The following is a 288,358-nucleotide window of genomic DNA, read 5'->3' on the forward strand; positions in this document are numbered from 1 at the left end:
CCCCCATACCTATGTTACTCTTGTTCGCTCCCAGCACTTCTCCCTTTCCTAAAAATGATCAAATCTCCATAGAGTTCCTTGTGTTTAACTCTTCCACACGCTTGGTGTGAGTCTCCAGCTTTCTAAGCAACACCAGTAGCTTGCGTCTCTTGGGCTCCTGAGTGCTCAAGTGTATCTCGGTCTGGTGCGAAGGATTTGAGCTGCGCAATACTGCCCCAGTTGGGACTGCTTCCTTGGGCACTCTGAACGTGTTTTGCTTGGCCAGCACTGCATTTCACAAAATTGAGCCCGTTTTTAAATGTTTGGAGATTTTACACGTACACACACAATCTTAGGTCCTTAAGTGGGAATAGATAGCAGATGTTTTTCAGTTCTCTCTGACCCACATCATTCATAAAATGAAGGTGTGGACGCACTTATAAAGCTGCTTCACTTCTTGATGTAAACATTGGCGCTTTCTGCCCACCCCTGCCCCGCCCCAGACCAAGGCCCCCTGTAAGGGATATGCATGCAAGCATCATTCCCTGGCTGTGTAATATGACCGATTCCCTTCCTCTCCCCATCTGGTGTTAAGATTTGAAGTTGGCCTTTTTGGACTAAAGGGGACCTCCTCTGAGAGGTCCCAGCTAGCCCAGGTCTCTTTTGTCTCTATATTAAGAGCTTCCTTCCCCTCTGTATTATGGAAGGGAGTCCTTTCCTCCAAGAAGCTTTCTTCATGATCACCAGTTTCTCCATCACACCAGCCTTCCCAACCTTGCAGAATCTCCTAGTGAGGATTCGAGGGTGGGACACAGGAGTCCTGTTTGAAGTTAGGAAATCCGCATGGATGAGAACAAAGAATGAGCTTTAATACTCCATAGGAAACTTGTTCTTCCACAAGCAAGTGTCAATGCTGCAAATAATCTTTTTTTTTTTTTTAAGACGCTACTTATTTTCTGCCAAATATAGGAATATTAGAGACTTCGCAGTGAGTAAATCAGCTCTGTGGATTTTCAAAGAGCTCATCTCATTGGGGTTTTAGCAGACATACTGAAGTTTGGGGTTTGGGAGTAGGTGGAACTTCTAGGCACCCTGTCCTGTGGGGGTGGAGGGGGTATGAGGGACTGAAACTTAAGGACAGGTTGGCTACAATACATGGGAAGTGCCCAGAAATTCCGAGCACTTTAAAGGCTTGTTGACACCGCCCAATAGCTGTTGCTCATTGACCTCTAGTGGCGAATTTCTAGAATACTGGTCTATTAATGATTCCAAAGAGCTTTATCACTTCTGGGTCAGCATAAACTGGAATGTAGAATCAGATGATACTGTGGTTTGATTTGTTTATGTGTTGTTGTTTTTCTTATTCAAGAAGACGACCAAGGAATAATCTGTAGTTCCTAAAAATACTGATTTTTTTTTTACTACTCTACACAAAGGGAAAGTTTTATTCTTTTATGGAACACTTCAGCCATACTCATGTATTAAAATAGGAATGTGAATGCTATATACTCTTTTTATATCAAATGTCTCAAGCACTTATTTTCATACTGTGCATCGTTCGTCTTTTATATAAATAAAATGTTTATTAGATTGAATAAAGCAAAAGTACTCAGGTCAGCTTCTTGTCTCCTGTTCCTATTCATAGTAGCCAAGCGCTGTGGCCTCACTTGGTTATTTTGCAGTTTATGCAGAAAAATATCACAAGACATAATCCTCTCCAACTTTTCCATTTGCATCCTTCTTCAGCTGACAGCCTCAGGTCCCCTTAAAAAAAAGCATTCCTAGCAGCAGTTCAATAACATGAGATGCAGCCGACGCTGTGGGTGGCCTGCCTGATCCCAGGGCCCTGGCAGGCCCCTCTGCATCCCCTGGCTGCCTTCTTAGCCAGTTCCCCTCTGCCCACCATCCAGGGAACTGCCTCCATCCCCATGACTGCTTCTCCCAGGGTGTGGCTCAGCCAAGGTTGCTGCGTAAGAGCACATGCCTCTTTCTTCTATTTCCGCCTTTCTCTACACGAGCAGCCGGCTGATGACTATCCTCGACTTCTGCCAGATGTCATGCTTCGTCCCTCTTCCTTTCTACCCAGCACAGTGTCTCACCTGAGGCTTGTAACCAGCTTCTCTGCATCACCAGGCAAATGTACCCTGGGCAGTTGGCTCAAGGTCATCACTTTCCGGTGACAAAGCACGTGTGGTTTTTCTGCCCCAACTTGAAGCTCCCTCTTTTGGGATCAGAGATCCTGTGGCTTCTTCCACTTTATCAGCTGGGTGCTAAACAGTTAAGGATCTGCAGAGTTAAGAAGGTCGTGCCTACCTCAGGGTTTCTAAACCTCAGCACTACTGACATTCTGTGTTAGATGATTATTTGGGGAGAGGCCTGTCCCTTGCACTGTAGGTTGTATAATAGCATCCCTGACCTCTGCCCGCTAGATACCAGTAGCACCCACCCCACAGCTGTGGCAACCAAAAATGTCACCATTATTGCCAAAAATGTCTTCTGGGGGAGACAGAAACTGTTCTAGCAGAGAATCACTGAGCTAGATGATGATGTGGTCCTACACTACTGTGGGCACTAGTTAGAGACTTATCTGAGTGCAAGAAGCCAGTTCCAGCATGTCATAATTGCAAGAGTTTCATCAAAAGGTTGATGGAACTTGGGGACTCAACAAGGGCTGAGTCATATATGTAGTCACCTGTTGGAATGGCTAAAGGCATTTCCCCCAAACCTGAATAGGATGATTGTTTGCTACCAGATAGCTCAGGGCATCTTAATCTACATGTTATTGCCTCCTACTGGCCAAACACCTGAACAGCCGTAGGCTATTGCCCAATCTGACAATGCTTCTGTATGAAACCCTTGGAAGTGTATATCTCCACCTTGCCTTAGGACAGTTTGTGTTAATAAAAAGCAAGGAGTCCTGAGACAAGGGGAACTAAGAACTTGGCTTCTTCAGCCAGGCCCCTCTGACCCCCAATGCCTCTCAAAATTATCTTTCCTCTTTGGACTCCTACTTAATCTACACACAGCCTTTCTCCAGATTGCTGAACCCTGCTGGAACAAGAACCCCAGCATCTGAGCGAATAGTTGGCAATTTTAGTGGTTACTAATTTTAGTAACTACCTGCTCCTCCATTTGCCAGCTCTTTGACCTGGGCAAGTGACATAAGCTTTCCATGCCTGTTTCTAATGGGATCTTCTGCGCCTCCACCTCTGCAGGACACTGTTGTGACAGGAAGTACACGCAAGGCTCTGGGAGTGGTGTCTTGACCTTGGAAAGCCTCCCCACGGCCAGTATTAAGTCGGTTTAGTAGGTCAAGGGCTGCTTTCCCAAAGAGGCAGATTTTGAAGTACCTGAGAGCATTAACCACCCAGAGGAGAGCGAGGCACGTACCGAAGGCCTGCCGACGAGGAAGGCCCTGTCCTAAGAGGATCGATCCCCTGAGGCGAACTCTCCTTTGCCGGGACCTACTGTGGCAGCAGGTTCTCTCCTCCACCAGCTCTGCAAGCTGGAACGCGTGCCCATTTTACAGATGAGAAATCACGCCTGGAGGGCTCCAGGAACAGGCCTCCGATCTCCAGGAGGGAGAATCTGGGTGCACAGCCAAGTTGTCTTGAAATGGGAATTTGGAATAACAGTTTGGAATGATGCTTGGTCCTCTTTCCTTATGCGGTCTCCTGTGGGAATTGGCCTGCCCAATGGAATGAAGCGCCCAGCCCGCCCCCCCATCCCGTCCCGTCCCCCCCATCTCCAGGGCTCTCATTGTTCTCATCTCCCTGCTGCGTGTCTGTTTGCTCAGTGAGGGCAGGGAAGGTGCTTTTCCATTTCTATTGCCATTCTGGCTCTCCATTCGCCTGGTAAGTGTTGTCTCAATTCTTGCTGAGAGAGCCGCTGAGAGATGAAGGACTGTGTGTGGACAGCGTTGCCCAACCTGAGAAATGTGCCCTGGTATTTCAGATGACTTCAGATGGTGCCAACCTTAGAAAACATTAGTTCAGTGGGTCTGTTTTTATTTTAATGTATATTAGGAAAAATAAACACATTACACGTGAGCCTTCACAAATGTTATTACCTGAAATATAGCTGAGTTTAAAAACTGGAATTGATTTTTTTAAATGCACTAAGTACATGATGGTATTTATTCTTGGCAACTACAGGGGATATGAATATGAATGACTGATGTTAGCTCCACGCAAGGAAGCAAATCCATGTCAATTGCGAACATATATCGAGCACTCAGTAAGTGCCAAACACGCTTCTCTGTTTTATTTTCTTTGTCTGCTTCAATCTTCACCACACACTTAGGAGGTAGTATTTCCTCCATATTAGAGACGAGGAAACTGAGGCAGATAGGGACGTCATGCTCATAGTCCCCCAGGGAGCAATCGTTAGGCCGGGATTTGAACAGAAACAGACACAGCATCCACACTCCTGCTGGAACAGGAGATGCAGCTGTAGTTAGAGGACAAGGTGGAGGGTCTGATGGACTGACTCCTTAGCCTTCAAAACAGAGGAGGAAGATGCCGTTTGCCCTGGAGGGGAGCGGTGGACATCAGGGAGCCCAGGGAAAGTCATTCCTCAAAGGCACATCATGGACTCTGGGCTCCAGCCCAAGGACTTCAGCCAAAACAGGAGCCAAGGTCCTCTGACCCCCTGCGGGCTCCATTTTGCCAGGGTTATTTCAGTTCTCCCTACTGCAAGGTCAGGGGCATTCCCAGTTGGCAGTGAGTCTCCCAGTGCCCTCTACAGGGACGCCCTCCCTCCCACCAGTCAGCAGCTTTTGAATGCAGGCTCTTTGTGCCCAGGAGCTTCTAGCTGGTGGTGCTGGTTTTTGTTTGAACTTCTCTATGCAAATGACATGCTAATGGTGCAGCCCGGAGGGAAATGCCTTCCCTAGGTGACTGACAGAAAGCCTTTCATTTACACCAGTGTCCATCCTTTTTCACAAAAGTCACAGCAGTTGGCATCTGCTCATTTTGTTCATTTTCTTCCTAAAATAGGCTGTCTAATCGTTGCTTATCACATTTCCAATTAGGTTTTTTTTTTTTTTTTAACTTGAATAGTTATAGCTCCAGACTATGGGTTTGAGGACACAGCTTTCAGGCCTACTTTGCAAACTGAGCTGATAAAGACAAGGTTGTGAACTTTCCAACATTACATGGCCTGCCAGTCAGCCTCACAGGGTGTAATTTAATTCTAATACACCTCCTGCTCCTTGGTGCATTTAAATATAACTTGTTAACACTCTTCCTCTTCTAATTAAGCTAAAATTGCATACACTATGAAATGTTCTCTTCTTTTCCACATGCATGCGTACGTACACACACACACACACACACACACACACACACACACACACACACACACGATCATTAAAAGTCACTTCTGCCCGTAGCCTGTGCAGCACAGTGCATCTGAAATTGTCCCCAATGTCTCCTCTCCATCCATGCCCGAGATGGCAGACAACAGAATAACCACAGCCCCAGTGTCCTAGGACCATCCAAAAAGGTACATGCCTTTGAAATGAATTCTTGTCTGCCTGAACAGTCAGATCAACATTGCTAGAACGGGGCCTCTAGAAGCAGACTGCTTGGTTCAAAGCCCATCTCTGCTACTGACGAGCCCTGGACTTTGTGTTTTGGTTTCTCAGGACTGACCTGAGAGAGTGGTAAGAACAGGGTTATCAGAGAAAGACAAACACCACATGGTTTCATTTATATGTGGAATCTAAAAAAAACAAAACAAAAAAAAATAAACAAAACAGAAATAGACTCACAGATATGGAGAACAAAGGGAGGGGTGCCAGATTTGAGGGGCATTAGGGTTGGCTGGGTGAAAAAAGGAGAAGGGATTAAGAAACAAAAATTACCAGTTATAAAAACAGTCATGGGGATGTAAAGTACAGCATAGGGAATACAGTCAATAATAGTGTAATAAGGACTCCTGGTATTAGATGGATACTTAGACTTATTGTGGGGATCACTTTGTAAGTTACATAAATGTCTAATTGCTACGTTATACCCCTGAATATTATATGTCAATTATAGTGAGAAATTTAAATATAAAATATTGCTAAATAGAAGTGGAAGGGGATAGATGAACCAAAAATGGCCTGCTGTCCAACATCTGCTTGTGTGTGTGTGTGCATGTGTGTGTGTGTGTGTTGGTGTGTGTGAGTGTTCTGATCTCACCAGTTCACCATTTTGGAATCATTTTCTTAAAATGAATCAAGCCAGAAAGACATTCTGGAATCTTGTTTTTAAGAGGCATCAGTCGCCATTATAACTGACATTATAGAATGTAAAATTTAACATTCTAATTAAATTGTAGTGGTTAGTATCCTCAGATTACAAACTCAGGTGTGTAAGTGAAACATAGTAACCTCCATCTTGGGTAAAAACTGCTGTTTAAAATGTAACCCTGCTATTCTGGCTTCTGTAAACGTTTGCTTGCTTAAGTTAATAGGGAAAAATAAGACTACTCCCCATTCCAGAGAGGCCATAAACTATGCCCCAGACAGAGTTGTCAGTGCTGGCGCAGGCCAGGCCTTGAGATATGGTCTCACGGCCCTGTCCCAGCACACAGGACTTTTTCTCAGAAGGTCTGGGAGTCTCATTTCAAATTTGGAAAACAAAGAGCTGAAAAACATATAAATAGGAAAGACTTCCACCATATTGGGCCCCAGAATTTGAGAAGCAAGATTTCCTCTGGGCCCGCTAGTGCTAGCGAAATGAACAGGACTCCAAATAAATTTGGCTTATTGATTAAGGCGTCTTCTGATTGAGAATATAACGTAAGAAATGTCACGTGTCTTATTTTTCTATGAACCTACTTAATTTTTCATCTGAACCTCTATCCTGCTGGGCTTGTGAGAAATTCAGCTCTTATTTTTGGGACCCCCTTCCCCACTAGCTCCTAAGGTTTTACCATTGCTCCAGGCTTTATGCAGCGACAAGGGGCAAAGGTTTGGGGAGTGCTGGTTCTCGGTTGTCAGTGAAGCTGGTTCCCCGCGAGGCCCATATCCCACTTGCTGCCTTTGCTCAGGTCTGCCTCTCCTCTGCTTCCTTGCCTTTGGGGACTTGGAATTATTCTTGGGGGAACCTGAGGGCCACAGGTCTAAATTTGCTTCCTGGTGCACCATGGCTACTCTCTGAAAACCCACCAGGCCCTCAGCTCCTTGCCTTGGAGAAATAGGCAGGGGCCCGCTTCTCCAGAGATGCTCATGACTGTCACTCCTTTAAGTCCTAGGAATTCTCGACTTCCCACCTTTTTCTTTGCCCAAGCTCTGCTCCTGCTCTTTGCTCAACAGATTTTGGTACCCTATCAACTTGGAGCCTGAATTATTAGCAACTAAGTAATTAGTTTGCTTAATCTTCAAATCTTCCCCAGAGAAGGACACATTTGCATTCCATCTCTCTAATGCTTGAAAGAAAGGGAAGAAGAACCAATTGATTATTTTTCCATAATTAGAGGGAATGTTCACATCCTGCAACAAAAGAACATCAGGCTTATTTAGATGCATTGCACAGCCTGAAGTATAATAAAGGGAATCACACTTCCATCTGATGGTTTTCTTGAATCTGTGTTCAACCATTTCCTAAATCTCCTAGGTCTGATGGGAGAACAGCTTCTTTCACGGCTAACAGCACTGACAAAATACCAAAAAGAGAACAAAATGGCAGACACAGTGCTTATAGTTGGGATGAGATAATGCAGGTCCATATCCTTTATTTGCTATTTCACATCAAAGAGCTCTGAAAAAAATATACTAGTAGATAAATGTCCTTCTTCACGTAGTTTCTAAGCCTGATGGGAGGCTACTTATAGTTGTTCCTTATGCCACTTAGGGTGAACATTTATGTTATTTGGCAGAAATATTAATGTGTTTAATTATGGGGATGTCACCAACACCGCACTTTAGGGTCTCACATAATATCCATCTTACTAGCTTTCTAAAAATCCCCCAAATGTCCAGATTTCTAAATCTATCAGACTCTGTAGGTTTTGAATAGGGCTTGGGAGATAAACATATAAGTTTTCTGTTTATGATGTGCCTTCGCATGCCCATTCAGGCCAGATCATGGGGAATGACCTAGGGGGCTGGGGCAGGGGGAGGGAGGGCAGAGCAGGGCATGATGATTTCTAGGTAGGTTTGTTGAAGAAAAGGCCTTTTTGAATTTCAAAAGCTGGTGGACTTAAAGCAAGGAGGAAGACAGGTTGAATCAGAACAAGGCTGCTTATGTCCACACCATCAAGTTTAGCCAAGATTCCCCAGGTGAAGGGAGACAAGGGGACTGTGATGTGGAGCAACGCCCGTGAGGCTGGGGACCAGTATGCTGGAGAGCTGGAGGAACCATGCAGACTGAAGTTAAGTCATAATCCAGAGAATACCCACACCTCGTTAGAGTGGCGCCTGAAATGTCAGCCCATGGGAACAATGTGGAGACTAAGTCAGACACTCTAGAATCTCCAGGGTCTAGTTAAGGGAGCATCTCGTGTCTTCTGTGCCAAGGAATCACATCATTCATCCTTCACACTGAGCACCTGGTGAGAAGCTCCATCCATAGAGCCCACTGCCCACTGAATTTCAACAAGGAGTTGCCCCAGTGCCTCAAGAGACATTTCTCAGGCCTCATCTGTTGTGAATGAACCTAAGTCATATTTGCCCGTCATGATTATTGGACTCTTTTGGGAATCAGTAGCTTCCAGTGGTCAGAAGCAGATTATGGCTTTTAGTTCTCCCAACAACCTCCCCAGCAGAAATGACCAACACAAGGAAATTTCAAAGCCTTCAAATCATAGAATAAAAATTGTTTCAAACTCCCCATCCACATGACCCATAGTCTACATTGTTATCAGATAGAAGTCAGAACTGCCGAATATTTCACAAGTGAGTCTATTCCAGGTAATGCTGGTGAAATGCTAACCGACCCACAACTTGTGATAACTTGAGGTGGTTATGGCTCTAGTTTTACATTCTTGTGAGCAAATATTTAGATATCAAAATCATACTTATCCAAAGAAGAAAATCATTCTGTGCCAAGCCAAATCTAAGTTCTTTTTTAAGGAGGAACATTCCTCTTTTTCTTCAGGGGCACATTTACTAACCCAAACATTCAATATCACAGTTTGTATGCCAACCTTCCTTATTTTCACAGTTATTTATTGAGTGATGATTATGTGCTAAGTCTCCAATGAACAATACATCTTAATTTTTAAAATGCACAGAGATATATAATTGCAAAGAGTGATGCGTGTATTTTAAGAAAATTACAGAGAGCTTATATTGCTGCAGAGTCCTTTTTGGATTGGCGGAGGGCAGATAGAGAAGGCGTCTCCATGGAACTGCGAATCAAGCTGAAATATAAACTGCAGGTAGATATTTAGTGAGGTGACGGGGGAAATAGCATTGTAGGAAGAGGGAGTACTACACCCAAAGGTTTTGGTGTGCAGGGTAAAGAAGAAGGGGGTGGGGTGGGATCTGACAGAAGATTCATTTTTCTGGCTCTCAGCAGGAGGGAGGCCGCACAACTTAAAGTTAAAGTGGGGGTTGGAAGGATGTGGGGCCTTGGCAGCCACGTGCAGAATTTGATCTTTATCCTGAAAATTGAAGTCACTTGCCTCTGTAGAGCTTACCTATCAGGACTGAGATCACTTGTGTCAACGTGATTTAACCATTTGTTTCAGGAGATTCTTGCTCAGAAAGTTAAGACTGTAAATCTATGAACAACGTTCCTGTTTGCTTTAGCACATTCCTGCCAGCCAATTTATCCAGCCAAACTCTTGACTTGTCTCTCCCATCAGGACAAGAGACTGCCTCACCTGCAGAAACAGCTTGCTTGCCACACAGCAGCTTATTCATCGGGGCTTGGGTCAGGATTCTCACCTTGCTGTGCCCACCAGTTCTACCCTAGGACGTGATGACCTGTGTCCCAATCAGTGTGCCTTGAAAGACCCACTGGAGGCCCCTTGAGCACAGACCGGAAGCCTGTAAATATCCTCCTCCAACCTCTCCCTTTTAAGACACCAAGAAGATTCTTCCAAGGCAATGCTCTCCCGCACTCAATAGGGCTAATTAACTTGGCTTTGTCTGACCACCAGGCTTTCTGATGGTCTTCTGCGAAGTTGGCCGTTGTCACTCCTAAGAGCAAACTGAAAGTTTCCAAGAAAGTGAGAGAGGGGATCAGTTTTGTGTTTTTTAATCAGGTTGCAGTTTGATGAGGAGATTGGACAATGCCCCAAATCACTGTCTGGATGTAGTAAGGAGGCTGTTGCCCAGGCCAAAAGTATATGAAACTATTCTTAATTCTCTATTTCTCCTTGAATACTCCACTCCATTAGCCACCCCCATCAACTCTACCTTTAAATGCCTAAAACTGGGCCTCTTCCTTCACTACAACCCTGGTGTATAAACTTTCATTATTTTTTGTTCAAACAGCTGCAATTGCCTCCTATTTGGTCACCCTGAGTACACACTTGCCAACATACACTCTACTCTCCAAACAGTATTACCAGCGATCCTTCTAAAATATATGTTGGGAATGCAGACTGGTGCAGCCACTGTGGAAACAGTATGGCGTTTCCCCAAAACATTAAAAAGGGATCTGCCTTTTGACCCAGCGATCCCACTTCTGGGAATATGTCTGAAAAAACCCGAAACACTAATTTCAAAGAATATATGAACTCCTATGTTTATTGCAGCATTATTTACAATAGCCAAGATCTGGAAACAGCTCAAGTGCCCAACAGTAGGTGAGTAGATAAAAAAGCTGTGGTTCATTTTACACAATGGAATACTACTCGGCCATTTAAAAACAAAACAAACAAAATAGAAAAATCTTACCTTTTGTGATGGCATGGGTGGACCTGGAGATTATTATGCTAAGTGAAACAAGCCAGTCAGAGAAAGACAAATACCATATGACCTCACTTATATGTGGAATCTAATGAACAAAATAAACTGATGAACAAAATAGAAACATAGGCATAGATACATGGAACAGACTGACAGCTATCAGAGGGAAAGGGTGTTGGGGTCTTGATGAAAGGTGAATGGATTAAAAGAAACATATATACATAACCTATAGACACAAAGTGTGGTGATAGCCAGAGGCAAAGGGGGGTGGGGGAGAGGTGGAAGTGGGCAAAGGCGGGGGAGGGATTGGGGAAAGAAAGAGACTTTGAGCAATGGTGTATAGATGGTGCCCACGACACAGTGTACAGATGATACTTCGTTGAGTTGTACACTTGAAACCTGTATGGTTTTGTGAACCAATGCCACGCCAATAAATTCAATTAAAAATAAATCTATAATAATAAAAGCGTAGTATGCTAATTAGACCAGATGTCCTTCTGGACATCCTTCCATCCTTCCGGACGAAGCCAGGGCTGTGAGGGAAGCCCGTGTTCCAGGTGCCTGCCGGCGGCCAGAGGGAAGCCCAGGTCCTGGGTGGAGGAAGGCCTACTCTTGCACGAATTTTGTGCATTGGGCCTCTAGTCAAATATAAGCTGAATCATTCAATACCTTCTTCAGATTCTCTAATGCGTTTCTATCTAACTCTAAGTCCCCACTTACACGGCCCAGTGTACTGATTCCCAGATATTTCTTTGACTTCATCATTCACCCCATGATTCCCTCTGTGCGAGCCGTGCTTACCTCCATGCTGGTCTTCGGAAGTATCATGCATGCAGCTCCCAGCTCACCATGCCCTCCACCTGGAACACCCTTCCCCCACAGATGCCCACCTTTACTTTCTTAGTCTCCATTTAAATGGTGCTTTACCGAGAGACCCTGCCTAACCCACTATTCTCCAATAGCACACCCCGCGCTCACTTTCAAAATACTTACTACCACCTGACTGGTTACATATTTACTTGTTGACTGTATGCCCCAAGTAGATTAAAAGCTTCAGAAGAATAGGGACTTTTTTTCTATTTCATTCACTGCACACATACACATACCTATCCCAGCACCAAGCTAACTGCCTGGAACACGGTAGCCCCACTATCAATACGTTTAATGAGTGAATGAATATTAATTAACCTTTTATACAAAATCATTCTTGACCATTCAGTCAATACCGGATTGTGCTGTACATCTTGACATTTAAAGAACAAAATGGAAATTTCAAACTACCTGGTAGCAGCCGCTTTTTAATTGATCAAGGAACTTGCATCTCTCACACAACGCGCAGCTGAAGCTGAGCTGTGACTACTGAGTTTCCCCACCTTGCCCAGGAGAAGAAAAAGGTCTAAATAAGAGGCAAGTCCACACTTTGCTACAGCTGCTGTTGTCATTTAATTCAAGGTGTTAACAACTAAAAACAGCTTGCAACCTACTCAATTGTTTAGCTAAAATGCCAACTGAGCCCAAATCACTTCTAAACTGTGTTGGTTCAGTTTAGTAAAAAGGAAATAACGGGAAAAGAAAACAACACTAAGTGTATGCTAATGTAGCTTTTTATTTAATGAAATCCAGATTACTGCAAACATCAGCTTCAGGAACATTTTATAAAGATATTAAAACCAGAGGCAATGAGAAATGCAATGCGCGCACACACCAATACCTATCACCAGAAACTCAAGTAATTCTTTGCCCAGTGGAGTTATTAAGAAACCACACACCCCCAAATGGAATAAAAGCAGAGTACATATATATCTGATTTTTACTCTTCAAAATTTAAGCGACACAAGTTAATGATGGAGTACCAAAGGTTAATTAATGTGTTAAGTCTAACTTTTCAATCATTTGCTTTCCAAATCGGTGCTCTAGTTAGATTCATAATTTTACCTAGTTGAACTCTGCAACCATACCTCTGAATTTTGCTTATTTTTCAGTTAAATAAGATTCTCCTAGAAATCTAGGGGCAGGATAAGAGACAGAACTACCATCACCTACTCCCAGGGAAAATGGAGGAGGTATTTGCACTGAGAGGTTTCTAATTCCCAGGTTCTCTGCCCAATATGGACCATTTAAAAATAGACACTAACATTTCAAAGCCCGAGAAAGGGAATGTATCACTGTGAACTTCATTCTGGTTATTTCCTACAAGCAGAGAGCAAGCTAAGAAACGGGTCCCTCAAGCCAAAAGAGGTACATAGTTAGAGACACATATACCTAGCCAAACTGATGATACAATGATTTTCAGAAGTGAATTAGGATTATTGCTTTGATTTAAAGGGCCATGTTTGTCTTTTATTTTTCTCTCTAAATAATTTAGAATAGATAATGGTTAATTTCAACTTTTGAGAATAGACATTCAGCCTGCATAAAAGATATATCTTTATAAAGTAAACATCTTCAGTAGCTTCTCTTTCAAAAATAGCTCTGGTATACTTCTGACGCACCCAAACATTTGTGCTACCAATGCCGCAGCTATATTCTCAAAGGCTGGTCAGGGACCACTGAAATATTCGATATTCCTTTGCTGGCAAAACATCAGAGCAATTATTCAGTCATTACGAGGTTTCAGTAAACCACTGGTTCTCAGGCCTTACCTTGTCTCAGAATCACCGGAAAGACACCTTGCAATCCAGAAAGAAGACTGGGCGCCACTGGGCCCCAGCGTTTCTGATTCAGCAGGTAGGAGGCGGGGCTAAGGATCTGCATTTTAAACAAGTTCTCAGGTGATACTCATGCTGCTAGTCTCCGAATTGCACTTTGAGAACCTCAGCTTTAAACTATTGACTTAGACATTCTTTAAAGAGCTACAAAAGCTTCGATTCCCGGCACCACATGGGACTTACTAAACTCTCTACGATTCTCTGACAATCCTTGAGAAGATCCACTTTTCACTTCCTCTTTTACAGCAACAGTAGTGCCCAGGCTAGAGTCCTGAACACTATTCGCTTAGCATTTTGGCTTTGCTGGGCCTGGATGGGTATGTTTCCTATTTCTCATCAGAAGGGCTGCAATCGCCCAATGTGTCTGTCCCCAGACATCCTGGATCTGTAACCCTCCCCAGGACAGACCCATGCCTCTGGGGGACCAAAAGCCACAGCTACATGTCTCTGCCCAGCAGGTCTATCTCGTCCAGGAGGAAGTCCACGTCCTCCCGGCTCACTTGAGGGCTGATCACCACCTGGCGGAAGAAGTTGACCTTCCCCCGGTGGGGCTGATAGCCCAGCATCAGGCTTCCCTTCTTCATCATCCTCTCCTTAATGGCTGGGGCCACCTGCATGGACAGAGAGGATGGGCGGAAGTGAATGACCAGAACAGCAAGGCATCACAACTCCTTTTAACCAGTCATTTGATATTTACTGGGCACCCACTGGTGTGGATCCCATTCCCCAATACACAGCAAGGTCGGCATGAATAAAAATCTATTGAGAATTTATAACACATAAGGACTGATTCAGTGCTTTAAATATATGATTTCATTTAATCTTCCTAATAACCCCATGAGGGAGATACTGCTACTAATATCCACATTTATAGATGAGGAAATTGAGGTGCACCGATTACATAAATAGCCTGAGGTCCCGTGTTCAGTAAAAGGGAGAACCAAGATTTAAATCCAGGCAGTCTCACCCAAGCCCACTCTGAAACCTACAGCATATGCAATGCTGCCTCATTAAAACCAAATCAGGTGTCCTCAGGCGTCACGGTCTCAAAAGTGTCAAATGCTACATTCCCAAATTTGTCTGAACTAAAAAAAATTCTCCAGTTCAGGCGTCTTGAATAAAAAGAAGTATGGATTGGGGGAGAAAAATCCCACAAAATAACAGCCTTGCATTGATAATCTACCAAGAAAAACACTAATGCCGGTATTATGTGTAGGTCTATTTTGAAGACTAACAGTTTATTAGTTTATTAATAGGATATATGTGAATGTAAACACTCTGTCTGTTATTAAGAGGTGTAGAGTTACTAATAAATTAGGAAGTTCATATTTTAAAGATTTCCAGCTAACATGGGAACAGCCCCTGATAATCCAAATGCACACATTTCTCTAAAAGTTTAAGGTTTGAAGAAATTACTCCAACTTAAGGACACATGAGAAAATGAGTCCATTTTCACATCAGCAGTGTGACCACCCAAGAACTAACTTATAAACTTGAAATAGTGAAGTTATTAATTTTTGAAACACCAACTTAAAAACATTAAGATTATGTTCTTACTGGCTGGGAAATGCAAGCAAAGGTTTTCCATTTTCATCTTACTTTACTGCTGTAAGAGTTTCTTGGCATGTCCTATTGAATATGTGGAAAGGAAACATAACAAGTTTCAGTCTTAATTTTCTCAGTAAGATGAGATGTAGCTAATCCATAAGGGGGGAATGCATTTTTAAATAATACCAGGCACAATGTCCTTTAAAATTGCTTAGGTGACAGGCATACATGTCAGTTCCCACGAGCCTCTGTGTGATCATCCCACACCTCTCTAGTTTTAAATATACCTACATTTTGCCAGATACGCCCCCTGAAAACATGCCAAACTACTTCACTTGACACTCCACATAATCTTGATCTATTCCAAAGCTGATGGAAAAACGAAGGGCTTTAGACCTCTGGAGACACGATGGGTTGGGCTGAGTCACAGAGCCTTCTCAAGGGATGTTCAAGGATAATTTTAACTCAGTACACTATTCTTCATGTGCTAGCGTTAGAAAATAAATCTTGCAGAACATGGGCTACAATAGCAAAAAACAAACACCCATTAAGCACAATCACATTGCTATTCTAGCAAAAGATTGGGGCCCCCTTAGTCTAATGGGACAGGAAAATAAAATCTGTGAGCGTAAAAGAAAAAACAAGTAAAACAAGATAAAGTCAGAGGTTAAGGTAGGAAGAAAATGTGAACCATCATGTCCTATAAATACCTGGAAATGTGTCACAAACTATTCTGAGCTTTTTAGAGATTAGAAAACCAGGGTTAACTAAACCACCTCCAATCTCTTTGCAAAATTTAGTGACAAAAGTCCAGTAGATGCTGAAAGCTGAAGCTAGTAGGTAACTCTGGGATGCCTATGCATATGTGTTAGCAACACTTGATTCTGAACACTCCAAGCATCAGTTGGGTTTTCTTCCAAAGCTCTTAATGCAAGTCTCAGTTGTCATTAGAATTACAAAATCTAGTGAAATTATATGTAAGCAAATGAAAGGTTAATGCCATAAAAACTAAGTGGAATCCTTTGGAAAGACTAGATAAAGTCAGGTGTGGGAGGAGAACTATAAAAGCTTTAAAATAAAATCTTGAGAGTCCAGGCTGGTTCTGCACACAGATGGCTACACAGGTGCCCGTGCACTCACACCACTTAAAGAAACCTGCGCTGGACACGATAGATGATGTCTCCAGGGTATAGTTTATGAAAACAGTGGAGGCCCTCTAACCATCAGACCTCTACGCAGGAAGAGCCGCACTTGCTTTTGGAAAGCATTTGGAAATCTTCACTTGATGGGGAAGTGAGGGACGGGGCAGAGACAACCTTTCCATCAAAGGTGGGGAAATAAAGGCACATCGATAGATGTGTTTTAAGTTAAGATGTGTAAGTGATGTATGCATCGCATGTTTTTCTAGGGTAATTTGCTTTAACTGGCCAATCCCTATCACCTTAGGTAGGAGATTTCTGGTGCGGATGTGGATGTGATTGGTGCACATACTAGTATGTACATATGTACTAGTATGTATAGCATGTGCATGTGTGTGCACAACCCTATGTGATTTAAACATCTAACCCACCATTTGTCATTCATGGCTCTTAAAATCCTTATTTTTGGTCACAGAGCAATGCAGAACTGTGGTGTGATTGAGGCCAATGACAAAGGCACATTTATTTTTAATTTAAAGAACAAAAGGCCTCTTGATGTGAACTGAAGATAGGGGAGAAAAGCACAATAGTGCCAGTGCTGATCAATATTGGGAAGCCCTGGTTCACCAGGGATAAATGTCTAGCCAGGAAAATCAGAGACTATCAATCTTAGAGCACACAGATTGTGGTTCTGTAGATTTTTTTTTTGGGGGGGGGGAAGGACATAAAAATCCCCTTCATATTCATCTCCATCCTCCTCTAGCTACTCAGGGTATATCTGGCCCTGGCTTATAGCCAATTTTAAATTTAAAACAGGCATGTGCTCAAAGCTAATTTGCATTGTCTATTTCTGACTACCTTTCAATACCTCTATTCTTCCCCCCAGTGGTATTTCATGCCTTATCTTTGGAGAGCATTAGAATTTTGATTCCAGCTCGTTGGATGTGTCAGAGGCTCACATGAGGCAATCTTCAAAATAATTCTGTTCGGATTGCATTTCTTATAAGCAAAAATATTTTCTAATGTGAGCAAGGAAGGTTAAAAGAAAGATGGCCCTCAATATTTCAATATAAAGGTATTTTTTGTCTTTAAATTCTTGCTCTTGTATAGGCATAAAAATATTCTTCCATGGGCAAAACAATGGCATAAAAACCAAACTTCTCAGCCAAGTTTTGTCACTGACTTACAAAAATTATAAATAAATGACTCAATATCTATGTGACCCAGGGAACCAATTAAGTGAGGGTTTGACAACACCACACACATTTTATGTATGTATCAATGAGTATAAGATTAATTCCTAGAGGAAATTACTCCTCGGCAAGAGGGGAAGGCCTTCCTTGTCTATGAATACTTCATGGGGAAAGAAAAACACAAGCAACACTAAGGTCGATATTCATTAAATCTTTGTCACAAATTATAATTGTAGTAGCAGCAGTGGCTCTTGTTAACAAATATTGTACCAACTCCTTATAATCTGCAAGCTGCCTTCACATGTCTGATTCCTGCAAACCCAAATTAAAGCTTATTTGAAAGGAACCCATGCTTGTGCAATTTAGGGAACGAGAATATTCTCATTAACAGCCAGTTTAGGGCCTTCACCCTTAAAAATATATCAACAACCATCTCCCATTTATAAAGCTCCAGGCACAATCCGGGGCTGGGTAACTTGAATATTTTCTTTTGCTGATCACAGCAGAGAAACAGCCCTAATCCACCAGGACGGAATATTCATTCACAGGGGAGAGAAAATATGCACAAACTAAATGTGAGTATCCTAAGAGCGTCCCTAAATGGAGCATGCATGGAGGAAAGCAATTTGGCAGGAGTGAGATTGCTTTCCGGCTCTCAATTATTTTACTGCTGGTTTTCCTTCGAATTGTAAATCAAGTTCTTCTCTCATGCCTCAGTGCGCTGGTCCCCGAATCTTAAGTGGAGGAGGATCCTGACATTTCTATCTGGTTGCACAGGAACCTAATCAACACGTTTCTGTAGGATTGCTGTCCCCCTCCCCACTGCATCAGTAATGTTCCAGCAATGATTTAGTCACTTAAACAGAATTTTGTTGTCACACCCCTGCAGCATGAAATAGCATTTGATATTTAAAAGTTGTTTAAATCCACAGGGGAAAAAATAAAACAATGCTCTCATTCTGGCCAAGTATAGTCATTTAATAACAAGTAACTGACCAGGCACCATAATTGCCTCTTTATCAAAATAAAATTGCAATATCCATAAAAAGACATTTCTTTTGAAAAAATGTGCTACATATTTAATGTTAGCAGCAATGCATTTTTTAAAATACATAAAGTGTTTCTAAAACTATCCATGAGGAAGTAGTTGTTTTTCCCAATGCATTCCATACATACTTTTGTGAAATACCATAAAAGTAAATTACTAAATAAAATTGAATTACTAAAGAAAAATAAAGCCCAGTTTTGTTCTTTTATTTATTTTTTAAATGTTTTTTATTGATTTCAGAGAGAAAGGAAGGGAAAGGGAGAGAGAAACATAGACACATCAATGATGAGAGAGAATCATAGATTGGCTGCCTCCTACACACCACCTGATGGGGATCAAGCCCATAACCCAGGTATGTGTCCTGACTGGGAACTGAACTGCGACCTCCTGGTTCATGGGTTGACTCTCAACCACCGAGTCAAACAGGCTAGGATGCTCTTTTACTTTTAAATTCAACAGTGATTATGCAGTTGTTATAAAAGCTTCTAAATAGTAACTGGACTTCCATGCTTTTCTGATTGCACACTGGTATCACCGAGTTCGTGGATCTGCGCGAGGCTGGAGACCACACTTGGAGGACAGCTGCTCTCTTGTAACTCTTTGAACTCCTGGGGGTGTATATCATTTGAAGCATTTATCCTCTTGTTATGTTGCACACTCATTTCTGCCTACTAGCATGGTCTTTACTCCATTTTGAATGATGTTTTGTGTCCCACCATGCCACTGTGTTCTAGTTTGCCTAAACATTTCCCAATCATTAAAACTCAGAGCTGCTTCAGTTATGATGGCATTTCAGTAAAACCATGGGCACGGTCATGAAACCTCTACATCAGTTCTTCAAAGTCTAGTCCAGAGATTATAAGAGTAAATGGTTCAAAATGTCTCAGACTGGGATGTACAAGAGGCAGCCGATCGATGATTCTCTATTATCAATGACTAGAGGCCCGGTGCACAAAATTCATGCACGGGGGTGGAGGGGTCCCCAGCCCAGCCTGCACCCTCTCGCAATCCGGGACCCCTCGGGGGACATCCCCCTCGCAATCCGGGATCGCTGGCTCCTAAACACTCGCCTGCCTCCCTGCCTGATTGCCCCTAACCTCTCTGCCTGCCTGCCTGCCTGATCACCCCTAACTGCCTCTGCCTGCCTGCCTTCCTGCCTGATCGCCCCTAACTGCCATCCCCTGCCGGCCTGATCTCACCCCCAACTGCCCTCCCCCTCTGGCCTGGTTGCCCCCAACTGCCCTCCCCTGCTGGCCTGATCTCGCCCCCAACTGCCCTCTCCTGCTGGCCTGATCTCACCCCCAACTGCCCTCCCCTGCTGGCCTGATCTCGCCCCCAACTTCTCTCCCCTGCAGGCCTGATCTTGCCCCCAACTGCTCTCCCCTGCAGGCCTGATCTCGCCCCCAACTGCCCTCCTCTGCCTGCCAATTTGGTTCTGATTGGTCAGTTTCTATGCCAGTCAGCGTCAAAGCTCCGCCTCTGAGGCCGCCATTGGTTCCTCACAGTTCACCCAGATTTGGTTCTGATTGGTCGGTTTCTATGCCAGTCAGCGTCTCTGGGCCTATCTCTGGGCCTGATCAGAGAGGCGGGGCTTATCAGCAGCCCCTGCAGAGGCGCAGAGAGAAACAGAGGCGCAGCTGCTGGCGAAGCCCAGAGAGAAAGAGAAAGGTAATGGCTGATCAACAGCTGCCACGGAGGCTGTGGATCAGACCCTGCCTCTCTCTTCAGGCCTCTCTCTGGGCCTGATCCACAGCCCCCTCGGCAGTCAGTGTTGGGTTGCCACGGCTGACTTATGGTGTTCGGTCAAGCCTTCAGTCAGTTGTTATGAACCCTGGGTTTTTATATATTAGGATGACTTGTCATTCATTGTTTCTCCCCAAAGCATCTAAACTGTGTTTAAATAATTGCAACGTTGTGCATTAGCAGCTTTAAAAATCCAATCTTGCACCTCATGTGTACCACTTCCATATTAATCCTCAATTCCATTTCCAAGTTCTTTCCAACATTGAGATAGTACATTTTTTTCCCTTTAAAAATAAAGACAGTTGTCAATCATCTTGGTAGTTTGGTTGGGGGAAGGGGACTGGGGGGCGGGGCATGAGGAGAGAAGCCTTCTAATGAAAATAATATATTGTGTGCGGGGATATTTCCATTATGTTCTAGAAATTTCTATGTGTTGTGTAAAGTATTTTGTAAGTAAGTGCAAGTATTTTTCAGAATCCAGAAACATTTTATAAGTTAAAATTTACTTTGTTGGATACATGAAAAGGTCATATAGCGAAAAGGTCATTTGTCCCCATATTCATGAGCTTGTGTCCAAAATGGAACAGTCTCATTGTGCTGACCTGTCACTTACATTTTTATCAAAGGAACACTGAAGAGCAATATTGTTTCCCAAATGTGCCTGAAGGTATAAGTCACCTGGATTCAGGCCCCAATCCAGAGCTACTGGATTTGAATCTCAATGAAATAGGCTTGGTGGTCTGTCACCAAGGCACCTCGATGAGATAGGCTTGGTGGTCTATCACCAAGGCACCTCGATGAGATAGGCTTGGTGGTCTATCACCAAGGCACCTCGATGAGATAGGCTTGGTGGTCTATCACCAAGGCACCTCGATGAAATAGGCTTGGTGGTCTATCACCAAGGCACCTCGATGAGATAGGCTTGGTGGTCTATTACCAGGCACCTCGAGTTTTTGTTATCATGATGCAAGTTTGGGAACAGGGAGAATAATAGTCTCTTAACTAGGACTCTGGGAGAGGTGATGGAAGGGTGAGAGGTGTTTTAGACAGGAAAAACAATTTCGAGAGAGGATGGCGATGGAGATTGGGAATCTCTCCTCCTAAAATTGCTTATGTCAGTTCCATAGTAAAATAAACCAGTGACCTTCAAAGAATTTACTAGCCAACTTCCTGCTAATTATAAGACCCGATAAAGTGTTCAAAAACACCCATGGCTCAGGAAACAAGAAAACTCTTTGTTTTGATTGTTTAAAGAATCCATTTGCTTCTTTCAATATATTTCCTATTCCTTACCTGTCAGATTCTTTTCTTACTCCTCTGCACAGCCTTCAAGCATTTCCCCTGATATCTGCTCCCTATAATTTAGAAGGGAGCTGCATTGGTATAAGTCTCCCAAGCTTAAATTATATAAAATTGGTGTTCTATAGCCCATGAAATCATATGCAACTAAGAGTTCATTTCAGCTTGGCAAAACATGGAGAAATAGGCTGCACTTGGACTGGATGGACCTTTTCTCAAATATAGATTTTTAGCCTTATTGTCCTCTAAAAGATATTGCAAAATCAGACGTGCACAAAAAGAAAAGTGCTTCAGCCTGAGAACTGCCCTGTTTTTTACCCTTTCCAACACAGAGGGGCAAAGCCACAAAAACAAAGCTTCAAATCTCAGCAAGACCCAAGAACACAGCCTCACATTTGGTGTTTACCACACAGAAATGACGATGACAGCAATTCCAATCACCCTAATGTCAGCCATATATTCAAAGCAGCAGCAATGAACAGTCATAACAATAAACCAAACTGACTCGAAAGCTGTAGCTGAAGGAGGGACACAGTAAACGCTGTGCACCCTCTATAAAGCAAACATCCAGTACTCCACTGTGCCACAGCAGCCGTCTGAGCTAGTAGCTCCTCAGTAACTGTTGTGGGCCAACTCCCAGATTTTAGCCTGTGTTGGGAGATCCCTATACTGTTCCTTACAATGACAAGTTATTTGGGAATTTTCTGCCATGGATCGTACCAGATCTCTAGGAGGCACGTGGAAAGGAGTCTCCGCATTTTGCATTGTTGCAAGGACTTCAGGGTGCTCTTTGCATGTATGTCTGAAGGTCAGAGGTGCCAATGTTTCACAGTGCTCACACAAAGCCTGCCCAAGGAAGACTTCCATTGCCCCAAACGCCATCATGCTCCCGTGGGAAAACACTGATCGGGAGCCCCGTGTGCTCCAGGGGATTCTTCCTACACTGTGTCTGGGCGCTCCTGGATCCTTCCCGTTTCTCCCATGAGTTACCACTCTTGCTTTGGTTCGGAGCAGATAACTGACGGGTGAGCAAATGGATCTTCGGAGACAAAATACTGTCTTGTTTTCCTCGATTCTTTTTGTTCTTGTTTTATTTTTCTTTTTTTCCACCTTTCCTGAGGTATGACTGACCAATAAAAATTATATGCATTCACAGTGTACAATGTGATGTTCCAAAAGGCGCATACATTGTGAAATGATTCCTCCAAGATTCTTAACCTATTCAAAGAGTATCAGTCCGAGAGGAGGAAATGGGACAATCTCAGGTTTCTCTCGAGGGCCTCTGGGCAGCGGGCCAATGTTTCTAAATGCCGCATCTGGCCAGTTTAGCAGGAACACAGCTTGGAGGCCCTCCTGGTGGTCCCAGCACTACTGCTGACTCCAATCTGGATCAGATTCCTGAGTTTTCAGCCTCACAGATGCTACACCACACCTCATCCACACTCAGTGACGTGAACATTCTAAAGAGGATGAAAATTCTGATTCCTTTTCCCACAGTTTTCTCAGAGTAACTTTCCCAGAGAATCCTATTTCCTTTCGATTTTTGGCAATGGGCAATTAGCAGCTGTATTCTGTCTTTGGACTCATTCCACAGTAACAAGCCTCTAACAGCCATGGAGGCTGTCTGAGGCATACATGCAAAACCCCAATAGCTGCTCAGGCACAGGTGTGGGACGTGGTCCTGGGGTTGGCACAGCAATATTTTTCAAGGGCCAAACCTGCCTATTAGGCTTGGGAGACTTAGCTTCCTGAGTAGTGGAATATTGGTGTTTATAGTAGTTTCTGAGGCCTGACCAGGCAGGGAGTGAAAAGGGAAGTGATTCATGGTGTAGGCTCTGTTCTGACAGACAGCTTGCCCTGCACAGCCCGCATCTGAATTCTGCCTCAGGGAGGTGCCCACCAGTCTAAACCCACACTCCTGGCACCACCTACGTGCACCCGTCCATCTGTATCCTTGTCTCATTTATAGGTGTTTTTTTTTTTTTTGCACTGATTATATGCTTCTGGAGTAAACTGAAGTTCAAAGGATCTTTTTGACCTTTTGGGGGTTGAGTACAGATTCTCGTTGTCCACCCAACAGTTAGTTGCATACATAGGACCTACACCTACCTCTCCCCTTGGCTTTCCTTTAACTCCCTATTTATAGTAGTTTTCATATTATTTCACTGCACTTTCTTCAGCTTGAGTGCATCCTAAAATGCCTGGTGTTTCAACCTCAGAGGCAAAACCTGAGCTTTTGAAGTCATGTGTTTCATGTAGCTTGCTTTACTTTTTTTTTTTTTTAACTGAATCAATGAGAGTTACCATGAGGATATTTAAAAATAATTATCATTCCTGTATTAGCCACAAAAATATTGAGAAAATGTTAAGTGTCAGATGTTCCTCACTGAAATCGGTATAAATTCTTGTAAGAGTTTTTGTTGTTGTTGTTGTTTTTGTGTGTGTTTGTTTGTTTTTTACAATGAATGCTGTAAATATTAAGCAATAGCTTTTAGGTTTGCGCATGTCGAGCAAATTAACGAAGTGAATTATATAGTCTTCCTTTGGAACTCACTCCACCCTCTTTTTACTTTCTGCCTAAAATTGGAAGTTGCCTGTTACCTTAAAGCCATGGTGTTCCCATTGTGTTCCAGGGGCTATGGTCTACAGAGGCTGAGGAGGGTCAAGAAGGAGGCAAAGTGGACAGGGCCCTTCTTGGCCAAAACCCAGCTCCAATTTACCTGTCTTATATACTGGAGTTCTATGTAAGCGCTTATTTGACCAAAAGGGCTCTGCCCTTTTAAAAGACCACATGTGAATTAGATTGGCAATGTACTTATTATTATTATGGTTCAATAGCTATCATTTTGGCATACCTGAAGAATAGCCCTCAAGATGTTGGCTAAGGGAATACTTCCTAGATGGCCAATCTAAGGGGAGCGAAGGGCTCTCGGAGTCTGCCGTTCTTGACCAAGTTGGTGAAACAGAACAGTCACAGAGAAGCACGCTGCTCTGCTAAAACCAAGCTTCCTCTGCCTAAGCGTTCAGGATAAGCCATGCGTCGTCACGTTATGTTCAAGCAGAGTAATAAGAAGTAATAAGTAACCATTTTACATAACTGAGTCTCACGTCGGCCCCAAGTACAGCTACATAACAAAGCCCTATCACCGTCCAGTTCAACGGCTCTTTGGCTGCTCTTAGTTCATCATCATTCCATTCCTGTGAGCTTCCGCCAGTGCACCCACTGGCCATGTGAACGTCTTCCTTCTGTGAACTGCTTGTTTGTGTTCTTTGCGCATCTGGGGTGACCATCTTTTTAAAAAAATTGATTGAAAAGAACCCTTTATTATTAAGGACCTTAACTAATTGTTTTTACATGTTGCAAGTTACGTATCTGCTTTTAATTTTGTGTCTATAGCTATTTCATGTACAGTTTTAATATTTATATAATCAGACCTATCAATTATATACATGTTTTTTTTTCCAATATTGGTGTTATACTTAGAAAGCCTTATCTACACCACAATTAAATAAATATTTGTGTGTTTTTTTTCTGATTTGATTTGACACTTAAAACCTTTAATCCATTTGGACATTCCATTTGTATCTTGAATAAATTAGAGCTACCCTCCCTAAACTCCCACATTAAACCAGTAGTCTCAACACCTTTGATGGAATAAGCCTGTCTCCCCCCAGCATGTATTGGGAACAGATAGGATCCCTATGGCTACTTGGGCCTTGGCTTTCTATTCTGTAAGACTGATATGTCTACTCTGAGAGTAACCCAAGCTGCTGTGTTTATTGTAGTCTATAAAATACTAAAGTGCTTGAGAGGGGGATTCCCTTGTTAATAGCCACCCTTTTCAAAATGTTCTCACCTATTGGTCCCCACTTATTCTCCGGTATCTGGAAACACTTTGAAAAGTTAAAAAAAAAATTCTGTTGATATGATTAGAATTCTATTAAGCCTGTATTAATTAGGGGAAATGAATCTTCTCATCTCCAAGTTATCATGTTTTTCAATTTCTAAATCAGGTGGTTTTTAAAAAACACAGCTGCAGTTTCCTTGGCACTCCTCTCAGAGGGAGTTCCTGGGTTGGAGAGGATTTGTGGGAGGTCAGCTAGCATTTGGACGCAGGGGCCCCTGTATGGGCTCCAAGTGAGGTCAGGAGAAGTGGAGCAGGGGAGCAGTGTGCAGCTGGTTTTCAGGACTCGCTTTTGGAAGTCCACCAATTCTGAGCCCACCCTGCTATGATGAATCCCAGGCACCTGGAGAGGCCCCAGGTGGGTGTTCTCGTTGATTGTCCCCAACGAGGTCCCAGCCAAGGGCCAGCATCAGCCAGCAACCATCTGAGTGAAGATGCATCTGAAAGAATCCAACCCAGGCCGCTGAATCACCTTCAGCCAGTTTAGTCTTCCCAGAGGAGGTTCCAGCCATCCAGCCATGCTCTCCCCCGCTGCTGTCTGAATTCTAACCCACAGAATCTGAGAGCGAAATCAAATGGCTGTTCGAAGCTGCCACATTTGCACTAATTTGCAAAACAGAAATTGTTACGGCAACACTGGGGTTTTCTTGTGGCCATAAAATTTTATGGTTTTCTTCTGTTGGTACTATACTTCATTTAAGTGAATTCTTGGTTATTTAATGTATTTTTTGCTATTGTGGTGATGAAATTACTCTGACTAAAAAGCTGCCTTCTGATATAAATTACAACTTTCTAGTTCCTCATTTCTCACTCTTTTGTGCAAGAAAAAAAACCTTTTTAAGATATTCAACTTTGTACATCTACGATAGCAAATCATTAAAAGTTTTTTATTTGCTGTCCTTGGGTTTATGGATACACAACCACACACTCTAAAATGGACACATTTGGGCCTTCTCCTTTTAAATATTTAAAGCCAATGTTTCTTCCTGATGGTCGCATTGCCTGGCACTCCCAGAACAATAGTAACTTGGCAGATGTTCCTAATTTGTCACTGAGTTTTAGGAAAAGACTTTTCGTGTTTAATATATATATTCATCTTATACATCACATAAGCAAACAAAAGCATATAACCAGGAGATAACCTCTAAGTCTTATCATTAATTTGGAAGGTCCTTCAACATGGGTTTTTTCTTTTAAATTGTTTTTTTTTTCTCGCTTGCTCCATAATTCTGGATGACTTTCCTTACTTTCTTGTTCAGAGGTCGACAGGAAGTGATGAAATTGCTCTTTAAGACTTGCGTTTGCTTAGCCTTTGAAATACTGAAGTTGTGCTGAATGGAGCACTAAAATGGAATCCATGCAACACGCCGTGCGCTACGCTGGCTGACTAATCCATCTCCTCGGACGGTTTGTGCACGTCCAAAATTACTACTTAAATTAAGTTTTCCAACCTGTGCGAGTGGATTATTGTGTGGCTTTGGGAAATAATCCTCTCATCCTCTAACACAGTTGTGACCCAGTTTGGGGAAGTATCTTTAATATCTTGTTCAGCTTCACTGACCTCCAGGCAGAACAGTCAGAAATATCTGCATTTAACAGACAACTTTCATCTTCGGGCTCACAAAAGGGTTCGCTTTCTTTAAAAAGGAAATTGAAACCTGTATCATCACAAGGCAGCCTTTTAGGTGATTTTTACTTTCCATTTTAGAATCCCCACGGAGAGAGGGACAGCGATCTGGAATAAATGAAGAGCCTCAGAATAGTGGGTAAATCAAAGTTGTTGACACGACCTGCTCTTACCTCACCGTTGATTACTTGTCAGGTCACAGGCTCTCACCCTCCCAACAAAAGCAGAAACACGTGTGTGGAAGGTGCGGTGAGGCTAGGTTGCCAGAACCGCACACAGAACGATGACCCAGCAGGAAGAGGAGAGGGGTAGTGAAGAACCTACAGAAAGCAGTAACTCTGAGATTTTACTTTTTGTTTTTTAAATCCTCACCAAGGGTATTTTTCCATTGATTTTTAGAGAGAGTAGGAGGGAGCGGGGAGAGACAGAGATGTTGGTCATTATTTTGGCATAGCTCAAATGGCATAGAAATACTCTTCTGTAAAATCTGGGTATATGCTTAAGGAGACCTCTACCTTATCACAGAGTAGGAGAGAATGTTAAGGCAAGTGAGATTGCTCTGAGGGGACAGTATGGCTATGCGCTTGAATAAACATGTGGGGGAGGGAGGAGAGAACAGAGAAATGAGTTAATCCTCATGTTAACAGTTCTAATGGTGGGTGGAGACAGTAGCATTTTCACCAGGCCTTGAATCACACTGTGTAGTGTTTCTGGAATGTGGACAAAATGCTTTGGAATCATCTGGAGATGTTTGTTAAAATTACAGATTTTAGGACACCAGTCATTATTATACCTCCATTGCCTAAGGGCCTGGAAATAATGGTATTTACCAAAGTTTCCTCATGATTCTGATACAAGCCAAGTATGGGAGTCTCCTTATTAAAGAAACATGAAGATCCTGAGAGATCAGTCAGCACCGCTGGTATTTTCATGGAGGCACGCAAAATAGCACCAGGGCATATCTCATTGGGAATACGGTGACAGATGGGCTGACATTTCTTGAGAGAAGCTTTCTATTTGGTTCCTTTTTCTCAGCTGAGAACAGTACCTGACCCTGGGTCATCTGGCTTTTCATACTCAGGATACCAACAAATCAAAATGAGGTATAATTTTGGGATGCAAGAAAAACATTGTCATTAAAATACATAATTGTTAATAAAATTGCCATTGGAATGGTTGGGGGAAAAAAGTCAGATCTATCACATATACAAAAATCACTTTCTATAAATTCAGTGTTGTATTTTGGTGTTCCTGAGGGCCAGCAATGCAGCGGAGTGAACATGAAACAGTGTGAGTTTGAGCATTAAAGGGCAGGAGGTTACTTGGGTACTGAAAAGATCCCCCAGTGAAAGGATGTTACATAGGCCATTCTTCATCCTCACAGCCCCTTTGGGTATCTTGTGAAATTACAGCAGTTGTATGGGGATGGCTCCACAACATGGCACTTTTTAAAAAATATATATATATATTTCTTATTGATTTCAGAGAGGAAGGAAGAGGGAAAGAGAGATAGAAACATCCATGATGAGAGAGAATCATGGATCGGCTGCCTTCTGCAAGTCCCCCACTGGGGATTGAGCCAACAATCTGGGCATGTGCCCTTGACCGGAATCAAACCTGGGACCTTTCTATCCACTGAGCCAAATTGGCTAGGCCCGCCGTGGTCGGCAAACTGCGGCTCGCGAACCACATGCGGCTCTTTGGACCCTTGAGTGTGGCTCTTCCACAAAATACCACAGCCTGGGCGAGTCTATTTTGAAGAAGTGGTGTTAGAAGAAGTTTAAGTTTAAAAAATTTGGCTCTCAAAAGAAATTTCATTCGTTGTACTGTTGATATTTGGCTCTGTTGACTAATGAGTTTGCCGACCACCGGGCTAGGGCAATATGGCACTTTTCAGGTTCCTGCGTTTTCCTCTTTGCCCCTCACGTGATTTTTACCATCACGGCCGGATGACTGCCTTGCACATGAAGTAGTCATCAGTTGGAATCAGGCTTGGTGCTGTGGATGTTGACAGCCAACTGATCACGAGTGGAACCAGGCCAGTGTTCCCTCCCAGGGATTTTAGCACCCAACTCATCAGGTTGTCTGAAAGTTCTCTTCCCACCTGGCGCTGCCTCCAGACCTCAAACATGTTATGAAAAAATTCAGTCTCCTTGGCTACTGACAATAACGAATTAACTGTAGACAGAGCTGTCAAAATGAAGGTATGTTTAGCTATCTGGATAATCCATCAGGAAGGGGAGGAGGAAGTGAGAAAACTGAAATTAAGTAGAGTCTGAAACCAAACACACTTAATAATTCTGGTAAAGGATAAATTTATATCTATTCATACACCTCATTGGACAGTTTTACAGAATCCTCAAGTCTAGTTCCTTTTTAAAGAGAGTCTCCAATATATTTTCTGAATCAAGTGCACTTTTCAGTATTTTAAAACAACATTCATTTATCATTTCCTTTGTAATGAAGACTCTAGACATGGCCATATCTAAGGGAATGAGGAACTAAGATTTGCATATGGGGGCACAGGGATCATGCATTTCTGCTGGCCTATCATATTCCGGAATATTTTCTAGTCATTACTCATCTGTCCACTCCAGTGACTGAACCTGGATTTCAGTTTCTGTCAGAATTGTGGCCTATGGTTTGAACTGTCTGTCTTCACCAGGAAGTTAAAATGAATTTGTTCCTGATTCGCAGCACCAGCTAGTGCACTAATGATGGGTCTGGCAAAGCTTCCTGTCAATCACGCAGAAATGCTTCCTGTGAAAACCACCCCCAAAATATTGACAAGTGTGGCCTGCAAAAACAGGGTAACAATATGCTGACCTGGTCACTCATCGGATAGTGAAAGGTCCGGTCGTTTTTGAAGCCGAAGAAAGGGAGTTACGGCAGTCACAGAGGGATGTTTCCCCTCTTCTTCCTGGACCAAAGCAATGGCGCAGGGACTATGGATTGATTTGGAACACCATCTAGTGAAGGATTTGAGGAAGTGCACTAACAGAGAAAAATCCCAGGCCAAATTCTGATTCCATGGATTCAACACTTTCTTTCACACTATTTCAAATGGTTCTGAAATAAAGACAGTGTGATTTTTTTTTAAGTTAGTGCAAAAACAAAACAGAATGACCAGTGTTCAGCTGATTACCTCGCCTGCCTCTTTGGATAGAATGGCCAGTTTCCTCTCTTAGCACTTTCCCATTTACTACTGTACAGTCAGAATGTAAGAGAGACTCCATGGAGTCAGCCCAATCAATAGGCTACTTCTGCCAGAAAGTCAGCATCTGGGAATGACACCAACGGGTCTGGGAAGAACGATGCCAGGGCACCGGACTTGCAGACACGCACCTCCCAGCCATGGTGTTTTCAGTTAAACAGTGTACGTGTCAGAGGCATTAGCCGTCAACAGTTAAACATTTTTCTGGTACTCGATAGCTTTTAGCACCAGAAAAATCAGTACCAACACTACCTATTTCACAGTGTGCTGCACACAAAAAGCACTCAATAAATAGAACATTCAATAACTAGAGGTGGCAGCTAGAATCTTTAACCAGGGGAGAAAGTTGAATATAATTCAACTATTCAATTTTGAATTCTTCTATATAAAACTGTGTCATTTATTTCCTCCTTTCTCCCTTTTGAACTTCTCAACTCCACATTTCAGTGTCACCCCCTTCTTGGTACGTTGATCTACGTGCTCTCAGCATTGAATAAATGACATGTGCAGGGGTGGGGGTAGGGGGAGAGAGAAAGCAAAACAACAACAACCCCCCTCCACCCCCAGCTCAACATTATGCTCCATTTACTATAATTAACTATCAAGAGTTTCTAATGAATCTTCATTCATCATATTTTGACTTCCAGAAACCTCATTTCACCATTCTTGCTGGCTTTGTCCTTTCTAGCTGTAGCTCTGAAGTTACACGGCGAATGTGCCATTTGGGGCATCACGGTTTCTATGAGTAACTGATGGTAGCTGCTCTACATGAAAGCAAATGCTCTATTTGTGTTGCCCATGTTGCTGGGTTTTCCTTTTCAGGGGAAGAAAGTAAGCCTCCTGCAGGTCTCCAGGCCTCAGCTAGAGGCTACTGGAAAGAGAGCAACCTTCCATCACACCTTGGTCTCCTCTCTCTCATCAGGAGAAGAGAAGACTGGACAGAGCGCTAGGGGGCTCTCCCACTTTCTCCTTCCGACTTCCATTGTGTGACAAATGGCTAACTCACTATCATTATAAAAATCCAGCCATGCACCGACTAATCCACGTTTGTTTTTAGATACAGGTGACTCTGGGACATTTCTTCAAGAAGCCAACATTTTAAACCAATTGGACTTACTTTGAACTTAAGAGAATAGAGGGGTCTTCAAACATTTTAACTGTTGTTTCTTTATATTTGCTGGTGGTCCTTTAACTAAGAGGGAGGGAAGATGAATTCTCAATCTGAAAAGCGCCTGCAGACAGGCAAGATGGTGGTTTAGGACTCCACAGTCTATGGCACTTTTTCTAGCTTAACCGCCCTACACTAATGAGGGGTGAGAAAACAGGAGAACAGCCATCATGTGAAACACGATGGGATAGGTATCATAGCTGACGACAAAAAATGTGAGGCACGGGGTTTGAAGACACCCATCTATCAGCCACGGTGTTTTCAAGACATGGTGTTGTATAGCCAATGATCAGAGATGGTGGAAAGAAATGTTTTGGGCAGGAGATTTTGTACTTTAGGTAAGGGTCAGGAGATTTTATTGTGTGGTGTGTAGACAAGTTATTCATCAGATGAAAGTACAGATATTTGCAAGTAACTCTTCCTCCTTCAACCCCTCTTTCCTCTTCAAAAAAAGTTAAAGAGTATTTCAGATTATCCCCCATGTAACACCCCTCTTACTCCTGCGCTGGCATGCTTTCATGAACGAGAAAGAGTTAAAATTACAGTCAAAAGTGCATGTAACTAGGGGTGCTGGTTTGCTGAGAGGGGTCCTGGTTTATGAATAGTTTTCTGGTGTAATTATTAATAGTGTCAACTTCACTTTCAAAAGTGTCCTGAGTAAGGCAATGCGTTCTCTGGTCCCCAGACACACACGGAGAGTCTGTGTCATGATTGCTACGTAAGTGGCTAGAGTGGCACAAGTGGGTGGGATGCATTATCAGCATCCCTGGCACCACTAGCAATGTGATCTCTGCTTAGGTTTTCAAAATGCCAGGCCTAACCAAATGCCATAGCCAAACAACTTCCAAAGGTGAGGCTATATGCAGTGCCATAGTGGCCTTTGAGAGGGTACCGATTTCTGTTCTTAAATGATGGAAAAGCTTACTGGCTAAACCTTCCCATCTCTCCCATTCTTTTCCCCTGATGCCAATCTTTTGCCACAATTGCTACAACTAATTGCCAATATTTGCAATGTGTGTGTGTGCACGTACACACACACACTCACACACAATATGCACATGCAGACATGTGATTTGTTTTGTGATTTCACATAGCTTGATTTAAATGAGTGTCTTCTTCAAACTAATTTATCTTCAGCCTGACTCAAAAATAAGTGCTATTTCATTTGCCTGACTTGGAGAGCTCATTTTTAATGTACAATGACCATCAGGCTCTGATAGAACCTCTAACAAACAGAACATTATATATTTTACAGAACATTACATATTTTTGGAAGATACAAGGCATCATCTGCACCACAAGGCCAACTTTGGTAGCAAATGTAAGAGGATGTGTGTTTTGGTGGAGAAGGAAGTAAGGAGCTATTTTTTAATATCAAGCGAAACAGAAAAAAAAAAAATGTCCTCCAGATTTTGAATGGAGGTATCTGGAGAAAATAGGCTGATATGAAAACTTAAAGAGAAATTATTGGAGGGGTTATCTTCTCCCCTCCCCCAATCTATTTTTACTAGTTGATCCATGGACTGAGAAACTCAGATTTCTGTTGCACTGGCGCCCCCCAATGGTCTTACAATTCCACTGCTCACAGTTTTAGAGGAGAGCCCTTTGGAAACTTTATCACAGGGTTTTGACACAGCCAACCAAGGAATGAATGGCGAAGGGTCAAGCAACTCAACAACAACAACAGTAACAAGACGCTGATGGCTGTCTGAATCAGACAGGCTGAGGTCTGAAATGAAACCCAGCAGGCTGAACGCTTCCCAAGGCTGCCCAGCCAGGCCACTGAAATCTCCGTCATTCAAACAAGGTTGTGGTTTCTCACGTCACACACAAAAAGGCACCCAAGTCCTTCACTGAGAAACTTGAGCAAAAGATGCAGCGCTGATGTGGACCTGCTGATTGGGTTTTCTTGGATGATTTTAGGGATATTGCCAATGGGTTTTTCTCCTTTTAAGTTTAACGGAGGCCACAGTCACAAACGGAGTACTAGCCCAGGTTGGCATGAGACAAAGCTTAACTTTCTTCCACTTCAGACGTGCAGGCACTGCCTCTGCCTATCTGACAGTGGCAAGGGGAAATGTAAACACAAAATCCACTTACGTGGGGCGCTTTGCATGGCGGTGCAGAAACCTATGGTCCAAGGTGACAGGGGAAGAACAGTGGCATCTGTGCCACAGCCCACCTCAGCTTTTAGACAAGACCTGCGTCTCAGATGACCATAGTTACTGTGGATTTATGAGAGCCCCTGCGATGAGCTTGACACGGGACACTATTTGGTTCTTTAAGCCATCAAGGAATTGTCTCAAGGAATTGTAAGTGGCGCTTTCTCTCTTAACCTCTTCCTCTTAAACATCTGATAGTTGCAGGGAGATGAGTGTGCACACTCCATACAAGATGCCAGGAGTGTAAAAGCAGCAGGAGTGTCTAGAGGAAGTTTCCCTGGCTCTTAGATCAGGGGTGGGTTTCCAGGACGTGTTGGAGTCCAAAGATTTGTTTGTCAACGTTTAGAGATGTTAATGACAAGTTAAGACATGTGTTCTTTCCATTTAAGTTAATAGGATAATTCATTCTTTTTTTAAATTTTATTTTATTGTTTAAAGTATTACAAATAGTAGTACATATATCTCCCTTTTTCCCCCATGACCTCCCCCCAGCCTCCCCTACCCCTTGTCGCATGCCCTCATCCCACTCCCCCAGTGTCTTTATGCTAAGTGAAATAAGCCAGGCAATGAAAGAAAAATACCACATGATCTCACTCATTTATGGAAAATAAAGAACACTATAACCTGATGAACAAAAAGATAGATACAGAGGCAGTAAAGCACCGAACAGACTGTCAAATTAAGGCGGGAAGGCTGGGTAGTGTTGGGGAGGTGGGGGGCGGGAAAGAGATCAACTGAAGGACTTCTTAAAGTCTCAAAAAAGAAGTGCTAACAAAGGTAGATGGAAATCCAACTAGTGTAAGTGGACGACACACCCTGGTGGGCCCCTTGAGTGCAGTTGAGAGAGAACCTCCGTTCTCACCAGTGTAGAAACCCCCTCCACCATCAGTACATGCTTAAGTATTACCTTTTAAGTATATTCTGATTCCTTAAGGAGACTCGCAATAGGTGTCTTCTTAAACCGACTTCTCTTTAAAAACAACTGTCACTGGCAATAGATAAATGCAATGTTTTCTCTTATTGGTGAGACAGTGATTTATTGCCTCTGTGATATCCATCTGCTAAGTAACCTTGTGAAATATTAACCACACTCCAAAGACCCACCCATGATTGCATGCAAGTGGAGGGAAATTGCCTTCAGACTGTGTGAGTGGAGACAGTTCCAATTTATATTACGTGCTCCATACATAACAGCATTTTTTTTCTCTGACATTGAGCTTTTGATTCAGAAACGCTTCTTCAAAGGAAGCTTTCCTAGTTCCAAACACATCTTTGAAAACACCGGTAACAGGTTTGCATCTACCATGCATTTTGCTTATTTATCTTGGTTAACTGGAGGGTTTTCTTATTGTTTATTTTTAAATTTTCTTAATTTTTTAAAATGGAAAACAGAGTATAATTCTCTCTCAGGTAGTCATTTTTTTTTTCCAATCTAAAAAGAAACCAAATTACTTCTGCTAAGGAAGGATGGTTTCTCATAGGAGAATGATTAATGAGAAACCCTTTCCCCACCCACCACCATTGAGTTCATCCAACAAAACAAAGACTAACAGACCTTAAAGGATAGCTGGTTAGTTCTTCTCCTGAGCAGTACTTAAATTCATCCTCTTAACCCCATGTTTACCTGGGGGATGAGGCTTTCAGGAGGCCCCATCTGACACTTGGTAATAATTTGAAGGAAGCAATATGAATCTAGTAGCCCCAATATAAACTACCACCAGAAACAATGAAAACCTCATTTGCTTCTTAACTACTAAACCTGTAAGGACATGCGTTCCTATGTGAGCTTTTGCTAATTCATAAATTTCAGGAAAGCAGACTAGGTGCCCTCATTCATTTGAATCCACTTCTGAGGCTCCGCACTCAGCACCTTAATTTCAGTGGGCCTTGTGAAAAAGGCAGCTAGAGCCTTGACTAATCTGCGAAGAGGAAGCGCTTGTTTAAAATGACAGTACAATTCTGTTAGGAGTACAGGAAAAGTCACGACCACCCACAGAACTTCCCCAGGGGGCCTGAGGGCCACTTGCATCACCAATTTTATGCTATATCTTCACGAGATAAATTCAAGTAGTGACACGCAGGCTCCAGCGTAAAAGCACCTGATTGATATGTGGCCTCCAGATGAGTAAAGACCCTTTTAATAAAAAGAGAAAAGGGGGTATATTGGTTTGCATTTGAAGTATGACTCCATCCTTTTTCTCCTTCTCCCTGGGTGACAAGTCCAGTGTAGTGTAAGGGACGGGAAGTCCAACACTTATTTTGATCAGGACATGCAAGACTTTGGGGGAGCAAAGGATCCAAGATGGCGGCGTAGGTAAACACCTAAACTGCTGCCTCGCACAACAATTTCAAAACTACAACTAAAAGACAAAACGTCTATCGCCCAGAACCATGGGAAAGCTGGCTGAGTGGAAATTCTACAACTAGAAGGAAAGAGAAAAGAGCATTGAGACGTGCACAAGCGCTGAAAAGCTGAGGTATGGAGGCGTGCGAATTGGGCTGGTGGCAGGCGACTGGGAGCGCTACTTTTTTCAACCCGAAGGGAGACAAGCTCCCGATTACTCCCAACTCCAGTTTCTGGGGAGATGCGGGGGACCCAAACTCCTACGGGGAGAAGCTGGACTGTCTGCCATCGGGTTGGAAAGTGAGGGTGGCTGGCTTGCAGGGCCACGCAGGAATAATTGTTTACTGTGCTGGGGCGCAGGACGCAGGGACTAGGTCGGAGATGCAGAGCCGGCTTACTGTCAGTCATCGCTGTTTGCCACGCCCTAGCCTAGTGACGCCCTGAGACCCCGCCCCGTGCAACCTACAAACCCACCCAAGCTCCAAGCAGCGGCTTTAGCATATGAATGGCCTGCCCTATTGCAGCTTAACCTAGCAAACTTGCAGCCCGGGTCAGACAGCTCCAAAACCTCCAAACCCCAAGCAAAGAGGAGAAAACTGTAGTTCTTGCTGTAGCGCCTGCTGGGTGGCCTCAGACAGTAGCTGACCTGCACCCCATTGGAGATCCAGAAGCCAGTGTACCTAGTGGTCAGTGTGAGACACCAGATTTCAACTCCTTACATCCGTAAGTGACACATTCAAAAGGCAGACTCAGTGAGCACCAAAGCCCCACTGAAACAAGTTCTGCACCATAAGCATGTTTCCAGCGCAGCAGTTCTTACATTATAGACACATCGGGTCCTCACAGCCAATTGGCCCAGAGGTCAGCTCCTACCAGGGTACCAATAGCAATCAAGGCTTAACTACACCAAGACTTTGCACTCAGCCCACAAAGGGGTGTACCAAGAGCGTCCACCTCAGGTGATTGGGGAGGCTGAGCTACTGGCGCCTATAGATCACCTACCACACAAAGCCACTCCATCAACACAGGGAAGCAGCAAAATGCGGAGACAAAGAAACATGTCACGAATGAAAGAAATGGAAGGAAGCAAACTACTGGACATAGAGTTCAGAACCACATTTATAAGGTTACTCAAGAATCTTCTAAAAACCGCTGAGGAACTTAGTGAGACCTTTAAGGATCTTAATGAGAATGCCAAAAAAATGGAAAAGGACCAGTCAGAAATTAAGCACACACTGTCTAAAATAAAGAATATACAGAAACTCAACTGTAGATCAACGTACTCCAAGAATCAAACCAAAGATCTGAAATATGAGGAAACAAAAAACACCCAACCAGAAAAACAAAAAGAAAAAAGAATCCAAAAATATGAAGATAGTGTAAGGAGCCTCTGGGACAACTTTAAGGGTACCAACATCCGAATTTTTGGGGTGCCAGAAGAAGAGAGAGAGAAAAATATTGAAAACCTATTAGAAGAAATAATGACAGAAAACTTTCCCTACCTGGTGAAAGAAATAAGACTTACAAGTTCAGGAAGCACACAGAACCCCATACAAGAGGAATCCAAAGAGGACCACATCAAGACACATCATAATTAAAATGCCAAGGGCAAAAGACAAAGAGAGAATCTTGAAAGCAGCAAAATAAAAATGGTTAGTTACCTACAAGGGAGTACCCATACAACTGTCAGCTGATTTCTCGGCAGAAACTATGCAGGCCAGAAGGGAGTGGCAAGAAATATTCAAAGTGATGAACAGCAAGAACCTACAACCAAGATTACTCTACCCAGCAAAGCTATCATTCAGAGTTGAAGGTCAGATAAAGAGCTTCACAGACAAGAAAAAGCTAAAGGAGTTCATCACCACCAAACCAGGATTCCATGAAATGCTGAAGGGTATTCTTTAAGAAGAGGAAGAAGAAGAAAAAGGTAAAGATAAAAATTATGAACAACAAAATGACATCAAATACATACCTACCAACAAATGAATCTAAAAATCAAGGGAATAAAAAATCTGAAGAACAGAATGGACTGGTGACTATAATAGAATCAGGGACATAGAAAGGGAGTGGACTGACAATTCTCAGGGGGAAGGGGGTGTGAGGGGTGCGGGAAGAGATTGGACAAAAATCTTACACCTATGGATGAAGACAGAGGCGGGGGGTAAGGGCATGGGGTGGGGTGGGGAATCAGGTGGAGGGGAGCTATGGGGGAAAAAAAAAGAGGAATACCTGTAATAATCTGAACAATAAAGATTTATTAAAAAAAAAAAAAGAAAAAAAAAGATTTTGGGGGAGCAAACTGTACTTTTGTCCAACGGATGAAACAAAAGTCATCAAATATCATCATCTAAGAAACTCCTTCAGGAAAGAGAAGTGGAGTATGTTGGGACTGCGTTTTGAGAGTACACTTAGCCATGATGATAAGGACTGTGACAGTCCCCTAGGAGTGCCGAGTACAAACCGGATCTACAGGAGCCTGGGAGCATCATGAACACAGAGTCCAGCGTCTAAGCTGACAGATGGCAGAAAGTGCACTATCTCAACGGCTAAATATTTAAGCTTCATGGAGTGGAAGATATTTGACTGTAAATAAACCAAGAATATGAAAATTAAAAGGAAACCCCCCTGCCTGGGAAATTATACTACTGCAGACGTAAAATCTCAACTGCATGAGAGCTCCAGTTCCTTAAAAGCTGTGGTTGACAGAGCAAATGAAGCAGTGAGATGTTTACTGTGCTTAACAGAGATAAACCGGCAAATGCAGAAGATGTAATTATCCAGCTTGTCTTTCTAAAAACGGATCTTAACTCTGTGCTCTGAGGAGCTATGGTAGGGCACTGGTTTTTCTTTTTCTTTTTCCTTTCTGAAAAATAGTTTCTTATGTACTTGAGGAGAATTAATCCCCTCATCCCCCAAAAACTAATAAGATGGTCAAATATCAAAAAATGTTGAGATTTTTTCCTGACAAAATAGACAAAAAGGGAATCACTTCAGTGTCAGAGCAGCTCTCTGAAGAGGATTTGGGGATGAAGAATACTGTTTGAGCTAGCAAAATATCAAGAGGATTTGCACTTCCACCAAGGACTAAACTTCACCTTACTGTAAATCACATATGATATCTCCTAGGTAGATTTGTCTTATATATAAGACAGGAGATAATAATTATTTAAAGACCTGACAGCATATACAGAGATGTTTACACGACAACACCAGCCTAGTTTATTAAGGAATCTGGGTGTTGTTGTTTTTTCTCATTATTAGATAGAAAAAATAAAAAAGCTCAGTTCTAATTTAGCTCTTATAAGAAGATAACGACTATAAATAATTTAAAATTTCGACATAGTAAAACTTTTAATAACTCACAAATTTCTCCAAGCTGGCACTAGAGTAAATACAAAGATGGTTAGTCACACATTAAAAATATATTAAGCTAAAGCTGAGGTGAAGATTACTACTCTCCTTGGGGCAATTCCTAGGCCTGTCCCAGGGCCATCTCCTTTGCAATACTGTTAAGACAGGAAATTGTCAGGTGTTCCTGGTAGGTTGTGACAGTTGTAGGAAGTAAGTACTTGGGAAATTATGGGAATGTTATAGTTATTTATATGTTTATCTACATACGTATATGTATTTATATGTATACTAGAGGCTCGATGCATGAAATTCGTGCACTCAGGGGGTTCCCTCAGCCCGGCCTGCGCCCTCTCACAGTCCTGGAGCCCTCAGGGGATGTCCGACATCTGTTAGTCAGACATCCTTAGCACTGCCGTGGAGGTGGGAGAGGCTCCTGCCACCACCGCTGTGCTCGCCAGCTGTGAGCCTGGCTTCTGGCTGAGCAGCACTCCCCTGTGGGAGCACACTGACCACCAGGAGGCAGCTCCTGCATTGAACATCTGCCCCCTGGTGGTCAGTGCACATCATAGTGATCAGTCATTCCACTGTTTGGTCAATTTGCATATTAGCCTTTTATTATATTGGACTAGAGGCCCGATGCATGAAATTCATGTAAGAGTAGGCCTTCCTTCCCCCAGCTGCCGGCACTGGCTTCCCTCTGGCACCCGGGACCCGGTCTTCTCTCCAGCTGCTGGTAGACACCTGGGACCCAGGCTTCCCTCACATCCCTGGCTTCATCTTGAAGGTCCATCCAGAAGGACATCCAGTCTAATTAGCATATTATGCTTTTATTATTATTATAGATGTGCATGTATCCCCCATTAGACTAGAAGCTTATTGAAAACAGAGAGGCATCCTAGAACACTGCCTGACATATTAGAAATGCTCAATAGATATTTGTTAAATGAATGAGTGAATGAAATAAAAGCTGAGGTCAGCCAAGAATTGTGGTTAAAACCACCCTGGACATGCTGAAGAAGGCTGAAGGGAACATCTGAAACATATGGGTATCTTTGATTCACAAGAGCCAAAGTACTCTCTTTTCCTATTAAGAGAGAGTGGAAGGTAACTATCTGTATACCCAACACTCATAAATATAATATAATATAATATAATATAATATAATATAATATAATATAATATTATATATACACACACACACACATATACATACTAGAGTCCCAGTGCACGAATTCGTGCACAGGTGGGGTTCCTTAGCCTGGCTGGCGATTAGGGCCAATGGGGGAGGGACCGTGGGAGGTTGGCTGTGGGAGTGCACTTACCACCCGGCCGGCTGGGGTGAGGGACCATGGGAGGTTGGCCAGCTGTGGGAGGTTGGCTGTGGGAGCACACTGACCACCAGGGGGCAGCTCCTGCATTGAGCATCTGCCCCCTGGTGGTCAGTGCACATCATAGTGACCGGTTGTAATGGTCACTTAGGCTTTTACATATATAGATATACAGACCCAAGCCAGCCTTAAATGGTTGGTTCCTTTGTGTGAGCCACTGCGACCTCACCGGTAGACTTCCACAAGCCTTGTCCTATAGGAACATGAAGACCTCAGCTTCTAGATAATCCATGGAGTCACCTTACCTAGGCCTGGCAGCAGAGCCCTAGGACTGTAACAGGAGACACTTGCCCTCCACTCGCTGAGCAAGAGGGAGCTTCATGAAATGCCCTGACAGCACAGAACAAGCAGTAGCAGAGAGGAAACGACTCACCACTTTTTTGACACGCATGATCGAGCTCCATCAGGAAGCATTTCTTTTCACTTTGTCCTTCGATAGAATCAACTTTTCATGGACCATGAAAACAACACGGAGCTTGGTGACAAGAAGAACTAAATTTAAGTCCTGGTTCCACTAAAATTCTACCTAATTAACTACCTAATGAATTGATCTTGGCTTCAGTTTCCTCACATGTAAGATGAAAATGATAAGAATGAAATTGACCTTATAGGATTCTTAGGCAAGTCAGGTGAGACTGTGGATGTGGAAATACTTGTCAAGCCCTAAAACAGTTTGCAATATATAAAGTTGTGAAGAATGAGTACAGTTATAGTACTAATTTTCTCTCTTTGCTATTGTTTGCAATGACTTTGAAGTTCCTCCCATCAACGGGTGGAGTCTATTCCTCTACCACACGTCCTCTCCAATCTGGCTGGCTTTGCAATTTGCTCTGGCCTGTTAAAAAAAAAAAAAAAGGCAGAAGTGATGTGCTAGTGCTAAGCCAAGACCTCAAGAAGTCTTACAAACTTCCATCTGCTCTCTTGGAACCCTACCACTGCCAGGAGAAAGAGCCCTGAATAGTGTGAAGGAGGATCAGAGAGCATTTGGAGGAGAGCTCAGACTTCCCAGCTGAGACTATCCCTGTCCAGCATACAGCAGCAAAGAGCTGCAATCAGCAGAGCTGCCTCCATGGACCATAGCTGACTGTGGGTGTGAGGGGGAGCTCAGCCAAGATCAGCAGAACCACCCAGATGACCTCTAACTTCATGAGGAGTGAAAAAAGCTTATTGTTTCAAACCACTGGGTGTGGGGATGGTTTGTTACCTGGTCACAGCTAACTGATACAGCATTATACATCATGGGGTCAGTTCCAGACCACCACAATACTGCAATCAAGTGAGTCACATGAATGTTTTTGTCTCCCGGTGCATATAAAAGTTATGTTTATGGTGAGCATTATGCTAAGTGAAATAAGCCAGGCAGAGAAAGATAAATATCACATGATCTCATTCATTTATGGAATATAATGAACAACATAAACTGATGAACAAAAACAGATCCAGAGACAGAGAAACATCGATCAGAACGTCAAACCTCAGGGAAGGTAGGGGAGGGTGGAGGTAAGGGGGAGAGATTAACCAAAGGACTTATATGCATGCATATAAGCCTAATTAATAGACACAGACAACAGGGGGGTTAAGGGCATGTATGGGAGGTTGGGGGGATGGGGGAATAAGGACACATATATAATACCATAATCAATAAAGGAATTTTTAAAAAGTTATGTTTAAACTATACTGTAGCCTATTAAGTGTGTAATAGCATTAGATCTAAAACAATGTAAATACCTTAATTAAAAAATTATTGCTAAAAATTGCTAACCATTATCTGAAGAATGGTGCCAATGCATTTGCTCTACTCAGGGTTGTCACAAACCTTCAATTTGTAAAAAACACAGTATCTGTAAAGCACAACGAAGCGAGGCACAATAAAATGAGGTATGCCTGTAGCCTCCTGCCAGAGTCCTTGGGAACATGTCCAGAAAGAGGATTAACCTGGTCAGAACAGGTGTGGCTCTTGCGCATGGATGACAACCATATGTTTCAGTTGTTCCCTTCAGCTTCCTTCAGCAAGTCCAGGGTGGTTTTAACCACCGTTCCTGGATGACCTCAGCATGGATGACAACCATATGTTTCAGTTGTTCCCTTCAGCTTCCTTCAGCAAGTCCAGGGTGTTTTTAACCACCGTTCTTGGATGACCTCAGGACTAAGGCTGAGCGCTTCTGATCTCAGCAGAATGACTGTCCTTAGTTCGCAGGACACCATGGGAACAACTTCTGCTTCCAAGACATGATCTAAAAAGAAAAGAATGGCTTCCCAGATCCTAGCAAATCCCTGAGTATGCTGCCTCAATAAAGAGCCAAATAGGCAGGCAGGTCTCTTTTTAAATATAGTTTCTGAAATCAACCTCCCCAGGCTGACATTTAAAAACCAGCTGATACAGGGAAGCAGGAATGGATTAGTTAGCAAAAGTAGAAAAGGGAAGCGATCAGAGGCTGGAGCACGAGAAGCCTGTAAACACCATAAATGCTCAGGAGGATCTGCATGGAAAGGGGAAAGGTAATTCCAAAAGAAACGCTAGGGTAACTCATCTTCTTCATGATCAAGTATATCCTTGCTGACAGAGCTCTTGGCCACATAAAGCCAAGGCTAACGGAATGCAATAGTGAATATTCTGAGGAGAATTACTGGTCCATGGATCACTGTTTCCCTTTATTTCTTCCTTATTTGCATTTTGATTACTTCCCAGGGCTTAGCCTCTCCCTCAGAGTATGCATAAGCATGGGATAGGGGCCTGGAACCCCAGGCATTCAAATATTTCTCATAATTAATAGATCAGATTCACAAAGTAATGAGAACTTGAAGGAGTTCTACAAGTCCTACAAATATAGTCCCACCCTTGCTTAGAGAGTTTGCTGCTTTACAATTTATAAAGAACTTTTTATTTGTTTTGTTAATCCTCACCCAAGGATATGTTTCCATTGATTTTTAGAGACAGTAGAGGAAAGGGGGAGACACACACAGAGAGAAACATCAATGTGAGAGAGACACATCAATTGGTTGCCTCCAACACCTGCCAATTAGGGCCAGGATCAAGCCTGCAGCTGAGGTAGGTGCCGTTGACCAGAACTGAACCTGAGACCCTTCAGTCTGCAGGCTGACACTCTACCCACTGAGCCAAACTGGCTAAGGCTATAAAGTACATTTAAAAAATTTTATTTATGTATTTCAGAGACAGAAATGGAGAGGGAGATACAAACATCAATGATGAGAGATTCATCGATTGGATTCCTCCTACACAGCCCTCACAGGGATAGAGCCCACAACCCGGGCATATGTCCTGACCATAGTAGATGCTCAGTATATAGTTTTTAAGTGAATGGGACAGTTCAAATGAGAATTCTGACTCCCTGATTGTCTTTTTACACTTGAGAATTGTTGACTTATGACAGATACTAGAGGCCCAATGCACAAAATTCATGCAAGAGTAGGCTTTCTCTCACAGCCCCAGCTTCGTCTGGAAGGTTGTCCGGAAGGACGTCCAGTCTAATTAGCATATTACACTTTTATTATTATAGATGGTTAGGTCTCAATGCACTAGCTACAATATATTTTGAAAATATATTTTTATTGATTTCAGAGAGGAAGGGAGAGGGAAAGAGAAAGAGAAACATCAATGACGAGAGAGAATCATTGATCGGCTGCCTCCTGCATGCCCGCTACTGGGGATAAAGCCTGCAACCCGGATATGTGCGCTTTACTGGAATCAAACCCAGGACCCTTCAGTCCACAGGCTGACACTCTATCCACTGAGCCAAACCAGCTAGGGCCTAGCTACAATATTCTGGTCCACCTTAGTACCACCTGGACAACTGGCTCCACCAGGTTGTAGACTAAAAGATAGTCTCTATTGTGAATCAGGCAGGTGATACTACAATTAACATAAGTAAACTCTGCTTAAGTAAACTTGCAGCATTTGACTTATTCCCCCCAAAAAACAAACAAACAAACAAACAAACAAATAAACAAAAAAACAGTGGGTTGCTATCATTTCTAGAATATCCTAGATAGGGGGACACTTTCATAAGAAGCAGAGCATGATCAAAGATAGATGGGGGGAAAAGTCTGAACAAAAACCAAGACTGGTTTAGCCATCTGAAGTCAGACATAAATTTTGACATTTTACGTTTTTTCCTGGTCTCTGAACTGATGGATGATTTGGCCAACAGAACACAACTAGACAGCAACTTACAATACCAACTCTGCTAGCTCTTTAAAAAAACAGAATTAGAAGACCAATTAGAATGTGCATATCTCCCCCAAAACATCTTCCTTATCTAGCTGCTCTTGTCCTGAGAACCTGACACAGATCCCATTCATAAGATGTGATGGCCCTCCCTGCATATCAAAACAGGCGGCACATCAGAAAGGAGATAAAAAAGATAACCCCAGGAATTCACTCCAGACCAACCCGAGCACACGCTCAGGATGAGCAGTCGTTTAAAACTTCTGTGGATGAGTTAATGAGCAAAGAAGGCAAGAACAATTATGTCTCCAGGAAATTCCTACATGCATGTAAGTTACCCAGAAGGGCAGCACATTAACTCTTTCCTTTATTCATCGATTCGTTCATTCAGGAACCATTACTGATGCATCTACTGTGTGACAGTGGCAATGTGAGAAAATGCAAAGTAGGAAGAATATTAACAACCACCCTCATTATGAAACACTCAGTCCAGTGCCAGGTCTGGCTTCATGGGTGTGCAACCCGTGCAGGTGCACAGGGCCCTGTGCTTGGCAGAGTCCCAGGCTTAGTTTAATGCTCTGCTGTCACTACTGAAATTCTTGATGATTTTGAAACAAGGGGCTCTGCATTTTTATTTTGCACTGGGCTCTGCATTAGCCAGACTTGGAATATCAAAGCTCACATATGGTTAACCCCAGTGGGACACACTGCTCCCCTTTCTTTATCTCCCCTTCCACCAATAATATCATTAATACAAATGAGTGAATCTTTACTGATAACAGGGAGATTTTGATGTATCACCCGTGTGCTAGAATTCATCAGTTATTTCCTCTCATCGCCTGATCTTCTCTTCTTGCTGCCATTTTTTTCTCCCCCACACCCCAAATGTTGATATTTTATGATAATTGCCAAGACAGGGTAGCAAAGCTGACATAGGGGTATATGGAAAGGGTACTCATACTCAAGTGTCCGGAAATGCTTCCTGGACAAGCTGAGGGGTTAATAGCCTAATTTTAAGGTGGTCAGACACAAGAATTCCCTGTGTACTAGGCTAGAAGTTGTAAGTGGTGTAGGGAAGACTGGATCATAGCCATGGTCCTCCATGGGAGGACATTTCTCTGGGGCTCCAGGAGGAGAGAGCACGTGAGACAAGCCATAAAGAACGCAGGAATGGAGGGACATAGGCACGAGACGCCGGAGGCAAAGGGAGCAGTGTGAGAAGATGCAAGGAGGCAAGAATATGAGCATTCACCCCCGTTATTAAACACTGAGCAGCAAGGCTGGCTTCAAGGGTGTGCAACCTGCGCAGTCACACAGGTGCCCACACTTAGAAGGGCCCCAGGCTTGATTTAATGCTCTGTCGTCACACTGTCTTGAAATTCTTTATAATTTTTTGAAAAAGGGACCCCCACATGTAAGCAAAATGGCTTACGTGCACTATCTTATTTGCTCTGTGCAAATCCACAACATATTACAGGGATTTAATGAATGGGGTGGTAATGTACGACCCCAAACGATATACCCCAAAGAATTGATGAAGCCAGGATCTGAACCCGAGTTTTTCTTACTGCCAAAGGATGTGCTTAAACACAGTGGCAGGCTGGCTTTCCAAGTAAAGATGGGAGCAAAGAGCTCAGCTGGCTAGAGCGCAGGGGACATGAGGAGGATTAGCAGGAGACAGAGCGAGAAGGTTGAGGGAAACTGAATGGCTGCAGTCCCCAAATGGTTGTGGTCTCTCTCCTTTAGGACAAAGGGAAACGCGGAGGGACATGACCACGGCTGTATTTTAGAAAGTTTTTATTGTAATGATATATAAGGTAATTTGCAGGGGGACAAACAAAAAGGCAGGAAAGAGACATTTGAGGCTCACATAGTCCTTCGAACATCAGGTAACAGGATTAATGATAGTGAAAGCTCATGTTTAATGAGCACTTACTCTGTGTCAGACACTGTATTGGAATTATGCTAGTCAATCCCTATTAAAACCCTTCAGGGTAGGTCCTTTTTATTATCCCCATGTTATTGATAAAAAAAGAGGAGGCAAACGAAGTTTAAATAACATGTTCATGGTTACACAGCCAGAGAGCAGCAAAGGTGTGATTTATTTAACTTCAGATCCAGTGATTTAAACTCCAATAAGTCTCTTAGCAAGATGTTTTTTAAGTAAAAAAAGTTCTGAAATATATATGAACAAAATTTTAATATAATATTGAAGAATGATGTTTAAAAAAATAAAACCCCAGAAGGGTAGAGTTTTAGCAGCTTTGAGAATCAATTATAAAGCAATTCCATTTAAAACCTTTTTTTTTTTCCTGGCACAAAAACAGAAACACAGATCAATAAAAGAGACTGAAAATTCCAGAAATAGAATATAGTGTTTTTAAAAATGTAACATGATAGCACAAGCTTCTCATAATAAAAAGTGTTAGGAAGAATTATTTAATAAATCAAATTAAAATAACTGGATAATAATTTGGGGACATGATCATGTTAGATGTATATTTTTACACGGTACACAAAAATAGCTTCCACATGGATTAGGGAGTTAAATACAAAAAACTGAATTACAAAAAACCAGCAGGAGATGGAATAGAATATTTATCAGATTTGTGAGAGAACAGTCACTTCACTTTGAAGCAGTGGAATAAATCATGAAGGAAAAGACTGACAGATTTGAATACATAAAACATTTAAACTTCTGTCCAATAAAAAACACACAGCAAGACTAAAAAAGGACATTATACTTAGGGCAATATTTGCATTCCATCTGACAAAGAGGGCTTTAAAACTCAAACTTGATATGTCCTCATCCAAATTTATAAGGAAAACATCAGGCTCTAAAATATAAATATGTAAGACGGGCGAAAAAAATGAACACCCAGGGGAGCACAATCATTAAAGAAAAAAATAGAAAATTGTTCAGCTCACCAACAATTAATAAAAGTAAAGGACACTTAAGATACAATTTTTCACCTTTCTTTCCTTTTTTAAGAAGATTTCTTAATTGATTTTCAGAGAGAGAAAGGGAGAGAGGGAGTGAGTGAGAAACATACATCGATTGGCTGCCTGCAACCCAGGCATGTGCCCTGACCTGGAATTGATCCAGCAACCCTTTGATGCATGCGACAAGGCCCAACCAACTGAGCCACACTGACTAGGGGAAGATTTTTTTACCTTCCTAAATGACATTTCCCCCCAAACTGGCACCACGCGATGTTGCCACAGCTGTTTACCCATTCCTCACGGGTGGCACTGAAAATGGATACAACCTTCTTAAAATATCAATAGCATCACAATACATAGGCAGACTCGGGCTCAAAACCACATTGATTTTCATAACTATTAATTACATACTGAGCACTTTATCTTCTGGGAGTAACAAAAACAAAAGTGGATGTGAGCATGAAGATGTTCATCCATCACTGTTCACAGTGGGGAAATACTGGAAACCAGAGAAGCACCCTAATTAAGGGGATGGCTTTATAAACAATGACACAGACTATTAAACAGGGTCAGACAAGTTTAAGTTTTTCTTTTCAGAAGTCTAGTCCAAAGAGATGAAGACAGAAACAGAGGTAGCTTGAGGCGAAGCAATATTAAGAGAAAGTCATGCAATATTTCCTTCAAGGTTGTCAGATCCTGGGTGTGTATGTCAATCGAGGGGAGCAATATATGAGGTAAAACATGAAAATATGAGAAGGGGAGAGAGAGAGAGAAGGAAGGAGAAAAGCGAAGAGGGTGGGAGGGAAGGAGAGAAGAGAAGGGAGTGGCGAGTTTGAAGGGAGGGTGAGGTCCCAGGCAGGACACTCAAAGGTAACCCCAGAAGAGATTGTTGAGACAAGGATCAAATTCCGTCGCTAGCCCTGACGGAGCGATGCTGTAATTTTGTAACGTTTTATAACACATTTATTCAGTCAGCATTTAGTGTGTCCCTTCCCGGCTAGGAGAGGAACAATGAGCGAAAGTGCCACCAGGGGGCAGGCTTGGTACTGGCAAAGGGACTAGGAAGGTAAGCAAAACAAAAAAAAGTCCTTTCCTGCAGCACAGGGTGTATTCTTTGTTTTGCAACAATTGTCCAGAACAATGTCCTTAACAGCTGCATTACAGGTATGGATTGTGTTCCATAAACTCAGGTTGCAAGAACTTGTAAGTACCTTATATCCTTTAAATAAAATTAAATAAAATGTTTCTCTCATTCACACAACCTCAAGCCACTGGTCCTACGAGGCCAGGTTAAAAGTCAATGTCAGCCGCTGTTATGGCTCCCAGGGACCCAAAGGGCCCCACAGAGGTTCTGGGAGCCTTAGCCAGGGCTGACATTTAGGCCCAACATACAAAATGCTTATGATCTGAACCAACATGATCCCTTGATATGGCATCACTGTGCTATGTCCTTACCTGTTAAGAATGGGCAGATTCCAAAATCTGGAATACACTTGTTTGTACACACACATTCACATGTATGTATATACACACACCTCCTTAGGGCACTCAAAGAAGGGGAGCTTGGAGGCATCCCTAAATATGGAACTCTTGCCTCCTGCTTCCCTTTTCTTCTCCTCTGTCCCCTGTGCCTCCTTTCTGCCCCAAACTCGATGCCTTTCTTTCATCATTGGCCAGATGAAGCTTTCCGGAAGACAGATGTCTTCAAGAGACATGCTCAAGAGAGGCATGGAGCCCAGAGCCCCTGTCTGATTCCAGGGATGAGGAAAGGAGAAAACACAAGCACAGAACACACCCATATGTCCCAATTGTGTGGCTGCATTTGCCACAATATTGCAATTCTTAAAATCCCCTGTTTACTAGTCTGGCAGTTTACAAGTTTGCAATCCAAACATGAGTGATTGGATACGCCAGTGGCACAGATGGTGATGGGAAGAACATCAGAATCAGAATCCTCCAAAATATACAGGGGCTCTCAAAATGTGTATGAGTTCTTACGCACATTTGTGTGCGCGCGTGCGCACACATGCACACACCAGAAATCAATGGAGCATAGCAAGGGGCACTGAAGCCTCACCTACAGTCCCAGGAAGTGGCCTGTTTGGATGTCTTGTCTGTGAGGCACCTACAGAAAAACACCAACCTACTCAGTTTATGCAGCCTCGTCTTTCAAGAGCTGCTCATCAGAAACCTGCCAAGGAGAAGGCTAAATTCTCTCTAAAGATATCTGGAATACCATATCAAGGTATATGCCAAACAAGCAATAAAAGAACAAGCCCATCAAGCAGGTTCTAAAGATTTATTCCCCTTCTCCTGCTGAGGAGAAAGGAGCCTTTTATAAATGACTAACATTAGCCACAAATCTGCAGGTCAGCAAATAAAGTCGGAATGACCACGCGTGAGTGCAGAAAGAAAACATGTTCATTACTTTTAAGAACGTAAATTTTGTTGGCATAATTTATGAAATGTTGACAAAAGAGGAAATCTTCTGCTTTATAACACTGAGTCATGATGAGACAAAACCAGCTGATGGCATTTTCAATTACATTCTCTGGGTCTTTCACGTTCCAGTTTATCTTTACAGTCTATCTTCAACTCTCTCGCCCTCTGTATGTGAACACTAGCGGGGAGGCTTCTGAAGAAACAAACTCATAAGCTTATTTTAGGCAGTCACTTCAGACAGAGGTGACACTCTACCTCAATGCCGAAAGCTTTCAGAGAGCCCTGGGAAGCCTGTTGAACATCTCACTATACACCATCATGGGCAATGCCTCTGAACTTAAAATCAGTACAGACAGTGTGGGGATTTTAGTAAGGAAGGAGGAAGAGAGATATGGGAAGAAACAAGAGATTATACGTTACGTCTGGGAAAAAGTCATGAGAGAAAATAGTTTGCAAACTAATTGGTTAAACATTGTATAATCATGATCTCCAAAGAAAACTGTCCCCAGTGGTATAAGAGGAAAAGATAAGAGCATAGCTTAATAGTTGTTTAAAATTTTTAAATTCATCATTAAAAAAACTTACTTTGTGTATTTTTAAATATATATGCTGTATTTATAAAGTAATGCATGTAGATAATTTGAAAACAATAAACATATATTGAGGTGAATGCTCAATTACTTTCTTACTTTATTGATTTGAGAGACAGACAGACAGATTTATTGTTCCACTTATTTATGCATTCATTGGTTATTTTTTTAATTGTTGATTCTTTTTTAAAAAATACTAGAGGCCCAGTGCACGAAATTCGTGCACGGGAGGGTGGGTCCCTCAGCCCAGCCTGCACCCTCTCCAATCTGGGACCCCTCAAGGGATGTCCGACTGCCCGTTTAGGCCTGATCCCATCGGGATCAGGCCTAAACGGGCAGTCAGACATCCCTCTCACAATCCAGGACTGCTGGCTCCCAACTGCTTGCCTGCCTGCCTTACTGATTGCCCCTAACCACTTCTGCCTGCCAGCCTGATCACCCCCTAACCATTCCCCTGCCAGCCTGGTTGATGTCTAACTGCTACCCTGCCAGCCTGTTTGCCCCCAACTTCCCTCCTCTGCCAGCCTGGTAACCCCTAACTGCCCTCCCTTGCAGGCCTGGTCCTTCCCAACTGCCCTCCCCTGCTGGCCATCTTGTGGTGGCCATCTTGTGTCCACATGGGGGCAGGATCTTTGACCACATGGGGGCAGCCATCTTGAGTGTTGGAGTGATGGTCAATCTGCATATTACTCTTTTATTAGATAGGATAGAGGCCTGGTGCATGGATGGGGACCAGCTGGTTTGCCCTGAAGGGTGTCCCGGATCAGGGTGGGGGTTCCCTTGGGGCATGCGATGGCCTGGGCGAGGAGCCTGTGGTGGTTTGCAGGCCACCCATGCCCCCTGGCGACCCAAGCAGAGGCCCTGGTATCTGAAATTTATTTATCTTCTACAAATTGAAACTTTGTAGCCTGGAGTGGAGCCAAGCCTTCTGCTCCCTCAGTGGCAGCAGCCATTTCTGTTGGAATTTATTTAACTTCTATAATTGAAACTTTGTAGCCTTAAGTGGAGGCCTGGGCCAGCCAGGATGTGTGGAAAGCTTGGCTTCCTCCATTGCCGGGGAAACCCAAGCCTCCCTCCTGCTCTCTCTGTGGCTGCAGCCATCTTGGTTGGGGTTAATTTGCATACTCGCTCCTGATTGGCTAGTGGGCATGGTTAGTGGGTGTAGTGGAGTGATGGTTAATTTGCATATTACTCTTTTATTAGATAGGATATTTTTATTGATTTCAGAGAGGAAGGGAGAGGGAGAGATAGAAACATCAATGATGAGAGGAAATTTTTGATTGGCTGCCTCCTGCACACCCCCCACTGGGGATCGAGCCCAAAACCAGACATGTGCCCTTAACTGGAATCGAACTTAGGACCCTTCAGTCCACAGACCAACACTCTGTGTGCTAAGCCAAGCCAGCTAGGGCTATTGGTTGATTCTTTTTAAATAAATCTTTATTTAGATTATTACAATTGTTTCTCCTTTTTCCCCCCATAGCTCCCCTCCACCCGGTTCCCACCCCATCTTCTGCCCATACCTCCCCCCACACTGCCCTCATCCATGGGTGTATGATTTTTGTCCAGTCTCTTCCTGAACCCCCCCATACCCCTTTCCCCCTGAGAAGTATCAGTCCACTCCCTTTCTATGCCCCTGATTCTATTATATTCACCAGATTATTCTGTTCCTCAGGTTTTTAATTCACTTGATTTTTAGGTTCACTTGTTGATAGATATGTATTTGTTGTTCATAATTTTTCTCTTTACTTTTTTCTTCTTCCTCTTCTTTAAGAATACCTTTCAGCATTTCATATAATACTGGTTTGGTGGTGATGAACTCCTTTAGCTTTTCTTATCTGTGCAGCTCTTTATCTGCCCTTCAATTCTGAATGATAGCTTTGCTGGGTAGAGTAATCTTGGTTGTAGGTTCTTGCTATTCATCACTTTGAAAATTTCTTGCCACTCCCATCTGGCCTGCATAGTTTCTGTTGAGAAATCAGCTGACAATCGTATGGGTGCTCCCTTGTAGGTAATTAACTGTTTTTCTCTTGCTGCTTTTAATATTCTCTCTTTGTCTTTTGCTCTTGGCATTTTAATTATGATGTGTCTTGGTGTGGTCCTCTTTGGATTCCTTTTGTTTGGGGTTCTGTGTGCTTCTTGGACTTGTAAGTCTATTTCCTTCACCAGGTGGGGGAAGTTTTCGGTCATTATTTCTTCAAATAGGTTTTCAGTATCTTGCTCTCTCTCTTCTTCTGGCACCCCCATAATTCTGATGTTGGTACGCTTGAAGTTGTCCCAGAGTCTTCTTACACTATCTTCAACTTTTTGGATTTTTTTTTTCTTTTTGCTTTTTCGGTTGAGTGTTTTTTGCTTCTTTGTATTTCAATCCTTTGACTTGATTCTTGTGTTCCTCTAGTCTGTTGTTGGGTCTCTGTATAATATTTTTTATTTCAGTCAGTGTATGTTTAATTTCTAGTTGGTCCTTTTTCATATCTTTGAGGGTCTCGTTATATTTATTGGCCTTTTCTAGGATATTCTTGAAAAGCCTTATAACCGTGGTTTTGAATTCTATATCCAGTCGTTTGTTTTCCTCCATTTCTTTCGTTTGTGATCTGTTTCTTTGACGCCACATTTTCACTGCTTCCCTGAGTTGGTAGGGTAGATTTGTGTGCTACGTTTCCTATATGGCCCAGTGGGTTGGCCTCCCCAGTTAACCTGAGGTGGACACTCTTGGTGCACCCCTTTGTGGGCTGTGTGTACAGCCTTGTTGTAGTTAAGTCTTGATTGTTGTTGGTATCACTGGGAGGAATTGACCTCCAGGCCAGTTGGCTGTAAGGATCAGCTGTGTCTACGCTGGGAGAAGATCGGTGCTGGAGACAGCCTTATAGGATTAGACTTGCCAAATCGCAATAGCCTCTGTGCTCAGCTTGGATGGCGTGGAGTCTCAGGGCGGAGCAGACAGTCTTGGCTTCCAGTCAGCCTTGCCCTTGCGCGCGTGCGCACCTGCAGACCTCTGCCTTCCCCGGCTCCCGAGTCTCCACCCGAGAGTCCAGATTCCTCCCACAAGAGCGTGGGTCCCCAGGGGCTCGCCTGGAACTGGGGTTCAGTGCAGTCAGAACTGGGGCTCAGTGCAGTCAGGAGCTTCTGACTCCCTTCCACTAGGGAAAGCCTGTGGCAACCTCCGCAGCCTTTGTGCGCACTGGCATGTGCGCGCCTGCAGACCTATGCCTTCCCCGGCTCCCGAGTCTCTGCCCGAGAGTCCAGATTCCCCCCTGTAAGAGCGCGGGTTCAGTGCAGTCAGGAGCTTCGGACTCCCTTCTGCTAGGGAAAGCCTGTGGCAACCTCCGCAGCCTTTGTGCACACTGGCGCGCACACCTCCAGAACCCTGCCTGCTGGGGCTCCCCTGGGTCTCCCCCGGGTCTCCGAGTCTCCGGGTGCCTTTCTCTCTACCTGACAGTCCAGACTTCCCCTGTATGAGCCTGGGTCCACGGGGTTTCGCCCGGGACTGGGGATCAGTGCAGTCAGAACTGGGGTTCAGTGCAGTCAGGGGCTTCCTTCCCCCTTCCGCCAGAGAAAGTCAGCCAGGCTCTCAGCCACCCTTCCTCTCTGCGTGCACAAAGACCCTTTGCCGTACCTCCAATTCTCTGTGAGCTTTTCTCTTTCCTTCTAGTTGTAGAATTTTCACTCAGCCAGCTTTCCTGTGGTTCTGGATGGTGTCTGTTCTGTCTTTTAGTTGTAGTTTTGAAATTGTTGTGCGAGGCAGCAGTTTAGATGCTTACCTATGCCGCCATCTTGGTTTCTCCTCTTGGTTGATTCTTATATTTGCCCTGACCAGAGATCAAACCCGGAACCTTAGTGCATTGAGACAACGCTCTAACCAACTGAACAACCCGGCTAGGGCCTTAATTCTTTTAACTGTTAGGAATATGTGGTCAAACCCTGAAGAGCCTTTGTCTAGATAAGCACTCAAGGAAACCTCTGGCTTCTACATGTCAATTATGCTACACTTTGGTTTACCATTGTTGTTACAATTTTCACAAAAGCAATCTACACTAATTGTAGAAAATAAATTACACTACAAATGAAAGAAAAAAATCACATGTAACTCCATCTCTATCTCTAACATATTTTGGTGCCTATTGACTGCCTCTTTTCTAACCATATATACAATATTTTATATGTATATAAGTATCTACACATAAATATGTTTTTTCAAAATTGTTATCGAACGATATTGGCTGTTTGATAACTCATTTTTAATCAATAGTAAATTATGAATATGCTCTTTGGGACAGAATTTTAATTGTCTAAACACTAGAAATCTAAATAAAGTTATGTAGTAAAATTTAACCATTTCCCATGGTTATTTAGTGTTTTTCCATCTTAAATAATGGCTAGGCTCTTCTGAGTAGCTTTTCTGCCCCCACAATTCTGTAACTATTTTAAAGGACACATTTCTATAAACGGAATACTTGGAAGAAAATGTATGCCAAATTAAGATATTTGATATGTTATAAAGTTGGTCTTCAGAAAATTTGTACATATTTATGCTCATTAGCAGTTATAATGTGTCCCATGACATTTGCACCAACACTAGGCATTAACACTAAAACCACAGTAATTTTCTAATTTTATTAGTAAAAGCTATCCATTACCTAGTTCCTAACTAGTTTCCTAACTAGTAGGAAAACTGACAAACTCCTCTGGCTCAGTTTATTGGTTCAGGGTTCTCAATGATGGAAGCTACAATAGGTTGAGATGAAAATACCCGAGGATCAGACATGGTGGCCTTTGGATGCCAGGAAGATGGGACTAGATTTTATCCTGGGGATCAGTCATTCCATGGGACTGGTACTATACCCCTAGGGAGTATGTAGGAAATTTGGGCAGATGTTTTAGTTTTCACAGTGTTTGGGGGTTGCTACTGGTGTGTAGTGGATGGGGACCAGACATGCTAGCTGCCCTGCAAAGCACAGAACAGTCTTGAGCAATGAAGTACTGTCTCATGCTTGCACAACTTTCACTTATCTTACTGGAAATGCATGAGGGCAAAGCCTTACGACAATTATCCAAGCCTGGAACCTAACTCTGTTTTACATATGAATGCAAAATAATCTGTGCCCGTTGTTCCTAAATACTAAGTTTTCTGCTACCATGTAAACCAAGGGGAAAAGGTTTTCTTAAGAGCTTTACCAAGGGTTGTGCACCATCTTGAAAAGTTATATCACCAATACCACACTGTTTCGGCTCCTTACATTTACTGTGATTCTAAGAGCATGTGTGAGAACCTTATAACTTCCTCATGCCTTCTAATATTATCATGGCAAAGCATTTATGGAATGGAATACATGTCTTTATTTTAAACTTATTTCTCCTTATTACATGCAGGGCATTCTATTGCCTTTTACAAAATTACATGTAGGCAGGTCATAGTTTCTACTGGTTTCACTTTAGGAAATTGAAGGAAACATTGACAATACTTATTCTAAACAGTGGCCATTGGATCTCTACGGTGGACACCTGCTGCTGCAGAGACCAGGAAGCTAATCTGGGCTTCCAGCAGGACAGTGACATGATGAAGCTGAGCTGGAGGTGGGAAAGTGCAGAGAGTAGGAAAATAAATGGGAAAAGGAGATGGCAGGAGGCAGAGACCAGACAAGAGGCAAATACAACCTGGGCAGCGGACTAATGAAGACCTAGAAAACTGCAGTGCCTGAAAGAATCAGAAAGAACATTTTTATGGAGGACATCTTAAAAAGAGAAGTCGTTGGGACCCAGTGACTGAATATGGTGTCACAGAGTGACTGTCGTAGTGTTATTAGATTGCAGAATGATTGCGTTCTCAAAAAACAGTCTTATGCATGTGCACACACAGTTGAAAGCACATGCAGGCACATACAACACACACACACACACACACACACACACACACAAACACACTGAAATGCCAGATTCATTACCAAGTAATCCCTCTCTTCTCCTGCTGTCAAAGGGAAGACTTATTAAACCACTGATTCTGAAATCTGACAGCTAAACCTGACAGTAGGCTGAATCGAAGGGGCAAAGCCTTATTCAGATTATTTATTTGTTTGTGATTCTCCATCCAAGATAAACCCCAAGATAAATTTCAAGTGTGCTTTAAGTGCACTCCAGGTTATAAATCATGTATTGCATTCTCATAGTACAGTAAGCATAAAACCACATAGATCAACAATAGATATATATGCCTCCCTTCCTTGACAAATTCATGTGCACACACCCCACAAAGAGAGAATAAAAGGAAACTAAGAATCTGAGAACCAATGATAATTTGTCAGCAGGGTACATGTTTACTAATCAGAAGCAACCATAGCAATTAGCATAGTCTGATATTAGACTGGGCAAGAAAACCATGGTTCTAAATGACAGAAAAAGCATTTCAAAATGAAGGGACAGAAAATCCTAGATATTAACCATAAGAGAATCAATACTGAAAAATATTGGGGAATAGAAGAAAGTGGCCTGATTTATATTCAATTTTCAGTTAAGAATAACAGTGTATTATATGCTGAATTATCTGATGTTAGCTTCTATATTCATCCTCAATTTCAAATTTTCTGATAATAGATGATGTAAATATTTCTTTAAATCATAAAAAAGTGAGTCAAAAATATCTCCAGACATAATGAGATGCTATAGTTATCCTGATTCATGTCTGTGCAAAGGCACTGTCAGTAAAGCACAAATATCACATTCTTGGTTGCTTTTCTTAATAAATGAAACGTGAGAAAAATAGCAACCATTACCTTTTCACCTCTAAGCAATCATTCCCCCACTCCACCTAAAAAAATGTCAATGCATTCCATCAAAGTGGGAAGTGTCCCTAGAAACCTCACCATTAAATTCTCACATTGACTGTCCAGTCCTTATTTCTTTTTATGGGTTACTTACCATCTGAAATGTATTCTTTAGCACTCTCCTATTTGCAATGTATGGCAACAAGGCAAGACAAATCCCAATGACTACACCTAAAAATAGGTAATGAGGGCTTGTCTAGACTGAGGCACAGATAACACCATCTATCTCTCCCCATCTCTTCTGCCTGATCTCAGGTTTGACAAGAGGCAGAATATTTATATATTGGGGCTGTATTATGCTACAGTGCAGGAGATTTAATGAGACATAAATAAATAGAAAATGACCTGAGGCTAAAAGGACATGCTGCAGGTGAGGTTATAGGTGGCTATAGCTTAAACACCATGGTCTTCCCTCTTCCTCCTAATTAGGCACAAATTCCAAGCGCTTTGTCATGGAAGATGGGGACCCCATGACCCAACCTCTGCCTGCTACTCTGATCTCACCTCCTGCCACTGTACCTTTGCACCTCCGTGGTCTTTGAATCACACTCTACTTTCTTAAAACTCTGGGTCATCATGCTGTCATTCTTCCTGAAATATACTTCTTTACAAATGTCCCCTGGCTGGCATCTACTTATTGTTCAAGACTCAGCTCTAGTATCGCACACCAGGATAGATATCCTTCCTCTCTGCTTTCAGGTTTATCTCCCCTAGCACCTACTAGTTACCTTGTGATTGTCTGTGTACTCGTTTTGCTCCCTGAACATGAACTTCCTATGGGCAGGGACTGAGTCTTTTTTGATATCTGTATCTCTGGTACACAGCATAGTGAGCACTCGGTAAATGTTTGATGCTTGTCCGACTGGGAAGTTCTTCCTTTTCTTTTAGAGGGCAAGTAGAGAGCTATTGACTATACAAGCTGTTAAAACTTCCATTGATTTCCCCATTGAGGGTTAGGGAGGGGTTTGCAAGTCAGAGCTTGTACTAACCAGAGTCATGGAGCCAGCTGTGCTTGAGAGGGAAGACACAAAGGATAGAGGATTACCTAACTTCATGTTACCAAGTGTCATGAACTCTCTCTCTACATGTCATGGCCACAGAATCCTCAGGGGAACTCCCAGTGGGTCACTTCAGTGTGCACTATGTCCACCCAACACGGGAGTGGGATCAAGTAGAATTGACTAAAGAAACTTCATAGCCCTAGAAATTTGGGTTTAGAGGCAGGATAATTGGCAGGGCCACGCTAGGGGAGGTGCTGATGAGACGCAAGAAGTCCACAGAGCCTGGCGCTTCATCTCATTCTGGATTGTCAGCCTTCACCAGCTGTGTTCAATAATTAGTTGAAACCCCTTGTTGACACCCCTTTTCTTTTTTACACCATAAGCCCCACAGGCATAAGATGCAGGGCCTTTGTTGAAAGAACAGAAAGTCTCAATCTCACAAAGGGTCCCCGATATAGACTTCTAACATTACCTCCAAGTGAAAAGATGCAAGCAGTCACGTACTAGCAAAACTGAAAGAGGAAGCCGTTCCTCATGTAACTTTAATCTTGGGTCCTCTTACCAGATCCCAATTTCTGTACTGTAAATCAGAACTTCTAATAAATTCCATAACCATCTTGCACACAGCACAATTATTTTGAATGTGTTTGTCTGTCAAGTATGTTAATTTGGTAAATGTACACAATATTTACAACTGTTTGGAGTGCCATTAGTTTTTAATATATTAGGAGCCACCTCTCTAGTTCTTCAAGGAGTTCTAGCAAGTACAGAAGCATTTATAGGATCAATAGAGAATGGCACTGACTCTGTTTCATCAAGAGGAAAAATACAGTTTACTTATTACTTACCAAATTAAGTTTTTCCCAGAACTCAGGTCCTTCTTCCATTTCTCTGAGGCTCGGTGGAATGTACCAAAAGCAAATATTGGCATATTCAGGCTGAGGATTAAGGAAATTTGGAAGTTGTTAACCTAAGATTAATCTTAGAATGCAATTAGAGTCTTAGCTAGTTTCTTTAAGAGTTATTATGTGTGTATTATGTTGATAACAAATCAAGACTCCGCGAGAGTCTGACATCCGTTTTGCCTTACTTCTGATAACATTCTACTGGGAAATTTTCTTCTCAGTTGGGTGTACCTAGAGGGAGCTTCCCTCTAGGTAAGGATGCACACAACATCAATAATAAACAAAGTTGGAATCTGACTCAACCTAGTTATGACCATCATCACCCGATACACGTATGCCTAGCCTTGCCTGGGACAGGAATCACTCCTTTGTCGAGTGAATCAACACTATACACACATTATTGGCCCATTAGTCACTCAGTAGCCATCTCAGTTATCAGATCTACTGTCCTGATATCACCGTGATAGTGTTCAAGTAACCCTTATTTTACTTAAAAATAAGACTAGTGATGCTGGCAGTTCAGATATGCCAAAGAGAAGCGGTAATGTGCTCCACTGAAGTGAAAAGGTGAAAGTTCCCCAACTTAATAAAGAAAGAAAAAAATTGTATGTTAAGGTTGCTAAGATCTATGCTAAGAATGTATCTTCTCTGCATGAAATTGTGAAAGAAAAAGAAAAACTGTGTTAGTTTGTAGAGAGAGACCACATTCACATAACTTTTATTACAGAATATTGTTATAGTTATCCTATTTTATTATTAGTTATTGTTGTTAATCTCTTACTAATTCATTAACCCACTGGGGGTTTGGGGACATATGCCCCATTATTGTATATATAATTATAGACTTTGACTTTTCCTAAATGGAAAGAATTATAGTTCATAGACATATGCTCCAAATGGATCTTTGCATTTCTTCCCTTAAGTATGTATTAGGGCTATATTTAATCAATCCAGTGAATGCATTTGTTAACAGAAAGAGGCTAAGCAGCTTGACACTTATGTGAAACTCAAGGTCTAAATTTACTTCATTACTCTAAATGGGAATACACAGAAAAGAGGCAAATGCAGATCACACACAAAAATCCTTCTAAGTAGGAACTCTGGAGAACCATTGAGAAAGCCACCTCCACGGCTTTGGGGCCATCTGGCTCCCACAGATAAAATATCCAGGGCAGAAGGCTTCCTAATAATGAAAACCCACCTCAACTTTCATTACAAGGATGTGAATGTTTGCAGATCCCTCAAGATGATGATAGGAGGTCCCTCCTGCGATTTTTAAGCCTTTAGGACAAATATATAAATAACTTTTAAGTCAGTTCATCTTTTTTTTCTCATGACTTTTTTATTAGCTCTATCAAAAGACGGTGCAGTTCTGAGGTATAAAGCATTTTCCATAAGCTCTGCGGCTACCAAAGCCAGATAAATGAAGAAGGCAATTCAAACTTGAGGAAATAAAGATGTAACTAGACTTCAAGAAAATAAAGATGGCAGCTGAAACTCTAGGAAATAAAAAAGTGTCTCAAACCCACAGTCTAGCCAATTGTACAGCTGTTGTTTCACCCCTCCATGTGTAAGTACACATCTCTAAATATTACAGACATTTTCTTACAGCATCATAGTGCCATCATCATGCTTAATAAAATTACTGATAATTCCCTGGTATTATCCAATAATCAGTTCATGTCAGACATTCCCCCAACAGTTTCAAAATGTACTTTTACAATTGGCTTGTTCGAACTGGGATTCTAAAAGCTTCATAATTTGCATTTGGTTGCTATGCTGCTTCAGTCTCTTTGTACCTAAAGTGATTAACACCACTTTCTCCTTACGTTTCTTCATGCCACTCACCTGTTAAAGAACTCAGGTCAGTTGTCCTATAGAACGCCCTACATTTGAAATTTATCTTCTTGATTCTTTGAAATGTTACCAGAAAGTCATTTAAATATGGGTTCTTTTGCTATCTTTACAAGTCTCTATATCACTACTTTTCAGGAAATTTGAACTCCCTTGTGGATAGTGGTGGAAGCCACAGTCAGAATTCTCTGAAGCAGGGTTTCCAAAACTTGTCTGAAGACCTGGACTGCTACAACAAGTCTCCAATTTGTCTCATTTATTCTTTCCTCGTCCTGTCTTCACCCTACCCTCTCCCTATTCCTCTCTTCCCAAGACATCGTGCATGATCTTTTTAAATGGATGTCAGGCTCCTGTCTCCTGAAAATTTCTCCAACGATTACACTTGGAATAAAAGCCGAAGATCTTACCATGACCTACCGGATTCCAACTGATCTCTCCACCCACCTTTCCAACTTCATCAAACACTGCAACTTGCACCCCTTGCTTAATATACCTTCTCAAACACACAGAACTCTTTTCAGCTTTAAGCCTTTGCCATTTTTATTGACTCTACCTAGAATGCCTTTCCTTCAGACAAGGCATGCTGTATACTTTATTCAGGTCTCAGCTTAAAGATAACCTCAGAGGGCCATACCTGGACTACCCAAAGCTAAGAAGCCACCCACAATCACTTATTGTTTTAGCATTTCATCCTACTTATTTCCATTATAGTACTTATTGTTAGACAGACCTGAGCAGAGTAAGAACAATTGGCCTGGTACAGAAACTCATCAGGACAGAAAGCCCTGGATGCCTAGCAAGGGGCAAAACTGGGAACACAAGAACCTCGCCCCCAGGATAACCTATCCTCCCCTTGCATATCACTGGTCATGCGGTTTGGACCCCAGATCTTTCATATCGCTGGTCAGGTGGTTTAGATCTCCTGACCTTTTCCTCCCTAAAGATACCATCTAGGCTTTGTATTTCAGCTCCAGGCCCAGAACAGCAACAAAACCAGACAACTGACACAATAGCTGCCTCAGGACCAGCTGCATTGGATAATGATCCCCCTGCACTGGCACTGACCAATCAGTGGAGACCATGACCCTAAAAGAGCACACCTGGAAAGCTGATGAATATTCTATTAAGACCCTCCCCTGACACCTCCCCTAAAATTTCCACTTGCAAGAGAGAGATATGCTCAGGACAAAGGGCCCAGTGTGAACTCTCCCTCCAAGGATCATGCACATGCCATTCTCTTCCCCCTTACATTCCCCCACAGGCAAGTATCCCCCAACCTCTAAGGGACCCCATGAGACTTGCAACCAGGGGAACAATGGGCAGCAGCAGCTCATCCCAGGCTAACCCGCCCCCCCCAGAACCTATCTCCAAGGCACCCTTTTCTCTGACTTCTCAAGACAGTCCAAAGCAGCCCAGCCTAGGCTCTCCTGTTGCTTCTTCTATGACCTTCCTGGTTTCACTGTCTTAAGTACATTTTTGCTGCCATCATGGACCCCAATACCCTTTGGCTCAGTGCTGTGTAGCCCTTCTCTTTGGATATCCCCATCCCCCATTCCCTTTTCTTTAAATAAATTCAATTTTTCTTTAATCACCGTCTGAGATGCCTATTTAGCCTGCTGCACATCATCAACTTTAACTTTTCACTTATCACATTTGTAACTGTCTAATTATTTAGTTGTATACTAGATTGTCTCTTACTAGAGGCCCGGTGCACGGATTCATGCACTGGTGGCGTCCCTCGGCCTGGCCTGCTCCCTCTCGCAATCTGGGACCCCTCAGGAGATGTCAGAGAGCTGGTTTTGGCCCGATCCCCGCAGGCCCGGTTCAGACAGGAGGAAGCCCAATCCATTGACGCCTGTCCCCTGATGGTCAGTACACATCATAGTGACCAGTCAACTGGTCACTCAGTCACTCGGTGGCTTAGGCTTTTATATATATATATATATATATATATATATATATATATATATATATATATATATATGAATGAATTTGTTTTCCTAAGATTTCTCACTATCTGATACTTCCTATGTACTAATTGGCTTATTTATTGCCTATCACCTTTTATTTGACTGTAACAACCATGCGAGCAGAAAACTTCCCTGCCTTATATCTCCAGTGCCTAGAACTGGGCCTGGCACACAGAAACGGTTCAATAAATCTTGCTAAATAAATGAATATAAAAAATAGCTAGATTGCTTATATACAAAATAGGTTCCTACACTGCAATATCTAGATGATTTATTTTCCCATTGCTCCAAAGCTAATATGCTCTCATTATTTTATGAGAAGAGAAATTTTTATATTAGGTTAAAATTGCTATTGAGCCTGGCTGGTGTTACTCAGTGGTTGAGCGTTGACCTATGAACTAGGAGATCACAGTTCTATTCCTGGTCAGGGCACATGCCTGGTTTGTGGGCTTGATCCCCAGAGGGGGACATGCAGGAGGCAACTGATCAAAGGTTTTCTCTCATTAATGATGTTTCTATCTCTCTCTATCCTTCTCCCTTACTCTCTGAAATCAATAAAAATATATTTTAAAAATTACAATTGAGCATACTTATAAGAAGATCTAAGACAACCTCACACTTTATATTTCTTAAAAATCAGAATTAAATAATATTCCTCATATTTTTTAATCATAAATTTGTGGGGGAAAAATATACTTTATCTTTGTAACCACCTATTTCTTATGTCTAGCAAAGAATCCAACAACAAAATGACTTATTTTTCCATTGCTCCAAAGCTAATATGCTCTCATTATTTTATGAAAAGAGAAATCTATAAGCATTATTGTACATTCGCTTAATTGATTTTTCACATGCAGGCACCACTATAGTACAGTTGAATATTTGCAGTACAGTCATTATGCAATTTATATATCAGGACAGAGGAAATAACTTACTCAGTATTATCCTTGGTAATTATTATTGAGCACTTTAATTTTCAATATGTAAAGGCAAGTGTGTTCTCTGAATCCAACAAAGGAAAAACACTAATAGAGTAAATTAACATAATGGACTCTCTGAATTAAGCTAATGACTTGTTTCTAAGTCTGCAACACAAAAACGAATGAAATATAATAGATTGGAAAATTACCACCTTCATCACTGCTGAGTGACAAAATCATAGGCATAGTTCCGTACTTACTTCCATCAGCAACTTGAATCCTTCTCTTTTCTTGATTTCTTCTACCAGGTACCTAAAAAAAACCCACAATAATATTTATAATCTGAAATCTAAAAAGTCCATGAACATGACTGACATGACAAAACTGTTATTTCTGGATCAGAGACAAGGCTTAGAAATATGAGGCTTAGAAAAAAGTAACGGTAGCGGTTTAGGCAAAGGTATGGATTTGGCAGATACCTCTGAACCTACTGCAATCTCCTGGGGCCTGAGTAAAAAGACACATTTTTTTGATGAGATGATGTCTATCTCACACATTAGCATCAGACTTTCACCCCATTATGAAATCCACACAAAGTAGATAGGCTATATATCTCTGAACATGTGGGGTTCTCATTCACATTCTAGGTGGGTATTTAGCATAGGTACTTAAATTACCTAGTTGGCTTGGGGAGGAAGAGTTTTTGATGTGTAGTCCTGCTTGTAATTTCATTCAAGATCAAGGAAGCTGAGCGTCATCTTGTCCAAGGCCAGGACAGAGGGAAGAATAACTGGTTATTTGTATTATGTTCAAGTAAGCAGGTTATAGCCATTGGTGAACTGTCTCTGAAGTCATTTTGAATGAGGGAAAAGAGAATTTTCACACCACAAGCAAAGGACACAGATACATGAGCTATGGAATCTGATGGAGAAAAGACTGAAATGACATTGAGAATATAAAGTAAATTAACAATGACACCCCTTCCCTGGGATTGATTATCTATATTATAAAAGGCCTGTGGCCATAATGTCAGAACGCTAGAATGACCAAAGGACCAGTCACCAGGAGGTGCATGGAGCACCTCTCGGGCCCTCCCACCAACTCCCACCTCACCCCGGGGCGCCAGCAGCATCGGAGGAGTGTCGCGGGGCACCCGCAGCATCCCTGGAGTTTAGCGGGGCACCGGCATTGTCCGCGGAGCGTTGTGGGGTGCCAGCAGCATCCTCAGAGCATGCAAGGCGTCACGGGGCAGTGGACATGGCCCTGGTGGCAGGCTAGGCCTAGGGGACCCTACACGCGCATGATTTAATCGTGTGCTGGGCCTCTAGTTGTCTATATAAAAAGAGAAAGCTTCTGAAATGGTGGCCTTGAAAACTAGTGATTTGGTCATGAGCCTTTAAAAGTTTGTAACACTTGACTCAATATTTCAAATTTGGGGGTCAGATGTAAGGAGGTGATTAGGGGTGCTGACAAAAATGTACTTGCTAGGGTATTTATTGTGATTTTATAAAGAGAGAAAAAGAAAAGGGAAAGGAAGGAAAGAAGGAAGGAAGGAACATCACACCTAGGAATGAGGACTGGCTTTGAAAACTATGGTCCAGTCAGTCATAAGGAGTTATGGTACAACCATATGAAATGTGATCTTGTCACCGAATGACACATATTCAATTAATATTTAAGGACAACAAAAAATGCTCTTCTCAGGCCTCAATTCCCTTTCCTATAGAACTGAAATAACACAATCTACTTTTCTCATCTCAAAATGCTGTTGTAAAAACATATTTTTTAATCAGACATTAACAAATTATGAAGTATAGAAACTGTGAAAATGAGGGGGTTATTATCATTATGTTAATTTGCTATAAAGGCTATTGTAGAATGTGAATATGGACTCAGTTCTTTTTTCCCAAACTTGCTTATCTAGTTCTTCATATAAGGTTAAATATTGATGTTTAGAAAATAAGTTATATCATTTCTAAATGATACAAAATCTTATGAAATTCTAACATTATTAACTAGATAATATAGATCCTTTATTTTGAGCAATAATATTGTGAATGCACGCACACACACACGCACACGCACGTGCACTGACAAAGCATTTGATGTTTTATACACTTCTTTCCCTGAGTATTTTTTTCAGGAGATGTTATGTAGCTGTAATGTTTTGAACCTTTAGCACACTCCTAACTTCTGCAAAAAGCAACTCCAATGATTAATAAACATCAGAAAATATGCTCAAGATCACTGGTAATCAAAGAAGTGCAAATTAAAACAATACTGAACCATGTTGCTCATGTGATATAAAAATAAAATTTAAGAGAGACAAGACCTAAAACTAGTGAAAATGTGACAGAAAACTGCTAAAAACCTTTTAAAATTAATAATAATCATATCTTCTGATGCAGCCAACTATTTTAGTGATGCTGATCTACCAGGGAAAAAATAATCACTACTATATACACACATACACATATATATATTTATATATATACTAGAGGCCTGGTGCATAAAATTTGTGCAAGGGGGTGTGTGTCCCTCAGCCCAGCCTGAACCCTCTCCAATCTGGGATGCCTCAAGGGATGTCCAACTGCCCGTTTAGGCCCGATCCTGGTAGGATAGGGCCTAAACAGACAGTTGGACATCCCTCTCACAATCCAGGACTGCTGGCTCCCAACTGCTCGCCTGCCTGCCTTCCTGATTGCCCCTAACTGCTTCTGCCTGCCAGCCTGATCACCCCCTAACCACTCCCCTGCCAGCGATTGATGCCTAACTGCTCCCCTGCCAGCCTGTTTTCCCCTAACTGCTCTCCTCTGCAGGCCTGGGTTCCCCCCCAACTGCCCTCCCCTGCAGGCCTGGGTTCCCCCCCAACTGCCCTCCCCTGCAGGCTTGGTTGCCCTCAACTGCCCTCCCTTGCAGGCCTGATTCTTCCCAACTGCCCTCCCCTGCTGGCCTGATCACCCACAACTGCCCTCCCTTGCAGGCCTGGTCCTTCCCAACTGCCCTCCCCTGCTGGCCATCTTGTGGTGGCCATCTTGTGTCCACATGGGGGCAGCCATCTTGTGTGTTGGAGTGATGGTCAATCTACATATTACTCTTTTATTAGATAGGATAGAGGCCTGGTGCATGGGTGGGGGCCAGAAGGTTTGCCCTGAAGGGTGTCCCGGATCAGGGTGGGGGTTCCCTTGGGGCGTGGGGCAGCCTGGGTGAGGGGCCTGTGGTGGTTTGCAGGCTAGCCACGCCCCCCGGTGACCCAAGTGGAGGCTCTGATATCTGGGATTTATTTATCTTCTATAATTGAAAATTTGTAGCCTTGAGCGGAGGCCAAGGTTGGCCAGAGGGTGCGGGAATCTTGGCTTCCTCTATTGCCAGGGAAACCCAAGCCTCCTGCTCGCCCCGTGGCCGCAGCCATCTTGGTTGGGTTAATTTGCATACTCGCTCCTGATTGGCTGGTGGGTGTAGCGGAGGTATGGTCAATTTGCATGTTTCTCTTTTATTAGTGTAAATGTACATATATACATTATTGTATCTAAATCTATATGTGTGTGTATTCCATACAGAATAACTAGAAACAAGATTAATGTCCAGAAACTGGCAAATGGTAAAATAAAAGGTATATGGCAATACAATGTAATATGATGCAGCTATTAATAAAAATGAATTATGTCTACTTTGATTAAACCACACATATTCTTATGACATTTTAGTAAGAGGTAAAAGCAAAAAACTAAAAAGATGTGGATACTATGATTCTACTTTCTAGGAAATTATAAAAAAGGAAAGCAAAAGTAATCCCTACCCACAATTATGTATGATCGTGTAGTAAAGTATAAAAGGACTAGTAGCCCTGCGCACAAATCCGTGTGCGAGTAGCTCGCTGCCGCTTGCCTCGGGGCTGGCTGGCCCACCGCTGCGCGTAGCTCTCTGCCGCACATAGCTCGCTGCCCCGCCCTCCTGTAGCTCTCTGAGGCTCTTAGCTCGCTGCCCCGCCCTCCTGCTGTTTGGTCTTTACGCATCACGGTGTAACAACCATTTGCATATTACCTCTTTATTATATAGGATACTTAGTAAATTGTTAATGATTACCGAAGAAAAGGAAAAATGCAATGCAACAGGGGAGGTAGAAATTATTAACTCTCTTTTTATGCTTCTTTGCAAAGTTTCATAGATGTGGTTATTTGTGCAATTTTGAAAAGGTACTGAGTAAAATATAAAATGTAAAGCACAAAACAGAATAGACATATACAATCTAGACAAGGAAATCTTGTGAACCACACTTTTCCTCACCTGCTCAGGCAGAAACCTATAGACTAGCTGTTAACTCAGAAGCTGATGCCATCATGATCTCATCCCGAGGAAGCCTTCACTCATCCTGGGCACCTTGAGGCTACGAAAACCTTCGTATCTCCCGCGGTCCTCAGAATGACTGCAGAGGATTCTAGTTGTGTAGCTAATCAACTCTGGGATGGAGTAAATTTCTTAGCCTCCCTGAGCCTGCCTCAGTTTACTCACACATGTAATGGAGATGTGACGCTAGATTGGTAAAATCCTCCCCTAAGAGATTATGACTGTATGAAACTTACACACACTACCTATAGTCTCACTTTAAAATATTTCTGTCAAACTGGCTAGAGCTGCTCGTGGAAGAAAGGCATCCTAAAACAGAGCTGAATCATTTAAATTAAGACTCTGCTCTTTGCTAACCTTGTGGACCTGGTTTTTGCCTGAGGGTCCATGTCCCCACTGCAGTCACTCTCAGAGCCAACTGAGCTGAGAGTAGAGGTCACTTGGGTAAAGAGTTGCTATTGTAACAATTCCATGCTCTATGACACAGCATGTCAATAGCTTTCCCACATAAGGACTTTTATTGAGTTGGTTAGATGGTTCAATGCTATCATTAAGAAGTAGGCATTTTCTATCATTTCAGCCAGCCATATGCTCAGCATTAGTACATTTTTTCATATTCATCAAGCTATCTGCTACAGCTCCATACATCACATCCTTATAGAACAGTGTCCCAAGAAGAAAGAGAAAGAGCAAAAACCAGGAGCAAAAGTGGTTTGACTTAATTTTTCTCTATTTACGTAAGACTATTTCCTCCAGATGCCTGCACAGAATTCTTCCTGTATCTTATTGACTGAAGCTGAGTCATATACCCATCCCTGAACTAATTGTTGGCAATGGGAATTGGCTTGGACCCATGTTCCCAGCTGTAATATTCCTATCTACACAAAATCAAGGTTCTGCTGGCAAGAAAAAGGGGAGCATGGTTATTGGGTGAACAATTAACAGTGTCTGCATTCTGGTTAAAGCAAAGTTAAAAATGTTTCTATATTACAAGCCCTCCTCAGAGTCCTTAATGTGCTAATGAACACTGAATCTCCAAGAGAGAAATAATGTAGTAGTAAGCATTTCCCAAGCATATTTGACCATGAAAATATTTTTTTTTTGGAAGAACATTTATTACGATGTTCTGGAAGTCTATTATCCCACAGAGGATAATTTTAGAAATGCTAGTTTACAAGTGCCTCTTCTACAGGGTACCTTACCTTTTTTTTTTTAAGCTTAAATAAAATGAGTTTTGAGAGGGAATCAAAATAAGGTTTTGAGTCACTTCTTCCTGCATTCATAGGAATGATTTATTCCTCACAACTTTTCTTTTCAATATATGGAAACAGCCTAGAGATGAAATACATTTAAAAAAAAAAAAAACTATTCTTATCTGATGCCAGCCAGAAAAAAAAATGATGTACATTGATTTTTGGGACATAATGCAGGAACCATAAACCACTTCGACCAAAAATCATCCAGGTAAATAGGTTCAAGGAACAACAACAGCTTCATAAAAATCACCACTGTCCTCACTAAGCTTAGCAAAAAAAAGAGAGAAAAAAAAAATACATCAGCAAGAGTTTTCACCAAACCTACTGGGTAAAAAACTCATTATATGAAGATTCTGGCTTGATTTTGAAGCATACACTCATGACAATCTTGCTCTGAAACACGTTCCCTTCCTTTGCTTAAAAATGTGCTTCTGATGTCAGATATCCTCATGCCTATGATTTGTTAAATGAATTTAATATTTTTGCATTTCATTATCCTTTCTGGAAATAGCCTTTCTAGTCCCTTTCTCAATTCACCAGCCACTTAGTCTTCTTGGAGCACTCTGAACCAAGTTTCTCTCCCGGTCTCATCTCCTCACTTGACATTTTTTTCTGATACATGGAGCCTTGCAGAACTCCTGGGAGTTCTTTCCATCTGCTTTCTGTATGCTCTGCATACATTAAGACATAATGCATGGCTTGTGATTCATCACAAACACCTACCTACTACATTCTATTGCAATGGTGATTTTTAAAAAAATTACCAATATAAAAAATTAAAAACATTAGCCCTTCATAGTCTTCTGGACTCTCCTCCTCTTGTCACCTGGAGAAACACACTTGCACCAAAGTGCTATTGTGTAACTGCTCACCTTTTCCATACTGAAACAGTAAATCCCTCAGTATTCATGCAAGTCAGTGAAATAAATTCCACTGGAGGAATTACAGAGACGTGTGTCAAGGGGATAGATAAATGATACATTGGAGACCTAGCAACAGCAGAATGGGAGTTTGTGAGCTGTTTGTTGTTGTTGAAAAGACCTATGTACGTGACTCTTCTAGATTTGCTTTAAAAATTACCCCTTAGTGAATATCCATTTAACCTGAGTGCCATAACAAAAGGCTGGAAGGTGCCCTCAGCAACAGGTTGCCCTGGGCATTGTGAAACATTTTCCACTTTCTTAGGCAGAAATCCGAGATGCACCATCTCCTGCCTTGTGCTGGAAATGGCAATTTTAAACCTCAGCCCCCTGGGTTTCAATTGTGTGTTGCTTTAGGTTCCCAACACCACTGATTTGCAAACAACCCAAGGAGAAAGCAAGTTTTCAGTCGTTAATATTTCTTCTGAGAAATGTGTGGTCATCAACTGGGATGACAAGGGTCAAAAGAAAATTAGGAAAGCTTTCCCGATCTTCCAGGCAATACATGTTTCCTTCTTGCTGGATCTCTGACAACTGGTAAAATAGGAATCATAATGTCTGTTCCTGCTCTCCAGGGGCAGGGGGAGCAAGCTACCTGGTCAAGGTGATGGCAGTCCGTAGGTACATCAAAATCGGGCCCTTAAGTCTTAAAGTCAACATGGAAATTTCAACACTAAGCTCCATGTTGATTCAGGAACATGAATACATTGTTTCTATCGGGTCAGTGCAATCCTTACTGCAATGTGCCGGGGGTAAAGAGTCGCACAGCTTTCCCAGTATTTAAGACACCTGACACAGAGCCTAGGAAAATGGATATCTTAGCTACGTTAGACTGCTGATAATAGAGGTGCATTCCAAACAGTAACACAATTCTCATTTGCATCTTTACTTTGCTGGAGTTCTTATCTGCTGAAGGATATTATACTTCTAGGAAACAAAAGTGTTAGCCATAAATTAGAGAAGTTATATCAAGTAGAGCCTAACGCCATGAATGAGAATCATTTTTATTTCATAAAATCGAAAGCAGGTGGTCTAGGGTCAATGGGTGTGGTGGAAAATGGTATTTTAACTTTCACCAGTCAGTGGTCTGAACTGATTATGATGGCTCACAAAATCAATGGTGTTCTGGTGCTAGATTTTACTGGCTAGTGAGAGCTAATTGTTAAATATTCTGGAATTCTGCAAGCCACAACTGGAAATTGGCAGACATTACAAATTGAGGCTATTTTTCCCCTCCCAAGAGACATTTTATCCCTAGACCACTACACATGGACTCAAGGTCACAGATTAGCTCCCAGAATTGAGAAAATGTTCCATTTTTTCCCCTAGAGACCAGAACCACAAACCAATCAACCAATTTAAAAGGAAATAAAAATCATGAAAATAAAGACCTTATATTGGTATCTTAATATAATTCTTAATCCTAGAGTAATTTTCTCCAAGTTTATAATTTTATATCCATTCAAAGTGATATCTGTAAAAGGACTTAGCTTTTGCTTGGTATTAGGGGTGGGAAAACAGAATAACTTTTGCTCACTCCAGGAATAGAGTGTTAGATATCAAGAATGTGGAATATTAAGGGGAACAAAACTATTATGAGTAACAGCATGAAAGAGGAGGGATTATTTTTCAAATATTAAATATAGGTCACAGAGTCTGCAGCAATGCTCACTGAAATGTTAATTCCATTCAATTCAACTTGACAAACATTTATAAACAATAAGTGTTGCTGAATTGAACTGAAATGTTAACATTTATCCTCCTGTGATATTTCTATGCAAAAACTAGAAAAACTCCTTTGACTATAAATTAAATTCTACCCTGAGATGAATGTTAACTTTATAATAAATACATTCATCAAATATTTATATCTTGCCTGTTTCATGACACCTGTTATTGAATTACTCAGCGGCTTAGAAAAAATAATGCAGAGATTCTACCACACTTAAATGGTAGGAGAAAATACAAAAAAGTGAACAGAGATTTCTGAGCTTTTAGTGAGCAACTATGAATATTTATGGTAGACAGTTCCATTTTTTTTCACCTCCGGGTAGTTATCTCCCTACTTCTGATCAAAGCACTTTAGCTCACTTCTACTAAAAGCACACGGCTCACCTAGTTTCAGTATATGTTCTACAGGAGGAATTGACAGTCTCCCTAGTGCCAAGGGAGGGCCTGTGGCTCAGCGTGACCAATGAGAGTAGCACCTTTCCCTGAAAACAGTGACTGATTCTGAGGTGGATGCTTGCTCCACACAGAAATGATTATAAATTTCCCCGAGGTTATTGAGAGAGGAAACGTCTCTCCTTTTTACCTTGACCTTGAGTTTGGGAGGATGTAGATCTGACACTCCTGGCAGCTGCCTTCCTACATAGGAAGAAACCAAACATGAAGTAGAACAGACCTGATAGATGGAGATAAACTGAGGTCGGGTGATATTGTTTAAGCCCCTTGAATAAGCCATTCCAGAAGTCGTCACTATACTAGCTTATAAGTAATATGAGATAATAAATTATCTTTCTTTACTTATGATAACCTGGAGTTAAGGTTTCTGTCACTTACCACCAAAATAATCGTAACAGACACATATTTGCAGATTTTTCAAACTACTTCGGAAACCACCATCACCAGAAAGTGCCAAAGCCATCTCTTCACCTGTCCTTATATCCAAGTCCTTTGCCATGTACTTTTGCAGTTCTTCCTGCAAAATGACAGACTGTACTTCCTGTCTTTTGACATTGAGATTGGCCATGAAATTTGCTTTGGCCATTGGAATGCTAGTAGATATGATGCAACCAGGAGGTTAAAGTGGGCTTGCCTTATTGGGCTTCTGTCAGCCCCATTACAAGAACACGCTCCGGCTGGCCTGCTGACCCAAGGACAATGAAAGACATGTGGAGAGTAGACCCAATCTGCTTCCCTCCACCCCCCAGCCACCATAGTATGAGATAAGGCCACTCCAGCCAAGTTGCAGACCTACGAGTAAATCATTATTATTATTGTAAGACTAGGAGCCCTGAGCACAAATCCATGCACCAGTAGGTCGCTGCTATCCTCCTGTAGCTCTCCACCCGCTGCCCCGCCCTCCTGTAGCTCCCCACGCCCCCCTCATAGTTTGCTGCCCTGCCCTGTCCTGTAGCTCTCTACCGCCCTCTTGTAGTTCGCTGCCCCACCCTCCTGCAGATCCGTGATCTGGTTGTTACATGGTCAGTCGAGGCATAACAGATAATTAGCATATTTCTCTCCTATTGTATAGGATACTGAGTTTCCAGACAATCTGCAGTGATGCTCAGAGCATCGCTGTTGCACACCGTGTTGCAGAGAGCACCCATACCACTCCCAGTATAGAAAGAAGAAATTGTTTTAAGTCTCTAGGGAGACACTTCAGGTTTTGCAAGTGAAATGTAAACAGGAAGTGAAGAAGGAGAGATTATTCAAACCAGAGATCACAAACTCTGATGCCTGTAATGGCAAGCAGGTAAAAACAAAACACAAAAAAACTGAAACTAAAGCTCATATAGCAGGTAGCTTAAGCCAGCCAGGACTGTTCTGAGTGTTTACACATATTAATTCATTTAATCCTCAACACAATTATTTGAGTTAGACACAGTTGTTATCTCCATGTTACTGGGGTGAAATTGAGGTACAGAAAGTTTAAAAAACTTTCCCAAGTCACAAAGAGCTTGTACATGGTAGAGCTGGCACCTCTAAGCTACGGTAAAATGAGCTAGGTAAGAAACAGGAGGAGTGGAGGGAATGATGCTTCTCCGGAGAGTTCAGGAGCTTGTCACCATGTGGGATTGAGAGCATTCTGAATAGAAGCCAAAAATCTAGATTTTTAAGAAATCTCCCTATTTTTAAACACTATTTAAAATGTTCAAATGTTTTATTTTTTTAACATCATGAAGGTCAACCCTATGGAGTTCAGGCCCAACAAGTCACATTTAAAAGTAAATTTGGTCATGGCCTGCCCACTGGCACCCACTGATCCAAGCTTAGCAGCAGAGTTCTGTTCAGGAGATAGATGTGTCCAGTGCATATATCAAGAGCTCTTCAAATGTCTTTGTAAGTGGGTTCAAAAGCTTTGTCTCTAATGTTACAACAAGGCAAGCAACCCTGGGCTTCCACTTCCTTTACCTTTATGCCTTTACACCAGGCCCACAGGCTCAAGACCTGCTATTTGGGTCCTGGAAGTCACCATGATCTCTCTCACATCTGGAAATCTAGGCCTGCTATTCCCTCTGCCTGGATTATTCTTCTGTCCTTTCTTTATTGTGTCTTAGTTGAATGTTGCTTCCCACAGAATGCCTCTGCCAGTGATCCTCATGAATATACTGGGGAACCCTGCTGAGTGGTCTGGAGCACCATGTACCTTCCTTTAACAAAAAAGTAGGTTCACCTGTATTTTTATCTGCTTTGGCACCAGAATACATTTCTTACTAGGCTAGGATCCTGGAGGGCAGTAGGTAGGAGTGCTTTGTTCACAATTCCTAACACATAGTAGATACCGGAAAAAATGGTTATCAGATAAAAGAAGAAATGCACAAATGAAATAATATGTACAGACCTCGCAAATGTTACTGTCACTGAGTCTATTATAGACATACATGGGCGTGCGCGTGCGCGCGCGCACACACACACACACACACACACACACACACACACACACACAAGTACCTAGATAATGCAAGAGCACGATTAACTCTTTCTTCAAGGCCTAATGTGCCCAGGGCCTTCCAAGTCATCCAGAACTTGAATGCATCTGCTCTCCTGCTACATTGGATAGACTTGTCTCCTGTGTCATAGCTGACATCATAGAATTTATCCTGCTGGAAGAGGTACGATGCCTTGGCAGAGTAGCATTTCTTAAGAAGATCCTTTTTGGGGGGAAAAAAGAAGAAAGATTAAAAGATTGTCCATTTTTAAAATACACTTAATGTTGAAAACAAACGCCCACAAACATAACCTGTATGATATTCTACTACTTTGTGCCAAAGGTGTTTGGTCTCATTCTATGACTGCCCTAAATCAGAAGCAATAGGTATGTATTAACTCAGAGACAGATTATCCATTGTGTTTCTGGAAAACCTGAGTTGAGAATGCTAAATCCATCCTCAAGAATTTTCCTGAAGAGTACTGAGAAGCGTTGAGACAACCATGTCATCATCTGCATGCAATCAAGGTGGGCCCGTTTCTCAGTATGAAATAAAAATCTGTTTAGAACTCACTCAAGGTTCCTACCATATTGTACATACTTTATATAACTTCATATGCAAAAAAAACTAGGCTTTTAAAACCTCTTCTTTTCAACACATCCATATTAAAGAGGCCTGAAGTGACAATAACCCAGAGGAAAAAATCTGAAGAAGGTGCTATGGAGGAGTTAAACAAGTGTCAACAAGTTTTAACAACTACAGTATATCAGCTACAATTCCAAAGGATTTTCAAGTTGGTATCACATTGGTTTTATTTGCACCCAAACTCAATTTGCATTTACTGACTGGTAACTTCTTGCCAAGCAGTAGAAGACAATTCACTATGTTTATCACCATTTTAGAGTCTTCACTTTGACCTCAAATTAATATAGTTTAAGCCCTGTGACTCTCAATATCATTTGGTATCTACAAAATCCCAGATTTTCTAAACTGTCCTTCACAGCCCCCATAATCTCTGAGCATCTTCATTACCTGAGACTATCTAATAGAACTGTCTACTTCCCCAGCATAACCAAACTACTCAATGTCCCTTAACTACTAGATCATGCCCCATCTGCACCTTGGCTCACACCATTCGCTTTACCTTATTTCTATTTTAATATAACATGACATTCAAAAGAATATGTACAGTATACTTATAAGTTCTGAAGTTTGCTAACACCAAACATAGTCTTCCCTCTTAACAAGCGCATAGTCTGCCCTTCTCTTGGGTTCCATCTCAAGTTCTGCTTCCTCTTCAGCTTCTTTATCTGCCCATTCGATTGGACTCACTTCCTGCCTTTATATTTGGCTGCATTTGTTGGCTTTCCTCCTGCAATATCGCCACTCAATGAGAAGTCTGCATGTATTCTCTCCTCATGTGGCAAAACTGGTTCTTGAAAACAGGAATCATTTCTTATCCACATCTTATCCACATCCACAGAGCGTAACATTGTATTGGGCACAGAGGTCCCTCACTCAGCAATTAGGGCCATTATGCCACTCCCCATATTCCACTTCTCTCACATCCTCCTAACATGTATCTGATGAACAGAATAAACACAGATATATGAACTTCTCATATGGTGCATCTTATAAACCTTAACGATGCAAAAATATCAGTGCTATACTGGGAGCTACAGAGAAACTCTACAGAAGTCATAGAGGTCCTAGAAATGATCCCTTTTAAACAGAGAATGTAATAAATGTATTCATTGGACTGATCAACTTGTACTTCAAGGTATCACATTCCAAACAAAAGCATGCATTTTGTTATCTTTTTAAAAATATATATATATTATTGATATTTTACAGAGAGGAAGGGAGAGGGATAGAGAGTTAGAAACACTGATGAGAGAGAAACATCCATCAACTGCCTCCTGCATACCCCCTACTGGGAATGTGCCTGTAACCAAAGTACATGCCCTTGACCGGAATCGAACCTGGGACCCTTCAGTCTGCAGGCCGAAGCTCTATCCATTGAGCCAAACCAGTGAGGGCCATTTTATTATCTTAATAGCAATTTTGTCTTGTGTAGACATTAATCTGGATATAATGTGTTCCATTACCACAAAGCATGATTTTATACTATATAAAAATTATAGAGCAACAATAATCAAGAACTCCAAAATCCCACTCATCCATTATCCAAAATGAACTGAGTATAAAATAATAATTAAAGCAATATTAGTAAACCTTCAGCCTGGCCTTGATAGATATAATGGGAGACACTGTGGAAGAGCTGATTGCTCTGATCTGAATATTAAGGTAGAAAAAGATCCTTACTCTTTAAGCTACTTTAATTTTATCAGCAATCTTTCAACTTCGATCACAGCAGCCACCACTGCATCTCCCTACCCTCAAATGTCAGGAAATTTGGTTATTGTTTCCATAGCAACTACAGCCTGACCATGCATTACAACATTAAAAGGCCAATGCATATATTTCAAAGACAAAGCATACACACACACACACACACACACACACACACACACACACACACACTTACACACACACACTTGTACTTGCATCCTGATTATAAATGTATTTTCATCAACTATGCAAGATTCAAAAAATTCCCAAAGCAAATGAACTTTAGACGTGTCTTGGGCAAGTTTCAGTGACTTATGCTAGTGGCTGAAAGGAAGAGGAAGCCCATTCATTATCAGAAGACAAATGGATCATCTTAGTCAAATGGAGAAGAGGAGAGCCAAGAAAATATACAGCAGAATGAGTGATGGTCCTGCGGTAGTGACATTGTTAATTTTGTTGCACTGAAAAATCCTCCTACTTTGGGAAGCTTCCCATAAAAAACTAGAGGCTTGGGATTTACTTTATTGAAAATAAATGAAATCTATTTCCCCAAAGTTTTTTTTTGCTTTGCATTTTAGTTTACATTCTTGTATTAAAATTGATGAGATCTCTTTAGTTTAAGATACCCATTAACTAAGGAAAGATCTCCAGAGAAAACAACAATATTGGAATAAGTATAATAAAAGTTAAGATTTCTACTTTTTAAGTGTAAAACACTTAATCTGTCATTATTGTACTATCAAAGAGAAGGACCATGTTTATCTTGCTCATCTTTATACACTAATTCCTAGCAGGACAATAAAAACTAGTTATGTGGATTCTGGAAACAAATATTCAAGGAGAATTGCTTTATGTTGTAGTATCTCAAACAGTCTCATGAATTAGTAGACAATGTATGAAAATTTTCAGAGGCAAGTGAAGGAAATGCAATCAAAGTAGCTTAAGCAAAAAGGGAAAATTGTATAGGCTCATGTTTTTAAAAATCTAGATATATAAAATCTGCAGGCACAGTTGGATCCAGAACTAAATCAAGAATTTGCCTTTTTCCTCTTGTTCTAGTTTCTTCTATATCGGCCTCATTCCCACAGCAGAAAGCTGCTAAGAAGCCTGGGGACTAGGGTATTCCAGTGGGGCCTGTGAGCACAGAAGGAGGCTCTGTTGGAGAGAGATGGGCAAGAAAGAAGAGACAGCCTCTGCCATTGATGCTACTACCCAAGCAGCAAGTCACCATTGGCCTTCCAAACTCAATCTCTTCTCTGAACCTGCTGCTGACTAAACTTAGCAGGAGGCCAATTAGTAAGGGAGCCTGGGAAATGTGGTTTTCTGGAGTCAGGCCCTTTTCCCAGCAAAGCAGAGGAAGGCTGAAGAATGAATTATATCGTTAAGAGAAACAGGCAAATGTCAAGCACACAGTATGAGGACAGAAACCATAACTTTCCTTTTCAGTGTTTGTATTCACAACACCTAACCTAGCACATACTAATAATGGCCAGAGCCAACATTTATAAAGTCCTTACTATGTGTTAGGCACCGTATATGTATGAATTAATTTAAATCTGAAGTTGTACTATTTTTGTCAACACCCATGTACATGTAAAGAAACTGCAACATAGCAAAGTTTGGTGAATTACCTAAGATCATGTAGCTTCTAAGTGGTAGGGCTGGGCTTCAAACCAAGGCCTCTTGAATCCAAGGCCTAAGCTCTTTACACATCACTCTCTGCTCTCTCTACAGTGAGCACTTAAGTATGTGTGGAAGAGAGTGCTCCATAAATACTCATTAAGAGTTCTTAAAGAGGTCGGTGAAATGGAAAATGGCAGTAGAGTACACATCAAACTAAAAGTCAAAACAACTAACATCCCATTTCGGGCCCTTAACTTTGTCCCTATAAATATAACTTGGGCATTTACTAGTGGCAATATCTTGTCTATTAAGCATTTTGAGATTTTACTAAATACTTGTGACTCTGGTGATATTTAAGATCACTAAAAACGCATAATGAGTTGGCAAGTTGTGTATTTTCCTTGTCAAGATTAGTCCAGTCACGTTGGATTTCCACAGGCCAGATCAGATTCGGCAGCCTCTTTCCCAAGCGTCAGTGACTACATGAGGCTACTTTAAGTCCTCACTTCTTGCAATCGCATTTTTCAGCTTACCAAATAAAAGCTACCAAAAACTCCCATATGGCTCTTTCCATATTCTGTCCCGATTCACTGTTACTTACAGTCAAGACATTGTCTAAATTAAATGAGTTAGGAAGTTGGTATATTAATCATCTTTGTACTAATTAATTCATTCCTAAATTATGTATTGAGGACCTATTTTATAGTAAGTACTATGATGCCAGGAGTTTGGGCATACAACCCTAATGGAAGTACTAAGCATCTAGGCCAGGGGTACGGAATCATTTGGTCTGGCCCTGCCAAGGCATTCGGGGTGAGTTAATTAAATATTTGACCAAATATAACAGGCGAATTTTGAAGTTGATAATTTTGTATGGCCCACGAATGATGTTATAAATATTCAAATGGCCCTTGGCAGAAAAAAGGTTCCCTACCCCTGATCTAGGCTAACATTTGTTGACTAAATGGGCAAAATTAAATTTAGGCTGTGAATAGCAGAAAGACTTGTTGTAATGTAGAATATAAAAGTGAATTTTGAAAACAATTATACCTTCTAATATCGGCTTTACTTATTTATTGAGCAAACACTTTGAGAGCCTTTCTATATGCCAAAAGCTGTGCGAGGCACTGGTGCTGTGATGTCACTATCCTTAAGAAGTTCAAGATGGAGATAAGGACAGAAAAACAGGCAATTAGAGTACAATGCTAGAGCAGGGGAAAGAACAAGGTCTAAGGAGCATGAAGAAGGGTCATCTTTCACTAACTTAGAGATGTTAGATAGCGCTTTCAGAAGAAGAAATGTGTCGCTTGAGAGCTGAACGATAAGGAGTTGCTGAGTAGGAGAAGAGAAGATAAAATTAATTCAGGATGACTGGGGCTAATTAATGAGGTAGGGCATAGCTCGGAAGGCTGTAAAGGTAAAAAATAGCCAAGTCACCAAGGATCTTACCTGCCTCGGTAAGAATGATGGGTCATGGAATTTTCACAGGCTCAAGTAGATATTACAACTTAAACTTCATTATTGTTCTGGCAGAATAAAGTGAGAATCAGCAGATGTGGATTCTGCTTTTGATTTAGTCACTTGGAGTCAAAGCTCAAAGCAAGTCACTTAACATCTTGGGCTTCATTTTTCTCATCGACCTAATGGAGATAATGATACTTGCTCTACCTACCATGCAGGAATACTGTGCCAGCCTGGTGAAATAACGCTAACTGTGAATACCTCTCAGTCTGCTCAAAATCCTCCCCACCACTCCTCTCTTGCATATTCCTGTACCCCTGACCTCTCCCCCAACTGTCACCACCCATTTTTCCTTAGATTTCTCTCCAAGAAAACTGCAGAATAGGATGCCAACTCTAGACTTCATCACTGTTTATGACATAAGCATATTACACCTCTCACCGACCTCCCTTTTTTAATGGGATGGGTCCACAGAAACAGAACACATTGATAGAATATATTAAAGCTATCAAAAGGAATCTTAGAGCAATAGGAAGAATTATCCACGGTCTTTATCCTCCAAGTGGAGCTAATCCTGCCCTTGTTTACGTTATCATACTTGCTAACCTTCTTAGATGCTGTGGTCTTTATAAGTCTCAGCATGGTTTGTATGGAAGAAACAAAAAGCAGAATAAGAAATGAGATTGGGCAAGGCCAGGCATTAGGTGGACTGAAATCTAAGGAGCCATCAAATGACCGGGTGTCTTCAGTTTTGGAGTGTTCTCATTCAAGCCTAACATTGCTCAGTGTACTCTCTAGAAAGACACCTAGTTGTCTTCAGTTTCCTTATTCACACAAGAAAATGGATATGTTGAGTGACTGCTGAGTGGTGGGAATAAAGTAAGCAAATGACAATAATGCCAGTGTTATTTGTTATTTTCCCCCAAAGGAAACAAATTATACTGAACCACAGAAAAGGTCAATGTATTTGGCTGAGTCATGAATAGCCTTAAAAGAAAGATAGAAAAGAAGGAAGGAAGGAAGGAAGGAAGGAAGGAAGGAAGGAAGGAAGGGAGGAAGGGAAAGGAAGGGAGGAAGGGAAGGAGGGGAAATGTCCAAAGTTCATTAGCTTTGGTGATTTTTTTACCTTTCCTTTTCCTTTCTTTTTCCCTTTAATCAGCCAGGCCTCAACTTTCTGGACCTCTCTTCACAGTGTTTCCGCATTGCGCTCTTCTTAAATTCATCTGTAATCCAAAGCATGTGTCCTTTCATTTGTGGATTGTTTAGACACCTCTCATTTTTCCGATGGCATTTTTTGACCCGTCTTTTTAGTATTTATTGATTTCATTCATTTCCTTCTGTTTTAGTTTTTTCATTCTCTGTCAGAGTGGAAAATTGTTAAAACCATCAGGTGCTATATCCAGCTTGACAGAAAGATTGTTTTTGAGGAAGGGCCACCGTTTTTCTTTGAACTCTGCACCAAATCCAAGGCAAATGCCTTCTCCCCTGCCATGTGAAAGGCTAGTTTCAGACACATCGTGTCATAGTGCTTCAGTGTCTGCAGAAGGTTCACGTCCTGACTTGACAGGCTTCCATTACCAGTTCTGAATAATTTTTTTTTGATCAATTGATTCATCTTTCTTTCCTATTCCATTCAAGCATTTTCTAGTCATTGGTATCACCTACAGGTCAACTTCTGCCAGGTCTTCAATTTATTCTACAATTCTCACTCCCCTCCTTTCCCTCATCACTTGTATGTCCTGGAAGATGCCATGTATAGAAGTTTGCTGATATTAAAGATGCTTTAATTTCTGAAGAATTGCTGAACAGTCTGTCCTGCTCTCTCCTGCCATGTGGTGATACATTTGAGCTTGCTGTCCTGCCATTTCAATTAACTCCCTTTGTAAAGTTCACGTCAGCCTCCCTTGTCTCAAAATACTGCCCCGTTAGCCCTCTTTGCAAACTTGCTCAACGGACTACCTGATTCTGTTTCCAGGAAGTTTCTGGGTGCTGTGGGCTAGATTTCCAGCTAAAAAGAAAAAATACACAAGAAGTGATTTCCTCTCCTGCTTCATTCAGTTCTTAACACTTTTAATACACAGTATTCTGTGAAGTATGTTCCTTGAGGAAACATCATTTTACTCATGATGTTTTGAAAAGGAGGTTTTACATGATATATACTTGTATTTGTCTTCCCCTTTGGGCTGCAAGTTATTTATTTATTTTTTATTCCTAAGTTGCTTTTCACAGCTGAGTTCAGTCATTCCTTTCCTTAACGCATTTGAAGTATTTGTAAAATTATCATTTTTCCACTGTGTGTATTGTTCTAAGTTAGCAAAGAGATCCTACAAGTCTGTACCCCAGCTCAAGGTAGAAGTGGCACAAAGGGGCGCTGCATGAACTGTGGGCACAATATTCAGGTCTGTCCCAGGCGAAGCCCCAGCTGAGGGAACTCCAGGCCTCGCAAGGCCGCAGCCTCCCTGGCTCAACTCCCTTCTCCATTTGCCTCCCTGCCTGCTCCTCCTCCTAGTCACTCCACAGCCACTTCACAGCAAAATGACAGGAAGAAAGAGCAGCGCATGTGCATCAACACAGACGTGAAATTACAAGTGGAGGATTAGGAGGAGGGGAGGGTCTACTTCACGGGGGCAGAGCCAGTGAGACTGGGAACACTAGTTTTTTTTTTATTTTTTTAAATCTTTATTGTTGGAAGTATTACATATGTTGCCCTTTTCCCCCCATTGACCTCTTCTAGCCCACCCCCGCCCTCCGCCCCAGGCCTCCACCACCCTAATGTCTGTGTCCATGAGTTGTGCATATGTACATACAAGTTCTTTGGTTGATCTCTCTCCACCCACCCACCCTCCTCTGCCTTCCCTCTGAGATTGGACAGTCTGTTCCATGCTTCCATGACCCTGGATCTATTTTATTCATCAGTTTATTTTGTTCATTAGATTCCACATATGAGTGAGATCATGTGATACCTGTCTTTCTCTGACTGGCTTATTTCGCTTAGCATAATACTCTCCACACACTAGTTTTTCTTGGTAGTGGCTTCCATGCTATCATCAGATGAACTGCTAAGAAATCATAGGAGCTGAAGGTTTGGTATAATCTGTGAAAACCACTGACTATCCTGGAATAGTTGGGCACTGTACTAATACGAAGGCCCCACTTCTACTTCCAGAAAGCATCCTGGAAGATTTCAGAAAATTTAGTTGAGTTCTAGGCCTACGGACCTGATAGGGATTTTCAGAGAGCTAATAGAGTACTTTACTGCTAAACCTTAGATCCTATATTTTCTTCTGAGGTGTAAATCTTCCTTAAATACCCCTAACTAAGAGTTAGAGTGAACTGATTTGAAAACAAGAAAACTGAGCTACTAGATAGCATTTCTTAATTTTTTTAAAATATATTTTATTGATATTTTACAGAGAGGAAGGGAGAGTGATAGAGAGCTAGAAACATCGATGAGAGAGAAACATCGATCAGCTGCCTCCTGCACACCTCCCACTGGGGATGTGCCCACAACCAAGGTACATGCCCTTGACCGGAATCGAACCTGGGACCCTTCAGTCCGCAGGCCGACGCTCTATCCACTGAGCCAAACCGGTTTCGGCCAGATAGCATTTCTTAATGCAACTGAATAAGTCTAAGCAGTGATGGTGCTTACAGGAGAGAGGAGAGTTGGGCTCAGTGTATGAGAGAAGGTAGAAGTGCTTCTATAAATAGATATATAAATATATAAATAATAAGAAACATCTGATAGTGAGGAGATCACTGCATGCCCTGCAAGCATTTAAAAATAGTGCATAGTGCAACTGGACTTCTCTCTTAGAACAGATGGAGATTTTCTGATTTTCTCTAGGCAACTATCAACGTAACATCCCTTCTCTGTTAAAGACCATCTAAAACTGTGTTTTTGCAACCTTGACTATAACTCACAGTAAGCAATTATTTTTTAAACAGTGACAGTATCCCCCCTAATACACATGAAACAGAAACAAAAGCTTAATGGAATAGTACACATTCATATTTGAATTGCATACCCATATTTTCTATTCCATTCTATTCTGACTGTTCATTAAAAAAGAAAACGAAAAGTTGTTATGACTTACAACTGATTGTACAACTCAAGATCAATTAGCGTGGTGGTTCTTAACAATATTAGAATTGTCTGAAGAGTCTAGAAAAAAAAAAACCAACCAATTCAGGGCCCTTTCAAGACCAAAAAATCAGAATCCCTGGTATGAGGTAAGGGCAATCCTTGTAAAGCTTCTGAGGTGATTCTAACGTGCAGCGAGGATTGAAAACCACTGCTCTCATGGTTTCAACCTTACATTGAAAACTCCTGGTCAAGGAGTTTCAGTCAGGCATTGCCTTCATGTTGAGACTAGAGAACTCTGAAGTGCTGTGTTTTTACCTGAGCATATAAACCAAGGTGATTATCTGACTTCTTTTTGTGCTATTAGTGTCTGTTATCAAACTTCTGTTTGTGTGTGAATACAAGTAAATATGACTTTTTTATATGCACCTAAATAAAGAGAATATAGGTGGGATATGGATAATGCTAGCATTTTAACCATCTAGGAAACATGTCCAAAGATTGTGGCATCGATGTGATGGGCAAAATGACTCCCACAGCCCTAATCTATTCAACTGTTTAATTTCCTATGTTTTTGTGATACAGACTAAAGCATCATTTGGTTTTGGATATTTAGTCCTATCAACATGATATAAGTAAACTTTGCTCAACCAGCTCTGATTGGAGGAATTGTAGTCTTTGCTCTTCCTGCATTGCTTCCAACTCTGAGTTTCTGAGGTTCTATCATATATATATATACATGATATATATGTAAATATATATTGACAGCCTACTTTGTGCCCAGGGGATTTAAGGCAGCTTACAAATATAGAATATGGTAGGATTAGAACAGAAAAGGGGAAAGTGGGGGAAACAAAGAAGGTGGCAGGAGAGATGAGGAAGGTGGGGAAGATGAGGAAAAGAAAAGGAGGAGGAAGAGGAGGAAAAAGGACGAGATTCAGGCCAAGAGAAAATGTGACGGGGAATTACAACGAAGCCTGGGGTATATCTGTGCCCAAATAGCACACTGGAAGGAGGGTGGAAGAGGACGGATGACTTGCCAGTTTCTCAGCACACCTGGTAATGCATGCACAGCAAAGGCATCCAGTGGCTATTTGCTACTCTGAGCATTTACTGTGTAACTGTCAACTACATCACTTCACCTCATCATATCACTATTTCATTCACCTGTAAATTGAAGGCAATGACACTGCAGGCGGCCCACCTCCTGTGGATAAGTATTTGTGGCACAATGTTTAAGTGAATGTCTGGAAAAAATATTTATTAACACAGAACATATTTCTTCAGTCTGGATGGCTTAGTTGCATCTCTTCAAATACATGGACAGACATAAGGCAGTGGTGTCTTTCAAACTGGACAAAACAGACACAGAGCAAGTGTGCTGCATTGGACTGAGGCTAGAAGAGTGATTCTACACCAGGGGCACGATATTTAACAAAATCAATCTATGTCTCCAGCTTATTGTGATGCTGTTAACAAGGGCCTGGTTTCTTTTCAAATGGAATTTTACACATTCAGCAGCAAGGCCGCTGGCCTACATTTCTTGGAGTCAGAGCATCCTCTAGAGGTCTGGCCTCTGAGGCTTGGAGTATAGCTAAGAAATTGATTTTATACAGGGGGGGGAAATGCTATGCAGGAAGGCAATTTCTGAACACAAGTTCATTGCTCTTCTTTGTATAAATCCTTTTAAAGAGTTGCTGGAAATGGTTGCTATTACTGTAACCATGGGGTATCCTACTTAAAACTGGCTTTAAATAACAATTCAAAATGAATCAGGAAGCACTTGGTAAAAATCCTCTGAATAGAACACAAGGTGTAGTGGACAAAAACATTTTTTTCAATGACTCATAATTACATTCAGAAATGTACTAAAATGACAAGGAATTTTCCCACTGTGTAAGTGAACATTTGTCCAGACAGAGAGACCTGCACACTCGCAGGTGGCTCACTCAATTTGGACACAGAAAGGAAAAACTACATTCACACCGAGTGCCCACTCCATGGTTGGCACTGCCCTGCACATGTTTGAACATTGTATCATTTAATGTCATAGTCGTTCTTCAAAATAGAAAGTGTCTCCTTTTTGCAGATAAAATAATTGAAGTTCAGAAAAGTTAAGCAACTTGTCAAAGTCACACAGGGCAGTCAAAGCAGAAGCAGAATTTGAACACAAGTTCTGCTGGGCTTCTCAGTCCATAGGTGTATTTACCCACTGAGAAATCATATTAATCCCAGGATTTCCTAGTTTAAACTGTGGTCCCCATGACTGGGGAAGGCACAGTCCTCCCCTCTGGGTGTTTCTAAAATACAAATGAGCAAACGATTTCTATAGAGGGCCAGATAGTAAATATTTTCAGCTTTGTAATCCATACAATCTGTGACACAATTAGTCAACTCAGTGGTTGTAGCATGAAAGCAGCCATCTAGGATACTTAAGTGAATTGGCATGGCTGTGTTCCAATAAAACTTTATTTTCAAAAACAGGTGCAAAGCTGGATTTAGCCCAAGGGCCATACTTTGCAGACCTCTGTTCTGAGACATATCTATGAGACGACTATTTCCAAATCTGTAGAGACAGGAAAAGTTAAACATTTACCCAAAGGCTCCAACCCATTGGTTTCCATTTTTATTAGGGCAAGTGTTTAATTCTTTTAACTTCTAAAAGAGAACACCTAATTTAAAAAATAAAGTTGCCATGGTTTATTTTCCTTTTTAGTTTTGAGAAAAAAAAAATATTGGCTTCAGAGAGGAATGGAGAGGGAGAGAGATAGAAACATCAATAATGAGAGAGAATCATTGATTGGCTGCCTCCTGCATGCCCTCCCATTGGGGATCGAGCTCACAACCCAGGCATGTGCCCTGACCGGAATTGAACCTGGGACCCTTCAGTCCACAGGCCGATGCTCTATCCACTGAGCCAAACAAGCAGGGCAGTTTTAAGAAATTCTTTATGCAATTTCCATGGAGAATGGCATTTGATGATCAGACTCATCTGGTTTACAGTTTCTAACTTCCTTTCTTCCCCCAACACCGCAGGAAGAAGAAAAAAGTATTCTGTGATGAAACAAGTTAAATCTGAGTTCACTTTGTGTTTTATTTTAAGGTTGTATTTTGTCATTTGTCATGGATCTTTGCTAAAATAATGTGGCAGGAAAGGATGTGAATTTCAAACTGGAAACTCATTATATGAAAACAGCTAATAGAAACTACTCATGGTCAAAGAGCAAGAAAGGAGGGAGGGAGGGAAGACGGACAGAAAGGCTGCCTGGTGGGTTAGAAGCGGAGGGGTGAACTGACTTCTAGGATTCTCTGGCTCAGCTGGTTTCTAGATATGAGAACTATGTTTTCCAAACCAAACTCCTGTTTGTTGAACTGCAGAGTCTTGAAGGGGACATTGGGCCAGGTGTATTTAGAACAATCTTAACTGCAAATCCTGGGAGAGAGTGACTACAATTACAGAATCTCTGTACACCCCTGAGCAGTAAGAGAAGTCAATGAGAAAAACCTACTGGCAAGGTCTGTGGATCAAACTGAGTTACAAGGAGACTTACAGGTCAGCTCAAGCAGTCTGAGTGGTTCTGCAGAAAAGAGAATTAGCAAAATAATTAGCAATAGCATTTCACTTTGAACTGGTTCTATGAGGATCGATCCCTCAAATTTCATCTTTCTAAATCAACATTTTCCATACATCACTGTGACTGTGAAATGCAGAGTTTTATTTGGTTAGCATATGAGGCTGCTCCATTTCTTGTCATCTTGATTTAGGAAGATATGAGCTCTGTGATTAAAGGCCTGGATTGTGCCCGATTGGTTCTGAATCAAAGTTCTACCCTACTAGCTTTGTAGCCTTGGGCATGTTATTTATGACTTCTATACTCAGTTTCCTCATCCGTACAGTGGGCAGAGTAAAAGTCCCCACCTCATGTATCTGTCCAGCACACTTGCCAAGGCCTATACTGTACATGAGGAGCGTTAAGAAGCATTTAGTTCGATGGAGATGACAGGCTAATGGTGTGAATACAGAGGACTTGGTCGCATATGCTGAACAAGTGCTTGGATAGGAAAGAGACCTCTAAATAAAGCAGCCAGGAAAGCAAGAAGACATGCCCCCCACCCCCGCTCCAGAGAAAAGTTGATGCTTGAGCAGAGTTTTATGAGAGAAAAAGTAGGACTTGGGTAGGCAAAGAAGGGAGTGTCTAGCTTTCCACAGAGAGGGAACAATCTGTCCAGAGGAAAATGAATGTACTTTTAATGCGATGTCTGGAGCCCTCAATATGCAACCTGAGATTGTTTCCTAGCCCCATCTCCCGACACAGCCCCATCTCAATTTCTGTTTAGCACATACATCATGGGGTGAAGGCTTCACTCCTACGCTTATCATTACCCTACCACAAATATAGTCCTCAAGCCTAACATTGCTCAGTGTATTCTCTAGAAAGACACCTGTGGGCTGACAGGTATAGGGTCCCAGATCCACAGGGACCTAAAATGAACCATCAGTATCTTCTTTCTCCCCTACCTTACAAAATCCATGAAGTTGGTACAATAATGAGGGACAATATGTCTTCTCTGTGATCTCATCTAGCCTGGCAACAATGAATGATATTTTTTGTTCTAAATAATTATTATAAACTAGAGGCCTGGTGCATGAAATTTGTGCACCGGAGCGGGGGGGGGTGTCCATCAGTCCGGCCTGTGCCCTCTTGCAATCTGGGACCCCTCGGGTAGGGTCTCTAGGCCTGGCCGCAATTAGAGCCTATTGGGGCTTTCCTTCCCCCAGGTGCCAGCGGCTGGCCCCGCCCCCGCTACTGCTTGCCATCTATGTGGCCCTACCCCGCCACCCCCCGTCCCCCGCCACCTGTCGCCTCCCTCTGCAGGCAACAGGCATGGGGTGCGATTGCTTGGCTGGCCTGGGCCTCCCTCTGCAGGGCGATTGCTGGCCGGCCCCGCACACCTGCTGAAGCGCCACCTGCTGGGTAGCCTGGGCCTCCCTCTTTGGGGTGATCGATCGATCATGGAGCCCCCTCATCAATCGCCCTGCAGAGGGTGGCCTAGGCCTCCCTCTGTGGGGTGATGGCGGGGCCCCCTGACCAGTCTCATTGCACCCACCTTGGCTGGCCTGGTGCCAGTGCGTGTCATAGTGTGGTTGTCCAGAAGGTCATCTGGATGGTCGTTCTGCTGTTCAGACATTTGGCCAATTTGCATATTACGCTTTTATTATTGTAGATTATTGAATTTAAGTGCAAACCTTTCTCAAGAATGCCTAGAGCAGTGGTCGGCAAACTCATTAGTCAACAGGGCCAAATATCAACAGTACAACGATTGAAATTTCTTAAACTTAAACTTCTTCTAATGCCACTTCTTCAAAATAGACTCGCCCAGGCCGTGGTATTTTGTGCAAGAGCCACACTCAAGGGGCCAAAGAGCCACATGTGGCTCGTGAGCCGCAGTTTGCTGACCACTGGCCTAGAGCAATAAAGACACTGGGGGCGGGGGGAGATCCCCACAGAGGGAAAGTTAAACTCTATGGGCTCACATTAATTCATTGTTAAACTGTAAAGCCAAGATCAGACTGTAGAGTACACTTAAGATTCCTGGCTCCATGAATTCACCACCAATGATGGGTAATTTCCCCAATCACAATCTTTTTAAATTAAGGAGACATTTCAAGAATTCCATTCCCTTGGATATTTTCCTCCTGGAATTCTATTGAATCCTTTAAGTGAATGGGGTCCTATAACTTTTAAGAATTGGAATATAAACCCTATTAGAATAACTAACCCTGTAATGCTTGCTGTTGCTATCTCACAGGCACGAAACAATCTTTTCCTTGTTATGCATAAATCCCTGATCCTCACTAGATCTTAAGAAAAGCCATGTATTTCACTGCATTTCACTACAACTCTGGCAAGTTGGGTATTGAAATTGCACAAAGATTCTGACAGCACTCTAAATGAATGCATCGGTATTTCTGTAACTGGATGTCGAGGGTTTAATCTGCACTATGGCGCTGTCTAAAACTGGTAATAAAACAGAGGAATAATATGTCAAGATAAGGTCCAAAGGATGTATAATAGTGACACGTGCTGCCCATGACAAGGGCATAATGAAATGTACTGGGAAGAGAGTAGCCTTATAAAAAAAGAAGCTATGAGCTTCTTTCTGATTATTCCTGGAGCTAGAGATGTGGAAGATACGATCCATGTGCCCTGCTATTTTAGTTTCTGCACCAGCTTTAAATCTCAGCAATCTACTGGTAGTTGTCACAGCTGAAGATGGCAGATGTTTACTGCAGACACAAATTAGGCTCACAAGGACCTCTTCTCATTCACAGAGATGATCACATTACACCACTCTCCTACCCCATTCCCCTGGTCCCAGCTTATTGGACCAGAGGCGGAGAAGACTAGGAATTTGGAATTAAGGCTGAAGGATAATAATTTAGCTTGTGCTGGTCACTTGCACAAAGATGTAAACATCACACTGCAAAGTGCCATATTTTACCTGACACATACCTAAAAACTAATACAATTATATCATTTTGGATGTACCAAGATGACACCTCATTTTTCTGTAACAAAAATTTTCTGATTTGGAGCTACATTTATTTCCAATGCAAAAATCTAATCTGGTCACTTCTAGAAAAAAACTCAAATTGAGTGGTCTTTCAGATCATTCAGACATCAATAATATTTCCTGAGAGTTTTCTTCCTCTTGCTCTTCATTTAATATTATTGGGGCATTCACAAATGCCACTGAGGAGAACTGCCAGATAAAATACAAAACTTCCTATTACATTTGAATTACATAACCATTTATAAAACAAAATTTTAGTATGTCCTACCCAATATTTGGGATCAGAAATTCGAATTTAACTGAGCATCCTTTATTTTTATTTGTTAAATCTGCCATCCCTCTGCTGAAGTTTGGGCGTGAACACCTGCTTCTCCAGGGTGTTCACTGATATCCTTGTGCTGACCACCGGCTCCATCCCTAGCTCATCTCTGGATGGTCTTTCCATCTTCCTGCTCACACCTGAAGACTCTGGTTGGCATGTCATATGAGTCACGCTTCCTGTTGCCCCTATTTCCAGGCTGTCTTGTGTCTACTTTTTCAGTCACTTTTGGATGATCTACCTGCCAGCCACTCTGAAGCCTGCAGGAAAACTGGAGGCTATCTCAGAAACTCCTATGCCTACACATAACTCCCCTGCCATCTATTTAATTTTTTATTTACCATGATAACATGAGAGATAGGGGACGAGAAAGTCTTCCCAACTCTGAGTTTCACCAAAACTTGAACCAAAAGACAAGGAAAACCTATATGATCTACACTTAGAGGGAAGTTCTATTCTTTCTTGACTCCCCTGGGTGTGCATATTCATAATTTTAAAAAATATATTTTTATTGATTTCAGAGAAGAAGGGAGAGCGAGAGAAAAACATCAATGATGATAATCATTGATTGGCTGCCTCCTGCACGCCCCCTACTGGGGATTGAGCCCACAACCCGGGCATGTACCCTGACTGGGAATCAAACCATGACTTCCTGGTTCATAGGTCAATGCTCAACCACTAGCCACGGTGGCTGGGCCACATTCAGATTTAACACTTCATTCCTCCTCAAACACTTTCTCCGCTCCCCAATTCTACTGACTGTTTCCTTGGAAAAAAAGTGAAATAAAAATGGATTTTGGATGATAAGATATCTTTTCAAGAGTCACTTTTGTGTTTAAAAGGAAAAAATTTGTTACTCTTGATCTCTGGTTTCATTCTGAACATTATCTGACTATAGTTAAACAAACCAGAATGTCATAATATATCTTAAGTACTTGGCAGGTTAAAATAACTTAAATAAATCACTCTTGGCTCAAAACACTAAATCTAAACTATTATTATAGATTAATTGGAAAATAGCTTAAATGAGAACACTCCAAAACAAAATTTAAGGAGTTGAGGCAAAAATACCCTCAATGTAAAATAGCATTCTTTTTTATTTTACATTCATATAACTTTTATTATAGTATATTATTAAAATTATTCTATTTCATTATTAGATGTTGCTACTTTTTACTTTACCTAATTTAAAAATTAAATGCTATCATATGTATGTATGTGTAAAAAAAAACAACACATAATATTGTATATATATAGTTCAGTAGTATCTACAGTTTCAAACATCCACTGATGGTCTTGGAATGTATCCCCATGGAAAAGGGGTGACTACTGTATTTCCATTTTTTTCTTCTTTCGGATTCTGTGTTTTTATTGATTTTTTTAGTGAGAGGAAAGGAGAGGGATAGAGAGATAGAGAGAAACATCATCAATTGATTGGCTGCCTCCTGCATGCCCCCCACTGGGGATGGAGCCTGAGGGCATGTGCCCCAGGGTGAATTGAACCTTGACCTCCTGGTTCCTGGTTTGATGCTCACCCACTGAGCCACACCCAGCCAGGCTTCCTTTCAGTTTCTAAAAGAAGCTTTTAGTCACTGACAGCAATCAGCAAGAGTAATTTGCAAACCCTGCCCTTTATTAAAATTCACTGTTGCTTTCAGAGTTAGAGCATATTCTTACAGAACAAAATATAAAGAAAGCAGGAGACAAAGAATAGCATTTAAATAAATTTAATAAAGATATCAATTGAAAAGTAAATGCAAGAAGCGATTCCTAAGAAGATAAGATAAACATAATCAAGAAAAATAGAAAAATATTTTTAAATTAACATTTTAGATAAAGATATAAGATAAAAATGAGACAAAAACAATAAGGGGATGGTATATATTCTTCTAATATATTTAAAAATCTCAATAAAATATATTAAATATTTGAGAAATTAAGTGATCAAAACTGACTTAAGGAAATGCTTAGTAGTTTAAAAATGATAGAAAAAATGAACAGTTGATTATGGAATTATCTCCTCCAAAATTTCTGAGCAGGAGTTTTATGATTGATTTTTTTCTGGGCATTTCTAAAAACTGATGATCTTTATGCTATAGTAATTACTCCAAAGTGAAAAAGATCGTTTAAAACTGGTACTCAAAATACAATCCAATCACAATAAAACACACTATACACACACACACACACACACACACACACATGCACATGCACATGGATATGCACATACACAGAGTAGTTCAATCACATGCATACAGAGGCAAAAATCTAAATACACAAATCCATCAATACATTAAAGCAATTTGTTGCAATAAAATGAGGCTAATCAGTAATGTAGAAAATCTATTAACACATTTAACTTCATTCAAGAAGTAAAATGATTATATAATAAAACAAATATGTTAAAATTCAATACTCATTCCTAGATAATTTCTCAAGAGGATTTATAAAGAATGTGTATCATAAGGCAACTTTAATAAACTCACAAAGAAGACAGAAGTGCCTTTTATTTACTATAACCCCAGTACATGGATTCATGCTCCGGTGGGGTCCCTCAGCCTGGCCTGCAGGAATTGGGCCGAAACTGGCTCTCTGACATCCCCCAAGGGGTCCTGGATTATGAGAGGGCGGTTCTCGGGTGACGTACCCTGGAATCGGGCTCCCTCCTCTCTGCGTCACCCAAGAACTGCAGCTGCCAAGTCACTGCAGCTGGGCAGCTCCTGTGTTGAGCATCTGCCCCCTGGTGGTCAGTGCATGATATAGCTACTGGTTGGACAGTCGAATGGTCGGCAGGTCACTTGTGCTTTTATATATATATACTACAGGCCCGATGCACGAAATTCGTGCAAAGGGCTCAGCCTTCGTGGCCCCAGCGGCCCCACGGCCCCTGCCCACTGGTCATTCCAGAAGGTTGTTCTGGAAGGTTGTTCTGGAAGGTCATTCCACTGTCCAGTCTAATTAGCATTTTAGCTCTTTATTATATAGGATAGATTATTATGGAATATATTTTTGGAAATTCTATCAGGATATTATATTTGCAAATGATATGAAGCTGAGATATTAGCAAGAAAACAAAATTATAGTTATATACTGATATGATTATGTATTTAGAAAATGCAAGAGAATAACTTTAAATCTCTCAGAACTTATACAAAATCCAGTAAATAACTTTACTTCAGGTTTCAAAGTATTCCTAAAGGTAATTTTCAAATAAAATATTCAGTAAGCCATAAAAAATTGTAAGGCCACATAGGAATCACAAACACAAAAATAACAGGGATAGCACCAGAGGGAATCTAGATATTAGAGTAAGCAGAGGCAGATTATAAATCTATTTTAGAAAGTTCATGGAGATAAAAGCTGATCTTAAAAATGTCAACAGGAGCTTAAAACCTCGGGTATTATTAAAGTGGAAAGACATGATAAAGTAAGAACAGAAGAGAGGCTATTAACATCGGATTAGACACAGCTAAAGATAGAATTAGTGAATTTCAAAATTGGTCATGAAAAGTATCCACAATGAAGTAAGGAAAGACATACAAATAAAGTAAGAGACAGACAAAATAGTGAGTAGCTTTAATATATATTTAACTGGACTGCCATAAAAAAGAAAGAACGCTGAGTCAATAATTGAATGATAGTTTTTAAAACTTATGAAACATAACAATTCACAGATTCAAGAAACCCAATGAAGTCAACATAAGGTAAATTAAACAAAATCTATAAGGAAAGTCTGAAAATCTTAAAAGAAGTCACATAAATGTCATTTTACCATCAAAGGAACGAGTTAAATAGCTAACTTTCTAACGCAACACCAACAGCCTCACCCCCTAAAATTATAAATGTTCTGAAAGAAAATTACTCACAAAATTTTGTCCCCAGAAAACTATAAAATAAAAAGATTTTTAAAGAAGCAAAGTTTAACAGCATTTGCCTCCTTTTGATTCCCTATAAAACTCCTTAATATGGCCTTTAAGAAGAAGGAAAACTATACTGGATGAAACCTCAGGGATACAGCAAGCAACAAAGATATGTACACAAAAATATTCACAGAAAAATTTTGTGAAAGCCCAAAGTTGAAATAACCCATCAACATAAGTGGATACACAAATTGTGATGTACTCATAGAATAGCATGAAACAGTGGAATCGGATTGTGCCACAACATAAATGAATCTTATGGACATAAGGTAAGTTGGAGCAACAACAACAAAGCCAAATGGAAAAAATGCAGTGTATGATTCCATTTATACAAATTTCAAACAGGCGAAAGTAAATTATATGATTTGAGGCTATGTAACTGCAAAGCAAAACTAAGAAGAAAAGCAAGGAAATCAGTAACAGGAAAGAGCATAAAAGCAATTTCTGGTTTCCTGCTCATTGGTTTACTCTGTGTGGCAATTACCCGATTATTCTTATTACTAGAGGCCCAGTGCACAAAATTCATGCACAGGGGTGGGGGGCCTCAGCCCAGCCTGCACCCTCTCCAATCTGGGACCCCTCAAGGGATGTCCGAATGCCCGTTTAGGCCCGATCCTGGTAGGATTGGGCCTAAACGGGCATTCGGACATCCCTCTCACAATCCAGGACTGCTGGCTCCCACTGCTCGCCTGCCTGCCCTCCTGATTACCCCTAACCGCTTCTGCATGCCAGCCTGATCACCCCTAACCACTCCCCTGCCAGCCTGATTGATGCCTAACTGCTCCCCTGCCAGCCTGTTTGCCCCTAACTGCCCTCCCCTGCAGGCCTGGTCACCCCTAACTGCCCTTCCCTGCAGGCCTGGTCACCCCTAACTACCCTCCCCTGCAGGCCTGGTCCCCCCCCCAACTGCTCTCCCCTGCAGGCCTGGGTCCCTCCCAACTGCCTTTCCCTGCAGGCCTGGTCACCCCTAACTGCCCTCCCCTGCAGGCTTGATCGCCCCCAACTGCCCTCCCTTGCAGGCCTGGTCCCTCCCAACTACCCTCCCCTGCTGGCCTGATCATCCACAACTGCCCTCCCTTGCAGGCCTGGTCCCTCCCAACTGCCCTCCCTTGCTGGCCATCTTGTGGTGGCCATCTTGTGTCCACATGGGGCAGGATCTTTGACCACATGGGGGCAGCCATCTTGTGTGTTGGAGTGATGGTCAATCTGCATATTACTCTTTTATTAGATAGGATAGAGGCCTGGTGCACAGGTGGGGGCCAGCTGGTTTGCCCTGAAGGGTGTCCTGGATCAGTGTGGGGGTTCCCTTGGGGCATGGGTCGGCCTGGGTGAGGGGCCTGTGGTGGTTTTCAGGCCGGCCACGCCCCCTGGCGACCCAAGCGGAGGCCCTGGTATCTGGGGTTTATTTATCTGCTACAATTGAAACTTTGTAGCCTGGAGCGGAGCCAAGCCTTCTGCTTGCTCTAAGGCGGCAGCCATTTCTGTTGGGATTTATGTATCTTCTATAATTGAAACTTTGTAGCCTTAAGAGGCCTGGGCTGGCTAAGGCTGCAGAAGCTTGGCTTCCTCCATTGCCGCGGGCAACCCTAGCCTCCTGCTCTTTCCAGCTCCGTGGCTGCCGCCATTTCTGTTTGGACTTATGTATATTCTATCATTGAAACTTTGTAGCCTTGAGTGGAGGCCTAGGCTGGTAAGGGCAGGCGGAAAGCTTGGCTTCCTCCATTGCCGGGGAAACCCAAGCCTCCCTCCTGCTCTCTGTGGCTGTAGCCATCTTGGTTGGGTTTATTTGCATATTTGCTCCTGATTGGCTTGTGGGCGTGGCTTGTGGGTGTAGCAGAGGTACGGTCAATTTGCATATTACTCTTTTATTAGATAGGATGATAGTACATCAATATTTTCACTTACATTTTATGCATATTTTATGTTTTTCCTATGTTTCATAATAATCAATTGGGGGGAAACATGACCAGTATCTTCCAAACTCCCAAATAGCCTTAAGAATAAACTGCCTGAGAAGAGATGGAGCTCCTTGGGCAGTTAAATAAAACTCCTTAGATTATGATTTACTATCAGCATCATGAGGGCCTAAAGGCAGGTATGTTCGCTGTGAGAATATAAGTGCAGATGTGTTTGCTGCATAAGATATATGCACCTTCAATATGAAAAATATGGTAACTATTGTACAGTTTCATTTTTCTATTCAGTTCACAATTAACTTCTTTATTATATGCTAGTAACAATTTCTGTACAAATTAGGGTTTAAGTACAACTATTAAAAGTCTATAGAAAATAAATATATATTTACCACCTCTGAATTATCTACAAAATTAGAGTACTCTCATTCACATAGATTTGTATTGACATGTTGAGTTGCTGTGGAAGAAAAACCCAGAAAAAAATTGACTTCTTGAGACTTTTTGGCCTTGAATCAACAAAGCTAGAAAGTGTAATTAGGAGTGTTAGGTATGTTTTAAAATACCTTTCTTGGAAAACAACAAAAATGACCGCTAGAATTGTGCAAATGCAAACACATGGAATATTTATTCCAAGAAGTTAAAAGGGTGTCAAGTGTCATAACAGAAAGTAGAAATGGGAGCCGAAACCAGTTTAGCTCAGTGGATAGAGCGTCAGCCTGCGGACTGAAGGGTCCTAGGTTCGATTCCGGTCAAGGGCACGTACCTTGGTTGCGGGCACATCCCCGGTGGGAGGTGTGCAGGAGGCAGCGGATCGATGTTTCTCTCTCATCGATGTTTCTAGCTCTCTATCCCTCTCCCTTCCTCTCTGTAAAATATCAATAAAATATATATATATATAAAAAAAGAAAGTAGAAATGGGAAAGAAATCCTTGTTGCAGTGAGTTAATTCTATATACCTAGTAATAAAAGCCTAATATGCTAAGTGTCCGGTTACCTGGTTGTCTGTTCAACCTATCAAAGCATAATATGCTAATGATATGTTAAGACTGCTCAACAGCTCGCTAGCTATGACATGCACTGACGACTGAGGGCAGACAGTTGACTGGTTGACCAGTCACTATGATCTCCGACTGGTAGGTTAGCTTGCTGCTGTGGTCCAGCCAAATGGGACTGAGCGAGAAGGGCCAGACACACCCTGGAGCCCTCCTGCGGTCCCTCCCCAGCTGGCCAACATCCTGTGTCCCTCCCTGCCCCCGATCATGCACCAGTGGGGTCCCTTGGCCTGGCCTGTGCCCTCTCACAATCCGGGACCCCTCGGGGGATGTTGGAGAGCCGGTTTCAGCCTGATCCCGCAGGCCAGACTGAGGGACCCCACTGGTGCATGAATTCATGCACCGGACCTCTAGTAGTAAAATAAAAGGAAAAAAAAAAAAAAGGCAGATGCCTGGAATCCATTAAAAATGCTAAAATATTTTGGCCTACCCACTGAAGCAGGTGTAGCATGCTAATTATGGCATGAATTTTTCCATTAGCTTCATTCCAGGTTTCCTTTTATGCCCTTACCCTTATGTTTCTCATTTTTCTTAGATTTTTAACTTATATAATTTTCCCATTATTTTGAGGCCCTTTTGCAGTTTGGTTACAAGAGAGGAGAGAAAATATTCAATCTGTAAATAGAATCCTATTTTTCAACTGCTAGTTTTTATCAAATTGGGGATGACAAAAGCACACAAAGGTAGAGTCTTATACTTTTTTTTTTCCTTTTTTGGTCATTTCTTAGAAAATCTGAAGTCTTCTGTGATGATTGGTAGAGAAGCAAAGGTTGGGGTGAGTCCCATACTGAAATGGGATGGTTGCCATAAAGACTGAATTCTTTACCTGGAAAAATATTGGAGAGATTCACACACTCTCGGGGTTCTCCAGAAATAGATAGGAAGAAGATATTAAATCAAAACTGGGCAACATTCCAACTCATCTAAGTCAAACTGATGAAATAAATGTAACTTAATCAGTAGGACCAGGTGGCAGCCACACAGAGGTTTGAAGGAACTTAGGGATGAAATGAGGAAACCACTGGCCAAAATGCTGCATCCAATAATGTAAGCAGCCACAGTCAGTAAACATTCTGTGTGTTAGAAGAGGTCAAGAGAGGACTCAGGGAACCTTAGAAAAGCAAGTTCTCTTCCACTTGTCCAGTCTTCAATAAAGAACAGCATCATTAGACATTAAAACAAAAAATAACTCCCTAGAGGAAGGATAATATGGTTTCTGAAAAAGGAAAGCACGAGTCACTGATTTATTATTGGTCTCTGAGACACGAAGATAAAAGGCCAAATGTTGGCACAGTTTAAAGGATTTTTTAAAATGTGCCAACATGAAATGGGAGATGTGAGGAGGCGATGGGTATATCAAACCATATGGATGAGACAAACAATTTCCACACCCCGTCAAAAATTTTTGTTACCTATTAGCGGGAAAGGATATTCTTTGAGACTTGGAAGAGATCAGGTCTCGAATAAAAAGGAACTACTACTTCAGCTGCAGGTAAAGAATTTAAAACACATTATCATTTGATGGTATTGGAAAAAGATACAAAGATCATTTCAGGAGACATTTTTATTGAGCATTAGTTGAGTGTTGGGCTCTGTTCTAAGTAGGTGGGTCTATAGCAATAAGACCCCTTCTGCCCTCCAGTAGCTCACGGTCTAATATATAGATGATTACAAGAACCATGGACTAAGTTCTACATTGGGACTTGTGCCCATTTATGCCAAGATGGTAACTATTAATTGAAATCAAGTAGTATAATAACTATTATGCAAAATAGCACATCCCTTGGAGCAAGGATCTAAAACAAAGTGCAAATCCCCTGTTAAATTTAATGACAATGGCAATAACAACAAATAAACACTAAACCCCATTTTTATTATTTTGTTTGGTGGAAAAAGGCATAATGTATTTTGAACATGTGTAACTCCAACATTAATTATTGTATCTCTTTACCTCATGGAGAAGGAAAGCAGACCTAATAGAGGTGTTTGTTACGAGTGATAACACCACATGGGTTTTCAAAAATGTAATGCATGCATATAAACATGCATATGCACACATTTCCAAAAATCTCATGAAAATAAAATTAACTTTTGTTTATTATGATTTAAAAAAACAGGAATTAAGAAAGAAAAGGGCTATTTACTAACCATGAACTCGATCAGTTCTGCCAGGTTTATGCAATTCTCAACCTTGCTGAAAAGTCTAAAAAGAATTTTCTCAGCTCAAGCAAGAGCATTCAAGATACGGAGAAAAATTTTGGCAGCATCAAGCACCGAAGATTGATGTCCCTTCTACAAGTCAAATGCTTCTTCTTTCTAATCAGTTTTAAACGCATACCTTCCCCCTATTTTTTGCTACATTAGTTAGGAAGCTGTCATTCCAAAGACATTTATAATGTACGTGCATAGGGAGAGTATGAGTGTTCTCTGGCATGAAAGAAAAACAATGTTTTGATGATCAGATTGTTCTGTATTTTCAAACCATCTAATGGCGCTTCTATAGGAACTCGATGAGGAAAAACAAGAGCTAAAAGAGAAATCCGAACAAAAGCCGATACAGTTTGTTCTAGTTTCTCAGATACATCTCTTTCCTCTTCCTTCTTTTTTGCTTGCACAATTTTTTAAAATGGCATGTAATAATTGTCATTTGCAATATCAAGTATCATTCTAAATAGAAATTTAAGTGGGCTGAGAGATAGCAAGCACATTTTTCAGGGGTGGTATTCCAGGGGAATTTCTCTGCCTTCTCCTGGGGGACCACATTGGGAGGTGGTGTTCATCTCCCTTTTCTTCTTTCCTCTTTGCATTGCAGTGCCCACACCTAGTATTGAATGAATTTCCTACTCTTCTTCCTGCTGCTTCTTCTCCGAAAGAAAAACTGGGATTACATTCTGAGCCTTCTCTAGAATGGTACAAATGACTTGCCTATTAAATCAACAGAGCTAAATACCCCTGTGATGTCAAAGGGATCCCTGTAACTAACTCTCTCTCTCTCTCTCTCTCTCTCTCTCTCTCTCTCTCTCTCTCTCTCTCTCATACACTCTGCTAGTGAAAAGTTAAGCCATTCCTAGAAGGAAATTCAGGAAACAAGTATAAAACAGTATCATGAAAGATGATCAAAGCTTTCCTACTTCCAGGAGTTTATTCCAAGGAAAGAATAAAGGCTGTGCAAGTAGTTAGCCTCAAAGATGGCAGTCAAATCCATAACAGCCAAAAATTAAAATAGTCTAATTGGTCAATAATAAGGGGGTGGTCAAGTTAACTAGATCATATCAAAACAATAGAATACTATGCAGATATTAAAAATGTATACAATGCACATTGACATGGAACAATGCTCAATTTTGTTCAATAGAAAAAGCATGTTAAAAGCAAAATATGTTATAATATTTTTAGATTAGGTAGGTGTACATGTATATATGCATAAGAAAATACATAAAATGCCATCTTCAGTTATTTATATTCTATATCTCTTTTTCTTCATCTTTCTCCATATATAAATGTTCTGATTTGCCTAAAATATACATGCATTACTTCTGAAATAAACCTATAAAAATGGACATAATATTAAAATTCACAGTATCAACAGTCTTTCTTTTTAAAAAGTCCCTTAAATTGCCTGCAGCTGATAGGTTAAACAGGGAGTCCCTGTGAATTAATACTGGATGATAATGGTGGGTACAAATGGAGAGGTACCAATGGAGAGGAATAATCTGTATTCAACAAGTCACCTAATTAGCATATTTCATGTTCTCTGTGAGGTTTTGTAAAACTAAAAGTCCTTCTAATAAACACTAAAAATCAAGAAGCCAATATTGAGATTTTTCTGCATCCATGCAACTGATTTTAAGGATATTTTATTTTAGATGAAAATATCAAAATTGTCATTGATCCAAAATTGCCATATAAATCCAGCATCTACATCTGAAGTCAACCTGTTTAAAAATCACAGATTTTTTTTTTCCAAATCCCTGATTTTTTTCCCCACTATGATGCTGAGGTTTAGTGATAGTACTCTTCCAGAGCAACAGCTCAGCTTTGTTTCTAAAGCAGCCTTTTTCCTAATGCAGGAAATTAAAAACGCAAACATCCCAAGCTAGTCAATCAGGAAAGCAGCATTGTGAATGTTAGGGCTTTGAGGATACAAATTAGGGAATTAGCTTTTTCCTTAACAGAAGGATATTCACTAAGTAATTTGCTTTCTTTAACTGGAGTTATCCCCTTCCATTAACTGGAGAAATAAGTCCAAATTAAAATCACTGTTCATCAATTACTGCTGGAGGCATGCTCATGCCTGTGGAAGGGACCAAGCAATAAAGCTCATCCACTATAATTTTAATCACTGTTTAATCAGAGCTCTCAACAGGAATAATTTGGGGTGGAGGAGAAATTGGAAACTCTCAGTTATTGTTGGCATGAAGGCAGATATTGCTGAGGACTTTTGATTTATTTACTCATTAAAAATTTCAGCAAATTTTAATTATTTTCCTTGTTCAATGAAAACGCGCTATGCACTGGAAAGAGAGTGGTGAATATAATGACGTAGTTCCTATTAGGCGTAGGGAAAGTTAATACATGAGAAGTCATGATTACAAATCATGGTGAGTACTTCATAGGAAGGGAACAGGGTCAGAGAAAGAATAAAGGGGAGATGCCAGTTTACCTTGTGGAGTCCTGGGACCCTTAAGAAGGGACATTTAAGCTTTTGACTTATTAAAATAGTAATCAAGGAATTAAATGGGTATATTTTGTTCACTGTTTCCTCTATGGTGGTGGTCGGCAAACTCATTAGTCAACAGAGCCAAATATCAACAGTACAATGATTAAAATTTCTTTTGAGAGCCAAATTTTTTAAACTTAAAATTCTTCTAACGCCACTTCTTCAAAATAGACTCGCCCAGGCCGTGGTATTTTGTGGAAGAGCCACACTCAAGGGGCCAAAGAGCCGCATGTGGCTCACGAGCCGCAGTTTGCCGACCATGGCTCTATGGGATTATACGCTCTTTGACTATGGGAGATGTGTCTGTTTTATAAGCTCAGAATCAGCACAGAGCCTGGCCTACATAGGAAATCAGTTAGTGTTGGTAGAATGAGTAAGTGAATATGAAAGAGAACAACAGAGGCAGAAAATAGGTACAAAAGAGACAGAAAACTGCAGACACAAAATTTGCAAGCTGATTGTCATATCTCATATTTCATGGCTCAGCTCTCATTCCAGTTCATTTGAAAATGGTCTTTCATCCAAAAAAGGCAACTTTTGAAAGTGCTCAATTCTTTACACAATAAATGCAATTTTTCTAACCTCTTAAATCTTGCCAAGTGAGTAGACATGGATATTATTGCTTTTATTGAGATCCAGGAATGAATTCTTTAAACACACACACACACACACACACACACACACACACACACACACAGTACAATGTAACCTCTGTTATAGGGTTACATGACCCAGAAAATTTTAAATTGCTTCAAGTACATAAATGTAAATAAACTCTTATCTAAATCACTCAATTATCATTCAACAAGAAAAATGTATAAAAGCTAGAAAAGTATTTGAAAGAGTAGTCATAAAATCTTTGGTCTAAAACAAGCATGTCAAACTCAAAGGCTAACACGGGCCAAATAAATGAGGCATGCGGCCCGTGAGTTTGACATGCTTGGTCTAAAATTTCCACTCCTGAGAGCAGCACACCAACAGATAAGATACAGTTTTTGTTTTATATCTAGACCAAAGGAAAACCTGGGTTTACTCCTAAACTCTTAAATCATGTCTTACATATGTAACTATGGAAAAGTTGAGTATGTTTTTTTTTTAATGTTTTTATTGATTTTTAGAGAGAGAGGAAGGGAAGGAGATGGAGAGATAGAAACATCTATGAGAAACATCATTGATTGGCTGTCTCCTGCATACCCCCTACCCAGGATCAAGCCTGCAACCCAGGCATGTGCCCTGACTGGGAACCTCTTGGTTCATGGGTTGACGCTCAACCACTGAGCAACACCAGCCGGGCAAGTTGAGTATGTTTTGTTTTTTTTTTGTTCATACATAATACAATAATCTTAAACTACTTTTCAGTTATAACATGCAGTCATCACTCTACAATTTAAAAACTTAAATGAAAAATAGTTCAATGGAATTGAAGACAGTCCAGGGTAGCCAGTCTAATAAAACATTAAGGAACGGATTTATGTTCCCAAGAGTGTCTCTATCTACAGACACAGAAGCTGTTCTTAGTTTCCCATGGACATTCTGTTTGTGCATCTCAAATCACAAAGGGCGCTGACATACACACACCACAGTTTTTCCCTTTATGAGAGGTGTAACTATCCACACAGGCAAGACAAGGTTTCACATTTTAAATATGGTTTCCATTTGAAATCAAATTCCTTACAAAGAGAACATGACTTTAGCATTGGCAAAGGGAGTCCCCTAGGAAAAAATGTAAACAGATGGCTGAGAAAGATCACCCACATGCTGCACATAGATCTTGAGGAGGCATTTCTAAGAATGAAGTGGCACTTCCCAGCCTGGGCCACTTCCCACCAGGATCCTTATTTAACCCACAGAAAACAGCGTTTATACCTCCAGCCAAGAAGAACCTCAACAACTCTTTGCCCACTTCCCTCCCAGTAACCCAGACAATTTTCAACTCTCCCCAAGATTCCAAAAGAAGCTAAGTACCAACCGCTTGAGACAGATAATCCTCTAATAAATCAGTGTTCAGTGATCAGCCCTGAACTAACATCTTCCCATCGAAACGGGCTGTTAAGCCCCAGCTACGCATATTAAGCATTCAATTTAATGTATGACACACATCTGTTCCACTTTCTCAGCGAGCAGAAGTTTCAAGATAACTTAAATCCCAGACTTAATCAAGGAGAAAAAAATTCTTGGCAGTGTTTAAAACTGATTTTTAAAATATAATCCAAATGAGAGCGAGAGAGACCATTTTGCTGTAACTAATGAGATTACATAATACCTAAATCAAATCTGTAAAATTACCTGAGCAAAAGCACTGCCTCTTTCAACTGAGTCTATTTATCTTTCCTTTTGTTGCGCCAACCTTTACCAAAGACCTTTATCTAGAGCTGGCCCAAAGCGCCAAAATAAAAGCAAAAATAAATCTTCTGCAAACCCCGTAATTTAACCCCTCAGTGCCCAGAGGCCAGAAGAGAAAAACTCACAGATTTGTCCTTTACAAGGAGAGCACAGCACTGAATTCCCGCCATCAGCATCTTGTGGGGGTTCCAGGCCACAGAATCAGCTCTGTTATGTAAAACAAAGACAAGGACAAGGTGGGGGGCCCTCATTAGTTTCTACTGGAGGAAAGAATTCTACCATCAGCAGCACACACATTCACTACTCAGACCCAAGGTAGTGCTCAACAGGATTCCTTGTTTAAGTAGTCTAGGGAATTTGGAGTTTGGGTTTTTTCCCTTTGAATTAAGCAATTACTTTGTTTCTCTGTCTACTTTTAGAATGACACGTAAGTGAGCAAAATCCAAGGAGATTCCCATGCCTCGATCAAAGGCGCTGTGTGTGGGGAGCGACATTTACCTGTGGATGCCCTGCAGAAGCCAGCGGTGCTTCCTTGACATCAAAGCCGAGCCACCCCAAGAAGCCTGTTGAGAAAAGTGTGTAACCAAAAACAGTGTTATTTCGGTGTTATCTGTTTACCAGCCAACTGTCCCAGAAAACGCCAAGGGACAACCTCAACCTGCCTTGCTACTTGGTTTTAAGTCCATGTTAACCAATTTGTACTCCAAGAAAGATGGATTACTGCCCCTAACAAGGCAATCAGGGCCTCATCATGACCGAGGGCTCCCTATGGACCCTTAGGATGTACATTCACACATCTGATAAAGAAATTGTTATATTAACCTGTTGAGCTGTGTGGGATCCAAAAGGTTTAAAAGACACAGTCTATACCTTCTCGAATCTTAGAATCTAAAATAGACAATAACCTTACACCACCAAGATTCTGTCATACACAAGGTACCGATGCTGATAACGAGTCAGGGACTAAGGCCTGGCATTCTATTTAGTAAATGTGGCACGTGCTTAACAAGGTGGATAGAAGGGCATATAGGAATTCATAGCCAACTAACTTCAGCTAGGAGGAAATGGATCCTATTATTGAAAAATTAGATCTTTTCAGCCAAATAGCTTTCAGATATATTTGTAAGTCAAAAATGTGAGAGAAAGGAAAAACCTGGGATTTAAGGAAGTTATTCATTGAAAAGGAAAACATGAGCAAAGGAGCGGGGAACTAAGAATAAGGAGATGAAAGAAAATCCCATAGTCAGTAAGTCTAGAAAGGAGGGAGGAAGAATCAGTGTGAGGAATAAGAAAGTCAGTTTGGTTCCTGAAATTGAGCAAACTTCTAAGTTTCATTTGTAGGGCAGGGAAGGGCGACTGCAGTGAGGAAACGTGAGGGGACTGTCTTGGGCTATGTTGAATGCTCTCCAAGGCTATTTACACTGCACAACATTGCACTGAGAATGGAATTATTATCACTTCAAATTGTAATAGAAAAAACTAAGGCTCAGAGGTGGTAGGTAGACTGCCCAAGGTCTCACAGGTAATAAAAACCAGATCTGGGAGGCAGAGCTCGTTCTCTTTTCACAATAGCATCATAACTAGGGAAGGTGGCCAGTTTGTCACATGGTAGGGTGCAGCATGGATAACTGAGGGTGATGGAAGTATTATAGGCAGGAGGTGAGTTTAGGAACTGCCTAGGATGTAGACCATCCTATTTCAGGCTATAGGATTTAAAAAGATGATGAATACCCAGTATCATATGGAAAGAAGTGTGGAAAGGTTATGTGTATCATAGATGTGGAAGGTGACAGAAATGAGACGTCTCCATGATCCTCAGACTATCGCAAAAGCTGAGCCCATTGGTGAACAATAAGGCAAGGCTTTAAATCCCACTTATGAACAGCTCTCTCATTTAGGGCTAGAATGCAGTGACTGTGTCACCTAAGGTGCACAATTAAAGAAGGCACACACTCTCAGCTTTGGGTTCTTGCCTGGCCCTGAGAGTGAATCCCTTCTTAACTTGAGTCCTAGGAACCTTATTTGTGTCACCTTAATTCCAGCTCTGTTTGCATGGACTAGTGTCTCCAATAACCCCACAGGGTTCCCAAAGGTTTGTGAACTGAAGGTGGTATGCATGCAAATCCCAAAGATTCCCAGTTACAGTACCGATGACTTCGGGTTGTCTGTCAAGCCCCCTTCTTGATGCACTCTTCCCCATGGGCTTTCCTGATGGACCATGTCTGACTAAGGCTGAGATACAGGGGCAACTGCCTTCAGCATCTAAGAAAACTTTACCCTGTCCTACTAATTGAGGATCCCCAATTTAGATCTTGAGATCTTTACTTTCACAAACATTAAGATGACTTACCTATTATGTTGTCTCACTTCCATTACACACCCTAAACACTGAGTTGCCTACTTTTTTTCTCAATCCTTTTATCCCCAACTTCATTGAGAACCTACCAGGGACAATTATGAGAAGGATTAATAGTAAGACTCAGACACACCCATTTACCCTCTTAATCTTTCCACCTGCCTCCCCTATGACACTTGCTCTCCTTTGTGTCTCCTACACTACCTTCTGCCTCGTCTCCTTCCCCCAAAAGTAAACAATATTCTCCCAATCCTAGAGAGCTGGATTGAAGTTTTCAAGTCACATGCATTATTTCAAGGTGTGGTGCACTGGTTTACAGAGTGGTCAGGAGGGTAAGGAACAACTCATCCACAATTTATTCTTCAAAAAAAGCTGGAAGGAGAAAAACCACACCCCTAGTGTTATGCCCTACTTCTGTTTGCTTAATGTTGTAAATTCTAACTCCAAAACTTGCGAAAACAACAAACAAATCACCTACATGATGAAGGAGCTTGGTTTTCCATCTCAATAAGGACCATCATTTATTGAGCTATTACTATATGTTAGGCACCACAGTTAGCATTTTACTAGCATATTTTCTTTCATTGCTTAGGTAATAAGTGAACAGTAGGCCCAATCCTGAAAGGAAGGTGGGTGGAGGCAGGGGTAGAATTGAGACCCAGCAGCGTGTAACGCCCATGATGTTAAATGTAATGTTTACTACCCTGCTGGGACTTGGAATGAAGAGTGGGTGGGAGATTCAGGAAGCTTTGCTGGGGGTGTGAGGTTTTGCAGCAGCCACAGCCTCTGTTTCGGAGAAGAGTTGGGCCAGCCCTGACATCTGGCCTCCCACTCACAGGCAGAGGCTAGAATAATAATTTGCTCTCACGGAAGAATAGAACTGGAGGCAAAAAATGTCAACAAGAATAGGTTTTTATTATTCAGTTGTTAAAAAATGCATTGTAATTAACCAAATTTAAGACACTATCAAATGTGAGAGTTATCATTTTTTGTTACCACTGATAAAAAAAGAATGATATCAACGTATCAATTCCAGACGTGAAAAATGTAAAAAAAAAATATTTCTCAGAATTAATAAATTTTAGTATATATGTAGGGCAACTCTTTTTGTTTGTTTTGTTGTTGTTTTGAAAAACCCAGAAGAATATCAGAATTACATTTTTTTAAAAAAAGAAAGTAAATACCAGTTTTTAATAATTTAAAGTATCTTTAAAATACTCTTTAGAAAATTTCCAACAGGTCAAAGTAACTAAGGCAACTTTGTTAACCTTTTATCTTTAAAATGAATAAACTCTGCATGGTATAAAAAGGTAGAACAACTACATGCTTCTGTATGAAACTTTACCAACAGATTCAATGTCTGCAGTATTAAAGAACGCGTGAACACTGCCTCTATGTTTGAGCTAATTTCTATAATAGGTCAGACAAACTGTTGTCAAATTTAATCTAGTGCTACAGGCATTCATTACATGCAAAAGGAATAATTTGTGTGGCTTACATATTTCCTTTTAAGAAGTGTTTCCTTCCAAAATTCAACCTTTCATTTGTAGAAAACCTAGAGAGGTTTTTATTCATACTTACAAATCACAGTTCTCTCAAGCCCCATAAATCTCTTCATATCATTTCCAATTTAGAAACTGCTGTAGTTACTGTTTTATATAAACTATATAACCCATATTTGATGTTTTTTATGAGAGTAGAATTTTCAAGTATACATGCTAATGTATTTTTTCCCCTCCTTTCCACAGTTACAGAAGTACTTACTTCATATTATCTTTTAGGACATAATGTATTATTGTGCTTCTAAGTCTATAAAAATCAATAGGATGTAAGTTGAAATGTAAACAGATACAAGTATTACAATTCCACTTAAAGAAGTCACAAATAACCTACCTGAAATATTGCCATTGGCATGCTAATAGAGCCTATAACTCTAGTGGGATTATGTTACCGCTGCCTTTACCATACATTAGCATGCATCTAATGAAAGCCTTGAGTTGCTGAAAAATCTCTCCCCATCATATCATAGATGCTTTACTTTGAAAGCATAAAACCATCCAAACTATAAAATTCTGTGTAGGTATAGCCTCTCAATACTCAGCTACCTTCCTTTCAGCAAGTCAAAAATATTGTTCTTTCTTTTTTTCTGATAAGGAGGCTATGAGCCACTCATTTACCAGAGAAAAACTCCCTAAAGTTTCATCAGCATGTTCAAGTCCCTTCTATTGGGATGAATCAAAGTAAATAACGCCCGATTTCTCTCTCTCTCTCTCTCTCTCTCTCTCTCTCTCTCTCTCTCACACACACACACACACACACACACAAAAGAAAACACTCAACAAGCATTTATAGTTGCCTGAATTCAACCTTTTAACTTTAGATAAGTATAATTTTAAGAATGACCTTTAATTAAGGAAAAAATGATTATAACTCCAAGACTTACAAACTTAATTAGAAGAAAAGGCCAATCCTTTAAGTGAAAAAGTTATGAAAAATGTAAAGTTATCCCAGGCCCTCTCAAATAATTATCTATAACAGATCTAGATAAAACCTGCTTTAATTAGAGCATGAAATTACGTGGTGCAGCTTGTTACATTTTCTGGTTGATTGGTATCATATAATTTTAAAGCTAGAAGATTCTTTACAGACTACACCAGCCATTTCCCTCTTTACAAATGAAGACGCCAAAGCCCAGAGCGCTGAGTTCACAGTGACAACAGAGGCCAATTCAAATCCGAAGTCTCTTGACTGGATAGTGCTGAGTGTGTCCCTTCACCATGCTGCCTCAATGACAGTAGATTCAAAGGACCCAAGAAACGGGTTCATGGGAGAAGAGGAAATAAAGTGGGATCCAGACAACCGAAACAAATTTCACATCAAGTCTTAGCCTATCCTTCTTTATACCTTAGGAAAAAAGACCTATCTATTTCCTCCAATTAGAAATGTAAATAAAAGTAGTTGGGGACCTCACATCTAGTTTCTGAGAAAACGAAAGATTTCCCACCAAAGCTGCAAAAAGACTAGAAAGCTAAGCAGATGTGTACATACAGATGAACTTACATCCACGTGAAGCCAGAGGCCATGCCTCTCGCAGACATCAGCTATTCCATCCAGCGGATCAAAGGCGCCCAACACCGTTGTACCCGAGGTGGCGCAGACAAGAAACGGTGCTGCTCCCTGTGAAAAGGACCCACACATGAGAACTGTCACCATCACCTCTAAGTTTATCCTGCAATAGGTTGGTACATTACAAAGGTTCTAATATATCCAGAAACGTATTTGGTTCTTGGAGATGATCACCGATTCAGTGACTGTTTCTAAGCTTTTTCACTATATAGTTTTTATTATAAATAGATTAAAGAAACAGAAAATGCTACAATAGTAGTCCTTTGTCCTAACTCAGTATTTTTAGTTTCCTTTTCTTTTTATAGCCTTTTCTGTTCATCTCTTTCCTAGATAGAAAGTAAATAACCTCATCCCCATTGGCACACTGGCATTATATAAGATTCCTCACTCCTTGGGGAGATTCACTGGGCCTCCAGAATGCCAATGTTGTTACCCTTCTCCAAAATAAAAAGGACCGTTTGGAAGACGAACAGTCAGCTCCAGGGACAGAGCCCGCAGGCCCGTGGGCTTGTCTCCTTATGAAGTATGAGCAGTTACAAAACAGAGAGTGTGCTCAGGTACAAACTTGGCAAGGTAACCTCACTGGGATCCACTCTCCAAAACAGGTATGCCACAGAGAAGTCTGTTAGAATGTGCTAGAAGGAGAAGCCTACTATTCTAGCAACTGAGGAGTAAGTGACAAAAACATTTATTGCCCATTGAGTTCATTCTTACCTCCGTTTTGGATGGAATTATTTTTTTCCTTAGTTTTATTTTCAAGTGCAGGTAGTTCTTATAAAATAAGTTTACGACCCATTTTATTGTTGGGGGTTCTGAACCAGACTCACTCCAATCTAGCTGACCATTGACAGGAATATCATTTCTCAATGGAAAGGAGGGCAGAGCAAGGGCACTTAGTCCACATCTCAAAACTGAGATGCATAAGATCAAAGTGACGGTACACAATGAACCCATTTGCGGTTTAGGCAGAAGGTTGTGACACTTGTAACCTAGTCCATCACCCAAACTTCTCAGAGTGGGACCAGGAGGTGACAGAGTCCCTGGGGACCATGGGCTTTGAGAATTCCTCCCTGCACTCATCTACCAACAGATCATACCTTTATCATGGCAGAGACCTCAAGGAAATGGGACCAGGTTTATATCAATCATTAAAAGCAATAGAAAAAGTAATTTACTAAAACCATTTATGGTGTCTTTAATGGTTGAGCTTTGCCTCATAAACTATATGACATCCTGGCAGTGGTGAGAAAACACCTGTGCAAGCTATCATAGCGTTTTAATGACTTTTTCTCACCTTTTTAATAATCTAGCTATAAATATCAGTCCCTGAAATTAAACTTTTGCCATCTGGATTTAACCTTCCAGATTTTCCCTTTCACACATCTCATGCGATTAATAAGAAAATTCAGTGGAAACAGAATTGACGGTGTGCTGACCATATCCTGTTTTCTCTAGGAAATTTTGTCATTTCAAAAGTTATATGCAAAAATACTCCCAAATATTCAGTGGTTACACTATTTTATCTCTTCATAAGCACTTCAGAGCCTCGGATGCCTCTGTGGTTTTCAGCATCAAGTAAAGGTCACTGCTCAACAGATTTGTAATGGATTGTGGCTGGCCAGGGAATTGAAGCCCAGCAGAAAAGAAGTGGATGCACAATTTCCTACATCTCAAACAATCCGAGTTAAAAGCTTAAAACAGAACAACTAGGTCTGAAGCTATTGAGAAAAATAACCTAGTCATCGGGTATTATTATCTCAGAACGGATGGGAAGTTTGTCCTTGGTGGATCCAGGCCCCAGTTTTAGCTGACTTGAAGGAAAACAGAGGAGACATACTGACTCTCACCCCATTACTCTACTTTAAAATGTGCCGAAAGCAATTTTTACTTTTGAGAAACTTCTCTTTTCAGGTTCTCACCTTAAGATTAGGTCAGTTTCATGCACTTTAATTGTTAAAGCAAAGCAAAATTTACACAGTGAAAATAATAATGATTGTAGTGGGATAAAACCCACCGAATATACTAGAAAATGAGTTCTTAATGATACTTAATGATTTGACTATCTTAGGGGATGCTAGGCAACTAACTCACTATTCTGAAAATTAGCAAATAATGGGAAAGAAGAAAACGTGGATCCTGCCTTATCTGTGAAAACTGTTTCCTTAGGGAAACCAAATAGGGATGAAGGAACATTTTTCCTTATATTAGTGTGCCTGCCAATAAATGGAGGAGGAACAAGAGAATAAATTAGAACATCAGCTACTGAAACAATGGGTCTAGACAAGGATGATCAATGGCAGGAAATCCATGAGGTGAGAGGCAGATACAGAGCTCTCTAACAGGTGGGCTGACAATACCGGAACCCACCAATCAATGTTACTACAGAAAGAGACAAGAGATGCCTCCTCATGGAAGGACAAAATTTACCCATGAATAATTCCCAGCAACATTTCTAATCTGAATCTCACTGAGTCTCAAGATCTAACTGTCAAATTACAAGAAATATAGAGAACAGATGGGTGGTGCCGAGGAGGGGAGTACTTAGTCTCAAATGTGTGATGCAGTCTACAAAATTCATAATGTGGAAAACTACCACACCAAGAGATGTAGTTTTTTCAACAGATAAATTGTAAGAGTAAAAAAAAAAAAGGAGGACGGGGATCTAGAAGAGATTTATATGATGAATCAATCAAATGCAACACATAGGCCTTTTATGAATCCTTATTGAAACAAACCATCTATTTTTAAAAGGGAATGGGAGAAATTTTAAGATAGAGTGGATATTTGATGATATTAAGAAATTATTCCTTATAATGGTATTACTTTTTTATTTAAAAAATATATGTATATTATTGATTTCAGAGAGGAAGGAATAGGGAGCAAGAGATAGAAACATCAATGATGAGAGAGAATCATTGATTGGCTGCCTCCTGCACATCCCCCACTGGGGATCGAGCCCGCAACCTGGGCATGTGCCTTTGACCAGAATTGAACTCAGGACCCTTCAGTCCGCAGACCAATGCTCTCTACCCACTGAGCCAAACCAGCCAGGGCTGGTATTACTTTTTTTTTTTTTTTAAGAGAGGACATATCTCTTATAGATATACTGAAAGGTTTATAAAGTAAATGATATGATGTGTGGGATTTGCTTCAAACTAATTGCATGTGATGGGAGGGAACTGGGTATAGATAACACAAAATGGAGCATGAGCTAATGATTGTTGAAAATGAATGATAAGCATATGCATGCTCATTATATTAGTTTTGTATTTATGTATTTGAAATTTTTCATAATAAAAAGTTCAAAATTCAAAGAAGTAAAAGTTCAAATTTCAAGGAAGAAAGGAAAGGGAGGAGTGGAGGAGTCAGGGAAGGAGGGAGGGAGTCAGGGAAGGAGGGGGGGAGGGGAGGAAGAAGGAAAAAGAGAGAGGGGGGGGGAAGAATGAATGAATGAATCATATAAACCATACAAAATGCACAATCAATATTCCCCACCAATAAGCATTAATGACATTATGAAAGTTCACTTTGATAGCAACTTATGTAGAAAAAGATAAAACTAGGATTTGATGGCTATAGTTCACAGATGAACAAGGTGGTTGTAATCTAGAATTTTACCCAAGAGGCAAAGAAATCTAATCATCTCTACCACCAGACAACTTCAAGTCCACCTGCCATTGGAATGTTTAAAAAAATAAAGACAAATGTAGATCTAAGGACATACCCTAAGCCAGTGGTCGGCAAACTCATTAGTCAACAGAGCCAAATATCAACAGTACAATGATTGAAATTTCTTTTGAGAGCCAAATTTTTTAAACTTAAACTATATAGGTAGGTTCATTGTTATTAACTTAATTAGGGTACTCCTAAGCTGGCCTTTGCTAAAAACGTCCTCAATCTGATTGAGGTACACTCAAGGGGCCAAAAAGCCGCGTGTGGCTCGTGAGCCGCGGTTTGCCAACCACTGCCCTAAGCCAATACATATACAGAAAAGGCAAAAATTTTAAGTACAGAATTTTAAGCCAAATATAATAATCTAGCATGCTCTGGATAATGTGGGGTTTTTTAATAAAAAAAAATTAAAATATAAAGAGTAAAATAACTGAAATATAATATCAAAATTAAAAAAATTAAAAATAAGAAAACCCATTTTTTCTTAGAGTGTGAAATCCTATGAGGGAGAAATACATTCCAGATCAGAAGCTGGGCTTTTCATTATTCAGCAGTCACACCTACTTCGTTGCTACCTACTGGAAAGTTATAGAACAGTCTGAAGCTCCTTTCGCAATGAGGACTCTGCTGGGATTGGGAGGGAAGCAGTGAAAAAGCAGGTGCACCTAAGCCAACAGGTCCAAGAAGCAAGATGGCTGGCACCAAGACAGCGACATACCTCAAAAGCAGGTGTCAAGGCCAGCCCTAGCTAGAGTATCGCAGATGAGCATGGTCATGCCTTGCTTTCTCCAGTGATAGACATGTCAACTTTAATACATGCTGGCAGCTGAGAGAGAATATTCTTCCAGAGCTGCAATATCAGACCCAGACTCAATACAGGATGGTGGTTATGAATGGACTTGGGGTGGAAGCAATCTGGGAGGATAGGTTGATCAGGAAGTCAGGAATCATTCTGAATGCAACAGAGACCATTGGTTTGGGCTGCAGAATTCTCAGAGTCAGGAGTTTTATAGGAGAGTGGTTGTGGGGCCCTGCTGGAGAGTCTGGGTTCACTATTTTTTAATGGTAATCTTTACCCAGAGGATGTTTTTTCCATTGATTTTTAAAGGGAGTATAAGGGAAGGAGGGGAAAAAGAGGGAGGAAATGAGGAAGGGAGGAAGGGGGGGGGGGAGAGAGAGAAAAACACTGATGTGAGAGAGATATATCCATTGATTGCCCTCCCGCACCATCTGGGGCCAGAGGTTGAATCTGCAATCCAGGTACGTTCTCTTGACCAGGAATCGAACTTGTGACCCTTCAGTGTGCAGGCCAATGCTCTAACCCAGTGGTCGGCAAACCGCGGCTCGCGAGCCACATGCAGCTCTTTGGCCCCTTGAGTGTGGCTCTTCCACAAAATACCACGGCCTGGGCGAGTCTATTTTGAAGAAGTGGCGTTAGAAGAAGTTTAAGTTTAAAAAATTTGGCTCTCAAAAGAAATTTCAATCGTCGTACTGTTGCTATTTGGCTCTGTTGACTAATGAGTGTGCCGACCACTGCTCTAACCATATAGCTTCATCAGCCAGGGTGGGGTCCACCTTTTAAGGATAATTCTAGTCAAGAATCCTGAATACGATGATGTCAGTGTTTTAACAGGTGCTGGCCACCTGGGATGAGAACATCCAAGAAACTGCACAGAACACAAGCCAAGCACCTGGAAATGGAGCACCTGTAAGTAAGTTACTGCATTTTAATTCTCCCATGCTCCCGCCTCTGTCCCCCCGCCCCACACCCCCAGAAATGGGTCTGGCTGCTTATATTCCCTCCTTGCAATCTTGCCCTCACACCCAGATACATGCATACCTTTTCTTTCCCTCTTTCTTTGTCCCCTCTCACCTGTTTTCTGGCTTCCCAGATTTGCTTCTCCAGTTCCTCCGGTATCATTTTACCTCTAAGAGACACACATTTGAGACGTCCAGTTATGTTTAGCAGTGAACACACATCGGTATAGCTTTTTTAAAAGTAGGAATTTCCCCCTCCACCCACCAGGTTCCCGGATCCTGTCCCCATTACCTTCCATCTGTTTCCACGAAGCAGATGTTCTCTGTACCAATCCCAAGAAAGGAGGCTGCCTTCTTCATGGAATAATGACACTGGATTAAAGGGGTAAAGGGAAGAAAGAGACATGAGTTCGTAGCATGAAAAAACTACTGCTTATTATCTACATGGGTGTAAGTTATATGGCTGAGCACAATCTTTAAAACATTACTGCATAAAAGAAAAAGAAAGTAGTAATTTAATTGAGCCCCTAAGTGCAGTGATGGAGAACATGTTGAAGTCAGAGAAAACAGAATTTAATTACAAGTTTTCCCAGTTACAGCAGTGGAAACTTAAGCAAATAATATACACTCCCTAAGCCTCAATTTGCAAATCTGTAAAATGGGCATGTCAATGCCTACTCCATCTTTGTCATAGAATTCAATGGGTTAATACAGCGGTCGGCAAACTGCGGCTCGCGAGCCACATGCGGCTCGTTGGCCCCTTGAGTGTGGCTCTTCCACAAAATACCACAGCCTGGGCGAGTCTATTTTGAAGAAGTGGCGTTAGAAGAAGTTTAAGTTTAAAAACTTTGGCTCTCCAAAGAAATTTCAATCGTACTGTTGATATTTGGCTCTGTTGACGAATGAGTTTGCCGACCACTGGGTTAATATATACAAAGGGATTAGCACAGAGCCTGGCATATGGAACAAACTTGGTGGCTGGAGGCTTTTTTCCAGAACACTGAGAGAAGTTTCTCTTGATGCTCCTAAGACTCAATGGCAAGAGAATCTAGTCCACTGCTAACTCAAAACCCCCGAAGGAGTGAGCAAGACTCCGTCTCAGAAGTTATAATCCCACATCACAGAAGAGTTTCATGATTTTCAACAGCAAACAATGGGTCATACATACTGATTGGACACGTGACCAGTCTGGTTTAATATTCAATGGAAGGCTGAAGCTAGACATACCAGAATGTGGCTAAAATCATAACAAAATTAGTAATAGTTTATAGACAGATTACTTTATGCAGCCCTGGCATGAATGAGTCTAATGGCTGTGGAATTAGGTCTCATCTATTTCTTATTGGAAACAGTAGAATATGCTTTAGATTATTGCACCTTTTCCGCCCACTACATGAAGCCCATAGATAATTAGCATTCAAACATCGGAGATGTCAGTCTTCATACATTAGTGTGGACAGGTGGTCAATTAATTCTTTTTCATGCCAGAAAAATGAAGGTGCTAAGGGACATTACTGTACCCCCAAAACCTTAGTCATTTAATTTGTAGGTATGAATACAAATTAAGAGTAGTCATGCCTTCACACTTATCTCGATATATTCCCTCAAATGTGGTAATTTTTTTTTCTTCTTTTGTCAAGAGAGTTTTATTGGAAGCTCTTTAAAAAAAAAAAACTCTGTAAAAATAAATGCAGAGGCAACACCATGAGGAAAAATGAAACCACCCTAAATAATTAATTTCTAAATGTCAAACAGAACCTGTCCAAAATGCCTGTAGGTTGCATTCATTTCAGGTGGTTACAAGAACATATGCATATTGAGGAGCCATGACTTATGTGAAAAGGTAATTAATTCTCTACTTGTTATATCAGCCCGCCATTGCAAAGGTGACAAAGGGAAGGCCAATTATTTCTTACAAGAGATTCGGGCTCTGGCAACCAAACAGCTATTGATTTCATAGTGATATCTGCCAAATAAGGAAAACCACATTGTTTTGCCCTTAGAAATAGCAAGATATCCCCAACTAATAGATCTGCTAAATAAAACACTGGTTATCAGAATAAGAATAGCCTCAGCGAAGCTATCTTTGGGTACCTCAGGGCTAATTATAGTCTGATGTCAATCTCAAACGCAGAGGGGCAGATTAAACACCGTCTGCAAAACTGAAGTCTGAGCATCTGAAAACATCAGAGGGAGAAAAGAAAGAGGGCGATGCTTCAGACATGCTGAGCACTTTCAAGGAAAGGAAAACCTCGAAGGCTGAGCTCAGAAGTAAGAGCTGCATTTAGAAACAAGCGGTGGCCGCTCCCATCACTGGCAGGAGAGCAGTCGGCTGTTCTAAGACCCAATCCCCCTAGGTTTCATTCCTCTACAGGAGAAGCAAAAAGCTCAGCGGGTGTTCACTCCTGTAAAGTTAAAACAGCCAGTGCCTCCATGAAAGACAGATTGCACTGAAGTTTTCCTTTCTGGTTCCAGCAAGGACTTTTTTCTGTGACCTTGGATTTCTCAGTGAACCACTGCTTCCCCCTCCAGATGGTGTTCTGGATGCTTGGACGCCTTCTAGTGCTGCCTAGTTTGATGCTCAAACTGGCTCCCGGTGGCGGGGAGAGCAAGGTCCGTGAATGCTATAGGCTAGGGAAGAAAGAAAAGTAGGATGTCTCCGAGAGCACACACTGGTTCAGTGCCCAAAGCAGCAGAGCCGGAGGCCAGGTGGACTGATCTGCGCTCTGCACGGCACCCTCAGAGCACCTGCTTGCCTGTGGAGAACACTTGCAATCACATCCAACCCCAGGTGAAGACTAGGAGGCAGGGCCAGGGATAGGGAGAGTGAATGAGGCCCCCGGGTGCAACATCTAAGGCAGCATGACCTGAGACATGCACCCTAGCGTCTCCCTCGCCTCACCCCAGCCTCCTTCCTGCTAGAGAGGAACTAGCACAATTGACAGCTGACCTGGAAGCAATGAGTTTCTTTTCTCCCCTCAGTCTTTAGTGGCAAAGGAGCGCTACTTTATGCTGATTCCCCAAATGATTTGAATGACAAACCTAAGATTTCTATAAATTCAAGGAATACATAGTTAACTGCTAATCAAGCCACACATTTATTACTTTTGTTATTTTCCCCCTAAAGTCCCCTTCTCTCTGGTGCCTATTTAGCCTGGAGAGGCCACCTTGGATATGCTAACAGTCTACGGGTCTCTGTCATGACCTTCCAGTTTTCCACCAACAGCTGAATCACAGTCAGAACCAGAAGTTTGCAAAAAAGCCTCCAGTGGTGGGTACATATATTCTGCATATGATGGGCCAAGGCAAGAGATGCAGTAATTACCCTGGGTAATCTCAGGCATCATAAAAACTGGGAAAGTCAGGCCACCTAACAAGCAATACCGGAAAATAACCACGGGCATAAGCCAACACCCAAAAGAAAACAAAGGAGCCCTATCAGGTTTGGCTCAGTGGATAGAGCATTGGCCTGAGGACTGAAGGGTCCCAGGTTCGATTCTGGTCAAGGGCATATGCCCCAGTTGCAGGCTCGGAGGCAGCTGATCAATGATTCTCTCATCATTGAGGTTTCTCTCTCTCTCTGAAATCAATAAAAATATGTGTTTTTAAAAAAGACAAAAGAAAATAGGGGAAGATAGCAAAAAGATTAACGTTGGGTTTAAGATCAATTAGGAAACATGGCCTTCTTTAATTCTTTGTTTTTAACTAAATGATGAACTGATTTGTTGTAATAAATGGCGAAGGTGGTCATAAAATACGAATTAGGATAATGCAAACGCTATGAACTGAGTCTCTTTGGCAGAACAGGGAAAGGAACAAGCTACAGAGTGGAGTCTGGATGGATGGGGTGAGAATATATAGTCAGGGCTATACTGTGTTTGAAGTTATGGCATTTCTCTGTGGAATTCCCATTGTTAGATCAAAATCCACGTGTGTAATCCCCAGCCCCCAGTGTGATGGTATTGGTTAAGATCGGGTGAGATTAATGTCCGTATAAGAAGAGGAAGACAGAGAGATCTTACAATCTGTCCACACACCTGGGCAGAGGGAAGCCATGTGAGCCCACAGGGGTCTACAAGCCAGGAAGTGGGCCCTCACCACACACAGAATCTATCAGCACCTTGCTCTTGGACTTCCCGGCCTCTAGAACTGTGAGAGGTAAATGTCTGCTCTTTAAGTGACCCTGTCCCTGAGGTTTTGTTACAGCAGCCTGAGTAACTATACCTGTGTTGCTGATCTTTCCTAGGCATAATCTTTATTCTAGGCTTTTATAGAATTTCTTCCCCCTTTCTGGAGCAATTATTCCAGAAAAGAACTCTAACCAGTTTTAAACCACATGAAGAAGGAAAAAGGCAAAAGGCAAAGCACTGTGCTGGTGGCAGAGGCCCTATTTAATGAGTTTTCCCAGGCACGGAAATAGAGACTCCCGTGCAGGAGAGACTTTGATTCCTGATATACTAGGGTTCCTCAAACTGAGATACCAAGCGTTGGAACCCAGAGAGGAAAATTCTACTCCATAATAATCCCAAACAACCAAGTATTTTCCCCAGATGCCCACATCCCCAAATATCCTTCTCTTGCTATAGAAACAATGTCTCATGAAGAAGGGCCTTGGGGTGGCTGAGTAAAGAATCTCAGAGTAAGTGATTCCTCCCCGGTACCTCCCAACACCCATGTCCACTTCACACTTAGAGCTGAACTAACCAGAGCAAAGGGCAGACAGGACAGGAGGAAAATGTGGGGGGTGGCCAGGTTTCCTTCCACTGTGGACCTCTTTGTACAGTCTGTCCTTGGCGATAATAAAGTCGCTCTTGCTCTTGAAGGAAAAGAACAGATACAGGAAAGCCCAGCTGGAAATAACAGGGAATTTTCAGATTCTGCCAGCCTCGTGTGTTGCAAGGAGACCTAGGGTAATTGCAAAAGGTACAGAAGCTACACTCTCCTGCCAGGGACGTGAGGAAAAAGCAGCTGTGGGTGGGCAGAGGCACCAGTGGAATCACACAAAAACAGAAAAGAAAAATAATAGGGTCTTCCAGATAAGACGGCACGTAAGCTATGCCATCTATTCTAACCACATAATTAGAGTTGGATCGTTCTCTTCCCACTAATAATAAGAGCAAACATTTTTTTCCATCTTTTATGTGCCAAATGCTACTTTTCATGCATTAACTCATTCAATCTTTGCAACAACCCACTAACCGGTGACCATTAAGCTCATGTGGCTGTTGGGTTGCTTTAATGGCCCAAATTGTTTACTGCACCTGTGTCTATGCCCTTTCCCAGATGGTTTTGCAGCAAAAATCCTTAAGAGGTAGACTATCTCCTCACTTCTTGTATCTGGGTTCCTAGACATGACTTAGTTTGCCAAGAAAATGAGGGAGACATGGCAAGGTGTCAGTTCTGAGGCTAGAACTCAAGAATCCCGGAACGCTTCCATGCAGTTGTGTTCCTGGTACCACTGCCACAAGAACACACCTGGACCAGCCTGCTGGAGGGTGAGAGACAATGAAGCCAAGAGGACTCACTGGAGTTATCCCAGCCTAATTGCTCCTAGATCGGTCATTGGCCAGCCAACCCCCAGACAGGTAAGGGAGCCCAGCAAGGGTAGCTGAACTACCCAGCTATCCCAAGACTTGTAAATAATAACGTGTATACTTCTATGCCACTGGGTTTGGGGATCATTTGGTTAGATACAAGAGCTAACTGATATGCTCATTTTTGCAAATTTGGAAACTAAGGCACAGAGTAGTTAATCAACTTACCCACGGTCACTCAGATAGTAGTAGTAGAGACAAGATATGAACCCAGCAGCCTATGTAACTATACCTGTTCTGCCAGCCTCGTGTGTTGCAAGGAGACCTAGGGCAATTGCAAAAGGTACAGAAGCTACACTCTCCTGCCAGGGGCGTGAGGAAAAAGCTGTGGATGGGCAGAGGCACCAGTGGAATCACACAAAAACAGAAAAGAAAAATAATAGGGTTCATATCTTGTCTAGTTCAAAGCCAATGCACCTATCCACCATCAGAGCCCCTACTTAAGTGGAAAGTAAAATGAGATAGGGGATTGTGGCAACATGCAGGTGTGTGTGTGTGTGTGTGTGTGTGTGTGTGTGTGAGCAAAAGAGAGAGAGAGACAGAGCGAGGTTCATTTTTACTCAATATATCCCTTTCTTCTTGAAAAGTCCTTGTGTTAGTCATTCAAAGCAATCAATTTTAAAAAGAAATAGGAATAGATGACATAGCTGAGATCAGTATCAACCATCTAACTTCTAATAAATGAGCTACTCAAAGAAGAGATTCACAGAGATAGAATGTTCAAATGAAATGTTCTCTTTTTCTAAAGAAAATATTACAGACTATAAATTTTAAGTAAAGGTGATGTACAAAATTGGGTGGCCAATATCAAACCCATCAGAATTTCTTTTGGAATGAAATACGATGTTACACTTAGGCATATTAGTTACACAGAGAGGATAAAAGTGCATCAGGAATCCGTAGACAAACAAGTTCTCTTAAATAATGCATTCTCAGAAAATCTATATCTGATACCCAAAATAATTTTTTACCTCTGCAGATGTGAAAAGGATTAATCTTGGCAACCCAGACAGCCCCTTTTCCTTGATATCAGGACAATATTTGTATCGAGCTAAATTCATGGCATACATATTGGACACTGAGCCACCTGCAAAAACAAAATTGCAATGGCAGATTTATAGCATGAAGTTATAGCTCCCTAAGTGCTGACTTCAGTGGAAAGCAAAAATGGCTGTGGCTGCTCTGGTCTAATGACAAATCACTGGGAAAGTCATTTAAACACCACCCCACCCACTCCATTACTCTTACACACTTCCTAGTCTCTAATTCCTGCAGTTTCCGATCTCAGCAAAGTGAGAAGTTTTGGTCTATTCTCTCATTCCGGAATTTTTCCAAACTAAAGGTTTCAATCTATGAGTTCTGTATCTAACTCTCTGTAGTTAATAATATTCTTTCTGTCTGTCATCAGATCAATAAAATGACAATACATGCCCATCTCAGCTTCCAAACAAACAAAAAAAGGATTGTAGGATAAATAAAATGTGACTTAAGAACCTTCTCAGGTAAAATTGATTTAAAAACCTAATTATCTTATGATAGCCTTTCCAACATTTGTGTTAGATATAAATCCTAAATTGTAGATATCTAATTTGTTTAGCATTTATGTCATTTATTTTTATGTAAAACTAGAGGCCCGATGCATGAAATTCATACAAGAGTCCTTCCCCCAGCTGCCGGCACCAGCTTCTCTCTGGCACCCGGACCTGGACTTCCCTCGCAGTCCCAGCTTTGTCCGGAAGGTCATCCGGAAGGATGTCTGGTCTATTTAGCATGTTACACTTTTATTATTATGGTTATTATTGCTCTGGAGAAAGGCACAAGCTAGGGTCTCCCTAAGTGGCATTATTAATATCCCACTTTTTGTGATGTGTGAATCTGCAAGGAATTATTCTTCATATACTATATTAATCTATTTTTAGATGCTTCTAATGGAAGGGAGATGGCAATAACTAATTGTACTTACCTGGGTTAAATATTCCATCTCCTTCTTTCCAGCCAATAAATTCAATCATTTTCTTCAGAACCTCTTCTTCCACTAACAGAAACACTGGGGACACCTCATATGTATAACTAGATAGATATAAAAAATACTTCACTTCTATGACTAGAGTCAAACCATCCCTTTGATGTCCCAAGCAATGCACAGAGTTTTATTAAACCAAGTAGCTGTTGAAGTGTAGATAGATTCTTTGGAAATTTATTCATTGGATATAGAGAAGTATGCAGTCAGTGATAGTGCTAGTTAGCGGGTGGCCTTAGGGATATGCTAGCTACTGCAGCAATCTTAATTTACAGAAAAGCTTCAATTCCATTGGGAGAGATGAAGGCAGTGCATCTCGATTCTTTGCATTAGTCATGAGCAGTGGCCATTTTACTCTTTGGATGATGCTTTGGATGCTGGCTAACGGAAAAGCCATTGTCATGGTAACTAGGTTTTATTAGGTTATCACTGTGAGTACCCTAGCAGGCAGCTCTAGATATTCCACATGGAAATGACCCATCCTGAATGAGAGCTTCTTGTACCACACTCCTGTGTTTGTACAAATGAGAAGCGCTCTGTGGGACATCTCTCATTATGGGATTTTACAGCAAAGCACTACCCAGATGCCCTGCCATGAAGAATCTGTTGCTTCGGGCTAGAGGGCTGGAGTCAGAGAGCACTGCTAAGTTAGCCTCTTTAGGAATTTCCTCAGCATAAGTGAGCTACCTTCCCTAAAGTTAAACCCTTCCCTGTGGTGGTCTACACCTGATGACTGGTCCAGCTTGAGGCATAAAGGCCTGGCCACGTGGGCCCAACTCTAGACCAATTTAAGGAGCCATTGTAGCTCCAGAGATCTCCATGGGGTCAGCCTCTTGTCATTGCGCTTACATAGCAGCTTAACTCCTATCTCCTCCCACTCAGCTTCCTTCCCTCAGTGTCACCCATGTTGATCCCACGGGTATTCCTTAATAAACATCTTGTTCACTCAATCTCATTTAGAGCAGCTTCCCAGGGAACTGAACCCAAGACAGTAACCATTGTGCAATGTCTGAGTCTCTCCTTTCTCCAATTAATTTGAGAATGACTAAATATCTATAACCTCCTTCTCTAACAGTTAAGTGATTGCATTAAATTGTACCTGAGTATGTGTACTCTGAATATATAAGCTAGGCAGACACATTCAGATTTATAGTCACAGAATTTAATAAGATTATTTTAATATCTGGAAGGGAAAACTTTGGGAAGAAGAAGAAAAAAAGATGATCTACTATGTATCACCTCCCTATGTGCCAAGCACTATAAGTTCTATTTTTAAATCATGCTAGGATCCCAGTTTACACATATCAAAAATGTGGGGGGAAAGTATACATGTTTATGTGTACCTAAAATATAAGTGAAATAATTATCCACTTTTTTGTAAGAAAAAATTAATACTAAATTAAATAAAAATTAAAACTAATACTTTAAAAACCTCTAAAGATTTCAGTTAAAAGAACTTAGCAAACCCAATATACACAAGGAAAGGCTCACAGAATTGTGCGATTTTACTGTCTCTTCTGACTTACCTAACACTTTAACTCTTCTACCTATTGTAATCCATGGTCTTGCATTACTCTACCCAAAATTCTCTAACTGAAGTCACCAGTGGCATACATGTTGCTAATCTAAGGGACATGTTTTTGTCTTTGTCTTAAATACTCAGCAACATGTGACTCTAGACCAGCCGTGGGCAAACTACGGCCCGTGGGCCGGATCCGGCCCGTTCGGCTGTTCTATCCGGCCCGCGGAGCCGAAAGAGCGGAGGGTTCTCTTGCTCTCCCCTCCGCTCCTTTACTTTGAATTTATATTAGTTCACACAAACACTCCATCCATGCTTTTGTTCCGGCCCTCCGGTCCAGTTTAAGAACCCATTGTGGCCCTCGAGTCAAAAAGTTTGCCCACCCCTGCTCTAGACACTCTCCTCCAGGGCTTCCATGCTTCCTCACCTGATTTTCTCCTTTTCTCTCTCCATTGCAGGCTGATCCTCCTCCTCCTCACTGCTGAATAGTAGATGTCCTCAACGCCCAATCCCAAGCCCTCCTCTCTCCTCACTCTATACTCTGTCCCAAAGGCAGCACTTCTCCATCTCCTGGGTTGTTTAATTTCAGTGTCTCCATCCTTCTCATTAAAATCATTTATAAACACAACCACAGAAATTCATATTTAATTGATCTGGTTTGGAACGCAGGCCTCAATTTAAAAAAAAAAAAAAAAGTTCCCAGGTTGATTCTAATGAGCAGAAAGGATTGAGAATCACTGACTTAAGGAATCTCATCCTTACCCAGTGTTTCAACTACCATCATTCACCAATAACTCTTAAATTGATCCTTTTCATAGATATTAGAATTTTAGTTTCATGTACCTCTCAGGTTGGTGGTATGTACTCTTAGACATCTCAAAGTCATTGTAAGCTCAAATTCTCACAACTGAAAATGAAATTCTTGCTCTTGCCTTTTTCACCATATATTTGAAAATTGGTCCCCTCTTCTAATGCTTCTCATCTCAATGAATGACATGATCATCACCCAAGCTATGAAAGCCAGAAATCCAGGCATTATTCCACAAGCCTCCCTCACTGCCTCATTTCTATGATCCAATATACAGGGTGTCCAAAAAAGATGTATGCATACTTTAACAGCTGACAGCTCAATTTTGAAAATGAAATGTATTTTAATGAACACTGCCTTTATAATTATTCAAAGCATGTATATACTTTTTGGGAGGACACCCTATATGAACCAGTTCTTTCTGTTTTTTTCTTCTAAGCACATTTTTTTGGTCTCTGTTCCTACTACTATCCAAGTCCACGTTATTATCATCTCTCACCTGACTAAGGGTAATGCCCTCTTACTTGATCCTCTCCAATGCCCTCTCCATTATTTCCAGTGATATTTTCAATAAGCAAGTGGCACCTGATAATTTAGAAACCTTCAATGGCTTCCCATTGTACTTAGAATAACGCATAAACATGGCTCCCTGGGTCCTACAGGTCTGGCTCCCATCTATCTCTCCAGTCTTATCTTCATTACAATCTCCCTAGCTATCTCAGCTACACCCAAAGTGACTTCTCAGTTCGCAGCACCTGTCACGCCGTCTCCTACCACAGGGCCTTTGTATATGTTGTTCCTTCTGTTTAGAACTCTTCCCTCCCATTTTCACCTTAATTTTTACTTACCCTTTATTTCTTGACTATAACTTCCTCAGAGAAGACTTTCTAGAGCTCCCAACTAGAAAATATTGGCCCATTTATATTTATAGCATCATGCCCACTTTACATGACAATTGAAATTTTAGATTAATTTGTGGGCACATTTTGATTAATTTGCATGGGGCATCTCTATTTCACTAGATATTTTGTTTCATGAAGGCAAAGTCAAGGTTTGTTTTTACTCAAAGTATCTCTCCGGTACTTAGCACAGACATAGCTTTTCATGCAGAATAAATTAAAAAGTTGCTTGCTCATTTTCTCATTTAAGTGGAGATAATGCCTGCCTTACCCTCTCGCAGTATCACTATCAAATCAAACAGCTCTTCGAATACTACTGTTGTCAGGCTATTCCATTATGACACTGCACCAATGAAATCATTAACTAAAAATTTACAAAATAAAATTTTCATCTACTTAAAAAACATCTCTAATCCACATTTGGTATAAAATTCCAGTATAATGATACTTACACACTTGGATTTAATGCTTCTGTCATAAATCGGGCCACCAAGGAGTAATAATCAAGTCCAGCGTACAACTGGTTGAAAAATCTTGGATGGTCTGTAAATTTAAACAGAGTATTCATCTACACAGCAATAAAAAAGAAAAATCTATCAATACTATATAGCAAAAACATAAAGGAATCTTTTAGACAATAACAGCAGCTGGACACAAAAGAAGATATACTACACAACTGCACTTATGTGATATTCAATATCAGGCCAAGTTGATCTATGGAGATAGAAGTTAGAATTTTGGGTACCTTTGGGAAGGACATATTAATTAGAAAGGAGTCTCCAGAGTGTTGAGAATTGTTTTTATCTCTATGTTGGTGATGGTTATTTACATACACATATGTGCAAATTCATTGATCTGAGAATTTAAGATCAATCCATTGTACTGAATGCAAATTACACCTCAATTTAAAAAAGAGCATTCAAAAACTTAATCATGCACAAAGGAAACAAATGTTAAAGACCCCTCTCCTAGCCCTTTCTCCTGAACAATGATACATTTCTGAGTAAAACCTGAGCCATCTTTTACGACATTTGGTTTGCCTGCTCCTTTCTTTCTACCACCCTGACCCAACCCAAAATCCTCAAGAATTGGGTTTTTGAACACTTTCTGTACATGTATCAAATATCAAAACCTGCTACCTTTATCCTCTGAAAATATTGATATTAACTTCTCCAAATGTACACGTACTTCTCTCACCAGCAGGTTTCGCTTTGGGCTTCTGGCAGCGGGTGGCCTTTTTATTTTCCAGACTGGACCACTTTTCACAACGCAACTGGCATTATGTGGATGGAATAAGATGCGACTCATCGTGCAGCTTGCATAAACTTTCTGATTCAACTTTTTTCAAAGGCAAGTTGCCTTTAAGACTCAAACAACTTCAGTTCCAACTTTCTATTTTTTCTCCCCCGCCTATAAAAGGTTTCGTAAAGGTCCTTGGCTTTACACAATGTGAATATTCACACCAAACACCAGGCTCACTGGCTTGGCATTCTCAATCATAGGACGCCCAGCCTGACTAAGAACGACGGCGCGCGCAGGAGGTCTAGTTCCAATGTTGAGTATTTCGGAACCATTACAGTTAGTGACCTCTTGTTACAACTTCCAGCATTTGGTTTTAGGTTATTTTTCCTCTTTCAACCAGGGGTTCAATGAAAAACAGAAGTATCAAGAGAAAAGGTCTTTTTAAAATAAAACATGGAAAACTTCCTCTAATCAGGCAAAGGAAACCAGACACGGCTGCAAGTAATTTTAATAAGATTTGTTTTTGTTTGTTTGTTTACTTCTGTGTTAATTTATGATTGATTTCCATGATAACGTTATAGAAAATATCTAGTAAGCTGAAAAATCTCCTGCATTAAATGTCCTTCTACACTTCTGACATGCACTAGAATAATAAGATATGTATCTCTACTTTTGAAATGCTAAGTGGGTTTTTGATACATACACCAGACTTTCCCAAGGGAATATAAACCAATTATTTTTAGCCAGGATTTTATGATGTTCCTTCCACTACATTTAGTTCAGCGTCAGAATTCACACAGCATAATGCCTGCATAGTCTTAAGCACTAGATTACCTTTACATCACACTGAGAAATGCATATTTTGGAAAATTATTCTCCTACTTCAAGAACTTGTTCCCCGGGTATATATGAACAGTCAGCTGGAACAGTACTCAGCACAAAACTGTCATCATGTTACTGCATTTACAAAGATCACAGTTGTTAAGCATTGTTGTGAAACTATCACAACATAAACTGACCATGTATAGGATTCATTTTTTATACCTTCCTAAAGGTTTTTATTTTTTGATCCTACTAGAGTTGATAAAATAATTTGGTAATTACCAACTGCCCAGAGTTAATAAGTATTTTCCAAATAAATCTATTCCTATTTATATTAAAGACACATTCTTGCACCTTTTTTTTTTTTTTTGCATATTCATGGCCAGTGGTCGGCAAACTGTGGCTTGCGAGCCACATGTGGCTCACGAGCCACGGTTTGCCCCTCTGTTGACTAATGAGTTTGCCGACCACTGACCTAGACTCTCGATTCCAATAACTACAGGCTGTTGTTGTTCCTTGTGATTAAGCCCCTATCTAAACCACTGAGATTTGAAATCCCTTACAAATTCTATAATCAAAGTATCATTTGCCAGTTTGGATCAACATAAGAAATGAGAAGCGGCAGTAATGGTATATGGTCTTAATTATAAGTGGGGAATGGGGATCGCCAAGGAATGGATAATATTTATTTGTGACCACCAGCACCAACAGTTTCACTCTCATTTTATTTTTGGCCTTTACCACAAATCTGTAATAAGGGTTAAATGGACCATTTAAATACTATCAGAACCACTTTTTTTAAACATATTTTTATTAATTTTAGAAATGAAGGGAGAAGAAGAGAGACAGAAACATCAATGATGAGAATCATTGATCAGCTGCCTCCTGCACGCCCCACACTGGGGATAGAGCCCGCAGCCTTGGTGTGTGCCCTTGACCGAAATCGAAACCGGAACCCTCAGTCCGCAGGCCAACGCTCCATCCTCTGAGCAAAACCGGCTTGGGCAGAACCACTATGTTTTGATCCAGGTTTCTCATCCATAAACACTGTCATACTCAGCTTTACCATGAGGTAAATAAATCCTGAAGAACATGTGCTTATTAGAGGTACTGATCAAGGAAGTAAATTCTTACTAGTTTTGACACTGTAGCGTATGACATCCCGGCAGAGTTGCAATAACCTGTGGTGTGGCTCTCCTGTATCTCTCATCTCCAAATCAAGAAGCTGTTTCAGTTGTTCAGGAGGCTGCCATTCACAAACCTGGAGGGTTAGCAATGGAACGGTTAATTGAGCACCCATGAGGCCAAGTATTGAACGAATATTAGAAGCATGAACTCTAACCTTATGGAGCTTCCAGACAAGTGGGGGGGACTTACAGGGACTTACAGGTACAACTACAGTTTAGCATGAAAAGAGCTATCACAATAATGCAGAAGTCATTAAACAAATGAGGGGCCTCACCTTAGATTTGGAAGGGCAAAAATGTCTTAGAGGAACCAAGCAAAGTTTAGGGATGGGGTAGTGCAAGGGGCATTCTAGGTGGAAGTAATAGAAATCACTAAGGCTGAAATACGAATAGAGGAGCCCAGGGCACATGGGAAGAATGAAGCATGTTTAGTGTGGCTAGAAGAGGCAGTTTGAGGAAGGGAGAGGCAAGAATTAAGGATGAAATAACAAATACCTGCTAACTAGTCTCTGTGCTTATATCCTTGCCTCATAGTCTACTAGCAATGTGGCATGGTCATCCCTTTGCTCAAATATTCCCAATGGGCCCCCATATTCTTCACGGTAAAACCAAAGTCTGTACAATGACCTAGAAGGATCCTGTATAATCTGCTTCCCCTGGTAGGGTTCCCCTTCTAGTTGCATGTAGCACTACTTTCCTCCTGGCCGACTGTGCCCTGCCAACCTGGCCTCTTGCTGTTCTTCAGTGCACCAGGCATACTCCCATCAGGGTCTCTGCACTAGCTGTGCCCTCCGCCTGGAATGCTTCTCCTCCAAATACCCCTACAGCTCATTTCCTCACTGCTTCCAAAGCTCCACGCAAACGCCACTTGCTCAATGACAGCAATTCTGATTTCCTTATTAAAAATCACAAACTGCACATTACCCCATCTCTACGAATCTCTCCTGACTTTTCTACTCGTCATTTTTCTATAGCTCTTATCACCTTCCAATATTTATTATGTCCTATATAATCTCCATGAAAACGGAGACATTGGTCTGTTTGTTCACTGGTCCCAAGTAAATGATGCAGAGCCGGACACCTAAGGGGAGGCTCAATAAAGATATGATGAATGAGTAAGTAAATGAATGAATGAAGAAATAAGCAAGACTTATATCATGATAGGCTTTATGTGGCATAAAGCGTGAACTTGGCACTAAGGAAGCCATTGGAATGTTTTGGATGGGGCAATTATATCATCATATTTGTGTTTTGGATAATAGCTTTTGTTGCTATGGGGAGATTCCAAGTAAAATTGGAAATAAAGGTTACTGTAATAAATCAGACAAGAAAAGGTGGCAGGCTGGATGAGGGTAGATACTATAAGAATGAAGTATTTCTAGAGATATTTGAAATGCTAAATCAATAGAACTTAGAAATCAATTTCACAGTGAGGATGAGGGATAGGAATAACCAAGGATAATCCTGAGGTCTCTAGCTTGCATGCATGGGTTGATGGTGGTGATAGGGAGAAGCATCTGGTATGGGTGGGGATGATGAGTTTGGAGAATATTTAGTCTAAGGATTCTCAAGACATCCAAAGGGGTGTAGCAGTTGGTCCGAAGCTCCTGTGAAATATGAGGAAGAGAGGTTCAGGCATACACGATGATAATCTAACATGGTTAACACAGCTCAGAGAGAACCTACAGGAAAGAGGAAAAGGTGCAGGATCTCCCCTGAGTAATGCAAACACTTAAAAAGTGGGCAAAGGGAGAGGGGCTCATGTGTGAGGTGGGGGACATGCTGAAGAAGCAGGGAGAATCCTAGAAGAGTTTAATGCTATTAACACAAAGAAAAAAGAATGTTCTGAGAAAAAGAACATAGTCATCACTGTCAAATCCTAGTGAGAAGCCAAATTAGATAAAGACTGTGAAGTGCTCATGGGTGTTATCAACAAGGAGGTGTTCTTGGCAAGAGCAGTGTGACTTAGAGGTAGGAGTGGAGGCCAGATTGCTGTGAAGTGAGGGTGTAGGAGGTGAGGAGATAGAGGGAGGGAGGAGGGGAGACAATTTTTTAGAAGTTTGGCTGTGGAGGGGAGGAGAGAGACAGGGGAGTAGTCAGGAAGTGAGGAGACTAAGTGGTGGGAGGTTGTGGGAAACAGGAGGAAATACCAAGTTGTCCAAGAGGTATGAAATTAACCTCTGATGTTAGGACTACAACAGGCAGAGGTAAATCAAAAGTAACAGAAACAATAAGAAGAATTAACTAGTGATATACACAACAACATGGATGAATCTCAAATACATTTTGCTGAGGGAAAATAGCAAGACTCAAAAGGTTACGTGTGATATGATTCCACCTATCTGACATTCTGGAAAAGACAAAAACTACAGGGACAAAAAACAGAATAATCGCTTCCAGGGTCTAGAGTTGAGGGGAGGGTTTGACTATAGAGGGGCATAAGGAAATTTGGAGGGTGAACTATTCTATATCTTGATTGTGGTGATGGTTTCAAGAATTTTCAAAACTCATAGAACAGTACACCAAAAAGAGTAAATTTTACTGAATGTAAATTATGACTTTTTTTAAAAAAAAAAAGGTGGCTAAGAAAGTGTGTTGGGTACTAGAAGTGATCATCTCACGAAGTGTGGGGATGTACAAGCAGGGCACTTTATTTAAAAAAAAAAGTAAGTTAAATGTATTGGGGTGACATTGGTTAATAAAATGATGTTTCAAGTGTACATTTCTATGACACCTCATCTGTACATTGTGTTGTGTACCCACCACCCAAAATAAAATCTTCCATCACCATATATTTGACCTATTTACCCTTTAGTAACCCCCACCCCCGTCACCTTTTAATGGTACCCTGTTGGACCTCTAACAAAGTAGGCTAAGTTAGTGGTATAAAAACTTCACTCCCTCCCTCAACCCCACATAGCTTTCTATCCACGTTCACATGGAGAGTCTTCACATCTGCTATATTGTGATTGACTTGTGTTTCCTTAATTGATAACTTAGCATCATAAGCCTACCCTTCTCATCTTCTCACTTATTAGTTCCCTATATGAACACTTTTTTTTTTCTAGGCAAAATGGTCCCCTTACTATGTTAAATGCATCTTGTTCTTTTGCAACTCTCTTTCCATATTTAACTTCCTGCTTTCTTCAACACACAGAGGCTGACTTCTCTGCGCCCAACAAAATCTTACTTAACCTTCACATTCCACATGAAAGCTCAAAGTGCCCACCGCTCTGTGAAATCCCCAAAGTCAGCCCCAGTCACAGAGCATTTATCACATTCTTATGGGACCCCCTCTTCTCTTTTCCAATGAAAACTTATTCTTCCAATTAGATTATAAATTCAGTTCAAAGCTGAGCCTTTCTCTTATTTTTCTTTATATTTCCCTGGGCTAACTATAATGCCTTACCCATAACAGTCAGTTAATATTTAATGACTGCATAAAGGCCAATTAAAAAAAAATCTTACCAGAGGAGCAGTGTGCTCCAAAGTAAAGCAGGTGCAAAATATTTCACAAGTACAGATAAGACCATAAAATAGGCAATTATAAATATATAATTAGGAAATATCAGTGATTTTGCCTTGAACATAGCCATTCAAAGTTCACAATTCATTTAAATCTATTTTGGTATTAATTTTCCCAAATGCATGTGATAAAAAATTCAGAATACATCCTGCTTCACATTCAAAATGTTTTTTAAATGACTTTTATTTCCAACTAATAGAATTGGAATAAAAATCTCTCCATCTCTCCTATTTGTTGACCCATTTGTTGGTAACCCAATTCACACATAAATAGTGATCAATGAGAGAAAGGATAATTTGGGAATTTTATGAAACATATAGAGGAGTAAGTAGCTAAGGCACAGACTCTGAAGCCAGACTGCCTGGGTTTCAGTGCCAGCTCTGATGCTTACTAGCATGTGATCTTAGGCAGAGTACTTGACCTCTTTGTATCTCATTTTTTTTCCTCATTTCTAAAATGTAGTTACTAAACAGTACCTGCCTCTTAGGGGATTAAATGAACAAATACATATGGTGTAGTCCTTGGAACAGCATCTGGTACATCGTTAAGTACTCTTAAGAGTAGATGTTGTTAGTAGTGGTTCCCATATCATTTTGTGTGGGGAGCAGCTACAGGGTTTTGAACAGGTTCAAGCCTTGGACTGATGAGAGGGCACAGTCTTCTCATTGCCAAGCTTGGAGGGCAGGGCCCTCCCAGCACAATTATAGCCAACAGCTGTAGTTGTAAGCTTGAACCTATGGTCCGAACACGTGGCCCCACGTGCCTGAGTAATGTAGGCTTGATAGAGTTCAGGTGCATGTAATTGAGTAGGATCAAAACTCAGGAGAATGTTGTAAACATCTTGACCACACCCTTACTTTGCCTCATGGAAATCTGGCTATAAAATAAAGACACGGCTTGCGGCACTGTCGCTGTCTCTCAGAGAAGCAGCGGCCCACCGAGACCCAGCTTTCATTCTCTTGTCTGTCTTTTCTAAGCCTTTCAGCCGTGCCCACTCAGGTTCACCCTTGGCCATGCTAGCGCAGCACAATTTTGAATCTGATTTGGAGCCCCAATTTGAAACCAAAAATCAATACTTGGTACCAGACAGAAGTCAGACTTAACAACCAAAGATTTCTAACCTAACATCAGACAAGCTCCTGTAAGGACCCTCAGATAAACTGTAAAACCTGTCACACCCTTTCTAACTTCTGCTTGGTTTTTAGTAGCTACATAAAGAATGTGTACCAAAAAATGGAGAGTAAAGTGTGTTTCACAGAGTGTATAAGTCTGACCATCAGGTTATTTATAGTCTATACTAGAGGCCCGGTGCATGAAATTCATGCATGGGGGTGTGTGTCTCTCAGCCCAGCCTGCACCCTCTCCAATCTGGGACACCTTGAGGGATGTTCGACTGCCCGTTTAGGCCCGATCCTACTGGGATTGGGCCTAAATGGGCAGTCAGACATCCCTCTCACAATCCAGGACTGCTGGCTCCCAACTGCTCGCCTGCCTGCCTTCCTGATCACCCCCTAACCACTCCCCTGCCAGCCTGATCACCCCCAAACCACTCCCTGCCAGCCTAATTGCCCCTAACTGCCCTCCCCTGCAGGCCTGGTCACCCCTAACTGCCCTCCCCTGCAGGCCTGGTCCCCCCCAACTCCTCTCCCCTGCAGGCCTGGGTCCCCCCCAACTGCCCTTCCCTGCAGGCCCAGTCACCCCCAACTTCCCTCCTCTGCTGGCCTGGTCACCCCTAACTGCCCTCCCCTGCAGGCTTGATCGCCCCCAACTGCCCTCCCTTGCAGGCCTGGTCCCTCCCAACTGCTCTCCTCTGCTGGCCATCTTGTGGCGGCCATCTTGTGTCCACATGGAGCAGCCATCTTTGACCACATGGGGGTACCCATCTTGTGTGTTGGAGTGATGGTCAATTTGCATATTACTCTTTTATTAGATAGGATTATTTATCTAGGGCAGAAAGCTTCATCCATGTGCTTCGTGGCCTTATATGCCTAAGTTGTGGACTCCCAGACAATCTTCCAGCAAATAATGACTGTTAAGAGTTAACCCTTCCATTCCTGGCCAGCATGGCTCAGTGGTTGAACACAGACCTATGAACCAGGAGGTCACAGTTCAATTCTCCTTCAGAGCACATGCCAGGGTTGTGGGCTTGATCCTCGGCATGGGCATGCAAGAGGCAGCCAATCAATGATTCTCTCTCATCATTAATGTTTCTATCTCTCCCTCTCCCTTCCTCTCTGAAATCAATTATACATATATATAAACTAGAGGCCCGGTGCACAGATTCGTGCACCGGTGGGGTCCCTCGGCCTGGCCTGTGGGGATCAGGCTGAAACCGGCTCTCCAACACCCCCAAGGGGTCCCGGATTGCGAGAGGGTGCAGGCCAGGCTGAGGGACTCCACCAGTGCACGATCAGGGCTTGGGAGGGACTGCAGGAGGGCTCTAGGGTGTGTCCAGCCCATCTCGCCCAGTTCCAATCAGCCAGACTCCAGTAGCAAGCTAACCTACCGGTCGGAGCATCTGCCACCTGGTGGTCAGTGCGCATCATAGTGACTGGTCGAACAGTTGAATAGTCGGACACTTAGCATATTAGGCTTTTATTATATAGGATATATTTTTTATTTTCTTAAAATGCTAACCCTTGCAGGAAAGCAGATATGGGGTGGGGAAGACAAATGCAACTTTAGTATCTGGACAGCCCCTTGAAACAAAGATATAGAGGAAATTAAAGTGTGCACTTCCCATTTCCCTTACATCTAGCCATCCAGATTTTGGGGGGAAAAGCATCTTTCCTCATTCCTGGGATTGCTTACAGACTCTTTTCTTTTACCTTCTCATTGACATCTGTCGCCTTTAAAACCACCTCTTCCATTATTAGCCTACAGGCCTCTTCAACAAACTTCTCTCCTGCCTTTGCATCTGTAGTGGGACCATTCAGTATGATCCCGTCCACGAGAACAGCGCTCTTCTTAGCTGGAACCATCTCTTGTTGATCAGTATCTGCTGGAAGCACACACACAAAAAAAAAACTGTGTATGAGAGATAATCTAAGTAGACCACAACAAAACACAGGGTAAAAAATGAGTCACCGCCCCAGCTTCAAATGGCATGATTTATTCTAATGCATTTGCAGCACTGAAGTTGACAGTTTCTTATATGGTGCTCAAGAGTGGAGTTGTGGAAAGAAACCTCTATATCCCATTCCTGCAGGATCTTGTTCAGCATCAGGGAGTGTGGATGAGCTCAAATAATTTAAATTCAACCAATTTTACCCACTCTTATAAACACCTTTCAAAAGATCGTGGTAAATACAAAGCCCATGTCTATTGCATGAACACACCCTTTCTTGTAATTTCTTAAGGATTTTCATATATTTCCTTTTAATAAGTCATTCCTAAAGAAGAAAAAAATATTGGAGTGTCACTTTTCTTAAGTTTACATTTTAAGCATATGTTTAAATGACCCTCTATATTATAGACAGTGCTTTGTCACTGACATCCTCCCCTACCCCGCTTAAATCTACTCAGCCATTTCCTACTGAAAGAAGATAAAAGAAAATGTGAGGCATGATGGTTTGCATAAACCCGTATTTAATGGCTTTAAACTTCTCAAACTTGCAGTTTAGGCCCAGACGGAAGGATGGAACAGGACAATTTTAGGACGACACAGCTGCCGGGTCAGTGACTAATGGTTAAAAGTCAGCATGGAAATTTATAGCTGAGGATAAAGGATCATCCTCCACAAAAATAACACTGACAACTGAATCCAGATAGCCAATCAATATCTGCTACACGTGTTGATTTGATTGTTTTTCTTTGTCTAAATAGTCTCTCTCCTCCTTATAATGTTCATATTCATTTAGTTGTGGAAATTGACAGAAACAAGTTTTGTATTTCTCAGTCCTGCACCTAGCCCAGGGCCTTACGCATACTTTCTAAAACTGCCTTAAGTATGCTGATGGTCTAACTGTATTTCAAGTATTTCTATATTTATTGAGGACTCTAAGAGTATTAACATGTATTATGCTGTTGAGTTTGTCTTCTCCTCAACATTAAATGTTTTGATAAAGTTCTGAGGTTTATAAACTCTTTCGTTCCATTGCTGCCAAACTCACATGGCATCCCTGGAGGCAGATGGAAATGTCACGGGAACATTCCCCAATGTGGGAAAGATGGAACCTGCAGTGAGAGATCAATCTTTATCCTCACACCGAAGGCTGAACCATCCAGAGCTCCGATGTTGAATTTTCGTTCCATCCCTCACATTCGCTTATCTTTCACTTGAAAGGATGTATTTAACATGGTTTAGGGCTGAATGCTGAAGCAATAGAATTTCACTTTTAGATGGAAATGCTTTACACCTAAAGGCACTTTCCTTCCCCCAATTTTAGGTCCTAAAAATAAACTGGAAAAGAGGACAATTATTCAGGAAACCCTGGTTATGTCAGTAGGCAGTGCTATTATTAAGCACACAGAAAAAGTTAGTGATTTTTTTACCTCATTAGTAGGATTGTGGGTTTTTATTGCCCAGGGAATAGCAGCCTCTCAGATGAGAGTCTCTCTCTTCTCCTCCCCTCCCCTCCCCTCCCCTCCCCTCCCCTCCTCTCCCCTCTCCTCTCCTTCTTCTCTCCCTCTCTCTCTCTCTCTCACTAAAAAATGTCAAATACCGACTTGCAACTACTGAAATTGGAATTAAAATGATCTGTCTCCATAACAACAAATTAAAGAAATGCCCATAATTCATACAATTATTTAGAAGGAAATACTATAAAAACTGGGTATAGATTATTCCTCTTTTCTTGATAGATATGTTTCATTTCTACTGCCAAATGGCATCATATGACTCTTCCTCCGCCTGCATTTTCCCAAATGGGAAAAGACCCTCTGGAGACTGTACAGTAGGTCACACTGTGATCTTTGGGGATGCAACCCTAGGACTTCGAATCTAACTGCTGGAGTTATAGTGGTTAATAAGAGACTTTCAATTGAAGGAATCTTCCATATAGCCAGAATATGACTGCTTTTTATTAGACTCTTTCCTGAAACCATCAAATACTAGTCCAAACCACCATCAAATGCTTACATTACTGTAGCAGCCTCCCAACTGATCCCCCAGCTCCTCCTATACCCTGCATGCCATGTGGACTAATCTCAACATGGTAGCTCCTATGTTCTTTTGAAAAGATAATTCAGATCACATGATGACTACTGTACTCAAACCATCCAATGGCCATTTATGTCATTAAACCAATGACCAAGTCCTTATAATGACCTCTATGGCCCTCAAAGAGCCACTTTCCCATTATCTCTTGGAGCACAAACTTCATCTCTTATTTCTGTCCTTTAAGCTCACCACTTTGGCTTCTTCAATATTCTTCCATTTTTTTCTTAAACACCAGCTTCTCAACAAGGCCTTCATTGATAACCTTACTTACAAACTGCAACCGCTTCTTTCCCCGCCTTCTCTCTCTTCTTTATTTGTTGCAGACTCTAATAAATGCTCTAAAGAAAATTACCTGAATGACTTGATAGAATACAGACAAGAAGTTATTTCAGAACCTGGTCAGGGAAAAGCATTCTGAAGAAGCCACATTTGAACTGAGACATGAAAGAGGAGATGGAACCAGACCTGGAACAAGAGACTAGTCCAGGTAGAAGGAACAGAAAATGCAAATAATCGGTACATTGGCCTCTTAAAGAAATAGAAAGGGATCAATGTGGCTCAAGTGTGAGAACAAGGAGAAGGCAGGAATAAGTGAGATTTGGAGAGATAGACAGGAGCAGATCAGGTAAGGTATTTTATTCTAAAAGCAACAGGAAGCCATTTAAAGGGTTCTAAACAGAGGAGCAACATGATCTAGTTTGCAGTTATAAAAGATTACTCTGACACCATGAGGATGATGGACTGTCAGAGGCAGATGTGGAAAAAGGGACATTGCTTAGGAGACTACTGTAGAAGTCCAGGCAACAGATCATTGCAGCTTTGATCTGGAAGGAGGCAGCAGAAATGTAGCAAAGTGGGAGACATTTTGGCGGTAAAGCCAAGAGGACTTGATGATGAAGTAGATATAGGGGGTCAAGAAAGCAAAAGAACCTAAGGTGACTCTTGGGGTTAGGGCCTGAGACACCAGGGAATTGCTGGGGGACATACTGATATGAAGGCCACTGGAAAAGGACAAGTTGGGTAAGTGGGTGGTAAGGTGGGGGCAGAGTATCAAGATTTTTTCACTGATTAGTAGAAAATGCTTATCATGAGGTAGAAACAAAGGACATGGCAAGAACATTCATGACAAAAAAGTAAGCAAACATGAACTAGGCAGAAAAATGCATCTGTCTGTGTCCAGGAAACCTCAAAGAAGTGCTGTTTGTCCAAGGGGCAGGGTCTGCAAGTGGGAAAAGTGACTACTGAGAAGGAGGCATGGTGACTGATCTTACAGGAGCTTGAATAGAGACAGGAATTTAGATGTTACCAGTACTTGGCAGCCAACAGGCAGCCACTGAGAACTTCAGATGGAGTAGGAGAGTGCTTCAGAAAGATGCAGTGAGTACTCATGTAGCATTCAGACGGGAAAACAAGAACTGGAGGTGGGGAGACTTGATGGCAATAATCCAGGCCAGGGAGAGGGAGGACATGAATCTGATACAAGACAAGACAGTAGGTTTATATTTATTTTAATCTCTCCCCTACAATCGTGTTCCCAAAAACTTGGATCCAAGAATCCTGTGTCTTTTAATGAGCCCTGCCACTGTCCATGGGTAGGATAGTTTTCTATCCTCCAGTAACTCTGTGTTCTAAAATGATCGTTAGATGAAAACATTACAGAATAAGATAGGAACAAAATCATTTTGTGCATCCATGCATTGGCTCCTCCCTTGCAAAGGGTGGATGAAAATATAACATTTCTGGGAAGTGACATCTTCCCATCACCCAGGGTTTTATTTTATGAGGTCCTGTTGCATTAGCATCTGGGATGCCAGGGAAATGATGATTCGGATTCTGTTGAGACACAAAGGCATTGCTTTCAACAAAAGAACTGGGTCCATGAACATCATCTATTCTCTAAGACAGGGGTGGGCAAACTTTTTGACTTGAGGGCCACAATGGGTTCTTAAACTGGACCGGAGGGCCGGAATAAAAGCATGGATGGAGTGTTTGTGTGAACTAATATAAATTCAAAGTAAACATCATTACATAAAAGGGTACAGTCTTTTTTTTTATTATTTCAATAGTTTTATTCATTTCAAACATTTTAACAAGAAGAATGTAAACACTAATTATTATAATTTGAAACTTCAAAAAATGGAGGAATCATAGCACAATAACATACCTTATATTGAAGATGGCAAAGGCAAAATAAAATTGCCTAACAAAGAAAGGTACAAAAGCCTTTCAAATTAAACTTAAATATAATAAAATAATTTAAAACTAAAACATATAGAAAAGAACAAAATGTGTAAACAGTAAATTAAACATTTTCTTTAGTGCAACTTCCAAATTATGCCCAGGACATAGATGTAGATGGCAATGTAGACTGGGTTGAAAGGTTTTTGGTCTTTAAAACATCAACTTCAGTGGGAACAGTGTTGTTGGTCTCCTTTTTAGCTAATGCTCTGATACTATGCTCTCCAGGGGCGTGTCTCCCTACATCACCACGATAACGTGTCTACGCATTCCCAGGGTGATGTCAGGGGATGCATCCGCGGGCATTACAAGGAGCCTCTGGAAGATTGAGAGGTTGTTCCTTCTACTGAATGGGCGGATATAAATCCGCCCACTCAGAAGAAGGAGCTGCGGCCGTGTTTCCCGACGTTGCCATGTTAACACTGCTGCTGGTGAAGGAGCGGAGGGGAGAGCAAGAGAACCCTCTGCTCTTTTGGCTCCGAGGGCCAGATAGAACAGCTGAACGGGCCGGATCCGGCCCTCGGGCTGTAGTTTGCCCACGGCTGCAGAGGACAAGGTCCTCAGAAGGGGATCTCTGAAACAGGCCCCCCCGCCTCCCTCCCAAAATAAAGCAGCTGCCAGTGCTTTGTCAATGGTCAATTAATGCACGGTGCACCATAAATCCTATCTATTGATTTTTAATTTCAAAAATATTTGCCTTTCACTGGATACTGGGCCAGTAACTGGGTAACCTGATATTTTCAGAGGAGTAAGTTTTCCAGAGACATCTATCATCTATTCCTATTGCTTGAGTAAACAGTACTTAACAAACTTTGTATAAGGTTGTTGTCATACTGATAGGAAGCTCTTAGGAACCCCCTACCCCCACCCCACCCTCCTACCTTTAAACCTTATGAACTTTCCTGATGGGTACAAGTTCAATTGGGCTCCAGGAGAAAACTGGATTTGGCAAACCTACAGGGTAAATTGCAGCCCAGGCTGTGGATGATGTACTTTTATTGGGCTCAGAGGGAGCTAGTCCTCCAAGGGGCAATGTGTTCCCTTGGAGCCATATACTGTGTCTTCCTTCGCCTTCAGTAGCCAATGCCAGTTCCTGCGGGCGTTTTCCCCTCTGCCATCTTGGCTTCCTGTCCTCTCTGAGTCTTCACCTTGCTTCTTGTCTACATATGTTTGTAAAGCATTAGATTTTACCTGTTGCTTTATCAGTGACGCCTGTCTTTTCTGAGATTTAATACCAAGTAGGTAGAATGCCCAATTTTAGTTTGCTTGTTTGCTTGGGGCGTTGTTGGCCTAACCAGCATTGGACTGGAGCCACCCTTCCCCCAGGACACTGTCTTGGGTGGCACCATCAGTTAAGGTTATCCGCTTTTGTGGGTATCTCCAAGTCCCAACTCTTCCCTATCTCCAGAGTTGCCTTGGCTCCTATCTTTCCCAAGGCCTAATTATTTAGCTCTCTCTCCACTTCTATGAGTTCTCCAAGATCCTTTCAATAAACTCCCCCTCTTAGTGAGAGAGTCATTCTATATTCTGTGAAACTAGGGAACCATAACTAATACTCTGAATAACTTGGCATCTTTAGGCATTTCAACTAAGGAAAGTTAAAACAACTAGACACACCTTACTAAGTATACTCTCTGGTTCCTTAGAGTCTCCCATTGTTCTCCAAAGCTGGAAGGTCACCCAGTCACCATCAGAAAATAAATACAGTGTTTTCTTCTTTCTCTTTTTAAAAAACATTCCACGTAAGTATGTCTTGAGGTCAATGGGTAGAGTACTATCTTAGCAAAAAAGAGTCTAGAACAATACAGTCAAAAAGAAATATAAAACAAGCCATTGTGTGACTTTCCTTTCTAGAAGTAATATGGCAAAAAGGAAACAAAAAAATACAACTGTACTTACTAAACAATAACAATAATTAACATTTATTGGACCAGGAACAGAACTAGGCACCTTATATGAATTACCTTATTTAATCCTCATAATAAATCCATGATGAAGATACCTTTATTAACTTCATTTTTCAGATAGGGAATTTGAGGCCAGAGAGATTAAAAGAATTGTCCACATCACATAGCTAGTAAGTGGTAGAGTCAGATGTTAAAGCCAAACAGCCCAAGTTCAGAAGTTATGTTGATTATTACTACATTTTACCTTTTTCACAAAAAGCAAACAAGAAAATATTGCTTTGTGTGCCTCATAAACCACACTAAACTATCTGAACACATATTTTGTATTCCTAAGCAAGAAGTGATTATCTTGGAACTATGTATTAAGTTGCAATGTGATGCAATTTAATATATAGTTTTAAAACCAATTTGCTAAGTGTTGACTTCAGGATTTTAAATATATTCCACTTAACCAGCAATTTAAATGAAAATTTAAATAAATGCTATAAATGGCTGCCTCGTTTGCATGATCCATTGATTAACTCTGATATGAGGCTCATCTGTACTCAGGGTTCGGTCTCCTGGCCTTGGCCTTGGGAAGATCATCTTCTAGGTGAGTGAGGGCAGTTACTCTCAGCTTCTAAGTACCTCAACACACATGCTGTGATATTCACATGTGGCCACCCCAAAATGCAGAGATCTGCATTTACCAGAAGCCTTTTGTGGAGTTTATTAAATGTAATTGGAAAGAATATACTATGAAGCTGCTTGGAATGGCAGTAAAATACAGCTCAAAGAAAAAATAAAATAGATGATCTAAACTTCCTTCCAAAGAGGGGGGACTCTGTTAGTTGGAGGGCAAATGCATTGCTAAGTGGGATATACAAATTTGGGGTCAGACATGAATTGCTCGGTGATACAGATTTTCCTTCTTATCCTTTAAGCTACATATAATTAGCTTTACCTGCATATAAAATCAGAGCAAATATTCTAAAAAATTTTACCTGGGAGCCAACACAGTCACATAAACTATATTATAGATGATGCCCCTGATATGACAAATGCAGGAGCTCTGGGGATGCCCACATATCTCACTGCTACTCTGGTGTTGCTAAATGAAGTATTCACAGAATACCACACAAACAGATCATGAAGACTTGGCATAGGTATGCCACAGCTGATACCCACTCATGCATGGATTTGTATCCATCCAGAATTTGTGCCAAGGTTGCTTTTGCCAATTTCGTGTAGGAACATGGGATCTTAGAGCTTCACAAGCATTTATAGATCATTTAACCAATGTCCTCATTTTTTTAATTTAAGGGAACTGAGATTGACTGGCACACACAGTGTTTGATGCTTCGATATGCTCTTCTAGGGGTCTGTCAGAGCCTCTAAGGGTTGTCCACACTTTACCTCTCATAAGAATGTAGAGCTTATTTCACATAATAATGGTTAGAATTTATTTAGCATTTATTATGTGCAAGGTTTTTAGGAAGTCCTTCATAAACAGTAGTACATTTATCACACATAAGAACCCTGTGAAGATACAAACAACTAAAACTCACTCTTATTAAGTTAAGCGGACAAGTAATTTATTGGGAGGGTGCATCAGTTTTCTAGAGTCGTGTAACAAATTACCACAAAATTTAGTAGCTTAAAACAACAATGATGTATTATTTCTCATGATGCTATGACTTAGCTGGGTAATTCTGCTGGTCTTGTCTAGGCTCACTCACACAATTGATCAACTTATGTGTTGGCTTGGAGCTCAGCTTAGCTGGGAAGATTGGGATTGCTGAACCTCTCTATCCACATGGGTTTTCATTACCAAAGAGATTAGATGGTCTTCTTCACAAGGTACAGAAGATACAAAGTAGTGAAGGCACTCATGTTAGATGCTTTTGCACAAATCATCATACACTTTATGAAACAAGAATCAAACCCAATTCTACAAATACGGAAATGAGAATCAGAAAGCTTAGTTAACTTGATGAAGATCATATAGCTGGTGTAGTAAATAGCAGAGCTAATATTCAAATCATAATTGATGTAATGTCTCTCCTTTTTTCATTAAACCATGCTTCCTCTTTCATTGGGGAGATTGGACTAACACACACAAAACAATAAAAAAACAATTAACTACTAAGCTGCCATATTGTATTGAACACTTCTGGGCAAAACTGTCATCATATATATGTTCCACAATTACTTTCTAAAATTCTGTTTTGTTGTGCCATCAACTTGAAAAATAAGGCCACCCATGAAGAATATTAGGAAATTGAATTTTTCATAGATTTTTCTTTATCCTCTATGACTGCTTCATACAAATTAGATACCGAAATAAAACTGAGCTGATGGCATAACAGAATATACCATGATGAAAATACATATGAAGAAAATAAGTTCCTTGAATGTATTCTTTGACCCACTTAGCATCTGAAACAACAGATATGTCATAAATGTCCACTGAGTCTCTATTGATTGTGCAAGTCAATACAAAGCATTAGGGAATCAAACAACAAAGGACCCAGAATACTGAGTTGGGAATAGACTTACCAGCTAAGAAACTCAAACAAAGGGAGGACTTAGCAATATATTTAATGGGCAAAAAATGGAGTGTGGAATTTCAAGATTTGTCAGTGCTGCAGCTAAATCACCACAACAGATTTTAATATTTAACGATGGCTTGCTGACATCAAATAATTCAGACAGTTGCTCTGTAGCATTTCCCATTAAGAAGCTCCTGAATGCTGAAATTTTTAAACACTGCACCAAGACATCTCAGATGCTGGTAGAAACAAAGAAACAAATAAACAAACAATCCAATTCTGATTTAACCCGTATTTTGCAGGGATGACTTCTGACTTTTAATTATCTGCCCTGACAATATGCATAGAAAGAATCCTCTGGAATTTGAGATGGGGGAGTTTTAGTTGAACTCTAGCCCAATGTAGTTCTGTAAGTAGTACTTTAGTACATTCTGATTAAGCATGCTCTCAGCTAAATGATGCACAACAATGACTTGCCATACTCTGTTAATGATTCTATGGCTAATGTCAGTTTTTTAAAATATATTTTATTGGTTTTTTTTTATAGAGAGGAAGGGAGAGGGATAGAGAGTTAAAAACATCGATGAGAGAGAAACATCGATCAGCTGCCTTCTGCACACCTCCTACTGGGGATGTGCCCGCAGCCAAGGTACATGCCCTTGACCAGAATTGAACCTGGGACCTTTCAGTCCACAGGCCGACGCTCTATCCACTGAGCCAAACCAGTTAGGGCCAGTTTTTCAATTAAATTCCTATTTATGTAATTAACATAAATCACCTTCCAGCATTTCTGAAAGTGTTCCTCACAACACACTCAACCCACTTCAGGCATAGAAAGCTATGTTTTCTCAAAAGCATCTCTGTACTATTTTGCTTAAACAAAAAGTTTGTAGCCAGGAATTAATGAAGGAATAATTCAGCTTCAAATGACCATAGGACTGATGGACATTTGCCACCCATTGCTTTTCCCCCTTTAAAAAAACAGAGAGCTTATCTACTAAGCCTCACTTACCATGGGACACTTCATCAGGAGACCTACGACCAGCTTTGTGCATATTTATCTTTGGCAATTACACTGCTGAAGACAGTGCCTGTTTCATGGCGGTGGCTCAAGCACCACTTTCACATATTGCAAGGCTATTTGTGGCACCATTACTTTTAGGACACTCAGATATACTGAGAAAACATAGCATCTTTATTTTGGTCCCTAATTAATCTTGTCTTCCCTTGAGTACCCATTCCTGGAAAGAGGTAACAAAATTTATTTCATTTAGTCCAACCTACTTAAAATGTGGTCAGATATAATAAATTGAACAGTCCCTTTAGGCAATGCTCAGTTTTACTGGGTAAAAGTGCTTGACCCCTCAGACTTCCATTCCCCACCTCACCTAGTACTGTTCTTAATGGTTTCTAGTTACATGGAGAGAAAAGCATGTGTTATTCAGCTTTAAGATGGAGGAAGAGTGGTAGGCCCTTGAATCAATGTGGTGTCCACTGGCACCTTTGTCTCTGGGCAATCTCACTTATCTACCAACACAGTCATATAAACTATATATGCCTTTCCCATCTGACAATCAGGGCTGAGGCATCATCATGCTCTCTTTTCTCTCCTGTTGGCCAGGTACTGGGGGTGCTTGCTGTTGGGGGTGGTTTCCTCTGGGCTTATGCCACATCCTTAATCAGGTATCTCATCAGGCTCCCCAGTAGAAAATAGAGCAGGTCCATCCCCTGGTTTCTGCCTCCCTCCTTATCAGAGTGGGATTATGGGAGGATCAAGGGTACACAATCCTGCTACCTTCCTTTGAGGGTCCTTCTGAGTCACTTCCACTCCTTAAGGAACTAAATCCAGCCTCTCCCTCTCCATCTGACTTCACTGAACCTTCACTTTTGCTTGGAATTAGTTCCAAGGTGGTCTTGTTTCAGGTGATGTTGGTCAAGATCTCTGTTGTTGTCTTCAGTATTTCCATAATCTACTACCCCTCCCTGCCCTTGACTTGGATCGTAAGTAATAAGAAATAGAGACCAGGTCTTTCAACACTTGCTTCTCATGCTTCAATCTCTCTCTCTCTCTCTCTCTCTCTCTCTCTCTCTCTCTCTCTCTCTCTCTCTCTCTCTCTCTTAATTTTAAAAAATATATTTTTATTGATTTCAGAGAGGAAGGGAAACCTCCTGGTTCATAGGTTGACACTCAACCAATGAACAACACCAGACGGGCTCAATCTCTTTTTCTCTCCCCATTATTAACTCAGATTATAGTGGAGATTTTTTTCATTGCCTCTTCCTACATTAACTATTGTTTTTTTTGGATCCTAACTTCATGGATAACTTTTAAAGGTGTAAAAGGGTATCTTCTCTGTGCTAAGGACAAAATTGCATGATTATGTCTTCTAGGCCTACTAGATCATGTTAAAGGGAAAATGAAAGAATTTAGAAAGAATTTAGTCAGTCAATAGCCTGACTTGTAAAACTATTGTTTTGTTTTGAAACTCTTATTTTGGCCACTGGAACCTAAACAGTAATTGTCTTTCTCTTTGCATTCTACCTGCAAAGATCATATTCTCTCTCAGGAATACAACTGCTGGTAAAGAAGAGCAAGGTATTCAGAAAGAGCAGAAAAGAATAATGATATTATTTTGAATCTGCTCTAAAATTGGATTGTGGTGAGGGATGCACAATTCTGCAAATTTACTAAAAATTGCATTGCAGCCCTGACCGGTTTGGCTCAGTGGATAGAGCGTCAGCCTGCGGACTCAAGGGTCCCAGGTTCTATTCCGGTCAGGGGCATGTGCCTTGGTTGTGGGCGCATCCCCGGTGGGGGGTGTGCAGGAGGCAGCTGATTGATGTTTCTAACTCTCTATACCTCTCCCTTCCTCTCTGTAAAAAATCAATAAAATACATTTTAAAAAAATTGCATTGCACATTCAAGCAGGCGAATTTTATAATATATGTCATTCCTCAATAAAGCTCTTAAAAGTCAGGTACAGTGTCAAAAAGAGTGAGAGACAGTTCTTCAGCACCTTGTAAACTGTTCTGTGGGCCTCTTAGTGGTGATGCTGGTGGGAGAAGTGGAAACAGAACAAGTTAGGAGAGAAGATGGAGTCATTGTTCTCTCCACAAGAGTGAGAGATCAATCATACTCCCAGTGAGAAGAAAGCTAGGCTTTTCCTTTAAACTGGAACTTACCTGCCAACTTTGTTTACATGTGTATCTCTTGAGCAATAAAATGTTATCAGTGGGCTCAAATCATGAGCACAAACTATAATCATGTATATGTTTACATAAAAATTTTTTTCCCATTTATACACACTCTTTTTACATGGCCACTGCAAATATCTACAACATATACAAGAATTCAGATGAATTCAAAATAAATAGAAAATTGTCAATATAACAGATAATTATAAACTCTTCTCATATAGACCTTTTTCATACCTCATTCAGAGGCAATCTACCTTATATTATGTACAATCCCAACCTCTTGTGTGATTAAAACACACACACACACACACAAGAAGATGAGATAACCATGTTACAAGCAATAAATTGGAGGAAGTGTGGCAAGTGATGATTAAAGATGCTACTATTATTTATGAGAGAAAAAATATATAGTTGACACCTACAGGAGACTGTAATGAGGGAAATACAAACAATATAAAAGAAGATGCAAGAACAGAAATCTGACATCATTCAATGAAGGAACAAACAGCTGGGCACATCTCAGCTCTTGAGAAATGTTATAGTGTTATCCAGTGCTCACAATGGCAATGCCAAGATATACAAAAGAAGATTAAACTTGATCAGGGAGGCAAGCATATTTTTAAATTATTTTATAAATATTTCTATCCTTAAATATCATTTTTGGTTATTTGTTTTTTAGTTTTTAAATTGGATTTTCTTTTTTTGTAATAGTAAAAACATATAATATAAAAATTTACTCTATCGATTATTTTTAAGTTTATAGTTCACTATGTTAAGTATATTCACATTGTTACAATACAGGTCTCCAGAACTTTTTCATCTTCAGAACTGAAACTCTATACCCATGAAATACTTATCCTTCTCTCCCTCTTCTCCCAACCCTGGTAACCACCCTTCTACTTTCTGTTTCTATGAATTCGACTACTCTAGGTACCTCATATATGTGGAATCATACAATATTTGTCTTTGTGTGATTGGCTTATTTCACTTAGCATAATGTCCTCAAGGTTAATACCTGTTGTAGCATGTTATGGGGTTTCTATCTTTTTTAAGGCTAAATAACATGCTTTTATGTCTATATGCCACATTTTGTTAACCTATTCATCCATTGATGGACATTTGGATTGCTTCCATCTCTTGGCTGTCATGAATAGGGCTCCTATGAACATGGATGTGCAAAGATCTCTTTGACACCCTGTTTTTAATTCTTTTGGATGTTTATCCACAAGTGGGATTACTGGATTGTATGATAGATTTTTTTTTTAATTTTGGGGAACCACCATATTGTTTTTCATAGCAGTTGTATCATTTCAGAATCTCACCAACAGTATACAAGAGTTCTGATTTCTCCACCTCAGCCTCAACATTGTTATTTTCTGTTCTAGGAGGTTTTTTTTAATAGTAGCCATTCTAATAGGAGTGAGGTGGTTTCTCATTGTGGTTCTGATTTGCATTACTCTGATGACTAGTGATATTGAGCATCTTTTCTTATACTTCTTGGTCATTTGTATATCATCTTTGAAGAAATGTCTGTTCAATTCTTTTGCCTTTTTAAATTGGGTTACTTGATTTTTGTAGGTGAGTTGTAGAAGTTCTTTATATATATTCTGAATATTAACTTCTTATTAGATATAAGAAGCGCAAATATTTTCTCCCATGTCATAGGTTACCTTTTCACTCTTTGTTTGTATCCTTTGATGTACAACAGATTTTAAGTTTGATGTATTCTCATTGGTCTCCTTTTACTTTGTTGCCTAATGCATTTTTGTCACATCCAAGAAACCATTGCCAAATCAAATGTCATGAAGATTTCCCCATGTTTTCTTCTAAGAATTCTATAGTTTTGAGTTTTAAGTTTAGGTCTTTAATTATTTTAAGTTATTTTTGTATATTGTATAAAATAAGAATCCAACTTCATTGTTTTGCAAGTGAATATCCAGTTTTCTCAACACCTTTTGTTAGAGACTATCCTTTCCCTATTGAGTGGCCTTATCATCCTTGGTGGAGATCATTTGACCATATACATTAGGGCTTGTCTCTATGGTCTCTGTTCTATTGCATCAGTCTATCTGTCTGTCTTTCTGCCAGTACCACACTGTTTTGATTATTGTAGCTTTGAAGTACGTTTTGAACTCAGAAAGTGTGAGTCCTCCAGCTTGTGTTGTTTTTCAAAATTGTTTTGGCTATCAGGGGTCCCATGAGATTCCATATGAGTATTAGGATAAAATTTTCTATTTCTGCAGAAATTGCTCTTGTAATTTTTATACAGATTATGTTGAATCTGTAGTTCACATGGGTATATAGGTGTTTTAACAATAATATTTTAATCCATGAACCTGGGATGTGTTTCCACTTATTTGTGTCTTGTTAAATTTCTCTCAGCAATGTTTGTAGTTTTCAGTGTACAACTCCTTTACAACGCTTATACTCATGTGTAAGTATTCTTTTTTTATGCTATTGTAAATTTTATAAGTTTCTTTATACAAATTTTAAATGTTTGATGTTTAAAGTGATTACCAGTATATATTCCTAGAAGTGGGATCACTGGGTCAAATCAGAAGGAATACATGCACCTTATGTTTTTAGCAGTGCAATTTATAATAGCTAAAATTTCAAGACAACCCAAGTGCCCAACAGCAGATGAGGGGATAAGAAAGCTGTGGTACATTTACAAATGGAATACTACATGCCTGTAATAAAGGAGGAACTCTTACCATTTGTAACAGCAAGGATGGGCCTGGAGCAGGGGTGGGCAAACTTTTTGACTCGAGGGCCACAATGGGTTCTTAAACTGGACCGGAGGGCCGGAACAAAAGCATGGATGGAGTGTTTGTGTGAACTAATATAAATTCAAAGTAAAGGAGCGGAGGGGAGAGCAAGAGAACCGGATAGAACAGCCGGATCCGGCCCGTGGGCCATAGTTTGCCCACAGCTGGCCTGGAGAGTATTATGCTAAGTGAAATCAGAGAAAGATGAGTATCACATGATCTCACTCATATGTGGAATAAAATGAGCAAAATAAACTGATAAACAAAATCCAGAGACACAGAAGCATGGAACAGACTAATAAATTGTCAGAAGAAAGGCAGGGGTGGGTGGTGGTTGGGGAGTGATTAACCAGGGAATTTATATGCATATACACATAGTTATAGTCACAGACAATTAGTGTGGTGAAGGCTTGGGAGGGTGGATGCAGGGTTGAGAGGGTCAATGCGGAAAAACACAAAGGGGACATCAGCACTACTTTCAACAATAAAGATAAATTAAAAAAAATAAAGTGACTAGCAGTGAGAGAGACATCTGTGGAATAGACAAGTGGTATACCGTTGGTCCAAATCCTTCAACTCTAAGTATTCTATTTTCTCACCCAACTCCAAATCCTTCCATATCTCAGTCTACAAATGTTTGCCAATCCACCACCAATAAGGAAACAAAAGGGAACAGCAAAGATGCATTCCATGGTATTCTCCTGAGTCTGAAGACCAACACTTTTGGGATACATCTCTAGCTTGAAGGGCCCCAGACAAAAATCACAGAAAAGACAACTTTAAGTTAAGTATTTAAATCACATCTAGCAACGTGGAACAAAGCTCAGCCAGGACAAGAGAATGCCTGCTCTGTGATAATTCCATTGCATAATATTTTTGTGATATATTTTTCATAAAATAAATATCAGGTGAAAATTGATGTTGAGGGTCTCTGTGATTCATTTTATGTGCAAGTCTTCAGTGCCTGTTGAAGGGATAGTCCTTAAACTAGTGATGGCAACAGATGCAGGACCAACTTCAGTTCCCTAAATCCATCTGAGATAGACTCTGTCCTTGCACAGACTCAGGAAGATACTGAGCTCATTCGTCATAATTTAAGAGTAGCAGGGGGAAAAATCTATCTTCCATACTACATTTTTTTCTATTGTATTCTCTCTTTGTGCCATTTCAGTTTTGAGCAGGAAGAATCTTAAAAATCACTGTCCCTTTTTCAATTACTCTATTAGGACTCATAGGAGTCCAAGATCTCCTTTCTTCATAATATAATGCATTTGTCATTTGGTTTGGAGGATTTATTTAAAATATATCTATTTCCAAACAAACTCCCCATGGAGTTGCATGAATATTTACCCATGTAATTCAGTTTGATAAAATTATTGAGGGAGGAAGGTAGGACATACTTATCTTCAATGTGCCAGGTACTTGACATATGTTCTCATAAAATCCAATGAGGTAAGTAGTGTTGTCTCTTATCACTTCCATTGCACCAGTCAATGAATGAACTGTTGTCTTGGTCTAAAGGAGCAAAGCTCAAACCTTTTCCTTTCTCTTTCTGTTTGTTCAACAGCAATTTGACCAAATTCAATTTGGTCAAGATGACCATTTGTCAGAAAAACAAATATTTCTTGTCACTGCATTTCCAAAGATTGGTAATGCTTATGCACATCTAGGCAAATTTTCAACTCTATATTTTGCCTTAAAACATTGTTAATCTTTTTCTAGAATTGTAGAGCTCTCCCCCAACTCTTTTTTTCCTATATATTTTGAATTAATTTTTAGCCAGTTATTTTTCACTCTAACATATTTGTGATAAAAATGTTAAAATAACCTGAGTATTTAGCAATAGGGGGTTAATAAGAACACATTTAGATGTCAGTGTAAGGATTTGTTTGAATAATAAAAATGACATCCATGCCCATGTAAGATGATAAAAATCAAACCAGATGAATACAGCTGGAAAGCCTGGCCTAAATTGAATGAGAAAAACATTTAAGCCAAACAAAGCCCCATCCCAACCCTCTCTCCTACCAAATTATTATTTTTCTTTTTTTCTATCAGAGCACTGAAGACCCCCTACAGAAAATACAGATAAGAAGAACCTAAGAAAAAAAATACATTATTCACTCAATCTTGCACAATTACTTTTAATCCCCAAGTGTATATTCTTTCTGCTCCAGTTCCACAAGTATAAATGAATTACTATTTTTCAACAAAATGGACTCCTACTGTACAAACTATTCTGCAATCTATTGTAATTTAAGTAACCCAGCATTTATAATTTTCAAACTAAACCATATTTCTAAACATTATTGCATTCCAGCTACTAATGGTAGAGAAGAAATAATTGCCTGAAAATTAAATAAGAGATCAAAAGTAAAATGAACAAAATATGAAAATTTCTGAAAACAGATTTTAAAAGGGGGCTTAAAAAATTAAAAGTTTTCAAAGCTGCCAGATAATACTCCCAAATTACTAATACTTAAACTAATTGGTAAACGATGGTATCAATTTTTAACCAACTCATTATAATGCTTAATGAAGTTAATGCAAAAAATGAGATGAATATAAGAAGCTCAGTAAAATGATTTACTGTCTAATAATAAAAAGCCTAATAGATAAAATGACTTCATGGTTGTTTCTATAATTTAAGAATTAGACTAAGAAATGTAACTTAGACAAGTGGAAGAGCTGGAGTTCAAAAAAAAGGCAATCTTCAATAAAAATGCTGAACCATGAGAACAAAAGCAACAAAACTCAGTTCGTGGAGGATTCAAGCGGCCCAGACTCTTCAACAGATAAATTATAAGAATTAAAAAAGGACAGGAGGGTAAATTTAGATATTAAAAAATGGGTAACACTAAATTACTATGTTTAGGAAGACATACTTGGGCAGTTAAACGATAAAAAATGCAATTAAGTAAATACTATCAAAATCAGGGAAATGGTTACTTCTAGGGGAGGAAAACGGCTATCATTGGAATGGGGCACATAGGACATGTGCCCATGGTGATGGGACAATTATGTTCCTTCATCTGGGTGGTGGTCCCAAGCATACAAGATGATAGCTAGGTGTTCTATATAACCAATCTCTCATAAGCCGAAAATAAGTTTAATGGACGCAAAACAGAACCAGTCATTGTGGAGTTTCAGCCTCAGGAATCATCACAAGCTCAATGTGAAGGGAAAGCAGGAAAGGAGAGAAAGGGGCTGTGCCAGAACCCATGAGTGTCAGGTGCCAAGTTAATGGAGAAGAATTCTATTTCTGAGATATAATTTTTTCTAGTATTTTCCCTTTTCCATATCCATTCTACCACAGTGGGATGGAATGGGGTACCATCCTCAAATGAAGAGATCAGGACTTCTAGAGAAGAAGTAAAGCAGGGCTGGATAACAGGGAGGGGATTAGAGTGCCTGTGAGGGAAAATCTCAAACACGGGATGGTAGGGATTACCTTCAAGACTGAAAGGAGTCCCCCACTTGGAAGGCAATTGTGATGTTACTGACAGATCCTAGAAAAAGAAACCCAGGGTCCCTCTTCTCAGATAGAAAACTGAAGAAGCAATGAGAAATTAAAAAGAAAACATGATCATGGGGCTCCCTGAGATGTTATAAAAGAAATATTAAAACCTATGCCAAGTATATAAATATATAAGGTTAAAGGTTACTCATTCACACATATATTCCCAAAGAAGTGTGATTAAAATAAGAAGAGGAAGCCTGGCTGGTGTGGCTCAGTGGTTGAGCATCAACCTATGAACCAGGAGGTCACAGTTTGATTCCCGGTCAGGATACATGCCCAGGTTGTGGGCTCAATCCCCAGTTTGGGGCGTACAGGGGGCAGCGGTTCAATGATTATCTCTCATCATTAATGTTTCTATCTCTCTCTCCCTCTCCCTTCCTCTCTGAAATCAATAAAAATGTGTTGTTGTTTGTTTTTTAAAGAGGAAGAAGAAGAAACTATCCTGCTTTAAAGAGGTTCTTGAAGGAAACCAAGATGGCGGCATAGGTAAGCACCTAAACTGCTGCCTCGCACAACAATTTCAAAACTACAACTAAAAGACAGAACGGACACCATCCAGAACCACAGGAAAGCTGGCTGAGTGAAAATTCTACAACTAGAAGGAAAGAGAAAAGCTCACAGAGAATTGGAGGTACGACAAAGGGTCTTTGTGCGCGCAGAGAGGAAGGGCGGCTGAGAGCCTGGCTGACTTTCTCTGGCGGAAGGGGGAAGGAAGCCCCCGACCGCACTGAACCCCAGTTCTGACTGCACTGAACCCCAGTTCCGGGCGAGCCCCTGGGGACCCACGCTCTTACGGGGGGAGTCTGGACTCTCGGGCGGAGACTCGGGAGCTGGGGAAGGCAGAAGTCTGAAGGTGCACGCGTGCCAGTGCGCACAAAGGCTGCGGAGGTTGCCACAGGCTTTCCCTAGTGGAAGGGAGTCAGAGGCTCCTGACTGCACTGAGCCCCAGTTCTGACTGCAGTGAAACCCAGTTCCAGGCGAGCCCCTGGGGACCCACGCTCTTGTGGGGGGAGTCTGGACTCTCGGGCGGAGACTCAGGAGCTGGGGAAGGCAGAGGTCTGAAGGCGCGCATGTGCGCGCAAGGGCAAGGCTGACGGGAAGCCAAGACTGAGACTCCACCCCATCCAAGCTGAGCACAGAGGCTATTGCAATTTGGCAAGTCTAATCCTATAAGGCTGTCTCCAGCACCGAACTTCTCCCAGCATAGACACAGCTGATCCTTACAGCCAACTGGCCTGGAGGTCAATTCTTCCCAGTGATACCAACAACAATCAAGACTTAATTACAACAAGGCTGTACACACAGTCCACAAAGGGGTGCACCAAGAGTGTCCACCTCAGGTTAACTGGGGAGGCAGACCCACTGGGCCATATTGGAAACCTAGCACACAAATATACCATACCAACTCAGGGAAGCAGTGAACATGCGGCGTCAAAGAATCAGATCACAAACGAAAGAAATGGAGGAAAAAAAAAACGACTGGATATAGAATTCAAAACCACGGTTATAAGGCTTTTCAAGAATATCCTAGAAAATGCCGATAAATATAACGAGACCCTCAAAGATATGAAAAAGGACCAACTAGAAATTAAACATACACTGACTGAAATAAAAAATATTATACAGAGACCCAAAAACAGACTAGAGGAACACAAAAATCAAGTCAAAGAATTGGAATACAAAGAAGCAAAAAACATTCAACCGAAAAAGCAAAAAGTAAAAAAAAAAAATCCAAAAAGTTGAAGATGGTGTAAGAAGACTCTGGGACAACTTCAAGCGTACCAACATCAGAATTTTGGGGGTGCCAGAAGAAGAGAGAGAGCAAGATACTGAAAACCTATTTGAAGAAATAATGACCGAAAACTTCCCCCACCTGGTGAAAGAAATAGACTTACAAGTCCAGGAAGCGCACAGAACCCCAAACAAAAGGAATCCAAAGAGGACCACACCAAGACACATCATAATTAAAATGCCAAGAGCAAAAGACAAAGAGAGAATATTAAAAGCAGCAAGAGAAAAACAGTTAGTTACCTACAAGGGAGCACCCATACGACTGTCAGCTGATTTCTCAACAGAAACTATGCAGGCCAGACGGGAGTGGCAAGAAATTTTCAAAGTGATGAATAGCAAGAACCTACAACCAAGATTACTCTACCCAGCAAAGCTATCATTCAGAATTGAAGGGCAGATAAAAAGCTTCACAGATAAGAAAAAGCTAAAGGAGTTCATCACCACCAAACCAGTATTATATGAAATGCTGAAAGGTATTCTTAAAGAAGAGGAAGAAGAAAAAAGTAAAGATAAAAATTATGAACAACAAATACATATCTATCAACAAGTGAACCTAAAAATCAAGTGAATTAAAAACCTGAGGAACAGAATAATCTGGTGAATATAATAGAATCAGGGGCATAGAAAGGGAGTGGGCTGATAATTCTCAGGGGGAAAGGGGTATGGGGGGTTCATGAAGAGACTGGACAAAAATCATACACCTATGGATGAGGACAGTGGGGGGGAGGTAAGGGCAGAAGATGGGGTGGGAACTGGGTGGAGGGGAGCTATGGGGGGAAAAAGGAGAAACAATTGTAATAATCTGAATAAAGAGTTATTAAAATTAAAAAAATAAATAAATAAAGAGGTTCTTATTCCTGGAACTAATCCTGCAAAGAAAGGATACTAAAAAAAGGATACTCAACAGTAGCCATCCTGAAAGCATAAAACAATTAGGAGACACTTACAAATTAGATATTCCAATTACCTCATTGACCTCTACATCCAATTTTCAGAATATAGTAAGTTTATTTAAGGGAGCCCACTACCTGCCAGACAGTATAGTATTATGCTGTATATTATTCCTAATCTTTACAATCATTCTAAATGGTGGATATTTTTGTCCCTACTTCACAGATGAAAACACTGAGACTCCCAGAGAATAAATTCTTATCCAGAGATACACAGGAGGCATAGGCAGAGCGCTGTGCATTTTTCTCCTTCCTCGATTCCCATAGTTGCCCGCAGAGAAGCAGAGAACAGCATGACCCACCACGGATCTGCCTGCTCCACCTTCTAAAATGGTCTCACTGTAGTGACCTAAAAGAATGTGAGCACTGGTAAACCTGCTCTGAAGAAAAAGGCTGTTAGAGAGCGAGTGCCATGGGACACACCGCCCTTTTCCTCAGAAAGGCCAAGCTGCCTTTTACTCCTAACAACCACAGGGTTCCGACCCCTGGGGACAAGCCTAGGCTCCTAGCCTGACACTAGAGATGGTGTGAGCCCCAGGCCTGTCATCAGTAGGAACCTTTAAATACTCACAGTCTTTCCTCCCAGCTTTCCCAGACAAAGGAAGAGGAAAGAATGCTGCTGTCACTTTAATGAGCTTAGAGCCATATTCTAGGGTCCTTCCAGCATTCTTCCTATGATCCCTGCATTTGCAGGCAAAGGATGCTGCTCAAGTCACCTGTAGACATGCAGCATTATGGCCCAGCAGGAGGTACTAGGGGCCAGGATTTAGGTGTTAGGAGTGTGGGGTCTGGAGGTGGAGGGCTGGGGTTGAATGTTCAGAGCTAATAAACTAAGAGCCTCAGTTTTATTTAAAAAAAAAAAAAAAAAAAAGACAATACTGGTTCCCCTCCCACTGACTTGTTAGTGATTAGTGAAGGGGAAGGATCAAATAAGATAGACTTGTAGCTCAGCATAGCAGATAGTAAGTATTGAATAGATGTTCTTAACACTTCTGTCCTAAGTGAGAAGTGATCTATGGGCAATGAATTTGCCTGCAGTGGGTTTCATTTAAATGATGATAAAAAAAAAAAGGAAATGAAAACAGAAAGGGTTACAGAGAGAAAGAAAACCAAAATAAGGACGGGGCAAAAAAAATTATGCATAAAATTTGTTCCTGAATGTTATCATATTATACTATACCAGATTTATAACAGTACACAAAAGTCAGCTTTTCACAGCAAAAAAAAAAAAAAAAAAAAAAAAAAAAAATTCTATTCTCCTCCATTAAAACTTGAAATTTGTTTCCATTTTAATAGTTTCAACAAGCATCAAAACGATGGATAAAATTAAAACAATGACTTTGCCCACCACATTATGGGGAAGGTTTATTTCAAACCACAAAGGAAAATATTATTAAAGTCCAAAGAATTACTTATTTTAGTGGAATTAAAATCTGAATCTGGTGTAATTAACTGCCTAAACTTCTCTTGGATATACTATAGCAAGATCATAAACTCATAAGCCGGGCGGTATCAAAGCATGAGGCGTAGAATAAGCATTCTCTATCTGAAATAGGATTCCTTATGACTTTCTGCCATAACGTCGAGTCTGTAACAGATATCCTGCAATGCAGTTCAACACAGGCATATTATTTAACATACTGATCAAATGTCACCTTGCACGATCGTGTCATCTATACTTGGAAGTTTACTAAGTCTGACAGACACATATCCTGTACTATGTTAAGATGGTATAGCAAACATTTGGCACAATTAGGTGTTATTAGACATGTTATTGCCTTATCGCCTGCTCAAGAATAACAGCAGCCTAAGCTTTCCAGTATTTTCTGGAGTTCAGATTTAAGGTTAAATTTCACACCTCACTATTCATAAACGCCAACTATTGAAATCCTCAGAAACTACAGACATGCCTGGTTACAAGAACACATATGGAACAGACTGTGGAATCTCAGGAGGAAGGTGGGGGTGGGTGGATGGGAGGGAAGAGATCAACCAAAGAACTTATATGCTTATGTGCATAACCATGGACACAGACAATGGGGTGGTGGAGGCTTGAGGGGAGAGGGCAGGGGCAGAGGGGCTTGCTAGAAGGGGCCAATGGGGAAAAAAGGGAGACATATGTAATACTTTCAACAATAAAGATTTTTTAAAATAAATAATTAAAAAAGTCCAATTATAGCCCCCCACCCAAAGGAAGAATAGATACTTTTTTTTAAAGTATATCAGAGTTCTAAGGTGTGTGGCTTTAAAACATAAATTAAGATTAAAAACAGTTCAGGGATAAGGTAGTCAGATACAATTTTCCTGCCCAACTGTGCCTCAAATAAAGAAGCCTGACATATTATTGGGACATTTTTAAATCAACAATATGATTTACACTTCTCAATTAGTTCTCAAATAGCCAGATGTCTTATATTACAGTGTGTGTTGACTTTAGGAACACAAAAGTAATCGTTTTACAATAGGCTCCAGTAGTTTAAAGTGCCAGTATTTTTATGCCATATAATGAAAACAATAACAATGCAAATTTTTAAAAAAAATTTAAAGAGAATACAGAGCAATTATGTGGGAACATGCCTTGGGACTCTAAAAGGAAGACATGAAACGTTTCTTGCAGCACTATGGTCCTTGCTTTGCCAACTCCTGTGCTGACTCCCAGCCCTGAAAATGACGGATCCCCAGGGGAGCCAAGCCAGTGTGCCTGACGCAGCTGTGGAGCCCCAGCCCCCAGAGAGTTTCAACTGAGTGCAGCTTCATTATCCAAAAGGGTTACTGATGCAAAGGGGAGTTATTCCTAGAGGAGCACTCCTCCTCAAGGTCAACAACTAGCTAGCTAGTAAAATGCTCAGAGAGCAATAAGAAGAAGAACCCTTCAAAGCAGCGGTTCTTAACCAGGAGGTACACGGAGGCGGTGAAGGGGTCTAGCTTGGAATCTTCAGCAAACATCCCAACATGTATTACAGGTGAATTCCGATGGGAAAGAGGCTCAGAGCATTTCATCACACGTTGAAAGCAATCTGAGACCCGTGCGCCCATTATTGTACAGTAGGTCTAATGACTCCGAGTTATAAAGTCATTCTGGGGAATTCTGCTGCCACAGTGCCTTCTTTGAACAAGTCAAGTCCCAGTCTCCCACCCTCAAGCTTCAATCAGAAGTACATTAGGGCATCACCCACTCTGTAAGACCAAGGCAACCTCTTTTAATGCCTGTATGTAGAGTAGTGGGTGGTGGCGGGAGGGCAGGGTGACGCTGTGCATGTCCCAAGGTAGAAGCAAAATCACCTTTCTTTCAGGGAAGATATTTCTCTTATGTCTAAGGGTACCCACAGCAGCACACCAAGCCCTGAAAACCTGTGCGTTTCAACAAACTGTATAATGTGCATTGTTTCAAGCGGTTCTCTGCTCTTTATATACGTTAACTTGTTTAATTCTAAAGGTAACCCTGGAAGATGCAGAAAGGGTGCAAAAATCCAGCAAGAGGAAGACTCCCTATCCAGCCCAGCCACCTTACAGGGAAATGACCCTTCTCCTAGTTCCCTGTGCCAATCAGCAGCGGGGAGATTAAAACCTGCATGGGGGGTGGGGGGAGCTGTTAAAGACTAAAAACAGCAGCCTCGCCAGGAGAGTCCTTACCTTCCACCGGGCACTCGGGGTCCTGGTCGCTGCTCATCGCTGCTCCCCAACACCTTGCTGCCCCCTGCGCAGCTCCCGCAGTCTCGGTGGCTGTGGTTGCTGAGGTAGCGCCCCCCTTGGGGACCAGCAGGTGCACCTGGGCAAGGGGAGGGGCCTGGATGCACGCAGGGCGCTTCTTTCACTCTGCCATCCCAGCGTCAGTGCCAGCCTCCTGGAGACGGCTGCTCTCTGTTGATACTTAGTGTGAGACTGGCTGCATGCCACTCACTTGAGTCAGGGCCAGGGGCCCGCTGGCCTGGGGGAGGCATGGGGAATGTGTGTATTTGCCTGGGTGGGAATAGGCAGGAAGTACCCCAGCAGCCCTTCTAGGCCACAGGCTGGGCGAGGCAGGTAAGGGAAACTTGGTCCCTGATCTCCCCAAAGTCCAGCCTTTTGGAGTAACCACTTCGCCGGGTCTGATCTGGCCTGAGAAGCCCTAAGATAAATATGATGCCTGCTCAGGGGACCTCTGTTAGGGCATCTGAGGTAAACAGAATCTGCTACCCATTCATTCAGTACTGCCTTGACATTTAAGAGTTCTACAAATGAATTCCTTTTTCCCCGATCGGATTTCAGACTTTTGCCTCTGCATAATTCCCCCTTTGGAGAAGGGAAAGGGATAGGTGGTTATGAGCAAAAGGAGGTGGTGAATTAGAAAGGTGAAATATTTGTTTGGATTTTAGACTAAAATTTTCTCAACACTGTGTTTCTTCCAGCAAGCCCAGGGAAGTTGGGTGTTAGCCATGTTCCTATTGTAAATTTAAATTTAATCAGTGAGTGCTGCTTTTTTGTCATTCCTCCAACAAGCTTTATGTTTAAAGTGAAATTCCCTTAGGAGCTTTTAACTGAGCTGTTGATATGATAGGAGCAATCAGTTAATGCCACTTTGAAGCAAGTTTATGACAACTACATTAGGGAACTGCATATGTAATCCAGATCCTTCAACAGGCTGAAAATAAAGATGCTGGTTTACTTTTGCACAGAGCCCAGTGTCAGTCCTTTGCAGGTGAATTGTTTCCTCTGGCCAGCTCAGGTAAAGGCTCTATCAGTGAAGTTAGTCAGACCTTTTCTCTCAAATTGGAGCTGATTATTCCTAATATGACTACAACTAGAGTTATTAAAAATATTAATGTTAAGAACCCACAGACAAGTTTTATGAAGTTTCTGAGTCCCCTCCCCATCTATTCAACATCAGGAAGGTGTGGTATTATGAGCTTCTAAAACCAGGTGAAACCGTTAATACTGATAGCTACTGACAACAAATAATCAATTTGAACCATGCTTTGATCTTAAAACCACCAGAATGGGCCAGAAGACACAGCAAAGTAATTTTGCTTCATGATGATGCACCATCACACACTTCAAAACAAGTTAAAGACACATTAAAAGATCTTGCCTGGGAAGTATTCACCAGACCTTGCTCCTTCAGATTTACCACTTATTCGGATCGATGGCACATGCACTTTCTGAGCAGCACTTCAACACGTATGAAGAAGTGGAAAATTGGGTCTTTGAATGGTCTGCCTCAAAACAAGAAAAGTTCTATTGGGACAGTATCCACAAATTACCTGAAAGATGGGGGAAATGTGTAGCTAGTGATGGATATTGCTTTGAATAAAGCACTTTTGATGTTTCTCTTGAAATTATTGTGTTTTATTTGATTATAAAATCCGCATTTTTAACCATATCCGATTGAATACGGTGGGTGGTTTAATACTTCCCAGGCAATATCTTTTAACGTGTCTTTAACTGGTTTTGAAGTGTGTGATGGTGCATCATCATGAAGCAAAATTACTTTGCTGTGTCTTCTGGCCCATTCTGATGGTTTCACGATCAAAAGATGGTTCAAATTGATTATTTGTCAGTAGCGATCAGTATTAACGGTTTCACCGTTAGAAGCTCATAATACCACACCTTCCTGATGTTGATGGTTGACCTGGGTCAACCCACGATTTTGGGATTCTCAAAATAAATCCACTTTTCATCGCCAGTCACAATTTGATGCAAAAAAGACTTTCTTTCGTGCCGTTGAAGCAACATTTTACTGATGATTTTTAGGTTTTCCATTTGTCTTTTGTTCAGTTGATGTGGCACCCATTTTCCTTCTTTTAAAATCTTTCCCATTGCTTGTCAATGATCAAAAATTGTTGCTGAGCAATGTTTAATCTTTCTGCAAGTTGTTTTTGAGTTTGACACGCATCTTCATCCAATAATGCTTGTAATTGTCGGCCTTCAAACTTTTTCGGTTGACCTGGACATTCTTTGTCTTTCACATCGAAATCATCACTTTTAAAGCATTTAAACCAGCGTTCACAAGTATCTTGAGATGGAGCATGTTCACCATAAGCTTCCAAAAGTATACGATAACTTTCAGCAGCACTTTTCTTCAAAATAAAGCAATGAATTAAAACTTCCCACAAATGCTCTTTTTTTTTTTGGCACGAAATTCGACATTTTTAAGCGTAAAAATATCTATGATTTTAACACCTTCAGAAAATTTGACATATGAAGTTTTGAAGCTTGTTGTCAATACAACAAAATAGCATACATATCAAATTGCATATATATCAACATATGTGTAACTCCATCTATTGAAAAAATCCGCATTATTAACCAGTACACCTAGTAAAGGACTGAGATCTACCTAGTGATGAAAGCAGAAATAAGAAATTCAGGAGTTAACCTTTGGTAACTCTCTTAAAAATACTGGTATTTTTAGCATTATAGTAAGTGACTCCTTTCCACCCCAGGTCAGAACAGTGACCAGGGTCGGCTCTGGTAGGTTATATATCTCCCTGTCTGAAACCAACCAGGGCCATCTGGGACCACAGTACATCACAGAAATGACAACTTATAGACCTGCACACCCTGCTCCCTCCCCTGCCCGCCCCTTCCAGGGAATGTGCCATTCAAAATTTCTTAGATTGAAAACCAGAAACTGCTCTCTGAGCTCACCTGTTACTGGGTTATTTCAACTTCCATATTTATTTCTACACATAGACATTGTGTTACATTCTTTCTTGCTTTTATTCTTCAATTACTGGTACTCCCCCTGTAAGTTACTCGGATTTAAAGTAAAATTATGCCCTCCCAATACTTTAATGTGGTGAGGGAAACAGGGTTAGAGCCAGCTAACCTTTCTTAGGTATTTTATGTTCCATGAAATACATGGGGCATTGAGAAGCCACAGCTGAGGGGATGGCTAATTCTATTCAAAGGGTTAAAAAATGTTTCCAACCAGAAATAACAATTTTCACTAATGATAGTTGCTATCTTTTTTTTTTTTAGAGGATGGAAGGGAGAGGGAGAGACAAAGAGAAAGAAACATCAATTTGTTGCCTCCCACACATGCCCTGAACAGGGTTGAGGATAGAGCCTGCAACTGAGGTACGCGCCCTTGACTGGAATCGAACCCAGGACCCTTCATTCCACAGGCCAATGCTCTACCCACTGAGCCAAACCAGACAGGGCTAGTTGCTATCATTTTTAACATGTACTATCAGCTAGTTACTCTGCCAATTGCTTTTCATATATTCCCTCTATAATCCTTACAGGAATGAAAATTATTATTGTCCCCTTTTCATAGATGAGCAAACAGAGGCTCGGCTTAAGTAACCTGCCCACAAACACAGAAGTGAGGAGTTTCAGACCTATGCTTGGAATGCCATCTCTGTCATCACAAAGCTCGTGCTCAATTTTTATACTGAATTGCATCAAAGCCTTTCAGAAAAATGGTCCTTAGAGAGTACAGATATTTGAAAACTGAATCCAAGTTTATCATATTGATGGGGTTGAGGAAATGAGGTAGAATACCAGTTTTCCAGGCAGAGGGACCAACATGGGTAAAGAGTTAGCATCTGCCCAGCATCAATAATTGGGTCTGTGTATCTTGGAAGGGGAAAAGTGGGAGCTGAAGGAGTCCAGGGATAAGGGTAGAGAAGAGAGCATGCCCCAGGTCATGAAAGACCTACAGACCATGTTTAGAAGCTTAGACTTTCTCCTAAAGGCAATGAAGAACCAGTGAAGAGTTTTAATCTGGGGACAGATGGGGAGAGGCAGTAGCATATGGGAGACAGCCAGAAGCAGGGATGGCCATAGGGTGAAACCAGAGCCAAGGAGACCCGTCACAGTAATCAAGATGAGAGATGCAAGTGCTGCCACCAGGGCAGGGATGGTAGAAACTGGGGGGAGGGACAGATAGGAGATAAAACAGGAAGTGTGTAAAAGCTAGCTGTGGGCAGGGGCCCCTGTCTGCCTTTTCCATTGCTGAACAATGTTAGGCACAAACCAGGCACTGGATAAAGAGTTGTTAAATGAACACACTGACAGTACTCATGTTGTCACTAGATTCAGAAATGGCAGGAGAATGTCTAATGAGGTATCCCTTCTCTTAGTGTTTTCCAGATCTTTCTAATCATTAGACTCACCTAGGGCACTTACTAAAAATATAGATTCCTAGCATCTTCTCTCCAATTCCTAGGTCTTAGGTGGGGACCTGAAATCTATATTTTTAACAAGCACTAATGATTAGTGGTGAGAAACTAGTGATTAATTTGGGAAATCCTGCTAAACTGATTAAAATACTATTAGCGAAGAAGAACAGAGTATTTTGTGTCAGTGAGGTACCATGATGTGACCTGAGATTTTGTAATCCTTCTTCATGCTGTTTGGAGATACACCTAGGCACTCATACTTGTATACTAGAGGACTCACATTTATGCTTAGTTATGTCATTTTAAGAAATGAATGTCTATATTGTAAGCAGTGTGCCTTCCACCTGCTATTAGGAGCTCTGGATAACATGCTAAGTTGTCTGGAAATCCCACCACTGGCTCATGCTTTGGGTCTGATCAGAAAGGAAGTGTCACTAGGTCTGGACTGTTACTTCTTGGAGTGTGATTTCCAGTCTGGGAAATGCTCATAACTAGTTAAGAAAAAGTTAAAGACAGAAAATGAGGGAGTCATTTAGAGACTGTACTAGAAACCACCTCAGCACCACTGACCTCGTGGACCTGGTGACTGTTGTGGGGAGCTGTTCCGTGCATTGTAGGATGCTAGCAGCATCCCTGGCAGCGACCCACTAGATGCCAGTAGCATCCTCCTCCCAGTTTTCACACCCAAAAATGCCTCCAGACACTGACAAATGTCCCCATGAGACAAAATGTTCCCGGTTGAGAACCACTGCTTTATACCAACTTGACAGACGAATTTTATGTCTGTAGTATCTAATAATATGAAAATACAACTGGGCTTGCATTGTGCATGTCTTTTCATTTATTTTTTCTAGTAATTTCTCATTATCATATTTTATAACTAATTTATGACAGATTTTTAAAAAATGGTTCTTCCCTACAGATAGCTTAAAACACATTGACAGAAAGTCACTATTAAAATACTTAATGGTCCTTAGAAGAAAGGGCACAACCTTGGGCTATCCTAAATCTCTGCCATTATAGCCAGACATTACAAGGAGACTATTAAGAAATTAACTAGCCTTTTTTTTTTTTTTTTTTTTTTTGCTTCTGTTGCTCACCATGGAAAAGTTGAGAGCACCCCCTCCATTGCTACACACACATACACACACACACACACACACACACACACACACACCAGAACTAGGTTCTCCATCCTCCAGTGAGAGTAAGCAGTTCCCTTGTGTTTTGCAGGAGAATTTGCTGGGGAGGGGGTGGGCCAACAGAGAGACAAACCCTAAAATTCTACGGCAGAAAGGCCTAGGTCAGGGGACACAAACTGCGCAACCACTGGCTAAATTCGGCCTACAAACAGGTTTTATTTGGCTCCCATGTTGATTTTTATAAAACAATTGCCAAACTATTTCTCATAAAAATCTCATTCCCAGCATCTGTTGAAAAAGCAAAACCTTCCGGCCATAGTGGGCCTGGCTTCCCTCACGGTGTCCATCAGCTGAAACTGAAAAGCAGCCACTGTACGTAGCCCTCGTTTTCCGTCTCGGGACACAGCCCACTTTCTGGTACATGTAGGCATGTGGTTGGCAATGCCCGGTCTAGGCCTACAAAGCACCTAATCTGGATACTCAGAGAAACAAAGAGGACAGAGAATCTGACCTCTGAGGGTTAGAGGAGATGGGGCCAGGGACTCCCCAAGCCTGGGGAAGGGCAGGTCAGAGTTTCAAATAACTAGGTCCTGGCCTGGGTATTGGGCCATGGAGATAGGCAGGCTTCAGAAGGGCCTGAAATGTAGGCACCTATATAGGTCAGTGCAGATGGCCCATGCCTGATCTCCCTGACTGTTCCGCTGGAAGCTGACCTCCAGTGACTCTGGTTTGCCAGAGCAGCAATGACCCCCACAAGCTGTGTGCAGGACCCTCTCCCATCACCAATTACTTGGTCTTATAAGACTTAAGAATGCCCTGCTAGAGAATGCCTAACCAACCTGGCAAGTGAGTGCTGGAGCCAAACCTAATGGACCGTGGGAAAATAAGTAACTGTGACACTGATTACGCTCTGACTGCCAGGGAGCAATTGCCATCTGTTAGAGAAACACTTAGTGAGCAGCTACCGTGTGCAGGCTCTGAGGCTACAAAAACAGATAGGGCAAATCAGCGGTGTTTGCTCTACGCTGCTCCAGCTGAGGGATGGAGACAGATGTGTGAGAAGAGAACTAGGGCACTTTGGGCAAGTGCTATTTCAGAGCGGTGTATCAACTCCTGATGCAGCCGAAGTATAAGTAACTTGGTCTCTGCTTGGAGAAAGTGGGGCTTCCCAGAGGAGATGGCATTCCCCTGGGCTTCGAAAGTGAGGCCCAATTTACCAAATGAAGTAATGAAAAAAAAATGAGCAGTTCTGGGTGGCAAGAACAGAGGGGGGAGTGAACAGAGTGGTGGAGATATGAGAAGAAAGATGGGATGAAGTGATGTCTTCAAGTCAAGGTGTCCAGACTTGAGCTTGTAGGTTGAAAAGCGACTCAACAGAGGTATGATATTACCAACTCTGTTTCTTTGGAAGTCAAATCTGGTGACGCATTAAAGTTAGACTAGGCAGGACTTAGAGACAGTCCAGTTCTGAGACAATTTGTAAACCTGACCTACGCAAGGCATTTTCTAGAAAGTTCAACACTTGCATTAAATGTGGAGGTAAAATAGCAGGAGTTGAGGATGACTCAACTTTCTGACTTGGAAGATCAAGTAGATGATAAAACCATCAACAGAAATAAAAATAAAATAAAGAGCTAAAAGCGTGTTTGGGGAGGATATATAAATAATGAGTTGTGATAAGTCTGAAATAACTGTGGGTCCTTCAAGTAGATGTATCAAAAGATGCTTAAAAATGAGGTACAAGAGTATCAAAGTGAATGAGGAGGAGACAAAGGGGGAAGATTTCATAAACAATTGCTAAGCCACATGAAAGGCTGACGCTGCCAGAAGATGGGGAGAAGGGAAGCTGGCATAGAACCTTGCTCTCCGAATTTAAGGAGCAAACAGAGGAGAGAATCCAACAGTAAGAGAAAGAAAAGACAATTGGAGAAGTGTAAAGGTAAAGACTGGAGTAACGGAAGCTGAGAGGGAAGGGGAGAGTGGAGAAGTGGTCAGCCCTGCTGTGCTCTGCAGGGTACACAGCAGAAAATCTCCCAGAGGTTCTGACTTGGTGGGTCCTGGGGAAGGCAAGTCAGCTAGCTGGGGCCTAACAAGCATCCCCTAACAAGGGGAGCTCTCCTCTACTCCCCGTGGCCACACCTGTACACACTAGGTTTCTCATGAGACAGTCCCTCAAGTCAACTTCCCTGCCATCACTCCTTTGAAAATGGCTGTGTTCTTTCCCTTGCTCCCAGCCCTGCCCACACATGGGAGGGTCAAGATGGACAGGAGGCCTGAGGCCCTCACGGATTATGCAGGGAGAAGAAAAGGGCTGCCAATTTGAGCTAACTGTGAAGATTTTTAAAATTGCATTTGCTTTTAAAAACCCTTGACTCTCAAACTATTTTCACCAAAATTCGTCATTTATCTGTCTCAATTGCTGCTGATGTCTTTTTGAGGGCTGGGAGGAGCACTCTGAAAAGAGATACATGTGTATATGTCAGAACTAACTTTAAGAGACATGAAGCAATCTTTTAAAAATACATTTTTTATTGATTTCAGAGAGGAAGAGGGAGAGAGAGAGAGAAACATCAATGATGGGAGAGAATCATTGATTAGCTGCCTCCTGCACACCCCACACTGGGGATTGAGCCTGCAACCTGGGTATGTGCCCTGACCGGGAATCGAACTGTGACCTCCCTGTCCACAGATCAATGCTCAACCACTGAGCCACACTAGCTGGGCAATGGAGCAATTTTTTGGTGTATTTATAGCACAGCCATTACTAAGTACTGGTATGGTGGTAGGCTGGTTTCAAACCTGACATTATGAAAAACAAGAAGTGCAAGGAATGAAAATGGGCTCAGCAAACCAAACATTTTCTCCCAACTGGGTAGTGGTTCTACAATTTCAAAGTGAATACTCAGCACCAGGGATGGTTATTTATTTTCCTAAATACAAGTAATAGAAAAATGATTGGAGGTGAAATTAAATCCCTCCTGAGGGCTCCATGTGAAGAAGGATAATTGAAAAGGAGAAGCCAGGTGTCAGGCCTCCTGTGCGCAATGCAAATGAAGTTCACTTGCTCAGTGTTTTTTTGGGCAACTTTTAGTTACCTTCCTGTGGGAGCTGGCTCTCCAGTTGTTTCTGGGTGGCATAGGGGGCGGTGTCCTGGGGCCTCCTGCTGAGGGAAAGCAGTGGCCTTGAGGGTCAGTTCAACCCAAAGCAGAGTCATAATTATGTATCAGAGTTCTCTGTACTTTTGATTAACAAAATTTTAGCTTTGTTGCTTAAAAAGTATCCACAGTCATTGACCTGAGACTGCAAATGCTGTCCGAAGGTATAGCTAGCCCACAGGGGTATTTCCTTTGGCCTTCATTAGTGTTTTTAAATTTTCTAAATAGCCAGTTTTTTGTTTGTTTGTTTGTTTGTTTGTTTGTTGTGTGTGTGTGTGTGTGTGTGTGTACGTGTGTGTTTTCACATTAAACCCACATTTCATGGTCTTAAAAACATCTGGGTCATGACCCATATTCCTGTATGATTACAATGAGAAGCAAAGTAGCTTGGGCTCCCTTTATGTAGGAAGTGCATCCTGTGAATTAACTGCTCTGTGTCTCAATTTCCTTGTCTGGAAAAAAAAGGGATAATAACCATGCCTGTCTTATATCATCGTGACGAGCAAAGGAGCTGATCTATGTAAAACATGGAGTGCCTGGCACGTAAGTGTCATAGACCCCAGCCAGCCCAGTTTATTAAAATTCCTACCAGGCCCTCCCATGCATTTGCGCTTGCAACCCTTTTTATAACCCTTGCAAAAGATGGTAGCTACAGAAATCTCTGGAAAGCAAAGGAAATCAAAGGAAGCTAGTACCTTCCTGCCAAAAACTGCTGGCCCTGGGGAACTTAAGGTCTGAGGGGGAGCAGGACTCATCCATGGAGGACAAGTACAGAGGCCAAGTCTGTAATGCATTATAGACCTCAGAACCCCTTCCTTGTTAAACTCTGTAGTGTACGTTTGAAGTTTTGGGATTTTCCCTTTTGTTTATTCTTTATCTCTTATCCTGTGGTTGCGAGTTAACACGGGTGGTCTTGATCCGGCATCTAGAAGGGTTCAGGAAACCTGGAGAAGGGGCTGTGCATAAATTAAATAAGAGTCCAGAGATGAAACATAATTTTGAAAGGCATATTGGGGGGGAGGGGCAGAGGAGCTTGGCTAAAGAAACCAAGTTCTCCTCGTCTTAGGACCCCTTATTTTTTTATTAATACAATTTGTCCTAAGGCAAGGTGGAGATATACACATCAAAGGGTAGGGTTAGGTACAGAATCCATTGTCAGATTGGAGAATTACCTCTGGCTGTTCAGGTGTTTGGCCAGAAGGAGGCAATAACATGTAGATTAAGATGCCCTGAGCTGTCTGGCAGCAAGCAATCAATTTAATGCATCCTTTTCAGGTTTGGGGAAATGCCTTTAGCCATTCCCAATAGGCGATAACATATGTGACTCAGCCCTTGTTGAGTCCCCAAGTTCCATCAACCTTTTGATGAAACTCTTGCAATTATGACATGCTGGAACTGGCCTCCAGCAGTGAGTAGTAAAAATCCTTAGAAAATCTCAAACAATATTTGGGTGTATTTAAGAGGAAGTAAATAGAAGGTTCAAGACAAGAGTGTGCTCCTGAAAAACTCCTCATAAGAACAACCATGCGGCATGGATCCTGGGAAAAAAGGTTGGGCCTGAGCATCCCGCTCCGGAGACGGGCTTAGTGGGAGAGGTGTACACCAGCAGGTGACACTGAGTCCTCACCCAGGAGTGACCTATCTCACAGTGCTGGCTACTTGCCATTTCTTGTCCCCGCTCTACCCTTCTCCACCCTGCTCTGTGCCTGGGGGAGTCTGACCTGCAAGGACTGTCCCATTTGGCTTCCTTGCCCTCTGGTTCCAGCTGGACTCAGCCAGTGAGGGGCTTTGGTGGGAGATCAGAGAGAAGGCAAATGTGAGGTTTCTGTGCTCCCTCCCTGTTGGTTTCCTGCAGGATGATTGTGTCCCCCCACTGATGACCCGAGTGACTCCTGCCACATGGCCCTTTCCCAGGAGCTGTCCTCTCTGAGTTCCAGTAACTGTCCTGCTTTGCCGCCTCAGGTAAGTCAAGGGGATGACAAAGGATCCCACTGCTGCCAGCCAAGGATACTGCACCATCCTTCACTGGTTTCCCTATGCCTGCTGGCTCCATGGAAAAGTCTTATTATTAAACTCTATTGTTCCTGTGTGAATGTGGCATTGGCTTACACTGACTGGGAAGCTTGCCCACTTTTAATACCCATTACCACTTATATCTTGCTTTTGTTTAAGAACAGGCCTTTCAAATTTTTCTGAACCATGTCCTTTTGGGTAAGTTATGGGATTTGATTCCATCATTATCTGATAAGCAATGCTCAGTCAGTTGCAAGGGGTAAATCAAGTTATGTGTTCATCAAAATATTTAATGTTCATGGTAAAAATTTAGAAGTAATAATATTAATCTGTATGAACGTTTGTCTGCCATTACCTTGAAATAATAAGAAAAAATATGCCATTAATGAATGAATGGATAAAAAAGATGTGATTATATATCCACAATGGAGTATTATTCAGCCATAAAAAGGAATGAAATTTTGCTTTTTGAAAATACATGGATGAACCTTGAGAGCATTATGCCAAGTGAAATAAGTCAGACAGCAAAAAGATAAATACCATGTGATCTCAATTACATGTGGAATCTAAAACAATAAAAACAGGAAAGGGAAAGTGGAGCTTATCGGAAGCCTGAAAATCCACAACTGCGGCACCCACCGAACAGCTGCGAGCCCCAGAACACTGGTCCCCAATTGGTGCAAACACACGGATCCAGAGGAGCGCTACACTCCACCACGGAAAGGCTAGATTTCGCCTGGGATAAGGAGAGTGAGAACTACATAACCAGACATCCAGAGAAGAGAGACCATGGGGAGACAAAGAAACAGCCCGCATATGAAAGAAAGCAGGCCTCACCAGAAAAGGAAGTAAACGAAATGGAGGCAAGCAACCTTCCAGAGAAAGAATTCAGAGAAATGGTCATAAGGTGGCTGAAAAGAATGAAAGACAAATTCGACAATATGAATAAGAACCAAGAAGAAACGAAGAAGAACCAAGAAGAAATGAAAAATGACATCGCTGCTGTAAAGAACTCAATAGAGAGCATCAAGAGTAGACTAGAAGAAGCAGAGGACCGCATCAGTAAGCTAGAAGACAAGATGGGAAAAAATACCCAAGTAGAGCAGCTTCTGGAAAAAAAAAAATTAAAAAACAGGAGGAGAGCCTAAGGGAACTTTGGGACAACATGAAACAAAACAACATCCACATAGTAGGGGTTCCAGAAGGAAAGGAAACTGAGCAAGGAATAGAAAACCTGTTTGAAGAAATAATGACAGAAAATTTCCCTGATATAGGGAAGAAAAAACCCACACAAATCCAAGAATCTCACAGAGTCCCAAGCAAAATGAACCCCAAAAGACCAACGCCAAGGCACATTATAATTAAATTGGCAAACACCAATGACAAAATAAGAATCTTAAAAGCAGCAAGAGAGAGACAGAAAGTTACATACAAAGGAACCCCCATCAGACTAGCGACTGATTTCTCAACAGAAACTCATCAGGCCAGAAGGGAATGGAATGAAATATACAAAGTCATGCAAAGGAAGGGTCTGAATCCAAGAATACTGTACCCAGCAAGGCTATCAATCAAAATTGAACGTGAAATCAGGAGCTTCACAGACAAAAAAGAACTAAGGGAATTTATTACCACCAAACCAGCAATGCAAGAAATGCTAAAGGGTCTGCTGTAAAAAAAAAAAAAAAAAAAGAAAGAAAGAAATAGGAAGCGAAAAAGGAACACAGGGGTAAAGAATAAAAATGGCGACGAATAAGTACTATCAATAATAACTTTAAATGTAAATGGATTAAATGCCCCAATCAAAAGACATAGGGTAATGGATTGGATAAGAAAACAAGACCCATATATCTGCTGTCTACAAGAAACTCACCTCAGAAAAAAAGTCACACAGACTGAGGGTGAAGGGATGGAAAAAAGTCTTCCAGGCGAATGGAAATGAAAAAAAAGCTGGGGTAGCAATACTTATATCTGACAAATTAGATCTCAAAGTGAAGGACATAACAAGAGATAAGGAAGGCCACTTCATAATACTAAAGGGAGCAATCCAACAAGAAGAAATAACTCTGGTAAACATATATGCACCCAATACAGGAGCACCCAAATACATAAAAAATCTCCTGGAGGATGTCAAGGGAGAGATTGACAGCAATACAATCATAGTAGGAGACTTTAATACCCCACTATCACCATTGGACAAATCCTCTAAACAAAAAATCAGCAAAGAAACATCAATCCTAAATGACTCACTAGACCCGATGGAATTAATTGACATCTTCAGAACATTTCACCCCAAAGCCACAGAATATACATTCTTCTCAAGTGCACATAGGTCATTTTCAAAGATAGACCATATGTTGGGACATAGGCAAAGTCTCTTCAAATTCAAGAAGATAGAAATCATATCAAGCATCTTCTCAGACCATAGTGGCATAAAACTGGAAATCAACTACAATAAAAACAATCCAAAAAGATCAAACACATGGAGACTAAACAGCATGCTATTAAACAATGACTGGGTTACCAGAGAGATCAAGGAAGAAATAAAAAACATCATGGCAACAAATGACAATGAAAACACAACAATCCAAAATTTATGGGACACAGCGAAAGCAGTCTTGAGAGGGAAGTTCATAGCTCTACAAGCCTACTGCAAAAAACAAGAAACAATGGTAATAAATTACCTAACCCTACAACTCAAAGAGTTAGAAAAAGAGCAACAAGAAAAGCCCAGTGTAAGCAGAAGGAAGGAAATAATAAAGATCAGGGCAGAGATAAACGACATAGAGACCAAAAAATCAATACAAAAGATCAACAAAACCAAGAGCTGGTTCTTTGAAAGGATAAACAAGATTGATGAACCTCTAGCCAGGCTCACCAAGAAGCAAAGAGAGAGGACCCAAATAAACAAAATCAGAAATGAAAGAGGTGAAATAACAACAGATCCCGCAGAAATACAAAGGATTGTTAAAAAATACTACGAACAACTCTATTCCAACAAACTGGACAACCTGGAGGAAATGGACATATTCCTAGAAAAATATAACCTTCCAAAACTCAATCAGGAAGAATCTAAACAGTTCAATATGCCAGTAACTATGGAAGAAATTGGAGCAGTCATCAAAGAGCTTCCAGCAAACAAAAGCCCAGGGCCAGACAGCTTCACAGGAGAGTTTTACCAAACATTCAAGGAAGAACTAAAACCTATCCTCCTCAGACTATTCCAAAAAATTCAAGAGGAAGGAACACTTCCAAGCTCCTTCTATGAAGCCAGCATCACCCTAATACCAAAACCAGATAAAGACAACACAATGAAAGAGAATTACAGACCAATATCCCTCATGAACTTGGATGCCAAAATCCTCAACAAAATTCTAGCAAATCGGATCCAGCAGTACATCAGAAAAATCATACATCATGACCAAGTAGGATTTATCCCAGGAATGCAAGAATGGTACAATATCCGCAAATCAATTAACGTGATACATCACATAAACAAATTGAGAGATAAAAATCACATAGTCATATCAATTGATGCAGGAAAAGCATATGACAAAATCCAACACCCTTTCTTGATAAAAACTCTCAACAAGGTGGGAATAGAAGGACCATACCTCAACTTAATAAAAGCTATATATGATAAACCCACAGCTAACATCATACTCAATGGGCAAAAATTAAAACCATTTCCCCTAAGAACAGGAACAAGACAGGGATGCCCACTCTCACCACTCTTGTTTGACATAGTACTGGAAGTATTAGCCATTGCAATTAGACAAGAAGAAGAAATAAAAGGCATCCAAATTGGAAAAGAAGAAATAAAGCTGTCCTTATTTGCAGATGACATGATATTGTACATAAAAAACCCGAAAGACTCCATCAAAAAACTAACAGACTTAATAAATGAATTCGGCAATGTAGCAGGATACAAAATTAATGCCAAGAAATCTATGGCATTTCTGTACACCAATAGTGAACTTATAGAAAGAGAGACTAAAAAAGCAATGCCATTTACCATCGCACCAAAAAAATTAAGATACCCAGGAATAAACTTAACCAAGGAGGTAAAAGACCTATACGCGGAAAACTACAGGACACTGAAAAAAGAGATAGAGGAAGGCGTAAACAGATGGAAGAACATACCATATTCATGGATTGGTAGAATCAACATCATTAAAATGTCCATACTACCCAAAGCAATCTATAGATTCAATGCACTCCCCATTAAAATACCAATGGCATATTTCACAGACCTAGAAAGAACTCCCCAAAAATTCATCTGGAATAAAAAAAAGACCCCGAATAGCCACAGCAATCCTGAGAAAGAAGAACAAAGTAGGAGGGATCTCAATACCAGATCTCAAGCTGTATTACAAAGCCACTGTTCTCAAAACTGCCTGGTACTGGCACAAGAACAGACATATAGACCAATGGGATAGAATAGAGAATCCAGATATCGACCCAAACCACTATACGCAATTAATATTTAACAAAGGAGGCATGAACATACAATGGAGTTAAGACAGTCTCTTCAATAAATGGTGTTGGGAAAATTGGACAGGTACATGCAAAAAAATGAAACTAGATCACCAACTTACACCATACACAAAAATAAACTCAAAATGGATTCAGGAATTAAACATAAGACGGGAAACCATAAAAATACTAGAGGAATCCACAGGCAGCAAAATATCAGACATATGCCAAAAGAACTTCTTCACTGATACTGCTCCTAGGGCAATGGAAGTCAAAGAGAAAATAAACAAATGGGACTACAGCAAAATAAAAAGCTTTTGCACAGCAAAAGAAACCATCAACAAAACAACAAGAAACCCCACTGTATGGGAGAACATATTTGCAAATGTTATCACTGATAAAGGTTTAATCTCCAGCATCTACAGGCAGCTTATACAACTTAATAAAAGGAAGATAAATGACCCAATAAAAAAATGGGCAACGGACCTAAATAGAATCTTTTCGAAAGAAGACAGAAGGAAGGCCAAGAGACACATGAAAACATGCTCAAAGTCACTAATTATCTGAGAGATGCAAATTAAAACGACAATGCAATACCATCTCACACCTGTCAGAATGGCTATCGTCAACAAATCAACAAACAGCAAGTGTTGGCGAGGATGCGGAGAAAAAGGAACCCTTGTGCACTGCTGGTGGGAATGCAGACTGGTGCAGTCAGTATGGAGTTTCCTCAAAAAACTGAAAATGGAACTCCCATTTGACCCAGTAATCCCACTCCTAGGAATATATCCTAAGAAACTAGAAACACCAATCAGAAAGGATATATGCACCCCTATGTTCATAGCAGCACAATTTACAATAGCTAAGATTTGGAAACAGCCTAGGTGCCCGTCAGCAGATGACTGGATCAGAAAACTATGGTACATCTACACAATGGCATACTATGCTGCCATAAAAAAGAAGGAATTATTACCATTTGTAGGAACCTGGATGGAACTAGAGAACATTATGCCAAGTGAAATAAGCCAGTCAATGAAAGAAAAATACCACATGATCTCACTCATTTGTGGATAATAAAAAACATTATAAACTGATGAACAAAAAGATAGATACAGAAGCAGTAAAGCATCAAACAGACTGTCACATTACTGTGGGAAGTTTAGGGGAAGGTGGGGGAAATAGATCAACCGAAGGACTTATATGCATGTATATAAGAATAACCAACGGATGCAAAACATTGCGGGGTGAGGGCATGTATGGGAGTGGGGTGGTGGGGGGGCAATGGTAAGATATGTACACATATAATACCTTAATAAAAAAAATAAAAATAAAATAAAACAACAAGATAAAAATAACCCAAGGTGAAGAACATTGAGAACAGACTGCTGGTTGCCTAAGGCAGCAGGTAGGAAGTGGGTGAAATGGGTGAAGGGATTCAGGAGGAACAAATTTACACTTATACAATGAATGTCATTGAGATGTGATATACAGCATGGTGACTAGAATTAGTAATATTCTACTGCGTATTTGAGGGTGGCTGGGAGACTAGATCTTGAAGTTTCTCAGCACAAGAAAAAATTTTTTGTAATTGTATCTGGTGACAGATGTCGGTGGACTACTATATGTTGGTGAACACTTTACAATATATACAAATAATTATTATGTTGCACACCTGAAACTAATATAATGTTTTATGTCCTTTGTATCTCATTAAAAAAAAAAAAAAGAAACAGAAAACAATGCTCCAGTGCTTCCCTTACTGCCTTGGGCCACAAAGACTCTCCCGGTCCACCCTGGCAGCCCACCCCCCCGCCTGACCATGGAGCTCACATAGTTGGATTTTCAAGCATAAAAGAGAATCTCTACATAATTAAAAGTGAAGAAAAGTCTACATAGAAGGAGAGACTGAACGTGCTAGCAAAGGAGTAAAGTTGCACTGTCCAACTATAGTAGCCACAGGCCACATGTGGCTAACGAGCAGTTGAAATGTGGCTGTTCAGAATTGAGATTTATCTCCAAGGTTTGCCTGTATCTAATTCTCCGCTTCGGAGAAGTAGCTGTAGCTTGCACTCTGTAAAATCGTTAATCAAAGAAGGACAAGAACAGTCACAGTATTTAACGAAGAGGCAGAAATGCGAGGGAGGCAATGGCAAATAATGTGCCAAGGTAAGAACGTAAATATGTCAAGGGTAAAGAATCCAAATGGGAGCGTGGAGAATTCTGAAAATTATGGCTGAGAAGCAGCTTAGTAATTAAATCAACACTCAGTCAACCTACTTAATTATTGTGACATACAGAAGGTGCCTAGTACTCAGAATTTTTTTTAAAATCAAGTCATACATGTTGTAAATCTCTATTAAATTAGTAGGTTGTATCATACAACTGAGAGCTCACCTAATTCAGTGAAAGTGAAACTGAGGGTCAGGGAGGTGAAGTGACAAAGCCACACAGTTAATTAGAGCCAGGACACAAATTATGATCCAGATATTTGAACTCTTGATTGTTTTCTGTTTTGTTTTTCTCAGACAGATTAAGACAAACCAAGAGCTAGGAGCAGGCCTACACCTATAGAACTCCAAAGTTCTAGAAAACCAGGAAGATTCATCCTTCAGTTACAGAGTTTTGAGTTCCATTTTAATTGATGCTGTTACCAAGTACCTTAAAAAACACACACACACATAAGTTAGCCCTAGCCGGTTTGGCTCAGTGGATAGAGTGTCTGCCTGTGGATTGAAGGGTCCTGGGTTGGGTTCCGGTCAAGGGCACATGCCCGGGGTTGCCCTACCTCATGAAAATATCTCCATGAAAAACTCATTCATTCTGAGAGCTACACAATGTTCCAGGGTGTAAATGTTCCAAATCACTACAATGTCCCCTGATAAGTGGGCACTGGAAGCAATACTGTGCAAACACCTGAGCACGCACGTCCTCGAGCACTGATGCTGTTACCTCTATGAGATGGATTCCAGAAGTGGGGCTTCGGGTTTGAAGACAGCACATATTTGTAATTTCAACAGATGTGCATATTGGTTTCCAAAATAGTTGTAACACTTCACATCCCCACGAGGCAGGGATATTATCTCCCCTTTAAAGCTCAAGAAGCTAAAGTGCAGAGAAGGTCAGCAATGTGCTCAAGCTCATCAGTGACAGAGCTGACAACCAAACTTCACCTGCCGGGCTTCCAAACCACGCCTCTTCCCTCAGCACTCATCCCCCCATAGTGCCCAGCACCTGCCCTGAAGCAGCCAGGAGAACTCGTTTTCTCTCAGTCTTCTTGTTCACTCAGCAGTGCCCTCACTGCCGCCAACTGGACCACAGTTGCGGGTCTTGTACTATTTACAACATATGACAGCTCTATTATAAAAGCATAATGATGTACAATTTGTAAGAATAATGATAGTCCAGGAACAGACGTAGCTATAGAGCTTGATGTCACTAAAATTTGTCTGAGAGGTCACAAGGGATTGCTAGTACAATGTACAATGAGAAATATGGGGACTCATATCTGATGAAACATGCTATCCAAGTAGAGGCTCTATGAAGGTAGAAGGGGAAAGAGAGGCAGGTACTGGGGTCAGTTTTGTTACCACATCTCTACTCTTTTAGATATTCTTTTTTGTAAATAACTAACAAATGTGCCATTCACTTAATCCTGCCTACTAGATTTTTTTTTTTTTTTTGAGAGAGAGAGAGAGAGAGAGAGAGAGAGAGAGAGAGAGAGAGAGAGAGAGAGAAGCAGCACCAATTTTAGGGACGAACAAGCTGAAGCATCCTTCTGGAGTTGCTGTTGTCAGCGGAGGTCACTTTGGGAATCCAATTAAGCCTCTGGACATGTTCACTGGAAAAGGTGAGCTATAATCATTCAAATGGCATCGTTGTAACAACATCCTTTTCAAATAAACTAGAGAGAAAACAAATCTCTGTTTTGACCACAGGGGGGAAAATCAGCATGGAGTTTGAATCCTTTCACGGTGTACAGGAAGGAAGTTCCGCCTATTTATGAGTTCCAGCAAGAAGAGAGACATAAACAATAACATTTCACTTTCTCCTCGCAAAAACAGAATAGAGTTGGTCAGGTTGACATGGGGATGGTCAAATTGGGCCAAACCAGAAAACTCAACAGGTCTTATTTACCCTTGACCATGAGCACATGAGCAATGGGACAGGAATTTCTGGGTCTCTGTGGCAGACAGGAAACTTGTAGAAAAAATTTAAAAGCAGAAAATGTCCAGTGTTGCATGATGGGACAAAATTGTGTAATCACTCTAACCTTCAACTTTCTTTTAGACAGTTTTTTAAATAACTGAGCTTTTGTTTTTCAATTCATAACTGTTACAGTCATTGGAATGAATGGTTCAATTGAATTTAAAAATACCCAGGAAATGGAGATTAGGAAAAATAAAATACAGAATCTACCCTTGTATTTTGAGTCTATGGGTAGTCTTTTTCAATTAGTTCCATATTTGCTTTATTATATGCCACTACTTGTATTGATCTCTACCTGACTAATAATATCAATGACAAATATCCATACAGCATCTTCTACTTTTTCCAAGAGCAGTATTTTTACAACTTCCCAATGGGGTAGACAAAGTAGATATAATATATCCGCAATACAGACCCCAGACCCCATCAAGTCACCTCCACAGAGTCACTTAGCCTGTACTAACCTCAAGAAGGACCCACGCCTCCAGATGTCCAGTCCAGGCACACTTTGTACACACAGCAACTTAGAATCAAAATTGGTGTGTATCACCTTCTGTACAAAATACCCAAGTTCTGGGATTAGCACAGCCATCAGTAGTGCTGTTGGAGAAGGATCATGAAGCCATCGGTGCCATGATGGGTTTGTAAGGGCTGCCATGGTTGAGGAGAGGGGCCTAGTAATCAACCTGCTGTGTATTTCCCAACTCTGCGAGCCCCAGCATCCTTGTTCTCCAATTGACCATAATCTTCACTTGCCCCCAATTTCATCAACCCAATTTCATGGTCACTTCCTGGACCATCTCCTGTTTCCTTGTGTCTGTCTATGACCTCCACTTCTTCTAACTTTCTCAGTTTTTGGTCCCCAACCCTTGTTCTTTCACACCAGAAACACCCCCAATTCTTGGACCACTTTCTTACCAGTCTGACTGACTCCATGATTCATGAGTCCAATTAGTCTTCTAGGATACTAAACCCTTGTTTCTCTCGCTTCAGCAACTCTTTGTGAACATTTCCTACTGTGAATCAATCCAACCAGCCTTTTTAAAAGCCTGAGCCCTGCTGAAGCCAACGTGTCCACATATAAATCTAAGTGCCACTAAAAATATTTGATATTCAATATCAAATAATCCATTCGAGTCGATTTTGAAGCCATTTCCTCCTCATTGATCAGCAGACTGTCATGCTTCCCATCATTACATGAATGGGCCCCTGGGGTGGCACAATGTGGCAGTACTGTGGGTCAGCATCCTTCTCATTCCCATCACAGGGTATTTCAGCCCTTCAGAACTAGCCGAAGTTACCGAACAAATGCCCAATTCCCACACCCATTAAAAAAGATGACTTCTTAGTTCATTAATAATTTAAAATCATGATATAAGGTAGACCTCAATCTCCCAACCCTCAACCTAAACAAGTACCTACCTCCACTTCCATACTTCTCTCCTTCCTTCCATCCTTCATTCACTGGCCACTTCTTCTACAACAGTCCATCCTTCTGGCAAAGCTCAAGATACCACCTCTCCTCTGACATTCCCTGCTACACTAACCGGTTCTTTTCTTTCCTAAATCTTAAACCTCTCCCTCTCTATGGGCCACTTCTCCTGACTTGTAAACATGTTCGAGTTTCTCATGCTCAGAAACAAACCAGAACATAACGCTTGTGTAACAGACACTGTGAGCGTGCCACCCACGTGTCCTTGGCTACTTCCATTCCAGGGATTGAGGGCTTCTTTGGCCACCAGAGCCCATCTCCTTTTACTCAGCAAGTTGAAAAATTCCATGGAATTCATGAACTGCCCCCTCTCCCTGGAGCAGCCTCCCACCAGCGATTAAGGGTTATTGGTATATAATCGCCCAGCTTCCTAATCCCTCAGGTGGGATACATTTTAAAGCATATGTTTAGTGTTTTTTTAAATACATTTTTATTTATTTCAGAGAGAAAGGGAGAGAGATAGAAACATCAAAGATGAGAGAGAATCACTGATCGGCTGCCTACAGCACGCCCCACACTGGGGATCAAGCCTGCAACCTCGGCATATGCCCTGACTGGTAATAGTACTGTGACCTCTTAGTTTGATGCTCAACTACTTAGCCATGCCAACCCGGCATATGTTTAGTATTTTCAACCCAGAGTTCTCCAGCAGGATTAAACTCCAGTTGTAATGTACTTAAAATACAGTCTTTTTAAATGCTTCCTTCTTTCCCTATCTCACGTCAGTACTTCTTTTACGATATTTCCTGGGATTCCCTCCCAAATAAATTACTTGCACTTGAATCCATATTTAAAAGACAACTTCTGGGAAAACCCAAACCAAGACACCCTCCTTGGACCCTCTGTCTACATCTAATCACCACAAACCCTTTCACTCCTTCACTGTAACATTTTTGAAAAGTAATCAGATCATGAAGAAGTTGCATTTTACTACTAGAACAAAGAACCCAAAATATAAAACAGGGGTTTTCTTTTCCGTGTGGAGTGATAAATTTGGAGTTATGAATTCCTGGATTGCTATGACAGTTCCGCAGTGACATCAGGGACGAGGCTCCTTCTGCCTTTCTAGTCAGCCATTCATCACATGCCCTGGGCACCTTGAGGTCCAAATTTGAGGAAGGAAAGATAGAGATGGGTGAGGAAGAAGGCACAAGGTCCATGGCAGCCTTTTTATCAAGGAACTTTCTCAAAAACACCATCCAACCACTTCTTCTTACATCTTATTTGGCCAGAATTTAAACCACATTTAGCTTCAAAGGAAACTGAAAAATGTTATTTGCTTTTTAAAAAAGAAATCTGGGCTTTTATTTCTTTTAACAACATTGGGGTTCTCATAAAAATAAAAATGGATATTGAGTTTAAAAAAACAGCCATTTCTATTGCAGGAGACTATGTAACCAGTTGCAATTTCTCAACTACTGTCATCTGATTTCCACCACTCTGTAAAAAATCTCTCTGAACAATTACCGTCCAACTCTTATAAACAATAGACAATCATCACTCTATTTCTTATTGACTTCCCTGACTTTTCATTGACTCCCCTATCCTATTGACCACATCTATACACATTTCCTTGTAGTGAATTGAATTTAAAGGTCCTTATCAAACCTCTCAGCTTTCCAAGGTCAACAGTTTTATGCAAAAGGTAGTTAGGAAGGAGTGAAGAACAAAGATAAAGTGGTGAGGAGGATAATGTCGCACTCTGCCCACATCTCTCCAATCTCTATTTAGCATTTATTTATTTACCATGTGTGCACACCCCTCCCCCACCATCAGACAGAGACATGCTTTCACACCCAATCGTTGTATTTCTGAGGACTCCTCTCAACCTACTAGAGCCCACTCTGCCCACATGAATAGAGAGCTGGCAGTGTTGGAAGGCATGCCTCCCCCTCTGGGAGTGGACGCAGAAAAACTCCAGCTCCCTAGCTGGTTTGGCTCAGTGGATAGAGCATCTGCCTGCAGACTGAAGGGTCCCGGGTTTGATTCCTGTCAAGGGCACATGCCCGGGTTGTGGGTTCAATCCCCAGTGGGGAGTGTACAGGAGGCAGCCGATCAATGATTCTCTCTCATCACTGAAGTTTCTTAATCTCTCCTCCTCTCCCTTCCTCTCTGAAATCAATAAAAATATATTTAAAAAATAAAGAAAGAAAAACTCTAGCTCCCTTGCCTCAGAGAGTGACAACTGGGAGGTGTGACAGGTACCCCAAAGCTCCCTGGGGGTCAGGGTAAAAAGTGACCCCCTGAGTGCCTTCTTCTGAGATCAGAGCTCTGCTTGGCTTCCTCTCCTGCCCTGAGTTACTTCCTCACTCCCTTCCTTCACGGAGAGCACTTCCTTAATAAATCACTTGCACACTTCTGGGGAAATCAATGTTAAGACAATTGGGTAATAAATATTTGCTGCACAGAAGAAACTGGAGGAAACCAAGCAAGTCTTTCAAAACATATTGCTGCATTAAAAAAGCTTTTGAGTTTTCTGTTTTATTTTTCTAAAAATGAGCATGTCGTGTCTGTAAAGTAATATTTTGCTACAATTCATAAAGTCTAAGAAATCTAATTGCAGTATTTGCTTAAACACATAGCTTTTCTAACACGTGTTCATAAACCATAGACAAAATCACGGAAATAATTTTAACACAAAAACTATGCTCTCTACTAGCATTCTTAATTTGATCATTTACAAGAATCATTCGTTAGTAAGTTATAGAAATTTTATAAGCATTTTCTGAGAAATCTCTTTGCAGACAGAGGAAGATATAGACACACTACCTTTGTATAAACCCATCCTTTCTTTCCTGGGGAAGAAAAAAAACAATTGTCCAAAATCTATTCTCCCACCCGTGTCAATATATTGCCTCTCAACTCCAAAGTCACCCTTTTTGCCTGCTCCGTTGCAAGGGAGGTGAACTATTAATAGTTCTATGACAGCTGGGATGTTAAGCCTTGTGGGTAGAGGGTCTGAGAGGACACTGGAGGAGCTTCTTCTTCCTGGTTCTGGTGTGCCCCTTTGTTGTCCTAGTTCTGTTCCTGCAACGTGGGTGGCTTTTTGTGGCAGTGTCCCCCATAGCACCCAGCAAGAGTCACCTGAGCAGACTGGAGTTTAACATCATTCCTAAGGCCAGCTAATGAGTTCCCCCAGGCACCAGCTCATTTGCTGGCAATTCTCTTCGCATTGAGTGAACAGCATCCCATCACAATTCCACAGGACCTTACCAGCAAATCCATCAGTTGTACCAGCTGGCTTTCTGGAAAGTCAATGGCACCCACTCCACAGGCCCCTTGGAAGTTTTCTGGTGAGTTTCCTTGGCATCCCAGGAGGTGGGTTTTTTGCCTGCCAGCCCCAGCCTCATCCCACTGATGGTGGACAACACAACACAGCCAACTGGTATACCATCCAGTGGGCTTCAACCACACCCTGCCAACAAGGACTAAATGTCAGCCTTGGGAATAATACCCTCCCCCAAGTTTGTTCCTTCCTTGGGTACCCTCCCTTAGCCCTAGGGTATCATTAAGAGTTTTTCCTTCCTCTTAGCCAATTCCCTAGTACTCCATCCCCATTAATATTTTTTTTTATATTAAACTTCCCTGGTTTTATTTTCTAATAGGACTCTAATGACTAGAGTGACAAAATACCTAAATCATAAAAATTGAAAGTTCTCTAAATGTATGAGTTCTTTGAAGGTTTAAAACATTTTTAATGTATTTAAATAGGTTGTGCCCTTTAAATCTCTTTTTCTAAAGCTATTATTGCATTCTTTCAATGGCTTTTAATTTGAGGCCAAAAAAAAAAAAATGTTGTCAGCTCCAACAGCAACAGCTCAGATTTTTTATATTAACCACATGGCTATATAGTCATTCGACTGTATATGGTTGACATAGAAAAATCTGAGCTGTCACTCTTGGAGTGTCTACCTAGTGCTCAGCAATTTACAAGCAAATATCATGCTTCATTCTCAGCAGAACTCTCTCTGCAAGGTCAGCAGCATCATTCTGTCTCAGAGATAAGAAAACTGAGATGACGCAGAGATATGAAATAATTTGTCTGGTGTCACACAACTGGCATGTGTTCCAGTTGAGACTTAAACCCACATGTGTGGGTCCAAAGCCTCTTCCCTGTTTTCCATGGCATTCCATGGCAGACACAAGATAAAACCTTTCAGATCTTTATTAATCAGTTCCTTCATTCTTTCCCCAACATTAGTTAGGTACCTGCTATATTTCAGGTACTATACCTCATGCTAGGTTTAAAAAAAGCAAACAAACAAACCCAGAACCCTTGCCCTCAAGGAATTTTCCTTTTAAAAACACTTTTCTCAACTGCATGCCCTTGACTGTTGATTGCACGTTGCCCCTTTTTAAAGAGCCTTACATTTCCAACAAGCCTGTGCCTGGAGTGGCACTTTCCCAAAGGTGTTGTGGACCACGTCCTGCTCACAGGCTTTGCAACACTCTCAATTATATTTGCCTCATTTTTCTGCTCCCTTTCAGGTCTTGGTGCCTCAGAACTCAGGCTCAGCTTATTCCTTTGATTATATGCTGATCCATTTGGGTTGCTTACCCATGACCTTCAGCTCTTCCCCATCTTAGCTTCTAAGACCAATCTCTAGATCTGCTTTCAGTGTCTCATGTTCTAGGACCCATCGCCAGCCCTGAGCCTGCCTTCCTGGTCAAACGCAGCATGAGCCTTCTCTAAGTGTGGAATGTCTGATTCACCTGATGTGGGGGTAGCTGCTTTCTACCTGGGGGCACAAGCAAGGGAATGCCTTTACAGAGGCAGCTCTCCCCAAATGCCCTTCTTTTCTTAAATACGTCTTCTCCTCTTCCCCATAAGGCCCCTCACTCCAGTTACCTGGATCGAGTCTACCCACTTTCACCGTTAGCACGAACTCTTCCTGATTCTCTCCCTGTCAAGTCAAGAAGAGCCTCCACTGTGCTCCCCTGCAGCACTGGACTGTAGTGGCTGCTTCTCCCCCTCTCCCAGGAATTGAGGGCGTTTGGAGTTCAGGGTCCTTGTTCTATTAGTGTACGCCCCAGGGCCCACACAAAACAACTGAGAAAGGAGAATTGGAGGGAAAAAGGCAGGAATGGAGGGATGAATGGAGGAGGGAGGAGAAAGGAAGGAAATGTATTGTCTCTCTTTTGCCCATTTGTATGGCATTATATCATCTGAGTTAAATTAAACTTCTCATCTGACATTTAGGATATCTCCAAAAACAGTTTTAGGTGGCTCCTGGCTGAGTCTTGGTTCCAGCCAGTGACCTTGCTCAGAAAAGGAAGGGATAAGTCCACAGTCCTGGTCACCACCACAATAGAAATGACATCCAACAATAGTTAACATTTAGTGAGTTTCTGTTATGTACCAGGCCCCATGCTAAGCATCCTCTGTGCATTATCTCATGAATCACCACAATTACCTAATGAGTAGATACTATTTCTGTTTCCATATAAGGAAACTGAGGCTTAGAGAGGTGAAGGGACTTGGGAAGATCATGTTGCCCTGCTTGCAAACAGCAGTGCTGAGATAGTGAATCAGGCCATTAGACACCAAGCCAAACTTCTAACCATCGCTGCATGCTGCATCTCTAAGGCAGTTCTGTACCTGTTCAGGCCCAGAGACACACAAGACAGCAGCATAGATCCTATCAACTGTGATCATTAAAAGGTATTTAAAAATCCCTAGAACCCAACTCAGTCAACATGGGATAATATTTCCTCATAGAAGCAAAGTAAAAGTCACCCCAGGACGAAAACTGCCTGCTGATTCGGGTTGGGGTGGGAGGGGGGAACGAAAAAAGGAGGAAGAAGTGAATGGCACAATTTGCACAATTTCCCACTACCTTGAAATAAAAAAAAATAATAAAACGACCTTTGCACTTAATTGGGAAGCGTCAAATAGACTATCATAAGGAAAATATTGTAACAGTGAGGTGTTGGGGCAGAATCAATTCCCCAACAACCTGGAGAGATTTTTGTCTCAGGTCGTAATGCGTGTCATCCCCTAAACAAGCCGCCCACACACTAAGTGGGGAGAAAAGTACTAGATGTAGAAGGTACTTTCAAAAGGAGGGCAAATGAATTTTGAACAGCAATGAAACAAGCTTCACAAGAGTTGGTTTCAAAATTAAACGGCCAGTATGATGTTCACTTTGACTCCTGGTGCATCAAAAATATAAATGCTATTGGCATGCATTTCCACAGCCCATTTCTCTGTAATACTGCACTGCTTTGACAAAGCATGTTACTTTAGAAAGAAATAGCACACAAGGGGTGGTGGGCTGCCTGGGGACCTATCATATGGACGTTTCTGTTACTTGCTTAAAATTATTCAATGATCAATGCAAACAGATGACGTGTCCTCTATGTATCTCTCCCCTAAACTTTGGAATTTTGGAGAGCTTTGAGTTCTCTGCTTCACAAACTCTGTACCTTGGTTCTGCACATACAACTTTCAGAATAGTCTCCACTCTTAAGTGATTCATTCCCAGAGTGGCTGGTCATTTGTTGGCTGCAGGCAGTAGGACATCACAAGAAGTACTTCATTCCCAGCCCCTTCTCAACAGATAATACTACACATAAACCATTTATGGCACCCTATTTGCCAAAATGGCTGCAATCCCTTATCTCTCCCTTTGCTGTGGCTTTGAAGCTCCTCCCATCAGGAGATAACGTTTATTTTCTCTCTTGGATGTTTGGCTTTAAATTGCAGTAGAAGCGACACTATGCTGATTTTAAGCCTGGGCCTCAAGCACCTGGTACACTTCCACTCACTTTCTTGGGTCCCCACCTCACCATGTAAATAAGTGTAAGCTGACTTGCTGGAGGCTGGAAGACCATGTGCACTCGAGTCAAATGAGTCCAGTTGTCCCTGCAAAAGCCTCAGACATGTGAGAAGACCCAGCCAACATCGGTAAACCTGCCCACCTGGCCTTCAGCTAATCACAAGGGCATGAAGGAGCCCTGCCGAGACCAGAACCACCAGCTAAGCCTGCACTAACTAGCTGACCCATAGAATCATGAGTTAAATTAATGATGTCTGTTTTAAGCCTCTAAGATCGGTGATTTTTAATGCACAATAGGTAACTGATATACCGTCTCAGAATTAATTCTGTTATTGGTAGGAAGCCTGATAGCTGTCCCTCCCCAACCCTAAGAGCTGGAAGAGTCCCAGCTGAATGATGATGGGCTCAACTTCTCTGGCTCTGAAGCTAAAATTGGAGCTTCTAGAGAACAGAGGTCAGAATGCTCTACTCACCAGATCATGTCCAGATGCAAAACACAGATCATAAACATGGTATCTAAACACCAGATACCAATGACTATTCCAGAGGGCATATGTGGCTCATGAGTGGGAAACAGGCCAAAGGTGAGAGACAAGGAAAGGCAGGCTCTTCAGTAGCTGCCTCTTGTGTTGGCTGTATGCTCACTGAGCACAGACACTACTTGGCTTGTTCACCAGCATCTGGCACACAGGACGAGCTGAAGAAATATTTGCAGAGTGAATATGTAGCCTGAGAGCTCGTACATGGGACTTGCCTCTCTGCATCTGCTGCTGAGTACACAAGAAGGATGGGGCTTCCCTCCTAGAGGGAATTGCCCACAAGATCACAGAATCCACTACTTAGAAACAAACAAACAAACAGAAATAGCTATATAGCACTTTCTATAAGCACTTAACAAATAATAATTTATTCAATCCTCTTAATAGCCATAGGAGGCAGGCATGAACTTTATACATATTTTCCCCATGATGAGCTGAAGCATAGAACGTTATATAGTTTGCCCAAGGACATGCAACTGGTAAGTAGGCAAACCAGCAGTCTAGCTCTCAAGTCTGTGAACTGACATCTCCCTACGCTGCCTGCTTTAATATCATCACAACTAACACAGCAGCCTCAAAGAGTGCTTAGGTTGACCCCTGTGTCTATACATGAGCACATTTGGGCCCAAGAAACACACACTTCCTGACAGTTTTTCCCCCTATACCACACTGAAAACGTGAAAAGCTATTTCATGGACATCTTTATTTCCAAAGGGGTTCAGAATTTTGAGGCATCTTGAACTCTGAATTTTAAACCCAAGAGGGAGTGGCAACTAACACAAAGACTGGAAGGGAGGAGAAAGGAAAACTGAATGAAACAAGCGACAGGCTTTCCAGTCTGCAGATACTGAAATTATGTCATAATGGAACAGGGGACCTACTCACAGACTGAAATCTACCAGGGAGTCCTGAAGCCTCAAGGACTCAAGTTTTTGTTTCACATGTATGTGGAGGAGTCTGGTGTCCTAGGACAGAGCCTCTCACATGTCAGTATGTCCATGCGTCACCTGGGAATCTTATTAAAAACTAAGAAGATGGGTCTGGAGATTTTGCACTTCTCAAAAACTCCTAGATAATGGCTGTGCTGCTTGTTCATGGAGCAGGGATCTAGAGCCCTTAGCTGAGTTCCTCAAATCAGATCTAAGACCCTGATACAAATTTCACTCAAGGCCATAAGACAACCTGAAAGTAAAACCCTAAATTGTGGTCAGAGGTCATTCAGAGGTTTAGGTGCATGAGATACATAAATATTCACAATAATATTCATATGCACACATGTCAAATATAGCTCAGGTTTTCAGAAAGGAAAAAATACCCTTAAGGACTGTTAACAGTATTTAAAGAAAAACAACCAGGTGTTATGTGCCTTGGGATGTTATACAGTGGAAGTACCCAACATCATTTATGAAATATTTTTGCCAAAAATCATACTTGAATCAGAGTAAACCGCTAAATCTAATGGCCAGTTTAGAGGAAATATGGAGGAACAAAGGAACGTGTTAAACACCCATGAGGTACAAAAAACACACACCAATATCTGAGAAATTCTACAGGAAAAATGACCTGATTTCTTCAACAAAATTTATGCAAAGGAAAATCAAGGGAAATACATTGGCCAAATGTAATTTAAGAATGTTGTTAGAATTCTGATAAAAATAAACCATAAAAAAGAAAAAAGTGTATGAGATAATCTAGAAAACTTTATTATTAACTGAATATTTGATGATATTAAAGAATGATCATGTTTTAATTATAAAACAGTATTGGAGTTATTTTCTTTAAAACAAACAAACCTGATTCTGGACATACCTACTAAAGTATGTACAATGGTGATCTGATACTATTCAAAGCAATCCGGTGATGGTTGGGAGGATTGTATGGGGGCACAGAAAAAACAAAAAACAAAAAAAACAAAAACACAGATTGGCCAGAGAATGAAGCATTTGAAGTTGGTAAAGTGAATGGGGGGAGAGGGAGTTTATTAGAATAGTTTCTCCATTTTTTTTATAGATTTAAATTTTCCTAATTCAAGGTTGTAAGTAAATATATAAGCAAAGAAAAATATAGAGCAGTAAGGGAGAAAAGGAGGGAGGGAGTTAGAGAGAAGAAGAAAGGAAGGGAGGGAGAAAGGTAAAGAGGGAGAAGAGTGAGAGAGTAGAATTAAGTAGATTCACAAAGTGGTCATTCCAATTTCAATAGCAGGACATTAGATTCCAGGACATTTTATTGAAAAATTAAACTTAAAAAAAGAAGAAGAAAGCCAGCTGAGATCACCTGGCCCTGCTAAGGGCAATTTGCTCAGACTCTTCCCTTTTTATTGTGGCTTCTTGACAGCCCTGTCATAGATTCCATAGATATAAGGCCTCTGGATCCAGCACAGCATTTGTCAAAGTCTCTTCTGATTTTTAAAAAGAAGATAGAAATTGTGGCTAAGATGATAGCATGGCAACGTGGATTTATGACTGGTTAAACGTCCATCCCCAAAAGGGGTGGATTGGGAGCCCACGTCAGGCAGGGGGCAGTTCCTAATGGAAGGCTGAAAGACTTCGCTTCCACATGCTGTTTTTTATCAATGACAGGGGAATATATACAAGATATGTTGGTCAAATTGAAAGGGACATAAGGTTCAAAGGACTATCTTTGAATACCTTTGATGAAATAATTATTATCTATAGCTATCTCAACATTCTACAACAGAAGCCAGTGTTAGCAGGCTGGAATTTAATAGTGCTTATTATTTGACATCAGCCAAGAAAGTTGAGATGAGGAAAAGGCAAAAGCATGTGGCTAATTTTTATTCACAAATGTATGTGATAAAAAGTGTCCATGGACCAACTGCTCTTACGGGCACTTGTAAGATATGGATGAATGGGACCCTTCCCTCTGAATTTTGTCATCATCCTCTCCTGGTCTGAGAAGCACTGACTTAAAGGTTTCCTCTTACTGTAAATTCCATATGATCAATAATGTACGTGGCTGCCCAAGCTAATTGGATCTGCTAATTTGATTTTAGGGTACATTAAAACAATTACTTTTCCAGAAGAGAAGAGGGAGTAAAATGAGAACTGCATTTACCATTTAGCAAGCATTTATGAGGCATCATGCCAGGTATTTTACATACATTTAATAGCCACATTGTCCCTTCTAGGTGAGTGCTAATAACCTTATTTCCTCGATGGGGTAAATAGGTCCAGAGGGGTTCAGTGAGTTGGCTGGAGTCACACAGCTGGTGAGCATCAAAGCTAGGATGCAAACAGAAACCCTATTGTGCTAGTAACACAAACACTAAATTCTCAAAACTGTCTGGGATGGTCCAACAAAACACAATGTAGGGTTTAGTTCTGGGTACTATGCTTTAGGAGAGCATTAGCACATGTTCGCCTGTCCAAAACTCAGTGTCATTGGTCTGGCCAGTGAGAGGACATGCACATGATATGAGGAGAGGAACAGGCCATTTAGCCTGTCACCATGAATGCTTAGTAAATGTTGGCTGAAAGACTGACAGTGGCTGGAAGAAAAGAGTTTCATGGTGTCTTCTGGTTTGGTTATCAATTGCTACATAAGAAACCACCCCAAAACTCTGGCTTCAAATAATTAAGTCATTACTTACTGTTCTCTCTCGTGGTTCTGGCAGTTGACAGGGCTTCGCTGAGTAACTCTCACTCAGGATCTCTCAAGTGGCTGCAGGCATATGGTGATAGGGGCGGCCATCCTCTCAAAGCTTCGCTCACCTGTCTGGTGCCTGAGTTGGGAAGACACCAAGAGCTGGGGCTCATCAGGCATCTCCCTTTCTCTCCAGGTGATTCCTCCACATGGTCTCTCTAGTAAGGTAACTTCTAGGGGGTGGACTCCTTATGTGATGGCTCAGGGCTTCAAAGGTACAAGTCCCATGGGAGACATAGAGTCTGGTGGCAGCTGTATTGCCTTTCCTGACCTAGCCAGCACATCCCACAGTGTGACTTCTGCTGCATCCCTGTTGCAAAGTCAGTCATAGAGGCCAACCCTGTTTCAAGGGAGGGGATCGCTTTTGAAAGAGGAGGGGAAAGATTCTGGAAGAGCTTACTGAACCGGAAATATCATTGCAGCCATTGTTGTACAATACTATCTGCTACATTCACCTAAAAATATTTGGGGTGGAGGTGAGAGGCTAGACTTATTCTTTGTGGACACAGAGGGTGAGGTAGGCCAGGTTATGAAAAAAAGTAAAATGGACACTGATTTTATTTCAATAATGGAAGATATGTTAACGGTATTGGATTCTCTTAATATGGATGAATTTTCTGAAGTATTAAGTTGATGGTCAGAATCTTTCTAAGGATTGATATAGTAAGGTGTGTGATCCCTCTGGCTAGAACAGGAACTCTTCCTGAGAGCCAAAAACGCCAGAGGACTGGAAGAAACTAAAAGTTAAAATAAAAATTAAAAATGTAAAGAGCATGAGGCCCAGGCTGCCAAAAGTGGGATGAGCAAGTTACTGAACCTAGCAGAGGCTGGAAATGAAAATTCACACTGGGGTCTGGAACAAGAGTTTGAAACCAGAGAGGAACAAATAAGTAAAGTAAAGTAGGTGTGGATCTCAAGGTTGGAGGAGGGGTGAAGGATGGCCAGGTGACCTGAGCAATAGAAACACACTCTGGAGTGACTAGAGCATGTTCCACATTCCCGCTGGGGTATTAGGCACATTGGAGGTGGAGGAGGGACCACTGGAAAGAGGTCAGCCTGGCCTATAATATGATATAGACAGGAAGATTTAAGTATAACATGGTGGGCAATATGATTCATGCTTTCAGCTTAACACCTCTCTGGAGCAACACAGTGGCTAGACTACGAAATCTGTTATCCTTTACTCCTTAATGTTCACATTCTCGGACAGAAGATGAAGCTGTTATGGGAGTAGGTAGGGGGAAAAATAAATGAAGTCCCAAGTTGAAATAGTGACCCAAAGGTTCAAAGAAGAGATGTAGATTGAGACCCAAACTCCCATCCCTGCTTTGAGTAACAGAATTTTGTAGTTGGAAGTAGCCTTAGAAATTATTTAAACCAATTTCTCATCTTATAGTTGGGAAAACAAATGCCATACAGGAATATTTACATATCTCCTGGTCATTTCTTTCTGTGACAGAGTATTCCCGCAACACATACAGTGAAAAAAAATGGGGACAATAGAATTTGGGCTTGCAGAATATTATTTGCCAATTCCTGTCATAAAATAATTCCTGTATCTCTTACCACCCCTGCAGCATGATCTGGTGGGAAAGAAGAAACACTGTGAGCCAGGAATTCTGTGATTTTATCCCAGCTACATCTTCTCTAGCTCTGGAACCTTCTCTCAGGTCCCTTTCTGATTTTTCTTTAGCCCAGAACCTATCAGAGTTCATCACATGATTGATGCTAAAGACATGTTTGATGAATGAATAAATGCACTTAAGCTCTAAAATTCTGCACAGTAGTAAAAAACAACAACAAACAAGCCCTCTTGATAAGGGAAGTTGCTTCATCTATCAGAATATGAATATATTCAAATTCCTCTATTTCTGTTACAATAAATGCACAGTGATTTTGTTAGAAATACTTTCCAAAAAGGCAATTAATATAAGGGTACCCTGATGCCCCAGAGATGTTCATTCATATCTTCAATTTAGGAAGATGAACACTTCATTTTTATTCACTAGAGAGTCCAGACTCCTGGGGAAGCTTTAAAAATTGATCTCCCTTGCCTGGCTGGTGTTGTTCAGTGGTTGGGTGTCCACCCATGAACCGGCAGGTCACGGTTTGATTCTCTGTCAGGGCACATGCCCTGCATGCGGGCTCGATCCCCAGTAGGGAGCGTGCAGGAGGCAGCTGATTGATGATTCTTTCTCATCACTGATGTTCTAATTTTTCTCTCCCTCTTCCTTCATCTTGGAAATCAATAAAAATATATTTTAAAAATTGATCTCCTTTTAAGCTTCTTAGATCCTTCCTTGCCTCTTAATGAGGCCCCCAGACCAGTAGCGTCAGCATCAGTATTTCCTGAGACCTGGTTAGAATTACAGAAGTTCAGACCCAACCCTAGGGTTTGAATCTGTATTTTAGCAAGAGCTCCAGGTGATTTGTGGACGAGGTAAAGTTGGAGGAAAGCTGCCATAGATCAGGCCAGCAGGCTGCGATTGTTAGCTAGATGCATCATCCCACTTTGCAGTTTATAGCACCCTTTTCCTCTATTAAGGAACCTGCCATGTGCGCCAGCTACTTAAACACTCAAGGATAAACACCCGGTGAAACACACTTCAAGAAGCTGTCAGAATATTTTCTTAATGATTAGATTGAACCATATAAAATCTCTGCTACTTGATGTTTTCCAACAACAAAAATGGCCATTTCCTCTATTTCAATATATTTACCACTTACTGAGTGCTTCATGTCAGTCCTTTGGCAAGGTTTATTCTAATCCAAAGATCCTCTATGAGGCAGAATGAAGTCCACTGTACAGTTGAGAAAGTTAAAAATTAGGAAGGCTATGTTCCCAAGGTTGCACAGCCAGGAATGAAAAGGCTCAGGTCCATCCCCAACCCTAACCCGCGGCCTGGCATTTCTCAAGATGTGACCCTCAGACCAGCTCATGAGAAGTTTGTTAAAATGCGTATTTCTAGGTAGCAGCCTAAAGATACTGAATCTCAATACCCAGACATCCTGAATCTCAATCTCTGGTGTTGGAATCTGCATTTGAGTAGTTTCCCTGGGAACTGGGCATGTTTTATTCATGAATAAATGGAATCCTGCTATTTTCATATGCTGCCTTCTTTCCAGTTAGGCCATTGGCATAAGCATCTAACTTACTCCAGGGCAGAGTGACCATATATCCAATGTCCCCTGGTTTATGTACATTGTCATGGTATAATTACTAAGAGCTCCTCTTTGATTCTGCTCCGGTTTGGATGATAAATTACACGTTCACTCTGTGTTAGGGAGGAAACTGAGCTGGGTTTCTCCCAAGAAGGCATCAGAGGCTCTATCCCCATTGGGCAGATCCCTTGAGCGTCTCAGGGAGATGAGCAAGTCTGGATCTACCCCTGGTCCAGTGCCCTGAGCCTTACTCTCTCCCTCCTCCTGTCCTGGCCTCCCTGAGCCTGCAGCCATAGGAAGCAGTGGCAGGCAAGATTCCAGTTGTGCTCAAGGCATTCACACAGGATGCCCAAGCTGGTGTTCCCTGAAAACCCATTAGAAACCTTTGAGCAGTTTTGATTTATTCTCTACCGAGAGAAATGTCTCTTTCCCATTTCTCATCCTCCGTGCCTTTAGGGTAGCCTTGCCTGAGACTTCTTCTCCATGACTCAATCAGTGGTGTCCCCACTTGGCCACTAGGGCTGGCCACGTCTGGCTCTTCTCTGGATCCTAGTGTGTAACACTGGACCAGGCACTGAGTGAAATCCCAACAGATGCTTGCTAACGGTCTAAATGAACCAATTAATGTCGTTATCAGATTATTGCCCCAGGAGCAGGTTTCAACAAATTGAGGAGAAAGGAGAACAACAAAACTAATGGACAGAGAATGTAATTATATTAAGGCCCTGAGGGAGCGCAGAAAAGAAAAAAGCCTACAGGATGTCTGCAAAGGCAGGATAAAAAAATAAACTTATCGTTAAAGAATATGTTAGCTGCATCTTCCAATAATAAGCGCAATATATTCTCCTTGAACCTCTAGACACCTTTTTAGGTAAAGTGCCCCTAAATTTAAAACCATGGGTCTAATTAAAAATGTACTACAGAACAGCCATCTACTAAGTCTGCAAACACACACAAAAAAATAGTGTTCATTATACCTTTTTCAGATTAACATGTTGGCCCATTGCTTTAAATTTACAGGGATTTTATCTGCAAATAAGGTTGGAGACCATATACCTTCTATCTATACTGCTTAAAAATAACTATATTATGTGTGGTGGTTAATTTTACATGTTAACTGGACTGAGCCATGGGGTGCACAGATATTTGGTGAGAGGTTGTTCTGGGTGTGTCTGTGAGAGTGTTCCTTCCTTCCCTCCCTTTCCCTTTCTCCCTTCCCTTCCCCTCCTTCCCCGTCCTCCCTCCCTCCCCACCTTCCCTTTAGCCCTTTGCTTCCTTTTCTTTCCCTCTTTCCCTTTCTCCCTGCCTCTAGTTTTCTCCCAAATAGAAGGATCACCAGAGAATTTCCTGGTTCCGTATCATAATTTGATACCTGTACCTTTGCTGTTTGTTTTCCTAGTAGAATACCCTGCCTTTTCAAATTTCTATTCCAGGCTCTCTGTTGCATTTGAGCCTGAGGGCTCATATTACTTTCATACCACCTTCTGGAGAGGCCCTAATTTTGTTAGTCAGAGAGCTGAGCCTGTCTTTACCCTGACTTCATCCTTTGTCTTCATCAAAATGAAAGATTTTGACATAGATAAATGTATACCTACTAAATTATTTGTAGTAGCAAATGTCACTATAATGAGATCAACCAGATACTATTGCCATGGGCTGCTTCCTAGGCCTTAGAGAAACAGGCTAGAGGGAACTTTCTATTGATAATCCTCATTGTAATAAGATGTGACCATCATTCCTCTCTAAAAGGATCATAATGGATATTGATTCTTAGTTTTGGAGTTTGGCTCATTAAAATAGCAAACAGAATTCTTTGGGGAATGAGCTATATTGATTGCTTCATTTTGTTTTATGCGTTTGTTTCCCATGTAACATGTAATTGTATTTTAGACTTGCTATAATATGCAAGAATTAAAGACCTAATTTAGCTAAACAAGAATTGGCTTATAAATTATGGAACATTCTCTCCCATCAAAATCCTGGATAATTAAACAAAATTTTAACGAATTCTATATTTGGAGATTGCTTTGTATTGGAGGGGGTGGGGATGAGAGAGTGGGAAAGAAACTTTTTTTTCCCTCCTGTCACTTTTTAACTTTCTTAGCAGTTAAGCCACTAGTAATGAGTTTACGGATTTCAGACAAGGCTGTTAAATTCTTGCTGAGGTCTATTAAGCTGTCTTTTCTTTCAAATTATTTTGCTTCTAAAATCTCAAAATGCGTTGCTTTCAGTGGCATAGTGACAAAAGCACAGGCTCTGAAAATATTTAGACTTAAATTTAAACTCTGCTTTCCACTCCTCACTGCTGTGGGTAGATCGCACTTCTATGCACCTTGATTCTGCACCTGACCACCTCACATGCATTGGCCAATGAGAAATGAGCAGATGTGATGTAAATAATAGCTGGAAAAAGTGCATACATTATTGGGCTGATTGTCTTGTTCTTCTGTCAAAGCCATGAGAAGAACACGCTTACACAGGCAGTCTTCGGGTTATGTCAGACTCAACGTACGTCGTTTTGTGGTTACCTCACCATCTCCCATTTATTTATATAAAAAAAGTTCCGTCATTTTGACGTATGTACATATGTGCTTTATGTTTTTTATTATTTATTTACCATGAGTAAAGGTCAGGAATTGTTATCTTTCTTTTAAATTGTTTTTACTGTTTCACTTCATTACTGCTGTGCATGTGCTCCATGTGAGTGATGCAGGTGCTTATGTAGGTGGGTTCTGACTGTTACCTCGCACTGTAGGAACGCATCTCTGAAGTAACCCGAGGACCTACTGTATTAGCTACCTGCTCCCAGCTGGAGGAGGAATAACACCTAGAGGTACCCCTGGCCAAGATCAACCTAGATAACTGGCTATTAGCCAATCAGTATATTTGCGAACTAAATAAATGATTATTACTGAATGGTGCTGGGATTTGTTTCAGTTAACTGATAGAGCCTGTCAAGCTCCCTTTACACATTACTTTCTTCCATTGTCAAAGGAAATGGTCCTCTATCAGATAAAGAAAGACACAGACAAAAATAACGAGATCAATTAATATGTTAAATGGATATGTATACAGACAATGGCAAAACAATTCTTTCTATCTGCAGGAGTCAAGTGTGTTGAAACAGGAACAAATTTGTGGTTTCTAAGGAGTAACTGTCTGGAAGACTAAGAACATAGCTTTGATACCAGGAAACATGGACTAGGGAATGATGTTTCTACAATAGCATCAGAAAATAAGACAATAGATAGAAGAAGGAAGGATATGAGGGGAGGTGACTATAACTTAGATGCAAGAGATCTTTAAGGGCCCAGCTGAGTCAAAAAAAGAAAAATGAAGAGAAAACCTAAATAAGATTGATTTATAGTTTCTTTTTCATTTCATTTGTTTAAACCAAAGCGTCTACAACTCTCATAGGAAATCCAAGAATCTACCCCTTAATGGTAGATTGACAGTGGCTGAGGGAGTTGTCAAGGTAGATGGGCTTTAGGGAAGCCTCATGAAACCAGCCCACTTCAGTGATGGGTGGTAAAAACAGGAGACGGGTCTACATTCCATGCCAGGGAATCCTTGCACTTCAGCACAAGGATGTACTTAGAAAGCTAAAGAGCAGAAGGGACCAGAGAATTAGAAAAGAAATGCAAGGAGGTATGCACCTCAGAACCAGATCCCTTAAAGCTGAGCAATAAAAATATGACTTAGGCAAAAAAAAATGGGATCTTTTCCGGATTGAAAAGTGCTAGCCTTTAAATCTCCAAGTCCCTGTTGGATTTGATATTGTTCAAGACAGAAGCATTTTCCAGGAGAATTTTTGCATCTAGAGATGACGCTAAGGTCTTCTGGGTATTAACAAGTATAACAAAGCTTAAAAAAAAAGATACTATAAGACTGAGAACTAAAAAGTGTCAGTTGAGATTCAGTGTGGGCAAATATCTAATAAAATGTTTTAAAGTGTTGTGTTCTTCCATGAAATACCATCAACAGTATCTCTAAAACTAGTTATCTCTCTTTAATGATTAAAAAGAGGTGGTATACTCATGAAGACAAAGAAGATGGGAAAGACAATGTTAGAACATGGAAAATGAGACAAGTGGGACGTAACTCATCAGAAAAGAGAAACAAGTATGCTAAAGATCTACAGAGCAGGATGACAGTAATATCAAATGGATTCAGATTGTGGGACCCATTGGAGCTACCAACGGAAAGGTAGGGCAATATATCAGCAGGATTGGTATAAAGTTTATATAAGGAATAGTTAAACACCCAGGTCCCTTCTCCTATGCCCTTAACCATTAAATGACAATTATTCTCCTACCCAGGAAAGAGACGGAAGGTTTTGTCTCTGAAGAAATTGAACAAGGATAGCTCTATTTCCTGTATGGTAAAAATTATAATGAAAACAGAGAATTAAGGGAATATCTACATAAGTAAAAGCAGCCCCCCATCTTCCTTCCTCTGCTTGCTTACTGCATGGTAGCACATAGGTTTATAAATACTAGGCGGGTGACTAGAAATACTTCCTGTAAGTATAGACTAGTGTGAGAGAAAGATCCACAGATTTCCCCATGAAAAGACCAGCTAACACCCTGATTTGGCTCCGATGAAACACAAAGTTTTGACAAGACTGACTCATATATGCAGAGTTTCTAATCAGCTTTTTAGTACGTCATATAAAATGATTCGATTTCCAAGGATCATCTGGTATGTGTGATCGCATCACTCAAGTTCTCAACATCGAAGACTGAGACTGGAATAGCTGCATGTAACAGCCAAGAAGAATAAATGCCTTAAATGTAAGAGAAATAAACATCCTTTTTATGTAAAATAAGTCTGGCAGTAAGCATTCCATCATGGAATGCAGGCTCCTTCTATGATGATAACAGGAAGCTGTTTCATCAAGGTAGCACCTAGCTTCTGACCTCAACTAACCTCATGGTCCAAGATGGCTACTACAGCTCCAGGCATATGTTCAATCTCAAGCAGTAGGGAGGAAAAGGCAGAAGGGCAAAGAGAGCAAACCTCCAACCTGAGCTGACACTCTTTAGGCAGCTTCCCTAGAAGCTCTCCAAAACACTTCAACTTACCGTTCATTGGCCAGAACATACTCATACATCTAACTACAAGGGAGAGAATAGATTTCTGGTAGACAATAAGCAATCTCACACAGACAAACACACACACACACACACACACACACACACACACACACAATGAATAAAGCAATTAGAAAATAAACAGGGTTATGTGAGAGCAGAAGAAAACCTCAAAAATAATATTTTCAGAAAGTTAGCTGTTTCACCTATTTCTATTTAAAAGAAAAAATTAGAGCTGTTTAAAGTATAACAGCCACAAAAAAGGGGTTGTTGAAAGATACAGTTGAGGAATCTCACATAAAATAAAAGTGCACAGATGGCATGGCTCAGTGGTTGAGTGTCAACCTATGAACCAGGAGGTCATTGTTTGATTCCTGGTCAGTCCTGGTCAGGGCACGTGCCTGGGTTGTGGGCTCAACCCCCAATGGGGTTGTGCAGGAGGCAGCCAATCATTGATTCTCTCTCATCATTGATGTTTATATCTCTCTACCTCTCTCTTCCTCTCTGAAATCAATAAAAATATATTTTAAAAAAAATAAAAGCAAAAAGATTAAGAGATAGAACATTAGAAAATATCAGAAACTAGAAAATCAGTCCAGAGAGTTTAATATACTAGTAATAAAGAGCTATCAGAGAAAATTGAGGTTAAAAAAAGTAATTAGAAGTGCTCTCTCTTCTGAAAAATATGTTTCCATTTGAAAGTGTTCACTGAATGTCCAATAAAATAAAGAATAAATGTTCACACAAGATACATTATCATTAAATATCAGAACACTAGAAAGGCATGCTGAAATTTCCAGGGGCGTTGGGGGGGGGGAGAAGAAAAGATTCCCAAAGGAACACTAGAAGAACATAGAATTTAAAGAAAAAATGTCTAATACAAGCTGAGGAAAACTTACACTCAACCTGGAGTTCTATACGCAGTCAAAACTATCAACCAAATGTGAGAATAGGATATTCATTTTTAGACCTGAAATGACAAAAATGTTTACTTCCTATGAACTCTTTCCAAGAAAACCACTAGAAAGTGTTCTCTATTGAAATGAGGGAGTAAAACCAACAAAGGGGAAAATATGAGACCTGGGAAATACAAGATCCAACACAGAGGGTAAGCAAAGGAACTTCTCAGGACATTAACAAAGGGTGGTCTCTGGAAATCAGCTTTGCACCAGACCTAGAGAGCAACCAATCAAAATTGTAGGAGGATAACAGACTGTCCCAGGATAAATGGAATTAAGCAAATACATGAGAACTGATGAATGTGAACCTCCTGAGAGAGGGTTTAAATCATTCTCAGAGAAAATTAGTTTGCATTATAGGATACCGTACAAGTAAAAAAATCGGAACAGCTATGATCTCCTTTTAAAAAAAAAGACCTGAATATTTTTATAACAAGGATATATAATCTGGAATAATTCATGGCTAGTCTATTAATATTTGCAAAGCTACAATAATATAAAATAGTACTTAACCAGAAATTGTGATATGACCATACTAGAAAGATGGGTGAGGGAAGTTTAGAAAATAAAAGGGAAATATGAAACTAACAAAGTTAAATATAGTAATTTAAACACATGATTTAGAAAAATAGAGGTTAATAAGGAGAAAGAGCTAAAAAGAATTAAGATCAGTTGCCTCTTGGGAATGGGACTCCTGGGAAGAGAGTACTGTAAGGTTATTGCTATTTTTCATGTAAATTAAATAACTGTGGTGGCACCATTTGACTTTTAGAACTATGACACCTATTATTATGATAAAAGAAAAGGCTAATCATCTATGCAAAAGCAAACAAAACAAACTGGTTCTATAATGACAACTTCTGGGCAGCATTTGAAAAGATTTGGGAAAAAGGCAAGAAAAACAAAGAGAAATGGCAACCTCCCACTTAAGCACAGCTTCTGTATTATACTCAGACTCCACATGCATTTCTATTCAACCAACTCTGAAAACCTTTGCCAAAGCAGGAAAACACCCAAGAAGAGGTTTGAATTAATCCAGGAGTAAAGCTGCCCCTCTCATTATCCGAAAGCAAGGCTAGTCAGAGATTAAGATCTTCTATATTGGGAGATAAAACATGGGGAGGACATTATCAATGTTTAATGTCATGAAAGTTTTGCCAAGATGAATAAATACAGTGTCAAAGGAGTAGAGAAAAGAACAGGGGTCATGAGTGTCCTCTATACCCTTCCCTTATCTTCTGAAATGCGATAACTATTAACTGAGAGAAATAAGTCAGTAAGAAATACATTTAATCAGCTGTATTGCTTATAAAACTAAATCAATGTAAATATCTGAAATATTTAATCAAGAAATACTCAATTGTTGAATTGAGTGATACACTCAATACATGCAACAATATGGATCAACCTCTAAAAGCATTTTATTGAGTAAAAGAAGCCAGACACAAATAATGTATTTGTTCATTTTGTTTCTGTTCTTTAAACTGTAACATGTGTGATTCATATACTCTTTTTTTTTTTTTTTTAAAATATATTTTATTGATATTTTACAGAGAGGAAGGGAGAGGGATAGAGAGCTAGAAACATCGATGAGAGAGAAACATCGATCAGCCGCCTCCTGCACACCCCCCACTGGGGATGTGCCCGCAACCACAGTACATGCCCTTGACCGGAATCGAACCTGGGACCCTTGAGTCCGCAGGCTGACGCTCTATCCACTGAGCCAAACCGGTTTCGGCACATATACTCTTATAGAATGATATAGTTCCCAATCTGAACAATTCTGGAAGTTCATTCTTACAGTATCTGTGAAATATAATACTTCTACCTGAAAATGCTCATGTCATTAATGTTTCTTGAAAACCTATTATGCTGTAGTTACTTTATACATGCCATCATCTTAATATGAGAGTAACACTGAATTGGTTACCACCGTTCTAAATTGAAGATTAGAAAATTGAGGCTCAGAGAGGTGACATAACCTTGCCCAGGACCCAAATCTATCTGGCTGCAGGGTCCTTCCTCTTTTGACACAATCAGATTGTGGTAATTCTGTTCTTTTATTTTAAGAGACATTTCTAAGAGGAAGCAAAGGATTACTTGGAATTGGGTGCAGAGCATTTTCGGGAAAGGCAGTTGAAGTTCTTATCTCTCAGAAGTCTAGAGGAGATGGTGTTGGTCCCTTTTTGTCCCCAGACTGCTGTGCCTCCCCACAGGGCACCTCAGAAGCTGCTTTAGCACTGCCTTTTCTTCCGCCACATTTCACTCTTTTGCATAATCGTGTGCCCTGATGTTTTGAGAAGTTCCATCCTATAAATTAACTTCATCAATGATACAGAAACATTTGTCTTTCCTAGAGGGAAACTAAATGAGAAAACAGAATGTAACTGATCAATGACGAGGAGAAGCCAAAAATTAACAAAACCTGAAAGTGATGGTTCAAAGTGCTGGATGCATTAGATGAATTATGTAGGCTATTCCTAATGAGTTGCGCTAGGATTTGACTCTTGCCAAAGAAAGTAAGAAGGACCTTGGTGATTTGTTTAAGAAACTGTTTATTGCTTGGTCAATGGTGGAGACCCCAGAGGTGATGTGACCTGCCCCAGAATTGCTCCTCTTTCTAGATAGGAAGAAGTAAAAGGAGAGATAACTAATTTTCCATTCCCATCACAAAAGAGTGCCTCACTCTGATTCTTTTAGAAATCTCTTTAGGTTGGATAAATGGCAGAATGCAGAATCTGCCCTTTTTCCAGCCAGTTTCATTTTTAAAAGCATCCAAATGAAGCCTCCAGAAGGGAGATAAGTGCTGTAGCAGACAGCTGTAAACAATTACTCCTTAAAAACAGAACTGAAAAGCAGACTAATTAATTTACAAAGTTCAGGGTACGCCAAGAGTGCAATAAAAATCCATCCCACTTAGCATCCATTCATGTTTCAGCAAAACAGAGCGTTTGCAAAGTGCTTCCCGTCCTGGTGCTGGGCTAGGGGACCTCAGACTGCACTCCCCGCCCAGTAGGGCTTGACAGGGGACCTCAGGCCATGCCCCCTGACCGGCAGGGCTTGATGGGGGACCTCAAGGTGTGCTTCCCGTCCTGGTACTGGGCTAGGGGACCTCAGGCTGCCCCCCCCCGCCCCAGTGCCAGGCCGGGGGACCTCAGGCCATGCCCCCCACCAGGTGGGGCTTGACAGGGGACCTCAGGCCGCACCTCCCACCCCAGCACCTGGCCAGGGGACCTGAGGCTGCGCCCTCCTGCCTGGTGGGGCTTGACAGGGAACCTTAGTCCGTACTCCCCACCCAGCGGGGCTTGACGGGAGACCTCAAGGTGCACCCCCAGTGCTGGGTCGGGGGAACTCAGACCTCGGCCCCCACCCAGTGGGGCTTGATGGGGGGCCTGAGGCTGCACCCTCTTGCTGGTGGGGCTTGACAGGGGACCTGAGGCTGTGCCCCCCTCCCGGTGCTAGGCCGGGGCACCTGAGGCTGCACCCCCCCGCCTGGTGGGGCTTGATGGGGGAACTCAGGCCATGCCCCCCGCCTGGCAGGGCTTGACAGGGGATCTCAAGCCATGTCCCACACCTGGTGGGGCTTGACAGGGGACCTCAAGGCACACCCCTGCCCTGGTCTGGGGGACCTCAGGCCATGCTCCCTGTCCTGGCACCAGGCCAGGGGACCTGAGGCTACGTCCCCTGCCCGGTGGGGCTTGATAAGGTCTGGATCTAGCCCAATGAGGGGTGGGCGGCCAGATCTGGATCTTACGCGATTTTGAGGCGCATGTGGGTGGGCGGGGACTTGACTCTGGGTACCGTGGTGTGGCCCAGACTCTGATAGGAGGAAGGTTTTTATATATATTTTACTAATTTTCTTTCATCTCTGACACTTCTATTATAGAGAAAGGGCAAATAGCAATATTAAATTATTTCCTCTAATTAATCCCCTTTTAACATGCACGAATTTTGTGCACCGGGCCACTAGTGTGTGTGTGTGTGTGTGTGTGTGTGTGTGTATATGTGTGTGTGTGTGTGTGTATATATATATATATATATATATATATATATATATATATCCTATATAATAAAGGAATAATATGCAAATTGACCGTAACTACAACACACAAGATGACTGCCCCCATGTGGACACAAGATGGCCACCACAAGTAGGCCAGCAAGGGAGGGCAGTTGGAAGGGACCAGGCCTGCAAGGGAGGGCAGTTGGGGGCGATCAAGCCTGCAGGGGAGGGCAGTTAGGGGTGACCAGGCCAGCAGAGAAGGGAAGTTGGGGGTGACCGGGCCTGCAGGGAAGGGAAGTTGGGGGGGGACCCAGGCCTGCAAAGGAGAGCAAGTTGGGGGGGACCAGGCCTGCAGGGGAGAGCAGTTAGGGGTGACCAGGCCTGCAGAGGAGGGCAGTTAGGGGTGACCAGGCCTGCAGGGGAGGGCAGTTAGGGGCAAACAGGCTGGAAGGGGAGCAGTTAGGCATCAATCAGGCTGGCAGGGGAGTGGTAGGGGGTGATCAGGCTGGCAGGCAGAAGCGGTTAGGGGTAATCAGGAGGGCAGGCAGGAGAGCAATTGGGAGCCAGCAGTCCTGGGTTGTGAGAGGGATGTTCAACTGCCCATTTAGGCCCGATCTTACCAGGATCAGGCCTAAATGGGCAGTCGGACATCCCTCGAGGGGTCCCAGATTGGAGAGGGTGCAGGCTGGGCTGAGGGATACCCCCCACCCCGTGCACGAATTTCATGCACTGGGTCTCTAGTGTGTGTGTGTGTGTGTGTGTGTGTGTGTGTGTGTGTGTGTGTGTGTATATATATGTCTATGCCCTGGTTCCTAGCACAGAACCCCTAAAACCCTGTAATTTCCCAAGTTATAAGAGCACTAGGCACATCTTTTGCTCTAATATTTGGTCTTTGATTTAACTTTTTAACACAGAGCTCTTAAATCCTTTGGAGTTTCCTGGGTGATAAGAGAGTCTTTTGTTCTAATGAGGCAAATCTTGGTGGTTCTTACACAGCTACAGGATAGGGGTTGGTCACCAGAAGAACCAAGTCATAAATAGAAGATTGGAACTTTTAGTCCTGGCCCTCAACCTCCCAAAAGGGGAGAGGGCCTAGAGATCGAATTAATGATTGATCTAACTGATGAAGTCTCCATAAAATTTCCAAAAGTATGAGACTTGGAGAGCTTCTGGGTTGGTTAAACACATCCGTGTGCCTGGAGGCTGGTTCACCTGGAGACAGAAACTCCTGTGATTAGGACTCCTGTAGAGCTTGCCCTATGAGTCTCTTCATCTGGCTGATTGATCATCTATATCCTTTATCATATTCCATATTATATAATAAACCAATAAATGTAAGTACGTGTTCTCCTGAATCCTGTGAGCTGTTCTAGCAAGTGATAGAACCTAAGGAGGGAGACACAGGAACCTTAAATTTAGAGCCAGTCTGTCAGAAGCACAGGTGAGAACCCGGGACATGCAACTGGCATCTCAGGTGGGGAGGGCAGTCTTGTGAAACTCAGCCATTAACCTGTGTGGCCTGAATTAACTCTAATTATTGTTAGAATTGAATTGAATTATAAGACACCCAGCTGGTGCTACAGAAAAAACCACACAGCTGGTGTCAGAAATGTGTGTGTGGTAGTAGTGTAAGTGTAAAGGAGAAACAGGAGAGTTCCTTCCATACAGATGGCGACAAAGTGAGTTATAAATTGTGTTTACACTATTGCCATTTGGAGCCACCACTTCCAGCTGGTAAACCAAAATACCTGTCATTCTTGGCCAGGATGAGTCTTGAATGACATGAGTTTTGAATTACCAGATGCTTTCAGTAACACATCTGTCACATAAACTGTGGATGACCAATAATTCTAATTTCCCCTTCCACGATCCAATATCAAGACAGTTCTTTTATAGCAAAGCAGCTCTTCTTTTAGGAAGATGTGGTCTCAAAATAATCCACCAAGATTCCTCTACTTCTCTCTACTTTTATAAGTAAATAGAATAACAACGAGAGTAATGCTATTCTACTTTTTTTTATCTTCAGTGTTTAAAACCTTTACTTATTTTCTATGTTTATTTCTCTCCCCACTGACATTCCTACTCCAGGTGAGCAGGAGAATCTGTGTCTGTCTTGTTCATTGCTATGTGCCAAGCCTAGAACAGTGGCCAACACACAGGAGGCCCTCAACACGTATTTGTTGGCTGAAGATTAAGTGGTAGCTTATCAAGCCAACCATAACACTGCACCCTACAGACCCTCCCAGTTTTCAGAATAGTAGCATAAGAGGGCTAAGCATTTCTGCTTGTCCAAACCCTGATCCTGGCCTTATATTCCTAGTTCTACTACCTAAGCTCTCTTCTAGGTCTTAAAGCCAAGCCAGATCTTCATGGATTGTAGAAGAAAAGGTTGATTTCTTTCTACTTTTATTTTTTAAGCTGATAGTAACAGGCCATGCAGTATGAGTGGGGACACTGAATGCAGTAAAGTTGGCTTACAGTTGCTGGAATAACCCAAACTAGTCTGTTGGGTTTTTTGTTGTTGTTTGTTTGAGTGGTTTTTTGTTTGTTTCTGCAGCTTCTATTAGTTTTGAACAGTTGAAACAGGACTTCAGCAAGTCACATAGCTTACTTGGTAACTGAATAAGTCATGAAGACATAGTTTCCTTATTTGTAAAATCTGGGATGCTACCATCCTTAGAGGAGGGTTAAATTAGTATAGAAACAAAAATTACTTAGCATAGTGCCAGGCACACAGTAAATGTTCAATAAACAGTAGCTGTCACTAGCTTAGATTTTGTAACCAGATCACTAAGCTAGCGTTACAATAGGTATCAAAGTCTGACTCTCTGACATAAGAAAAAGACCAGATGATGAAAACGAGGGCAAGAAAACCAAATGGTTCTGAATAGCAGAGGCAATTTTAATTTAATATTCAAATTATGAACTATTTCAAATATAGTAGAGGCCGTACCGTAAGTAAAGGTGTGTGGACCCACAGCAGAGTTTTCACAGTATGTCAAACAGGTATTTTTTTTAAGGAAAAAGTAGAACTCCCTTATGTTCACCTCCACAGTCTCGCTCTCCTCTTTCTGATGACTATAATGTACAACTTTCCCATACGCTTTTATACTTTTACTATATGCACACGCATTATTCTTTCATGCATTATTCTTACTTGAGAATACACACATTTATAAACAATATTGTGCGGTTTTGTCTTCACATATGTATGTCTTTGCTGTGACATGCTTTCAAATGCCATAGGAAAAGTACAATAACGTATATCTTAATCTTCCTCTCAACATTAAGTTTTTGTGATATATTCACCCTGGATCATATAGCTTTAGTTCTGTAAAACAAGATCTTACAAATAAAGTTTTATTGGAGCACAGCCACATCCATCCATTTTTATAATATCCATGGCTGCTTTAACACAATAAGAGCATGTTATTATAGCATGTTAAAATTTTCTGGAAAGGACTACAGTCCAGGGGTGGGGAACCTGTTTTCTGCCAAGGGCCATTTGGATATTTATAACCTTATTCGTGGGCCATACAAAATCATCAACTTAACAATTAACCTGCTACATTTGGTCAAAAATTTAATTAACTCACCCCTAATGCCTTAGCAGGGCCAGACCAAATGTCAGGCTAGACATTCCCCACCCCTGGACTAGACAGTAAAGGGCCAAATATTCTAGTCTCTGTCACAACTGTTAACCTTGGCTCTTATTGTGTAGAAGCAGCCATGGATATTATAAAAATGAATGGATGTGGCTGTGCTCCAATAAAACTTTATTTGCAAAAACAGCTGGTGGGCCAGATATGGCCCACAGGTCATAGTGGTCAAACTCTGCTTTATAGTATTTCATTAAAGGAACATACATCCATTAATTTTTCCCATGTTCACATCTCCTGAAATATTATAAATTTAGGTTATTACCCATTTTTCTCTCAACCAAGCAATGCATCAGTGAAGAATCTTATGTGTTCCCTGTGCACTTGTGTGAGAAATCCTCCAGATCAGGCATCTATAACCTTTCGTGTGCCTACAATTCACCGGAGGCTCTTGTTAAAATGTACAATCGGGGGGACTCCGGGAAGACCTGAGGTTCCACTGATTTAACAAGCTCCCAGGTGATAGAGATGCTCTGGTCCATGAACCACATGTTTTAAAGCCTGGCTAGACTACAGAAGTGAAATTGCTCAAAATTATTAGACGCTATCAAATTGCTCTTCAAGGTGGTTGAACCTGTTTACGCTCCCAGCAGCAGCATGACGCATCTCATTCTATACATTCTTCACAACAGTTGGCATTTTCAGATTTTTTATATGTCAGCAATTTGAAGGTTATGAAATTGTACCTTGTTTAAATGTGCTTTTATCAGTAACTGTGGATTGCACATCTTTTCATATCTGGTATTGCTCCTCTGTATATATCTTGTTTACATATTGGTGCTTTTTCTCATTGATTCACATGACTACTTTTAAAATGTACACATTAATCTTTTCCCTGTTATATCTTTTGCAAATATTTTCTCCCATTCTGTGTTTCTCATTCAGTGTTTCATTTAGTAAATGAAGTATCTTAATTTTAACATGCTATAATTAAACTGGTTTTTTTGTTTTCATGTTTTAGAATTTTATTTGAGAATATCGTCATAAGCTCCAAAGCTATAAAGATATTCTCTAAACATATTTCTTTTCACATATAGCTTTTAATTTGTCTTGAATTGGTTTTGTGAATGATGTGAAGCTGGGAACTAATTTTATATACTTTTAAATGGAAAACCAGTTCTCACAACAGACATTTACTGAATAGCCCATGGTTTCTGCACTGATTTGTAATGTTTTCTCATCACTTAGCAAATTTATACACACGTGTGTGTGTGTGTGTGTGTGTGTGTGTGTGTGTGTGAGTGTGGGTGCAGATTCTATTATGATTTATTATCCCTCTGCACCTCACTTCCACAGTCTTATTTAATGCAGTTTTATGTCTTGATATCTGATAAGGTAACTTGTTCTTCAAAATTGTCTTAATTATTTTAGGTGTTCACTTTTTTATATCTTTATTAACTATGATACAGATAAGTGCACATAAATACTATATAAGTATAGCTGAAACAATTTTTATAGACCGAACAGACCTGTAAAATCAGCATGCAGATGAAGAAAAAATTTTTGCTGGCAGCCCCAAAGCCCCGGTCCTGACACAGAGTACCAATTTCCTTTTCTTTTTTAAAATGCTATCAAACTCATTTTATGGATGAGGAAACTAAGGCCTAGAACCCAGCAAGAAAATATTGCTGTGTATAACCGCATTAACCATACATCTTGCACCTGTCATTGAACTATTACATTTAATAACAATCCTATTAAATTTTTTTACTCATAAAGAACATTCTGTGTCAGCAAATCGTGGTTCCCTGTTGGGATTTTTTCCCTTAGATTTTGCATCATTTCATTAGAAAATATTGCATTTATGGTTCAGAAAGCTTAGCCGAATCCCTTCTAACTCTCTGAATAGCTGAAACAACTTAAAAAGAGAAGTAAAAAGAAAACCAGCCATTTGCTTTCAGGAGAAGCTCAGAAATTACCAATTCAGGTTACAAAGAGAAGAAATTCTCAGGGGCTTCTTTTCAGTAACTGTACCTGGTATTAATGATCCGCCAAGGTGTTGTTTGAACATGCACAGTCAATACGTTATGCAAACAACACCACGGCCAACAGCATGCAGAGGGCTTTCACACACACTGCACTGTAGACAAAAAGTCATGGTTAATTTATGGCCAAGGACATAACTAATATGAGCAGTAAATAAAGTCTTGCTTTGAGGATCAGCATTGAGAAGTTGAGAAGTATGTTGCTACACTGGAAATCCTCAAGGGCATAAACTAGCCCTCTTTATTCTGCTCCTGAACCTAGGCCAGGACCTAGCATAGATGGAGGATCAATGTTTATAGAATGAGTGAATGAATGAACAGACTCCAAAAAAGACAGAATCCTTTACAGAGACTTCTTAAAGTTGTTCTCATTGCTTTCACTCTTTCATTGTTCCTGTTTCATTAAGATGATTAAAGGTGAGGGTGAGAAAGAATCTCATAAGAATAATTTGAACAATGACCGCTTTCATGAAAAAAAAAAAAATTGAAGACCACAGATACAAAATTAACTAGACCAAAACTATATATTTTCTGGTAAAGACTTTATAAATAAATAAAGTTTACAGATGTTTTCTTGCATTTGTATAGTATCTTCTCAAAAACCAAACTCATTCTAAGAATGTGTCCCAGACTTCCAGAAGATTTCCAAATTTATCCTCTTTAAAACCAAAACTATAAGGCTTTGCTTTGTAACTCTATACATCAAATTCCCAGAGGATGGGGAAATAAAATTTATGAGTGACCCATCCACAAAGTACTCATTAGTCATTCCTGCTAGGGTACCTTATTCGTATCTTTCTGTGACCCTAAACAACTCCCAGTGAGAACTGATTTTGAGTGTTAGGGAAGAGGCAAGACTCCCTCGTCCCTGCCCCTAATCCTTCTACCTAGAAATAATTTCTTGAAATTCCTTTTAACAGAGGACCACAATTTTTATTCTTTACACATACTTAAAATGCAAAACTATCCCTGGAAGAGAAACAACACTGCTATTGACTTAGATTCACACTAAGGGGTAAATAGCTTATCAGATCTTTTCCAGAGAGTAGGTTCTAATAGCCACAGACTCCATGGAGAGAAAAAGGCACTGCAGAAAAGTAAAACAAATGTTGCCTAGTTTACATTTTTGCTTGAGGATGACCTGCCTCTGAGTTTAGTGCTGTCTCTGCCAGACCAGTTCCCAGGGTCCTGTTCTGAGCACTTCCAATGCCAGCGCCTGCCCCATTCCTCCGCTACCCAAGCCTAACCTGCTCCTAGAATTCACTCCATCAAATGCAGTGTTGGCTTGTTCCCTATCTCAATGAAGCTACTCTCTGGATGGAATAAAACACTAAACAAGAATCTTTTTAGATAACTTTAACCCAGGTGACTAGTAAAGGACTCAGGTTTCCCCAAACAAGACAGCGTTATACATAGGTTCCCTGGTAGTGGAATCTGAGAGGGGTATCCGCAGTAGGAGGTCCATTGAAGAATATTCTCAGAGTCAACAACCCCGAGGGAGAGGGAGAGAAGCTGAGCTGCAATGCATTTGCAGCAAAGGACTGGGCCAATCCGACAGGGAGATCTAGAGCTGAGATGGCTTTCAGAGTTGTCCTGAATTCAGGCAGGAGAACAACCTTGGTTATAACCCAGCATTGACCAGCCACTGAATGAGTTCTGTGCCTGGAAATGGGGCACGGTCTTGGAGAGAGCTTGGGCAAGGCAGTTCTCTTCAGCTGAGGACAAGTCCCAAAGAGGCCTGGCAGCTGAGGGTCATCAGTCATCAGCACTCCCAGCAACTGGAGAAATAAGTGCTTCTGTCCTGAAGGGGGATCTTAGTGGGATACCATGGCATCCACTATAATAAGTCTCTGTCCCTTTAAGCACATGCTTTGAACCAGGGTGCAGAGAAATGAAAAATTGTTCATTATTTTGTTAAAATCTTTATCAAGATCTGTTATTTCCAGAAAATTATGTCACCCACAGTAATGCCATCCATGACTTATTAAAAATCATTATTGCTGTAAGTATTATAGATGCCCCCTTTGTTGTTTTCCCCATTGACCCTCCACCACCCCGCACCTGCCCCTCCCAGGGCTTCACCACATTATTGTCTGTGTCCATGGGTTATGCATATATATGCCTGTAAATTCCCCGATTAATCTCTCCCCCCTACTCCCCCATTCCCACCTTCCCTCTGAAATTCTTAAGTCTGTTCCATGCTTCTATGTCTCTGGATCTATTTTGTTCATCAGTTTATTCTGTTCATGACTTTTGAGTTGCCACTCAACACACCTGGATCAATCTGCATTTGCAAATGTCACATTGATAATAACTCAAGCATCTGCCTGCATCACTGTCAGTGTGGTCAGTCCCACAATTTAAAATGTTTGAAATGCATAAAATCATAAAGTACTTTTTTCTGTTATTTCCCCTTTACAGTTCAGTTAAAAATATATGCATAAGTAATAATATTCATATAAATTTCATTTCAGGTTAGTAAAGGAAGCATTATGAAATATTTGATATGAAAGAGAGAGAATTTGATCTGGAAAAGTAATTGAGGATGGTAACTTGCCCTAGAGTAATTCTCAACCCCGGCTGTCCATTAAAATAATCTAGGAAGCTGTAAAGCATCCTAATGTCCAAGCCAGACCCCAGACAAATTAAATAAGAACCTCTGGAGGTAAAACCCAGGCATCATTATTTTTGAAACTACCAAGGAATTGCAATGTACAGATGAGGCTGAAAATCTGTACCCTAGTGCAGTGGTACTAACTGGAGTGTGCTCCAAGGTCACCTGAGAGCTGGTTCAACCACAGGTCCTGGGACCACCCCCAGAGTTTCTCATTCAATAGCTCTGAGGTGGGGCTGATAATCTGCATTCTCACCAGTTCCTGGGACTACACTTTGGGAAGCGGGGTTCTGGAGGCTCTGTCTGCCTCACCAACGTCCCCCAACACATTTAGCAACTGCCCTCTTCCTCCCTTGCCCCCAACCCTTTCAAACATCTCGAAAACTATTGTAACAATTTTCCCTTTATCAACTTTTGGGAAGACCCTTTCCCCTCTCTCTCCACACAGCTATTTCCAAATGCTACATTTTTCCACCCCCCTGAGCAGCAACCACCAGCCATCGGGTAAGATGGCCTCTACCTTCTTCCATAAATGTTTCATTTCCTTTTGTCTTAAATTTCTGTGTCATCATAGGCATGATTCTACAGATTACTGGACTAGGAATACTCCTTTGAGACAGCAAAACTCATTGCTTCTATTGCACATTTCAATCCCAACATCCACGCTGTTGGAAAGCAAATGTACTCACCTATGTGTTTTCCCACTTGTTGTTTTCATCCCAAGATGGGCCAGGTGCAGCTGTTTTCCACTATGCAGCATTTGCAGCCAGGATCTAGAAATGCATTATATTTGTTGTGACTCAAGTCTAGCAACATCAGTAAATACACAAAAATGGGCAGCAGTAACATCTGGCTACAGCTTTCTTAACTCCCCCTGAAATCATTTGGCCCTCCATATCCAGCTTCTGCATCCATGAATTCAACCAACTATGGGTCAAATATATATTGTTTTGTTACATTGATGTGTACTATATAGTTAGGCCTAGGATGGCTGCATCTGTACTGAACATGTATAGACTGTTTTTCTTGTCAGTATTTCCTAAACAATAGAGTATAACAACACCTTACATAGCATTTCCATTGCATTACATATATAAATAATCTAAAGATTATTTAAGTGTAAGGGAGGGGTATACCTAGTTTTAATGCAAATACTATGCAATTTTATATAAGGGACTTGAGCAGTGCAGATTTTGGTATCCAAGAGGGTCTGCATATACCACTCCACAAACTGAGGCAGGACTGTATTTCACAGGAGGGTTTAAAATGAGATTTTTTTAAACCCCTGCCTTCCTTCAGGTCTTTCAATGGGACAGAGAGCCTTCCAAAATTGCTATTAAAGACTCATACCCTCAACTCCAAACACTAAATCTGAAAAGGCAGTTTGAAGATGCACATAAAAATTAACTTTCCCTTTGAAGAGAGCCTGAAGAAAAAGGGAGTCCTCATTTTCTCTAAAGAAAAATATTCACACAATTTTTCAGTTTGGCCAAGATTAATAACTCATAATCTGAAGATATTGGCTTCTGTTGAAGTGAATATCAAGATTTATTGACCTGCGAAGTAAATATTAACGGAGGTGAAACTGAGGTTAATAACAAACCTCAAGGGATAATACATCTTTATATTTGCTGAAATAAAAAGTCAGCCCATATATTGCTCATACACACATTCAAAAACCTCTTTAACCAGAAAGCTCTGGAAAGCTCTTGGCTGTGACAGATTGCTTAAAAATATGGCCACATTTCCATTTGTATGAACCTTCTCTGGGTACCCAGGCAGCCAGAAAGCAAAACTTCCTCTAAGGATCATCAGTAGCCAATCAAAGGGCAAACACTTACTTATACATGAGATCTAATGGGAAGAGACTCAGCTTAACCAGCATCTCATTCTCTTTAATCTCACTAGAGCAGGCAGCGTGGATCGGACCCATACAAATATTCCATGACCTAAGAAGCCCATCTTTTCCCCGCATACAAAATAAAAATATTCTAAATTCTTAATGTTTGACAAATCCAAATAAATAAGCTCACAGTCAGTAATAAATTTCAAAGAGTAACAGTTGTTATAAGACATTTTTTAAAGATAGGAAATGTAAGTTTACATGAGTAAAGAAGGAGGTTTCTGGGCTATGATGCCAGAGAGCCGGTGTTGAATTCTGGCTCTCCCACGTATTTGCTCTGTGACATAAACAAGTCACTGAGCTATGCTGTGCCTCAGTTTCTCATTTGTAAAATGAAGACAACAACAGTACCTGTTTTATAACATTGTCATAAAGATTAAATGAATTTGGACATGTCAAAGTGCTTTAAAGTATGCCCAGGGCATAGTAAGGGGTACATAAATATTTGTTTAAAAGTAAAGTTCTAGAGGAAAGGGAACGTTAAGATCATTTGACCCAAAAGTCTCAAATCTTTGGGGGCATCTAATCTTGCTTGGCCTGAACCACTGATGGTTAAGCATTGCTACTACTGATTTTTATTTAGATTTAAATTTAGTAGCCAACATATAACATTCAGGAGAATTCCGTGTAAAATAATCAAGTGTTCTTGAAAAAAATCATTTTTCTTGGAAAAAAAAAAAAAAACTTCAGAAAATACATATGTACTGGACTCATAGTCTCAGACACCAACCATTAAGTCGTGCTAAGGGGCAGCTGTCTGCTGCAGAAAGTGCATACTCTCCATTTGCTGCAGTCCCCACCACTCTCTATTACTCCCCATCCTGAGGCTGAGTGTCCACTAGCAGGTAGTATTCCATTAACACTGTTGCTTTTAGTAGAATTTTAAAGAAAGATTTATCCTCACACCCATGTCTTTTGAAAATGGAAAAAAGAAACACAGAAACACACGTTCCAAGAAAAAAATGTGAGCCAGACATACTTTTCTAAAATAAAAAGAAGATTGCTGGGTTTAATATGCCAATAAAGTGTGTCTGTAACAAAAGAATACAACTTAAGCTGCCATTAGGAAAACAAACCATGAGAAAGACCATGACTAGTATGTGGAAAGGATGCCAAGGAAAAGCTTAATGGTCTATAAAAGAGACTGAGATTTTAACACATTGGTTTTGTGAGTGTGAAGAAAATAATGTGATACAAAGTAATGTACACTTTAACATTTATGTCACCTGTATTTCTGACCCCTGACCTAAGCCAACCTTATCATTGTGTAAATGAAGGAAGTAAAGCCAGAGAAATGTAGGGATTTGACATATTTTAGTACCTGAATGGAAGAGGATATGAAACTACAATGGGTCTCTCGGCTCCACTCCATATCCTTTCTACCATTCAAGTACAAATACCAATGGCTTTAAATGTGATTTCATAACGATACTCAAAGTGAATGTACACCCTCATGTGAACTGAATCCCAACCTTCTCATCATCTTATGAGACCACAGAGAGAGGTCTTTAAATTTTCTCAATGTTAGCTCTCCAGTTAGAAAACACTGATCTTAGTCTTGGAATTATAATTGTTCCAAGTTTATGAGATAGAATAAAATGCTTGTTTTACTGGGTCCTGGGTCCAGTCAATGATGGACAGCATATATGACGAAGGTCCCATACAATTTTAACGGAGCTGAAAAATTCCTAATGGCTAGTGACATCATAGCTTCCCTAACATTATACCCGTCTTCACCATCTTAAGATAGTAGGTGTCATAAAGTCACAGCAAAAAGCATTCCTCACGTGGTTGTGGTGGGGCTGGTGTAAACACACCTACTGCACTGCCAGTCATATAAAAGTATAGCAAACACAATTATGGGCAGTACATAATACTTGGTAATAATAAATGACTACGTTACTGGTTTATGCATTTACTATGCTATACATTTTTCATTAGTTTCATGTACTCATAAAAAAAGGTTTCCCCCCCCCCCAAAAAAAAGGTTTCCCATAAAACAGTATGCCTCACATATCTTGTGTTTACTGTATCTCTTAACTGCATCATTTCCTCTTGTGTCTGATTTACTCTCATGTTGTTTTATAAATTTACTAGAGGCCTGGTGCACGGATTTGTGCATGGGTGGGGTCCGGCCAGCCTGCCCCAATCGGGCTGATGGGGCTGTGGCTGGCCGGTGGGGAGGAGGGGAAAGGGAGGAGCCATGGGCAGTTGGCGGGCCACCCCCGCCCCCTAGTGGAACTCCGGTCAAACTCCCGGTCAAGGGGACAATTTGCATATTACCCTTTTATTATATAGGAGGAAGGATGTAACCTAAGTGTACAATATTTATAAAGTGTATGGTAATATACAGCGATGTCCCAGGTCTTCTCATTCACTCACCCTCACTCACTGACTCACCCAGAGCACCTTCCTGTCCTGCAAGCTCCATTCGTGGTAAGTGCCCTATACAGGTACCATTTGTTGTTTTTTACACTGTATTTTTACTGTACCTCTGCTACATTTAGGTACACGTGTACTCACCATGCATTACAACTGCCCACAGTATTCAGTACAGTAACATGCTGTGCAGGTTTGTAGCCTAGGAGCAATAGGTTATACCACACAGCCTAGGTGTGTAGTAGGCTGTATCGCCTAGGTTTGTGTAAGTGCACTCTGTGATGTTTGCACAAGGATGAAGTCATCTAAAGAAGCATTTCCCAGAAAGAATCCCGTGGTTGAGTGGCACATGACTAAATATGATATACATCTATCCTATTGTTTCTGTCTCTCTGGAGAACCCTAACACTCCCCTCTTTTCTATCCTTCCTACCACTGCTCCAGTCAAGTCTTTCATCAGCTCCTGACTCACCCATCAGCTCTTGACTCACTCATTACTCCTGACTCACCTATTCTCCTAACCCTCTGAGTTATCTTTGGGCTTCAGTCTTATTCCCCTCAAGCCTCAGAGAATTCTAAAATTCAAATCCACCCATATCATTCTGATGAAAATCCAATGTTCTGGTATCCTAGGAATATTTTAACTCCCGCCCCTCTAAGCTCTTCCTGGTCTCTGTACAAGCTCAAGTCTTCCGTCTCTCATCTCCGGCCTATGGCTACCAAGCTGCCACTGAGCTGTTTTCTCCTCTGTGCTTTATTCATGCTGACCCCTCTGCCAAAAATATCCATCTCCCTGTTCTTCCTCCCCTTTCCCATGGGGCTGTTACCCTGCAAGGTTTCAGGAAGCCCCACTTCTTCTAAAGACTCAACAGCTCCTCGGACAGATGGATTAACTGTCCCTCTCTAATGCTTCCTTCACACCCTTCCTACTCACTGCACTGCTTTCTAACTACCTATTTATGTGTTTGTGTCCCCCACTAGAATATATAAATTCTGCCAGGGCAGGGACCAGGCCTAATTTATGTTTTAGTCCCAGAACCTAGCACTGTTTCAATGTAATAGTGAGACCTCAGTGACTTTTGGTTGAAGGCATGGACAGTTGAAATATATACTTACATACCACACACAGCACATACAACTCTCTCTCTCTCTCTCTCTCTCTCTCTCTCTCTCTCTCTCTCTCAGGAATTAAGGGATCACTACTGGAATATCTAACTTCTATCCTATCTAATTCCCTAGTTGAATTGATATACATGCCTGCTCAGAGAAGAGAAGGATTTAAAGAGCTGAATGAAGGATAAATTTGAAGAGCAAAGGAAATTGGAGAGTGACATAAGGTTATTTGCAGAAGCAAAAACCAAAACAGAAGAGCTATGCATTATGTAGGTGATGATAGAAAGGGGAGACATTGACATTTATTACCAATTTTGACCAACTAGCCAGGCAAGTGCTACATACTTGAAGCATTTTAATTCATTTTCTACCCCTGAAATCCAAATGAGGAAACTGAAGCTGAGAAAGCATAAATAATATACCCCAGTTTAAACAGCTAGCAAGAGAAGGGATCTGAACCTAGGTCTGTGTGATTCCAGCATTGCTGCCCTTCCTGCCACAACACGTCGCTCCTAAAGATACGGCTGAAAAAAATTTGCTTTTGTCCTGTTCTTCCAGGGGCAGAGGGAAGAGAACAGAAAGGCATAGTCACATCTCCTGGCTATTATATTTGTGAGAATCAGGGCAAACACTTGTATAGCACTTAGAATGTAGTTTGCTCCGTGTTAAGTGCTCTGTCTACACTCACTCCGCCCACGCCACAGCCCCGGGAGGGAGATCCTACTGTGATCCTCCTCATTTTACAGATGAGCAAACGGAGGCACAGAGGCTTCACAACCTTGCCCAAAGCCACGCAGACAGTAAGTGGCAGATACGGGGTTCAAAACCAGGCAACGTGGCCTCGAATGGATGCCTTTGGCTATTCTGCCTCCATTCACCCCATGTGGGACACAGATAGACCAGCAGAGCCTGGAAGAAAAAAACTCCAGAATGCACAGACTTCTCCTAATCACTCCAAGGGCTTTCACTATAACTTTAGGAAGAGAAAAATAGAGCTTTATATCATACTCCGTTACACAGGTGACCTTCACAAGACCTTCAACCTGTGGCTGAATTTGATCCTGGAAGAAGGCTACGAGTCATACCATTACAACGTAAGCCCCTATTTCCTACAGGTAAATGGGATAAGATTTTATTTCTAATAAACCACTAATTCCACTGAAATACCAAAATATTCTCAAGAATGCATAAAAGGAACACAAATGTAAGCTTTTGTGAAGATGACACAACATTCGTTTGGTTTCTGCATGTACTAGTCTTGTTGAGGTTTATTAAAATAGGAATCAATGAAATTTGGACTGAAGATCAATGACTTTTCTTAGCACAGGCATATGTCACTGCTTTAGGCACCTTAAGCTTGAATTCAAAATTAGAGTAATCTGTCTCAGTTATGTTATTGTAATTCAGCGTGAATGAATGGAAAATTCATGCATAGTAAAAGCTGGGAGAAAGACCATTTCCATAATGTAATTTTAAAAAATATATTGTACTTATTTCAGAGAGGAAGGGAGAGGGAGAGAGAGATTGAAACATCAATGATGAGAGAATCATTGATTGGCAGCCTCCTGCACGCCCCACACTGGGGAACAAGCCCGCAATCCAGGCATGTGCCCTGACCGAGAATTGTGACCTCCTGGTTCTTAAGTCGATGCACAACCACTGAGCCATGCCAGCCATAATGTCATTTTTAAATGATCTTCTGGTCTTCTGGTTCCATAAGCCTGTGGACAAAGACCTGTGCCTGATCTGTCAGTATTGCTAGTCATTCTAGTCCTTCTTAACTCCTCTCCTGGTTTTGGTATTTCGGTGCTGTTTGGTGCAGGCATTTTTATTGATTGACATTATTGTTTTAGAATTTAAATAAACCTGAAAATTATATGCATGTTGACTGCATACTTAAAAGAGTTCTCTGCTGCATTAAAATTTTTTCTTGAACGGAGCGTTTTTGTTGCTTTTATTGCTTAGAAAACATTTTTCTAAAGCCCCTGAGTCCTCAAGAAAAGGAAGGAAATAACCATTGATAAAGTCAAGCTTCATTGACAAGAATAATTCTTACCTAATTTCAAAGGCTTTCCCATCAAGGGGCATGTAAATATGACAATTTTTAAATGAAAAAAGTTAATTCTGCTTGGAGTGTCAGCCGTAGAAGATAAAACCAAAGACATAGATAAACCAGAAAAGCTCTCTTTGAAACAAAAAATACAGTACCTTCTCTTCCTCTCTCACCTCCCTCTCTCTTCTCCCCTCCTTCCCTCCCTCACTCTCTTTTACTCTCACTATCTCTCCCTTTCTCTCTCTATCCCTCTATCTCTCTCTCAGTCCTTCTCTTTCCCTCCCACCTTTCCCCCCCTCTCTCTGTTCCTGAAAGTTATTCAAAGTTCCCCTCAAGCAGGTGATACAATTATAAAAGTATTTGAAAGGAAAGTCTTTCTCATATTCCCTGATGAGAATATACAAAAGCCATTTCAGCAGCTAGAAAAATCTCTGCAAGATATGCTCTCAATTCTCCAATTATGGTATTAATATACACTGCATCTATTTTCAGATTTAGCTTTTTAAATTTTTAAGAATCAATTACTTTTTTAAATGCTTTGTGACTATTTTTTCTTTCTCATGCAATGTGCATGAGAAATAATTTGTTTCATGAACAATAATTTGTTTCTTAATTTTATCTGTTAATGTGTATTTAGCATTTATATTTTTGATACACTTACAATTTTCTAAATGTTTTATAATGTGTTTATGTGTTTTTATATTGGAAATGTATTTCCATTCCGTTGATGGCTTTATTTTATGAATCCTCAGCATGCTTTAAAAAGGTAGTAATAATGCCAGTATATACAAGTTTATTATCAAAATGCTATAATTGTCAATCAGCAAAAATCAAAAGCTTTATAAAATCAGGCCCCAGCTGGTTTTGCTCAGTGGACAGAGCATCGGCCTGTGGACTGAAGCATCCCGAGTTCAATTCCGGTCAAGGGCACACGCCTCAGTTTCGGGCTCCATCCCTAGTTGGGGGTGTGCAGGAGGCAGCCAATCAATGATTCTCTTTCATCACTGATGTTTCTAGCTCTCTCTCCTCTCCCTTCCTCTCTGAAATCAATAAAAAGAAAAAAAAAACTTTAGAAAATCAGGATGTGGGACTTTTAAATTTAAGGTAAGAAAAGTGATCAAAATGATGCTATGCTTACAAATAAAGCTATCATTGACCACCTGTATGCCATTTAGAATTAAGCTCTACTTGCATTATCTTTGTAGAACAACTCCACAAATTTTAAAATACACAAGAATCAACCGAGGGTCTTGCTGAACTTCAAGCTCTGCTTCAGTAGGTCTGGCTGAGGCCTAAAATTTTGCAGTTTTTAACCGGTGATGTTGACGCAACTGGTCCAGGGACCACACTTTGAATAGCAAGGCTTTCCCCGTGTACTTCCCATTGGGGCTGCCTGCAGATTTCACTGCGTTCAGTCAGTGGCCAGAGCAGGAGGCAACACAGCACAAGGGGCAGCCTCTTTGTGCAGAACCACCAAGTAGTGAGGGACACTCATAAAGTTAAATCATAAATGCTGTCATTAGACATAGGGCACCGTGGCCTTTTAGATGGTCAATAGTTCACCTTCCCCTTTACTGAGGAGTCAGAGTGGTGATTTCTTCGGAATCCCAAGTGTTATCACCTGGGGGACCTCATCCTACACATTCCTGCGTCGTGGGAATGAGCTCTGTGTCACATCAAAGGATGTGTAAACACACTCTCTGGGGTCCCTACATGTTCCAAAATGTCCTTTAAATCACGTTTAAAATATTATACTTTCATTTTGATGAAATTGTGTGTGTGTATGATGGATGATTTACTCGTAAGAATGCCCATGGCATTTAAATGCCTGTGTTTGTATCTTGGTTTATGATCACTATGGTGCCAACATATATGCCTTTGATTAATGTGGATTAATGAAAAAAGTAGAGCCCAACTGCATGTAAATGCCAAATAATGCCTTCTTGCCGAGTACAGGTCAGAGAACTTCATGATCTCTACAAATTATGACTTTGCAGAGGTTTTAGTACAAACAGTGGTGGGAAGCTGGTCTTTCACGAGGCATTCTGTAACAGGCTGTGTGAACCGCAAGACAACCTGTGCCTTTGCACAGTCACATAATCTATTTTGAAATGGCAATTTAGTTTCAGCAAACAGCATCATCCATCACACTGAATTTATGTTGTCCATTTTATTTTAACGGTCTCATACTTAAAAAAATTAATTTGCAATTTGTCTTGATTTTATGCCTTTTTAAGAAATGGAAGCATACAAAGTTTATTGAAACTTTCAGGTTTAAATATATTTCAGTGGAGTTATAATAAAAAACAACTGAAGCCAATGTTGGAGGCTAAGAAAACTTTCCCCTCTTAAGAGAGCATTCTTATATTAGTCAAGGCTGAGAAACAAAGAGCAGGAATCCTCTTTAGAGATGTTAAGCCTTCTTTTCCAAATAAATTCTCAACGCAGCATGAAGAGGCACACAGCTGGTTTCAAATGAAAGCATTGTCCTTAGAGGACTCTACTGGTGTCTCACCCAGATCCCCTTCATTGAGTCAGCACACCTGTCCGCAGCTGTCTCCTTCTCTGGAGAAATGGCCCTCAGACAAAAGAGTCCACATGAGAAACTGCACCTTCCCCTCCCTACTGGGGCTGCAAAAGGCCAGCCCCCTTGCCTCAAGATGGACTCAGGTCTACACTACACACCGTGCTGCAGCGTTCTCCATGGGATCAGGCAAAGCTAGACTCCAGAGGAGGCCACATCCTCGCTTAGCACCTTTTCATTTTCAAACTGCTTCCCTCGCTTTCTGTCCTGAGAGCATACCCCTAACATGCAGCCAAGAGCCTGTTAGTCTCTGTTTCTAGGGAGCCACTGCCAAGATACCCTTCTAATCCATAAGAAACCTACTTGGCACTAAAATGGTGCCTGCTGTTTGGGCAAACGAAATCTCTGTGGAAATGGTCCTTTCTTTTCTCCCCATTACCAGGAAGAGGAGACACTCATCTCCCTTTCCAGAGCATGCTCGAAAATACTCCCAAATGAGATTTAATAACCCAACAACTCTAATGAATGAAATTTGAGGATTTCTGACTCATAGTTTGTGTGAAAAATCTCAGAACCAAAACGACTTCTTTTAAATATTTCTAAGTCTACAAAACCAAATGATTCCCTTTCAGGATCCAGTTGTAAGAAACCTTCCTTTGATCAGAGAAATCAACATTCCCCCCTCCCTTCCCCGCTCCCACCCCCCGCACCCAGCTCCCCAGGCACTCATTGCTACAGCCACTGAACAACCTTTGTAGCTTAGAACAAATAGACCTGCAACCAGTTAACCATCTGGATCCATAGTGACTACCTCCCTCTATTTGGTAGAAGCAACTTGATCTCTGGGTATGGACAATGGAGTTCTGATGGTCAACCTCCACTCTACAATGTACCATTTCATGAAGCTTATAGGATTAGATACTTTAATATTTCTTGTCATTCTACAGTCTTCCCCACTCACCCCTGGTCCAAAGAAAAAAAGAGAAGAAACTCATGCAAGTTAAAACTGAGTTAATAATAACAATGGCAATAATTACCAGCCATTAGCATTTACTGTCTATCAATTACTGTACAAAGAACTTTAGAATTACCTTATTGAACTGTCACAACTTCCTCCTGTGAGGTGAGCATTCTCTCTCTTCCACAAATGAGTAAGCTGAGATCTGGAGAGGTTAGGTGAGGGGTCTAAGACAGCATGACTGGTAATGACCTCAGGGCTTTCTAGCACTTTGCCTTACTTTGTCATTTATAGGACAGATCACAGTGAAGGTGTTTGTTTTTAGCAGGGATTTATTGGCCTGGCATCACCTAGAATCAATAGTCTATGAATCAAATTCTCACTTCTGATCATTCTTTCTTGTTACTTTAGCAAATTATTTAAAGTTTTCCCTTCTGTTTCTCCAGTTGTAGATCTGAGAGGGGATTGCCACATTTATACTGTGCATCTTTCGATAGAATGTTAATGTGCTTAAAACAAAAATACATCCACAATAATAACAGATCAGTAGCTACTGAAGCTTAGTACATTAGGATTCATTCTACTGTTCTGCCTATTTGTGTGTGTTTGAAATGTCCCTAATTTAATAAAACAACCACGAGATTCAGATTATCTTCTCAAACAATGTATAGTTCCTTTACAACATAAAAAAGTATTGATGTGTCTGCCATATAAACCTACTTATCTCAGTACAACCTGATATTTAAAACAAAAACAAGAACAAAAAACACCAGTCCTGTATCAGCAAAATTGCATTTGGGTATGAGGTATAGAAATCCTATTAGGTTGGCTTTAACAAATTAAAGTTAATTTTGTTTCTGTTATAAGAAGTCTAGAGGTAAGCAGGCCAAGCCTGTGCAGCAGATCCATGAAATCATGGATTTCCATCTCTTTACTGTCCTGGGCACTTCGCTTTCATCCTAATGCTCATGCATTGGCTGTTGCATCTCCAGGCACCAGGTATGTGGTCCAAGCAGGAGGAAGGGACATAAGCCACAGTTGTTCCCTAGTGTTGACTGATTTATGCAGGCAAGACCTCTTCAGGGATTCCTGCCTCTTATTTCATGCACCAAGACTATAAAACCTGACTATGCTAGGGGCAAGGGAGGCTAGAAGTTTGAGATCTCTCTTTCCAGTATTCTAGCAGCATTTCTAACTAATTTTTTTTTTTATCAACTGTTGGAATAAATCATGTCTTAGTTTACTTGGAAAAAACCTGGTTTCCTCTGGTAATACCAGCATAATCATTAATAGGGTCCTCTTTTAGCCTCAAGTGTTTGGGTGATAAATTATTTTGTTACCCTTTCTGTAATGGAGAATGGCACAAGAAGTGCTGAGCAAATCAACCTTTAGTATCTGTTGTACTCCAGTAACCAAAATAATTGAAAATCAATGCAAATCTTAATTTCCAAGTGTATATTTATAATACAAAGCTAACCTTCTTTCAGTTTTTCTTTCCCATTCCTCTAGCTGTCAATGTCTTTGACATGCATGGCTGATGCCCTAAAGTGCCTCTTCTCTCTTTCATTCTAAGTCCAGATATTTCTCTTTCTAATTCGGTCTGTGCAGCCTCCCTTCTCTCCTCTGCCATCCCTGCTCTGGCCCAGGTCTTGATGGTGTCAGTCCACTTAGTCTCTCACCATCTGTCTCACTTTTCTTCTTGCCTCAAGTCCATGGTAGAGGAAGTAAAACCTGTTGCATCTTCCCCTTCCTCTCCCAAGGGAGAAGGAGTTGTCACAGTTGCTATGGACAACCATCTGGTAACAGGGGGAGCATCTGAAACAGTAGGAAAGAGCCCAGAGGACCACTGCTTCCCTGAGTGCCCTCGTCTGGAGCATCCTACCCACGCACTCCAGAACTGTGAGACCACAAATCCTGTTCCGGCCCATTTGGGTCAGGTTTCTCTTATTTGTAATCAAAGACATCCTCACAAATACACTGGGTCCTGTACAACCAACGACGGAGTCCCAGGGTAGAATCTTCTATCTTTTGATGGTGGTGACAGGGAGAAGGAATCTCAAATTTATAAGTTAGTATTTTTTTTATTCCTGTTACCTACAACTTAATATATTTTTATTTCATTCCCTTTTAAAGTGTATTAAGAGGAAGCCACAAATGAACTGGCTTTCTTTTGGTTTGAATGTTTTGGGGCAGGGTCCCTTCAAAAAATTTGCAAAAGGAAGTAAATGCGTTCGTTGTTCTTTAAAATAGATAAGACATCAATCATTCTGTACTACACCGTTTTAAAATCAAAGACAGTGCATCACGAAGCTGGTGCTGATGAGAATGGTTTTTCGAACGAGAAAAATACAAAGCTGTGTGTTTACATGATGAGAAGATGTCGTGGGAATATACAGACCCATGGGAAAGGGAAAAGCAGAGCCGAAGGGCTCAGATGTTACTTCAGCTTCGAAAAAAAGACTTTGATGAGAGGCTCCTTTGAAGGTCAAACACCCTTATGGGCACTGGACAGCAGCTACACCCCTCAGAGAGATGGACGGCCATCCCTCTGATAAAGCAAAATCGTGGGAGGAAGGGGACTTGGTGCCCTAACAGAAGCATGAGGGATAAGCCTAAATGGCAAACCCTCATAACAAACAGACCTGTTTGCTGAGGGCAGTCCTTCAGAAGCCAGGATGGCACAAAATGCATTGGGAAAAATTCACTGCAGACTTAGAAAATATAATCAAAGGCAGGTCAGGAAGGAATAAATCACAGTGAGTTTTTGCAAAGACTGTGTAAATCTGTATCTGCTACTGCATTTCTTTAAATCTTGTTCTCTATTGAAATGATCCTTGATGCTAAAAGCAAATGTAGTAAAATATCTTTAGATCCCTCTGCTAAATTGTTTTCTTTCTTTTTATTTATTTTTGAGGGGGGAATTAAATAAGTAACACTGATAGAACTCTCTTCCTTATCTGACCTGTATGTCATTTATACGTTCCAATAGCTTAGCTATTACAGCTATATTACAACCATAAGCCAATGCTTATTCCCCTGATGCTCAGGTGACATGCTGGCATAGAATCTGCCCAGTAAATCAAACCCTATTAAAGGAGATAGCGGTTCTCAAAAAGGAAAGGTCAAAGGAAAGAAGGAGGAAAGTGAATAGAGGAAAACTATGAAAGTTAGTTGTGGGAAGTGGGGGCTGGGAGAGAGTCAAGAATGAGGAGAAAAAGGTCAATGAAGAAAGAAGAGGGAACTACCCCAGAAAGCAGAAGAATTTTCTGCATTAGCCCAAGGATGCTGAGAAGATAAATGAAATGCACATGACCTGCGTTGAGCTCCCTGCTCAGGAGTACAGACACGGTGTAAACACAGCATCCTATTTATTCTGTTTCTCACAGGGCATATGAAAAGGGCACTGAGTCATTCCATAGCTGAACAATGCTCTATTATCCAAATGAAACTAGATGTAAACTATTAAATAACTCTATTCACCCAAAGCATTTGTATATATGGTGAAAGCTATTTAAACTGGTGAATATAATTTTCAAAGGGATTATTATGCTAATTATTTCACATTTGTTATGAGTGGCAGTGGGATGGTGAATGCAGAAAAGAAAGTGGGTACTTGAATTCTAGGGCACAGACCAATGATCCAGAATGAAACGTGATTTTTCATGTATTGAACAGCAACAATGTGGTCAGCATTGGACACGAATTTACATACCATTCATGACTTCTCATCTAAATAGACATAAACACCCCTTCTCAGGAGAGAAGAGCAGGTGTCAACCAGCAACATACCGGAAGGTATTCCTTTCTTCCCATGGTGTCATTTACACAAAGCCTACTTTGGTGTATATCTGCTAAGAGGACTTGTGAAATCAGCTGTCTTCAGACAACCATCCTTCATCTATCATTCTATGCCTCCCAACTAAACTGGAAAACATTATAAACCTTTTATTTTAATAACCAGAGAGAACCCCTATTAAGTTTGCAGTGATGTGCAAGTATCCAATGAAGATACTCAAGGCTCCCACTCAATCAAGGGGATTCCTATAACATTTGGCTTCCTGTGTGATTCTCCTTCCTATTTCCAGCACTCTGAGAAAAGAAGATCAGAATCCGGTTTCATCTGGTTCTCCCACTGCCCCCATCGCGGGTCAGAGCAGCTTGGGCGGCGGGAGACACACGGCAGGGGCCAGGCAACCCAGGTTCGCCAAGCCACTAGCCGCGCCCGCCCACCTCCACGATGCCCAAGAGGAAGGTCAGCTCTATGGAGGGGATGGCCAAGGAGGAGCCGAAGAGGAGGTCGGCCAGGTTGTCAACCAAACCTGCTCCTGCAAAAGTGGAAGCGAAGCCCAAAAAGGCGGCAGGAAAGGATACCTCTGCGGACAAACAAGTGCAAACGGAAGGGAAAAGGCGAGCAAACGGAAAGCAGGCCGAAGTGGCTGACCAGGAACCGAAAGAAGATCCACCTGCGGAAAATGGAGAAACTAAAAACGAGGAGAGTCCAACCTCAGATGAAGCAGGGGAAAAAGAAGCCAGTCTGATTAATGTCATATACCATGTCTTATCAGTGGCCCTGTCTCCCTTCTTGTACAATCCAGAGGAATATTTTTATCAGCTATTTTGTAAATGCAAGTTTTTTAGTAGCTCTAGAAGCTTTTTTAAGAAGGAGGGAATTCCACCTCATCTCATTTTTTTAAGTGTAAATGCTTTTTTTTAAGAGGTGAAATCATTTGCTGGTTGTTTATTTTTTGGTACAACCAGAAAATAGTGGGATATTGAATATGGGAGACATTGATTGTCTTGGGTGTCAGCTTAACATTCCATAGATGGGGGTAATTTTTATATCCTATAATACAAAGCATACTAAATGGCAATTTGGAGTCAGTCATGCGTTTGCTATGTCTTGAACATTTTAAATTACTTCTATTCACATGTTTTTGGTAGAATTATTTCCTAAAGAAAACCACTCCTTGATCTTGGCTCTCCCTGTCAGAATTTTGTGCATCTGTAACATCTTTGGTGTGGTAGTCCAGTTTTTCTAGTAACTTTGTCTATGTGCTGTGTAAGATTGAAAATTTGATTATGTAGTATATATGATATTAAATTGTGAATTAGTGGGACTTTGATGTAACAGCGTATCAACATTTGAAGATATTGGTACTTGATACTCTATGAAAGAGAGTTAGCCTCTAAATTTTAAGCTGGAAAGTCACTGGAATAACTGTTTAGAAAAGAATCACAATTACATGACTTTACATTTTTGGTACATATGTTAAGAATTGTGTACAAATTGAAATGTCTGTGTACTGATCCTCAAAACAATAAAATCTCAATTATGAAAGAAGAAAAAAAAAGAAAAGAAGATCAATACCGAGGCTTTCCTGGTGAGGCCAGTCACTGCCATTGGATGGGGTTTTCACTGGTAGTATCTGTGTGATACACATCTAACATCAGTTAATGTCGACATATTTTACTCATAGGAGGTTAGGCACAATTCCTATGGCAGGCTCAGAGTTCCTAAATCAACAAGTAAGAGTCAAAAGGCCAAGGAAGGTGAGAAAAAAAAGGTAACTAAGATATAGTGAATATTAAAGATGTATCAGACACTGTTCCTTTTGGTCAGTTGCTCAATAGTAGTATGAGGCATACACTAATGTCCCATGAAACAGATGATACAACCTGAGGCTCAAGGGAAAAAGTCCCTTATCCAAGTTCACCCTGCTGGTAGTAGTGGGACCCAATCATACCTACACAGTTTGAAAAGATTTCCTAAGACATGAAGAATGGGGAAGGGGTTATGGGAAGGGTAATGTCAGAAGAAGCGAGGAAGCAGACAAGGAATCCTGTCTTAATCCCTCTTCCTCCACCTTGGTCTGTTCCCTTACTATCCCCTTGCTCAGCTGAAACCTAGGAAAGGAGGGAGGGGATGAGAAAAACAAACCAACCCTGGAGGTGTTTGTAGAGTCAATAGCCCTGGGAAAACCCTAATGAGATGACAATATCCCAGCATGAAAAGGAACAATAGAAATGTCTGAAGGTATGTCAAGGGGAGAGGGTACCTTTCAAACATTTTGACTGGTTCACAGTAAGTAACATGTGTTATATAACTCAGTACATGTGTATATAAATGAAATCAAAGATTCATAACAGAATAGCTATTAGTCAGGGTTCTCCAGGGAAGCAGGAGAGAGAGAGAGAAAGAGAGAGAGAGAGATCTGCAGGGTGGGCTGGGAGGCAAGAGACCCAGGAAAGAGTTGACATCATTAGAGTCCAAAGACTGTGTTCTAGAAAAATTTCCTCTTCTTCAGATGAGGTCAGGCTTTTCCTTCAGGCTTTCTGTGATTGAATGAGGTCTTCCCACATTGTGGTGGTAAATCTGCTTTACTTAAAGTCTACCGATTTAAGCATTAATCTTACCTAAAAAGTACCTTTACAGCAACATCCAGACATTTTTTGACCAGAGATCAGGGCATTTTAGTCCAGTCAAGTAGGGACATAAAATTAGCCATCACAGTTCCCTTAACTATGTGTAATATATTCTGATATTATCCTTTTAATTATATCCTACTCTTTTAAAATTCTTTTTTAATGCTGGTTGTAAACTACTATATTGATTTAATGATTTGTTCAGGGAATGCAACCTGAATACCTGGAAAATATTGGCTTGGAAGCCTTCTGAGAGCTTCACAGACTTTCTTGTGCGACATTATGGGGCAGCAGGAGCAGCAAAAATGTCTTTTCCACTCAAGAGGTACAAGGGAGTGGTTTCCAGAAGCCCAAAGTGGAGCCGTAGAATGTGTCCCCTGAGCCTGAGAGTGGTACAAACACAGTTCTGAAAGTTAATGGACTTGAAAAGGTTTTATGTTTAGGAAGGAGGAAAGACAGAAGTGACCACCATGCACTGATAACTGAAGTTTAGACAAAAACAAGGAGCCTCAAGCATAGGTGAATGATAACATCCAGGACAGCATGACCAGATGTTCCCCTGATGGCAAAACACAACGTAACAGCTCCCAATTCAGTCAATTCCATAGAGCAAAGAACAGCATGATGAAGTGGCTGAGCTTTATTCTCGTCACCCAGTGGAATAAGAATGTGATACAGAAGTTGTTCCGTTAAGTATTGTCCCATAAAAAGCCATCCCCATATAGTGGCTTAAAGGAACACCAATTATTTTACCTTTACCCCACACTGTGCTGGGCATCGGGTGGGCTCAGCAAGCTGGTTTTCCTTTGGGTCTCTCAGGTAACTGTACGCTGACAGTGGCTAGGGCAAGAGTCATCTGAGCACTGGCTCACTCACATGACTGGTGCCTGGATGCCTCCAACAGCTGGGGCTCCTCCAGCACCTCTATTTCCATGTGGTCCCTCCAACACAGAAGCGTCACAGTGGCTGGAGTGAGAAAGCCAGGCAGAAGCTGTTCTGCTTCTAGGACTTGGGCTCAGAAGTCAGGAAGTATTACTTCTGCCATGCTCCAATAGTGAAGGCAGTCGCAAAAGCCTGCCCAGTGTCACAGGGAGGACACAGCGACTCCACCCCTTGGTGAAGGTGTTGTAGTGTACCCCGAATCTCACAAAGGACGCCTCAATCAAAAAGTCAAATTATGGAGTCATTTATTAAAGGCCGGCGGCTTACGAGGGGGCAATCAGCACTCCAAATCTCGCAGCCCTGAAATGCTCGCCACATCTGGCTTATATAGGCAGAATATCACAAAGGTATCAATGACATCTTTAGGTTTGGAACGAGGAACCTGGTTTGCACAAAGCAGTTACAGAAGCGAAATTGAGCAAGTTAGTTATCTATAAAGATTAAGTATAGTTTTGGGTCTACGGATAACTGAATCAACAGAAATATATTATCTGTAGCTACTGAGGCAATTTAGAGTAATTGTGCTGTCCTGGTCTCGGGACCACTGAGTCAACCGAAACGCATTATATGTAGCTACTGAGACAATTTAGGGTAATTGTGCTGTCCTGGTTCCCAGGTTCAGAAGAATGTGCTTCGATAACCAGTAAGATCACAATCAATGGGATATTCAAACCACCAACCATGGAGTGTATTCAATCAATTGGGATAGCATACATAAGTTCAGAAAATCAAAATAACTTTTCTATTGTTTTAGCAAGCAAATAAGTACAGAACCCAAAACAGCAGGGTTAAAGTTAAAGTTAAAATTAAAACTGCAGTTTCTACCTGAGATGATTGCTACCATACTTCAAAGGAACAGCAAGTCCTGATATTGCATATGGAACCAGAAGCATTATTGCAGCCATTTTTTAGCACATAAATTCTGTTCAAATTCACACAGAAGAAAACTAAATAAACTTCTTTCAAATCCAATTTTATGTATGGAAATGTATACCTACATACCAGTAACCATTTCAGTGTGGCTCATTCCTCATAGAAGGGCTAGGAACCATGGATGTAGCCTACTGTCCTCATTTTATAGCTGAAGAATCTAAGGCATAAATGGGGTTAGTGACTTGCATAGCATCCCACAGCCAGTTGATGTCAGAGCAAGGCAGATCCTCGGTCTCTGAGCCCCAGCTTAGCTCTCTTTCTAGACTCTTCCTGTTTCCCCACTGACCCTCACATGCTCTTTTCCTGAGCAGAGCTGAATGGACAAGGATATGTGGAGTCTTTGCCCTTACAAGGGCCACACTGCATCCACACCTGGAATGATGGAGTGGAAGGAAATACCACAAGGCTGCCCAGATGTGAAAAAGGCAAGCACTTAACCCAGCCGTGGGCAAACTACGGCCCGCGGGCCTAAAGAGGGAAGGGTTCTCTTGCTCTCCCCTCTGCTCCTTCACCAGCAGCAGTGTTAACATGGCAACGTCAGGAAACATGGCCGCAGCTCCTTCTTCTGAGTGGGCGGATTTATATCAGCCCATTCAGTAGAAGGAACAACCTCTCAATCTTCCAGAGGCTCCTTGTAATGCCCGCGGACACGTCCCCCGACATCACCCTGGGAATGCGTAGACACATTATCGTGGTGATGTAGGGAGACACGCCCCTGGAGAGCACAGTATCAGAGCATTAGCTAAAAAGGAGACCAACAACACTGTTCCCACTGAAGTTGATGTTTTAAAGACCGAAAACCTTTCAACCCAGTCTACATTGCCATCTACATCTACGTCCCGGGCATAATTTGAAAGTTGCACTAAAGAAAATGTTTAATTTACTGTTTACACATTTTGTTCTTTTCTATTTGTTTTAGTTTTAAATTATTTTATTATATTTAAGTTTAATTTGAAAGGCTTTTGTACCTTTCCTTTGTTAGGCAATTTTATTTTGCCTTTGCCATCTTCAATAGAAGGTATGTTATTGTGCTATGATTCCTCCATTTTTTGAAATTTCAAATTATAATAATTAGTGTTTACATTCTTCTTGTTAAAATGTTTGAAATGAATAAAACTATTGAAATAAAAAAAAGACCGTACCCTTTTATGTACTGATGTTTACTTTGAATTTATATTAGTTCACACAAACACTCCATCCATGCTTTTGTTCCGGCCCTCCGGTCCAGTTTAAGAACCCATTGTGGCCCTCGAGTCAAAAAGTTTGCCCACCCCTGACTTAACCAGTAATGCTGTTCTAAAGGCAACGGGAACCCTTCCGTGAGACAGACACCACCATAAACAACTGCTACAATGGGACCAGTGTGTTCCAACTGGATATTAACTTTGCCTCCTCTCTGAACCAAGTTAAGAAGACATTCTCCTCTGTTCAAACCCAATATCACAGCCTAAGCATTCAGTCTATCTTCGGTCCAAGAAACTTCTAGCTTAAAATCCATTTGTTCTAGAGGAAAATAAAATGCAATTTTCTATTTGCTAGCAGAAAAGAATGTTGAAGTAACTTCTTAGATACTTTCTGGAAATCAAATCCCTTCTGCTGAGGAAAAATGATGAGTCAATAGAAACTAAATCATGATCAGATGGATTAAATTTTCCTCAATAAAACAACTTTTCAAAGGAAGGACAAAGTGTTTAGAAGAATAGATTTCCAGTAAATTTATATTAACAATCATCAAGCTTCCCTGCTTAAGGCTTATCAGCCTGTTGTTATGGAAATACGGGATGTGGTCACAAATGCAACAGTATAATTTCATTGCAAGATTAACCAAGAGGGCAGTAAAAACCCTAGTTAAAATATAGAACTTTGGTATTTATTAAGTACAAAAAAATAAAAATAAACCAGGAAGGAATTTACATTGACGACTTATATTTCTAAAGCTTTGGTTCCACTGGGGAAATTCCGTTTGACTGCCTTTCTCTTCTGGATGAGGATTTAATTGAACAATACAGACTTCAGAGAATCCCAGCATATTAGAGCTGGGAAAATATTACAGGAGATTGTGTCCAAATGCTTCATTTTATAGTTGATGCTGAGGCTGTGAGAGGAGCAGTAACTCACTCAGCCACAGCTGGTGGAGTGAGGACTAGAACCCAGCACTCTGGGGCCAGCGCTGTGTTGTCCATTCATTTAAACCTCTTAGAAACATTTTAGCAAAACTATGGACCAGTGTCAGCCCATTAAATTCAATAAAAGGGAAAAAAGAAAAAATAAGCACCAAAATCAAATGGACAAAACAGTATTATCTATTGTAAAGGCATAGATCCTTTTAAAATACTGATTCATTAAAATACAGATGGAGCAATTAGATCTATCAGATTGTGATATGAAAGTAATGATAAAAGTGCCATTATTTTCCTTACAGAGACAAAAAAAAGTCAAAGAAACAAGATTAATGCAAACACACACACACACACACACACACACACACACACACACACACACAACCATAGTCAGAAACCAGAGACGTCCAGAGGTAAAAAGGCATCTGCTCTTTGCCTACCCTACACCCATCCCCCTCTTCTGGCAACATTCTCTATTTTTGTTATAGTAGCTCTCTGGCTCCCCCACTTGGATCCACAAGGTTAGATAGGGTTGAACTACTGGCCTGAGGTGTGCAGCATGTGACCCAGGTAAAGCCAATCACCACAGTGCAACCAATTCCGATGTTCAGGGATTGGTTCAGGGATGGGCACATCACCCAATCTGAACCAATGAAAAGCAATGAGATTTTTTTTTAAACTTCAGAAAGTCATTGTCTTCCTCTTTTCCCTCTTTCAAATAGCAGGGTTCCCTTTCCTGATTCCCAGGAACATCATCTGAGGAAAGAACTGGAATTCCTCAAGCAAGTGAAAAACATGGCTCTTGCAATTTTATATTGCTCTAATTGTTGTCTATTCATGTAAGTACTTACTTTTACCTTCAAAATAAAAAAACAAATAAAAATAACACCAATCTTTGCCCTGGGATTTTGTTAGAATGAAGGATGTCTCTAGTTCTCTACTAATTAGTTCTACTACTGACTGTGCTCTGTGTCCATCGAATTTCTGTTCTGGAGAGTATAAAGAAAAAGAACATGCTTTGAAGTCAGAAAAACACTTGGACAAGTCCTTAGCCTCCGTTTTCTTTCCTGTAGAATTCAGATATTGATGCCTGATTCAATTCAAGAGGTTACTTTGAATATCGACAGGTAAACTCTGAAAAGGCAATATGGCATTGGGAAAGTATTAGTCCTGAGGTATCACGAATTTTGCTCCCTTCCTTATGCCTACTCTGCAAGATGGACCCCGAGTTAGAGCACATACCTCACTCATTTGCTCCTTGTGTTAATGACAGGACAGAGGCTAGTCAGTAAATCATCTGTGCTACAATCCTCAGCCAATCCCCAGGCAGCTAGTCTCCATGTAGGGACTCAACAGTGCTGTCCACAGTCACAAACAACAGGGAAGAGAACTAGTCCCATGATCCAGGTTCCCTGCAATGGGACTAGAAAATGTGAAGGAGCAAATAGATACTCACCTGCCAGTACCAGTAAATATCTCTGCCACACAGGGTTTAACATACATCAAATCTAATCTGTGATCACCCTGACAACATACTTTACATAGGGCAGCCATGTCTCTAGGTAAGTTGCATAGACAGACTCACTCTAATCCCCTCCAGTATCTCCAATGCGATTGTCATATTCCAAGCTCAACAAGATTGCTATTAGAGTTCAGGGGAAATTTTTTATTATTAAGAAGACACACAAAAGATACAGTATAGTGCACTGGGCTGAGATGAAGGGAGGAACCCCGGAAATCTAGAACCTGGAAAACAAAAGACAATAGGACACAAAGAAGAAAACAAATACTGAATGATGTCAGGTTTTAAGAAAAATCTAGAGCACAGTTGTGAACTGGTAGCTTCCAAGACATGCCCATACCACATACATGTTTTGTTTCACTTACACAAGGTTTTAAAAAATGTTTTAATTAATTGCCAACATTTTAAAATGGAAAATTGTAGGTAAAAACCCAGGTTTCCTGCTTCTGTTGAAAACAGGAAGATTGGGCCACACTGAATCAACAACAGCTTTTCTGCAATGCCTGGCCGCAATTAGCTGGAGATGGAGTCGCTGTTCCCATTCACCCCAACCCCTACCCAGCCCACTTTAGTCATTTGTAGTACCTGGTGATCTCAGGAAGTGTTTGGATTTGTAACTTCTCACCTAACTGTGCTGTTCTAAGTTCTCCCCAGCTCTGTGAGCAACCATGCCATGAAATATACAGAGCTTATTTCAAACATGAATCTCAAGCAGGCATCTCCAAGCACCATTCCAGGGCAGCACAACCCTTTTACAAAGCTAAATTGCAAGGAATCAAGGACTTTGCAAATGTCCACATCCTCGATCCTACTATCATTTCGCCCTGGAAACCCCATCTTAAAGAAACACTCCCTGCAGTGCTTTAAGTAAAAGTTCAGTAGGACTCTATTTATAATGGAAACCAGTTGGAAGCAACTAGCAAGTTTATGCTGAGGTCTTTAGGTAAACTATACTATGAATACTCTGTGGGCTCTAATGCATAGATTCAGACAAATATTAATTGAGAGTCATTTTACTAAACCACAGGACTATACTCTGCAAAAATGTTAATTCATACAAATCAAAGGATAACTGAGAGATTAACCAATGAACGTATATGCACAGCCCATGGACAGAGTAGGGAAGGCCTGGGGGGGGGGGGCGAAGGGAGGGATGGGAGCAGGGTAGAAGGGGTCAATGGAGAGAAAAAAGAGGACATCTGTAATACTTTCAACAATGAAGATAAATTTAAAAGTTTTAAAAAAAAAGATAACTGAGGATCCCATTAAGATTAAAGGAGACCAAGGAGACATGCTTATTAAATCCGTTGTGCTATCCTTGATAGAATCCAGTTTGGAAAAATATTGCCATATAAGGCATTAATTGAAGCAACGACAAAATAAGAACTTTTTTAAGATAACGCTATTGATCACTATTAAATACCCTAAATCTGATCATTGTGTTGTGATAACAGAAGAGCATGTGTCCAGGAGATACTCCTGAAATAATTAGGAATCAAAGCTCATAAAGTCTTTGACTCAATCTCAAATGACTAAAAATAAATAAAAGCAATATTAATAATATTGCATGAGTAACAGAGATAAAGACACTGCAAGTGTCACAAAATATTAACAACTGGTGGATTTGGGTGAAGGATAAATCAGTATTGTACTATTCTTGCGGCTTCAAGTTTTCAAATTGAAAGTTAAGAAAAACATGCTTATCTGGAAAATGCATATGACATAGTATTAAATAAAAATTTAAGCTACATAATCATGTATCCTGTGTGATCTTAACTAAGTTAGAAAAATCTCTCCAATGTAGAAAATAAGACTGGAAAGAAATTACTGAAGCTTTAACAATATCGCAACTTGGTAGGTGGACTGGACTGAGAACGCTTTTACACTTCCATTTTTTCCTATATATCATTCACATTTTTAATAACCATCTATCACTTTCATAATGGAAAAAAAACTAAAAAAAGAAAAACCACCACAGGAAAAAAACAGTCACTGTATTCCACTTCCCCAACTTTGAGCCTAAAGCCAAAATGCAGAACAATGACAAAGGAATGGGTTCAAGCTCTCAGCCAGCAAGGTATGAGAGACTGTGTTTCAGGGGCTGCCAAATGACCTTTAATCAGCACCTGTCTGCGACAGAAAAATCATAGTATTCCAGGCAAAGAATTTAATGTATAATTTAGCTTTAATATCACAGTGGGGCCTCTGGGTATATCCCCAGGTGCAAGATTTATGGCCACGCTGAGGCGTATTTCTGAATTTGGCTGATTCTTCATGAACCTGGACTTCAGGTTCACATGCTAAAAAATAGCTAAACTCAACTTCAGATCATAGGCCAAATGGGTCAGGCCGGCACACTTCTTTCATCGAAGGTGAGGTTAGCTTCCTCTCATTCCCAGGAGGGATCCTGGCCTAAGAAACCCCAGCAACTCTTCCCCACCTCCTTTCTGCTGCTTCTAACTGAGCTTACTGTGCTGTCTCTCCTCACTAGCTCAGGTTCTCAAAACCCACACCCTCCCCCTGACCTCTCCTAGAACAGGAGGCCGCCTCACTCTTGTCTATCTGAACCACTCAGCACCTTTATCATCCCTCTCCTCTGGCCTTGGCAGAAAGCATCCAATAAAAGTCTTCCTTCTCTTCATTCCATTGGCTCTGAGAGTTCTCTCCACCCGCCCCTCTCTCACCACACCCATTACTCTACCTTGCTGAGATCACATCTATGTCTGGAATCCCAGCCAGCTCCTCCCATCAACATGGTCTGACATGTCTGCCCACCCTTCAGGCAGCCCCGGCTGAGCCAAGAGCTTCCATTCAGACCCTAAGAACTCTGTCTCGGCAAAGCCTAGTTTCCAGCTAACTAGATCAGAAAAGCAGCGGTCAATATCAAGTTCCCTTCAGGAGATCAAAGGTCTTCTCGTCTCCTGCTTGGGGGAGGTCGGGGTGGGGGGGGGGGGGGTGGGACACGACTCTAAGCCTCTGGCTGAGCAGATCATCCTAGCACTGCCTTGGAGCCCTCATCCTGTTGACCTGGCAGGAAAATGAACTTTAGTCAACCTGAAGGTTCCCCACTCCCAGGGCTATACAAAGGTACTGGGCTCCTACATGGTACCACGGCATTGAGTTAAAAGCCTGGATGGAGTAAGACCACCTGAGATCAAATGCTGCCTCTGGCACTTACCAGCTTTGAGACATTATGTAAGCTACTACCCTCCCTGTGTCTTCATTTTCTCATTTGTACAGCGAATAATAATATGTACCTCATGGGGTCACTGAGAGGATGAAATGACTTAAAATATCTAAAATGCAAAGAACAGTGCCTGGCTTATAACAAGCGCTATCTAAGAGGTTTTACTACTTTTCATGGCTCTGTACTGATTATGGCCATCGTCCTGGGGCATATACCCCTGAAGATCTAAATGTTACATCACTTCTCTGACATGTTTGGGGTTTAGGAATCCTTGGAGAAGCAGGGAGCTCCTGTGCCTGGGGTCCAGTCCTCTCGAAGACACTGTGTACCTTCCCTGATATGGTCCTGCTGACTTCAGGAGAGCCTCCAGGGAATTAGACATGCTCCTGGTCCTGGTGTCCTCTGTTGGCCTTGCTATTTCTCCAAACACCTCTCCTTTTTCCTTTTACCTCTAAGATATGTAGCCTACGCTTCTCAGTGGGCACAAAACCCAAAACATGAGACTCTTGAGGATGTCACCCTCAAAATAATCACAAAGCATGGGTGCTCTATCAAATGGGTGAAGATAGGTGAGCTAAATACCTCGCGTTGCTCTCCGTGTCCCTTTCCCAACCTCCAGATCCAGAAGCTGCCCTGCGGGGGCTGCATCAATGAGCTCCTTTGTCTCTGGGTTGGAGTAAGCCAAGAGGACACAGGGGTAAAGGTCAGCAGGAGGTCAGAGGGCAGGAGAAAGGAGAAATAGGAGTGTTTATTCCCCTGGCTCTTCCTGGCCCCATTGCAACAGTTGGCTCCATTTCTCAACAGAAGGTCAGGGGGGCGGGGAGCACCCTCCCCTGCAGCCACAGTTCATTCCTAAGAACAGTTATGCTATTACTTATAAGAGGTTATTTAAACTGTCTATAACCAATGTATTCTACATGCCTTGAATGCCACATACAGCCCAGAGCTGTAAGGTCCTACGCTTTTGCTTCACATTTCCAAAGCCCACAAAGATGGTCATCTAGCCCAGTGGTCGGCAAACTCATTAGTCAACAGAGCCAAATATAAACAGTACAATGATTGAAATTACTTTTGAGAGCCAAATTTTTGAAACTTAAACTTCTTCTAACTCCACTTCTTCAAAATAGACTCAACCAGGCCATGGTATTTTGTGGAAGAGCCACACTCAAGGGGCCAAAGAGCCGCATGTGGCTTGGGAGCCGCAGTTTGCCAACCACGGATCTAGCCCATAGGACCACCCATTCTGTCAGCAGCACCAAGCTCAGTATAGAGGAGCATCTTCTGATCAACACAGTAGTTCAAAGCCTTGATATTCACCTAGGAAATCACCTGCAGAGCTTTAAAAAAGTATGCACCCAAGTCCTACACCTTGAGATTCTGATTTAATTGTTTTGGGATGTGCCCTTGGCTTTTTTTTTTTTAATTTAGCAAAAAATATATAGTGAACAGCTATGAGGTCTGCAACCTATTGTTTATTTTTTAAAGCAAACTGCAAATATTGAGCTCTTTTTTTAAAAAAATTTATTTCAGAGAGGCAGGGGAAGGGGGAGAGAGAGAGAGAGAGAGAGAGAGAGAGAGAGAGAGAGAGAGGGAGAGAAACATCAGTAATGAAAGAGAATCATGGATCGGCTGCCTCCTGCATGTCCCGCCACTGAGGATAGAGCCCACAACCTGAGCATGTGACCTCGATGCTCAACCACTGAGCCACACCGGCTGTGCTGCAACCTATTGTTTAAATATGATTCTTTCTCCTTTTAAGACTGATAATTTTAAATAACAACATTATGTCTATGTTAAATATTACGTAATGGTCTCCTAATTGTTTTTAAATGCAGTAGCCAGAAATGTCTTTGGCAAGACATGCTGTCACAGTTGGATGCACACTGGTATCACCTGGAGAGTTTAAAAATATTCTGATGTCTGGACCCCCAGAGATTGTGATTTACTTGGAACAGGTGACAGCCTGGACATTTGGACTTTTATAAGCTCCACTTCTCTTGAGATTTTTAGAAGGTCTAAGTTTCTAGTAAGAGACTGAGAAATTCTGGCCCACCAGAGCTTGTTGTGGAGAGCCCACAAGACCAGATGGCATTAGATGAACCCCAGGCCTCTCGGGGCTGCTGACGTTGCCCCCATAGTTGCTCAGCCACCACTTCATTTTTTCGAAAGAGCATCCTTGAGCTCCCTCTGGTCCGCTGCATACCAATGTCCACCTGGCCACCTGCTTACTGCCAGGAGCTGCTCCCTACAGTAACTTCACATGTATTTCCGCTGCTCTCTAATGTCCAGCCACAAAATGGAAAACTCATTACATCAAAGTTGAAAGGGTTGTCAGAAAACAAATGGTTGCTGCTGTCTGGATGTATCAGCAGCAGTCAGCACAGGTCTGTGGGGAATGTGGATTCCTGAGTATTGCTACAATGCTGTCAGAACACTCAGCAACTGTCACTGCTGTGGAAAAACTGCCACCGGATCACTGAGCTGTGCTGTCCCCCTCCCAGGTAGTCTCACGGTTCTGCAGGAAGTTGCTCCTCACAGCCTAAATCCCTGGTCTTTAGCATTAGTGTTACCTTCTTTGCTTAATTAAGCAGCCTCATTAGCAGGATAATACCATTCAGCCATGGGGAGGATTTAATGGATGTCCAAATTCAAATGCCAAGTTCCACTGATTTCTGTAAATCCAATTTCTGTCATCTTATATTACTGCTTCTTGGCTGATAGCACACCCACAATTCTCCTCGCCTTTTTTTTTTTTTCCTTTAGTACCTATTTGTTCTTCTTAAGAAAGTTCAGAGTTTCTCAATGAATGCTCCCAAAATATGCATTGTATTTCTAGGGGTAGATTCACAGAAATGAAATTTTAGGGTCAGAGGATTATTTTTTTTAATAGGTATTGCCAGAATACATGTTAAGGAAATGTAATACCCCATTTTGTGTCATGAAAGCATTGGTAGAAATTTTTACCCATATTCTTACTATTAATTGCTGTTATCACTCTTTCAGTCATTTTCTCACTCTGGTGGGTATGAAAGGATGTCTCTGTGTTACTTTAATTTTTATTTCCCTAATACTAGTTGAATTTGAGAATATTATTTCATATTTGTCAGCCATTTTGGTTATATACTTTATTAGTTATTTATGCATAGTTTTGGATTTTATTCTGAAGACTTTTACTGTCAGTTTATAAGAAATCTTTGTAAGAACTGCCATCTTCATTGCAGTTTCTTGCCCCCCCCCCCGCCCCGCCGCCCAGATCTATCTTTTTAATTTAATTTGTTTATGGACCCTTCATTCTTGACCTGATTTCCACCACAAAGCATCAAGTACTGGCCAAAATGTGTAGGGACTGTGGTAACTAAATAAATCAGAGTCAAATGAATGACTGGACAATTCACTCTTAGCAGCTTGCAGATATAATGGGTAAAGAAATCACAGAGAAACTAAGGCCATTCTTCCTGGAGAAGAAACTATTGGGTAGGTGGTTAACAGGTAGAGAGAAATAAAAATCTCTTTCAAATATCTGAATAACTGTCATGTGGAAGAAGAATCACATTAACTTTAAATGCTCACAAGTGACAGAACTATATCAAAGGAGAATGACAAGTAGGCAGATTTGGGCTTGATATAAGGAAGAAATGTCCTAATGGTGATGAAGGGCCCCAGAATTAAGTGGTTGCTTATGACTTAGAGTGTTCCATGAAATTTCTGGAAATGGTCAACATAAAGATGGAGAACTCCTAAGGGAAGATAGCAGATGAAAGTTTCTATAAGTCAGAAAAAAAAAACAAACCAGTTGAGGTATTTCAAAGAAAATAGGGTTTAATACAGATAATTTGGTGATCACAAAACTATAAGAAGGACTGCAGCAATTTAAGGACGACGGAAGCAGGCATTAGTTCAAATCCATGTCGTTCAATGGTCAACTGAATATAGTTCACAGACTTCTAACCCTTGAAGTACAGAAGAGAGTTAGAAGAACAAACAGCATCTAGTACAGGGTTCATGTTTTGGGTGAAGATAGAGAGGTGTACTTGATGCTACGTGATCTGCTTCAAATTTATAGAAGTGAGATTCCATATACTCTGCTCATGCCTTTCTTCCAAAATTGCTTTTAAAAGACTATTTTGTAATAACAACCATCATGACACTCTTGAGCCTTCTCTATCATTGAGAATATGAGCAAGATTCTAAATACAGTGAAAACCCACTTACTTCATTGCTCTTATACATTCTGTGCAAATTGTACTTAAGTAGATGTCATTTCGCTGAAGGTGGCCATCTGTGTGACTGCTAAAAACGCAAGCCTATTATTCAATTCAATTAGCATGTATTGAGAAGCACCTTTTATGAGCTATTAGAGTATTTTTAAAGCCTCAGAGACCCAGGTGATCACTGGTGGTGCAGGCACAATCATGCACTGCAATGCTTCTCCTACCCAGCCCCAGAATCACCACGGGGGCCTATGGACAGCAGGGAAATGAGGAACAGTGGCCTTCCTACTTGGGTCAATTACATCGTGATAAGTGGGTAGGTCTCCCTCCTCCACCCCATTTACACATCTAATTTCAGGACCAATTCTACAAGGTCACATAATGAAGACTAAGAATAGATTTGACTGAAGAAAGGTAAACTCACAAAGGTAGATGAGTGCCGTAGACATTCATACGGTACTCACCTTTCATCAGCACATTGAAAGGCATTTCAGGGCCAGTGGGGCAGTCAGGAAGGGGCACCACTCAGACCTCACCTCAAGCAAGATCTGCCATGTCGAGTGCAGTTAGCTGACAGCTTCCTCTTATAGGACCTCTGGGATCTACAGGGAGGCCACACCCTCCTTGAGCAGCTCTCAGCCAATGACTGAGCATCATACAGTTACTAGGGTCTGGCAATCTTTCCCAGTGTGGAACTCCTCGAGGGACAAACTTGGTGCTGGCCCTCTACATTGGACTGGCCAAAACTATCTCAGGGCTGCACTGGGGACCTGGGAGCAGTGCTCTTTGTCCACATATGTGAGAGATTCCCTGGGGTGCCTGCCTATGAATGAAACTGCTGGATTCAAAGGACTTTCTTCACATGACTTCTAAAGAAGTGACATCACATGTTGCCTCATGAATTCAAGCATCACAATTTCAAACTGGTAGTCTATCTCGAAGTTTATTTGAGCCAAATTATAAAGGAATTTATAGTTTCTAAAGCACGATGACCCTTTAAAAACCAGCCTGCCACTACCATTCAGATATTGTAAACATGACAAACTAAAGATCATTCATCAGGCACATAAATCAAAGACAATTGAACTTGTGTTGAGTTTGAAAGATGTGGCCAGACTCCTGTTAAAAGAAGATAATGTTCTAAAAGCAGCCAAATCCCCAATAATAATGAAATTTCATTCTTCTGTGAAGAAGATTATAAGAACTACAAAGCTAATCCCATTTCATCCTGATGTAAACCTCATGGGGTTTTTCCTCTTTGTATACCTATACTAAGCTCTTTGTTCCACTAGTGAGTACAATGCACCTGTCTGAGCTTCTTCCTCCCAAATCTGCCTGCCTTCCTCCTGACTTGACCCAGATGTCAGATCCACACTGTAGTCTCAAGTATTTCCCTCCTGATTCCTGGCCTCTTATCTTTCACAGGCATTATCCCCTGTACATTTCTTGCAATTGTAACTGGGTCTTTGTGAGTAGTTTCTGGATGGCCTAAACCAGTGGTCGGGCTGCTCTGTTGACTAATGAGTTTGCAGACCACTGACCTAAGCAAATACAGCCATGGCATCTGCTAAGTACAATGTGTGTTTGTTCCAAAGTAGCTCTTCCCTCCTCTTGGCTGTCCATTTTCACATAGCTAGAGTTGGGAGAAGGAAGATAAAGTGCGCTTATTGCCAAGTAGTCTGGATTTGGGGTGCCAAATATATGACTTGTCTGAGAAAGCTGGCTGCTCTGATTCTGAGGGAACTTTGTCTCTTGAGACAATGGAAGGCCTGGGTCCTATGGGAAGCCGTTCTTAGATGTACCTTCTTCCACCAAGTGATAGGAATTCTGGTCCCAGGTGGCTCGTTGCCCAGGTAACTCAGGGTAACTCCCAGAGTGATTTGGAGATAGTTTGGCTCACTATACAGTGCACAAATGGCATTATTCATTTTCTTCATACATCATGGTGGTCCTTTGGAACAAGAGTTAATTAGGTAATACTGGATTCTATAGCTCCCAATTCCTAATTTGGAACAGAATTATACATGCATTTCCTGCTCTTAAAAACTTTCAAGTTTTGAGTGCATGATCTAAAAAAAACCCAAAAACAAAAAGACCCCTTGATTTCTCAAGTTAATAGTTTTTTATATATTTGGACCTTTCTTGAAAGGAACCTCATTAGTCTTAAATTTTATAAAATGTGATTAACTCTTCGATGTGTATAAATTTATGTTACTGACCTCATTTTAGGCTAACAATTGCAACATTTATAACATGCTTACTAGCACACAATATAAGTTCATTCATTTATTATAACAACGACATAAGCAGGATTTTTTAAATACTGCCATTCCGTGGGTGAGGAAATGGAGGCAGGGAGATTAAGTAACCTTCTGAAGGCCGCACAGTAAGTCCATTGCACAGGCAGGATCCAATCTGACTCCTAAGATTCCAGCCCCAAAAGCTACCACCTCTTTCACCTGCTCTATGAAGCAAGGAGTCTATGTATACAGAACATATGTATGCTTAATCCAAATCCCCCCAAACTAAACATTCCTCAAAATAATTGCTTCATTCTTCTGAACCCTTAGCCTGAGTGATGCTCTCGGTTGTCTTTAAGCATAATTTCCACTTAATAAATGTCCTCTTTTTGTTACAGGAATTTCATTAATTTGAGTGTCTCTTGTGCCTGACAGAAATAATTATTGCATTCAGGAAATTGAAGGGACATGAGTTATAACTCTGGAGGCAAATAGAGCAGGGGGGAAAAACAGGAAAGGCAGAGAGAGATAAGTGCAAAGGGAGGTGGGGGAAGGAAATGCAAAATTGAAGAGTCGTGGTCCACACAGGGGTCTCAGTTCCTGTCCTCCCTCCTAATGTCAGACAATTACCAGAAGGCTAGGGAGGCGGGGTAAGAGATTGCTAAACTGACAATAAGGAGGTCCCACAGGGAACTGCAGATTTTCCTGAGGACAGCCCCGTCAAGGAGAAATGAATGAGGGGCAGCAGCCACTGGAGATGGGAGGTGAGATGAAGGAATGTGTCCTGCATTTTTTTTTTAACTTGTGGCTCCCGGAAACTTCCCTTTGCTCTGGTTATTCCTGGGGAGCACTGAGGAAGAGCAGATGAAAAGCATCCTTCAAACAAGCCCAGGAAGGAAGCCTTGTGGCAGGAGTTCAGAGGCCCTGAGTCATGGTTTTCAGGCACCTGCAGAGAACAGGTGGGTTCCTCCGAAGCAGAGCCCTCCTTCTTACTCACTTGGTGACTTTCTGTGAGACTATTTCCTGACACAGGCCTCTCTCGCTGGAGAAGATCCTTTCCCTCGTTCAGGCCACAAGGGCCAGACTAATTTTTGCCCCATCGTTTGAAACAATTATTAGTTCTACCCTGGCTTTTTGCCTAATGGCCCTCCCCAACACCCACAATATCTTAATGCTACATGTCATGACTTGGCTCAGTAGCTACAACTGAAAATTCAAAGATGGAAACATCACGGCCTCCTAGCTGGCCTCCTCATATTTCCTTCCCTCCCCTCCCATCCATTATTGGTCCAGCAAGCCTGAGTGTCTTTTTATAAACATAAATAACATTATATCACACACTATCCTTGCTAAAAATCCTCTTAGATACAGGGCAAAAATAATCCACATGGCCCATAAGGATGTGCAAGGAAAGATCCCTGCCTATCTCTTCACTCTCATTGTTGAATAGTCGCCCCTTGATCTCTGTTTTCCTGCCACATCCACCTCTCTGTTCCCCCAAGGCCTCATGCTGCTTCTACCCCAGAACCTTTGAGCATGCCTATTGTTAGTCTAAAACTGTATCCCCTCACAAGTGAATTCTTACTTATCTTTTAAGTCTCTAAGCTGGATAGTCTCCATTTCCCCTCCAGATCCACTCTCCACCTCCACCTCCCTATTCTGCACTACAGGGGACTAATCTATATGGACTACATTAATGGTCTCTTTTGTCCTCTGGCCTCGAGGAGAATATTGAAGGGAGAGAAGAGAGTGAAGTCAGGGCATTTATTTTCCTGCATCACTGTTTGCAAAGGTCAACTCTTTGCAACTATCAAGGATGCAGTACTGGTCTGCTCTTGCTGTGTAACAACCAAAACTCTCAGTGGCATACAACAATAAGTACCCATTTATCAAGTATCTTTAGGTCATTTGTTGTGGGGGTGAGGGCACTCCTGACCTAGGCTTTTGTAATAATAATGTTTGATATCATAGAACTGATGATTTGGCATCTTGAAAACAAACATGGGCCAAACTAATGGCTAAAGTTGTTTACATCCATCCCTTCCCTGTGCTTTTGCAGTTATGCATCATATTGCAAACCCTCTAAACACAAACTCCAACATCTGTGTTTTGCATCCTGCCCAAAAGGAGGTCCTCACCAACAGCTTCCCACCTCTACAGGAATGAAGGCTCTCACCTCATCCCTTCGCCTCCTGACGGCCCCTGGTGCTTCCCCACATGGCTTTGCGTGCCATGGCATATGAACTCTTCTTTTAATGGCATTTACCTCTGCCTGCTGCCACTCAGTCATACTTACAAATTAAATCTGAGGTATACTCTTCAATTGTTTGGCCATTTAAAAAGTCCAACAACTTTAAAACTTGAATCACATAATCAATTTGCGGGGGGGGGGGGGGGGGGGGGGCGGGGAGGGAGATAGAATTGTGGAGGAAGGGCAGCTGCAATGAAACTATCTTTTGTCCCAGCCCTCTTCCCAGCCTCTTAGGTTTTCTTGTCTGGCACTAAGAGGGACCATGGTGGAGGAGGAGGAAGTGGGAAGAGATTAGGTCAGCATAGGTCGTTCCTACCCAAAGCCTCTCAGAAGGGTTCAGTGCTGAAAGTTAAGCCATCCTACATCTCTTCTCTTGCCTAATCCTTTTCCTCCAAATCTGAAATCTGGCCTTAGCCAGTTTGGCTCAGTGGATAGAGCATCGGCCTGCAGACTGAAGGATCCCGTGTTTGATTCCAGTCAAGGCCACACGTCCGGATTGCTGACTCGATCCCCAGTGGGGGTCTTGCAGTAGGCAGCTGATCAATTATTCTCTCTTATCATTGATGTTTCTCTCTCTCTCTCCCTCTCCCTTCCTCTCTGAAATCAATATATATATATATATATATATATATATATATATATATATATATATTATTTTTTTAAAATCCAAAATCTGGATATACCTGCAGAGCCTCTCCACTTGGATGTTTTATAGAAACCTAGACAAAAATAAAGCTAAATCCCGGGCTTTTCCTTTATCTGTGACCATCATTCGGATTATCCATTTCTGTCACCCTGTAACATTGCAGTTACAAAAGCTAGAAACCATTGTATCTTTTCTTTTTTTCTTTTTCTTACCTGTTCAAAGTCCCTTTCATATTGCCAATGCCCAATAGCCTCTTGCTACTAGAGTAGTCTTACCTGGCCAACATTCCTTGTTGATGAATAGCAGAAAAACAATCCAGCCACACTCACAGTAAACTCATAGCTTCTTGTCACATTGAAAGGAGAGGTGCTGTAGCTGCCCTCGCTCTCCACCCTGCAATCTCGAATCCTCTTTTCCACCTCCTCAAAAAGACAAAGGACAGCAAAATCAGCAAATGTGCACCAGACAGACATCCAACTGCACATCACTATAATGGAGCACCCTGTGGGGGAGAGGACACTCAGCACTCCCTGCTGGGCAGTGACTCACCATGACTTCCCTAATTCTCTCTCCCTGCCCCAGTTTCCTGCTTAGGTAGAATGAGTGAGAAAACATGGGTGGAAAGGATGGCTGGGGATATGGTGCAGGGCAGAAAAACAATGAAGTAAGTTATTTAAAATTTTACTTTTAAAATTTGCCTATAGAGAGCGCCTGGGAAGGCACATGGGCATTTCTTAAATTATTGTCAGCTGAATCCAGTGGTGTTGGCAAAGCCACATCCTGGAAACACGCTTTGCCAAAAGGCAGGAGTGTTGTCAGCTTGACCTTCAGCCCAGGTACCAGGGGGTGGGTTTTGTTATTTAAATCCAGCCAAGCATCAGGAGTGAATAGGACTGGGGCCCACCCAAGAATGCACATAATCTCCTTTGTCTTGACTTTCAGTAAAACTTCCAGTTTTTTTGCTGTATAAAATAAACCGGCTGTATTGGCTCTGGGTCCCTGTCCCTGTCAGAGGACAGCGGTCCCACCCGGCTCCAGCTTCTTCCTTCTATCTCTGTGTCTGTCTCTCTCTATCATTTTCTCAATCCCCAGCCACCCCTACTCAGGAACCGGACCGCTCTCTAGCTGCGCTGGATGCAGAAAAGACAGAAATATTCACATTTGCCTACAGTAAAACTCCCTTTTTCGGACAATAAGTACTTCTGTGAGTTTTGATAAATACCTACAGTTGCATAACCATCACAGTCAAGGTACAGAACAGCTTTATCACCTGTACCTTCTCCCCTTTATCTCAATCCCTCCCCTCACTGATACCCTGGCAACTACTAATTTGTTATCTGAGTCTGTAGTTTGGTCTGTTTTAGAATAGCATATAAATGAGATTGTATATGGCCTTTATTAGGCTTCTTACATTAAGCTTAATACAGCAGGTCCTTGAATAACGTTGTTTTGTTCAAAGCCATTTTGTCACAACACTGATGAGATGACACAGGAACTTAACTTTTGTTTACATCAGTTAGCCTGCAGTAAAACTGTTTTCATGGTAAGTCATTACACCACAGTTCCAAGCGCCTAGTGATGACACAATGGTAACTGAGGACTTACTGAACATTTAAGATTCATCTACCTTGCCCTATTGGCTCAGTGGATAGAGCATCGGCCTGCGGACCGAACGGTCCCAGGTTCGATTCCAGTCAAGGGCACATGCCTGGGTTGTGGGCTCAGCCCAAGGTGCAGGAGGCAGCCAATCAATGATTCTCTCTCATCATTGATGTTTCTATCTGAAAGATCAGACAGAGGCCGAAAAACCAGACTACAGGCTTTATTAGAGGAGAAGGACCCGTCGGGCTGTCTTGCAAGGGGAGAACAGCAACATGTGCAGAGGTGAACATGCCTTTTGAGGGGAGGAATGGGAAGGAATGGGGGCTTAGTGTACTCGGCATGCGCTGATTGGTGGCTTAATGTATGGTCCATATAAGGTACATAGTCACTCAGGTACTTAGGGACAAGGGCTTAGGGTATTTGGCAGGTGCTGATTGGTGGTTCAATGTACAGTCCATATAAGGTGCCTGGTTAGGTACTTAGGAATGTCCAGGCCACAGGTGCAGGTTACGTCATACTCCGCCCACCAGTTGGGGGAAGGGAGGATCTATCACTCTCTCTTCGTCTCCCTTCCTCTCTGAAATAAATAGAAATATTTAAAAAAAAGATTCATCCACCTTGTTCTTGTATCAATTGCGTGTTCCTTTTTATTGCTGGGTAGTACTCCACTGTATCATTATTTAAAAATTTGTATCTCTGTTATCTAAATTTGATAATTTCTATTGATATATCTTTTTTAAATATGGCATATTAATTTTAGAGAGGAGGAAGAGAGAGTGAAATATCTATTGGTTGCCTCCCACACGCACCCCAACTGGGTACTGAACCCACAACCTGGGCATGTGCCCTGACCAGGAAACAAATCGGCAATCTTTTGGTGCTTGGTACGACATTCAACCAACTGAGCCACACCAGCCAGGGCTGTATTAATATATCTTTAAGTTCATTGTCTCTTTCATGTCATCTCCACTCTTATTAATCTCATCAAGCCAATTTTTTATTTAAAATATTTTCTCAACTTTATATCTGGTTCTTTTCTAGGTTCTTATTTGTGCTGAGATCTTCTACTTTCCATTCATTTCAGGAGTGCTGTCTTTACCTCATTAAGCATGGCTATAATAAGCCTTAAGTATGACTGATAATTCTAACTTCTGGATTTCATATTTGACTTTCATTTCATTTCTCTTTAAAATTTGGCAAATCTTTCTGGCTCTTTTTTGTTGAATAATTTTGGACTGGCTAGACTCTGGAGATTTTGAATATAATGTTGTGAGACTATAGGCCTTATTAATATTTTTAGGAGATTGTTGGGGGAGGGTATTACTGTTGTTATAACAATCAATTCAGTTACATTCAGGCTGCATGTTCATCCTCATCTTCTGTGGATGCTGGTTTCAATATCAGCTGAGTTTTCAAAGCCTTCATTGTATTGCCTGGGTCTGACTCACTCATGTATCACTCAGGGATTAATCTGGGACTTGGAAAGGGATTTATATTGTTTTTCAGGTCTCACCTCCTCTTGTATTTGGAGGTAGGGGAATCTGTTCCATTCATGTACTTCTTAAAGATGAACCTAAGACTAATGTCAATTCATATACAGAATTAGGTTACTGCCTTTTCCAACACTTCCCTGGCGGAAGTTTCCCATACTCTTTGTCTCCAACGGGCCCCTTTGGGGCCTGGAAAACCTGGTTAATCTCCTTACATCCCATAATGTATAAATAACTGTATACCAAAAATAGTAAATATTTCTAGTGGCTTCTATGGGTAATATGGGATACTGCCCTAAGCAATGATGAGCTTTTGCTTAATGGCAGAGTGCTGGCTAAGAAAGTTGAAAAGTGAGAGAAACCAAGATGGCGGCATAGGTAAACACCTAAACAGCTGCCTCGCACAACAATTTCAAAACTACAACTAAAAGACAAAACGGACATCATCCAGAACCACAGGAAGGCTGGCTGAGTGGAAATTCTACAACTAGAAGGAAAGAGAAAAGTACACGGAGACTCAGAGGAGCTGCAGGAGGCAGAGGTACTAAGAAGTGCCGCACAGAGAGGACTGGCAACTGAGTGCACGACTGGCTTTTTCAAGTGGGAGGGAGACAAAAGCTCCTGACTGCGCTGAACTCCAGTTCTGGGCAAGACTCTGGGGACCCAGACTCATTCAGGGAGAAACGGGACTGTCTGGCAGCAGGCAGAAGTCTGAGGGCGGCTTTCTCTCAGAGGTACTTGCAGCGATTACCACGGGACACTGAGACACAGGGGCCTCTTAGGACAGAGCTGATGGGAAACCAATGCTGTCTGCTCCACCCTGAGACTCTGCCTCATCCAAGCTGAGCACAGAGGCTTTTCCAAGTCTTGTCTTATAAGGGTGTCTCCAGCATGGAAGTTCTCCCAGCGTAGACACAGCTGATCCTCACAGCCAATTGGCCTGGAGGTCAATTCCTCCCAGTGATACCAACAACAATCAAGGCTTAACTACAACAAGACTGTGCACATGGCACACAAAAGGGTGCACCAAGAGTGTCCACCTCAGGTAACTGGGGAGGCTGAGCCACTGGGCCCTATAGGACACGTAGCATACAAAGCCACTCTATCAACTCAGGGAAGCAGTGAAAATGCAGAGACAAATAAACAGATCACAAATGAAAGAAATGGAGGAAAGCAAATGACTGGATATAAAGTTCAAAACCAGGGTTATAAGGTTTTTCAAGAATTTTCTAGAAAAGGCCAATAAATTTAGCAAGACCCTCGAGGATATGAAAAAGGACCAACTAGAAACTAAGCATATACTGACTGAAATTAAAAATATTATACAGAGACCTAACAGCAGACTAGAGGATCATAAGAATCAAGTCAAAGATTTGAAATACAAAGAAGCAAAAAACACTCAACCGGAAAAGCAAAAAGAAAAAAGAATCCAAAAATTTGAAGATAGTGTAAGGAGCCTCTGGGACAACTTCAAGCGTACCAACATCAGAATTATGGGGGTGCCAGAAGAAGAGAGAGAGCAAGATACTGAAAACCTATTTGAAGAAATAATGACAGAAAACTTCCCCCATCTGGTGAAAGAAATAGACTTACAAGTCCAGGAAGCACACAGAACCCCAAACAAAAGGAATCCAAAGAGGAACACACCAAGACACATCATAATTAAAATGCCAAGAGCAAAAGACAAAGAGAGAATATTAAAAGCAGCAAGACAAAACAGTTAGTTACCTACAAGGGAGCACCCATACGACTGTCAGCTGATTTTTCAACAGAAACTATGCAGGCCAGACGGGAATGGCAAGAAATATTCAAAGTGATGAATAGCAAGAACCTACAACCAAGATTACTCTACCCAGAAAAGCTATCATTCAGAATTGAAGGGCAGATAAAGAGCTTCACAGATAAGAAAAAGCTAAAAGAGTTCATCACCGCCAAACCAGTATTATATGAAATGCTGAAAGGTATTCTTTAAGAAGAGGAAGAAGAAGAAAAAGGTAAAGATAAAAATTATGAACAACAAATACATATCTATCAACAAGTGAATCTAAAAATCAAGTAAATAAAAAAATCTGATGAACAGAATAAACTGGTGAATATAATAGAATCAGGGGCATAGAAAGGGAGTGGACTGACAATTCTCGAGGGGAAAGGGGTGTGGGGGTGTGGGAAGAGACTGGACAAAAATCGTACACCTATGGATGAGGACAGTGGGGGAGGGGAGTAAGGGCAGAGGGTGGGGTGGGATCCGGGTGGAGGGGAGCTATAGGGGAAAAAAGAGGAACAATTTTAATAATCTGAACAATAAAGATTTATTAAATTTAAAAAAGAGAAAGTTGAAAAGTAACCATGTTTGTAACAATAAGTCCAATAGTACTAAACGGCCAATGGATTTTCTCCAGAGTTTCTAGGTACCAGAAAACTTCCTAGAAATTAATATTTGTATCAATGATCTAACACAGACATCTATTCAGTGTAAAGGGAAAGGAAGAAAATTCAAGGTCATGGTGTTAAGTACTTTTTAAAAAAGAATAAAAGCCGTGCCACTGTGGCTCAGTGGTTGAACATTGACCTCTGAACCATGAGATCACAGTTCGATTCCTGGTCAGGGTACATGAGCAGGTTTCAAGCTCAATCCCCAGTAGAAGGCATGCAGAGGCAGTCAATCAATGATTTTCTCTCATCATTGATGTTTCTATCTTTCTATCCCTCTCCCTTTCTGAAATCAATAAAAACATATTTTTAAAAAATACAACATAAAAAATAAAATAAAAAACCAGTAGTTGATTAAGAAGACAAAACAATACAGAAAATATGTATTCACATATTAGTATGCTCTTTGGAGTATTTTTATATTAGGGGAAGAATAGAAACAACCTAAGAGTTTATTATAGCGAAATATTTAAATTAATACTGATATATCCACTCAAAAGGTTAATATGTAGCTAATAAGAAATGTTTAAAAGAGGTTTTATTGACATAACAACATCTATATTTTCTTATATAAAGTGAAAAATATATATGTGTGTGTATGTGTGTGTGTGTGTGTATATATATATATATATATATAATATATATATATAATACATTTTCCATATATACATATATAATATACATTTGTGTGTTTGTCACCAGCTTGCTTTACAAAACTAACTCTGTGGAATAATTGGCAGCTCAGAGGTATTTTAAGGGCTTTAATGAATCAGCTATATAGCTGAACTTGTCCATTCTGTTGTGATATCATAAAACACAAAAGTTAAGTGTAGGTAGCCAAAGAAAGATTATGAAATGAGTCACTTAAGCTCTTAGTGAATCACTAAGCTTGACTATAATGGAATAAATAACAACCTAGAATCAATGAAATCGCCTAGAGTGAGCAATGTCTATGAGTTCACATTAGCCAATGGTTCTGAGAGCTCAGGAAAACAGATGGTATGGCTGGGTAATTCCATTTTATATCATCAGGGAAAGCAATTTAACTGTGTACCCAATTAGCATTGAGCATGTTGCTTGAACCCAACCCAGAAATTCATAGAGAAATTTGGGCACTGGAGAGATATACCCTTCCCTGTCCTCACTGTAAAATGAAAAATGAGAGGAAAAATGGGGAGAAAAATACGTACAATAAAAAGGTAGTACCAAAGTCAGGTTGGTAAATGTCCACCAGGAGGTGAATGGATAAACAAGTGGTAATATATTCATAGAATAGATTATTTCTTAGCAATAATAATAATAACAACGAACTACAGATACAACAGCATGGATGAATATCAAACACATTATGATGAGCAGAAGAAGCCAGACACAAAATAGTAGGTAGAGTATGATCCCCAAATTAATTTATGACAACAGGAAGCAGATCACTGGTTTCCTGAGATAGAGGGCTGGAGGGGCAGGGGAGGTTGACTGCAAAGGACCACAAGAAAACTTTCTGGTATGATGTCCTATGTTTTGACTGTGGTGGTGGTTATATCAGTTGTAAAGGAGGTACATTTTCACTTCTACCTTCATAGAGGCAAAATTGGCTGGACCTGACAATTGACCTGATGTAAGACAGATTAACAGAAGAAAAGAACACACATTTACAGTATATATGTTTCACATGACACAGAGCCCTCATAAAAAGGAAGATCCCCAAAATGGCAGAACCTACAGGCTTTTACAGTAGGTTGAACAAAGAGAGGCAACTGTGGAAAAGTAACTAAACTGTATGGGGAGGCTAGGAGAAGATAAGAAATATTTTTAACATGGACCAAGGTCTCAACTTCTCATCTTTGATGATAAGAATGTGACTTTTGGTACAGGAAACACATTTTCACATGGAAATTTCATCTCCTCCCTTTAAGGAAAAGAAAGATAATCAGAGAGTTTCTCGTATGTACATTTGTTAACATTCATTAATTGCACGTTTAAAATATGTGCATTTTATTCTATGTAAACTAGTACCTCATTAAAACTTATTAGAAATTTAAAAATAGTCGGGTAGCACAAAAACCAAGGAAAGTTCTCACATGTTAAAGAGAGAGAATCATGGAGTTCTGTTAAAGGGCCTTTTGCTACCAAGCCTTTCCCTGTCATGGGAAGGTCTGAGTGGAGTTGCCTACGGAGGTGTTTTCAATCCTAACTGCACATCAAGACAACCCGGATATCGTTTTAAAATTCTGATGTAAGTACAGCCAGGGCATGGGGCCTTTTTCAAGGCTCCCAAGGTGACTCCACCGTGTGGCCAGGGTGGGCGACCACTGAAGCCCTCTGATTCCCCTTCTCCTGCCCGGGGCTCCTCTAGCACAGATGTCCACCCTGTGGTTGAGCTTCTTACTCTCCAGGTATCCCAAGTGTCTCCTAAGGTCAGGGAGGTCCCTGAGCTCAAAACAGGCAGGGTCAGATGAGGCAGTGGCCTGGACTCTGCTATACCAGTAGAAGGTTCTGGGAGGAAAAACAAATCACTCTACATGTTCACCTGGGCACATAATATTCACTAAATTAATTAGCTGGACTCAAGTGGTCCTGAAAAACATAGATGAGTCATTCCAAGCCCATTGCTTGAAGGCTAGTAGTATGTTCATCCTTCCATAGAAGGATTAGGTAGGACTGGGTCCAGGGAAATCATATATTTTATCTCCTCAAAATGAGGGAGGTGAAGAGGGAAATAAATCAGGACAAAGAATTTGATATAAAGATGCAAAACTCATTGTCTTTTACTGGCCCTCTAAAAATGGAGGAAGGAGCTGTTAAATACTGAGAACTGCTAGTCGCCAAGCACTTTCTACACATTATCTCATTCAGTTCTCACTACCCTTATTGCATTTTGTGTACCAAGGGTATGATTTTTCCCATTTGGTGATACGGCTCCTGAGGCTCAGAAAAGTCATTTACTTTACTCAAGGTCTCACAGTTAAGTGGCAGAAACCTGCCTTGAGAATCCACTTTCTCACGCGTTCTCTTTCTACCATGCCATACTTCCTCTTACTACTTTGAAATTGATAATAACGACAATAGCAGTAACAGTAATACGAAGAGTTTTATGTGTTAGAAACAGATCTAAGATTATATATATCTGTGTGTGTATCTTTATCTAGACCTATACTTATACCTAGATACAGATTTTAAATGGCCATTTAATCTTCAGGACAACTCTAAGAGGCAGATACTATTATTATTCTTATTGAATATGATACAACTAAAGTACAAAGAGGTTACATGTTATTTTAAGGCACATAGCTACAAGATAGAAGTTATTTAATGATAAACCTTTCCTTTAAAAAATCACTCTAACAATGCCAGCCTGAAAAAGAAAAGATAAGAGAATTCCGTTAACCTTGCTTCTGACATCAATATTTAATACAACTATGATTTTAAAATACTGCCTCTTTCCTTCAAACTCTGCCAACTTGTAATAGTCCATTTTGACTTCAGCAATTTTGATATATGGGAAAGGGCTGGTTATTGCAAACTCTGATTTGCAAGATCAATGTGCATATTATTACCCATCATTTTGAAAATCATAGATTAGCAAGATGGAAAAATACCTCTGACAGCTTCTGCGGCAAGAAAAGCAATGCATTGTGTCTGACATGGGGGAAAAGGACTGAAGAAAATAGTGCTTAGAGCAAGGATTGTCAGCTGGGATTGCCTGTGGAAAAAAACGGGGTCTGCCTTCTTCATCAGATTCACTCCGAGCAGCAGCCCACATGCCAGGGCTGCGCATTTCCCCGACATATGCGAGTTCTTACCTCGCTGAGCCCTGCGGGGCAAATGCAAGCGTGGAAATGTGAACTGGGTCCAACCCTGCCTCATACATCATCAGCACAAGTGTCGGCTGAGTTTGCACTGAGGAACCTTTATTCCTAAGAATGCAGCGAGAACTGGAAAAAACCACAGAATCCATCATACTAACAGCATTTTCATGCGAATGTATTTATGTACGTATTCTCATGGTGGCATTAAATATAAGCAGGAAGTATTCCCATATGAAAGAGAGATGAAAGCTAATGAAGTTTACCGATTTAAACTTTCGTTGGTTATAACAAACCATTTGCACCACATTTAAAAGTCACCCACATTCATTCAGTTGTTATTCACATACTTACAAATCCCATTCCAGACCCATCTCCTCCCTGCCCTGTTTCCTGGTTACCACTCCAGGCTTGGCTGGGGGTCTTCAGGAAGGAGAACCCTTGGGGGTCTCCAGCATGACTTCTCGCCCTCTCCCTGTCACCTAGCAGTGCCACCAGGCAGGAACAGCCAGTGGGATCCTCTCTGTGCACAGCCAGACCCGGAGCCCCAGCTGTCAAATCACCAGGGGATTCTGCGCTTCCTGGGGTCCACTTTTCTAGGCGGAATTGGTTTATAGAGTGTTTTCTCATCAGAATACAGACCCCAAAATGTTCAGTGTTTCCCATCTCTGCTGTGACCCCCACTTTTCTGTTTCCCATCTCTGCTGTGATCCCCACTTTTCTGTCTCTTAACATTGTGGGGAGATCCCAAAACTATTTAGAGCATTTTCATTATTAAAATTGGTCAGGACCAGTTTAAAAAAATTATAGATAGATAGATAGATAGATAGATAGATAGATAGATTGATTTCAGAGAGGAAGAGAGCAGAAGAGAGAGAGATAGAAACATCAATGATGAGAGAGAATCATTGATCAGCTGCCTCCTGCATGCCCCACATTAGGGATCAAGCCTGCAACCCCGGCATGTGCCCTGACCGAATTGAACTGTGACCTCCTGGTTCATAGGTTGACAATCACTGAGCCATGCCAGCCGGGCAGGACCAGTTTTAAATTTCCATCTTGTGGGCACTTCAAAGCTCTCCACTGCCACCCACCCCCATTAGACTGCGGGTGATGTGTGTAAAGCACCCCCTCCACCCAACACCCCTGGACCCTGAGCACGGGAAGAGTCCACTACTGGGAGCAGCAGGAGGAAAATGTGCAGAGAGATATTTGGTCGCAGCAGGTCTGAATTTGAGGCATTCGGGCCAGAGAGTGTGGTCCATGCACAGGGTGTGCGGGTGTTGCGTGGAGGGGGTGCTTTACATACCTCACTTTCCATCCCTCCTAAGCTCCACCGCCTTTGAGACTCTCAGGTTGAGAACAGAAGAAGAAGGCAGGAGGAGGAGAAACATCATCACTTCCCTGGCCATGGAGACCCATCTCTTGTTGCCATGGATGCTTCTCTGGCCTTCACCTTCTGGCCCTCCAGGCACTGTGTCAGACCTCTAATGCTCATAAGCACAGAGCCGTGAGGTTCCTCCCTACTCCAGTTTTCTGAAGTGAGGGTCCAGCTGCATCCCCACCCCTGGTGCAGGGAGGGCACCTTTCTCCTGGGAAATTTTATGACCTGAATTTAGATAGAAAGAGAGAGGTCAGAGCCCCCTTCCTTCTCCTGCTATTGCTCAAGTGCCTCCAGTTTAAAATCATCAATATTCCAAAGTGGCATGATCTGATCCCCTTCAGTTTACATAGAGTTTCAGGAATCTTCCACTATGTATACAGACAATTATATCCACAGTTATGAGTAGTCATGCCTAACGAGGTTTGGTTTGTTCAACTCCAATGGACCATACAGAAACCTGATTAATCGAGAGCTCTCTGACAATAGGCCCCAAGGAAGGCCCAAAAGTAGGAGTTTGGCCACCACCACCATACAGTGGACAGAGGTGGCTGGGACCCCTGGCAGCAGCCAACAGAGCAGCTGATCTGCAGCATGGACCACACTCTTTGGCCCGAAGGCCTCAGATTCAGACCCGCGGGGACCAAATATCTCTCTGCACATTTTCCTCCTGCTGATCCAGCCCCATAGTGGACTCCTCCCGTGCTCCAGCCAGATCCCCTGGGTCCCTTTGACCGTTTCTGGTTGTCCCTCTAGCAGCTTCCATTTTGGCTTTGAAAGGTCTGCACATGTGACTGTTTTGCCCACACAGAAATAGAGTACAAATGCCAGTCCCGACCACACCCCCAACTATGATACCTTTGACAAATGACTGTGAGTGAGGAGACCGAAAGCCCAGCTCTCTCCCCACCCGAGAGGGACACCCCTGAGGTGTCATTCACAGCCCGAGGTCCCCTGAGCTTTGAGACTGAAGATGCCCAACTTGGGTCTTCACCATGCCTGCCGCCTGCCGTGCTTTCCCCCCTTCTTCCCCTTTCCCCTCGCACTGCCTTCCTCCTTGGATTTCCTTAACAAGTCACATGCGTGTGAATTCTCATCTCAGCGTGTGCTTCTGCAAAAGAAGCCCAACTAACACAATCCCTTCTGACTGGGGACAGAATGACACAGAAGGGGAAACACACTGGGGAAAGCCATTGGCCCTTCTCACACATTCCTATCACGATTCTCCATTCTTGGGCTCCAGCTCCCTCCCACTGGGGTTAAATTAATCCACTCAGAATCAAAGCCCTAAAAGAAGTAAACTAAAAAAGCGTCCCCTTTTTTGGAACATTTATATGGATAGATTTTCTTTTTGAAAGGAAAGGAAATTCTAATACACTTACAGAAACTATAATAATTAGCTCTAAGAGGAAACTGAAGAGTTTCAAAGTCATGATTTTGGCAGAAAGAACTGTAACACTTGGAATGAACATTAACATTGTAATTTTCTAGAGTAGTTAGATAACTGTGTAAGTGTGTCGGGGAGAGAAGAGTCGCTTTCTAATTAGTAGAAAACTTCTAAGAATTGCATGCCGTACTGACTAAGCATTTTTATGAAAAAGTCCAACTGAAATCAGAAATATAGGCAATGAAAAAATGTGGGTTTTTTTTTCGGTTTTAATTTTTTTACTTAAGAGGATCATATTCAGGCAACCCAGAGGGCCACATCCTGTAAGGAGCATGCATGTGCCCACAGTAAATTGGAATCTATTCAGGGGGCGCTGGGGTGAGAAAGAAGGGAAGACAGTTGCCTCTGGTTGCCTCCTTGTTAGGACAGGCGTCTGGTTTGGGTTCTGCAGAAGCAGAGCCGGAGGCAGGGCTTCTTGGGCATAGGAAGGAGTGAGGGAGTGAAACTTGTAGGGAAATGAGGGACACAAGAGAAGGCAGATGAAAAGTCCAAGCAAAAAGTGATGCTAGGTAATTCCGTAGTGAGCCCTGGACAGTAAATTGCAGCACCATTTTTTTGCCTAGAGAAGCTGGGGACTGGGTTTTTATACCCTCAGTGAGGGTCATCCATTGGCCTTGACCTGCCTAGTGGGGGTGGGGTGGAGTGGGGTGGGAGGTGTGCTCACCCACTCTCTCTGCATTGGCAGCACCAGGCAAAGAGAGACAGTTCCTGGAGAAGGGGCAGTTGTGAGCCATTAGCAACCAACATCCACAGCAGCTGGGGTGGGCACGCGGGTCTCATAAAGGGATAGGGCACCAGGTGGATCTGCTACCCCAGATGACTTCAAACCTCGATGTCCCAGAGGAAAAGCCACTACAAGGTGACTCGCTACAGTGACATATAGTGTGCCTGCACAGTCAGTAGTTTTCCAGGAATTTTCTAAGGAAGGAGACCTAATCCTCCGATCGTTCCATTCTATAATTACCCGATGCTGGTGCCCAACTGAAACAAAAAGGATTTTCTTCTCTTTTCTGCAATTTAACATTTAAGCCTTTATTAAAAGATGTGTATCTCATCCACTCCAAACCCTTCCGCCTCCCCCTGGAAACCGCTCGAAGCCGGCTGCCCTCTCGGCAGGGTGTTGCTCTCGGTGGATGGAATCTTGCTCTGAAGAGGCCAGGTGGGTGGATTAATGAAATCTGTGGTTCCCAGCCCAGCCGAGGAACTGAGTCCTCGTAAGCAGAGATGAGCAGGGGTTTCATCACTTTGATAACGAGGAGATTTAGGAGAGGCCTTCCCAGCATTTGGGGATTTCTGTCAAGTATCACAAGTCACGGAGCTTGGTCCTGTGGGAGACTTCAGGCACAGGAAGTCAATTTGAGGGCTCCGCCACTTAGGCCATGGCAGATGAGCAGTGGAGATGTGTGCGCACGTCCAGCCTCCCTGGAAACCCTGCGGGGTGTGCAAGGAGCAAGCGTGGGAAACAGTGCCATTGCAGCTGCGAGGCTGTGAGAGATGCCGATGGATGGCTTACTTGGGAATCTTTCTCTGGGTTAACAGAAATCCATGGGCACACCCAAAAAGTTCCAGAAAAATGCCACATGGGATATTCTAGACAAAGGAGAGGCCTTTTCAGACTAAATAACCACTTTCAGAAGTGCTGCATTTGGAATCAGCCAGCTGAAGAATCTGCCAGCACTGACTGCACAACAGCATGAAAGGGGGTGCGGCCCTTTTGTCAGCATTCCCCTACGAGACAGTTGTGCCTGTTTAGCTCAGGTCTAAGAATTCACATCGCCCTCCTTCCCACCGAGCCACTGAGCTGGGTGGGAGCTCTGTGTGTGAGGACCATTTTCATGAAAAGAAGCCAGGTGGGTGGTGACTTTGGTTTGAAATGAATTGTGTTTGGGAGCCTTTTGAAAAGCAAAAAATAGACCTATTATTGACCGAAAGCCATCCACAGAATGGGATGTGATCCCTGGCACAAAGAATAGAATAGAAACTCCACAATACTGTAGCTATCTGGAGCTGGAAGACTATTTTTTCAACCACAAAACCAATGTTGAGCTTCTTACAGGATCCTGAACAGTATTATCTGTTTCTGTTCCTTAGATAGACATAGATATGGATAAATACAGATTATAGATAGATATAGATTTTAGATATATATATATATGTAAATGTAGATGTAGATATAGATATAAAGCTATAGATATAGACATAGGCATAGATATCAATAATATAGATATAGATAATATCAGTAATATAAATGTAGATATAGATGATAGATACAGAGATTAAACAGAGATAGAGAAGGAAGGCAGAATAGCCACCCCAAAATATGCCTCTTTGGCATATTTTAAATATCCTATATAATAAAAGGCTAATATGCAAATCGACCGAACGGCAGAACGACCGGTTGCTATGACACGCACCGACCACCAGGGAGCAGACACTCAACACAGGAGTTACTCCCTGGGGGTCAGTGCGCTCCCACAGGGGGAGTGCTGCTCAGCCAGAAGCCCTGAGCTGGGCTCACAGCTGGCAAGCGCAGCGGCAATGGTGGGAGCCTTTCCCGCCTCCACAGCGCTAAGGATGTCCAACTGCCAGCATAGGCCCGCTCCCCTGAGGGCTCCCAGACTGTGAGAGGGCACAGGCCGGGCTGAGGGACCCCCAAGTGCACGAATTTCGTGCACCAGGCCTCTAATATAAATATAAATATGTATATTTATAAATATGTAAATATAAGATTATTTTAAGCTGATTATTTTTAAGAAACAGCAGGCACAGGTGAAGGTCTGAAAACTGAGAACTTATCCTTCTGTAAGAGACATTTCACACTTAAGAGGGAAATCTCGATTTGTAAGGGTGTCTTCCCTTCTGCACTAGGAAGGATGACTCTAAATCTAAATCTTAGGCACTCTTATTAATGCAGAAGGCAATGACTTAAACCTTACCCTTGTTTACTGAGCATTCCCTGGTAATCTACAACTGGCCTCCTCCACTGAAAATCTTTTTACTTTAGGTGGAGATTATTATTATTTATGGTGGTGGTGGGTTCTTTGGGGGAGTTACTCAGTTTTCCTGGGTATCTCCCTTATATACAGGAGGTATACATGTTTTTAAACTTTTGTTTGTTTTTCTTTTGATAAACTATCTTTTATCATAGGAGGAGTCTCAGCCAAGAACCTAGAAAGGTAAAAAGAAAATTATTTTCCTCCCCCACAATCTAGATATAAAACAGCAACATAGATATAAATGATAGAGATATAATTTTTTTACTTTAGTAGTCCTCTGATAGCCATTGTGAGGGTGAGAAAGTCCACTCTGCTTTGATAACAATAACTGGCATCATTTTCTGAGCACTTACTGGGGCACCACACACTGATGAGCATTTTCATGTATTATATCATTAAATCCTCAAAGCAGCACCACAAAGAAAAAACTCTTAACTAATATTCACATTGACACGCTAAGGAAACTGAGGCTCAGGACATTTCTCAGGACCACACACCTGGGAAACAGTACAAAGATATTTTTTAATCCTCAACCGAGGATATGTTTTTATTGATTTTAGAGAGAAGAAGGAAGAGAGAGAGAGAGAGGGAGAGAGAAAGATTGAAGTGAGAGAACAACATGGATCGGTTGCTTCCTACCATGCCCTGACCAGGTATCAAACCCACAACCTAAGTATGTGCCCTGACCAGGAATCAAATCCACCACCTTTTGGTGTATGGGATGATGTGATGCTCCAACCAACTGAGCCAACTGGCTAGGGCAGCAATACTAAGAACCCGGCTCTATCTGACCCCAGGCTGACCCCAGGCTAAGCTCTTCACCACTGTTTCATTTCATTAAAGAAAAGTACATTCTATATAGTAGCCACCATTGAGCAGGTGCTCAATGTGGCCTTGGGAAGGGGAACAAAGAGAGCCAGACACTGAGTGTATTCTGATGTTTGAGGAAATGGGTTTCACAGCCCAGCTGCCTGTCACCAGTGCTGCTCACAGCTTGAAGCGTCAGGTGGTTTGTGGACTGAGGAGCAGTAAGCGTTGACTCATCTAGTCCTTCATCCTTTGTAGCTAATCAGCCACTAAATACAATGGATTCTCTTTTGAAATAACTCATAACCACCCTTCCTTCCTGTATCTCCTCCACTTTGGGTTCAGTCTTGGTCTATTCCTGTTTTGATCACACCATTTTCCCTACTGGCTTCCCTGACTCAGCTCTCTCCTTCCTCATCCTGCTTGCTCACTGCCAGACACAGCTTTTGAAATCGTGCGTCATTTCACTGGAGGACTCACTGACCAATGTCAGCCCCTATATTATAGTCTGTCCTCATGTCAAAGAATGAAAGTCTGCACTCCATCTTGTCATCTGCCATCCCTGCATATCTGACCATCTTCATCTATGTTGCCCTCCCCTCCCCACAGCATTACTAATCATATCCAAATATCAAGGTCAAGTTGAAGTCTCACTTCACCCTTGAAGACTGTACTTTAAACAAACCACCCAGTCCCCAACTGTCCTATAGAAGCGGGGTCTGTTTTCATTTGGATTGCTGCCACAAGAAAATGCTCAGACAAGAATCTTAACACAAATATTCCATTTGGAAGCTATAGAAAACACCATAGGGGAGTGCAGAAGAGGGGCAGGGAGGAGAAGCAGCCAATAAAAGCTGTATTATCAAGCCAGTTTCCACTGTGGACAACAGGAGCTTAATCCTGTTCGGAACGAGGGACCCAGGGTAGGATATACACCTCAATAATCCCACCCAACGGGTAAGAGAGTTGGAGTATTGATTCACTAGCTGTCAGTCATTGCTTGAGAGATGCTTCCAGGTGGCATCAATTCCCCCACACGCCTGGTTTATTGCAAATCCAGAGGCAAAGAGAATGCTCCAAATGACAGAAATGCAGTTTCTGGAAGTCAAAAATTAGATGGTGTACAATGAGATGGTAAGAGTGAGAGGGTATGGATAGGGCACTGCCAGCATCTCCTACAATGACCATATAGTTTATCACCCAAATTAGGGGACATCTGAGCATGAAAGGAAGTACTATCCATAATTATTCTGGGATAGCAGGAAAAATTCAAGACTGTCCTTGGAAAATTAGTATGTGTGGTCTTGCATTTGTAACTGTGACTTTTTTTAATCTCCACCCAGATGATATGGTCTTGTAGGTAAGTTCTGTGAGGTCCAGTAACATGTTCTTCACTGAAGCCAGCGCGGCACGTAAGACATAGTAGATGTTCACAAAATACTGGATTGCTGGACCTAGGTTGGGGTAGCCACCAAAAATTCAGAGTCCAGTGCTATCTAAAGAGCATGGTCTTTGGAGTCAGACAATCCTGAGTTGAAACCCAACCTCCCCCCCTAACTCATTGTTAAACATGGGTGCAGCTACGGCACATCACTGACCTGCGTTTCTTATCTCTAAAGTCAGGATAATGATACACCTTCCTGTATAGTTGTCGGACATCAGAGATGACCTATAACAAACATCTAGTATCTAGTAAATCACGCTACAGTACATTGAACTTCAATTTTATTATTATTACACAAGCTAATAATACTATTGATATGATGTTGGTCATTATCCTTCTCCTACTTAACTTGGGTATGGTGCAGCACTGCCAGCATCTCGTACAAGGACCATATAGTTTATGACCAAAACTATACTGTGCTACTGTGTTAGTCTCATCTCAGCATTTCATTTTCTCCTCTGTGGCTGTGACTCATTTTCACATAACACACCCATTGAGCCTTCAGGAAATGTGTACTCCCAGTCATGGAGACAAAAAGTCGGACTAGACATTCTCTCAGTCAGGGGTAGACATGAATTTTGAAAGGGGAAAATATTTACCAGGAAAGAAGTTGAAAGGGGAGATCTGGCATGGGCTGTCACCTGGACTGACCAAAATCAGAATCTCCAGGTTAAGCTTCGCTGTTTCTTAGAGTTTAAAAGGCTCTGAATTAAGAGGAAAGCCACCGAGAAGGATGCCTGACTCCCAAAAGGAGATGTCTAATACCTCAGAGGTAAAAACCTATCTTAAGTTGAGTTTCTGAGAGTGTCACTGGTTTATTGTCATCACTTGTTGCTTTTGATGTTCACTGGGAAGATTTTTCTTTGTATTCATCGAAAAATAAAAGAAATAGAGTAGATAAATGGACGAACTTATAAGCCTAATTATTGTCTCTCTATAAGTTGGAATATTTTTTAAATTTGCAATGAAGCTTAAGAATACCACATTCACCTTAGGTGTAGAAATGAGAAGTATATATGAGGCAAAAATTGAGACATATCTGTCAACCTACGTAGCCTCCTATCACATCCACATGCCAGGGGACCCCTATGGTTTATTTTAACTTATTCATCTTATCTGTATAACACATGCACAAATTTTTTAAAAGGTAAGAGATAATGGTACTAGAAATCTATAACAAAATACATGATAAATATGAGGCAAAAAGTGAGACATATCTGTCAACCTACGTAGCCTCCTATCACATCCACATGCCAGGAGAACCCTATGGTTTATTTTAACTTATTCATCTTATCAGTATAATACATGCACAAATTTTTTAAAAGGTAAGAGATAATGGTACTAGAAATCTATAACAAAATACATGATAACATGCATTGCCCATCCAAAAGTCGCATTCTCCAACCAGCAACTAATTTGAATAAATTTAGATATTTCTTCTGGAATTTACTTCCACATTTCTTGTGGAAGAAATGTCTAGTTTCCCCATATCCAGCCTCCCATTCTTCCTTGGAAATATATACCCCAATTTTTAGTTGAGCTCATGACTTCCAGAATAAAAAAATTTATTTTCAAGTACCACTTTTACTTACATACAGTATAGTTGTGCAATTAAATCCTGGTCAAAGGGATGTAAGTAAAAGCATTACATGTAACTTTCAGGATCCTGAAACTGCTTACTTCTTCATTCTTTCTTCCTTCTTGATAGGTGAAATGCAGACATCATGGCTGGAACCTAAGCAGCCATGTTGAACTATGAGGTTAACTTGGGAATGGAAGCCTATCTGATCAGAACAACAGTATAGGAGGAGACAGGGTTATTGGGGATTTTATGCAGCAAAACTACCACCACAACCCTGAACTGTCTAACTATGTTGAATGAAAGAAATAAAAACTTTTGCTTAATTAAATTTATTATTTGCCTTTCCGTTTTGCACAGCTAACCCAGGCACATATTTTATTGCTATTTCTTCATTTCCCAATTTTAGCAATTATCTACTGATGACCTGTAAAAGCAGGTAAATATTTAGCATTCTTATAACCTCCAACCCTCCTCTTATACATACTTCAATCGCAACATAGTTCTATTGTAATATTGTAACTATGTAATTCTTGTTCACTGCCAAACCAAATAGTATACTTTCAATGTTCCCTTTGCTGTACAACTTTTCATTTTATTTGTACTAAATAATTGACTTTTTTTCTCATTTACTTAGTAAAAAACTATTGCTAGATTTTCTGCATCAGCCAATAGCCTCTGAATTCGTTTTTCCCCGCAGAGCAATGTCTCCGATGATCTACCAGTTCTACTTTTACTTTTTAGACTCTCCCTGCTGAGCCTTTGTCCTGCCCTCTAGGTCTGCTGCACAGCTATCAGCCCAGGGCTTCCCTTTATTCTCATTCAGGGCCTTTTATTTGCCTCACTCCTGTGTAGGATTCTCGGTTTCCTTACAGTCAAGCCTTCCACTTTTTTTTTTTTTTTGGGTTTCTTCTTTAATATGAAGAACTGCTTCTGGTAGCTTCCTAGGAAAGAATGCCTGAAAGGTAAATTGCATTTAACATCTGTTTGGTGGGAAACAGATACACAGATGGCCCAGGATTTGTTCAGGCTTGCAGGACCCATCAGAAAACCTGGAAGAAATGATGCTAGTAGAATATCACTTCTTTTCTCACCTTCAGGTACAACTGTGCTGCTGCAGAAGAATGTAACCACGGCAGAGAAATACCCTCTCCACAGTAGAGCTCTCCAGAAACAGGAAAAGGGCATTACTGATGCATCTGGTGCAGGAAATTCAAGAAGTTTAGATGATCCTCTTATGAATTTACCACCTTTCAAAAATCTGACTTGAACTCTGTTAACTTATTCCCCAAGAGCAGAAGATGTTGTAGGCATTTTCTCTTTTTCTTTAATATATTTTTATTGATTTCAGAGCGGACGAGAGAGGGAGAGAGATAGAAAAATTAATGATGAGAGAGAATCATTGATCGGCTACACACCTCCTACTGGGGATCAGGCCTGCAACCCGGGCATGTGCCCTGACCAGGAATCAAACCATGACCTCCTAGTTCATAGGTCAATGCTCAACCACTGAGCCACACCCCATTGGGCATACTTTTTCTACTCATCACCTGGAAGAATCTGAAATCAAACTTCTCAGAGGTCACTGGCTGTATACATAACATTTTCAACTCAAAATCCTCCAGCAATGCACCATGAAACTGCAGATAAAACAGCCCAGCAAGAAGAGGGCACCCCTACTGGCCCAGGAGATGAGCTGGCAGGTGCACCCCTGAGCATCCCAGGCTTTGCCCTGCTCTTCCCCAGTCTCCTCCTTGGCCCTTGACTTCAGACTGCCAGTGAGCAACAGGGTCCTGAAAACTCCAGCCCAGGTTTTATGCCGTTTTTCATACAAGCTTGGATGGGTAGCTTAGAAAGTCTGTTTTGCTCCAGGTAGAAAACCAGCCATGATGAATTAATCCAATACACTTTCTTGTTTTTTAATTTAAAACTGTATCTTGAGGTGTATTTGCTGAAGGCAAACACAAAAGATTCAGAAAGCGGAGGGAGAGGTTATTTCCCACTACGTACTTGGCTCTCTTCGACCCAGAAAATCAGGCCAGTGATATTATCGCAGTGGTGTCTCAGCAACATCAGCTAATCAACTGAGAAGGCCGGCTTAACTGCTTATAATTGTGAAAAGGACTCTGTACGCAGGGAGCAACCCACATGCTCCATCCCTGAGGATTGCAGAGGGAATAGTGGAGAGTTTTTACGGCCATTGGCAGCCTCGGTGTCAGCTCCCTGTTTTCAAAGGAGAAAACAGCACATAGCTTCAGCTCCTCTCCTTCTACTCCTCTTGGCTTCCCTTCAAGGCTGGGGACTGCCTCTGCTCCCCCCAAGTGTATGTATTCCCCCAGAACTTAGAGCAATGTTTCTTGAAAATATTTCACAACCATGATTGTGAAATACATGTGAAAAAGATGGGCTTAAACTAAGTTATCTTCACTGTGGGGGCTTTGTACTTCTCAATATAACTCTCCAAGATCAGGCTACTGACAGTAGCATTTCCAAAACTTATTTAACCATAGAACTCTTTCTTTGGGGAGGGTGAAGGGGTATGGACATTTCCTTATATTTCACAGACTATTGGTCCAAGGAACACATTTAAAGAATCAAAGGAAATGCCAGCAGAGTGATCCTTCAATGTCTCCAGCCCCCATGGTGTATTTCTGAACAGAGTAATGTAGTTTTTGAGGAAACCAGGAGACCAGGATTTGAAAATTTCCTTCACCATATCCTGGCTATTTTACCTCAGCCAACTTACTTAATTTCTGTAAGATCCATTTTCCTATATGTAAAATGGGGACAATTACACTTACTTTCTTTAAAGAGATCTTTTAAAAAGATTGAATAAGATACAATACATAAAACCCTCCACTGAATACCTCACCTTAAGTGGACACCAATAAAAGCTAGTAACTTTTCTCTTTTCTTTTCAACTTCTCCTTTCCTACCCCCATCCAACTTATTTCGTCAAAGACCTCAATATTGCCCACTTGCTTGCTGATGTTCAAAATGCCTTTCTGAATGAGTGAAATAGATACAATGGTGCATCAATAAACCAGGAAGAGGGAATTGATTGAAGAAAGGATTCTCACACATCGAGGCAGCAAAATTATTTGGCAAGAATTTTTAAAAATAATACATTAAAAAATACCCATACCTGAAGATTCTCATTTAAGAAATTGTGGATGAGGCTCTGGCTTCTATACTTAGCAGAATTTCTTGGGAATTAATTATGATGCAAACAAGGTTTGGAAATGGTAAGGTTTAAAATATATCTCTAGATCAATCTAGATGTAGATGGGCTTCTGAGAGGGCCAGCAATGGTGAGAGGACAGTAGGTTGGGGACCTAGCGATTGAGAAATGAAGCCAGAAAAGGCTCAACATCAACGCTCTGACTAAGGGCAAGCTTTCTCTACATCCCATTTCTCCTGAAACTGTGCCCAGGATGGTGGCAGGAAGTGGTGAAAACATTAATGTGACCAAAGGTGAGTGCAGCTGGGAAGTGTTTGAGGCTCACTGGTAGGCCTGTCAGGCAGCCATGCAGTCGGGCTGGGTAAGTACTCATCTCACTGGCTCCAAAGCTGCTTCTAACTCTGCCAGGGCTTTAACCAGGCCCATTACAAAAGCCTGGCATCATGGTCTACAGCCCTTGGTAAGAATGTAGGGACCTGGGAAAACCTAGATACTGAATTACCTGTAACCCCAAGGTCCTTTATGATCAGGTTGAACAGTTCTTGCCCAGTGTGTCCCAGTTGGCTTCATGTCTCACTGTCCTTTATGGATAGAACTACCAAATCGCCCTCCTACTTTGCTGAACCACAATTGGGATGCATCTGTCAATGAGAATGGTCTTGGAAACAAGGGGAAAATCACAGAAAGTAAATCAGCTCACATCCGCACTTCAGGGTTTCTGTGAGGATTTAGTAACTGATGTATAGTGTCCTACAGGGAATGGCCCTGAGTCTGCTGCTCCATGGAGAGGAACAATACGTACTAGTTTTAGATATCAGACCGTGGGTATCTTCCGTGCCGAGAGTGTATCTTTTACTTCTGTCTCCAAAATAGGCCCCAAGCGCCTAGCAGACAGTAAGAACTCAATAAATTTTAGCTGGCTGACTGGATAACTGATGCAGATTCTAGTATCAACCATCAACTCAGCAAGTTTTTGTGACATATTTACTGTGTATATATACTGTGCAAATTTTTGTGCCATATTTACATGTAGCCTCAGCATGGTAGCCTCTCCATTGGCATAAAGTTGCAAAAGAGCAGTAGGTCTCATCCCAGCTTTAGGCACTTGCAATTTTGTCTGATAAGAAAGGCTTATACAAAACACACACACACACACACACACACACACACTCACACACACTATACTCTAAATACTCCTAACAATGTACAACCAGATGGAAAGTTGTGACATAAAGATATGATGTGATCATTTGGATTACAGGAAAATTTGGTGTGGACTGGGAAGAAGGACTCCTCATGAAACCGTGGAGAGAGAACTGGCTCTGAGTCAGGCAATCAGAGGCCCAAATTGAACTTCTATTTCCTCTTCTGTCAGTTGAGAATAATAACAATTCACAGGATTGTTGGGAGGATTTGTGGGTTTAGATGGTAGGAAAGGTAATATCTGGCAATATTTCTTACATAAACTTTTCATCTTGATTAGTGTGTTTGGCTAATGGTCCCCAAAAATGTCCACGTCCTAAATCCTTGGGACCTGTGAATATATCACCTTATTTGGTAATAAATAAATAAATAAATAAATAAATAAATAAATAAATAAGGCTTTGAAGGTGTAGTAAGTTAAGAGCCTTGAGGTGGGGAGATTATCCTGGGTTATCTAGGAGACCCCAATGTAATCACAGGGGTCCTCATTAGGTGAAGGCAAGAGGATCAGAGTCAGAGAAGGAGATGTGAAGATAGAAGTACAGGTTGGAGGGATGCAGGGCCATAGGCTAAGCAGGGGTCCTCAAACTACGGCCCACGGGCCACATGTGGCCCGCCGGGGACATTTATCCAGCCTTCCAGGTGCCGCTGCCTGTCCTGCTTAGCAGCCGACTCGTCCCGGGCCCACAGTGCACATAGGAATTTGTTCATCGTTTTTTTTAAAAAACTATAGTCCAGCCCTCCAACGGTCTGAGGGACAGTGAACTGGCCCCCTGTTTAAAAAGTTTGAGGACCCCTGAAAGTACATACAGCCTCTAAAAGCTGGCAAAGGCAGAAAACAGATTCTTCCCTGAAGCCTTGAGAAAGAATTTAGCCCTGCCAGCACCTTAATTCTAGCCTAATAAAAGCCATTTTGGACTTCTTACCTTCAGAACTATAAGACAATAAATTTGTGTTAAGTCATTGAGTTCTGGCAGTTTGTTACAGCAGCAACAAGAGATTAATATAGGTTATTTCTATTGCCCTGTTGCTCTCTAGCCTGCATCCATCCTTTCAGGAGGACAACAGAACTCAGACAAGAACTAAGCATTTGACATTCTAAGTAGATTCTTGGAACATATTCAGAAACAATAGGTATGGAAGCAAGGACTTTCATTTTGTGAAAAACTGTGAATTTTTGAGAGAGAGAGAGAGAGAAAGTGAAAACAAGTGATTGCGGATTCCAAAGATCAAAAGCTTGTAAACTCAGAGGATCAGAGGGTGAAGGAAGAGGATGTGTTGTGAGAGAACTTTAGCCGCCATGCAGGGAGGAGAGAAAAGCCTAGGGGATAACCTAGAGGAACACGCAGAGGACAGGTTACAGGTAAGATTTAGTCCACCTACCCCACAGAAAAAGTGGGCAGGCAGATGTGTGTGAGATGCTAGAAAAATCAGGTAGTATGAATTCAGGACATGCTGACATTCTGGGGGCCTCTACCCCAATTCACTCCAATAGTTCTAAGGGGGGAAACCCTGAGAACCCCTCAGAATGTACACCACAGTAAAGTAGGAAGGTAAATGGAGGCTTGTGGACTTTAGGCAGTAAGATCCGTAATTCCTTGTGCCACAGGGAAAGGACCCATGCACAGTGAGAGAACCCATCCATGCACTGAAAGGGGCCTGGGGTCAAAAGAAGGCGGTTGTCAAGTACACAGACAGCATGACTACAGCCCACGACTGGGTCCATGGGCAGCAGTCAACATAGCAAGCATGCAGCAGGAATTAAGGCCCACTCTCCATGAGCAAGAATGACAGCTCAGCTGAGGCCAGGGAAAACAGCCAACGGAATACACCCTTCCCTTGTAGCTGTGATGCTGCGTGTGTTTCCTTTGTACTCGGGAGGGATCCTGGAGAGGAAGAGGGGAGGGAGAACCCCTAGGAAGGGAGATCATCCTGGATAGGGAGTTTCACTATGAATTAACTACATTTAAAGCCTGAATTGATTGAGTATTGACTCGAAAACAAATTAAGTTTGAGGCCAGAAGAATCTAAGTTACCTTGACGTGACAAAAATTTTCACCCACCCCAAAGAGCAAGCGGAGTTTGATTATTGAGAAATACACTGAATTACACTGCTGTTCTTACAAGCTATGTGATGATGAATTTTAAGCCAGTGCATGGGTGTAAAGCACTTGGCACACAATAGATGCTCAATGAGATGCTCAGTGGTGTCAATGACCTCATCTACCCTCTGTGGATGAAGGAAAGGATTTGTCTAGAGAAAAATGAAAGGGAAGAACATATTTTGTGGACGGAACCAGAACCCAGTCTTAAAGGAAGTAGCAGTTACCTATTGTTTTTGCCTGCCCACTTCAAGGGCTGTTCTGCTGGTAACATGCTGGTTTTTCTTTGGAGTGTACCCCCTTCCTGCTCTTTCCATGTGATATGAATAGGCTGACATCATCCCCAGCTCTGGGACTGTCACATTACCAAGGCCTGTTCAGTCAGAATACTCTAGCTTTGTGTACACCACAATTAATTCACCGTCCTCACAGCTAGGAATTCCACAGACCTTTTTTTTTGGCACCACTTGAAATGAGATTCCGTTTCTGTTAGAATTGGTAAGCTGAAAAAAAAAAACACAAAACCAACCAACACAAAAAAACATAAGAAAGCCTGGATTTCTGCTGCTATCTTTCTAGAAAAAGGAATATCCTGCCTGAAATTAAAGCCACTGCAGAAAAAAGAAGTATTGAGCGGTTTAGAGAAAAGGGTACCAGGAAGCATTCTCTGTGCACATGGATCCATTCAGGCTTGAATCCTTTTTGACTTAAGCAAATTATCTTTCTTTCACTAGCAAATATAAAAGCCTGAGCAAAACACAGGTATGCACTTCCTGTGTGCTCAGGACAACAAAGAAATCAGCCTCGCTAGAGAACAACGGTATAAGAAAAGTCTGAACAGGCAGGGTAGCAAGTGTTCTGAAGGCTCTTGAATGCCAAGCTCGGTCCTTTGATTTGGGTCCAAGAAGCAATAGGTAGTCAGAGCAGGTTGAAGAAATAGGTGACATCATAAAAAAAGATTATGTGGAGGAGACTGGCCTGGCAGCTGAAAAAGCAGGGCTCTTCGCCTAGGATCCATGGACCAAAGTGGAGAAACATCTTTATTTGTAAGAATCTTTGATTGGAATGTGGCATTTTCTTCTATTTTGAATGTAGACAATAGACTGCAGTAGTATCAGCAGTACTTGTATATTTTTTAGCATAAAAGTTATGGATATTTTCATATCCCATTACAGTTATTGGAGATACATAAAAATACCATTTACACTCGTCACAGCTTTAAAATTACAGTTGTTACTAAGTCTACCACTGGATCTTGTTGTCTGGGGCATTCATGGAGAAGCAAATATATGACTATAGCATATGTTTGTGTGGCGGGGGGTGAGGGTGTCTTATTTCAATAACTGTATTTTAATATAATTGGTTTGCTTTGTGATCCTAAGAATTTTTCTTTGTGCATTTAAAGTCATTATTTGGAGAAGGCCTTAAGTTGTATCAAGGGGGCACCAAAAAAATGGTACTAAGTTTATTACAAATCCTTGCCTCAGAGGAGGCAGAGAATCAAAGCCAGAAGGCTAGTAAGGCGGTTATGACACAACCAGGAAGCCTAGAGAGCTTCGAGTCAGAAGGAAGCATGGGAAGACACATCCAAGAAGCTCTGGAAAAATTCCAGCTGGATCTACAGGAGAAAATGAATCTATGCAAGTCAGGCAATGAAAGAAGATCTAAGAGAGAGCGGACTCTAAGTTTTCAAGCCTGAATGAATGGGACAAAGTGAGTACTCAACAAATGACAAAATGATGAAGATAGAAAATTTAGGACACAGAGCTAGTTTAGGGTTAGCTTTGTGATCTTTTCTAAGATAATGATAGGACTTCCCAAAGAAAATACTCCATAGGAAAATCAGAATGTTTCCTAAGAGCTCAGTACAGAGGGCGGTGTGGCTGGTCTATTGGAAGGCTTCTGTGCGGAGGTTAAGGTATGGACATAAAGGACTTATCTCAGGTACAGTATGTAGGAAACTAAGGACCTGTGTCGTCAGGGCTTGGGCTCTGTTCCCTGGGATTCTCCCACCTCTGCCTTCCTCTATGAATTGGCTTTGTCACCCACAGGGAGCAGCAGGACAACACTGACTCTAGCAATTCCCAGCCCAACACCCTCACAGCACCAGGCAGCATCTCTTCTAGGAGTCTCCATCTCCTCTAGAGCTTCTCCTTTCCCCAGAATTCTTAGATGCTCATTCTTCTCAGACTGGCTTGGGTGAGGTGACCCCTCTGTACTAAGTGATCACTCACCTAGGTGTGTCTGGAAGAATCCCCATCTACTTATTGTCCCAGCGTAATCAAATGGTGTCCCCTTTCACCCTGGCCCATGTGGCTTAGCTGGTTGGAGTGTTGTCCTATGGACCAAAGTGTTGTAGGTTTGATTCCCAGACAGGGCACATACCTAGGTTGCGGGTTTGATCCCCAATCCCAGTTAGGGTACATGCAGGAGGCAACAGATCGAAGTTTCTCTCTCACATTGATGTTTTGCTCTCTCTTGCCCTTCCCCCTCTCTAAAAATCAATGAGCATGCCTCAGGTAAAGGTTTAAAAATAACAATAAAAAAAAATAGTACCCCTTTCATTCTTAAAGGCATTCCAGTTTGCATGACAAAGCATATGGCCACCCTTCCCTGAGCAGTCATGAGCTAGGCAAGCAGAGAATGGATTCACCTGGGTTATGTCTACCCTAGTCCTGAGATTTGGATAGGGAAGGATTCACAGAACACAATCAGGACAGGTACCAGAAAAGAACACGGGAGCTGGACAGCAAACCCCACAGATGCCCACAGTAGCAAGTATGATGAAGCAGATTCCTTAAGTTGGAAAAGAAACATTTACAGCAAGGTAACACTTAGAAAGCTGATGAGATCACAAGAAGAGATCAAAAGGGAGGCCTTAGGAGAGGTGACTGGCTCTTACTAAATTGTGAATAGTAGTCCTGATTTATTTACTCTGTGTCTCCCAACAACCTTTCGCACAGTGCCTGGCAGTTTTTTAAATGTTTTCATTGAAAACAAAACATCAGAGACTATTGTCCTTCAATACAGAGATTACTTCCCATACCTAGAAGACTTGCATTCCTCAGAATTGCTCTCTTCTGCACGTAACATGTGCAGTGTGATGTAGATGGCAGGCAGTTCCTTCATTCCACTTTTGTTCAGCTTCTCTGTGAGAAGTCCCGAGAGGATCCACAAATACCTTGCATGTTATCAGCTATAATCTTCATGGAAGCTAGTGTACAAACATCTAACTTTGTTTCACTATTTCTCAGTTTAACCAAGTTCTCAAGTCACCATGTCTGAACAGAAAGAAATTCTTACCCTTTTTCACTCAAAGCAGCTCAGGATTTAAACTGGGCCAATTAGAGAATTCAATTTAGTCTGTGGATGATCTCTGTTTAGGACCAGCTATGGCATTTTCTGGCCCCATTGCAAAATGACAATGCAGGCCCCTGGTTCCAAATTATTAATAATTTCAAGACAGCAGCAGCACATCATTCAATCAGGCATGAAGCCCTTCTGAGTCTGGGACTGAGTACTGGTCTCAGGCCATGAAGCCAGCCCTGTCTCTTCTCTCTCTTCCTCCTTATACCCCATTAGAGGAGACTTTCAAATATTTTTACTTTCCCTCTATCCAAGTTTACAAGGACAATTTAATACTTGTATTTATAGATTATTTTCCAGGTAGGGAGCCTCTTTTACATCAGAATCTTCATTTAGATTTGATGTTACATATTGCCATTCATTTTGTCATGGTCCATTGCTTATCACTCTGGGGTCTGTTTGCTTAGAGTTCTTTCTCAGTTATTTTACTTGTATGGTGTATAATGATTCTTTCCCTGGTTTTATTGCAAATCCATAAATTTCATTGAGTGCATAATATCTTGGGTGCACATAAGATTCTTCAGACAGACCTTTTTCTCTTGGAAGAACATAGAGACGTTATTCCACTCTCCTCTAACTTGCTGTGTTGCCAAATACAGTACAAATGAGTCTGATTCTTTCTTCTGTGTAACTTCTTTTTCTATCTTGAAGTTTATAGGATTTTTATCTTTAACCTTTAAGTTCAAGATTTGTATCAAGATATACTGAGTTATATGGCTTTTCTCTTCAATAACGTCTAGTATTCAGAACATTTATACTCTGCCGACTATGGGGTTTCTTTAGCCTCATCCTCTCATCAGCTCAGATAAACTTCTTCTTTTTATTTGTTTATAAATACGTTCTCCTTCATCTGTTCTTTGCTCCTGCTGGGTGATATTGTTCATATATTAGGTCTCACGGATCTGTACATAAATTTGCTTACGTTCTTTCTCCGCAATTCCCTTCTCTGCAATTTTGCTCCAACTTCCTGTTCTTGATCGTCCAGTTACTCTTCCATTCATCTACAAAACTTTTCAATGAAAATACCGTGGTTTTTATTCAGAGAATTTTCTTTTCTTTGTGCGGTGCCTAAATCTCCCTGGGTCTTCCAGAACCGTCACTTCTCTGAGCTGCCATCTGCCCCAGTGCTCTGCCTATTCTCTCGAGCTCTGAATTCTTGAGCGCTTTCCCCGGGGCTCAGGCCACCAGTGGTATCCCAAGCACAGCGCAGTGGGCACAGCCCGCCCTGCATGCCAGCTGCTAAGAGGTACAGCGTGTGTAGAGAAACAAAAAACAATAAAACCAACCAGAAGCCAGAGTGCCTTTTATTTTCACCATGCATGGTAACATAAACAATATCAGTGATCAAATATACCTCTCCCCTAGGAATCTTTCTTAGACTAGATTTTAAACAATTCCTATGGTTACTTACCATTGAGTTTTAATTATACATATATAAGCTTCAAATTAGCATATTTTATTACTTATCTTTTTATCTTATTTTTGCTAAATATGAGCTTTTAGAAAGCTTTAAGCTTTTTAATTTCTTATAGGCCAAAAAGGGTAAATAGGCTGAGACACTGCATAGAGATACCACACGCTTTGTATAGTTTACTCTTGGCCCTGGATATATCAGGGTTCACATTTTTTTGTCTTTGAGCAAAAATGCTCAATTTTTAAAGGTCCTTTCAAAAGGTTAAATATAATATTTAATTTTTCACATCTCAAAGCAAGAAAGAATGTTGGCAGCCTCCTTAATTTTCAGGCAAGTATTCCATGTACTTATCTTTTTTTTTTTTAATATATTTTATTGATTTTTTACAGAGAGGAAGGGAGAGGGATAGAGAGTTAGAAACATCGATGAGAGAGAAACATCGACCAACTGCCTCCTGCACAACCCCTACTGGGGATATGCCCACAACCAAGATACATGCCCTTGACCGGAATCGAACCCGGGACCTCTCAGTCCGCAGGCCGACGCTCTATCCACCGAGCCAAACCAGTCAGGGCTCCATGTACTTACCTTTTAATAGACATTGTAATCTACATGGAAGTTAACTCAAAAAAAATCTCATTCCTCCAACACATTAAGACTCAGTTCTGAGCTCCTAAGAAGAATGAGTTCATAGTAGTTTGAACACTGAGAACCAAAACCATCCATGCCCATCCAACTTTCTGTCCTCATTAACATAAATATTCCAGGATACCCTTCCCCAGGAAGATGAAATTCTGAGTTCCCTTTTATTGTTTGTTTCAAAGATGGCCTGAAAGTACTCAACGAGTTACAATAGATGACTCAACCAGGCTCATCAACAATCTAAGACCTGCTTTGAACTCCCTGGCCTTGAAATTCTCACCTTGCTGAGTCAGCCAGTTCCAAAACATTTTATTATGAACTTTGCCTGCTTCTAATGGAATCATAAATATTCCAACTTTGTCCTTCCCTTTCTGAGACGATATTAAGACCCTGTCAAAGGAGTGATCTCCTTTACTGTAGTAAGCAGCAAACTTGGACTTACTCTATCACCAAGTTATTTTGGCGGTATTTTAAGAAGTCAATATTCAATCATATTACTTGTTATAAACTTACAAAAGCTGAGTTAAGAAATTTAAAACTAAAAAGTTAATCATCTAGACTGCATCCAATATTCTTGAGAACAGTTAGTATAAAGAGAAAGTAATAACTACAATGAATCCCACATAATAAAAGGTTAATAAGCATATAGACCGAACGGAACGACCAGTTGCTATGATGTGCACTGACCACCAGGGGACAGATGCTCAACACAGGAGCTGCCCCCTGGTGGTCAGTGTGCCAGAAGCAGGGCTCACAGCTGGCAAGTGCAGCAGCAGTGGTGGGAGCCTCTCCCGCCTCCGCAGCAGCACTAAAGATGTCTGACTCTCAGGGGGAGCAGGCCTAAGCCATAAGTCGGACATCCCCCAAGGGCTCCCGGACTGTGAGAGGGTGCAGGCCAGGCTGAGCGACCCCTCCCCAAGTCCACAAATTTTGTGCACCGGGCCTCTAGCTAGGTCTATAAAAGAAGAAAGAGGAGAAAGAGAAGGAGGAGGAAGAAGAGAAATAATACTAATTAATTTAGTCCTTACAACAAACCAATGAGGTAAATACTATTATTACCCCAGTTTACAGATGGAAAAACTAAAAGCATACAGACCAGATAACTTGCCCAAGGTTACATAGCTGGTAAGTGGCAGAACTGGGACTGAACCCACACAGTGCTGCTTCAGAGTCTCTGCACTTAAACACTATGATAGTGTTTAAGTGCAGAGAAACACTATTATTCATGAAAACAACTGCAAGATGGTATGATAAATGCCCCAACATTTATGAACAGAACTGGGCACACAGTAGCCAACTCTACCTAAAGGTGGTATGAGGTAGGAGAGACAAGGCTCTCTTGAGCTTGATATAGGGAGTGATGCCTGACCTTAGCCTTGAAAGATGATAAGATGTTCCCCCATGTGAACGGACCCAAAGAGCGGGTATTCAGAGACCCAAATGAACTAGGCAGTGTGGAGTATTCAAAGAATGGTAAGCTGGGCCATGGGGAAGCATGAGAAGGAAGGGAGGGAAGCCCTGTAAGAGACAAGGCTGGCTGCAAGGGCTAGATCATTAAAGGTCTTGAAGGTTGAGCCATCGAGTCTAGTCCAGAATAGTAATTCTTGGATACAGCCATGAGCAGCATGTTTAACCATGCCCCCTGTCTCCCAGGAGAGGCTCTCAAAATATTAAAGGAAAAGAATCAGAAGCTTCTGTTCCCCAGCAGAAACCACAACATCTCCCCACCCCGACCCAAAAGCAGGCAAAGGGCCACTGTGGTGTAGAGGCATTCAGAGGGGGGCAGACGACATTTCCTCTGGACTCCTGAGGCTCCGCCATGAAAACAAACACTTTAATTCCCCAAAGAGCGCATTAGGGTGAGGTCATGGCTGTTTCTACAGACAGTAAGTAAAGTTTTCCCATTCACCGTTCTGCATGAGAATTCCCCGCCTTGGGCCTGAAGCTAATACAGAAACATGTGTGATGGATGAAACCGGTAGGAGATGTTTGAAAGGCATATGTTTCCCCAGGCACCGTTCTCTCTCTCTAAGTGCCATCCTGTGTTAACCATGTATGTGTTCAAAGCACACAAGCACAGAAGGGAAAGCTGAAATGGAAGAGAAAGAGAAAAGTTTCTCATCAATTCTCTGATCCAGGACAAAGAGTCATGAGGGAGGAAAACAAAAGGTAGCATTTTCAGCCTCTAATGAGCACATCCCAAGAGCTAGAATAAAACTAGGGCAGAAGTTCTAAAGAATTCAGAAACTTTCATCCTCAGCGTGGGAACCTACCCAGCTTAAAGGAGAGAGGAGAACAACAGGAGCTTCTACTTCTGAATTCCAATCCCACCGCAGCAATCTACCCCTAAAAAATGGCAGGGGCCTTAGCTGGAACTATTAATTCACAAATTAGCATTCATTTGCATCCATTTCTTATGTCCCCAACATTATAAATAAAATTAACTTAATTAATGAAATCTATTGCAGAAGTATCAAAACCATTATTTGGAGCATGACAGAAAAGAAACTCATACATATAAAATCTTTCACTGTCTGGCACACAGCAGAAGCCTAATATGGAACAATAGAGTGAGTGAATGAATAGTCCCCTTTGTAGCTGTGACAGTGTGACATATTCCTTACCCCCTTGTGCCTCAATATCCTGAGGATAAGCAGCAGGGAGTATGAAGGAACTGATGCGGCTCACCTGATTCAACCCTGGTGTTAAAGGGAGGGCTCAGTCCAGTCATATCACATCAGGTCGGGGCCTTGATACCACGTGAATAAACACATGACCAAATCATCACCCGTTACCCATTGCCTCTTCCCCACAATCCTAGCATCGGGGTTCTGCTCTTTCCTAGCACATGGAGAGCATGCTGGGAGACAGAGATTCCCAGCCTTGTTCCCAAAGGACCGCCTGCAGAACCCACAAGTGAGCAGAGCCCTCAGCCTGGAGGACCCTCATGACACTGAGAAAGGTACCTGTACCCAAGACAGCAGGGATAGGAGCAGCCGTGACAGCTCTTGCTCACTAAGCCATCCTGGGCTGAACGGAGAAGTGACTTTTCCAGCCCCTGCCATAACCTTTGGCTAGGGAAGCAAATGAAGTTGTTTCCTTCCAATCAATCAGCCAGGCTTTGCTGACCTTGAAACTCCTGCCTATGAGGAACTTGCTCTCTGGTTAAAGAGACAGGATTAATGCCCAAGGAACAATGAAGGGACAGAACACATGACGCCTGACCAAGACGAACAGAGCACACCAGGCTGGCATGGCTCAGTGGTTGTCAACCTAAGAACCAGGAGGTCATGGTTCGATTCCGGGTCAGGGCACATGTCTGGGTAGTGGGCTTGATCCCGAGTGTGGGGTGTGCAGGAGGCAGCCGATCAATGATTCTCCCTCATCATTCTCATTCTCTCTCTCCCTCTTCCTTCCTCTCTGAAATCAATGAAAATAAAAATAAAAAGAAAAAAGAAAAAAGAACAGAGCCCATGTTTGCCAGCATTGCTAATTTTTCAAAATAACAAAAATGTTTTGGACTTCTGTCAGATATGCCTGTGAGGTCATAATAAACAAAAGCATAGTTAAAAAGAAAGCAATTCATTCTGTTCCCAGGGCGGCTCCTGAAGATACCAGGATTAAGCAATTCTCCAGAATTTGCCTGTGAAACAGTAACTGACATCTCTTAAAGGGTCAAGAACACCACCCCTCTGGTCAGAAGGTGAGCAGATCATCAAATTCGGTGTGATGGAGCTTTAACAGGCTGCCAAGGACACTGAACCTCACTGAAGCCCAGCTTCTAAAGAGATCGGTGCCCACGCATGCTAGATGACAAACGTTCATCCAGGCCAAGAAATGTGACATTTCCACTTCACTAAAACTCTAGAAGCTGAGCGGGCGTCTCCTGGCACAGTCACAGTTGAGGAAAGAGTCCTCGGTGTGGATTTCTAGTTGGACAGACCCCAAGCCTTCCCTCACAATAGTGCAGGAAGGACCTGAGCTCTCTCCACTGAGTTACCGGGAAAGCAGGAAGCTCCTTGGGGGCAGGACTGTGTCTCACTCACCTAAGTGTCTTCAGGGCCTGGCACAGCGCCTGGCACAGCATGGGAACTCAATATGGTTGACCTAAATAAATGTCCTACCAAATGAGACCCCTTTGGAGAACTGGCCCACTTTCTTAAAAACCTTTACTTCCTTTCTTCTCTTCTTTTGTCTCCTACAGCCTCTTTGTTCTTCCTGCTCCCCACGCTACTTATGGCGGGTCCCCTTTGGTCTATAAAACACAGTCATTTTAGATGGTGAGAGTCACTTTTAGAGCCATTGTAGCAGGGGACCCATCCTGCCCTTCACCTCTCCAGGGGATTAAAAAAAAAAAAAAAAAAAAAAAAAAAAAGGCAAACAGTTACAAGGAAAAGAAGCCAACTGAGAATTTAAAAAAAAAAAAAATTTAAGCAGCACTTAAATTAATAGCTGAGGCAGTCTCCAAAATCCTCACTGCAAGGAAGCCAGTAAAAGTTGAGCTTCAATATGCAGCTGAGTGTGGAGGATGCTGATGTCTAACTTAAGTAGAGTCCCATAAGACTAGTACATTGATTTCTCCTGGAAGTGGGGAGCTATGAGAAAAAATAGGAAGGGAGGCAGAATAGTGCTGGAGAGCCCCTACCCCACAGGAATTCATTCTCCTACGAGTCTCTTCCTTTTACTGTCTAAGAGCCTCCCCCAACTTTTAGAGGCTCATTCAAGGACCAACTCCATGGATTCTATTTTTGTCTCAGTGCTCCAAAATAATAAAGAAATGGACTTCTGCAAATCACTGCTGGAACATGATTGCTTTGACACAGTGATTTCAACATTCTACCAAAGCAGACTTCTCTTCCATTTAGGTTGATCCACTTTGAAATGATTCCATTCAGCAACAGTGTGTTAGATGCCAGGCAAAGACACTGAGATCCTCACTGATTGTCAGGAAAGGAAGAAGCAAAAAGAAAAAGAGCTGCTCAAAATGGAACATAAACTCTATTTTAAACAAGTTTCGGAAAAACAGTGATTGCGGGAGCTCTGAGCCAGGACAGCTGGGAGCAAGCCATCACATTTCCCTTTTAAGGCACAGCTCCCTGTGGCTGTCAGCAGACCACATATTTCGTTGCATCTCTGAAGAAATGTTAAATCAATAACCTACCTAAAGGTTGCTGACAGATCAGATGCTGTTCTATATAAAGATGAACCCCTTTGGCAGGGAGAAATGGAAGATCTGAAGAATTTTTAGAAGGAAAAGGCCATTTTTCCACCAACAACCCACCCCATATTCTGACATGTGAGGGATCTCGGCTCATGTGAGAGGCAGTCATGAGTCCCAATGACCCAACCAAGCCTTCAAGGTTAAAGTGTCCCAGGAAAGCACAAAGAGGCATGGGCTTGACAAACATGGTGCTCCTTATTCATTCTGAAATAGATTTCTGACTATAAAGTAATTCCTTTCCTCTGCATAGTGCTTTACAGTTTCCAGGACATTTCATACCACCATGCCACCTGCTTCCCACAAAAGCCCTCTGAGTTTGGCCAAACCAGTATTCTTATATGTGCCCCCTAGCTGAGGAAAAAGAGGCTCAGATAACCCTTAGTAACTTGTTCCAGAACACACAGCCAGAAAATGACAGAGCCAGGTCCAAAACCTCAGGTTTCTCACTTCTATTGTTCTTTCCTTGCTGGTTGGGAACCTAATACATTTATCAAATCCACCCAGACTTCCTGATATCTCCTAAGCTACCTGAAAATAATTCATATAGTCTGCTCCAGAGAACAAAGTTCTGGGTTTCTTCAATAGCTACACCTACTTATATATCTTAATCAGATTCCTGTGTTAATAATTATATGGGTTTTTGTTTTATCTCCTAAATTCATTCAATCACTTCACAAATATTTATGAGACCCTTCCATGCAGTCGGTGAGGCACTGACATTGGGGACACAAAAATAAGTAAGATAGTCCCTGCCCTCCCAGTTCCCACATCCATGGCAGGGATTGGCAAGTTGTTTCTGTAAAAGGCTAATTAGTAACTGTTTTAGACTTGGTGACCTTATTGTCTCTGTCACAACAACTACTCACCACTGCCACTGTAGGGAGAAAGCAGCCATAGACAGTGGATGTGGCTGTTCCAATAAAACTTTATTTACGAATACAGGAAGTAGGCAAGATTTGCCACAGGCCACAGTTTGTCTAACCCTGATTCAGAGGGAGTGTCAAGGCAAAAAATCCAACAATGAAGCCATACATTAAATGTCCAAGTACCATTGGAGTATGTGTACTTGGAGTGTGTTTTGGCAATTTGGCACCACCGTTGCTATTTGTGGCTGTGAACTACATTTCCTAGAATCAATTTCCCTTACGGCTATAGGTTAAAGTTGACTAAACGGAACTCATGTGAGATTTGGAAGGCAAAAATAACAACAGAGACAATTACTTTAGGAGGTTGTGATGGTCAAAACACACACATGAAGAGGAACAGTGGAGATATGCCTGGCGGGTCCCAGCATGTCCTCCCTCTACTCTCATTCTGCATCCAGCTCATATTCCTGACTGCCAGCCGTTTTGACCAACAATGCCCCCAA

The 288,358-nt window shown here is 41.4% G+C and overlaps 2 protein-coding genes across 2 annotated transcripts; one reads left to right on the forward strand and one right to left on the reverse strand.

The window, feature by feature from the left end:
• Window positions 1-13,976: 13,976 nt before the first annotated feature.
• On the reverse strand, window positions 13,977-162,104 carry GADL1 (glutamate decarboxylase like 1; the record flags this gene model as incomplete). The annotated part of the gene is made up of 15 exons (XM_080675538.1): window positions 13,977-14,150; window positions 59,497-59,586; window positions 64,558-64,609; window positions 75,498-75,697; window positions 105,967-106,048; window positions 106,340-106,404; window positions 111,258-111,374; window positions 116,869-116,923; window positions 117,046-117,125; window positions 123,319-123,434; window positions 124,311-124,417; window positions 128,046-128,136; window positions 130,792-130,918; window positions 137,199-137,371; window positions 162,068-162,104. The coding sequence occupies 15 exons, from the start codon at window positions 162,102-162,104 to the stop codon at window positions 13,977-13,979; spliced, it is 1,566 nt and encodes a 521-aa protein (XP_080531664.1).
• A 68,539-nt stretch (window positions 162,105-230,643) lies between these two features.
• On the forward strand, window positions 230,644-235,176 carry LOC308251876 (non-histone chromosomal protein HMG-14-like; the record flags this gene model as incomplete). The annotated part of the gene is made up of 2 exons (XM_080675539.1): window positions 230,644-230,938; window positions 235,016-235,176. The coding sequence occupies 2 exons, from the start codon at window positions 230,644-230,646 to the stop codon at window positions 235,174-235,176; spliced, it is 456 nt and encodes a 151-aa protein (XP_080531665.1).
• Window positions 235,177-288,358: the final 53,182 nt, after the last annotated feature.

The sequence above is a fragment of the Plecotus auritus genome, assembly GCF_963455305.1.
Source record: "Plecotus auritus genome assembly, chromosome: 6".
In the NCBI taxonomy this organism is placed as follows: domain Eukaryota; kingdom Metazoa; phylum Chordata; class Mammalia; order Chiroptera; family Vespertilionidae; genus Plecotus; species Plecotus auritus.